The following is a 255318-nucleotide window of genomic DNA, read 5'->3' on the forward strand; positions in this document are numbered from 1 at the left end:
CTGCCGACAAGTAATTTCTTTTTCACACCGGGGCATCACTTAGAGCTTGCTTGTTCGCTGCTCTCTGTTCCACGGATTAAATCTCCTATCTTGTTGATTCGGCCTCGAAGTACACCAAGTTCAAATATCAAAGAGCATCCTTTCTTAAGAAATTTTTAATAAATTTCACATTCGCACCAGCCACGCTGCCCCGGGGCGGAGCGGGCGGCGGGGCCGGGCCGGGCCTTCCCCCGACATGGCGCCGCGGCCGGGGCGGTGCCGAGCGGCGCCCGCGGGGCGTGAATAAAGGACGGCGGGCGGGGCCGCGCCGCTCCGGGACGCGCGGGGCCGGCGGCGCAGGCGGGTGAGCGGGGCAGGCGGCGGCCGGAGGAGGCGGGAAGAGGCGGGGGCCGGCGGGTGTCGCTGGCGGCCCGGCCCGCCCGGCCCGCCATGAGCAGAGCGCAGCTGACGCGGACGGGGATCCTGCGGATGGCGCTGGGCGGCGGCGGCGCTGACCCGCTGCTGCCGGCGGAGGGCGGCGGGGACCGGCGGGCGCCCTTCCTGCTGCGGGCGCTGCGCATCGCCGTGGTGGTCTGCCTCTACTGGTTCACCTCCATCGCCATGGTCTTCCTCAACAAGTACCTGCTGGACAGCCCCTCGCTGCGCCTCGACGCCCCTCTCTTCGTCACCTTCTTCCAGTGCGCCCTCACGGCCGCCCTCTGCCTGGGCCTCAGCCTGGGGGCGGCCTGCGGGGCCCCCTGCGCCGGCCTGCCCACCCTCCGCCTGGACCCCAAGGTGTCCCGCAGCGTCCTGCCCCTCTCCGCCGTCTTCATCGGCATGGTCACCTCCAACAACCTCTGCCTCAAGCATGTCGGCGTGGCCTTCTACAACGTGGGGCGCTCCCTCACCACCGTATTCAACGTGCTGCTCTCCTACCTCCTCCTCAAGCAGACCACCTCCCTCTATGCCCTTCTGGCCTGCGGAGTCATCATAGGTGAGGGGGAGCAGGAAGGGCTGCTCCCATCCGACAGCCAGCCCCGGAGAGACGGTGGTGGGGTGTCTTTCCCTTGGGAAGTCATCCCCACCTGCATGATAGCTCCCTGGTCAGGTCAGGTAGCTCAGGGCTCAGCAAATTTGGTTGCTCTGTCTATGGCAACCAAATTTGTATGTCTGGAGGATGTAGGTGACTCATTAAGAGAAGAAATTGCACTCGTTTGACACGGCTCCCTTTTTCCTTCGAGCACTAAAACTTCTCTGCCCTCTAATGACGTTTAACTTGCCTTACCTTTTTCTTTCTTCGTCTTTTACAGGCCATAAAATAGCAGGTGGCTTTCTCCCTGTTCCCAAGTTCTTGTTGATTATTAACTTTGGTAACAATAGCATTTATGTCAGCACCACTGGGACCATACAATAGAGTCAGCCAGTTGGTTTTTACAATGGGCTGAATGCATGTGATAAAGGGTTGGTTAGCTGATCAAGCCAAGCGTAGAATACCACCAGAAGATCCAGGTGTATGGTTAGGATGTAGGCCAAGGCATTGAGTGGCTAAACAGGAATGCTTATAAGTCATCTGTTCCAAAGACAAAATAATCCCAAAAGCTGCCTTCCACTGAAGGGCCATTTAGATGCCAAGAATGGTGAACTGTTGGTTTCAGCCTGATTCCAGGTGTGCATGCGTTCACTTAGTGTTAGACGGCCGGATGGAATCAGATGACAATAAGAAAATCTCATCTCCATGGAAGAAATGAACAGGAACAGAACTACTGTATTTTCCACAAGCGATGAAAGCAATTGCCTTCAGCTGATCTTTTGTTCAGGCACTGCCCAGGAGTGTGGTGCCTGGCAGCCTGACAGGGTTTCTCTAAGGTTAAGACTCTGTCCTCCTGGCTCCATCTCCTTTTGCTGTGAGAGCATCACCTGTGTGCCTATAGCAGCATAGCTGAGCATCCTCTGTGGCCTGACGCAAAGCCCCTCCTGTTGGTGCATGGAACCCATTTGTATCTGGCCTTAGTTTCAAGCCTGTTAGGTTGCTTTGCAGGCAACTTTCCAACAAGAAGCAGCTAATGAAAATGTGCTGCAGTACTCCTTCAGTAGCTCATCTCCCTTTTATGTTTGCTTATGAGCTGGATGGGGAGAGGTCTCCCTCTCTGCCCTGGAGATGCAAAGCCTGTAGCTCCTGTTTTGGAGGCGGTTAGACAGTGCTTTGCCCATCAAAGTTTTAACATGAAGATACTGCACACAGATTCTGCCTTTTGATTTATTTTTTTATCATGCTTAATATTGCATCCATCTTTTTACTATCTTTCTTCTCTGACCTATATTTTCCTTCCTTTTAACAGCAGAGAAAAGTTGGGTTTTTTTCAAACTTTGAAGAATATTTTTTCTACCTGTCTGTCAATTTTCAGCCTTTTCAATTAAAAATAAAATGCTCTCCTGAAAATTACCTATATGCAAAGACTAGCTGGAACAGTAGTTTCTGAACTGCTGCCTGCTCAGTGTGGGAATTAGTCCTCCAAGGTTGAGTTACCCGCACAATAAATTTCCTGCACTAGCAAAATAAATCTTCCCAGTCATGGAATTTTGTGGGTTCGTGTAATAGAAGGGGGAAGCCCTTAAGCCTGTCTCTTGCTGTTGTTGTTCCCTATCAAGTAAATGATGAATTTCTGATTGTATGTTTTGAACCTTTCAGCAGTTGTTTAGATGATGCCTGATTTGTTTGGTTGCAGGTGGCTTCTGGCTGGGTGTTGACCAGGAAGGAGCAGAGGGCACTCTGTCATGGACAGGTATATTCTTTGGGATCTTAGCAAGCCTTTGTGTCTCTCTCAATGCCATCTACACCAAGAAAGTGCTGCCTGTGGTGGATGGTAGCATCTGGCGCCTGACCTTCTACAACAACGTCAACGCTTGTGTCCTGTTCTTCCCCCTCATGGTGCTGCTGGGCGAATTCCGCACCCTCTACCACTTTGACAAGCTGGGGAGCCCCAGTTTTTGGGGCATGATGACCTTGGGGGGAGTGTTTGGCTTTGCCATTGGGTATGTGACTGGACTTCAGATTAAGTTCACTAGCCCACTCACCCACAACGTGTCTGGGACAGCCAAGGCCTGTGCACAAACAGTGCTGGCTGTTATCTACTTTGAGGAGACAAAGAGCTTCTTGTGGTGGACAAGTAACTTGATGGTTCTGGGGGGCTCCTTTGCATACACATGGGTGAAAGGACTGGAAATGAGAAAGGTGCAAGAGGATCCTAATGTCAAAAGCGGTGAAAGAAATGAGACTGGTGTGTAGGCGGCTCCTGCACCTCTATTTTTGGGCCTGGGAGGGATAACCTTTGGTGCTCCTTTCCTCCTGGGGAGAAGAAGAGCAAGGAGCAGGGAAAAATACCTGCAAAATGTATGGGGAAGTGTGTCAGGAACCAGAGCCAAAGACCTAACTGGATCATGTTTTATCTCACCCCGTGTCAGAGTTGGGGAGAGCACATGTTGTGGAGATCAACTGGGTTGGGGTTTTTTTTGTGATTGTTTTTTAAAATGGATGTTGTTATTTACCTAATCTGGGAAATTTGCATCTGGGGGGGTGTGGGCTCATGGGCTCATATCAGACAAAGACTGAAATGAGAACTTTGTGTAGTTAGGGATCTAAACTTAACTGAATGAATGCAATCTGGAGTTATAAAATCCTGAACCTGCAGGCAAGGAAGAGGCAAGTAGCCCAGACTGCTTGGGTTAGACTTCAGTAAACTGTTTTGCTGTGTAAGGTTTTTGCAACAGCTGTTCTCCTGTTGCCCCATTCAGTGCAGAGGATGGAAATTCTCTCCCTTCTGGCTATGTACAAGTCTAAGCAACAGCAGTGCCTCCAAAATGCCTCTCCAAAGAGTCAGTATCACATCCTTCTGAGGTTTTTTCCTGTGTTGCTTTACATCTGGCTCCTCAATTTGAGGAAGCATGGTGAGAATCAGGAATTAAACTTCTCATTCTCTCTGCACTGTTTGCAGTGAGGGAGTGGCCTTTCTCACAGAAGAGTGAGCTTGGCCTCTGAGTCGCTTGGTGACACGCATGAGCGGAAAAGTTACTCTGAAATGCTGCTGTAGGGTGGGGATCCGGGTTCACCAAGAGTTTGCAACACTTCTCCTTACCCTCTTTGTAGGGGTAGGTTTGTATTGAAAATGGGGTTGTTACCCATTCCCTTGTTTCAGGGGGCTTGTTCCATGTTTACTTTGTAGCTCCTCTGTGAATCCTTCAATGCAATGAGTTTTGCTCAACTGTATCAATTCCTTTGCTTGGAACTTGCTCCTGAACAGATTTGAGGAAATCTCTGCCCAACCCACCCCTCCACTTGGCTCTATGCAATAGAGTATGTCTGTGATTTCTGATTCCTGGGCTCAGTAGCAGCAAACATCCTGTGGTGAGCTGTGATGTTGCACCAGCTTTCTAAATCCCTGGCCCTTTTAAACATAAAGTTACTCCCAATAGCGATCCTGGGCAGTCCATGCCATTGCTTCATACCCTGCTCCATGTCTCCTGAGTGATATATGACCACACCTACCGAAGTACACTCCATTTCTGCCCAAAATATGTTCCTGTTGAATTTGGGGCGGGTGGAAGGGGCTCCTGCTCCGGGGTTCATGGCCACAGGTACCTTTTCGGTGCAGGCAGCCATTTGGGGTCTTTGAGTATATATATATTTTTTTTTTTAATTGGAATGAGGATTTTCAACGTTGACCTGTAGCGACCAACCCTGCTGACTAAATTGGGGGGGTCGCTCTCTGGGGGTGGCCGCGACATTTCCGGGGCGGTTTCGGAGGACGCCGCCCCGCGGGCGACAGCTGCGGCCTCGGCCGCTAGAGGGCAGCACAGCGCCCCCGGCGCGCCGCCCGCCCCCCCCCCCGCTGATTGGCTGCCACCGTGCGCGCCAATCACGCGGTAGGGCGGGGCGGGACCGTGGCTCGGGCGGCGACGATGGCGGCGGCGGCGGCGGCCGCGCTGGGCCCGGCGCCGGCCCTGTGCCGCTCCGTGCACTGGTTCCGCCGCGGGTTGCGGCTCCACGACAACCCGGCGCTGCAGGAAGCGCTGCGGGACGCCACGTCCCTCCGCTGCATCTATATCCTGGACCCCTGGTTCGCCGCCTCCTCCGCCGTGGGCATCAACCGCTGGCGGTGAGTGGCACCGGGCCTGCGGGCCGCGGGTGGGACCGTACGGGACGAGGCTCCCGCGGCACCGGAGCGCTTTGAGCGGGGCCGCAGCTGCATACGCTTCCGTGTCGGGCCCACTTAGTGCTGCCCCCGGCCCATCTGCAGGCGAGCGGCTGTGCCCCGTCCGCTTGGCCTCGCCACGGTTTTCTCAGCCGTGCTGCCTGTGTGGGAGGATGCCTTCAACTTTATGTAATGTCATTAGATTTTATCAGTGGGGCGAGTGTATGAGAGCAGCAACCGATGGACACTTAGCTTTGGGAAACCCTTTTCCCAGAATCTAGAGACGAGGGCAAAGAATCCTCAGCTTCGTGGCTGCACCACGCCTCCTCTCTGCCCTTGGGCTTGCCGGGCGCGCGTAGGCATGTGCGCACGCCGCTCCGTTCCTGCCGTCGCTCAGATTTTTTAGGGCAATGCACATCGGCTGCTGCTAAGAAACTAGAGATGAAGCTAATGGGCTTTTCCTCATCTCTGCAAATGGGAAAATGTATAGCATGAGTCACGTCTGTGCAAAGATCAAGACCTCACTGTAGCCAGTAACATTACATAATGCTCTTGTGTCAGGTCTCAGCAGCCTAAACATTTGGAACCCCAGTCCAGATAGAGAGTCTCCCGGGCAAGACTCCCATGCATGCAAGTGAAGCACATCTCCCACTTCCCCCTCAGAGGAAGTCGACAGACAACTACCCGGCTTTGAGAGCTCTTGGAAATGTCACGTGGCTGTGCACTAGGGAAGCTGTAGTTGTAATTGATAGCTTCTGCTGTGCACCTTGGCTTCATTTCAAGGAATGGACTTGTATGGGTCATATCTGTATGTTTCCAGAATCCCACAGCAGAGGATGGCTAAAAAATTGTAAATGTGCAGAAGTCACCTCAGTGTAGTCATTCAAAGTACAGACAATTGTGAATTCTGTTACAGGAATCTGAATTGATCTTTCCATAGACCAGGCTCTCTGCAGGCAGCAGCAGACAGAAATGCCTTTCACGTGCTGCTGTTGTTGCTGACTGTCCTCATTTGGAAGAACCAAAGTGGTGGCACAACAGATTAATTCCTGATCTGTTTAATCCTTGTTTGTTTCCACCAACGTTATAAAGGGAGGGAAACAGTTAGGAGTCTTCTTTATGTTGTAATCATGGAATATATGAGCAAGTAGAGTTTTTAAAAATAGTGTTTTCTTGAGGTGTGGAACTACTGCAGAAGTCAGAAATGAGCACCACTGGCTATTAGGCAAAAAACATATTAGCATATTACTTATGTTGGCTAAAGTTCCATTCATTCCCATTGTGAGTCTTGGCTTTGTTTTGCTAATTTTTTTAATCCAAATGTTTGTATTCATAGTTCTGTTCTTCAAAGGCAAATGCTTATGTTTTACCTAGTTCTCACAAATTTATCGTGTTGGAAAACTCTTGTTATTTAACTGCACAGCATGTGTGAGCCATATAGGAGTAATGCTTGTTAAAATTTTTATAACCCCTTGGGCAGTTGATGCGCGTACTTAATAAGTGAAAAGTGGGCTGGGGCTCAGGGAGTGGTTGGTTTAGGTTACTTGGACCTGGTTCTGGGTGTTCTCCTTTGGGATAGAGTGCCCTGCTTTCTGTGAACCCTACACCCTTTTCTCCTTCCAGAAGTGCAGAGTAAATTTGTTCTAGCTGGAAGCTCACAGTTCTCATTGTGGGCAGTGTAGCTGAGGAGAGAGAAGTTGCCACTTTGCAGTGCAGTTGTAGTAGCTTGGCTTTCCTTGGCTGGGGGGGGGCGGTGGGTCTTTAGGGAGCTGAGTGGGTATGGAGGATGGAGGGAAAGGTAAGGGTTGGCAGGCTCACTTACAAAGGGTTGTGGGTTTGTCAGCAGCGCCAGGTGCTGAAGAGACATTAAAGTTTTAAAGCTGGTGTCTTTTGCAGAGTTAAATAAAACAAAGTGAAGTTACTATGTAGATGGGGTGATGTGTGACTGGGAAAGTAAATGTTATACATTTGGTGGTTTATAGCTTAGTGGGGGATCAGTAAGACATACCATTAAATGCAGAAAGCATTTACATGGCTTTTTAGAGTTTTGGGATGAGAGGGAATGGAAGAATATCTTGGTGTGCTCTCATCTCTGTGCCTTCATGGTGCAAGGTGAATTGCAGTTCTCTTTGCGATTATTCAAAGTACAGATGATTCTTGCCTTGGGAGATCTTGGTGCTCAGTCTTGTGCTACTGATGAGCTAGGAGAGTACATTTCTCTGCTGTGACATGGTGTATTTATAGCTAGAACTGTAAAACCTGCACAATTCTTGCAGTATTTAATTACTTTCTTTGGAGTAATGCATCAAAATTTTTCTCCTTCATATGCAAAATCCCTTTTTGCCCCAAAACCTGTGAAAAAATGTACAGTAAGGAATTACATGGTTTATACTTTCTCCATGTAATGTGGAGAGAAGAATTGACAAGGGTGTTCTCCCACCTCTGAGGGAGAATGTGGGAAGTGGGTTGCAGTAAGAAGAAAATCCTCAAAGCCTCTTGAGTCTGGACAAGTACAAATTGCATATGAGTGAATGGGAGCTAGCTGGTGCTGCAATCTCATAAAAGTTGTTAGACAGACCAGAAGTAAATATGAATTCTTGTTTTCTGGTTCTTGTCCAGACTTCCAATTTCATTTGGTGATGCAGGTTTGCTGGAGTTCCATGCAAATTCTCATTTGCCTTTTAGCTGTAACCCATCTGACTGACACTAACTGCTGGTGTTTCTTCTCTGCAGATTTCTTCTCCAGTCCCTGGAAGATCTGGACAATAGTTTAAGGAAACTGAACTCTCGCTTGTTTGTTGTGCGAGGGCAACCAACAGATGTCTTCCCAAGACTCTTTAAAGTAAGAGAATAATTTTTTGGAGCATAACAAAGAAAAATTGGTGACCTGGTGCTAAACTTGCTTTCAGTCGCTAATGATTGGTGATTCCCTCAGCATCTCTTTAACTATAACTAGTTCTTCACTATAACAAACTTTCCTCCTTAACTACAACTAACTACTATCTATAAGGACCAGCTGGAGAGCCAGATCTGCACCTGAACTCAGACTCACAAAGAAATGTAGTTGTAGGGTGTAACCTGCTATCAGAGTGCTCAGGCTTCTGTTTTTGGATGGTGGTCTTGAACTTCGTTTCTCTAAGTCATCTCTCACAGGGCTGCACTGTGACACACAGACCCTTCTTTGTTGAGAGCTTCTTCCCTAGTGGCAATTTGCTTATTGCAGTTTTTACTTAGGAAGACTGCTGTGTCCATAGACCTTTACAGACAGCAGAAGTAAGTACACTGATCTGTATGTGAATTGCAAGTAGGATTTTCCTTTTATTTTTCTGTTCAAGACTGCAGTTTAGTCATCTCAGCAGCAGGATAGAGCTTGGGTCCAAGATTTCTCCTGATGTACTGTTTAGGAATATGCAGTTACCTTAGTGATCAATAATGGATTAGTGGGGTACATTTCTAATATGATATGTCAGTGCTGCAGATGTCAGGGCTGACAACAGCATCTCCTTGAATATCAGGGCTTGTCATTCTTCTCCATCCTGCTCTAAGATTGTATTTCCCAAAGTCTTTGAAGCTTTTTGACAATGTCTTTGATAGTGTTACAAAACTAAATGAAAAAAAACATGGCTCTTAATAGTCATATGAGTTGGGGGTGTCATGTGGGCTGTGCCTTACATATGGTTGACAGAACTAGTGTCCCCCAATTCCTACTATAGAGCAGCTGCCAGAGAAGGAGAGGTGAACTTGAATATGTACCCTCCTTCTGTAAATGGTTTTGATGTGTATTTTCTGGAGGAGGGCAGTTAGTACTGGGGAGGAACTGGACTGTGCAGATGAGAAGGGGCAGAGATACTTATTTTGGCTTCTGCATCTTAACACATGACACAAACTATGTGCTGCTTTTAGCCTTTTCAGAGTCTGGATTATTTTTATCTTTTGATCTGCAAGTAAGTTCCTAGTAGTTCATGGCCTCTTTAGTTCATGGTACTCACAGGACAATTAAAACTCTTATTGGAGAAAAATGCTCAATTGGTTAAAGAACAAAAACTAGTTGGCAGTCTGAAGTTTGGAGACATTGGTTGTGTAATCAGCCAGAACTGCTTTTTGCTGCAGTCTGTTTTGTCTGGGTAGGTGAGCTGATGAATATCTCAGGAGTAGTATAACAGAGCTGTAAAAGGTAGAGGGAAGTTGATGCTTTTACATGATAAATGTATGGCTTTGGTAGGGATTGAGGCCTCTCCAGAGCTGCTGCACTGAACACAGAATTAGCAGCAGCTCATGGCTTGCTGTCAGCTTTTGTGAAGAGGAGAGTTATGTCACATTTGCTACTGCAATACTTAGACCTAATGTAATTTCTGCTCTCGCTGCCAGTAGCTGAGCTATGTTGTCATTAACAGTCACCACAAAGGCGCTGCTGTGTATGGATACCATGACAGGTGCACTTGTTAGCAATGTGTTAACCTTTGCAGAAGTTTTTTGTCTGACTTCTTCTGAATAAGCATCTAGTTTTACCTCTTCTATAGAAGTACACTGTTCACTGAAGTGTTTTCACAATTCCTTTGGTGCTTTTTCCCCTACAGTTTTTCTTTGCTCTAGGTTAGATACTAAGAGGCAAGTCATCAGTCATGACTTTTCTTTTGCAATTTACTGTCATACAGGTAACAGATTTTCTGGTTGCTTGTGCTCTGCTTCCTGTGTACTACTGCATCACGTAGAGCAGTGGACTTCTCAAAACTGTAGGAAATACCTGAATTTAAAGTGTTGGCTGCCTACCTAAAATCCCTCTAAACCTAATGTTTTTTATTCTATTCCATTCTTTCAGGGTAGTAATGTGTGTTCCTTTGAGACCTAATCCATCTTTTCCAAGTCCTCCAGTTGCTCGTGGCTTTCTTATAGAAGGAAGAAAAGTTTAAAATGAAGCTATTAAATCACGTAGGAGCAGGACAGGGCCTGGAATGTCTGTCTGACCCCTGCTCTGAGTTATGGATGCTGTCATGTTCTTACTTTGAAAAATGGGTGGAAGATCTCTTTAAGATTCATTGGTACATAACTTGTTAATTTCTCTGTCTTTCCTAAAATTAACTTTAGAGCTGAGTCTGCAAGTTTAGAAATGTAAGTAGTTTGTACAGTTGTTTTCTGCTTCAAAATCCCCTTCCCCATCTTTGGCATTACTTTTAATGGTCTTCAGGGAGCTACCACATTTGTTCTTTGTGCTTTGCTTCTCTTTCACAGGTAAAGTCTCCTGTATGTACAGGGGTGATTTAGACTGACTTGGAGAATGTGGTTCTTAGTTGTGTGAGGGTGTTTTTTAAATGTCTGTAGATTTCTGGTTGTGTTTGCTAAACAAATCTGAGGGCTGCTGCTTGATGGATGTCTTGGGAAGGTCGCTGTGGAAACCATTAAGCCTCTTCTCATAGGATTCATTTTCTGAGGAAAACTAGGCCATAGACTTTGAGAACAATCTGTGCTCTAGAAAAGCCTGGAAGAGTCTGAGTGCTCTTTCGTAAGGCCTATGCTATGTAATTTGTGAGGGATCTATTAAAGCTATGAAGCTGAGAATAAGTGCATGGCTTGACTAGGGGGGTTGGAACTAAGTGATCTTTAAGGTTCCTTCCAGTTCCAACCATTCTATAATTCTACAATTCTAAAATAACTCCAGAAAGGCAGGACTTCAAATCTGAATTGCAGTATCATACTCTACTGTGCTCACCAGAAAGGACAGTAACTGAGTGAACCTATGTCCTGCAATTTCCTGTTTCTATTTGGGATAGACAATGGTTTCCTATTATGTGATGTTTTTAAAGAGATATCAGAAAAAATTTAGACTGTATTGGTTTTACTTAATGTCACCACAGAAAAACACGGGGGGGTTGAGCAGAACTTCTGTTGAAAGAGCTTTCTGAAATGCTTTTTCTGCAAATGCTGGAAGAGGATGGTAAGGTTACTTCAGGACAGCATGTGCAACAAAACGTGTTATTGATAGGCTCAGGAACTGAGCTGAAATCTAAGAACGGTAATAGACAAGAACTGAACCTCCTCTGATGTGTTTTAAACCTGACATCTACAAATTTGCATAGCAGATCTGATGTTTGCTAGAGCTGATAAAATTGTTGCTTCTTTGCTTATCTCAAATTCAGATTGCTGTTCCTCACAGCAACACTCTCAAGGCTTCCAGAACTTTAAACTGCTCAGGAATTCTGAAATCTTCATTTGTAACTGTGCTGGTTAGAAATAGTCTTCTGTTTGACAGCTGGGTGTATTGTTTTTCTTGCAGGAATGGGGAGTCACTCGTCTCACCTTTGAATATGACTCGGAGCCATTTGGGAAGGAAAGGGATGCAGCTATCGTCAAACTGGCCAAGGAGGCTGGTGTGGAGGTGGTGATAGAGAACTCCCACACCCTCTATGACCTGGACAGGTATGGGGAGAGAAAGGGCAGAGGTGCTGTCAGGGCTAGGCTGGGATTGTCCTGTCTGCAAAGACTTCGGTCTGTTCCATTACACTGATCACTGTCATCCCGAGTGAGCCTATAAGGATTACTTGGCACACTCCTCTTTCAATTAGAACACGTCAAAGTGCTGACAGTGACGTGAATGTACAGAAAGGTGTTGCCTCAAGCATATTAAACTCTGTACTTGAGTGTCATTTAATTTGCTCAGCTGTGTCCTATTGATTGCTCTCCTTGAGCATGTCCTCAGTGTATGGACTGCTTTTTTTTTTGCTTCATTGTAATGAAGGTAGTTGAGCTGTTGTCTCAAACATGTTATGAAAGCAGGGCTTTTAACTGATGGATGTGTCAGTACAGCTGGAAGAAGTAAAGCAAGGTAGATTGGAACAAACTTTCCTTTTTCTAAAACCTGAATGCTTTGTCTTTGTTGTGTGTTTGCTATGTTTGTTTTTTGATGTTGAGTTTTTATATATATTACTTATATGTAATCCCTCTATATACATATAATTTTAAATGGTGGTGACAGTCTTTCAGCTAAGACTCTAAGGTATGCTTGACTTCAAAGCCAGTACAGTGTTTTAGTATTATTCTTACAGGTTGCTTGCTTTTTTTTTCTTTCTCTTTTTTTTCCCTTTTCTTTCTGATGTGACTTGTGCCAGTAATGCTGAATGTAGATTTTCTCCTATAAATCTTTAACATCCATAATTTCCTATGGGCAGGAGCTTTGTAGTTAGCACATACTGTGTGGAAATGTTTGTCCCTGGAGTGAGGAGGATTCTTGAACCTGTCTCGTGAGCAGGTGCTGTTTTCTAATTCTGCATTAGAAGACCATGTTTATTACCAAAGTTTATTACATCCTCACCCCTCCAAAGTCAATGGCCATCACATTCTTCTTCATGTCACCTATGTCTTTTCCAAAGTGGAGAGTTTCAGGTGGAATCTGTTCTAAATCTCTTGTTTTGTCATCTTTCTTTGTACTTCTAGGTATTTCTAGAGGTGGAGAGCAGTGGTGAAAATGACAACGAGTGTGCAAAATGTAGAGGCAACATAGATTTTTGAGTGTTATAATGTGTCCTGTCTTTCCCTAACAGTAGCATTATTTCTGTTTTTTCTGAGTGCTGCTAAACATAAAACTGATGTCTCAGGGCTTCCTTCCAGAATGGTCATAGCTATTTGAGAGGCTGCTACTGTATAAATAAGATTGCATATGGAGAAACAACATGACCAACACTGCAATTTAATCTGATATTTTTGGCAGCTGGTTATGTGGTATATAGGGAAATTGTAAAGTTACCTTTTATCTTTAGCTATCCCAGATAGCTTATTGTGTCAGTAATCTTTATCATCATGCTGTTTTTTGTCTCTTCCCAGATATTTTGTAAAAAATATTGAGCAGCACAAGCCCTAGCTCAGCTCTGTGTTGGATTTCTCTTCCTATTGGAAAAATAGATTCCTTCTCTAATTCTGTAAATCAAAGGATTTTCTGTCTGCATTGACTTTTTCCTTTCTTGCAAATTGTTGTGGTTTCTTTAAATTTTTTCAGTGAGGGATCTAGTCAGATGGCTTCTCAAAATTCACATAGAATATATCAACTAAATCTCCTTTGCCTCAGGCTCAAATGTCTCTAATAGATTTTCAGGCACAACCTCCCTTTTACCAAAGCCAAATTAACCCTCCAACATATTGCATATATCTATGCATTCACTGTTTCCATTAGTGTTTTCTACCCATCTGCTTAATGTTCACATCCGTCTATTCATTTGTCCCTCCGATGCCCCTGAAATGCTTTTAAAATCTAGAGTGGTATTTACTTTCTTTTTCCCCCCCCATAGTATTTGGGCAGTTTTATATTACATGCAGCAAGCAGCTATTAGTTTGTGTATTTCATGATGTCCTTTACAGTATCTGGGTGAGTATTTGGTGGCCCTGGCAAGCTTTTCAAGCATAGTATTATTTTGTGCACTTTTTTTCACCAGGCACTTTTTCCTGGTCTCCCAATGTGTCACAGCATCTGATAACATTTTCTTTTAAAAAACCAAGAGTCATAACCTCCCTAGATACCTCCATAGTGAATACACCTGCAAAAATATATGCAGGGGTTTTCTTGTGCTCTTACAGTCTCTCCTTTCTTTAATGAGTTGATCACCTCTTGGGCCTATAAATATCTTGGAGTGTCTGTAAATGGATGGTTTTGGTTAGGTTTCTTTTACTACTCACACTTTTTTCTCAAACTTTGATTTCGATTAGGAGATGCAAGAAGGCTGTGGTTTTTAATTTAACCTACCAAAGTTTGGTGGGTTTCTATCTTTGTCTTCATTTTTCCAAAAGATTCTGCCTCTCTTGTCTTAGCTGATGCTATTCTTTAATTGTTTTGACTCTTGTGATCTTTCTGAAGATCTTTTTTACATATGTGGTCTTTTCACATATGTATGGTATTGTTGCTCCTGGAGGAGTGTTAAATTGACACATGCTCAAGTAACAGAGCAGGCAAGTGATAACTAACATTTTCAGCTTAGCACTGTCTAAGACTTAAGTAATGAATTATCACTTCTTGTGGGTTCTTGATTTCTTGTTTCATGGGGCAGTCATTTATGGCAACTAGAAAACTGGGTTTTGGCAGGTGATGGGCTGTGATAGATACCCAGTCTGTGTAGATGTACTTGAGGTGTCCTGTAACTGACATTTCTTGGTTCTTGGTATCTCCGAGATTTCTCAGCAGGTGATAATACAGTTTTTGATACTGTATTTCTCCTGGAAGTCTCACACTATCTCTCCCTCCAGATTCTAACTCTTGGTATGTGTTGTCCCTCTGCTCACCCTAATGTTTTTCCTGCATAATTAGCAAGTGGTAATAATACCTGGTGATGGCATCCTACTTCTCATCTTTGTTTAATCAGGTTTCTGACAAGATTGTCAGCCCAGTTTCAAACAATTTAGACTAATCTTTCACTCCTACATAAATTAATCCAGCACGTCTCTTGTCCTCTGCAGTGTATTCCTGGTACCACCTTCACCAGCTTCTTTTAAACATTTGCCAAGAACCTGTTAACTTGTGAATTTGACCACTTTTACCCAGTAGGAAGATTACAATTTGCCCCTTGTTGGCACTGCCAGTATAGCTGTGTGATTATCGGAGCGTCTTTCACCTCCTCTTCCCCAAAACAAGGAGAGGGGTGTAGAAAATGAGCATCAGTGCTGGTAAAAACTCCTAAGAAAATCTGGGAATTCCCAATAAAGATGAGCAATGTTCAGATTGTAGAAGTCAGACAGAAAAGATAATTTCTTGGGTATCAGCTTAGCCTGCTCATAAGCCTTTACTTGACAGTTATTCTGACAATTTCCAGATGACAGATTGTTTTGTCTCTTCCCTGGATCTGCCTGTTTTCTCCTCCTTAGGATCTAAATCCTTTGTAGTGTGTTTACTTATGGTCAGCACTGTGGGTTCTGTAACCCAGGCAGGCTGGGTTGTTCAGCAAGCTGGGAGTGGTTTAGGTCAGAAAAGAACACCGTGATCTTGTGTGTTTGTAGCATGCATCAGGATCACCTTTTCCTCAATTACCCGAGCCTAAGGCTGAAATGACAGTAGAATGTGTTCTCATAGGAGCACGTGCTAACTTAAATGAACCAAGCGCAGGGAAGTGTGCATGCCTTGGTGCTTCTGCAGTTCATTACATTGTGCCAAAAAGGTGGGTTATTTCTAAGGAGGTCTAGTCAAACTTCTGCCTCCCACATCTAGTTATCCTCTCCTGTCTTGCATGGTGCTCTGGTGTCAGGTATTTTCCCTCACTGCCAATACCCAGCCTGTCATCAAGTCACTTCTTCATCTCTCTTCTTCTCAGTATGTGTTTCTGTGGAAGTTGAACTGCTTGTTCTTTGTTCAGCATCTATCAGATGGACAGATCAGTTGGTTATCCCTCCATCTCCTCTCTGAATCTGTAGAAATACCCTTTGTTCTACTAGACAGAGCCCTCCGTGAGCTCTGTGGAGCAGGGATTTGGATCAGAGCAATTGCATAAGCTGGCAAGGCTAGCAAAGCAGTCCGTGTGAATTGGTACTGGGGTGCTTTGGGCAGCCTGTGTGCTGAGTGCTGGCATCCAGCTCTTCCTCCCGCAAGGAAGCGGGGGAGCACCTTCAGTCCCTTGCCAGAACCCAGCCTTGTCATTTGCAAGCAAGCTGAGGTGTCAGGTGTTTGGGGCCAGCAGCTTTCCTAAGCCCATTAGCCATCCTGCAGGGGCACTGCTATGGAGATGATTCAGAAGCTGACACCTGTGGGGGCGTGAATTTGAGTCTGCAGACACTCTGCTGTCACAGGTGACTGACTGTAGGATACCTTATAAATCATAGCAATGCTGCAATTGTTTGGTCAGGTTTGGGTTGCCTGCTCTCCTGAGGTGAAGTGTGACTGATGGTCAAACAGACCTTCATAACTTCTGGCATCCAGGTACCACTGTCAGATAGTGCTGGGCAGCATATTGCTAGTTTTGGGTGTGCTCACTAACTAAGGTTAGGTTCTGTGTGATGAATACAGTGATTCTCTGTTCCACTTCAAGAAAACTAGAACAATTGCTGCATGTGGCAAATTGGGCTGGGGGAGATGGGTGAAGTGTGGGTATTAAATCCTAGGGAGGTGTTGTATTGCACAAAGTAGTTTCTTTAGTTGTTTTGCACTGGGTGATCTCTCTGCCCTATAGCCCTGGTGGTCCGTCCCCTGGCTACCCCTCCCCTCGCCCCTCCTCAGTGGTATCCCTTGGGCTGTGGTTCTCTTCCCCCACCCCCATTCCTTCAGGTATAGAAGTTCCCTGCAAGAAGGGAACCTCCTCTTTTCTACCTGGGGAGTTGCCAGAGTCTGAGGTGTTCCTTCCCAAGCCAATAAACAGGACACTCGTCCCCACGTGGAGAAGAGCACTTCTCGTCTTTTGCTTTTGTCCATGTAAGACCGTGTGGGCCAGGGTCCATAGCTAGCTGGAGTGGACTCAAACAACAGCCCGAGAGACACGGATCTTACAGGGAGGAGCCTCCCTTTTTTTGTCATTGAAAGTCCCGTGAAAGTGTATGGCCTGGATTAGAAGGTCAGTATAAGGAAGGAAAGAACTCCTGTTTGGGGAGCTTCCTGCACAATTTTTTGTACAGAAGCCCTGAACAGTACTACAATACCCATATCCCATACATATCCCATATTGTGCAATATCCAATATTCAATACTTCTTTTCCTGGCAGTATTGGGAAAGGTCCAGATTTAGTGCGTAATGCCTATGTCAGGTGCTGTGAAATGTGCAACTTGTCCTAGTCCTGTCTTAAAATATTTGTGTCCCCGATCCAGTAAGTCTTTAGGAATTCTGGAGCAGTACTAGGTAACTTCACTCATATTCACATCCTTGAGGATTTCAAGTACAGACGCTAGCATCCATTTGCTAGTCACAGTGATTTGCTTCAAGTAGCTAGCTGTCCACAGAAGTTTTAGCTGTGCTTCTTGTACAATGGTGTGCATCTCGAGCTCAAAGGCAGCTTTAGCTGGGCTGAAAAGAGTGGTGGTGTGGAAGAAGTAGCTTCCCTGCCTTCATCACAAGCGCCTCAGGGCAAACACGGTGCAGCTTTGTCGCATATTCTCTTCCAAGCTCTGAATTCCTATGGAAACAAGTGAGCCTCTCTAGAGTGCTATAGCTGGAAATGCCTCAGTTCTCATCCAGTGGAAACACTGATTTTCTGGGGATCTTTGGCTGGTCTTGTTTGGGGACTCACAAAGCAGCCACAGAGAAGAGTGTGGTGGGTAGTATTCATGAGTTCTGTCATTTCTTGCCATCTCTGGGGTGGAACATGGAGACGGGAAGAAAGTGCGTGCAGGAAAGCAGAGATGCGCTGTGGTGTGCTGTTGCAGGATAGAAGGTGTTGGCTGTAAGACAAATGCAAATGTATCTGTCTATGTCAGAGTGCTGTGCCCACACCGTGGCCATGTCTGTTTTAGCCCGGCACTAAAAATGTACAGTGCTTTGCACTCTGTCCACATCCGGATGGCCTTCCCTCCCTCCCTGCCCTGTTCGTTAATGTCGTTATCTCCCAGTGTTTACAACTTAAAAGGAGAAACCCGGGAGGAAACTGCAGGAGGCTTCATTTTTAATCTGTTCAACCGTGCTGCCCGTGGGGAAGGCTCCGCTTCCCTCGGCCGGGGTGTGTGGGAGGGCTGGCTCCGGGCCGGGGCCGCTGCCGGTGCGGCGGGGAAGCCGGGTCACCGCGGAGCACACGTGCGGGAGCCCCGGCCCGGCGTGTCGCTCCGCCCCGCCACACGTGCGGCCCCGGGGGAAGGGCCGGCACATGGCGCCGCCGGAACACTCGGCTTTAAGCCCGGCCCCTTGCATAAGCTGTTGATTGTAATGGGTGGGGAAGGCTGCTGTGCTGCAGCTCTTCTGTGAGCTGTGGGGTTGCCGGCCTCCGCTTTATGTAATGCTGGCGATCCCTGTGCTGTCGGCTTTGCTGTTAACTCCTTCCACTCCTACAGGAGAGGGGTTAAAAATGGCATCTTTCAGCCTGGGGAAGTTTATCTTGCCCAGGGGGCTTCTCATAGTTGTCTGTCCCAGGAAAAATAAGACTGCATGGCCCCAGCAGGCTGTGGATGCTTGGTGAAGTAGAGGAATGGAGAACCCTGACTGTCTTTTTCTATAGTGTGATCTGACGAAGGTCAATACCATGAGACAGGGCTGCTTGTGACTTTATGGCATAGAGGAGGATAGTGATCTCTCTAATCACAGGGAGAGAGGAATGATGCAAACTGGGATTTGTCTCATCCAAGACAGGTGGAGGACGGGTCACTAACAGGCTGAGTCTTTTGTGTCAGACAAGAAGGAAGTATGGTCAGAATCAGATTAGGACATCAGAAGGTGTCAGGGGACCCAGATGCAGGTCTAGGATTTGCCACCTTGGGGAGACAGACAGGCAGCAACCAGGTAGAGATTTCATACAGGGGTCTGATGAGGAGCTCCAGGAGAGAGATGTGATGCTCAGCTTGATTCAGCTGGGGCTGTTTTGAGGTGGTTTTTTTCCCCCTGTGGAGATGAGGAAATATATGATGCTTTGTCTTCTGATGTATTTTAGAATTTTGTTTGGTTGATTTTAATATCCCTTTGAGGGATGCATCAAGTGAAACGTGGGTCTATAAGGATTTCTGTATCCAGAGTGAAAGGCTATCCTGAGCAGAGATAGCAGGGTCCAGTTTGGATGTCATTTCCCTGTGTTGTCTGTGGTAGTGAGGCTGTGTTGTTTCACCTTGTTTATTTTATCTCCAGAATAATTGAGCTGAATGGCCACAAGCCACCCCTCACCTACAAGCGCTTCCAGGCCATCATTAGCCGTATGGAGCTCCCAAAGAAGCCAGTGAGCACTGTAATAAGTCAGCAGATGGAAACATGTAAAGTGGACATCCAGGAAAACCATGACGATGTCTATGGGGTCCCATCCCTGGAAGAGCTGGGTATGTGTCAAGAGTGAAGGCAAGGACTACTGCTAGCTGAAACAGGATCTAGTGGAACTGTTTCCAGTGGCTGGCACATGTTCTCACCTGACATGGGCTGCCTCTAGCCATAGCATGGCCTAATTTTTTCAGCAAGTGCCGGACCTTGTGATAACAAGCTGGTGTCCCTTGCACTGCTGTTGATGCCCAGCATCCCCTTTAGCACTGCTCTGAAGTGCTCTGCATCTGTCATTGTGCTCTCTGCTGTACTGAGCATGTAACCACTGTACTCGGAGCTCATGTCCTCACCAGCTGCTTTCCTCCTACTGCAGTCTCAGGTGTGTTGTGTAACAGACCTGAAGAGGTAAACTAACTGTGTACCAGGTTTAGGTAATTTCATTCTGTTATTGCCAAGCAGCACCAATTTGGGAACTTAGCAAGACAAAAGATATTACAAAAATTTCTTTCACTCGTCCTGCTGTGCCTTACAGTCCTGTAAGACTTGAAGAAGGAGAGTGAATAGCTGAGGCATGAGGAATGCAAGACCTACATCAGGGAAGTAAATCTAAATGCAAGGGAAGAAAGGACTAATGCAGAATACTGTCTGTGTGTCTATGACTGGAGGCTCCATACCACCTTTATAGGAAGTATCGCCTGGCACCTTAAAGCACAGCTTCAACAGTCATGTAAAAGTATGGGGCTTCACAACAGGAGTATCCTAAGGGCTGCAGTCCTGCATGGGTCTACTTTCTTTATTGTCTAACCAAATGTGAGACTACCTGTAACCTTACACTGCTCTGCTTGCTGCCAGGGGAGGCTCCTCTGTCTGCCCAGAGCACTGCAGGAGGACTGTATTATTGCTTCCCCCTTTGCAGTGGTTCTTTTGCACTAATCCAGTGCCTTTCCCAGCACCAGCCTCAGCAGAATAGGAGCCTCACCAGGAGCAGCTGGGCTATCTAGTGAGTGGCTGATGTCAATGACAAGGTTGTAAGGCAGAGCTATGAAGCAGATGTTTCATTGCCAGCTGCTCTGGCCTTTCGAGCAGAACCCTTTGGGTAGTGCTGACACACCAGAGAGAATGCTGGCTGTGAGCAATGGGGAAAGTCACCATGAGGCTGCCTGTAGCATTGCAGGGAGAGGCCCTTGAAGTGCAGTGTCATGAGCAGGCTCTCCCTATATCCTACATGATTTGCCTGCTGTACAAGGATTAGAGCAGCAAGTAAGCCACATTAGGCAACTGTAATATGTACTGTCTTGCTGTTGTTAATGCGTTATCCCATATCTATGCCCTTTGTCTGGCACAGCTTCAAATCTTACAAAGTTCTTTCTCTCAGGCTTTCCTACAGATGGTCTTGCCCCTGCAGTCTGGCAAGGAGGGGAGACAGAAGCTCTGGCACGGCTGGATAAACACTTGGAAAGAAAGGTAACCCCTTATTTAAGTGGCGTTTCCTGCAAACTGCCTCCAAATGAAAAATGTAGTGTTTGTTGCCTATTACCCTATTCCCTGCTCTTCCTAGCAGTGGTCATAGTGTTCACCTGTGGAAATGAGTGTATGCTATTGTTGGCATGCTCCTGTGGTCTTAGGTTTTGTGTGGAGCAGGGAGCTCATTGGGCTTCCTCAGGTCCAAAAATTTAGAGCAGTATGTTATTTATGCTGCTGTTTGAAGCACATTGGATTCTTTTCCTTGTTTCTACTTCTCAGTTTCCAGTAGAGGAGTGCAAACTTGGAAATTCTTCTGTTAAGTTGTTCAGTCCCTGCTGCACACTGTACACCATCTGTTTTTATCTTAGGTATTAGTGCAAGTACATGCTTATAAAAGAATGCCTTCCCATTGTCCATCAGCATGTTAATAGGGTGTCTCACTGGCTGGAATTCCTTGAGCTCCTTGTTGAAATAATCAGATTTTTTTCAATGGGGCTGGTGTTCTTGATTATAGTGTACAAGGCAAATAATTTTAAAGTAACAAAAGGTGACCCATCTGCCAAACCATGGTTCAGTTTTAACCATTTTATACTTCTTTAGTCCATCAAGCTGGGTAGCTTGATGTCAGTTGTGGAAATCAAAGCATAAAATACTTGTGCTGAAGAGGGAATAATTTATCAACATAATGCTCCACAAAAGGGTCTGAATTTCCCCAGTTTACTTGTTCAGTGTATGAAGTAAGATAGTCATACCTGCACATAAACAGTTGTGTTAGCTTGTATCCCTAGGAACCCCAGGTTGTTAGCTCCTGTATGCAAAGCAAAATAATCTTCTTGGGCAAAATAACTGGGTCCTTTAAATCCTGAGGCAAAGGTTTTGCATTTCTTGAATGGGGCTTGGGGTTGGGATTGCCTGCTGGAGATCTCTCCCAGCAGTGGTTGGAAGTAAATAGAAGAGACTGTTATCAGATGTAAGTGGCCTCACCACCTGCACAGAGGCTTGCCTTTAGCAGTGTCCCACCACTACAAGGGGTTTTTGGCTCATTTCTCCTGAATCTGTCTAGGCATGGGTTGCAAATTACGAAAGACCACGGATGAACGCCAATTCATTGCTGGCCAGCCCTACAGGACTCAGTCCCTACCTGCGTTTTGGCTGCTTGTCCTGCCGCTTGTTTTACTATCGTCTCTGGGAGCTGTATAAGAAGGTAAGACAAAGGGTTCACCTGGAGGGCAGGTGGGGTTTGAGCATATATAGCATGAGGCTGGTTGCCAGACAGTGTGCCAGAATTGGTGCAAAAGATAAGTTGCCTCCCTGGCATTTAATTGTTGGGCTGAGCTTGTTGCTACTACCAGAGGAGGCTGTTGGGAAAGAAAGTAATTCTCATGTATGTACTCACACAGGCCTTAAATCTGGTAGTACTTTGCTTTTCAGTCTGGACTTGTGTTATGTAGAGCCATTTACAGTTAGTTTTAAATCATTCCAGTCACTTGTCATTGTACTGAGTGACTTCTGTCAGTGCTCTGACTTCACTGTCTGGGCTTTCTGATAAGGGGGGATCTGCCACTGAGCTCCTTTATGGCAGTGGTCAGTAGGTGACTTGGGAAATGTGTGTAAGTGCATGGGTGCCTCACAGCTCAGCTTCAAGAAGCCAGTCCTTCTGTGCTTGTGAGCAGCCGTGTTCCCTCTCCACAGGTGAAGCGGAACAGCACACCCCCCCTCTCTCTGTACGGACAGCTGCTGTGGCGGGAGTTCTTCTACACAGCCGCCACCAACAACCCCAAGTTTGATCGCATGGAGGGGAACCCCATCTGCATACAAATCCCCTGGGACAGGAACCCTGAAGCCTTGGCAAAGTGGGCAGAGGGCAAGACAGGCTTCCCTTGGATTGACGCAATCATGACCCAGCTGAGACAAGAAGGGTGGATCCACCATCTGGCCAGACACGCAGTGGCCTGCTTCCTGACCAGGGGTGACCTCTGGATCAGCTGGGAGTCAGGAGTCAGGGTGAGTCTTGGCATTTTCAGATATTTGCAGGAGGCCATAAGGAAAACAAAGTCTCCCTGGCACTTGCTGCAAGGATGGGCCCACAGGTATGGCTTTTCCTTCACATGTAAAAGGTGCATGGAAGAGAGGATTTGCTAGCAGGCTCTTGGCCAGCCAACAGCCTGACTTCTTTCTGCCTTCTACTGCAAGGCTCTGACTGTGTCACAAGCCTCAAGTAACCATAACTAAATGGGGGGGGGGCTTTTAGTTTTGGCGGGTTTTTTTGTAAAAATTCTCTCAGTCCGTCTGTTTTCTTTGCAAGTTCAATGTCACTTCTTAACTGACCTTTTTCCTCATTATAAAATCCATCACCGTGCCGGTCAGGGAGTGCTCCATGACTGTGAAATCTGAGTCTAGAGTCTCTCAAGGAAAGAGGTAAAAGACCCTCCTCTTGGGCCATCTGAAAGGACAGACAGCTTGAACCTGCCCAGTGTACATACTGCCCTGCACAAGAAGTGGAGGCAGGGGCGTCTAGTCATAAAGCTGACAAAGAGCATAATTGAAGGTGCTGCCTAAAGTGAAGCATCTGTGCATGGATGTGAGTTACTGCTGAAACCTTTCTGCCCCTCGATGGTACTGTGAACTGGGATGTTCAGAGGGGTTCTTTCTTCTTGCTTTGGTGCACGTTCTTCTGTGCAGCATCCTCTCCTTCCCAAGGTTCATGCTTTACACTTGCTGTGCCTGCCAGGCTAGGATCAATACCCAAAGCTTGCTGCAACACTAGGTAGTGATTTAGTCTGTAGCTGCATGAGAGATGAGCCAGCACTTTATCAGTGTGAGCAGACCATGCCTCCCTAAGGGAAAGTGTCAGGAAGTGAGATGCATTGACCAGCCAACTGATTTCAGCCAGCAGATGACCTCTCTGCTGCTGCTCTGTTCTCATAGCTCAGTGCCTGCCATTTGAAATAGCATCTTGGGTCCTACTGCCACAAAGTTCTCTCCAGGGAAGGTCTCAGTGCCTTTTCCTCCAATTGCTGCAGGTGTTTGACGAACTGTTGCTGGATGCAGATTTCAGTGTGAATGCGGGCAGCTGGATGTGGCTCTCGTGCAGCGCGTTCTTCCAACAGTTCTTCCACTGTTACTGTCCTGTGGGCTTTGGACGTCGCACAGACCCCAGTGGTGACTATGTGAAGTAAGTGATGTTAACTGGAGCTGATCTTTGTTTCTGCATCTCTAAGCTGAAGTCAGTCAGTGGCTTACAGGTACGCGGCACTTTCTGTGCATTGTGTGCGCTACACTGCTTTTTCCTTGTGTTGCAGGAGGTATCTGCCCAAACTAAAGGGTTTCCCTTCACGATATATCTACGAACCATGGAATGCCCCAGAGTCTGTGCAGAAGGCAGCCAAGTGCATCATTGGGGTGGACTACCCCAAACCCATGGTGAACCACGCAGAGACCAGCCGACTGAACATCGAGCGGATGAAGCAGATCTACCAGCAGCTGTCACGCTATAGGGGCCTCTGTAAGTACCAGCAATTGCAAAAGTTTGTGTCTTTAATAGGAGGTAAAATGCTGGGAGAAAAAGTCATGATTTAAAATAGGTATTACTTGCTTCTCTGGCCTGTTCTTGCAAGAGGAAGCAGTGCCTGCCAAATCTGCTCAACTGGTTTCCAGGGAGAGCTCCATTATGTTCTCAGACAACTGAGAGTGGAGTGTTTAGGTCTGAGAGCTGCTGATAGCGTGGCACAATCTATATACCAGTGGTGAATGGTCCATTCTTCACTTTGTAAGAAAACCTAAGCAGTATATTCTAAATAAATGCACAGCTGGATCATGGTGTGTGTCTGTAGTCAGCACTGGGTTAGTGCAGCTCTGAGCTCCTCCTGCTTTGGGATATGGATGTGCTGGTTGGTGATCACTAAGGTATTTCTGTGAAAAGCTTCTCCCGGCCCAGTTGTGTTTTGTTTCTTAACTCATCCTCTTGCCGTTCTCTAGGTTTGCTGGCATCTGTCCCTTCTTGTGTGGAAGATCTCAGTGGCCCGGTCACAGACTCAGCTGCAGGGCAGGGCTGCAGCACCAGTACAGGTGAGTTGGAGCTATTTGTGTGCTTTTGATTTGCATGGCACGTTAAAGGTTACAGGCAGGAGAGGATCCTTTTCTAATAAGAAGAGGCTATGTAGCTAGGAAAACATTCACATTCCTTTACGCTTTCTTCAAAAGTCCCCAGTGAGCCTTCATGTCTAAAATGGCCGAAGAATAAGAGTTCATTAATGTGAATCTTTTATTGCCTGTATGGGATCTCATACAGCCACTTAAAGGAGAAGTGCAGATCACTGTAGGGTTAATCAGGTATAATTAAGTTGTCATCTGTCAAAGGAGGATACTTTGTGTTTGTTTGGGGTGACTTAATTCTGCTTTTAACAAAGATTTTTTGGTAAAAGTTTTCAGGGAGGCTGTGATCAAATGGCTCTGTGCTTGTGCAGTCTTTTTTCTCCCAGCTCTGTGGCAGGTTAGGCATAGGTGTACGTGTGAGGCCATCTAAACACAGGGGAACCATTGCAGTGACTCTTCTCCCTTCTACAGCAGTGAGGCTGTCTCAAGCAGACCAGGCTTCTCCAAAACGCAAACACGAGGGAGTGGAAGAGCCATGCCCTGAAGAACTCTACAAACGAGCCAAAGTGACAGGTCTCCCCACTTCAGAGATCTCTGGAAAGAGTTTGTGATTGTGAGTACTTCCTTGTGTGAGCTGGCTTAAACTACCTGGTTCTGGAAGCTTATAAGGCTCAGTTTTTACTCCCACCATTTTAATGAACAAAATGGACTTCCTGTGGAGGGATGTGTAAGGCTCCTAAGTGTAATTCCGCAGCCCAGAAGTATGGCAGTGGTCTGCCTGCCGGCCGTTTGGATTTTGTGTAACACGCTGTTAGCCCCCTTGTCCAGTGGAGAGCGGTGCCCTGCTGCTGGAGCTGTCACAAAGCACAGTTGTTGGTGCATTTGCTCTTGTGAGGCTGCTTCTCCTTCCACAGAGTGGGCTCACAGCCAGGTTCTCCCGTCTGGTGGGGCTATGGGCTAGAACAGGAGATCAAACAGGTCCAGTCATCTGCCTGCAGTGCTTCAGATCCCAGGAGGCAAGGAGCTGGTCATATGTTCTGACAACTTTTCAATATGACAAGGGAGGTCAAGGCAAATTGTCTCTTTTACTGTCTCCTACAGCCAGCGACAAGCACCTTGCAAGTGAAGAGAAAGAATGCTGAAGAGGTGACCAGAAGAGTAGGAGCTGCTGTCACAGAGGGACTGGAACTTGGGATCTGCAACAGAAAATCCAGGGTCTCATATAACTGTGTAATTCCAATAGCTGCCACAGAAGGGCGCTGCATTACTTGTGCTTGGGAATATTTGGCTTTCTGGTTTCCAGAGAGCCAAATACATCTCTTCTCAGCCATGCCCAAAATCTGCCCACATTAAAGAGGGCAAAAACATTCTGTCAGCTTGCTCACTCCCATGTGTATCTTTCTTTTCTGACAATGGCTCAGTGCGTATGAGTTGATACATTGATGTAGGATCAGCACCTGCACATCTGAGAAATACTGAGCATCTTTTCTCAGCAATAGTTCTTGGTAGTGATGTATGCTGATTAATTCAAATTATAGTAGGAGTTAAGAAGGAAGCTGCTACAATGTCAAAAATAGAGAATCCATCCTACGAGAGAACAGGGAAAACTCAGTATTTCTTTCCTTAGGCTGACGAGAAAGGAAATGCTTTCTGAGTAAATCAAGGTAATGCTTATGTGGGATGGAAACAAAATGAAGGTCAGCTGTAGCACAAGAACAGATACACTCGAAAGACACTTAAAACTTTCCCTGCAAAATAACCTTGCCACTGCAACGTGAGTCATAGTGGTATTGCCTGGAATGGGCGGCTTCAGAGCTGTTTGACATCTGGGGAAGAGGAACTTTCTACAACTCCCTGGAAGGAGGTTGTAGCCAGGTGGGGGTTGGTCTCTTCTCCCAGGCAACCAGTGACAGTACAAAAAGACAAAGTCTTAAGCTGCACTGGTGGAAGTTAAGGCTGAAGAAAGTTCTTCACAGGAAGAATGGTTGGGCATTGGAACGGGCTGCCCAGAGAAGTGGTGGAGTCATCATCCCAGAGGTGTTTAAGAAAAGATTGGATATGGCACTCAGTGCCATGGTCTAGTTGACATATTGATGTTAGGTCATATAGGTTAGACTCAGAGATCTCAATGGTCTTTTCCAACCTAGTTGATTTTATGACTCTGAGAAGGAGGAATTCTTCAGAGAATTGAAGATCATGCCTTCCTGTGAGCAAAGTAGTATCTCAGAATAGATCTGATCCAAATAATAAGGAAGCTACACCTGGGCCCAGCCCTCTACAGCATTTCCTTCCCTGACTGAGAGCTCTCAAATGGAGCCTGTGTCCGGTGTGTAGCCTGTGCAGTGCCTCATACTGATAGAGGATGTATTACACATCAGCTCCTTGAAGTGAGTCTTCCTCGAGGTCAGAGTCCAGTGTCCATTTTGTTTGCTCTCTTCTGTATTGGCATCTGTGTTTTGAATTTCCACACAGTGAACTCCTGTACCTGCCCGCTGTTCCTCCTTGCCACTTGCATTCACGCTGGTGCTTTGTAGCCTAGCAAGGTGATTGTGTAGCTTTCCTGGCTCTTAACCATACACTCCTTGCTGGGTCCTGTTACTTGTCAGGTCAGCACAGTGCTGGCAGAGCACCTCTGCCTGCCACCAAAGAGTGCAAGGGGGAGGGTGCTACTGCAGGAGGTTCTCTCTCGAGGTTGTTTCCAAGAGGAATTACATTGAGTAGCTCGTCCCATGCAATGGGCTGCTGTTGGCACTGTTTTTATTTGCTGTCCAAAACCTTTCATTCCTGCCTGACACAGATAGTGTGGGGCTATATGTGAGCTTATGGAACTAACTGCTTGGGGAGTACAGGAGTTGTCTCCCACTGGGATAATCAGATTCAGTTTTGGAGCCTGTGTTTGAACCCAGAGCAACAGGGCCGTGAATAGAAACTGAGTCAAACGTACCTGAGAAACCTGAAGTGGTTGAATTGAGTCTGTGAATAAATTTAATGAATAGCTGAATAACCTTTCCTTCCCGTTCCCTGGGGCTTTGATCTTACGTTCTTTTTCCACAGAGAATCCACTGGACAGACTGAACAAGTAAACAAAGAGTCACTTTTCCTAACCTTACTTTATTCTAAACTACTATTTGTAGTCTGCCTGGTGGATAACCCAGTCATCAACAGGTCTTGTCCCCTTCAGTGTGACCCAGCTGTTACTCCCATTGTCTTGGGGGCAGAAAGGTAGAAAAAAAAAGAGATACTCCCCTACCCCCATCTTCTGCTACAGAGAGAAGAAAGGGGAAAGACATGCACTTTGTATACATAGGTTACAGAAATTGTGACTTTTGTCATTTGGAGAGTTTCATGCTTAGGCAATGGTCTGTAAATAAAACTTTTTATAAATGTCTTTAACCCTCTTTTTGATGTCATCCAATTATTTCACTTGGTAAATGGAATTTTTGGGGCTGGATCTGTGGGGGTAAAGAGTCAAAGGGAGGGGAGGCTGCATCTCCTACGTGATCTAGAAGGCTTTGTGGAGGCAAGGGAGATCGCACTTGCAAAGTTTCTTTCAGTACCTGGGATGTGGATGGTGGTATTTGGAAGAACTGCAGCTGAGGTAGTAGCACTGGAAATGACGCACGCACACATCAGGCTAGCCAAAGAAAGATAAGGGAAAAGCTCCCTTCAAAAAACCTTGTAAGTAGGCTGGGATTCATCCACTCTGGCATCTTTTCCCAACTGAAATGATAAAGGTGGGTAAAACTGTGTGGCAAGTAGGGAATGACTGTTCATTGTTTTCATTAATATTTAGAATTGGGCATCCTTGGTTGAAGTACAAGATGGCAGATTGAACAAGTCTATGCCTTGCTTAGCTTTCTGACAAGTCCTTCCTTAGTTGTGGTGCTAACAGTTTGAGTTCAAAAAGATTTCACCAGTTTGTGGGGAAGGAAGAAGCCATCAGTAACCATTAGTAAAGATACCATCTTTGTTTCAGAAGCAGCAGAGGACTGCTGGCGGCTGTTGTAAAGAAGGTAGCATGAAATAGATGCCAGTTTGGGCGTTTCTGTTTCCTCTGTTCTGTCTCTTGGGGCAAGCTGGCAATACCTGACCTGGCACAGGCACCCCCAGCACAGGCATAGTGTGAGCTCTTGGCTCGGGCAGAGGGAACAGTTGCCTTTTCATGCTCTGAGAGCAGTGGCTTTGGGGTGCTCACCAGGGTGGCGTGAAGGCTCCTTTCCACTGAGGGTGGATACTGGGGCAGAAAGTCCTACAGAGCGGTGAGCAGTTGTTCAGCTTGGGTCCCGTGTCAGTGGTGGACCCTTGGCTAATGACTTCCAAGCTAAGTCATGAGCTTGTATTAAATACACCAGACTTAGCAATCTAATAACTAGCAAGGACACAGTCAAGTTCTTGGGCATCCTGCCATCCTCCTTGGTGCTCCTGTGTAGACCCACTTACTGGAACCTTTATCTTAGCAGAGTTCCATGAGGTACATAACTTTTCTTAGGAAGCAGCAGGACTTAGAAAGTGCGTGTAGCCAGGTAGTTCCTTGTCGAGGTTCAGCAGTGGGACTGATCTGGGACGGAAGTGCCTCAGCTCATGGTATTGCTGAATTGTTCTCTTGTTTCTGGCAAGGACCTTCTAGTCTTGAAAAAATAAAACTTCAGTGCTTGGGGTAGCTCACACATGGCAAAAACCTTTTGAAAACAGCAGCCTGTGCCTTAGAAAATGACAAGCCAGAATGACAGTAAGCTCAGTCCAGCTTTTTCTAGCCCAAGTGGAATAATGTAAATTAAAGCTGGAGAGATTGGGTTTGAGGTTTCTCCTCTGTGCTGGCCAGGATGTCTGTTTTACCTGTCACAGGAATGATGGTGATGTGGCTCAGGATTAGAAATGCCTAACCTTGGATTTTTAGCAGAACTCCCTGCTCCATGTGCTGGTGCTTGAAAAAATTTCTGTCCTCCATGTCTCTTCTGTCTGCATAAGGAAGGAGCTGGAGTGGCTTCAAGAGGTGCTGGCTGAAAGGTCTGAAAATAGAAAACTCACCTGGATATGAAGAAATGGACCTGGAAATGTGGCCATTTGAGGTACAGGGGGAAAGAGCAGTGAGAAGGATGGCTGACGTAAAGAGAGCAGTCTGGTGTGACAACTGCATCTGGGTGGAGACCAGGTGGTTCAGCTGGGGAAGAAGAAGAGCAAAACTTCTCTGAGCACATAACCTCTCCTCAGGTTTCTCTAAGGCTGAGTTGGTCTGAAGTGAACCTGATGGTCAGTTGGACAATTTGAAGAAGAAAAATCAGCAGATGCCCTGTGAGCAGAGATGCTTAATTTGCAGCAGATGTGTGTGCACTCTCCCAGAGGCCCTGTGCTCTACTGTGCATCTAAGGAATAGACCTGACTGGCAGTAGCGCAGGTAGGAAGGTCAAACTGAGTCTTCTGCCAGGCCAGCCTAAGCCAGGGCTGGTGACCTGACTAAAGGTCAGGTCACTAAGGGGTGAGTGTCATGGGTTGACCCTGGCACAGTGCCAGCGCCCCCATGAAAGGTGGATTTTCCAAAATGGTTACCGTGAGATGTGACCCAGGAACAGAACAAAACAGGCTCCAACTTGGGAATGGAGGGAAAAAAAAACAACATTTTATTAATCTACATAGACACAAAAGGGGAAAAGGAAAAAACTACACACAACAATCCACAATAGAACATCTTCAAAAACACTTCTCCTCCCCCCACCTCTCCAAACAAACAAATCCCCTCTAACACATCAATTCTCAATTCCAATACCCTCCTTCACACACACTCTCCCCAGTTCGTCAGGAGAGAGGAGTCTTCCTCTCACACCATGGGCCTCCCCAGGAAAACACTGCAAAGTCCCCAGTGCTTCCACGTCACACACTGCAGCCGCCCGAAGAAAATCTGTAGCGGTGACCATTCTTCCTTCCATGTCCAGCGCTCTCACCACTGTCCATGGATCCAAACTGCTCCTTAGGTCCTTTTAAGAATGCTTTGCCTAGTTCCAAGAAGTGGCCGCCTCTCACCATTTGGGACACCTGTCCCCCCCATATTATTTCCCCTGGGGCCTGGGGCTCTCAGGAACAGAGATCCTTCCCTGGAGGCAGAGGGCTCCACCACACCCTCCCCCTCAGTCTCTGTTCTCTCCGCTTCTCTTCGCGGCCTTGTCACTCCTGGCTTCTAGCCAACCGCCTCCCCCAAGGAGCAGTCTCTGTATTATCAGAAGAACTTGGTTTCGCCCGTGGCTGTGTAAGAGAAAAGTCCAGCCAAAGCCACTCCACTCATCTCCTCCACCTAGGGCACTCTCATCTACAAGCATTTCTTCACCTAGTCAAACTTCTTCTTCTTTCCCATCCTCTTTCTCCTCTCACTCCTCAGCTGGGGAGGATCAGTGTTTTTAAAGCTTCCAAAGGTTCAAAAAGGTTACAAGCTCGGCCTGGTCTGCTGACGGCTGGGCACCTTGCCCCCCCCCACTTTCTCCTCCTGGCTGTGCTCCCGGCACCAGATAACAAATTTCCAGCCTGCACAGTCTCTATCATTCTCTCTCCCAGGGGGGGGGCTGCCCAAACCATCCCAGGACTCCTCCACCCCTGCACCTTGCCGGGGCTCCGGCCTTCCTTCCCAGGCCGCATGGCCTCCCCTCCCCCGCCCAGACACAGCTGGGCAGGGGAGAGGTCAGAGCAACTCACCGGCCGGACTCCAAAGAGGAAGGTCTTCTCTAAATCCTCTGCTTTCAACCCACTGAGTGTGTTCTCGGAGGCGTACCCAAATCCTCAGTGGCCACACCAAATGCCAATTTCACATCTGGCCACTGATTGGTTTGACCATAACTTTCCAAAAAAAAACTCTCTTCCGGGTCAAACCATGACAGTGAGGTTTTGGTGCTTGGCATCCAAGCAGAAGGTGAGCTGCAGTGGCAGTGATCTGGCTGTGGGACAAGGCAGCATCCTTACCTTCTGCCCCAGGTCAGAGGCCAGAAAATAGCCATGCTGCAGAGAAATCACATCTTGGTAGGCAGGGTTTGTGCTTTGAGATGGAGCTACATCAAAGCTCCCCCGAAGCTCCCTGAATGAATGCTGGTTAGTCTCTTGGGTCCTGCATGTAATACAGTTTAGTATGTGCATCCAAACGGCAAAGGGAACACTTAGGTCACCCTCAAGAGGCTGCCCCAGGGTTACCTGCACATGGTGACCCTGGGGATGTGTGCTTGTCTCCACACTAGTCCAGGAGTAACATCTCTTTCCAGTTTGTCTGGCAGGAGACTAAGATTCCTGAGAGAGAGCAGGACTGTATGCCTTGGAGGGCTCTACTTGCTCTTCTCTGGAGGAGCAGCTGACCTGCTGGGTCTTGGCCAAGAGCTAATACATGGCCTCAATGGCAGTGAGCTCTGCTGTGTGAGAAACACTGATGGGACCGCATGTTTGAATGCTAAAGAAGTGCCACTCATGCCATCCAGGACTGTCACAGACAGGACTGGGAGCACAATGGGCATTCAGGGAATAAGGAAAGGTCTCCTGTTCAGGTACAGAAGTAGCCTTGAGATCTAAAAATACTGATGCTCTCCACTTCTGTCCACAGCCCAACCTGCGCAGTTTTCTGAGCTTGCAAAGCATGGGGAGGAGAGGCAGGGAAGGTAAACCTGCCCAGGCTGGTAAGGAAGAGTAGCAGCAATGAGCTGAAGACAAAATGCTTCTCGAGACAGAGCTGGATACAAAAATGGGTCTGCTCTTTCTGGGGAGAGACCTGAAACCTTGAGATGCATTTTTCCCCTCCTTTGTGCCTGTGGAAGGTGTGTGTATGCTGCTTTTTAAATTCCCTTTGCAGTACTTGCAGCCCTGGTGAACTTCGACAGGGATAGGGTTTGCACTGGGGCTGCCAGACCTGTTGCCCGGCGCAGCAAACACGCCATGGGTGCCAAAGCGCAGCGTGGCTGTCCCCGCTGCTCCTACTGCGGAAGAGACCCCTGCGAGTGCCCCTCTGTCCAGCCCCTCTCCCTGGGCTCCTGCCTGCCCGCTCAGCCGGCCGGCCCCGCTCCTGGCCTTGCTCTTCCCGGCCTTGGGAGACCCCGGCCGTCCCCCGCACCTGCCCTTGAGGGCGCAGCCTCCAGCTGCGGGCACATCTGTCCCGCCGGGACCGGCGTTCCCCGAGGCCCGGGCGGAGCGGATGGGGTCGGGGCGCGAGGTGACGCTTCCATCCATGCCGTGCCTGTCCTGCAGCTGCCTCCGGGAGCCGCGGGATGGAGCCTCCGGGCCGCGCCCCCGCTCCCCCCGCCCCGGCGGCAGGTATGTCCCTCCCCGCCGGCACCGCCAGCATCCCCCTCCCTTCATCCCTCCTTCCCTGCCTCCCTCCCTCCCGCCCGCCCTCCGCCTGCATGGAGAGAGCCACAGAATGGCGGAGCGAGAGAAAGGAGCTGCATCCCCGCCCGCCTCCTCACCCTTCCTGGGGCTGCACCTCGCCTCGCCCCCCAATTTCAGGTACCGGCCGCCGTCCCCCCGCGGAACCCTCTCGGGGCTGCCCCTGCCCCCTGCCCGGGGCAGCGCTCCCCCTCTGCTGCAGCCCCCGCCCGCACGGCCGCGCCGGCCCCCGCCTCCTCCAGCGCTTCTGCCCCCTCGGCGCGCAGCCCCCCGGCCCGGCCATCCCTTCTGCCCCCCGCCCCAGCCACCGCTGAACCCCCACCGCAGACATGGCTCCAGCCCCCCATGGCTGCTTAGCCCGCCCACCCAAGCCATGTTGGCCCTCACCCCACACATACAGCACTGCAGCTTCCCAGCCCCCTGCTTGGCCTCATGTTCCCCTAGCACCCCATCCCGCCTCCTTACCTGTCTTATCTCCTCTTCCACACCTCTTCCTCATGGAAAAAAAAAAAAAGCTTCATCTCTCTCCCCTCCCCAAGAAAAGCCTTTTTCCAGCCCTTTCCTAGAAGTCCCAGGTGCTTCTGCTTCCTTCCTGCCCCTGTGAAACAGGAACCCCAAGTGAGACGGTGGGAGAGTGCCAGAATTGATCCTCCTAGCAATACCAAGTGCTCCCATCGATTTGGGATGCAGGGGGCTGTGTCTCCTCTGAAACCCAATGAGGCTTGCCACAGGGACTTCCGATGGCATGGGCTGGGCCGGGCCAGGGATGCCTGTGGGTTTTGGAGCCTCCGGTGCCTGCTAAGGGTATCTCTGGGAGAGGGATGTGCTGGATGGGTAAGGGAGGAGTCCTGCCCCTGCCCGCAGGTGGGGTGTTCACTCGCCGTCAGGTGTGGCTCGCTGCTCCTGGCAGCTGTGCCCTCGTCAGCCATTGCTCTCTGCTTGCATCTGCCACTCAGGGTGCTGGGGGGAGCTGCCTGTGAAGGGGGGAATGGTACCAGCTGCCTTGCACGCTGAGATTTTGGGTGGAAAGGAGAGGATGGTCCTCACTTGGGACCACAGCTAAGATCATGCCCTCCTCTGTCAGGCCCAGCCCCTAAGGCTGGGGAACCCGTGGGTCCCTGTGAGGAAACAGATGGCTGCAGTCGAGCAAAGGTAGCGTTCAGGCAATTAATATTTGAAGGGCTCTGCTTCTGGCCCCCCGTCGCTGGCTCCGGGTCTTTGGCAGCAGCCTCCTATTGCAGCGCTGCCTGCGAGAGCTGCTGGGAGCTGTTGCAACATGGCTGGTGTACCCTGCAAAGCCAGCGATTAAACGCTGCCTCTGGAATCCTCCACCATGGAGAAGGGGCTTGGCCACCGAGCCAGGGGCCGCAGGCTGAGCTGCCGAGCAGCTCTGGGCCTACCACCTGCTGTCCTGGAGGTAGTGGCTGTCCCCTGGGCACCCTCCTGCTCCCCAGCAGACAGCCGTGCCCTGGGAGGGAGAACGAGCTGCTGCTTCTGGCTGTGCCTCAGATCTTTGGAAAAGGAGCCCCGTGTGCTGCCAGCCTGCTCCAGGGAAGAACTGACCTCGTGAAGGAGGCTGTGCAGCTGGGTGGAAAACCGGGGAATCAAGGCAGGAGTGCAAAATCTTCCCCGGGCACCAAGCTCAGGGTGTAAGCGGAAGAAAATGCAGTGATGTGTCTGAGCCTGGGGCAGGGTCTGGCAGATCAGAGGCGATGTTGTGGCGGGGAGTGTCGTGTGAGAAGGGAGCCGTGCTTGTGAAACACAAGCTGGGTTATGTGTCCCAGGTCCTGCATCCCTGCTGCAGACCTCAGGAGGGGCTGTGCCCCGCAGATGAGCTGGACCCAGCAGTGATGAGCGTGGTTCAGAGTGAAGGCTCAGACCATGGCTGGCAGTGAGGTGGGCCCTGCCCTCTGCTCCTGCTTGCTGCCTGCAGGATGAGGTGTTTCAGATTTCTGCCCTTTGGTACATGCACTTGCACTCCCAGCTCCGAGTGGTGACATGCCAGCCCAAGCATTAGGTGATCGGTTGGCTTGAATTGAGAGAGGGCTTGGTCCTGGCCAGCAAGCATGCTGAAGCTCTGAAGAGTCCAGGCATAGTGGCCTGCCAGTGATGGTTTGGTGCTGTCTGAGAAGTGGGAGGAAAAGGATGATCCCTCCTTTAGTCAGGAGGTCCTCCAGAGGTGTCTGGTTATCACAACAAGAATAACAGCATTTTAGGAGACAGCAGTAAAAAAGTCATTCTCATCCATCCTCCCTGTTGTCCTTAAGCTTCCCAAAGCCTTGCAGTGCAGTCTGTGTTCACTGGACCTCCTCAATATCTTTCTCTGGGACACTGTGTTGCAGCTCCTTGCCCTGCTAAGAAGCTTTGGCAGTGCTTTGTGGCAGGCTTTCCTGTGAGGGGCTCTCTGGGGCCTCTCTGGGTTAGGGGTCCCTCTACCCAGTATTAGAGGAACAGAGAGGACTGGCACAACTGGGGCACAGCTGGATGCAAGGCCCTGCAGAGCTCACAGCGTTGCCTGCCCCACTGTTCCCAGGACTGTGGCTCTAATGTAGCTGGAACCTGGGAGGGGTCACTGAATGATCCCCTCTATCTCCTTCAGCTTTCCCTGATAAAAGCAAAGGGCATCCGCCCAGCTACTGGGCAGGAAGGCACCTAGGAAAAGAAACCCTTAGGGAGTTATTTCCACAGGTCAGGAGAGAGGGGGAACTACTCCACTACTCAGGGAGCTCTGTCAGAAATCACAGCCCTTTGGGAAGGGAAGGGCTCTCTGGGGGAAGAAGTTCTCTCAGTCTTGTCGGGAAGTTCAAAGAGGCACCTTCAGGCTGAGGCAAAAATCAGTTTAGCTCTGTGGTTTGTTTTATGTGTCTGTCGTGCTCACCTGGAGCTGTCAGCAAAGCCTGTTTGGAGGCAGTGAATGAGCTGGGCGTCGGAATGGGGCTACCTGTCTTCTTGTGAGGGGAGACAAAAAGGTTGTCTTCCTGTGATGGAGGGGGAGAGGCGCCTTCTCATCCGTTCAAATAAAACAGTCTCTGGGGCCACTGAGATGGAAGAAAAAGACGGGCCAGCCAAATGTAGGTTAGTATTATTTTTTCCACTGGTGCTGGTTACAGGACTTGCTCACAGCACCTAACAGCAGACTGTCAGAGCATGGCTCAGGCAGCCAGGCCTGTTGGAGCGCCAAGCTTCATCACATCATTTTTTTGCCCTGTTTTTGCCCCCCATAGAAAATCCTCTGCAGTGGCAGTGGGCTGACAGGGGATGGGATCAGGAGAGGCACAGCAGCCAGGACTGATTTTAAGGCTGTTCTTAGGACTGTGATCAAGCTGCACCTGCCATGGGCAGGTAACATCTGCCTCTGTTCATGCACCCCACGTGTGTACTCTTGCTCATAGCTCCTGGGAATCCCAAGTTTATCACTTCTCATGCATACAGGAGGCCTGCCCACCTTCAGGTGCCTCTTGGCACATCCGTCAGGAAAGCACTCATAACCTGCACGGACGGGGTTCTCCCACCCTCACAAATGGAGACAGACTCCCATACTCCTGTGATGCTGTGGCTATTGGCAAGAGAATTTGGCCAAAATGCACATGTAGGTCCTGCTCAGACCTTCACTGCCAATGATGGAGCTGAGAGGAGTCAGAGCTGTTTCATTTTCATTATATTTTTAGCCTCTTTGAGAGGAAGGAAGGGGTGTTTCTACCACAGGGAGCAGAGGTGGGTAATGGAGAGCCTTCCTTGTGTTTCCTAGGAAGTCCTGGAGCATCCATGCGAGAGGAGCAAAGGGCTCGAGTAATACAGAGATAGAGACTTCTTTATTCATTGCATTAATTGAGGTTTCAAGCAGATGAGGTGCCTCCAGGCAGAGCTGATAGGGAAGATGGAGTCCTGCATACTGTTCTTGTGGGGCTGAGTGACAATGACCACAGTATCACAGCATTCACAATGATCACAGCATTCACCAGTAGAGCCAAGCAGGTGGTGGGAGATGCACCCATTGCTTGAAGCTGCTGGAGTGGGTGTCAGTGAGGGCAAGAGAGCAGTGCTGTGATGGGTGGGAGTGGGGGTGCCACCCCACTGTGTATCAGAGTGGGTGCAGCTCATGGGGAGGGGGATGCCCTGTCCCCATCTCAGAGTCATGCAGGGTGCCTCTTCTCGAGCTATTTTGGCTTCATCTTGATGGGGCAAGGAGTGAGTGAGTCTGAGAGGCGTGGGGGTGGTTTAGGATTATCTGAGGCTGCTGTACCAACAGTTTGTCAGCAACACCTGATAGCCCCCTCCTGGGAAAGACCCCTATTTCCTTCAGCAGCAGAAGAGGGGTGGGAGCTGGCAGAGCAGCTCACCAGATATTTCTCTGCCCCTCAGGACGGGTTAGAGGCTGGGGAAGCCCAGGAATGATCCTGCCTGAGGCAGGAGTGGGTCTGGGGGATAGGTGGGGGCAGACAGGGAAGAGGCAATGCTGCTAGCACTGCTCTGCACTGGCTGGGCTTGTCCCTTGGCGAAGGCGCTCCCCTCAGCTTGGAAGTGCAGCTGGCCGTGACGCCAGTCCTGCTGTGCTGGAAACACTCTGGCCTTTGCATCAGCGAGGGGCCTCGCTCCACCTCGTGAGAGGCCGGACAGATGCTCCTGTCTGTGTCCCCCTGCTGTGGGGGACAGCAGCGCTGCAAGGGCAGGAGTATGCCGGGTGCTGAGGGTTTCCATGATGGGGTTAGCAGATCCCCTGTGCCCACTGTGGGTGCTGAGGAGCCGAGAGCTGGAGCAGGACCAGGAGCCAGGCTGGCTGGCTGGCAGGCAGAGGCAGTCAGCATCCCCAGCAGAGTGCAGGGACTTGGCACTGGCTCAGCTGGGGAGGTTATTTTTTTTTTATTTTTTTTTTCCCCTCCAGGACAGCTGATTCCATCTATTTTTAATGAGCTTCCCCAGGTTGCGCAGTGAGGATACAGAGCAGTGCCGGCAGCCACAGACTGCGACGGGGCAGGCGGAGAGGCAGCGGGCACCCGGGGCTCAGCTGTCACCTCCATCACCGCTCCTCACATCAGGTCTGGGGGTGTTTTTTGGTGTGGGAGTGTGTCCCCCAGTGAAGGGGGGTCCTCCTCGATGCAGCTGCCCTTGAAAATGGAGTCGAGCACCGAGGAGGAGAGCTGGCTGGAAGATCAGTGGGAGAAATGGTAGGGGACCGGCTGGGCCTAGGGAAGGGGGGAGTGTCCCGCGGGCATGCAGGGGAATGAGGGGCAGCCCCTCGCTCCTGGGCACATCACCCTTCTCTGCGAGTGATGGCCGCAGGACAGGAGCAAACTTGGCACGCAGCTCAGCCCAAAGTTTTGCCGGCTGTGCAGGGAGCTGTGTGACAGCCAGGCACCGGAGTGGCAGGAGGTGTCTGGACACCTCCTGCTGTGCCCCAGCTTTGGCAGGCAGGGCCAGTGCTGGGGAACCCGCTCAGCATCTCCCCGTCCCTGAGAGCATGGGCTGGGCTGCCTGTCCCCGTCCAGAGTGGGGGGCACTGCCACCCTGCCAGGCTGCTCCTGCAGAGCCGGGGAGCCCCTGGCAGCCCCCGGGCAGCGCTGTGCCCTCGGCGGCCCGCAGCGCTCGCTGCGCTCCCACCGCATGGCGGGCGGAGGCCCCAGCATTAGCAGCGGATGATGTCCCACCCTGGCGACCCGTGTAACCGGAGAAGAAATCAATTTGTGCTTTGAAGGCTCATCATGAGCCTCCTGCTCCGCATTGCCTCCCTTCCATGGGCAGCAGGAGGAGATAGGCAAAGGGGGGTCCAGTCGTCCCACCGTGGGCTGAAGGGTGTGTCCTTGCATTCCTGTTGTGCCTTGCAGGGGCTGCCTCCATGGCTGTGGTTGTTCCCAGTTGTCTTCACCCCAGGAGACCACTACTAGTGGGGTCCTCAGAAACACAGAGGGAAGATGCTGCTTCCCCCATAGGCTTCCCCCACTCTTTTCCCTCTCCAGGAGCTGGGGCAGGGGAGATGTTACCCCTCCATGCCACTGGGTTGGTGGCTCTGCGTTGGGAGCATGTGCAGGCAATGTTTAAAGTGAGAGTGGGAGCTCTGCAGATCACAAAGAACCATTCTCATTCCTTTCTCACTGCGCTGCTGGGGACCAGTCCAGAGAGGGGTGATGGACTTGGCACAGCCCTTTCACCCAAGTGTCTCCCAGCCAGAGGAGCTGGGAGCAAAGGGAAATGGTGGCAAGCAAAGCAATGTCCATGGCCACTCCAGACAAAACTCAGGGGTCTGAGTAGGTTGGCCAAGGATTTTTGAGTCTTTTATTTACCCCTGTGGTAATGAATAAGTGAGAAGAGCATTGGGGTACCACCATGTTGAAATGTTTTAATGCTCAGAAGCCAGGAGCACCTCACCGCTCCCCCGGGGCTCATCAGCACATTTTCAGCTGCTAAAAGGATCTCTCTTGTTTTGAAGGGGTGTCAGGAGTCTGTGTGGCTGGGGCTGAGAGCCCTGGGGGACCCCTGAGGCCATGCAGACCAGCTCAGCAGCACTGATGTTCCCAGGGATGCCCATAGTCACCCTGGGGAGTGATTTTGGTGCAGAGGGAAATCACTGCCCTCTCTTACTGCAGGCAGCTGGGCTGGGACATCCCTGGTTGTGCCATGGCTGAGAGGTTTGCTGTGCTTACAAGTTCTGTGGGTCTTGATGTGGTCACCTGTCCCAGCAGGTCCATCCTCCAGCTGTGCCCTGGACACATCCTTTCCCCTTCCTGTAACCCCGGCCTTTGCCCTCTTGGGTGTCTGTGCCCAGCCGGGACAATTCCAGAGGCTCCCTGGGATGGTGTGAGAACAAGCCTCCTGTGATGGGGCTGGCTGTACTGTCTGTTCCATGTTCTCTCAACCTGCATGTCCCTGCTGTCTTTGGTCAGGCAAGGGACTGCTTTGGGACACACTCCTCCTGGCTCCCAACAGCCATGGACCGTGCCAAGCCCAGCCATTCCATGGGGGCAGACCTATCCCCTATGGGAAGAAGCTGCCTTCCCAGTCTTTCTGCCTAGTAGAGACTGGAAGAGCCTCTCCTGGGGTGTCAGTGCTCCTCCCAGCCCACAGGCACCATGGCACCCTGCACCCTCCTGTCCACCTCTGGGGCAGTGGGTGACCAGGCCATCTCCACTCCCTCCAGGCTCACCCATGACATCAGCCTTGAGGAATTTGAGGATGAAGACCTCTCTGAGATCACTGATGAGTGTGGAATCAGCCTGCACTGCAAGGAGAGCCTGGCCAGCAGGGTAAGTGTGATGGGGATGGGGAGAGGGATAGGGATGGGCAGAATGTGCCAGTGGGGCTGGCAGGACCATCAGCCCACATGCAGGACCACCAGATGCCCAGATGAGTTATGCTTTTTCAAGGAACCCACTGCCATGGCCCCAATCCCCTCTGCTTGGCAGTGCCCTCTCCTCACTCCAGCACAGTGCACGTCCTTTCTGAACCAGCCAAACTCAAGGGACTCAATCTCAAAGCTGCTGTAATTTGGTTCCTCCTGTGCTATAGGGGTTGGAGTTTGTTCCTCAGGGATGAGCCCAAGGATTTGGGTGCAAATGGGGGCATGCCCCTGTTTGATGAGGATGACCAGCAAGCATCTGGCACCTGACAAGCATTCTCAGGAATCAAGGACATTTGCACGATGGCTCCAGAGGTCCCACCTGGGCTGTGCCTCCTGTCCCCACATGCATCCCTGGACCTGGGGATGCAGCTGGGCTGGCATGGTGAGAGCTGTCCTCTGTTCACTAGAGCTGTTCTCTCTGGCTTGCTAGCTAGCTTTAGCTAGAGCTGTTCGCAGATCTTTAGGAGGCTGGAAACCTGGAGGCTCCTGAAACAGAGATGAAGGAGGTAGCTCTGACACCAGCAGGCAGCAGGTGGAATAAAGATGGAGCTGGGAAGCCTGTGCAGATACCTCAATTGGGTGTCCCATCCATCTTAGAGCAGGCTGTCAAAAACCTGATGGGGTTCACACCACTGTTTGAATTTCCCTAGAAGGCCATGGGGGCAGAAATGTGGAGATAATTTGATAATTACATTGGATTTGGAAATATGCAGGGTGTTAAAGGAAAAGCCACGGCCTGAGCATTCTCACACCACTCAAGGAATCACATACACACTCCTGAGACTTTCAACTGCAGGGAGCAGGGTCTCTTTGTAGCAGGCAGCTTCAGTAAGCTGACAGGTGCCCTTTTTGACCCCTCACTCAAACACACACTCGCTCTAAGGCTGACTTCTCCTCCTTCATGCTCGACCCTAGGTTTCCTGTAGCAAAGCCCCCAGCTCAGATTTTATAAAAATAAATAAATACTTTAGTGGTACAGCATCAGGTCAGCTCAAGCTGGGTCCCTGTGGAGAGGGACCCTGAACAAAAAAACCCCTGAGCAATTATACCCATACAACTCCTGCACTCACCCCTCAGACACTCTCCATGCAACCTCTTGGTCCAGGGGTGATTTTTGGTCTGGGGTCTTCTAACATCTTACTGGGTTCTTTCTCTGTGTCTGTGCAGGCAGGCCATACACTGTTGTTATCTTGTGGAGTTACAGCTTCTGCTGACAGCTGGAGTCTCCTTGTCTTCTGGTTTGTACTTCTGGTGCACCTGCTCGCTGGCAGAGCATGGGGAAATAAAAAAGCCCTAGGCTTGGGATAAACACTATTCAGCAACAACCACAGCAGCATCAGTGTGTTATCAATGCTCCTCTCATAAGAAAGACAAAACAGAGCATTGCACCAGCTACTAGGAGAATTACTAGGAGAATTAACTCAATTCCAGCCAAAAACATCTCTAGGTGTAAACTCGCAGCTTGTGTCCCAAGGCTTCAGCAGTTCCAGCTACTGATGCTAGGCAAGTAAAGCTGAGCAAACAACATACTAGATGACACAGTATTATAACTCTGTGAACCCGTTCTAACTCATTCCACTGAAAACTTACTTATTTAAGCTAAGGACTAATACATCTCAACACAGAGTTTCTGCATTTTGTCAATGTGTTTCATGCTAAAGGATGCAAATGCTGGAGGAGCAGCCAAGTGGTTTGAGAATCATTCTGTCCCTCAGAGGAAATACTTCCTCTGCAAAACTGATAAAGACCCAGCGAGGACAGGAAAGGCACAAGAATTTGTCGCAGATTTAAAATTAGAAAGCGAATTTGTGTCGTTTGGAATTCCTCACTGCAGGCAGGACGGTACAGGCAGACCTCATCCTTGGGAGGTGAAGGTGTCTTGCTGTGCTCCTTGGTCTAATTCATGACCTTCCCAGCAAAAATTTGTCTGTTCCCAGCTATGGGGCTGCTGCTTGGTATCTCTGCTCCAGCTGCAGGCTCCTCCTGCTGCAGGATGTTATGGCCAGACTTCCCTGGGACAGTCAGGGCTCATGGGCTGTGTATGCTGAAGGGAGGAGGGATAATGCTGCAGGGAAAACCAAGGGCAAACCCAGTGCTGGGCATCCATGAGGGCACAGCCACAGTGAGGGCCTGGCATTGGGAAAATCCTCCTGCCTGCAATAGTGAGGCAGAGACTGTGGGTTTGTTGCTGGATTCTTCCCATTCCCGGTTCCCCACTGCTGATAGCACCACTGGGCCATCCCAGTCATCCCAGTTCCCCACTGCTGATAGCACCACTGTGCTCAGGGCAGGATTTTTTTTTTTTCTCTACAGATTGACAGCCCTCGGCTGAAGTTTGGCAGGGAGGGGAAGGGGCAGGGGGGATTTGCATCTCAAGTGCTGCAGCCCTTCCTCGAGGGAGAGGAAAACTAGTCTCTTTTGCCCATTTGAAACAGTTTACTCAGGGGTTTCTGTTTCCCTGTGCTGCAACACAGAGACCTGACCCTCAGCAGAGGGTTTGCTCAGGCTCTGGGAGCGAGCCACATGCCTTCCCTGGGGACAGCTCAGAGCTGCTTTACGCAAATGTCCGGGCGCACTGAGAGTCTGCTGGAGTGGGAGGGGGATGCGAGGCTGCTGTAGGGGAAGCAATGAGTTATTCATAAGCACGGCAAAGGAGGAAGTTTATCATGCTCAGAAAAAATGCCTGCTAAAAATACGTGCAAATGGTTTATATGGGACACGGAGGATTGCCCGAGGAGGAGAACCCAAAGTGGTGACAACAATGGCTGTGAGAGAGGCTTTTCAATCCCAAATGTTGAAGGCGAGAGCCAGGGAGCTTTCCAAGCTGATTGCCATCCAGAGCGAGCTCAGGGCGACAAGGTTGCAGGATCTGCCTGATGGAAGCAGTCAGGCCCAGAGGGAGCAGCGTGGCCGGGTCTGCGTGCGGCACAGGGGCCGGCAGATCAGGGATGGACAGCAGATCAGGGATGGCCAGCAGATCAGGGATGGCCAGCAGATCAGGGATGGCCAGCAGATCAGGGATGGCCAGCAGATCAGGGATGGACAGCAGATCAGGAATGGACAGCAGATCAGGAATGGACAGCAGATCAGGGATGGACAGCAGATCAGGGATGGACAGCAGATCAGGGATGGACAGCAGATCAGGAATGGCTGGCAGGCAGATCAGGAATGGCCAGCAGATCAGGAATGGCCAGCAGATCAGGAATGGCTGGCAGGCAGATCAGGGATGGACAGCAGATCAGGAATGGCCAGCAGATCAGGAATGGCTGGCAGGCAGATCAGGAATGGCCAGCAGATCAGGAATGGCCAGCAGATCAGGAATGGCTGGCAGGCAGATCAGGAATGGACAGCAGATCAGGGATGGACAGCAGATCAGGGATGGACAGCAGATCAGGAATGGCCGGCAGGCAGATCAGGGATGGACAGCAGATCAGGAATGGCCAGCAGGCAGATCAGGGATGGACAGCAGATCAGGAATGGCCGGCAGGCAGATCAGGGATGGACAGCAGATCAGGAATGGCCGGCAGGCAGATCAGGGATGGACAGCAGATCAGGCATGGCCGGCAGGCAGCATCAGCCCGCTAATTGCGTGGTGTGGGGCTGCCTGGGGGTGGCGGGTCAGGTGCGCTGGGACCCGGGCGTGAGGGGGCCGTGCCGACGCCCTGCCCGGGGCGAGCGCTCAGTGCTACAGAGCAGCTGTGGTAGGGAGCTTGAAGGGTTGGCCCTGGTCACCCCTGCAGGCCAGGCAGAGGATGAAAGCCTGGCAGTGGAGCAATGTGAGGTGAAAGCAAGCTGCTGGCTCACTGAGTCACTCCAGAGCAGAGAGCCACGGACAAGGGGGCAGAAGGATCTGGGGAGCACCGTGAGACAAGGGGCTGGAGTCATCCCACTGCCCAGCAGTGAGTCTCTGGAGAGGTGGGCAGGCACAGTAACCCAACAGCGAGCAGGAAAGCACTGACCAGGAGCAAGGGGCACAAACCCTCCCTGAGGGCTGCGAAGGTGACTGATGGATGGGGACAATCTGAGGTGGGGGGGGTCTGGGCAGAACTGGTTGATGACAAAACCTGTGGCAGTAACAGGCAGCTGGTGTGGAGGTCAACACCCAAACAGAGATGGGTTTTGGGGATTGTTTTGGTCCCAGAAAAACAATGACCTCGTTATGGGCTATTTTAGCAGTTCTTCAGAAACAGTGGCTCAGACACACAGAAACTGCAAGGAGGCGAAAGGTGATGATTGTGCAGAAGAGAACTCTCCACTGACAAGGACCACACTTCATGGACAAGAGACCATGTTCTTAGAGTGAGGAGTAATACCATGTGTGGCTGAAAAGAACCTTAATTTCAAGAAGAAGTCCCCAGTGAATGAAATGAGAAGTGAGATAGGCTGAGGAGAGAGGGCTCATAGAAGAAGCAGAGCTGTCTTTGGGGCTGTTGAATGGCAAGGCAGGAGGCCAGCTGGGAAGGAGTGGGGACCAGCAGGGTGAGCGACACAATCTCTACCTCACCAATGGCAGCAGTCAGGTACGTGTAGAGGGATAGTTGCAACAAAAGCACCAGACTTGGGGTTTGGCCTTGTTTGAGTGGCTTGGAAATCCAGGGTGACAAACTCTGGTTTCAGCAAGATGGATCCCTGCAAACAGCCAGGCAGAGGTTAATAGAAGTTTAGTGCCACATCTATTTTCCAGGAACTGTGGAAAACGGTTAATGCAGGAATGAAAAAAACATTTTAAAAAAGAAATACCTCTCTTGGAGGTACCTAAGAGCATGAGAACAAGTGCCCAAAGGGAAAAGAGCCGATGAAGGCTCTGCTGAGCCTTCATGGGTCTGCATGAAAAGGTCTGAAACAGCCACAAAGATACAGATATGTAGAGAAAAAACCAGTTTTTTCAGCATAATAATATTGCTGGAAATGCCAGAGGCTTTTTCTTGATGTTCAGTGCCACTGCTCCAAGTGTGGTGCTGCTGCTTGCAGCTGCTCCCAGAAGGCCAGCGGGACCCACTGCAAAGAGGAAAGCAGCTGCCATGAGCCTGCAATCCAGGGACTAGTGGGGAACTGGATGTGTGGGCTGGGAGCAAAGGATAGGGCAGCAAGGTGGCTGCTTACTCCGTGCAGCTTTACACAGGCTGTCCCATGAAGCTGCCTCTGTGGTCCATGGCCAGCTGTGGAGGCTGTGGTGGCTGTGCCAGGCTGGGGGAGAGAGGCTTCTGGCGCTTTGAATCCAGCTGGTGGCGGGGAGAAGGGGCACAGCTGTGCCCTCTGCTCAGCAAGTGCCCCTTGCTTCCCTGCGCTCACAAAATGCTTTTCCCAGCTGAAGGTTTTGCCACTGCTCTGTCAGTGAAGGCTGCGAGAGTGGGGCAGCAGGGAAGAGACTTGCATCAGTCAAGCAACATCTTGTGTATCACCCCACTCTTTCTGCAAGAGCCTTTCTTTCCTAGGGAAGCAAACAGCTTCCTCAGGTGGGCAGCAGCCCTCACACAGGGGATTCCTCAGCTTAGACCAGTGCTCCAGGGTGATTCCAGTACCTCTCAGTTGCAGCAGGGTTCATTCTGCTCCAGCCCCCTGGAACCATGGATCACAGCATTGGGGCTGTCAGAGAGAGACCAGTTGCTGGACACTGGGACTTTTTGCCGTTGCGACGACACCGTGCAGGTAGGAGGTAGGATCAGCAGGGGCACACCAGCATCACTTCAATCCCAGGGACAGGTCTGTAAGGAAGCACAAGTGTCCCCATGACTGCACTGGGGATAGGTGTGCATCTTGTGTTTGTCCTACCACAAGATTTGGGCACTGGTACTTCTCTCCCATGCACCCTAATCTCCCCCACAGGGGGAAGGGACTTTGGGAAGTCACCTCACTCTTGCATCTGTGCTGACACATGAGTGTGCTCGAGTGCTGACCTTACGTGACATTAACTTGTTCCTAGAGGGCTCCCAAGGCAGCCTGCTCTGGTGTGGCAGTATCCTTGCAGTTAGAAAGGCTTCCTGATGTCTAGTCCCTGTCCTTGCTCTGCAGATCACTGCAGGTCTCACTCATATGGTAAGGCGATTGATTTCTGTGTGGTTTCAAAATCACTTTGTTGAGCTACAGGCTATAAATAATACCTGCACTGGCTGTAGTTTCCTCCTAGTTTTTGAACCTGGAATGCTGCACCCCTGCTAGGGCACCTTTTTCTTCAGAATGACAGCAATTTGCTTTTCTGCATCCTTCTGGGACTTTTTCCTCTGTGAGTTTTCCAAGTGATTGCTGCAGCTACAGGATTATGGAAGCAGCATTATTAGCAGTCTAGATTGAATGTCACCAGCTGACTCCAATACACCCACTTTGGCTAGGTATAATCTGTTCAGCTGGCATTTCCCTCCAGTTTTTTTCCCGTGCCTCGGTTTCCTTGTTAAAATCCATGGGATTGTCACAGACATGCAGAACTTGTAGCATGAAGGCAAATGCTTAAAACAAGGGATTTAAATGTTTAAAGCCTCAAGAGGACAAGTATCGGTGGCAGTGCTTCTCCAGTTGCTCACCCACTGCAGGACTTCAGCAAGGACACTGGGGGGAATGACTCCCATGAGAGGGTTTGTACTGTGCCTGCAGCAGGCAGAGCCCTCCTGTGCTGGCTTTTGTCTGACAGTTCAGGAGCTGGTAGCAACAAGAGCTCTTGGAGTGGCTGCCCAAGCTGCTGGGGCTGTTTCTTCTCTCATGACTCTGGGGGCATCCTCCATGCAGCTGGAGACATGGGTAGTATTCAGTGCAAAAACCCTTCCTTCCCCACCTCTGCCTGCTGAGGAGCTTGCAGTCACCACAAACAGCTGAAAACACAGGCAATTCAACTCCACGATGCCAAGTTGCTGCCTTTATTGCTGGCTGCAGCAACTTGTGCATGCGCAAGCTCCGGTTAATGCAAGGAAGGGGCCTTGGGAAGGCACTCAGGGACTTTTAAACACACACAGAGGTGACACTGGTGCCTCTTCGCCCAGCAACACAGCCACAAGGAGTGTGGTGGCTCAGCACTTGGGCCCAGCCAGGGTGATGGGATGGGACACCTGCTCCTCACAGTCCCCACAGGCCACAATGGCCACCCTGTTCCAAAAGGGTACAGGGGGAAGAGTGGAGCTGCCTCTAGCCAGAGCACAGCCACCACCAGCAGGTGACTGGAGAGCCAGTGCCAGGCATCCCTCCCGTATAGCCTCAGGTCTGAGATATGCAAATGCATGCAAGGAGTGGGCAGAGAAAGCTGTCCTCAATGCGTAAGACAAGGGGGAAGGAGCTGCTCGTCCAAGTGGGCATTACAGGGAAGGAGGAGCCTGATTCCTTTCTGAGGTGTGCAGTGAAAATTTCAACCCCCTAGAGAGAAAAAGTAGTAGTAGCAATGCTATACACGGTGCCAGCATGGTGGTGGGTTCTCCAGCTGTGAGGATGTTCAGGTGTGATGGACAAGACCCCAGGTGACCTGCTCCAGTCAGGGGGTAGACCAAGTCTGATCAAACTGATTACATGCTTGCATGAGTCCCACCTGCCAGGACAAGAACCCAGAAAAGGCACAGTCTGCCTTGGAAGGAAGAGTCATAGGGCAGCCCAGGCTGGAAAGGACTTCAAAGGATCACCTGGCCAAACCCTGTGTGGGAAAGGGAGTCTGGGTGAGACGATCTGGCACACTCTCTAGTGGCGTCTTGAAAATCTTCAGCGATGAGGACTCTACCATTTCCCTGGGGAGGTTGTTCTGCAGAATGGTTGTTCTCACTGTAAAAAATGTCCTTGTTATGTCGAGATGAAACCTGGGTGTGCACGTTTGCGTGCTTCGTAGTGAATATGACGGCTGCATGTACCTACAGACAGACACCTGCCGGGAATAAGCCCCATCACTAAGGGAGGAAGGATGCTGCTCACACCTACCTGCCTGGGGAGGCGGGGAGGGGGCGCGGGGCTCCCCGGCTCCGGGAATAACATCGCTGCCCCTTTAAAAGGCAGCGGCCGCGGGTGCCGATGCGGCGGCCCCGGCCCCCCTGCCCGGCCCCGGCGGGAGGCGCGGCGGCCCGTCCCGCCCGCCCGGTGGCCTGATCGCGGGCACTAATCCCGGCAGGGCCATGTGAGCCGGGCGGGCGGCGCGGCCCGGGCGGCGGGCGGCGGGGAGGCCAGCCGGCTGCAGGCCGAGATGCTCCAGCTCGACCTCATCGACGCGGCGGGGGACACGCCGGCCGAGGAGCAGACGGCGCCCGAGCCGCTGCAGAAAGACCCCCCGGCCGGGACCACCGAAGTCTACAGGCCGAAGCGACCCACAACCCTCAACCTCTTCCCGCAGGTGCCTCGCAGCCAGGTGAGGCGGGATGGGGGCTCGGGGCGATTGGGTGGTGCGGAGGAGGAGGAGGTGGAAGGATGCTCCCGCCGTCTGCCGGGGCTTTTGTCTCGGGCGGATGGAGGGAGGGGGAGGGAATAGAAAGGGATGGTAGGGCTCGGCTGGAGGGGTGCGGGGCTCGGCTCCGCTGCCCGCGATGCTCGGCGGGGCAGCCGCCCCCGCCATCCGGGGGTCCCTTCTCACGGCCGCTCGCGTTACCCCGGGCGGGCGCAGCGCAGGCCGAGCCGGAGGGAGCGATCTGCGGACCCGGGGGTCCCCGGGTGTCGGGGACCTGAGCACGCTCTGCCCGGCCGCCCCTGCGCAGCGCCGAGCATCCCAGCACTGCGCTCGGCGGGGGTTCTTTGAGGGGGCTTAGGCGCCGGGTGGGTCCTTCTTTCATCTCTGGTGCCGAGGTGGAGAGAAAGCACGCCAGGAATCGTGCCGGGACAGAGATGTGGCCCAGCAGGGTCCGGGGGCCTGGCAAGAGCCGTGCGGCAGGGCCAGGGTGGGAGCTGCGAAGGGCTCCCGTGGGCTGGGGAGCAAACGAGGCGTGGATACCGAACGCTTGAATGAGCCATCGCGGGACGGGGCATCACGCCACGGACTGGCGAGCCCAGGGCCGGCACCAACAGCTGGCTGGGCTCCAACTGCCGCGGGCTGGGGCAGCACCAGCTCTAGGGCAGGTTGGTGACACCAGGTGCCCCATGCCTGGCAGTGGGGACCTGGTGGCCTCAGCTTCTGAGCGGTGGTGCTTGGCAAGAGAAACATTAACGTCAGAACCCCGTACAAAATCTGAGAGAGAGAAAAGCAACGCCCAAAATGGTGGCCAGGAGAACAAGGGGGTACTGTTGTCTCCCTCACACTCAGATTTTGTAAAGATTTTGGATGGTTTTAGCCAAGACTGCCTGCCCCACACAGCCATAGTGTTACTGTCACCCCTGCCTGGAGTGGATGATGTGTTGGTGCCCTGCATCCTGACCCCCGAGGCAGCGGCTGGAGTCCCTTTGCTCTGCCACTTCTGCAAACTTCACAAGCCCACGCAAAGTGCACAACATGCAGGGCTATTTTTGCCGCCCTCCTCCATTCAGCTCTGCCTTCTGCCAAGTAGGAGGATTTTCGTCGCGGTGACGTTCAGCCGAGGAGCATGAAGTGAGAGGCAGGTGTCCCCGTGGGTGACAGATGGGGAGTAGTCAGAGCTGGGTGTCACCAGCCCAGCACCGGCAGCTGATGCCAGCTCTCTGCCTGAGGCCATGGGTGGGAGGAGGAGGAGGAAGGCACAGAGCCAAGGATAGGCGCCCGCAGGCAGCTGGCACCGGGGACAAAGGCAGCAGGGCTGGGGACGGGGGGGAGCTCCACTGAGCATAATGGACAAGGGGACAGCAGCAGCCTTGTCCCACCCTGTGCAGGGACCCCCAGGAGCAAGTGGTGTGTGGCAGCCACATCCAGCTGGGGGAGGTGGGGAAAAGCTGGGCCTTCTCCCAGACACTTGGTCCCAACCAGTGTCCGGGGGTGGGAGCAGGTGTCTGGAGAGGGATGGGGGTGGGGGGAGTTGCAGAGATGGTAGGGGGAAGGGGAAGCTGATGGCTCCCTTGCAAGGAGATGGTGGAGGCTGTGGAGCTCACTGTGAGATGGAGAATGGGAGAGGGGGCTTTGCTGCAGCTGGAAATGGGAGCCTGGAGCCAGCGGGGATGGTGGCACAGGTCTGTGGCATGGCTGGCAGGCTAGGATAGCGCTGTTGGTAGGATCTAGTGAAAGACTGGCTGTAAGGTGTTTGGGGTCCCTGTTCCCTACCTCTAGCCAGAGGCGTTTTCTCCCTGTCAACATGTGGTGCCCTGGGGAGAGGGCAGTGTGCAGGGCATGCCTTGAGGACCAGCCTGTCCCCAGTTTGTCTCCACTTGTGTGAGACACTGCATCCCCTTGAGCTGCCCAGCTCCCTTCTCCTACAAATAGTCAGAAGAGAGGGACCATTGCCATGCATCCTGTCTTGAATGCCCAGTTGGGGCACCAGGCACTCTGCCAGACAGGGTGTTCACAAAGCAAAGCATCATCCCACCCTCTGCTCTTGTGGGACCAGGGCCCAGTCTGGTGAAGACTCAGTTGCTGCAGGGCCCTCTATAATCATCATCCCAGGCAGGTGGCCTGGAAGTGGTGAGAGAAACATCGTCAGCTTCGCAGAGGGCAAGAAAAAGCTATTGTGACTGGCTAGGTTCTTCCTCTAAGACTTTGTGAATGCCTCTGCAGCCTGGCGGGGCATTACAGACCCCGGAGTGCTCTGGCCCTGTGGGCATGGGCAGGCTCAGTGGGCTGTGCCTGCTGCATTGCTGCCTCCTGTCCCAGTCCAGGCAGCCAGGCTGGCTTGTGTGTGCTGGCCCCGTGGCACTCTGCACGCAGAGGCCATCGTTGTGACAGCTTGCCTGGCCCACATCCCGGCCCATCGTGTCCCTGGGAAAGGCTAGCAGGGATGTGCTGTTATTTGCCTTGGCACAGGCGGGACTCATGGAGGCCATGGTGGGGGGTTGCCAGAGCTCTTTGAAGGGTGTCTGTCCCTCCCCACATGGAGGCAGGGATCTGGCAGGCATGGTTCAGCAGTGTGTGACATGATGGAATTTTGGGGCAAAGGCTTCCTTCATTCAGTGAGGAGGCAAAGTAAGGACAGGGCAGCTCCTGTGCTGCTGGGAACAGCTGCGGGTTGGTGATAAGGCCGTGAGAAAATCCAGGGAGTCCCAGCGGGGCCTTGGTACTTAAGTAAGACCTAACAGTGCAAAATGCTGCTGCTGGGGCAGAAACATTCAGTGCCCCATAGGAGGGGCTGAGAGCGTGTAGCCAGGGAGACCCTGGGGATGGATAAGGGCTGGCATTGCACGAGGCAGGATGCCACAGCCTGTGGAGGCAGGCAGGGAGGACTTGTCCCTCATCTGCAGGAGGGTCCTCATTAGAGGGGACTTGGTGCCCTTTGCTCCCTGGGTGTTGCAGCGAGGCTGAGCATGTGTTCCCTTGTGCCCAGGCATGGCCAGCCACCCAGGGCTGGGCAGGCAGGGCACAGCACCCACAGAAACACACCCAGGCATGGGCAGCATGGATGGCCCGATCCCGCCTCTCCTCTCATGCTGCTCAGGATTGACAGCTGCTAGTGAACTGTGTATGTGTAGATTTGCATATGTACACGCTATCTGTGTATGCCCCTGTGTACACCCAATACAGATGTCTCCAGGGGTAGGCATTAATCTGTCCAGTGTCTCTGACTTCTAGCTGAGCAGCAGCACAACACCTGGTCCTTGGCATTTCCCCCATTTCATTAAGCTGAGTGGTTTGAAGGTGGGCAGGGCTGGCAGGATGGGAGCAAAGCATGCAGGCAGGCTCAGGTCTTGAATTTTTTGTCTTGGGACTGTCCAGCTGTGGGCTTCTGCAGCCAAGTTTCCTCTGGTGGAGAAATGCAGCCCAGCTGGCTCCTTGTCCACCCTGCTTCAGCCATCATGCCAGCTCTTGCAGCAGCAGCATGGTGAGATGTGGGGCTGGTGGTCTCTCTGAGCATCACGTGCCCCAGCAGAGAGGGGTGCTGTGGACCCAGGGAGGAATGGGTGCTGCCATGCCACATGCTGTTTACTGTTCAGGCTATAAGGCAGCTTTGTTCTTCTCCTCAGGACACTCTGAATAACAACTCTCTGGGGAAAAAGCACAGTTGGCAGGAGCGGGTGTCCCGGTCGTCGTCCCCTCTGAAAACGGGTGAGTTCTCAGGCTTTTGGCCAGGGTCAGCTCCTTGCACCCTTTCATGGTGCTCAGGAGCCTGAGGCAAGTGGTGCTGGAGCAGGAGGTTGGGGAAAACATACCACATGGATGCAGGGTGCATGTACGTCTTGCTCTCTACAATTACCTGAAAAGAGTTTGTTAGTGAGCTGGGAGTTGTTCTCTTCTCCCAAGCAGCACACAGTAGGACAAGAGGAAATAGCCTCAAGATGCACCAGGGAAGGTCTAGGTTGGATATTAGAAAATATTTCTTTATTGAAATATTGAACAAGCATTGGAACAGAGAAGTGCTGGAATCACCGTCCCCGGAAGTGTGGAAAATTGTGTGGATATGGTGCTTAGAGACATGGTTTAGTGGTGAACTTGACAGTGTTAATGCTTAGACTTGAGAATCTTAGAGGTCCTTTCCAACTTAAATGATTCTATGATTCTGTGAGTCTGGGTGGCATCCCTGGACACCTTCCCCATCGGGGAGCATTCCCTCTGTGTGGCTGTCTACACTGCTCTCCTCTCCCTACAGGTGAGCAGACCCCTCCCCATGACCACGTTTGCCTGAGTGATGAGGTCAATCACCAAAACAGCACAACCTCCACCAAAGACCGGGGCACATCCACGGAGAGCCCGTGCCGGCGCACAGCAGCCACGCAGATGGCCCCAGCCTGCGTCGCCTCGTCCCGGCCGCCCGAGAAGCACCAGGCCCCCAGCCGGGCCCCACCACACGGTGCCAGCGTCGTGGTGGTAACGAGGGGCCCCGAGGCCCACCGGGACCGCATCCGCTACCAGACGGATGTGAGGCTGGAGGCCACAGAGGAGATCTACCTGACGCCCGTGCAGAAGAACTCGGACCCCCTGGAGACTGACAAGCCCTTCCTGTCTCAGTCCAGTGAGAACCGCATGTCCATCAGCTCCGACATTGACACCTCTGGCTATTCTGCCCTGGCAGGGAAAACCAACCCCTCCATCAGTGAGGAGGATGAGGTGCTGGACTACATGTCCTCCCCTGACAAGACAAACCTGCCCAGGGCGTCCTGTGGTGGCGGGAGCGGTGGCTCCCGGCCGGGGCACAACCTTCAGAGAGCCTCTGTGAGTTCGGACACCAGTGCCCTCTCCTATGACTCTGTCAAATACACGCTGGTGGTGGATGAGAACGTGCAGCTGGAGCTGGTCAGCCTCAAGCAGTGCTACTCAGGCTACAGTGATGAGAGCGACTCGGCCACGGTCTACGACAATTGCATCTCGTCGCCCTATGAGTCGGCCATTGGCGAGGAGTACGAGGAGGATGCGCTGAAGCGTGACTCAGTCTGCCTCTCTGAGGACTCCACCCCCGAGGCAGACATCCACTTCTCCAAGAAGTTCCTCAATGTCTTCATGAGTGGTCGGGCACGCTCCTCCAGTGAGTGCTGGGTACTGGGGGAAGGTGGGCTGGAGGCTGCCTGCCTTGGCAGCCCTGCCTGTCTCTGGTACATGCTCAGGAGATAGGAAGCTGCCAGCAGACATCAGCCCCAGTTCTGCTTGCTGCAGCCTGTGGCTTTGTCCCTGGTGGTCCAGGAGGCATGGTGGGGCTTGGAAAAATGTCATGAGTGTCAGGTGGGGGTGGCAGTAGCTGTTTGAGGCTGCATTGAGGCATGCCCAAGATATGGCCATGCTGAGGGGAAGGCTGAGTGAGCTCACAAGGGGCCATCATATTCCTGGCATGCCACATTCCTCTGCAAGCCCAGAAGAGCACTGTTGGCATGCGCCAGCAGGCAGGGTTTCCCATGGTGTGGCTGGTCCCATGCCGGTGTCACAGCTGTTTGTGTTGGCGCAGGGAGGCCTTGTTCCCAGCAGGGACTGATGGGCACCAGCGCAGCAGCTCCAGCCATGTCTCTCTCTCCTGTGGCATCACATGGCTTTGTCTTGGATGAGCCATCCTGCAGGAGCCTCAGCAGGCAGCTGAGCCCATGTCCTTCTCCAGGCTGTGATGCTGATCCCTCAATGCTGACATGTCCTCCTCTGCCTTTGTCCCCAGGTGCCGAGTCCTTTGGGTTGTTCTCCTGCATGATCAACGGGGAGGAGCAGGAGCAGACTCACCGTGCTGTCTTTAGGTGAGCTTGCAGGCACCTGGCAGTGTCCCCAGCCTCTATCAGGGGAAAGCTGGTGCTGCACTCCCACCGAGGTGGGGCCAGCACAAACTCCAGTGTTTCTGCTGTGGGAAGCCCTGGGGAGCAAACCTGTAGCCTGTAGCTCATGCCCTGCCCAGGAGCAACATTTGCCCAGGCTGCTGCATGGGCAAGACCTCCAAGGGCAGTGAGGGCCTCTGAGGAGCAGGTTGGGTGGTGCAATAGGAGATACCCTCACATTAGGTGTCAGGATGCTGCTGCCTGTTGAGCCCAAACCTCCTCCAGTGCTTTATTTAGCATGTCGGGTCCCCATGGCTACCAGGGCACTGCCTGGGTTGTGGCAAGTGCCCCAGCAGTGTGTGCCAGTGAGAAGGTCACCAGCACTGCTAGCCAGCCAGCTGCTAGTGCCTCTCTGCCCAGGTTTGTGCCTCGCCACGCGGATGAGCTGGAGCTGGAGGTGGATGATCCTTTGCTGGTGGAGGTGCAGGCAGAAGATTATTGGTATGAGGCTTACAACATGCGCACAGGAGATCGAGGCATCTTCCCTGCCTACTATGCTATTGAAGTCACCAAGGACCCAGACCATGTAACAGGTATCAAGCCTCTGTGTGCAGCCTGCTGATGTCCCTGGCTTGTACCACATCCTCCCTGCTGAGCAGTCTGGTGCTGAGCAGGGGGCAGGGAGACCAAACTGGGCATCCACCAGGAACAAATGAGCAGGTTCTGCTGTGATGCTGGGAGTTGGTAGCTCGTGTTGAGGGAAGCTTTTCTTGGGCAGGGAAAAGCACAGGGGTGGGAAGTTGGAGAGGGGAGGTGGAGCTCAGCCCGCATAGCTGGTCACCAGAGATGATCCCTGGCCTGTGCTCTCTCTTCCAGCTCTGGCCAAGAGCAGTGACTGGGTGGACCAGTTTCGGGTGAAGTTCCTTGGCTCCGTGCAGGTTCCCTACCACAAGGGCAATGATGTGCTCTGTGCGGCCATGCAGAAGGTAGTGTCCCACTCCATCCCAGGGAGCAGGAGTGCCTGCTCCATCTGGCAGCAGGGCAGAGCCTCAGTGGGGAATCATCATCGCTGCTCACGTGTCCCACGGCTTTGTCTCTCTCTGCAGATTGCCACCACGCGCCGCCTCACTGTGCACTTTAACCCACCCTCCAGCTGCGTCCTGGAGATCAGTGTGCGCGGGGTCAAGATTGCTGTCAAAGCTGACGACTCCAAGGAGAACAGCAAGGTAGTGCCCCACTCCCTGCTCATCTCATCCCTTCCCTGATTGCTGCTCTGAACTGGCTCACACCCTCTGTGCTACAGGCCATGATTGCATATCAAAATTAAGGGTCTCCGCCCCACATCTGAGGGTGTGAGAAAGACCATCATCAGCATTTTAGGCCCACCATCGAGGTCCCCAATGCCTCACAAGGCCCCAGCTCCAGGCAGTACTGCCAGCTGATGCTCTCACAGCTGCCAGGCACGTCACTGCGCTGGGATGCTGCGAGCTGAGCCGTACCCGGTAATCTGTCAGCTGCTTCTAAACCTTTCTGCTGCTATTTTGAGTGGTGTCCTCCAGATCTGCCCTGTAATCTCTTTATCTGGCAAGGGCAGGCTGCTGATTAGCATTCTGCATAAGTAGCCTAGTAAAGCACATTGGGATGCTGAGCAGAGGAAAGTGAGGGCTTTGCAGCAAGCTGTTGGGAAACCTCTCTTCCAGCTGAGGGATAGGAGTAGCTCATGGCTGTGAGTGTTGTGATAGAGCTGGGTGAGGTTTCTGCAAATCTTGCCTATATCTAGAGGATGCCATCAATTTAGCTGCATTTTAGACTTGTATAAATAAGTTTTCATTTCTGGCTGGGACCCTTTGACACCCGGGCTTGAATTGACTTGTTTAGTTCTAAGTTATCCATCTGTCTCCTGTGTACTAGTGTTTCTGGGAGCCTCTTTAGTGAAGGAGGGCTGTGTGTGCTGGTGAACAGCAGCGCTGACTCTAACCTGAGTACAGTCTGACTCAGGGCCTCCAGGGAAATCCTGCAGGAGCTACTGGCGGTAAAGGCAGCTGAGGTGACAGCCAGCAGGGCTGCCTGGAAAAGCTCCCTTTGTTCAGGTGCTTGGAACAATCCTGAAACTGCTGCTGATAGCAGCCCAAGATTAGTCTCCAATTAATTTCACCCTTCAGTCTCCAAGTGCATATTTCCAGTGGCCAGAGACCAGCTGCACTGCAGGGTGTGGGGAGAAAAACTCTGACAGTTCCCCTCTCTCTCTCTCCTCCCCAGGTAAACAAGTGTAGCCATTTTTTCCAGCTGAAGAACATTTCCTTTTGTGGGTACCATCCAAAGAACAACAAGTGAGTAGCAAGGAAGTGTCGTGCAGCTCTCAACACCCGTAGGTCAGCAGTGAGGCTTTGCTGCCTTCCTGCTCCCTGGGGGTAGCACAACTGGGGCTAGGAAGGGAAGAAGAGGTTTCCCAGGGCCCTGGTTTGGAGGGCTCCCTGTGAGCCCAGTGCTACAGCTCTGGACATGGGCTGTGGCATGAGCCTGGGGTGGCCACCAGGATTTATGGGGGGAGGAGATTTCAGGTCCCAAATCCCTATGCTTAAGGGAGGGTATACGCCTCAGAGATGCTGGGGTACCTATGCCTGCTGGTCCGCTGGTCCAGTCACATCCACTTTCTCTGCCCTCAGATATTTTGGGTTCATCACGAAGCACCCTGCTGACCACAGATTTGCCTGTCATGTCTTCGTCTCGGAGGAGTCCACGAAGCCCCTGGCAGAGTCTGTAGGGTGAGTCCTGGCTGGGCAGAGAAGGCTGGCTCATAAAGGGCAGAAGGAACAAGACAGCCAGGCTGAATCCTGCCATCTCCCCCTACATGTGGGGCTTGGACCTGGCCCCAGGCTGGCACTTCTTCCTCAAGTGAGATGCTTGGCTTGAGAGTCAGGGCTGACAGGGCTGTGGGCATCATATTCCTGACAGTACTGGAACAAGTCCCAGGGCAAGGCTTTGCAGGCAGATGGCTGAAAGTCATGCTCTGTGCAGGGAATCAGAGCAAGGATGGAGACCCTGTGGCTCTGATGGCAGCTCTGGGGCTAATGCAGAAGAGGTTAGGGCCTGGGGGGTCAAACAGGCCACAGGGTAAGGAGTGAGGGTCAGGATGGAAACAAGGATCTATAATTGCCTTGTGAGGAGGCTGCTGCTAAGCTTTGCCTGGTGCTGTGTTGCAGGAGGGCTTTTCAGCAATTCTACAAGGAGTATGTGGAGTACACGTGCCCCACAGAGGACATCTACCTGGAGTAGGGGCTGGCACAGGCACCTCCTGCACAGCCAGGGCTGCAGTCTCGCCCCTTCCCCGTGTCGTGCATGGACAAGAGCTGCTTTGAGCCTGGAGGAGGAGCGGGCCCGGGGCAGGGCTCCCCGGGGCACGGAGCACCGCCTCTTTTCGTGACTCCCCTTCCTCGGGCTGGGGGGACGGGAGGGGGGAGGGCTGGACAAATTGTGTTTATTGTACAAAATATTCTTAGTTTATTCTATTGGAGAAGCACCCTCTGGGTGCCCTGCTTGTGAGCAGTTGGCGGGGGGCAGTAGTGTGCTCGTGCCCTTTACAGCTGCAGGCTGGGGTGACAGCATCTCCTTGTGACCATAGCACAGCTTCCTGTCACATCCATCTGGGGTGACTTTTAATTGCAGTGGCAGAGTCAGTCTCTTGCAGTATGATGATGCAGCAGCTAAAGAAAACAAGACCCACATGCTGGCTCCTGTCTGGGAGATGGGATCACCTCCCTGCCAAGCCCTGGGGAGGTGGCTGCAGGGCAGGGGTGGCAGAGGAAGCCCCGGTATCTCCTCTGCCAGATCCAGAATGCAATGAGACAGCTTTCCCCTGCCTCTGTCACCATCCCCACCCCTTCCATGTTGTATCCATGCCCTGGGGAGAGAGAAAAATTCCCCTCATACCTCCCTGCAGTAACTATACCCTCGGGAGGGAAGCCTTTCTCTGCCCCTTTCCCCTCTCCCCCAAGCTGCAGGTGGCAGAGGCAGGGCAGGGGCACCCCAGCTCAGTGGGGCTCAGCCCCTGCACAAAGGTGGGTGTCTGCCTGAAGTGGGGCAGGGAAGGGCTAAAGGCTACAGGGAGCCGTGCGAAGCACCAGGGAGGTAGAAGAGCTCTCCCGGTCCCGGTCCCTGCAGCCAGTGATCTCTGTGCTTCAGCTGGATCTGCTGTGATGGCAACAACTATTAAATATGATGGTTCCTGGAGCAGAGCTACTGTGGTGTTTGTTTCCCACGACAAAGGGTTTGGGCCCTGGCTGCTTCTTTCCCGTGGGACCCTAAGAGGAACTGGAGCTTCTCAGTGTTGGTCCAAGAGCCCTGACTGCAATCCTGGAGGCCAGAGATCATATGCTGGCCCAAAGGGCCTTCTGGCAGGTGCTGCTCCAGCCCTCACCTGCTGGGCTGTGGTGGGCATGGGGGCACGCTGGCTCACAGGCGCCCATCCTCGTAGTACTCCAGCAGGTCCAGCCCGTCGCGCTTGCTTTTGCGAGCTCTGCGCAGCTCCGCCGGCCGCGCCAGGGCCACCCATGTCCTGAAGCCAGGCTGCTTGGGTTTGATGCCGTAATCTGCGGGTGCAGCAGAGGCTGGGCTCAGCTCCGGGACAACCACCCACCTGGAGAGGGGGTTCAGAGGGGCAAGGAGAGCACTGTACCATCCACCAGGCCGAAGTGCTTCTGTGGAAGCTCCAGAGGAGCAGAGAAATCCTCAGGAACTGAGTAGCTGTCCCTACAGAGGAAAACAAGGGCCAGGAGTGAGCCAAGGTCCTACACCACTTACCCAGGCTGGCACAGGAGCTCCCACGTGCTGCATCTTCCGCCCAGTCTGGCCAGCTCTCAAGGCCTGGTGCCACAAGTCCCAGCCCATGTCAGAGGCCCTGGGGTACCTGCAGGTACCGGGGCAGGGAGGAGGAGAAGGAGGGAAGTGCCGTCACCTCTGGTGCGCAGGCTGTGGGAGGGCAGCTCCCAGCAGCAGGGCGAGGAGCAGCAGGCAGCACAGCATGGTGCACACTGACCGGTTCCACTGGTTCCACAGCAAGGTCACAGAGGAGCCACCCCGGTTGCCCAGGACACGTGCTCTGGGTGGGGCACGGACAGGGCACGTCCAAGGTACTGCTGCTGTCCCTTCCTACCTTGTCCCCTTCAGGTCCAGGGCTGCCTCTGCCTGGGCCCTGCTAGCTGCTGACCCTTCATTGTGCTGGTGCATGTCCCTCCATATAGTCAGAGCTCCAGGGCTGTCTCTGTCCCTCAGGATCTGCTTGTACCTTCCTCTCAAACCCCTAAAAGCAGACCCTTGCATCTCATCTCAGTACCACTCTGTCCCAGGAGACACATCTCACATCACATCTTCCTCTGCTATAAGACTGACTGAGCAAAGGGAGCACAGTTCCTTGGTCATGGCTTTTCTGTGCTGCTGTTACCACGTTGCAGGGCCTTGCCAGCTGAGATGGCAACACAGACCACTCACACTGACAAAGTCCCCTTGTCCCAGCTGTGGTGGCCCATGAGAGATGTGTGTGACTACATTTCCAATGCTGGGTGCTGAGGCAAAAAGGCTGTGACCCCTGCAGCCTGAGAATCCCTCAGGGATGGTTCAGGTAGGAATGTTCCTGATACCACTTGGGGCACACTTACTACCCAGACAACTGCCTGTGAGGCAGTCCAGTGCCACCAGCTGACTAACCCTTTGTCCTGGCCAAGGGAGCCTCCACAGAAGCTCACTGTGCAGACAGGTGCCTCAACTGTCCCCCCATTAGAAGAGACACGGGCCTGTCCTAGGCCCTTTATTAAATGCGACACAGCAGAGTTGCTGAATTAATCACTTCTCCTCTGCCCTTGGCCAAGCCCCCAGGCACTGGCTGGCAGCCATTCTGCAAACCCTTTTAACACACATTAGGTGCTAGGAAAGCAGCCTGCACACTGCAGCTCTGTGTACCCCCAGGGGAATCCCAGGATTCTGGGGACTGAGGCAGGCACTGGGAATTAGAGAGGCTATAGTCATCAGCTGAGCAACATGTGGGGCCCTGATTGACACAGGCCAGAGCAAAAGGCTTTTAAAGGACAGAGCATCCCAGGGTAGACAACTGCAAAAGCTGCTGTTTCTGACAGAGAGACCTGCTGGCAACCAGATACAAGGGATCCCATGCAAAGAGGCAGAGGATCTTCAGCTCAGTTCTCTCCATTTAGTCAGTTTATTTGACAGACAAATCCGCTCCAAGCAGATGGGCCAGGCATGGCCAACACAAGCAGGTTGTGGGTCAACCTCAGCGCCACGACATGTGAGACAGTGCTCTCCCAAAATCCACTAAGCTGCCTGGCTTTATTATAGCGCAGCTGTACAAAAGAAGAAAAATCAAGTGCTTCAAAACAGAAGTTGTCCCATCACTATCACTGCAGCCACAGAATGGTCCAGAGAAATAGGTGGCCAGGGTCTCCCCACACATTTAGTGTCCATCATTCACACCTAGATCTGTTAAAAAATTACATACAACCCCCTCCCCGCTCTGCAGAACAGGAACTTTTCATTTATGGTTTAACTGAAAATTAGACGTTATTATCAACATCCCTCCCCCAGCCTGCTTGCCCTCCTGAGGAATGCCCAGCCATGATTTTAGCAGAAAGTAAGCATCTTCTTTTCTTATCAGCCCCAGTTATAGAAATAGATTTTCTGCCAAGCAGGCAAGTAATCCATCAGTGGCCCTGAAACAAGAAAACAGAGAGATCATACATGTAGAAAGGCAACAATTTAAAGCGCTGTGTCTGTGGGGTATATCCTTCAATTCTCATTATGATCCAAACAACCCCAAATCTTCACACTTACACAACTCAGATGAACCCAAGAATACAGTACAGTTACTCCTGCCAAGATGTAAGGGAACACTGCAATGTGGTGCCAGAGATCAGAGCAGGACCAAGAGGGGTGTGAAACATGGTCAGCACGGCCATGGCATGGGACACCAACCACTCCCTCAGAGCTGACACATTCAAACTGCAGTGGGAAAGGGGGTCTGCAATGTGCAAGGGGAAAACCCACATGCAGAGTCAGGAGAACACTGCTGTGACAGGGAAGAAGGAAGATAACGCAGCAATTCTGAGCAGGTGCAAACATAGAAGCATCTGCTGTAGAGCGAAAATGCTTACTTTGCACAGGGTTTATTTAATGCAGGCTCCAAAGCCTCTCTGAAATCACTCACTGGAGGAAGTGGCTCCTGAGCTAGCTAGCTTTGTGACCTCCCCAAAGAAAGGGCAATCCCATGATGCCAGGCTGATGTAATGTCATATCACTGCCATGAATCACTCCACAAAAAGATTAACATCATCAGGGGAAGAGTGGAGGGAAATGAAATGCTGGCCTATAATAAAGGGATCCTCTGGTGAAGAGCTAGAACACAGACCTGGTTTGGCCCTTTGATTTACAGTCAGTTTCTGCTTGGTTCAATACTTCCATGCACCCATTTACCCCTCATGTCCACACTGCAGATCAAGGAAAAGAGTTCAGTACAGGGCTGCAAAGCTGGGGCCCTGGTGTACCAGCTGAGGTACAGAAAGGAAGCTCAGGAGAACAGGCCTAAGTGGCAGACACCGAGCTCTGCAGCCTCAGGGCACACAGAGGCTCACTACTGTCATCAAGCCAGGAAGCAATTAATCTTTTCCTTCAGCATTTAAAAATTACTCAAGCATCAACAGAGGGTGCTCTAGTGCTAACCTCTCTAGGGACTTCCCAATTCCTTCCCCAAATTGGAAACCCACTGACAAATATTCCCAATTGCCCTCATTTTTCTTCACCAGGCAGAAATTGGGATATAAATAAATAAATGGGGATATAACAGTGGGACCCACTTACGTGTGATGAAGCCAACTCCAGGCACATAATCAGCCAACAAGCGCAGAAGGAGGAGGATCCTGCCCCTAGAAAGGGAGAGAATATGAGCAAGTCCAGCAACAGACATCTCCTGCCCCAGCTGCTACACACAAACAGCAATGGCAGCTGTTATACAAGGGCTCAGATTAACCTGGTCACAGGCACCCACATATCTTCAGACCTACTCACCCAGTCCCCTGATGCTATTTCAGTTAAAAGGGAAACTTTCAGGAAAAGCCCAGCAAGGGCCCCTTACTCTGAGTATCGGTCATAGAAAGGAGATCTCAGCAGGTAGTACAGCAGTAGGATGGTGCGTCGCCTCAGCTCCGCCCGCTCTCGCCTGTTCAGGTCTTTCAGATCACTCAGCAAACTCAGACTGGAAGGAGGAGGGCAGAGAGCTAAGTCACAGCAAAAGCAGCCAGCAGGGAATAGAAAGGGGGCTTCTAAAGCCCTCCACTCTCAGCTCCACGCAGAGCAGCCCGCACCAGCTCAGAACAGAGAGCACTGTAAGTGTTGTAAAAGACGTGTCAACCTCCAAGCTAAAGACCATCCCAGGTGCATATTTCTCTCAGTAGGGCCTGCCCAGGACTGGGAAACGGGGAAGTGTGATGCCACCACCAAACCAAGCACCTAAAAGACTCTTCATCAGACTGACCTCGAGATGTCCAGGACTGCTGAGAGGAGCCAGGGCTTCCATGATCTCTGGCCCCATACTCCTAAACTCAATACTAGGAATACACAGTCAAGGAATAAAAAGATGAGAGATTCCTAACAAGAGGCATGCAGAGAAGTGATCCCCTGTGTACTCACAAAGCTCTTCCAAGCACAGGTGAATACATGCTAACGCAGGGCTGGGGGCCCCGGGGAAAAGGCTGGAGGACTTGCACCCACAGCTCCAGTGGCTGAGGCCAGGCACCAAAGCGTAAGAACGGGAAGAGACGTGAGTCCCGTGCCCAAGGGGGGCCGCGCAGGGAGCGGAGCTGGCGAGGCCCTGCCCGGCACCCGGCCGAGCCCGCAGCACCCTCTGCTGGCACCCGCGAGTGCTGGGAGCCCGCACGGAGAAGGGCAGGATACGGTGGAGCAGGGGGCGGGTAATGTAGATGGATTCTGCGATGGTTTCTTGGAGACCCAGAGGAGTGGGAGGCTGGTTGATCTCCTCCGTTCTTCGGCTCTGCGATTCCTCCCTCTGCTGGGGGGACCCCCAGTGCCGGGACTGCAGGGACGGAGCTGAAACAAGCAGGTCTGCTTACTAACACAAATAAAAGCTTTGTCCCAGCTGGAAACTATGTATCACATGACTTCTAGCTCACTCCACCAGGCCCTGGAACCCTTCACACCCCCGCCCCAGCCGGTTGGATGGGGAGAAGAATCAGGAAAAGGTAAAACTCCTGCATTGACATAGAACAGTTTAATAACTGAAATAAAAATAATAACAATATTAACAGTAATGAAAAGGAAGATAACAAAACCCAAGAAACACATCCCCAGACTGATGTCCATTCCGTTCCCAAACAATGATTGGCCCCTCCCAGCCAACTCCCCCTGTTTATACAGCGGGCATGAGGTTCTACGGCATGGAAGATCCCTTTTGCCAGTTCAGGTCACCCATCCTGGCCATGCTCCCTCCCAGGTTTTTGTGCATCTCCTCACTAGCAGAACCCAGGAAACTGAAAAGTCCTTGACTTGGAGTAATAGCTACTTCTCAGCAACCTACAATATCAGTTATAATAATGTTATCAACATTACTCTGATACTAAACCCAAAACTCAGCACCATACCAGTTACCAGGAAGAAAACTAATTCTATCCCAGCCCAAACCAAGACACCTTCCTATCTTGTTTCCCTGCTTTCTGCACTGTGAAGGTGGAAAGCTTGAAGAGGTACTTGTAAGATCCATGCTCCTCAAAGCATATCCATGATGAAGAGCTGTCTCTGTTGCACAGCTCACTTGGGAAGCACAATTTAGTGCTAGCCTTGCAGCACATCTCTGGTTGCTTTGATACCCCCCACCTACCCACAGTGGGCCCAGTGACTGGCAAGATATGTCCCAATACAAGGTTCTACCCCTTATTGCTCACACCCATGTCATCCATGAAGGCACAGAGCAGGAACAGCTCAGGCTGCAAAACAGGCTCAGTTACTTACTGCTCTGCAGAGAGCGCACAACACGGTTGGAACGCCTGCCAACATAGGTCTGATCCTTCCCTGAGGAGTTGTCTTCCATGCCTGCAGAAGGAAACAGCCACAGGGATCAGGCTTCAAAGCATTACACTTCACACTCCAGAGCTGCCACTAAGAAGAGCAGATTGAAAAGCTGATTTAGTGCGAACTGGACCATTGTGCAGGGGCTAACAGAAGGCAGAGGGTGAAAAGGTAGATTTGCCTGACATTGCCCAGGTCTCAGGCCTCTTTCCTCATCACTAGACCAGGGCATGTGCAGCCTGACTCATGGTTCAGCCAGAAATTCACAGCTTGGACTTCTCCATTCTCTCCTTCCAGATACTAGGGCAATCCTGCCACTAAGCTAACTAGTCCTCTGCAAGGAGTGGAAAGTTGAACACAGCTCAGCCTTGAGTACAGATACCTTATGGTTCCATGTGCTGCACAAGCCACTGCTCTCATTAGTAATTCTAGCAGGACAAGACATGTGGCTCAGCAAGGCACCAAGCCAATGATGACAACACCATGGGCTCACCTTGAGGGTGGAGAGGCTGTTGCTTCTCCCTGTTCAGTGGCACAATGGGAGGAGACGTCTGGATGCCAGCTTTGTACCACAGCAGGAGCAGGAGACGAAGGATGGCTCTGTGAATAGACATGTGGAAGTCTTCAATACCAGACTATGGAGCTGTGTTCCTGTTACACTGGAGAGATGGCTTCCATAGAAGAGGGAAACACTCGGACCTCCTCAGAGCAACTGGCAAGGTGAGAGGTGTAAGTGCTCCCTTGTGTGGCACAGAGTCCAGTACACCATGGGGCTCCAAATTCCCCCAGCCTCAGGGACTGGCAGCTCAGTCCTGTGTGGGATTTTTTTCGGGGTACTATGGAGCGCCCTCCAGGTCCCCTTTCCGAGCGCACGCTGCCCCTTCCCCTCTGCCCGCAGCACTTACTTAGCCAGCTGGATGAGGACAATGATGGTCCACCGGCCCATCTCCCCCCACACCCTGGCTGTCCCCATCTCTGCAAAGACCTCCACGCATTCTAGTACACTCAGCCAGGTCAGCAGCTTCTGCTGGGGCAGCGACTGCAAAACACAGAGGGGAGGAGGGGGACAGGATGCAGGTTCTGCTTGGGAGTTAAAGAGGGCAGAAACACAGCCCAGTCTGGTGGGACTCTCGGAAATAAGCACCAGATGGCCTTGGAAGTCACAGCTCCAGAAACAAAAAGCAATGTCTTCACTGTGGCTGAAGCCTACTCACAAGCCCACTTATCTACGTCCAGGCAGGGGCTGACTGAGACATCACAGCATCACATGGAGCTACCACTCCAAAAATAGGGAGAACATCACATCTGTGTTGTATATTGCCTCTACCCCAACTGACACAGCAGGATAGCCTCCCAGGTTGTGGCACTGTGCCTGAGCTCCATAGCAAAACCCTCCCCTCCTCCTTATCCCAGAGTTGAGACAGAAGACAACCTCCTCTCTGGACAGAGCTGATGAGGGAGTGTACTTGAAGTAGAAGGAAGGGAACCCAGAGTCCACAGCCACATCAGAATGAATGCTGGCTGAACACAGCACCAGACTAGATTTCAGGCATGAACCCCAAGACAGCGGGCCCTCTTCCAGTCTAGGTCTCTGCTATCCATGTGGGAACTTACTACTGCTGTCAACCACAGGGTTTGATTCACTGAAAAGCATCAATAAAGACAATACAGTTGAAATTATATTCAATTTTAACCAGGGAAGCAAGTCTTGTGCATTTCTGTTTGTTACACACCTGATGTTCCATTCAGGGAGCTGCTGACACCCAAGCCACACACTGGGCAGGTTTGTAACAGAAGAGCCTTTTCTGGAAAAAACCAACCTCTTCCCCATTCCCCAAAGGGTTAACAATGCTGGGAGCCAGCCTGGGGCTCATGCAAGACAGACACAGTAGCAAACCACTTATATTTGTTTTACTCAATACACTATGCAAAGGAAGAGATGGAATCAAGAGCTTCAGTGCTCCAGAGCCACTGCTGTGTAAACAGCAATGGTTTATTCATCAACACCTCTACCTAGCTCAAGTTCTGAGCTTCTCAAAAAAGCCTGTGGAGCTTCTGGCGCAAGTCAGGGCCTGATTTCTGTGGTCCAGGGAGTGCTCTGGCCACACCTCCAAGCCAGGAGCTGAGGGACAGGGCTGATTATTTTACTTGCATTCAGAGGTTGCCTCTGGCTTCTCCATACCTGACCACAAAGAGAGGCCTTAGCAAAGACCTGTTAAGTTTCTACAGACACTCTCTGAAAGCTCCTGCAAGGAAGAAAGCATGTGTCCCAAATCCTCCTCCCACACGCTCCAGCCTTACCACTGGCAGGCTTTCCTGCAAGTCCTTTCGGAGAATCCAGTCATTTAACAGCACTAGGAGGTTGGAGGCAGAGTACACTGGAAAAGGAAGAGAACAACGCAGAATGGATGCACAGAAAGCAAGCCAAACCGGCCCTGCTGTCTGCCTCCGACAGGGGATGAGGGAAGGAGGGTAGCAAGATGTGCAGACTCCTCCCAGGAGTTGCCCGAGAATGCATGGAAAAGAGCAGAGCCCGGGGAGCAAGACCCGCATGCACCCGGCCCCGGCCCCGGCCCGCTGCCCACCTACCGAGCTCCGAGAGCGCGTGAGAGTCCGAGAAGCGACCTGCGAAGGGAAGAGAGCGGCTACAGCGAGCGCCCGGAGCCGGGGGAGCCCCCACTCCCCGCTGGGTCCCGGTGCCCGCGCCGCCCCGGCCCAGATCCCGGCCGGAGGGACGAAGGCTCGCCCACCTCCCCGCTCCCGCACCTGGCAGCAGGTAGGAGAGCCCCCGCACGGTGCCCTCTAGCTGGGCCGTGGCGGCCGGGTGCCGCCTCACGTACTCCTGGTAGCGCTGGCACAGCAGGCGCAGCCGCCACACCGGGCCGGCTCTACGGGCACGGGCCGAGGCCGCCGCCGCCGCCGCCGCCGCCGCCATGGTGCAGCCGCCGCGCTGCTTCCGGGGCCGCCCCCGCCGCGCCCCGCCCCGACCAGCCGAGCCGGGCCGAGCGCCGAGCGGGCGATGGGCGGCGGGGCGGGGGTTTGAAGGAGCGGCGGCGGCAGCCGGGCAGGTAAGGGTGGGCTGGAGGTGTCCCGAGCGGGGACCCAGTTGTCGCCGGGTGAGGAGCTGGGGTGCGGTCAGTTTTGGGGGGCCCCGAGAAGGAGTCGTTCCTCGAGCGATGCGGCGGGCGGGGGTCTGCCCACGCGTGGGTCTGGCGCTCCGCGGCACGGCTGGGGGCGGTGTGCGGGGAACCGGCTGCCCGTCGGGGGCTGCTCGGCGCAGCTGCCGGGGCTGGCTACGGCGCCGGTAAAAAGTTCCCAGTGGCGCTGGGGAATGAGAGCGGGCGCCGGGAGCGGTGCTTGCCCCTTCGTCATCCGCCGGGGAGCGGCGTGCTGCAACCCCCGTCCCAGCCGGGGGCTCCCATGGGCACCCGGGTCGCTGCTTGCCCGGCACTGGGGAGCCTCGCTCTGCACCTGGCGAGGGCTCTGCGTGGGGAAGGGTGAGGTGTGACCGAGGAGGCAGGGACCGCCCCGCTCTGCTCGGGGCTGAACGGCCCGTGCCCGCTCGCTGCCTGCGGAGCAGGGGAGGTGCTGCCCTGGGGGCACGGAAAGGTCGGGGGGCCGCGGGGACGGGGCTTTCATCCTCGCGTCCGTGCGTGACAGTGTCTGTCCCCGCCCGGGGCCGGAGCGGGGAGCAGAAGGGCGGTGGTCGGGCCGTGCAGTGGGGGCTCTCCCGGAGCCCACGCGGGACTCGCGCGGCCCCCGCAGCGCTCAGTGTTTGCCGCACTAGCACGGGTGTCCCGGTTGGCAGGCGGCAGGAGGCACGGGGCCCGCCTGGCTGCAGCCTGTTGCAGAAGTGGCTCCAGCCTGTGCCCGGTCCCGCGACCTTCTTCCCGCCGTGCCGTGCCGTGCCCTGCCCCGGCTCTGCCTCCCGCTCAGCCGAGGCTGCCGGCCAGCACCCCTGCCCGCAGCCGGGTCTAGCTCCGCACGCTGCCCGGGGCAAAGATCGGCGGTGCCCGTGGGCTAGGAGGCGCTTCGTGGCCTCTCGGGTGCGCACAGAGCTGGGCCGAGCCGCCCCTCCTTCCTCCTGTCCGGTTACCTCCGCACAATGGGCACAGTGTGTGCCTGCGGCTTCCTCGGCGGGAATTACAGTTGCATGGGCAGGCACTTTATCCTTCCTGATCTCTCCTCTTCCCCCGAGGGTTTGTTTTCCAGCAGGCTGAGTTCAAAAAGGGCACGAGATACCGCTGGCAAGCAGTCTGGCGCTAAACAAACCTTTTTAGTCAGAATCACATGGATTAGACCCAACTTTCCATTTACATGCAGTGCTACCTGCGAGTTTCTCTGAATTTCACGGTGGCTGGGCTGCTACTGTAAGTGCGAAGGCGGGTGAGATAGCACCCGAAGCCTGTGACAGAGGTTTCCAGCACAGCTTACTGGGGTAGGTGTGTGCTGCTGGTGACTCTAGGGGCATATCCAGTGCAGACTGCCAAAGCTGCTCTCCTACAAGGAGATGCTCTAGCTCTGCCAGACAGCAATCTGAGAGCTGGCTCCCTAGGAGACTGCCAAAGACACCTTGTCTTCAGCCAGAGGTGAAGCTTGATGCACAAAGTCCTTGGGCTACTCTGAACAGCACAGCTAGATTCTGTCCCTAAATAAGGAGAATTTTGGCAGATGCTTTCTCTTCACCCCTTGCCCCCAAACTCTGTCCCACCAACTATCATGTCCCTTTTTGTTCATCTCCTGCTTGCAGAAAGCGAGTTTGGAGGACAGTTTGAATAGCATCATGCTGCCTTTTTATGGTAAGTATGTTGCAAGGCAGCACTGTAGGATGGGCGGCTTCTCAGAGCAGCAGCAAGTCCATGGGACTGGGCAAGACTTCAATTGCCTTGGCTTATGGTGCCCATGGCGTGTGTGGCAGCAGGAGGTGAAAGGCGTGAGATTGTCTTGACTGTGCCCAGAATGATCTAGGAGCAACTCTCCTTAGTGCTTACTGCCAGTCTGGGTGCTGAGGGCTTGTGCTTACTGGAAAGCCGCTGGCTGTAACCGAGGCCAAATAGTTCCAATGCTCTGATGATGAGGGGTGCAGGCTCAGCACTAACACTAAGAAAAGAAGCAAACCAAAAAAAAATAGCAAATGTTCTGCCAGCCCATCTGTGAGTACAGTGCTGAAGTCCAGCTTGCTTGGCTGCCAGTATCTTGCTCTTTGCTCCATGAGACCATGCCATTTCTGGGAAGCCTGACTCCAGGTGCAGCACTGCCATGGGTATAAGGCAGCTCATCCTAAGTAAGCCTCAAAACATGTCTTTCAGAGTGCTGGGGATGTTTTTGTACAGGGTTGGAGCTGAGGAGCAGGATGTGGGAGGATACACTCCATATATTTGATGCTTGGCTGTATCTTAGGAGATGGGTATTTGGGGTGGGAAGTGGATGTTCTCCCCAACCTTGTCTTCCTGCTGACCTTCCCTTGCCAGAAGGGAAGTGGCCTGGCAGTATGGGGTTGGGGATGTGGATCTTTTTGGCTGTGGTTGAAAGCAAGCAGTTGTGATGAAGAATGAGATGGCCTTTCTGGCCCTGCTTCTTTAGGGCATGCCTTCCTGCCCTCCTCAGCTCTCACACTGTGGTCTGGCTCTGTATTTTCTTTGCTTCTGCATGAGCTCAGCCAATACTTTGGGATAGCTAGGGATAAATTACTACTTGCTCCAAATAACCTGTAGATGGAGGCATGTCCAGGGAGTATTTTAGTCCCTGTTACATGAACCCTGCCTAGAATGGAAGGCCTTGTTCACTCATGATATCCCACTGGAGGCCAACACCTTTCGGGAGAGCTCCAAATCTGTCCAAATGAGGAGACAAGGGCAATGAAGCACACATGCTCTGAGCATGGCAATGCTGGTGGTGGTGGCTTGTACTTCTGATCTTGGAAAGCCCTCCTGGGGTCTGGAAAGGCAACAGCTGGCAGGGGAAGCTGGTGGTGTAGTACTTAAGTTCCTGAAGTGTTGCTGACAGGTCCGTTACGTGAAGCAGTAGTCTGATAGGAAGGGAAACGCAGGTCAAACAAGCTTAAGGGGCCTTTTAATGCGTGTTTTGACTTGGAGGCATTTTGTTGCTATTCTCTGTCAGGGTGCCCCTGCCCTTCCCAGCTTAGCTCAGACTTGGCATCTCTGGAGAAAGACTCTTTTTGGCTTCCCAGGAGGAACAACATATCTGGCAATGTGTGCAGAGCCCTGCTGCGAGATACTGACTGCCTCCAGATGCCTTTTCCAGAAAGCCATTTAGAGCCGCAGATTGGTCCTTGGATAACTCCCTTCCCTGATTCATTAGCAATGTGTGGTCTCTCCTGTAATACTCAAATCTGTCTGTGCCAAATGCTGAGAGGGAGAGGCCATGTCTTTTAATAACCATGTGATGCAGTTGGAAAAAACTTTTGGACACGTAGTTCTCTGGTGGCCTGAGTTGATGGAAACAGTCCAAAGGAGAGACACAGCTGGGTACTGAGGGAGAGGACACTGCAACTCCTCTTGGGTGTATGACAGGTAACTGCTTGTAGATTCTGACCTTTCTTTCCCCCAGCATCACCCCAAGCTCCCCTGACCCCACCTGGAGAAGGCAGCAGACCTTGAGATCGGTCCCACCACACTGCAGATCTTGCGGGTCCTGTGTGTGGTGCTGTGTAAATAACTGCTGGTGGCTGGGTTGTGGCCGTGTGATGTGGGCTCCATCATGGAGATGAGGCTCTTGCCACGTGGGAATGGGAACTCTGCTGTCCCAGAGATGCTGTGGTGGATCCCAGAGTGCTGCTGTGTGACAGGCACATATCTGAGTCTCCCCACTCAGTATTATCTCTGCTGAAGGGGCCTTTGCTTTTCAAGCTCTTTGCTGTTGAAAGTACTCAGTGTTGTTGCCAGCAGCTTCTGCTTCCCAGCCCAGGTGGAGGGTCCTGGCTCTTACTTGGCTGAACTGTTCCCTGGAAATATAAAGCTCTGGTAGCACCTGGGCGAGGGCTGTGGGGTGTATGCCAGAAGGGTTTGGCACTCTGGTTCTGTCCCTGCTGCTCCAGAAGTATCTCCTGAGCTTCCTCTCTTAAACCCCTTTGGTCTGAGGTGGGAGCTGACCGTTCAGGACAAGCAGAGTGGGGATGATGGAGGAGACAGATGTCTGTTTACTGTCGTGTGCTGTAGGGTCCATACATGTCCTCTCTCGCTGGCTGCCACCTTGTAGCCAGAATCTGAGGGAGACTCAAAAAGCAGAAGTTTTGTTGGGCCTTGTTGCTGAAGAAGGGTTTTGCTGAGCAGTGCAGTGCTGTACTTCACTCTTAGAATCGCTGGATTTCACTGTTCAGGTAGCAGCTGTTGTTACTATTTTTTATTTCCAGCCCTTGTTGGGATTGATGTCACCTCCCTTCTGTCATACTGTACTGTGCCAGGCTGGCCTGGGGTTTGCTGTGGCTAGAGAGGTGAAGAAATACAGCACACTTGTTTCTCTGTCTGGCCTTTTAAAACAGGTGGGACAGATCAGACCCATGCTTTTACTAGGTTTTTACCTGCTTTTAAGGTCCTGCTCCTGCTGCGTCTGTGATGTGTGGATAGAGGGTCTTTAAAACAAAATTCCCAGTTCTTCTCCAATTCCTTTGCCCCAGCATATTAGTATGTCTGTGCTTCTGTTTTGGGCTTTTTGCTGATAAGAAGCTAAGAATCCTTCTAGCCTCCTGGGAGAATGGCTTATTCATTTCATCCTGCAGTTGTGGCATGTGTATGCCCAACTCTGTGGGAGTTGGAGGAAAGGGGTGCACTGGAAAGATCCCAGCAGAGAAAGAGGATTTCCTCTGAGGAGGAGTAACATGTGCAGCCTGCTGTGCTCTCTTCGGCGCAAGTTGCATGTGTGATGTTTTTTTGCCTGCTTTCTCTCTCCGCTGCCTTTACTCTTTCTCTCTCCCTGTAGGCACCTATTTGGATAGACTCTCTTAACTGCCATTATGGGGCTGCCCAAAGCATGTCACGGGGGCTCAGGTTACTGGACAAGATAGTTAATCCCTTTATTGCCTCACAAGTTAGATGCTGCTGCTGTCGTGTTTGGGAGGGGGCCAGAGAGCTTGCATCCCTCCCTCAGCTCCTGATGCTGCTGAAAGATTGGTGTGAGGACTCACATGTGTTGCGATGGAACATGGTGGCTGTGGCTTTACCAGCAATTCTGGGGACACGTGTACAGTCCTCCTTGCATGAGTGGGGAACTTGCAAAGGGCAGTGCAGTGAACTGGGACTATGCAGCATGCAGGTAGTCATTCTCCCCTGGGCTGTCTGGGTAGCCTTGGGTGACACTGAGCTATGCTTTGTGGCAGGCTGGAGGATAGGGACAGGACCAAGGTGTTGGGTGCTCTTATCTGTGACTCTCGGATGTGCAGGGGCCTGTCCTCAGAGCTCTCTTATGCAGTAGCTCTTCACGTGACTGTCTTTTGGGTTTCAGGTGACAGGAAGCTCCAAAACTCTCAAGTACAGCTGAGATGTCTTATCTGCCCTTCAAGCTGAGAATCTTTGGTTAGAGAGGGGTCCTCACAGGCACCACCAGGCCATGCCAACTTCTCCAGCTGTTCCTAGCCACTCCTGCAACATTGGCAGCCTTCAAAGGTTAGTTATCATGTATGTTAAGTAGACGGTTTACATGTGGTTGCTCCCTTGCTGTTTTAGTGCTTCTAAGTCGGTATACAGGGGATAATCACATCGCAGAAGGGCTTGACTCTGTGGGTGTTTGGGACCTGTGGGGGGCTCTGGAGACAACACTGGGACTTGCAAACCCCCATGGCCCAGATCTCTGGAGGGAAGGATCAGATTCTCTACAGCAATCCACCTGTGGCTGTTCACCTGAGTGTGCATGCCTGGATCCTTCTCCCCAAACAATACCATGGTCTATTGCTTATTTCGTGCATAGTGGGCAGTGAGTCGCTGGGACCTGAACTGAGGAGCTGGAACAAGCTCTCTGGGCCAGGGAAAATGGGAAGACCCCCTTCTGAAGGCTGGGAGCTTGTGCTGGCATTGTTCCCTCTGTCTGTTACATCAAATGTTTCTTTGGGGCCACTGTTCCCAGTGGCCACCTCTCTCTCCCTCATTAGTGTAGGGCTTGGCATGCCAGCAGGAGGGAGCCTCAGCAATGTCTATGCCTTGATCGGATTTGTCAAGGCTCCTTCCCTTTTCTTCCTGTTCATTGAGGTCTGAAACAAAGCAAACAGAGGAGAGGAATTCCAAAGAATAGGAGTGAGGAAAGAGAGGAACGCTGGAGTGACAGGCTGCCCCTGCACACAGGCAACCCCCTGCCTTGGTCAGGTGGGGCAGAGCTGGTGGCAGAGCATTTAGGGAGGGTGAAGCCATTCCTTGGCACCTCTGTCCCCAGCTCTGGCAGCAGCTGTCTGTCTCCCCGTGCTGTGCTGTGGGACTCCTATCCTCAGTGCTCAGGGAGCTCCCGGAGCCTCAGGCTCGCTGCCCACTCTGCACGGGCACGTGCACCTGAGCACAGCTTGAGGGAAATTCTTTATTTGACTTGGGCTGTGGTAAAAGGTTTCCCTCTTTACCTGCATCAGGAAATTTTCCTCTGCTAGGCAGATCCAAAGAAGCCCGACATGGAGGTGAAAGTCCTGCCTGGTGCCAGGGCAGTGGGGCACTGGCCCCTCCCCATCTTGGAGCCAGATAAGTGCTGGAACAAGGCCCTTTTGTGCAGACAGGTGTGTGAAGTGGAGACAAACAGTGCTCTGGCACTCATATTGTTTCCCAGGAGGCAGGAGACTCGGGAGGGGAGTCATGGCCAGCCAGACAAAGCTGCCACAGGTAAAGCTTTGTCCAGTCTGATAGATCTCCTTGCTCCCTCCTTTGTCATCCCCAGGCCATCATGCAGTTTGCCCTTCATCCTGCCCCTGACCCACCCATAGATTGGATCAGGGAAGGCAATAGGATGCTCAACAGCCCCAGTATAAAGCACTTAAGGTGAAATACATCCCTGCTAGTAACTCCCTCCCCTTGCATTTAAGCTGCAAGGAACAGCCTTTAAGCCACAGTCTCTTCTTTCCTTTCCTTCCTCCTCCTTGTTCTCTACCTTCTGGCAATCTTTGCACTCCATGGTTTAATTAAAGAGCAGAGCAAAGTGCTTAGACTCCAAAACGTGCAGATTAAGGGGTTACTAATCCTCTTCCTCAATGGGTGCTCACATCCTGTCCAGCCTGTTATCAAGCTTCTGTTCCCTGAGTGGAAACTTGGCCAAACTTGAGACCTCTACCTCTCTTCCTGTTTGCTGTGCTGAGGAGGAAGGGTGAGGAGTGACCCAAGAGCCATGGGGGAGAAGCCAAGAGAGTAGTGGGCTTACAGAATTCTCGAGGTGGGTTTGTAGTCAGCACTGGCTATCTTTGCTTTTTGTATCCTGTCTCGGTTTGGTGCTCCAGGTGCAATAAAGCAGGGGTTTGGTGTTTTTCCTTTGGTTCTTTTGGATGCTGTCTTCCTATTCTGACAAAATATGCTTTCTGTCAGAGGAAACAACTGTTTCCCTTTGTGTGTGTGCTTATGTGTTTATTTGCTGGGTGATTTGGTTCAGGTGTGTACCTTCCCTGTGCATACACTCCTGTCTTGATTTCCCAACAGTCTCCTCTGTGCTCTTATTCCCAGTGTATGGCCAAGTGCTGCAGCACTGCTGAAAGAGCAGGGCTCCCTCACAGGAGTGGGAGGCTGGTTCCTGGCAGGGCTGCGTGAGGCCGGTCATATCCTCATCTGGGGAGGCTGAGATCCCTTAATAGGACGTATGGTGTCAGTGAGAAGGGGAAGGTGGAGTGTTTGTGGATCCAGATGGAGGCACTAGGAGGGAAGAAGGAGTAGTGAGGATGAGTGTGGTGGGAAGGGTATGACTCTTCCTAGAAGCATCCTGGGAGACCTGATCACAGGATGGTCTGAGATGTTGTGCCTCTCCTGGTGCAGGCTGGGCACTGCACAGAGGTTGCTGTGGATTGCAGAAGACATGAGCTTTTGTCCTCAGCCACTCATCTGCGGCTTGGTTGAGTTGAGCTATGCTGTTTCTTCCCTGCCTTTGTCCTTTGGTGTGCAAGTTCACGGTTTAGCTCAGCAGTGTGAGCAGCCCCAGGGACAGGAACACAAGGAGCAGCAGGAAGGGAGGAGGGCTGGTAATGGGTTTGGATGTTGGGAGTATTCTCCTTTCCGCTGCCTGGCTTTGGGAACTGCCTCCCCTCTGGGATCCACTTTCCCTCCTTTTTTGCCCCCACCAATCACTACCTCATTTCCAGTTTGCAAGATGCCCTATGTGGTTTTTTTGCAGGTAAGTTTCGTGTCTTAGCCTGGACAATATTTTTTTCTCCAGTGTTGTCAGAGCTTCTTGGCAACATGCAAGCTTCTCTGTAGCTCAGAATCACTTCTGGTCGTACAAAATGCCCAGGGCACCCTGAGTGGATGGCACTATTGCTGCTTGGGGTTTTTAGAGCCTGCCCTGAGCCATTCTGGTTTGCTATTTATAGTGCAGTTGTTCCATTCCTGTGTGGATGAGCTCTGCTTTCAGCCTGACTTGGGCACTGAGGGCAGTGGTGCCAGGAATAGCTCTGGACAGGGAAGATATAGGAGTGGCTGCTTGAGCACAGCTCCCAGTTTGAGCTAGTCCCTTGTGGAAGAGGTACCAGGCTGCATCCATGAGCTCAGCTGCTTTTCATACAGAGGAGAGGGACTGCCTTTCCTTGTCTGTCAATGCCTTGTGCGTGCCTGGCTGCCAGAGTAGTTTGGCATTGTGAAAGATGGAATTTGGAAGAGTTGCTCCAGTGACCAATACTAGCAGGACCAGTGAGGGACCATGGTGTCACGAGCTGATGGCATGAAGCTGTATCAGCAGAGGATTAGGTTAGTTATTAGGAAAAACCCAGAGGGTGGCTGGGCACTGGAACAGGCTCCCCAGGGAAGTGGTCACAGCACCAAGCCTGACAGAGTTCAAGAAGCTTATCGACAATGCTCTCAGGCACATGGTGTGATTTCTGAGGTTGTCCTGTGCTGAGCTGGGAGTTGGACTTGATGATCCTTGTGGGTCCCTTCCAGCTCAGGATATCTTATGATTCTGTGCAGGGCAGTTGGCATGGGAAGCCCTGCTCCTAGCATGTCCTCCAAGCACTGGTAGTGACCTTGTGTCTCCTGAACTGCTGCCCACTGGGCGGGTGGATCCCTTGTGGTGGGGTACCAGCCATTCCTTGCACAGGGCCCTGCTCTCTTCTCCCCAGGGAATGTTTGCTAACCCCAAGGGAACTCAAACTAAGGCCTGAAAGGAGCCTGCAGCACAAAAAAAAATCAACACCCTCCTCAGCACTGCTGCTTGGGCAGACCTGCTCCGGCCTTTTGGCTCATGATGCTCTCAGCTTGTCTGGAGACCAGAGCTAGACAAATAATTAATTGCTTGATTTAGTGCCCAAAGTGAAAAGCTGGAGGGAGAAAAACTCAACACAGACAAATTTGAGAGACCCTTTATCTTTTATTTTAAATGCAATGCAGCTCAATTACAAACAAAACAATGCAAAATGAGACTTTTTCCTTGGAAAACAAAGCATTTTGTTCTTGTCCAAAACTTGTAATGAAGGAGCAAATAGCTCTGAGCTGTCTGAAACTGCAGTTTTCAATCAATAACTATTCAGCCAAAACCACTTACCCAGTTCTGCTGGTAACAATGCACAGCAGGCACCTGACAACCTGGCTCACAGCCATGCCCCTGGCACCTCCCCAGAGGTGGATGGTGTCGTACCTTTTGTGAGCTTTTCCAGGTAGAGTGCCAGTATGGGGTTGTTGGAGTCCCTTTGTCTCCTTTTTTTGCTGTAATTAACCTAATTAATTTTGCCTGAGGTGGTGCAGACTGACAAGCATGTGTAGGGGCTAAGTCTGGCCTGTTGTGTTGGGTTATGGTCTCCCTTGTCCCACCAGGGAGCACCGCCTGGTGCAGGATGTTCAAGAGCATTTCAAGGGAGCAGGGGGATGTGGGGTTAATCCCTACTCATGGGCACTGCTAGCTGGAAACTTGAAGTATCAGTAACACACAGTAACACATGGGATGAAACTCCCAGCCCTTGCTGTATCGGCAGGATGCCTGCTGGGTGTTCCAGCTGTGCTGATGACAGAGCCGATCTGCTAGAGGGCTTGCTGGAGGCTGACTTGGAGAAAAGCTGGAGTTCCTGGCTGCTGACCCTGCTCAGCTCTGACCCCAGGAACTGTTGCAAGCCCGCAGCAGTGAAAGTGTCAGGAAATGGCAGGGCGAACAGGTATTGATGCCCGTAGCACATCCGGACACCAGCACACGGTGAACTTAATGGATTCAGAGCTGGCCATTAGCTGCAGCACAGACATCAGCAAAAATGCAGATAGTAGAAACCTAATCCCATGAGAGAGGAAGGGAGCTAGAGATCAGCCCCTGTTGCTGCTCCTGTTTCAAGAGGCAGTCGGGGTCCTCCTGCACAGTGCCCAGGCCTGGTCCCTCCTGTGCCAAGCTGTGCTGGCCAGGGAGGCAGGAGGAGGAGATTTGATTCAGCACTTCGTGGCTTCTGTGTTTGTCTTCAGTTAGGCTTGAGCTTCACCAGGCCCAGAGAAAGGCCAGTCAGTGTTGATACTTCACCTGCTGAGTATTCTTTTAGCATCAAATGACTTGTAGTCCAGGGAAGTAAAGCTGGAAGCAGTGTGTTGAACACCTCTGCTGTGAGTTTCTTGGGGTCCTTCCAGCTTCTTCTTGGGCTTAAAAGGAATGAGAGCACTTGGTGTTGCTGTCTGAGTGGGCCCCCTTTACTTTGCCTGAGAGTTGTGGCAGAATGCAGCTGCCCAGCTTGTGAGTACTGCAGGATGTCTGGTAGCCTTAGGCCTCCTACACCACACACTCGCACATTCTGCTGTGGCACTGCTCTCCCCATGCGTGCCCTGCGTGCCCTCTGTGGCTGACGCTCTGCCGCCAGCTGAACCCAGTGCCTGGCTGCAGGCAGGGAGACTGACTCTGCAAAAGCAGACTGTGTCTAGCAGGGCCTTGTGATCGGAGTCCCTGCCAGGAGGAGCTGCTCCCCTGATACATTCCTGGGTTTCAGATGTGAAGAGGTAAGCAGCATGGCATTCCTGTCAGTCCCAGCCTGAGCTTGCTGGTTTCCTCTGGAAACGAGGAAACAGTCTGGTGACAAGAGTCTCTGCTTCAGCCAAGCTTGGAGCTTCAACACCCTTCAGAGACTTTTAGCTCCTCTTCCCCAAGTGGTTCTGCCAGAGAAGGAGAAAATGGCTTTTCAGTGTGACCTGTGCAGAATAAAAAACTGATTTCAGAGTGGCAGAATAAAAAACTGATTTCAGAGTGGCAGAAATGTGTGTGTAGTAATCTTACGGGCCTGAGAAGAGCTTGATGTTTGAGCTGTAACTGAGGCACAGCTGCCTGTTGTTCCAGGAGGATTCTTTCTGGGATTTTTCTCAGTAGTTTGGTGGTATCTGGGAGCAGTGGGGAGATGAGGATGCTTCCTCCTTTTACAGCATGTGTTAATACCCAACTCTGAGTGCTGCTGGGTCCCAGCTCTAGAACATGGTGGCTCTTTTGCCAGATGTTGCTCTTTCCAGGGAAATTCAGAGGTGAAACTCTCACTTAGGGTTTGCTTATCATAAGACTGGGGAGGGAGGGACAGCATGGTAATCCGGAGCATGGGGTTTTAATCCTGCTCTCCTGGCCAAATTCCATTCCGCCTCTGTAAATTCCTGCAGCTACCCTGCTCTGCACTGCTCACACTGTGTGGTGTCTGCCGGCTGGCACAGCCCCCCTCAAGCAGCAGCATTTCAGACATGGGGAGCAGGACAGGGAGGTGACCCTTAATCATAAGGCACTTTGTCAGATGGGTGCTGCAGTACACACTTTAAAGGTGATCTGCTGAATGAGGAACCAGCCTGTCTCCTCCCTGTTTGTAAGAGCAAAAGTGATTGTCCCCAGTTGCCTCTCTTCAAAATGTGGTGCCTTTTCTGAGTTGCCAGTCTGGCTGTGCAGTTCTTGTCACAGCTTTTGGGCTCTTTCTCACCCTCTGAAAACCTGGGAAGCTGTTGTGTTGGGCTTCTACTGAGGCAGTCTAAGCATGTCAGCTAAATTCTAAGTCTTCCAAAAATGAGACCTGGGAGAAGAATTTGCAGTTTCTTTCACCTATACCTAGGTAAGACAACAGGCACCATAGCTCCATGAAATCACTCCTCTCCTGGCTGCCCTGCAGCTCTTTACTGGGAACAGCCAGGCTACCTCTTCCTTTGTAATACCTAGGGGGGAGGCAGTAGAGGGGGCAGCAAGCTGGGGACTGTCACTGTGCTCCTTCAGGCCTCTGGCTTGGTACCCACAGACAGTGTAGTTGTACCTCAGCATGCCTCTGCAGGTACACATTAGCTCTAGAATAGACAACAGGCAGACACCCCCACCCTACCATGAGCCTTGCTGCCAGTTGTGATGTGGGAAAACAGAGCTGCTCCGCTCTGTGCTTGCAGGGCTGGAGGAAACATGGTAATGTGATGGCAGAATTTCTGCTGCCAGCTCTCCCTAAACATTAACTGCTCACCTGATTATTACTGAGCTGTAGAGAGCGAAGGCCACCATTCAGGCTGAGCGATGGGGCCTACAAAGAAAAGGGGATTTCCTGCAAAAGAGTGGACCTTGGAGGAGTGGAGTGCCAGCACATGGGCAGCTCTCAGGAGGCGCCTGGAGCAAGCAAAGTGGCTGCACTTTCCCAGGAATGAAGGTTGCTTGTGCATGGAAGGGTGGCCGGCATACAGCCAGCTTTGGGCTCCTGCCCACGCCTCAGAGGTTGCTGTGAGCATGCCCTGGTGTTTGTGCAGCTGCCCAGCTCTGCTGGCATGACGTTCTCTGTCCCCTGGCCATTGCCCGGTTGTCACTGGAGGCAGGGTGTCCCAGGCATGAGACAAGACCTGGGTCCTGCCTGCCCCTTCCCTAGTATCTACCCTGGTCAGCTTCTTCCAGATAGAGAGGGGACAGGGGTGCCTTTTTCTGTCCCAGTGGCTGTATCCCCTGATCCCTGCTGAAGCAGGAGCTGCTTGTTCCTGGGAAGAATGTGGGGGAGGGAGGATAACCTGCTGTGAACAGCACTTCTGCCCCGCACCCGCACTGGGGTTGGAAGCCGGCAGTATTGGGAAACCTCTCGTCTTACTGCTGGCTGTGCTTGTCTGGTGAGCAAGGAGACTGAGGAGGGAGGGCAGAGAGGCCCCATGCTGTGACTGCAGGGACGGGTAGTGCCGGGAGCTTTACGTGCTGGGCCATGGCTGCTGGTACCCGCTGTGCCCCTTGCCAAGGAGCTTGCTGTGCCTCTAATGTTTCAGAGGACGAGAGGCTGTGTAGCTGCCATCTTCACCCCCGTGAGCACCCCAAAAACGCCCCTGCCGTGCCGGTGCTCCCCAGCAGCCTACTTGTTCCTGCCCTGGCTGGAGAGGGCCTGGCTGGGTCTCAAAGCACTCGCTCTTGGTGCTGGGAGCAGACACAGTGTGATGGCCAGGACGAGCGTGTGGAGAGGCTGTGGAGGTCAGCTGGAGCACGAGGCGGTTTTCTCTGCTGAAGCGGTGCTGTTGGCAGCGGGCTGCAGGTCTGGACTGCTCCCAAAGCATGGGTAAGCCCTGCATGGTCACTGCCTCAGCTGGAGCACATGATGGATACCGTGGGGCAGGGGCAGGACGGTTCCGGGAGCTGAGCATGTGCCCCGCGGCGGCTGGGGGAGCAAAGGGAAGGGCCCCTGCCCCGGGGAGCCGCCGGCTCAGAGGAGTAGCAGGGCAGTCGGGCGTTTCCTCTCGCTGCCGGGGCAGGGCTGGGCTGAAGGGCGCTGCTGAGGAGCCGCTGCCTGTTTTACCGGGGCTCTGCAAGGGCAAGCAGGAGCTGCCCGAGCGGGAGGGAGGTAAGCGTGCCTCCCAGGGCAGCCATTTGGGTGCTGCTGTGGCTGCGCGGGCAGGCCGGGGCGCGCCGCGCCGCTCCTCGCCTCACCGGGGGCTCTGGGGTGGGGGCGATTTACATTGCATCGGAGTGCTGTGCAGGCGCTCCGCATCCCAGTCCTCTGCCTGCTGCCGCTCCTGGCCTTCTCCCACCGCACCCGGCCCCCTCCAGACGCCCGCGGTACTGGACACCTCCGGCAAGGGCTTCTCCTCCTGCTCCAGCCCCGGGCCAGGGCTGCTGCCTTCGCCCAGCCCCGGGCCCTGCGCGGTGCGGAGGGGGGAGCTGCAGGTAGAGCCTCTCTCTGCATAGTTAGCATTCCCAGCCCCGGCCTCCTGCTCCTCCTTCCACCATCCTGCTCACTCCTGGTACGCTGGGCAGGTCTAGTTGAACACTGCACCCTTGCAGTGAGCCCTGCTCTTCTGGGCCAGAGCAAGGATGAGACAGTAAGGGAACAGTTCTTTCTTTCCCTTTCAGATCCACAGTGAAGCTTGCACCAAGTGCTCTGATGGTAGCCAATATCTCTTCTCTCTGGGTAGCAGCACATTCTGCATCCCACCCTTGCCATATCTGCATCTGGGGTAGGCCATGAAGCCAGTCTTTCCCAGTCATGGGGAGAACAGGTGGGCTCTGCCACCATCCCAAGGCCCCCAAAGATCTCTCAGTGAGGACAAAGTCTTCTGCACCTAGTCTTCTGCAATAAATGAGGAGGCAGGCGCTAGGAAGGGGGTAGATAATCCCGATGCTTCCTTTTTTCACTGTGAAGGAGGGATGTTGAGGCCTGGGAGTGGGAAGGGATTGAAAGGAGGATGGATTCCTCCCAATTTACTTTGGGCAACTCTGCACCCCTGGCGCTGGGGGCTCTTGAGTAGAAAGCGAATTTAATCTCTTGTTTTGTTTGTTCTTTCTTCCTCTGAAAGGGGGGCCGGCGGGGTGTGCAGGGGGAGCTTGGGTTTGAGAGCGGGGAGGAGGGGGAAAGTGTCAGATCTGGAAGGGAGGAGTAAAGAGAGGACAGGGAACGGCAGCCCCGGGAGGGAGCAGTAGCAGTGGGCTGCCAGCCGGCTTGGGAGGCGCCGAGGAAGGAGGAGGCGGAGGAGGCGAGGGGAGAGGCAGGTAAGGAAACCAGCGCCTGGGGGAAAGGCAAAGGCAAGCAGCCAGGTGGAGGAGTAGGACAAGGGGTGGCCGGAGGGGTGGGGGTGTTATGAGGTGGGGGATGGATGGATCCTTGGGTGCCTCTGGGAGAAAACTGACTTGCTGCTGGTCCCATCTGGTCCCACAGAATTGCCATCCTAGTAGTGTGCTCACATGCAGGCTGGGCACAGAGTACCATTCCTGCAGTGAGGGGCCATGGGGGCAAGTAGGAGCAGGACAGGTGCTGCTGTGTGCCATCATCTTCTCTCTCCTTTGTTTGTGCTAAAGTTGCTTCCCTGCCTCTCTGCTTCCCCTGGGTGCTGGCTGACCTCCTTGGCCCTTTCTCACCATGCCCCCCTGCCATTCCCCTCCAGTCTGGCCTGAACAGCCCTCCAACTTTGTGTGAACCTCGGCATGTGGGATGGGAGACAGGCTGGCAGCAGCATGTGGAGATCTCGTCATGTCCAGCATGGCCCGTGGCTGTGGCAGGGAGAAGGGGTTCCTGGGCCTGGTGTGCTCCATGTGTCAGCTCCCCGTTCCCTGCCATGCCCGTGCTTGGCCTGCTCTGTGGAGCACAAAAGCAGGTCAAGCCCGGGCCTGGCTTGCAGGGAGCTGTGATGCCAGTAGGCACCTTCTCTGCCAGGAAGAGGGCTTTGCAGCTTTCAGGGGCCGTGCCACGGGAGCTCAGCTGTATCTCCAGTGGGCTGGCGTGGCCATGCTCCTGCGGGCTGCCCATGCCATGCCCAGCCCTTCTAGAGCCTGGCTATCCCTCACCGAGGGTGGATGGGGCCATCCGTCTGCAATTGCTCCAGCGGGCTGGAGCTTGCACCCGGCCCCAGGGGCCGCGGGGAGGGTCGGGGGCCGCGGTATGTGGCTCCAGCCCCCGCGGCCCCATGGGCATCTGCACATCAATGGGCTCCGGCGGGGTGTGTGCAGGGGGAGCAGACCCTAATCCGGCCCATTCAGCCCGACGGGAGCTTTTGTTGTACAGATGTTGCTGCGCCGAGGGCGCGGAGCCGCGGGCTGGGCGGCAGAGCGAGGGCAGGCTGCGGCGGGGGGCAGGCGTCTCCTTGCCCGTGGGGTTTTTGCCTGCCCGGGCACCTGGCTCCGCGGGGCCCCGGGGGGAGCAGGGCTCTGCCCGTCGCGGGAGCGTCCCGCCGGCGGCGGAGGAATGAAAGCGGCGTAGCACGCGTGGCAGAGCGCGGCGGGGTGAGGAGGCTGCCCCGGCCGCCCGGTGCCCCAGTGCGGCCGGGGAGCGACTTTCACCGAAGTGTTTGGGGTTTTCCCATCGCAGTGGGCGGGCGGAGGCGCTTGGGTGGGGGAGTTTCCCGAGCCCCCCGGCCCTGCGTGGGCCGCGCTCCGGCCGAGGCGGCGAGGGAGGGACCGCGCCCCTCCCACGGACAGGCTCCGGGACCCGCCGCCCCGCTCGGGAGGGCCTCTTAGCATTATTACCTCTCCTCTCCTCTGTGAGCTCTAGGTCTCTGGGATGGCAGGGAGCAAGGCACAAAGTTGGGGTAAAATCTCTTGGAAACCTCCTTCCTATCCCCATTCCCCTCCATGTTTGAGGTACCCCCCACAGGCTCTGCAGTCCAGTCGGATGGCGGGACAAATCAAGGGGGAGTAAATGTTCCATCATGGGCAGGAGTGTTCTGTCTGGAGAGGTAGTGGGTGTCTGTTTCACTGCTTCAGTTGCCCAGGTACTGTCTTGGAGGGAAGAGGTGATGGAGGATGTCCTGCTGGGGAGATGTTGGCACACCTGGGTGGGGGCTACTGGTGAGACCTCTCTCTTTTCCCCTGTTCCTCACAGGCTCTAGGATGCCAGGGCCAGCCGGACTCGGGTTGCCCACCTGATCCTTGTTGCCCGTGTCCTGCCAGCACATCATGTTGCGCTCCTGGCGCATGAAGCTGAAGTTGCTGCTCGCCACAGTGACCCTGGCTATTCTCCTCTCCTGGCTCTACCTCTTTGTGGGAAACCTCGAATGTGAGTGAGTCCTTCTCGTACTCCTCAGATCAAGGGACAGTCCACAAAAGAGGGCGGGCAGCAGGGGATTAGGCCTTGGGATGGTTGCTCTGGCCATGCAAGTCACTACAAGTGAGTCTGACTTTGGGACATCTCCAGGGACATCTCTGGAGATCAGGGGAACAGAGCTGAGATGTTGGCTGGACACTTGTGAGACATGCTGGGACCTCTCAGTTGTGGCTCTGCCCCAGCATTCACACCTGGGCCCTCCTGGCCTTGCCATGCCCTTTGCATGTCTCCCTGTCTCTTCCACAGATGGCCGTTTCCTCCTGCTGCCACCCTGTGTGGGCGAGCAGCCGAGCCGGGATGTGGAGCAGGAGGCGCTGGCCTCACGTGTGCGCAGGGTGGAGGAGGAGAATCAGCAGCTCCGGCTGCAGCTTGGCCAGGCTCAGGCAGAGGGCAGCGATGGCAGCCCGCAGTGGGGGACTTCTGCCGAGGACAGAGACCCCTCTGGAGGCGAGAGGAGCAACCACACGGCCTGTCCCAAGCAGAGGACAGTGCACAAGTGTGAGGTGGGTGATGGCACCAGCACAGTGGCATTGTGCATAGGGAATGTTGGGTGGGAGGCTGGGACCCTGTGGAGCATGGATATATGAGCAACTCACCTGGCACTGCTCTCCTTGTGCTCTGGCTGTGCTGGGGCCTCATCCTGGCTCTCCACAGTGCTCAGTGGGTGAGAGTATTTTCCTTCTCCAGAGAAGGAGTCCAGACAGGAGGAGTGGCAGCAAGACTCCTGCTCCCCACTTCTGAGTTAGGGAATTCCCACCTCTCTTTGGGGCTCTTTCTGCATGGGAAAGGTTGGGTTTTGAAGCTTCTCCCTGTAGTGTGGTCCCAGGCAGTAGCTGACAGCCCCTGCAGGAGGGGGTGTCCAGTCTCAAAAAGGCACCGTTTGTCTTTGGGCAGCTCCTTCACGTCGCGATTGTGTGTGCTGGGCACAATGCGAGCCGGGACGTGGTCACCCTGGTGAAATCCATCCTCTTCCACAGGTAACGGGGAGACATGCCAGCAGCCTGCTGGTTGGGGTTCTCAGATGAGCTGCTGCAGGCTGCAGTGGGGCAGTGCTGCAGAAGAGGGGCTTTAGGACCTCTCTCTACCCCTTGTACTTAGAGTGGCAGAGTGGAATTTGTTTCCCCCAGAGGGTTTTTTTTTCCATTTGCCCCCTCAGCTGATATCTGTTCCATGGGTGGGAGAGGGAACTATGTCCTCTTCATTCTGCTGTGATGCTGAATGTTGCTGTGCTTGCCCTTGGCAGGAAAAACCCCCTCCACTTTCACTTCATCACGGATTCAGTGGCCCACCAGATCCTCCAGACGCTCTTCCAGTCCTGGATGGTGCCTTCCGTCCACATCAGCTTCTACAATGCCGATGACTTGAAGGCAGGTGCTTGCCCTCCCTTTACCCTGTCCCAAGCCGATGCTTAGAGGGTCAAGGGGAGCAGCAGAGAGGGATGAGTGGATGGAGGACGATTAACTTTTTCTTGCTGATCCCTGGCTCACCCCTTCCTCTTTCTGGGCTTGTTGCTGGTGCTGCTGAGAGGGGAGCCCAAGACTGGTACTGGCGGGGTGGGGAGGTGCCTTGCAGTAGCAGTGCCTCTGTGGCAGAGCTGAGTGAGACACTGGAGTCCACGTGGGGGTTCTGGTGGCTAGAGGAAATGCTCCAGGCTTGGCTGGCTCCACAGCTCTGTATGCCCTTCTGTTGTTGGCCTCCTCTGCATGGGGTTCCGGTACACACAGTTGTCCTGCCCAGGCAGGGGCAGGGCATGGCCATGCCTAGCCCTGAAGTGTGTTGCCTTGCAGCCAGAGGTGTCATGGATCCCCAACAAGCACTACTCTGGCATCTACGGGCTGATGAAGCTGACACTTACCAAGGCACTACCCTCCAACCTCTCCAAGGTCATTGTCTTGGACACGGACATCACCTTTGCCACCGACATTGCTGAGCTGTGGGCTGTCTTTGGAAAGTTTTCTGGTGAGGACAGGGTGCCCCTGGGGCCCTGACAGGGCCTTGGATGCTGGGCTCAGGGTGGCAGTGCCTGCCTGCCACAGCACCAGCACAATGGGTTTGGTTGGGCCCTCTGAACCAACAGCAAGATGAGCTGCATCCATGTCCCTCTGTTTTCTCAGAAAAGCAGGTGATTGGGCTGGTGGAGAACCAAAGTGACTGGTACTTAGGCAACCTGTGGAAAAACCACAAACCGTGGCCAGCCCTGGGACGTGGCTTCAACACGGGTGAGTGTGGGCTGCCAGGGTGGCAGGTGCAGCCTCATGGCACATGCAGCTGAGGTGGCACTTGGCACAGGGAGACTGGGTAAAGTAGGAAGGTGGTGGGTACAAGAGGAGTGCTACAGCATCCCAGGGTTGTGGGTAGGCACAGAGAAGTGGCATGTCCTAGGGGCTGAAGTTATGCAGGCAGCTGTGCCTCAGCTCTGTTGTGGCTGGGTGCTCTCTCAGTGACCCAGTGCCCTCTTCCCTGGCCCTCAGGGGTGATCCTGCTCTTGCTGGACCGCTTGCGTCGCCTGGGCTGGGAGCAGATGTGGCGGCTGACAGCAGAGCGGGAGCTCATGAGCATGCTCTCCACCTCGCTGGCTGATCAGGTAAGTGTCCCTCCTCTGGGGCAGGTCGGTCCTTCTGCATTCCCACAGCATTGCGGGCACAGGGGATCTTCCTCGTCTACCCGTGCACTCGCTTTTCTCTCTCCTAGGATATCTTCAATGCGGTGATCAAGCAGGACCCATCCCTGGTGTACCGGCTTCCCTGCTTCTGGAATGTGCAGCTTTCTGATCACACCCGCTCAGAGCAATGCTACACTGAGCTCTCAGATCTCAAGGTGGGTGGGGTTGCTGCTTTTGAGACTGGGGAGGGCCTGAAGGACAGTGCAGGCACTGGAAGTCCAGGGAAGTCAGCATGGGGTCTGAGGGCTTGGGGAGCCTGGTGGTGCTGACTTCCCTTACATGGGGTGACATACTCCTGCTCAGGTGATCCACTGGAACTCGCCCAAGAAGCTGCGGGTGAAGAACAAGCACGTGGAGTTCTTCCGTAACCTCTACCTGACCTTCTTGGAGTACGATGGGAACCTGCTGCGCAGAGAGCTTTTTGGCTGTGCCAGTCTTCCCAGCCCACCCAGGGACCAGGTGAGGCTGGCTGCGACTCTGCCCCCAGCTGCAGAGCTCTGGGTGGGCAGAGACCTCATGCAACCTCCCCTGGGATTCCTACTCTCCCTCACCTTCATGGTGTTGCAGTTGCAGCAGGCGCTGGAGGAGTTGGATGAGGACGATCCCTGCTATGACTTCCGCCAGCAGCACCTCATGCAGCACCGCATCCACCTGTTCTTCCTGCAGTATGAGTTCCCGGCCCTTCCCAACCCCACCGATGTCACCCTTGTGGCCCAGCTCTCCATGGACAGGTACTTGCTAGTAGGACTGGTGGGAGGTTGGAACCCATCTCCACACCTCTGGGTAGGCTCTTCAGATTTGGAGCTACCAGGGAATTTCATTTGATCATTCTCATGCCAGCATTTGGAGTGAGAAACAACACCCCAAGCTGGGAACATTCCCTCCTGAACTGGGTGTGACTGGCATGCGGCTCTCTGGAGGCGCCCATTTCGGGTTTGGTTCAGAAGCTGCTGCAGGGCAGGTCTGCTGCTCAGGCTGTGCCCTCTGCTCCAGGTTACAGATGCTGGAGGCCATCTGCAAGCACTGGGCAGGCCCCATCAGCCTGGCGCTGTACATGTCGGACGCCGAGGCGCAGCAGTTCCTGCGCTATGCCCAGGCCTCAGAGGTGCTGAGCGCCCGCCGCAACGTCGCCTACCACATTGTGTACAAGGAGGGGCAGTTCTACCCCATCAACCTCCTGCGCAACGTGGCCTTGGCCAACACGCAGACGCCGTACGTCTTCCTGACGGACATCGACTTCCTGCCTATGTATGGCCTCTACGATTACCTCAGGTAAGGCTTTTTCCAGTTGGCTTTTGCTAGCCTGCTGGGTTCCCCAAGCACCAGAGTTTTCGGGAAATGCCCTCAATAGGGCAGCTCTCAATAGGCAGAAGCTGTTTCCTTTGTGTTCAGCCTTGGGGTCCTGCCCTTACTTTTGTCAGACACTAGCAGATGAGGAAGGAGCTGTGGCTTTGAGAGTTCCCCTGTTCCTTCTATCCCTGCATGGTACCACTGCAAATTCTCCAAACCTATTAATACCTGCGGGGAGTAGTGGGCAGGCTGGAGGGGCTGAGGAAGGAGGCTGTGGCTATCTCTTACAGTCAGGGAGACCTCACACCCTTCTACTACCACAGGAACTCCATCCAACAGCTGGAGCTGCCCCAGAGGAAGGCAGCTCTCATCGTGCCAGCATTTGAGACCCTGCACTACCGTCTGACCTTTCCTAAATCCAAAGCAGAGCTGCTCTCCATGCTGGACATGGGCTCCCTCTACACCTTCAGGTAGGGACTAGCACTGTCCCACCATCCAAGCAGAAGCCAGCTGTATACCCCTCTGGCTCGGGGCTGTGCACCCCCTGTCTCAGAGGGGGGGTAGCAGACCCTCTGCATCCTCTACTGTCTCAGTCTCTCACTTCCATCTCTCCCCGTAGGTACCACGTGTGGCCAAAAGGCCATGCCCCGACAGACTACGCCAAATGGCGGACGGCCACCGTGCCCTACCGCGTGGCATGGCAGCCAGACTTTGAGCCTTACGTTGTAGTGAGGCGAGACTGCCCCAGGTATGACCAGAGGTTCGTCGGCTTCGGCTGGAACAAAGTCTCCCACATCATGGAGCTGGATGCGCAGGTGGGTGAGGGGCTCCTGGCGCCGCTGGGTGTTGGGGGCCTGTGGCTGGGCAGTGACATTTCTGATGATGATAAGGGCTGCTGCTCTATCCCCAGGAGTATGAGCTGCTGGTCCTGCCCAATGCCTTCATGATCCACATGCCCCATGCCCCCAGCTTCGACATCTCCAAGTTCCGCCTGAGTGCAGGGTACCGGGGCTGCCTCCAGACCCTGCGGGAGGAGTTCCACCAGGACCTGTCGCGGCGATACGGGGCTGCTGCGCTCAAATACCTCACTGCCGAGAGAAGCCTGTGACGCCTGGGGACAGCGGGTGCGGGGTACAAGCAGCACACTGGAGAAGGGAGGGCGCAGGGCCTCCCTCCTGCCTCTGCCCACCGCCGCAGCCCAGCCCGAGGGAACAGAGTGGGCAGCACAGCCTCTCTAGCCCACCAAAGGGATGCCTATAGATAAGATGGAAGACGTCAGCTGCAAGAACAGGCAGTGCCTGGAGGTCAAGCTGCTCCAGCCTTCCTGTGTTACAGGGAAACCTCCCCATGCCAGGGTGGGATCTCCTTCCTTCCTTCTTTCAGCCGATGTGGATTCCCAGTCTTCATTAGTTCACCTCACCTTGAGGCCTGGCTCCTCCCAAGATCTGGGAGCTGTACCTTACCCTGTTCTGCCTCTGCTCAATGGTCCGAGGTCTCAGTCCACACAGCCCTCAAGGGCTTTGGTGAGTTGGAGATGAGGTCATACAGCAACCCTTTACATCCTTTGTGGAGCAGGCTCAGAGGAAGCCTCCCAGCACCCTGGGAGGAGCGGCCAAGGAGTACTGCAAGTAGTTGGAGCCTTGGTTCAAACCCAGATCACGGCTGGGCTTAATGAGGGGAAATATTATTATTGCCCGTCTGTATGGATGCAGTCTCCAGTGGAGCTGGCCCCGTACAGGTGGTGTGGGAGTCACCCAGAGCAGAATGAGATCCCAGACCAGGATGGGCTGTCTGCTGTTGCCAGCAGTGAGCTCCCAGGATGGACCTGCACCTCCCAGCTGGGAGCAAGCCATGCTGGTGACAGATCCTTTCCTGTGCTGGTATTGCCCCACAGGGCAGGGCTGCCAACCATCCCCATGGGCAAAACAGCAGCTTCATAGGCCAGCACAGGCTGGGAGAAGTTCGTGATGAGGGCCACCCTGCTCCTCCCCAGTTCTTGGCAGCACAGTTGTTGCCATCAACAATCAGAGACATGGCTGACACTGGACAAGACCATAGCTGAACACTGTGGGGGAAGGAACCCCATGCTGGGAGCAGCTTGACTGGACACTGTTCTATCGTTATCACACACTGGAGCACAGAGGATGCATTGCTTTCCTCACACTATTTAAATTATTTAATACTTTTCTCATAAGAATTCAATAATTAGGGTTTCTGGGTTTTATTTTTAATCTTTTCTTCTTCCCAGATGATTTTGCTGGTGGCCCTGGAGGCTCTCCAGGCCAGTTGCTGCTGCAGTCTCCACTGTTCTCTTCTTAGCTTTGTTCTGGGCTGCAAGGGCCTGCTCTGTACAGGGTGAGGATTTCCGTCCATGGTGGGAGCGGCTAAGAGGAACCATAGAAAGTGCGGGGTATGGAAAGGGCACAAATGCCTCTTGCTTATTCTCTCTTTTTAATTTAATTTTTAAATTAAAGCTTTTTTATTCTTTTTCACATTCTTGTTAAAACTGCCTGGTTATTAATTTTTTTCTTCTGTGAACCTGCACATACCCTGAAGGGAAGGCAGCAGGAAGAGAGCAATGGAGGAATAGCCCAAGGCACACAGGTGCCCTGCCAGCTCTGAAAGGGCTGCTGGTGCTGACTGAGTTAGGCTTAAGGCTGAAGGTTCCTGTGCTGCAGTGGGACCCCGGCAGCCTGCCTGCACGGCCAGCACCCCTGAGCCTCTGGCTTAGGCATAGAATCAGTTTAATCACACCCAAGTAGAAGTGGTTTCATGTGGCGGTGCTGCAGCTTGTCCTTGAGAGCCTTGACTTTAAAGACTCTTGGGAATAAAAGCCAGCTCTGAGGCCCCACGGGACACCAGGCTCGCATCTGCAGGGGGGAGGACGAGGATGATTTGCCAGGAGCAAGTGTTGAGGCTTTATTTGGGAAAGGGCTGTGAAGACATTGCTCATCACTGTAAAGCCAAGGGCAGCTCCACCTCACCAGTCCCTCGCAGGCAGCTTTTGTTTAATACAGCCCAAGCTCACTGACACTGTGCTGCTGCTGCACTAAGCAAGATCAGAGGGTTAGGTCAGATCTAGACACTGCTAGAGCCTTGGTAGAGCAGGGCTGAGATGGAGCAGGCCTCTTCCAGACGATTCCTCGGTACATAGGAGGCAGTGGAAATGCTTGCTCTGTGGTTGTTTGGAAGGTGTGCTGGTATGCCTGTAGCAGGAGGGCTGTACACCATCGTTTCCAGATAATCCTTCCCAGCCTAGACAGTCACTAGCCCAAAATGTTCCTGCAAGGGTGGAGGTACTTGGAGGTAAGCCCAGCTTGGGCTGGTCTCCATGTGCCCTCTGCCGGGCAGCATCAGCTGGGAGGCACCCACAGAGTCAGAGCCAGAGAGATTGTCTGAACTGAGCACAGCCCCTTTTGGAGCTAAAATTCATTTCTCCTAACGTAGTGCCCTTCTCCCTGCCAAGAAAATGAGCCAGGGTGTTACACAGCCCTTGCACAGGGCCATGCTCAGACACCCCTCCTGGGGCTGGGGACTTGCTATGGGCACTGCTGCAACCCCTGTGCCTGTGGGACCCACTGTCCCCTCTTGGTACATACAGCTAAGGAGACAAGATATTTTACTGTGTTTTATTTAGTAAAATGTTAAAATAAATAAATACAAATTGATCAGATGCTCTGTACCCCCTCCCCCCAACTTTAATTTGCTAAAATCTAAACACATTTGTACCAAAACTGAAACCACAAGGAACTTGAAGGCAGCAGATACTGCAGATCACTATGAGCATCAGGCTAAAAAAAATAGAGATATTTAAAAATCCCAAACCAGTTCACAAGTGGGTGTTCTCATGGTGTGATTCTGTGACAACAGAGCTGTACCAGTCAGAAAGGGCATTTTACACCAGGGCCTGCAAGGAAGGGAGAGTGGTAGGGAATGGGACAGCACAGGTGCCACTGGCTCACGGAGGACAGAGCCCGTGGCTTTGCCATTACAAACCCAGCTGGGAGAGAAGCTGCCGTCATCCTGTGCAGCACCAGGCCCCTGGCTACAGGGACAGCACTGCCAGAACTGGGGGCTGGTCACCAAAATCCCCTGGAGAAATCAGACAGACTGGGGAAAAGACCAGGCTCAGACACAGAGCCCTTCAGGGTGAGCTCCTGCTCCAGGCCCATGCCAGGATTTGCACTTTACAGCTCAGTCTGGGTGAAACAGCAGGTGGGCACGGGGGAATGGGACGAAACATGGCACACAGGTGGGGTGCTGGCATCAATAAATCTACAGAGATGGTGCTGCTGTGATCGTAGGAACATGAAGCCATGACTGAAGCCTGAGTATTTTCTCCTAAACAAGCAGAGCTGCCTTCACAACCCTCCTGCCCTCAGCTGCAGACATGGCAGGCAGGGGGTGGGGGTGATGTTTGCAGAGTAGAGCCAGTCAGCTCCCTAAAGAAAACTGAGCATAGGCAGCCACCCCAGTGCTGCACCAGACCTTGAAGGTGCAGCAGCTCACCACCACCTCTTCCACTGCTGCTGACACAGCAAAGTTGTTTCCTTCCTCCACAGGAGCCTGGACAGGTCGGCACTAGCAGGCTCCCCTGCTTTGTGCTGTTACCTTGCTTAATCTTTGCTCAGTGGAGTTTGGAACACATGCTTAGCTTCTGTGGGGCTGTGAGAGGAAGCCAAGACACCTCTGACCATGTAAGATGGCATCTGGGGGGACCCTGCAGCTGTAATTGGAGTGAAGCAGCTTGTGGGACATGACTGCTGCTGGCTCTGCTTCCTGAGTCTCAGAGGCTTATGCAGAAGCAAAAACCTTCCTTAAGGAGGGCCTTGGCTGCCTGTCACATATGACATCAGAAGTAACTCAGAGACAGCACACCTTCTGGAAGGGAGAGCAGACAGATAAGACATTGTCTGGCTCTAGAGTCAATAACCGTTTTGATGTCAGCGATAATTTAAGTGAAGAAACTTAAGACTATGATTAGAAATTACACATTATCCCAGAACAAGCAGAAACATGCAGCCTTTCACCGCACCCAGCACGGGACTTCTTTCAACAGTGCCTACCCCAGTGCCTGCAGCCATGGAAATCTGCTCTTCCAAAGTCAGAACTGCCAGTACCTGCCTTACAGAGGGGAGCATGAGGCACAAAGCAATCTCATTTCCTAGCCCAGCAATTTTGGCCCCACCTGAAACACCAATAACAAGCTTGGACAACAAGCTTGGATAATGAGCCAGGGGAACCCCTGCCCTTAGACGTGCACAGCATGTACCCAGTGCTGCTGCGGTATCAAACCTCAGTGCTGGGGATCCAAAATCAAGGGTGGTCACAGAACACAGGCCCAGGAGCTGCCCTGTGATACTGCCTCCCTTCCCCAGCTGAGCTATACCCCCAAGGCTCACAAAGTTCTGATTGCTCACTGAGAAAAGTGTTCTCAAAGCACAAAGGCAACAATACTTCATTTGTTTTCCAACAGAACAGATGTAAGAAGGCTGGTGACAAAAGGGCAGGGATAGGTTGAGGTTTACTTTCGCCAGTGTAAATTTAGGAAAAAGAAAAAAGATGCAAAAGGTGGTGCTAAGTTGATCAATACTGCTCACTACTGCTGCTGCTGCCTTTCTGTGCCAGCTCTCCACCCACCACAGAGCCACGGTCTCAAGGCTTTTGAGTTCCCCAGGCACTCGTGATAGTAAGCAAGTCCTTAAGTGCTTCTTCCTCTCTAGAACTAAGGACTGGGATGAGTTTCTCCATCTGAAGCCTTTGACACCTGCTTGGATACTAGAGAGAGAAGAACAGGCACAGAGCTTATCCCTGCTTACACAGGAGAGCTGGGACAGCTGCTTTCCCAGGAGGGTGCCCCATGGTCTGGCTGCTCAATGTAGCCAAGAAGCAGGCCCTCGGCTCCTCACAGGTTACATTAAACTTAACCCGTGTCCCTTGTTTAGCTGCACTGGTGAAATGCCCCTTTCCATGTGTCCCTAAAGAAACCAGATCCTGAGAAAATGGAGGCATTGCTCACACAGAGGGATTTTGGCACAGAGCTGCCATATATGACAGCCCAGAGAGCAGGGATCTTCCACAGATACTCCAGGAGGTGGCTGGAAAGTACCTGAATCACACATCCTATTCCATATCATCTCCTTCACTCACACAGAACCCAGGACCTCTGGGAGCTGGTGCTGGTTTCAGCTAGGCTCATCATAACACTTGAACTAGGAAGGTGCAACCACACCAGCAGAGCTGAACCTTTAGCTAGTTTTGGGTATGTTTACAGCCAAGAAAATGTTTAATTAATACAGTCCAGATTAGAGTAGGTTCTAGCTGCCTCAACGTCTGCTTGATCTGCTTTATCCCCATGTTGTAGCTTAGAAGTCAAATAAGGTTCTCATCAGGATGGGATCACTCAGCAGCAGAAGCAGAGCTAGGGATGACTTAGTGCCTACTTCCTTTTCAGTCTGCACCTAAGCAGCTCTTTTCTCCCACCACACCTGCTCCTTTTGGAATACAGACCAACCCATGTCAGAAATTGAGGTAGGATAAAAGAGTGGTTTTGTTCTACTCTTTCCACTGAACTTTCAAACCCTGTAACTACAGGAATACCTATCTACTCAGAAGGGAGATCTGCTTCACTCCTGAATTTTTCCTACCCTCACTTTCTCACCTAATGTCTTTCCATATTTTTTCTCTCTGTTCTGCTTTACCCCATGTAATCTTTGTTTCCTTTGCTGCTCCTGCTTTTTCTCTCTTCCTTTCCATCTCCAGCCCCGTACCACTTCTCAAAAGAGGCTTCTGTCCTTTAATTTGTCCCTTGCAACATTTGCAACATCCACCTCTGGCCCAGAGAGATGGGAAGCCCTGGCCTGGCTATTCACAAGAGATACACTCCAGGGACTTGCACAGCACAGTGATTTCCACAGCAGCCATGCTCTTGGCAAGCCTCTGTTCTGTTCTTTACTCAGGTATTTTAGTAATACTGACAGGGATACAGACAGACTTTCACACAGGTAAGCTCTTGGTTTTCTGATACAAGCCCACAATTAAATTAACCTCTGGGAGAGGCATTTGTCTTTTCATGGGTCTTTAATTACCTAGCTTAGCAGTGCATGGTATAAACAATATTCTTTATTGGCAAGTTGATCAACTATGTGCTCAGCCTATACCCTATACAATGATGCAGAAAGTACTTGTCCCAGGTTAAGAGAGAAACAGGAGGGAAATGGGAGCTAAGGGTAAAGGATAGAGAGACTCATAGTACTTTTCAAGTATTACATTCCATTCTGTAGGAGTTACAAACAGGACTGAGTCTTAAAGAAGTATCTGAGCAAGAGAGCAATAACCTGGAGACAAGACATCTGCAGCTCTCCCTTTTCCTGATCCCATCTGATTTTTGGGTCATTATCTGGCCCATGTCTGACCATTGAAAACAAGGATCCAGCAGCGTGTCACTGCAAGTTTTGCTCCCACATCCTCAGAGACCAGTACCTAGCTGGCTGCTGAAGGGCTCTTTGGACCTCTTGCCTTCTGAATGCCAGAAACTACAGAATCCATAGTGCTTGGGAATGGACTTTGCTGAGGTAGTTTGTTGGCCAGGCAAGCCTAAGCGCCAAATGAATTAGCTGCACAACAAAACATCTTCCTCTATCAGATTCCTGACTCCTACATACTCGTCAGAAAACTCTTTGCAGTAATCCAGCAAAGTTTAACTTGCCTTGGATCTCCAGAATTCCAAGGGAGGACAACAAGAGGTGAAGAAGGGTCAAAAAGATTCTAAAAAGAGACGAGGAACCGGCCCAAAGGGGCGTGTCCACAAGGAAGTGTAGTACTGGGATTTTGATGGTTATCTGAGCAGCTCACTGAGAGAGGCCCTCAGTAAAAGAGTGAATTTTGGTCTAACATCTTAATATGTTATTTTAAAAATACATTTCATTAAAAGCATGTATTCATCATTGGTGCTTCAGAATCAAAGAGGGCGGGGTGCAACCTAGCAGAGGAAAAGGAAAGACAGAAATGTGCACTGCAAATTCACAAATGTTTTCACATGAGAATGTGAAATGTATCCACATGAGAAATTTCGGAGTTTATTTCCTGTACTGTGGGCTGCCACAGCTTGATGGGACTAAGATGGAGGTTTCACTCCAGGTTCTCCTGAATGCTGACCATGCTGCTTTTCAGGGCTGTCTCTGCAACAGTACAGGGAAGATTATTTGAAGCCAAGGAGGCCAGAATTAGGTTTCACATTTCTAGACATTTGGAATACAGATTTGCTTTCTTAAGTCTAGCAAAGAAAAAATATAATATTATTTTTTCTGCCAACAATAAAACCAATAGATCTGCCCATAAAATTATCACCTCTCTAATTTCCAGGTTTTTAATTCATATCCCCACTGACAGAAACCTGCTTGCAACATAGAACAAAGCCCCGTTTTACTCATGCAAAACATTAGTTCATCCTACCAACATGGCAACTCCTGGCTAATGATGTCTTGGAAGAATCAGACACGCTACTCACCCTACCTTCCAATCATCCCTAGAAGTATTGCTTCCTCCATGTTTTGTACAGCACTAAACTCACTGCTGGCTCTAAAGAAAGACAATGAAAACACCAATGGTGATACCAATTCTTCTAGCCAGGTCACAGGCTCACTTTCCCACTCTGACCACAACACACTTTTCCAGCAGTTTAAAGAACAGCTGGAGAAAGGAAAAAGAAACTTCTGCAACGCTTGCTCTATTTCTGAGCAAAGGAGCAGGGTGACTTCTTAAAGCCCCTAGCACTGGGCTGAGAGCCAGGACCATCTTTGATATGATATTCCTCTGTGGTCTCATTTCTTCCCTTATAACAGAGATTTAAAAGCCACTTGTTTCCCACCAGTGACAAGCAATGACATAAGAATTAGTTAATATCTTGATGGTGGTTTGGAAAAACAAAACCACAGCCAGCGTGACAGCTTCCCAAAGAGCAGAACTTTCAGTAGAAACTCATTCTATCTCAAATATTACATGAGAAAAAACCCCAAACCAATATGAGCCCAAAAGAAAAGCTTGATCTTTAAGCTGTCACAGCTTAAAATTTCTCCCTTGATTGGAACCTCTTACAGCAGCTAGGAAAAAAACTATTTTCCTCTGTATTTAGCAAACACCAATTCCCCTTCCACCCTATTGTAGGTAATTGGGTAGAGATAACCCAAATTCACTGTGTCTACCCAGCAGCATCATTGCCAGTATCAGTGCAGCCCTAGGAATGCTCCTAGCCTATTGGCTAATACTGTTGCAGAGCCAGGAGAAAAGCATCCCAAAGGATCAGTGAGAGAGAAAGAAAACTACCTAAGCAGCATCAAAAAGTCTAAGATCATTTTTCTGCCAAGTAATGATTAAGTAAAGGCATCCTTTTACAGTCTGGAACACAAATGCTGTAACAAAAGGGATATAAAATCTGTACTTATCTGCTTGGGTTCTGGAGACAAGCAGATGCCTCAGGAAAGCAGTAATAGCTGTTTTAACATCTCCTGGCTGATTAACTCTGTGCAAACTTAAATATGGCTACTAGTGAATTTCATTACCATCCTCTTCTGAATCAGGGAAGAAAACAGAAGGACTGTTGAGTCTCCAGGCACAGCCTCCTACCTCCAAATAGTGCACTGCTTCCAAGAGAGCTCAGGTTAACACAGAAATAAGAGCATGAGAACCACAAAGACTCAGCACACCTATCCCTGGAGATGCTCTCTTACCAGGAATGCTCAATGCTTCAGAAGATGCTGTTAAGAATCACCCAACTGTTCAGCTGAAGACCAACATGTTCCAAAAGGCAGCTTCTCTTGAATATCTGGCTGTTAGCTGACGGCTCATATTCTACAGAAGGCTCATGTTCAGTTTGTTTTTTCTCTTCAACCCTTGAAACAGACAGTCCTTTGTTTAAATGCTCTGGGTTGCTGGCCTAGTGCTGCCCAATGGTAATGACCCCATTGGTAACTGGATTGATGGAAGGACATTTTTACTATGATCCATTTTGACAGTGTCTGCCCAGCTGTCTCCCTGCCACTTCTGCTAACTTATCCTTCCAGCTCTGCTAGTTCCAGAACAGAACTCACACATCAAAAGACAGAGTCAGGGTTATCACTGGTTCAGCTCAGAAGTGTGTGTCAGAGTCACTTTCCCAACTTAGACAAATGTGAGAACTCAGGGTATCAGTTCTGAGCCCAGAGCTGAAAATAGTGCACACTCCTACAGAAAGAATACAAGTCCTTAAAGGGCAGAAGGGCAGCCTAAAGGAGAGGGAATAAAACAGCTCCAAGAACTCCACAGAAGCCCACTTGGCTGGGGCAGCAAAGAAACTCTCTCAGGCTATGTGGTGTCTGGAGTATTCACTTGCTCAGAAATGCATCCTTGAAATGCAAAGCTTTTCTATCTTCCACTGTGGAACAGCTGAGCAGGTCTGCCTCACCACCCAACACGTGCTCTCAAGGCCACCACACTGGGGACACTGCCTCACCTTGTGTGGGCAGTGGCTCACTGTGCTCCCACGGGAAGTAAGGAAGTAAAAAGAGTTTTCCTGGTACTTCCAGTGGAAATGGGCTTTGCCCAAACATATAAATGCAGTAGTGAAACCAGACAGCTCTGGGACACAATCTGACCAGAATCAGCACCCTAAACTGAGCCAGACCCCACAGTCAGGAAGCACAAGGCAAGCTCTGCTGTCCAGAGTGAAAAGATCATACATTAGAGATGAACTTCTTGAACAAGAGGAGATGACGGAGGGTGATTTCAGTCCAACTCACTGTCTCTCATTCTCAAGCTTCAATCAGTCTGTATCACAGAACTACTAAAGCCTTACACAAGCACACTGCCAACTGCTTTTCTCTGGGTTACAAACACATGGAAGAATGGGAGAGAGATGGTAACAGCAGAGACAAGCCTGGGACATCCTCCAGATGGGGTGAGATCCAGCACTGTAGGATTTGATTCTCTTTAGACTTTAGCCAGTAGATGTATGGTAGAACCTATGGAAACTGTCCCATTAGATTTTAGAACACAAACACAGCAGAATGTCATCATAAATAAGCAAAGTCTGTGTTAAAAAATTCTAAGTACACAGCATTTTCTCCAGTTCTGACACCTTTTTAATAGAAATCACTTGTTTAGGAAACAAATAGCACTTTTGTAATTTTTTTTACAATGTTTCTTACCTTGATCTTATTTTAAGTAACACTAGGAAGACCTCAATATCTTTTATTTTCCTTTTTAATTTAAAAAAGTTGGTTTTTTTTCCCCCAGATACAAAGATTTTGCCCTTGCATAAAAAAACAGTGCCCAAAACGATGACACAAGGACTCACAAAGACTCACTGTATCTCACTGACACTATTACTTCTAATCTATACCATGCAAGGTCCCATCTACCTCTTTAATTAGACTGTCAGCCTGAAAAACAGCTTTTCTATTCCTTATTTAGTTCTTGTTACCAAAAGAAGAGAAAGGAAGTGAAAGAAAAGGACATTTCTCTGTTGAGTTCACACATCTGGGTTATGTGCTACTTTGTTCAGGATACCTGTGTTGTTTATAAATACAGAAAAGGGATGGAATCTCATTTTCAAGTAATTGATGCACATTTTCTCTTGGGACACCTCTATCCAATGCTCCAAGCTGACCCTGGCTTCTGGCCCTCTCTTTTCCCATTCCCAAAACAGACTTTCTGGATGAGTGTGAGGACCCATAGGCTCTCAGGCACATGGTGTGATTCTTGGGGTGTCCTGTAGGGCCAGGAGTTGGACTCGGTGATCCTGACTCAGCATATCCTATGATTCTATGTGCTGGTTACTCAGTGAAAAGTCCATCTCCTTTCCTTTTGTACATCTCCTGTCTAAACAATAGTAAATACTGCTTATTTGATAGACTTGTCCCTTCTGGGCACTGGGATTTGATAATTTATATTTCTGGTTTTTTGGTTTAATAGTACTGAGAGTTTAGAAACAGGAAAAGCCCATAGGCTCTTTGGACTTGTTTTTGTTTTCCCCTAGCTAAACAAACTGTTCTGCAAATAGGAACTTGAAACCTGCTCTCCTCCCTTATCCCTGCTCCTCACCCCAAACAAAAATAAAACAAACCTATAGTGGCTGTGGAGGCTGCTGCAGGCACACACTGGTGTAAAATATAGAGAGAGTAAATATATTATTTCACTTGGCATGGTGCTGGCAAAGAACCCCCAGCTGGCACTATTCATGTAACATGATCCAAACTTCGCATGTACACACAGAATAAGAAGGATCAATTGGCAAACTCCGGTGCCGCCTGGCACAAGCATCTTCACGCTCTCTCTGGAACCAAAGAACTAAAGAATTCTGCACTTTCCAGAAGAAATCCAGTTTTGCTTTTCTAGAGTTTCTTTATTTTGCTCTTTCTCCTCGCCGCCACCTCCCTTGGCTCCTTCTTAACTTCACTGTGTTATTTAGTCTCATCGCCCTTGTTACAGTTCACCATGCAGCTCTGGGAGGGGGAGGGGGCTAAGGTGGAGGTGGCAGCATTAGTATTGTTAGTGGAGTCCATGCCGTTGGAGATGGCTACTGAATTGACCTCAGAGTTTATGGGTTTTGAAAGGTCGATGCCTTGGATGAGGCGGATCAGCTGTTTTACCTTCTCCAAGGAGCTGTGCATCTCCTTCTGTTTTGCAAGGATGGTATTCTTCATTTCCATGCATTTCTACAGCAAAGCAGAAAACCAGTAATAAGTTTGAGCTTATGAATGAAAGAAGGCAAGAGAAGGAATATGATGTTCACAGATCTAAATGTAAGTACCCAGAAAAGACTGCAGCTGCAACTTCGCTTTTCCAGCCTAGAAGAAAAGAGTCACTAGGCTGTGTTCAGAGGAGAATTCATATTTGCAGGCTGAGGGAATAAAATAGCTGTCACCTGATGTGGCTCCCTTTCATTCCAAGGTGTTGTGCAAATGAACACAGACAGCTCCATCCTTTTGTGTTTCTTTTGAAGGAAAACTTCCAAGTGTATGTTTTTACAATTCTACTTATTAGTATTGCATTACTGAAATTTCTCTAACTCAGATCTGCAAGCTCAGGCATCCCACTGCAGCTGACTGCTGACAGTGTGTGTGCAAACCATTAATGGGATACAGCCTTTGCTTTCACATACATTTTAGCAGGAACATCACTTCCTTCTCTCAATAAGTAAAAGGGCACTTGAAAAGGAAAACAAACTCCTCTTCACTTGAAAATCTTACTTTGTGGCCACTTCATTCTCTTAGAAGTGGTAGTAACATAGCTAGCTCATCAGCTAAGTGCCAGGGCAAGGTAACTTTAAAAAAAGCCCACAGATGATGTTTCAAGAGTGAAAAACTGCTTATATGTATATTTGAAACTTACAAAAATGAAGAAACAGTAGCTATGTCCCTTACATTCAGGTTTTTACATGAAGATTGCAACGTTCCTACATTTTTAAAATCTTTTATCCATGCTGATCTCCAGACGCTGTTGGTTTTAGCTTTACTGTTTTCACATGCAGCTCCATAGCATCACAAAAACCCTAAAGCATCTAGACCTAACATGCTTGTTTTGGACAGCTCCAATATGAACATTCTCCTTGCCCACTGCCAATCCCACACATTAAGGCCTTGCATCTGCCTGGGTACATTACTGACAAACAGTGATAGTTGTCTAGTGCTACTCAGGTTACGCTCAGCTATTGCTAACCAGAAGGTGACAGTCCCCAGCACTGCCAGCCAGCCCTTCACAATCATTTTATTTGTATTGACAGCACTGAGGGGTCTGTAAAAACGGGACACTTTTGCTCTAATAGGCAAAGACAGGAAAAGTGCAGCCTGAAAAGTGCAGCCCGGAAAGTGCATCTATATCTAAAAAGTCTGCCATTATGAATTCAGCCTTACAGATGTTGCCACACCGTAGATTATATTTTCATTATGTGATACTGACTAGGGCTGCATCAAGAAGGGGCTCAAACCTTACACTGGCATCTCAAGAGACTAATCACTAAGGTGAGAAGAGTGACCAAATCAATATGTATGTTCCAATTACTGCAATAAACTAAGGTGGAAATGAAGGTTTCTGGTTGAAGCATGACATTGTCTACTTAATACTATGCAGAGGCATGTGCAGTGTCCAACTGCTGACTGCCAAGGCAACACAGCAAGGTCCTGAGAGTCAGCTGTGAGGAAATGGTCACTTTTGCATCAGAAAGGTCTGGAGAGTGCACCAAGGCTGTAACTATCACTACACACAGAGGCCCAACCATTCTTATTTAAGTGAGCCACTAGAGCTGGACTCAATCTACTGCCCACAGACAAAACCACTCTGGGTCATTTTTGTCACCTGCTGATATTATATGTCCCCATACGTCTACCTACATGTTCAGCAAGGATCATCTATAACAGACTCGATGTAAGCATATGTTGCCTTTATTTCATTCCTGCTCCCCCAAGTCCTAAAAGGCAAAGGAAAGCACTCACTCAATTCTAAATAAATCCAGTGGATGACAGGTCTAGTAGATGGAGTTGCTCTATAATTGTTTTCTCCCTGCATTGTGGCACCAGAACACAGGTCAAGGGTTATTTGGGAGGACAATACTCACTGTTATAGAATTGCTGAGCTGTTTGACCTTCTGCTCTAGTTGTTCTCTTTCCTGTTTTAAATCTGAACTCCATTTAAGTAGTTTCTGTTTTTCCTCTTCTTTTGCTGCAAAACAGAGTAAAACAGAATATTTTAAACATTTCTCTTACAATAGCGGATAGAGGGTCTAAACTGCTTCATGTAAAGAGGGAAACTGTGTTTAAACCAATGCTAAACAACTTGTGCACAGAATCACTCCCAAAATTTTACCTACATACATGAGCACAACAGGCTTAAGAAATATTTAGACTGCTATTTTCACTTCACTAGTGATCAAGGTTATTTCCTTTTGTATGACAAAATTTCCTTTTGTAAAGGAAGTACCATCCTATCCCATTCCAAAAATAACATCTTCCATTATTAAAAGCAAAAGAAAAGTGTTCATCATTTTCTTACCTGCTTTATATGCAATATATGAATGAACAATTGCTAAAGTTCCTGGCCATGGGATTGCTTCCTCCTTCTTTAGCATCTGAAAGAAAATTTTCATAGAGATTTAGCTGGTAAAAAACCTACCTCAGAGAAAGCAAAAAAGAGAGAGAGAAAGAGGGAAAGATTGAGGATTTTCTTTCATGGCTATCATTAGCCTCAGCCCTGTTAACAAGAAGCTTCACAGACCTGATCTGAGATTTAACAGAGGGAATTATTCACAACTGTATTGTGGCTCTCACAAAGCAAGCCTATTTCTTACAAACGTCAGCATTTTCCTAAATTCCCTCCATAGCCACAAATAAAGTCTGCTAATGATACTGAACAACTTAAAAGAGGAATGAAAGGATAGTATATCTGAACTCAAAACTTGCCAGGAGACATAAACATTACTACATGGTTCAGTCAAATTGCTGATCTTAGTTGTTCTGGGAAAGAAGTTTTCATGCTGCAGCCTAGTCTCTGCACCCTACATTCAAATATCACACTTCTGGCTAGTAAAACATGAAACTGTCCCATCACCCCTTCTTATCAGAATCATCTTAATAGACTTGTCAAACTCTCTTTATAAGGGTAAGCACCATTTATGTCTTTCAGGTCCTTCCTACATTTTGCTTCCTAACAAACTTTAAGAGGAAAGACACATATTTTTAGTATGTGATCAGAGGGGTGTCTCAGAAGACAGAGGACTTGGTCAGTTTACAGTGAAGTTACTCAGATTTCCTCCTTAGTTTTTTTGGAAGCCATCACAGAAACATGAAGAAGACGGATAAAGTGAGAGTAGACAAGAGTAGGAGTAGCCCAGTCAAATACTCCCTCCTCTCTCTGGCAGCTACTGACCAAGTCACTTGAGTTTTGCATTTTCATTCTTCTGAGCAGCGCATCATAGGTCAGGCTATTTTCTCATGCTACCCCTGGCACACCAAAGGCCACATGGCTGACCAAGCAATGAGCTGTGTTAGACAGGACACAGCTTCAGACTGCCTATTATCAGCAACCCTTTGCAACTCCTAAAGCTCCATGGCAGGGTTAGGAATACAACAGTTTACTTCTTCACCTTGTATGCAATCTCAATGCAATTATAAACAAAATATTAAAATATAACCTGTTCACTTCAACTGTACATTTTCAGAGAGTGATCTAGAAGGAAACTGTTCACCTATACTCATTATACTGATGCTGGATGATATTATTAAAGAGATCACTGAAGACAGTGATTCAAATGTCTGATTTATATAAGCAAGCAGGGGCTTATTTTTGCTCTATCTATTGAGGTGGGCTTGTGCAAATGTTTTATTTCTTGGTCCAGAACTTTTGAAGAAACAATGAGCTTAAAATGAACAGCAGAATTTCTATGAGTGGTAGATAATCTTTCCCAAAAGTTTGCATACTTTGATCCAGAAAAAGAGTAAAAACAAAAGGGTAACAAATAAAGACCCTGAATTCAGAAGCAAGACCTGACAGTTTTGCATGAGCACACATTTCAACAGAGGTAATAATTCAATTAAATTCACACAAGCCTTATTGCACATTAAATAGATTTGTTCAGTGTCAAGCTGTCTTGGTCTAAGTAACCCAAGCAATCTGGTTATTTTCTTTAACACCAAAAAATCTTCACGTGCATTTCATGTAACTCCCTGTCTGTTAAACAATACCTGGTCTTGACATTTGGGACAGATCCACATGCCCTTAGGAATGGTTTTCAGAGGAGGGTCCAGACAATCCAGGTGATAAACACGTGAACATGTGTCACACATCAGCAACTGCCCGCTTTTTCTGCAAACGCTGCAAAAATCCTCATGGATATCACCCTACAAAATTGAGGGGAAAGGGTTTGGGTGAGAGAAAGCAAGAGAGAAGGAAAAAGTGAACTTTGACCTTTGATATCTACATCTTAGTTGAATTCAAGGTTTACAGCACCAACTATTTTTAAGGTGATTCCAAAAGGTCAAGCCCTTTTTAGACTGTGAAATAGGAAAACCATGCCAGATGTCAGAAACACTGACATCTGTCCTCGCAAACACTCCCCTCTGTCCTCCCAAGGCAAAATGGTACAGCAAACACTTATTACTATAGCTTCTCTTAACTACTGCTACCCCATAGCCTTTCTTCTTTAAGATTCCCTCTTTACCCTGATCTTTTTATTTCCTGAAGTGATGAGCTACCCACTTTCTTAACCCTCCTGATTTTTGAATGTAAGCCAAACTCCACTCCCGGAATGCTGATTAGGCTGTCTCTTGCCAGTAATAGTATGTGAGAAACCCCAACTGAGCGACTTAAAAGAACACTGTTAAATATTTAGGTCACCTTTAAAAATGAAACTGTAAGGAAAAGGTGTTGTGCTTCTAAATGAAAAAGAAGAGAATGAATTATGTTCTGAGACAATTCTTTTTACTTCACTTAGGCTTCCTCAAGTTGCACCAAAACAGCTGTGACTCAAAACTTTCTCATTCTCTGCAGAGAGTGGATTGTTTCATCACTAACATAGACCGAGAGCTAGGATGAAGGAGTACCAAGAGAGATTTTCTAACAATTTTTTTTAAAGAAAGAATTGAAAAAATGACTAGCCGTGTCTTTTAAAACAACTAGGTTTAGTTACTATTGCATTTCCATCAGAGAGAGTTCTTGTCTATAGCCATTAACATCCCGAAAAGGCAGGTCTGATTTTTGTTTCTTCCTCTTCTCTCTCTCTCTCCCCCCCGTGTTGATTTGATTTTCAGATATTTGAATGAAGAGTCATGATGGAAAGGTAGCTCAGAGTTCCTAGAGGAAGCAAGAGGCACCCCACCCTCTCCTCTGACCATCAGGCTGTGCTGGCAACTCCACATGTTCAAGGCCCCACCTGGTGTGTGAAGTGCACCCTGTCACTGACTCACAACGAAGTTTCACACACAGCCAGACCTGCAAGACTGCAATCATAAGATGTGTGTGTGGAGCAGAACTGTGGGTACATACTCTCCTGTATGAAATACCAGCCTATGCAAGGTTTCATTTAGGGACAGATCATCTCTTCACATGTGCAAACAATTTCTATCAGTTTGGAGGGATAGCAGATTTGGCCACGCACTCATACATTAAGGTGCCAGACAAGAAACATCACAGTAATCTCCACTATGGATGACATAATACACATGTAAGAAGAATGACACATGAGCAATCTGCTCAGATTTCTACTTCCCAGCTCTATTGCTGATGAGGCCCTTCTTCAAAGGGAAAGCTCTTCTAAATTCCCACTGATTTTGTTTTGTAAAGGATCAATCTCCAGTGAATTTTCAGTGCCATGTTTTGGACCCATAACTCCCAAGGATAGTTGAGAGCTGAATTATGGTATTACTTCACCTTTAACACCAAAGACTTCCTTAGTGTTAAATGAAGATCTAAACGAGTGACATTTCATGCTTCTTGTGAAGTGATGTGTTGTAAACCAGGCTGGGAAGAACTTCTTTCCCTCTATCATTCATTCTCTGAGTACAAGGAAAAGGGAGCAGGCAAGAGATATCATATAGGCTAAAATAAAATCCTCTTCAAGATAAGGAGAAGTTTAAGAGGGGAATCTCTCATTTTAGAAAAAAAATTCTATTCTAGAGAATTATGTATCTTAAGATGCATTAGTTGCCACAGACTACACAATGGCTCATGGCAACAAAGTGCAAAATATTGGTGTGCTGAAAACCAAACCTGTTATGTCTCATATCCTACAGAAAGAGCCCTACAAAAGAGACACACATGCAGTTTCTTCTTAAGGGGAGACATTTAGAAATTTAGACCCAGAATGTCCCAAATTCAACTGAGTGCTGCAAAACCTGTAGTGATACAGGTGACCAGTGCACAGTGCAGCTGAATGCACAGAGATGCCAATACACATGCACAGAATCTATAGTCCTATTTTCGGTAATGCAAACTTCAGGGCAATTCCTCAGAGTTAACAACTGTCCTTACCAAAACCCCAGTCAGTCTTTGATTCCAAAGAATTGCCCCAGATTTTATGGGCAGTTAATAAATATATGCATAAAGGGGGGGCTGGTATTGATGTGGTGACATGAACCCACTAATCTCAGCTTCTGAAGCAGCTTTGTGTAGACTACAGCCAGCCAGCTTAGGCTAGGGCAGAGCTCATTGAGGCTGCTCAGACATGCTACAGCCTGGAGTGACCGAAGAATAATTTCAGAACAGACACCATAAAAGGTGATTTAACGTCACTTTCTGCTCTACTTCCTCTTTACAAGGCACCAGGGAAGGGTCCCACAAGGGAAAATAAATTTAAGCTTTCTGGACAGCTAACAGGTTTATTTATTTTGATAAAGTGTCTAGAGCAGCAAGGGCCTGGCTTTAGGCAACTGAACCGAATAATACAGTAACAACAGCAGCTTGTGTGCTTGAGTTTGTAATACTATACTTATATGTACATTTCACTGGAATAACATGGGAAAACTAAATATTCTACAACAGGAATTGTTCATGATCATATAAATAAAGATGATCATAGTGTATGATGTAAGTGAATTAAGTTATCAGAAGCAATACTAATTCTGGCATATTCTTTTATGGGCTTGACTTTGCAATCTAAAAGTTTTATAATGCTCCTCTCAATTGAAACACTGTTTTGATACAAGTGTTCACTAATAAGAAGGCATTTTGTGATCAAATACTTGAATCATCACTAAAACAGAGATTTTTGCACAATTCTTATTGCTGAGTAATTGACCTTCAAAGGCAATTGCTATTGCCCTCCATCCTTATCACCAATCCCATTTTAAGTTTCTGCTTCATCCTCCCTTCAAAATTTCTCTCTGTCATTCAGAGAATAACATTTCAGGAGAAATTCAAGAAGACTGTTCTGGTCCACTGTGCCTCATGCCAAGTGCTTAGCCTGATTTGCAATTTTCATAGGCACTGCAGAAAAGAGGGCAACAACTCATCATACTCTTTTGAGAGCTCTTACACAGTAGGAAAAGACTGAGCAGTATACACACACATGAGAGATGGAAAAGAACACCACCACATTATCCAGTCCTTCTCTTGGGGCCAATGTAAACTATGTGCTCTTCAGCACATTTGCAAGTCATCTGTACTTCGTATTTTTAAAAGTCCCCAGAGATGGAACTATCTCATCATATCCATGAGGGGCTATTCCACAGTCCCATTTATTTGGCTGTCAGGAAGGAGTTTTTGCAGTCATGTGCTATCCTGCTCTTAAAAATGACTATATAAAAGAGAACCTTGTAATTCCACATGTGCATTCCCCGGGTATCAGAATTGCATCTGTTTATTTCAGTGCTTCAGACACACTTGCACTACTCCAATTCCTGTTACCTCTGCAGAACAAGTACAGTTCAGAGGCAAGGAACTGGCCTCTATTCCCTGTTCTGTGTGGTCAGTAGAGTTGGTCTCTCAGTCCATGTTCATACAATGGTGGAACTATACAGATGAAAATAGAACAACCCAGCTTTTCCTTAAAGGCCATTTCAGATGGGTGGGCCTCAAGTATATGTGACTGTCTTTTCTAAAAGAAGAACTGCAGAAGGAGAGTGTGGTACCAGTATGAAGAAATAACCAAGCGCCTTTTGATTCTTAAGCTGTGCCCTGTAAATACCAGTCTTTTAAAAGCAAGCTCTTAAATGAAAGTACACTCCGGCTCCTGAGGACTGTTTTACCCGCACTGAAAAGCCCCTACACACTTTCTGCCAAATCAGTGCCACAAATGCTGCTCCTCTGCATGATGAAGCAGTTTCCATCCTTCTCTCCATTACAGAAATACAACTTTTTGTTATTATGGCCTGTAACTAATATTTTCATCCTCCTCTTTCCCACCCACCCCACACACCCCTGGCCCTTTTCCATGGATGACAGATTCAATTCAGTCAGACAAGATCTCAGAAACTACACAAAGGAAATGAGCTCATCTAGCATGCCTGGTGCCTCCCAATGTTTCAATCCACTGAAGGAGTTATAAATAAAATCTCTACAGGATAACAACACAGGTGCAGGAGGAAAAAGGGAAGGGTGTAAAAAAAATGCTGGACTGTTTCACTGCACTGAATCAGGACAAACGATGAGTGAGATTAAAGAAACAAAACCTGCAATGATTTTCCTTGTGCCTGTTTTGCGTAACTTTCCAAAAGTAACCCCCTCCCCAAGAGTTACTTACGTCTGTGGAGCTGGGGCTAGGCAGGGACACAGGCTGAACAGCTGCAGGAAAAGTAAATGTGGTCTCTGTCTTTTCATTTTCAGGGGAGTCAGGATAACTGGAGAGAGGGGATGTGGGGGTCAAAGCCCCAAACCCCAACACCGTGTTGTATTTAGGTGGACGACCTACATATTAACAACAGGGAACACAAACGAAACAAAAAAAAAAAAGAAAGGAAAAATGATCTTACATACCTTTGGCCAGTGGTCCTCATTGGCTAGCGTGAAAAAGGAAATGATGTAGCACAGAGAGGAAGTTAATACAAAAGTCACAAGTGGAAGGACAGAAGCAAAGATTTAAACATTTTTTAGAAATATTTAAGTAGATTTTTGCAAGGAAAGAACATTTAAAAGATGTATTTCAGAAGGAAATAGAAATAAGCTCTGTAGAGGGTCAAAGAATCATTCCCACAAAAGCAGCATGGGGACAGTTGCTCCTCCTAAAAATGAGGCTATTCAGTTTTTAGGGGAAAAATGTTGGCATCAAAGTTCCACAGAAGCTACAATAACTACTATTAAATCCTTTCTGTTTTTATCCCACACCTCCCTAAGTGCCAGCATACATCTACACAGAGGTTAAGTCCTTTATCAGAGGCCAGCACTCACCACTCCCCTACTTTTCATCCACATTTTTTAAACCTGTCAGTTCACAGATCAGCACTTTCTACCCTACCGGTACATTTTTAAAATTAGGCTACCCAAGAACAGGTCTTGTTTTCTGACCCAAAATTGCTATCAGTTTTAACCTATCACTAGTCTTCTACTGTAACCCACTCCAAATTCTGTGTTCTTTCTTAGACTTTCTCAGACAAGTGTGTTTGATTATGCACAATTTGTAGATACTCCTTTAGATTAGCAGATGTGCAAAATGTCTTCATAACAACTCTTATAAAATTACAAATGCAAAGCAGGACAGCAAAAAACCCAGTATGCAACCATCATTTCTGCCTTCCTTCTCCCAGGTAATTTATAGATATGTAAACATAAAGGAGTTAGGATCTAGGAATAATTCCCCAGATCTTAGGTTTACAGATTGTCAGTCTATTCCTATTAACATGCTAAACCTTGCATTTAAAGTCTGGATATGTTCCAGAACTAAGTATGTCCTTGGAAATGGATTTCTGCTAGTGATGTCCATGGGTGAAATTTCTGACATGCTCAGCAGCATCTATAATTAAACTAAAGCTCTCAAGGGCAAATGCTTACAAAAGCTTTTCACTCAATATATTGCTGTATTAAATTACAAAACAAATGTACACTTCCAAATCTTTTGTCAATTGAAAACACGTGCTACTAATTTGGTGCTGATGCAACATAAAGGCTCACTCACAAGAAGGTGTGATGAAAAAACCAGAAAATACAATAGTCAGTTGCAAAAACAGGGTAAGAGAGTATCAAGTACAAATGCATGGAATCATTTTCATTGATACAGTAATTGTTCACTATAAGGTCTAAAATAAAATTAAGAAATCATTACTAGATGAAGGAACATTTACTTATCCACAGAGTAAATGCAAAAACTCTCTATTTAAAATCTACATCATATCATTTTAAAAAATACATTTAATGTTTTTAGGGGATAGCAACAGAGATGCATATTTTATTTAAAAACAGCATAGCTGCAGAAGTGTCAGCTTCGCCACATTGTCTGCTGGACTGAATACATGGATCAAGAACAGAATATGTCAAATTAATATTTCATCTTGCAGCCAAAACCCCCAAAAGATAATGGAATTGGACAGTGCTAGGTGAGAGACTGGTTTAATTTTTTTAAAATCTGATTTATTACTTTTTTAGACAGAAAACTTAGGATAGAGAAGGTATTATGAGTCTTTAAGGACTGCAGAAAATCATCAAAAATCAGGTAAACATTGTCAGGTAGGTGTGGTCTATGCCATGCACAAAGAATGGCATCACATTCTCTCCCACGCTATTCTGTTTCACCTGTTTGATCATAAACTAAGTCTTAAAATTCTACCTGTTCTACAGAAGGATTTCTTCTGAATAATACTGCATGCCTATATGAAAGACCATCTCTCATTTCAGGACAAGTGGCACTCTGGTTGCAGTTAAAGTGCTTGGTGTGAGCATGATAGCTTTTCTCACCCAGGGCAAGTTCTTTTGAAGGACCCATCCCTATTCCCAGTAGGAAACAAGGCTTTTGTCACACTAAGTTTCCTCTCCTATTCAGGGCACAGATGCTTTTCCCACAACCGCTTTCTCCTTGATAGTAACAATACAATCTAGTCATTAACAAGGAGATCTTTACAGCAGCTTCATAACTAAATGATGTTCAAACATCTCACATTTCTAGTGAATATCCAGTGAATTAGGTGGGTTTTGTTTGGTTTTTTCTGAGAGTGAAACTGAAACGGAACATTGAGCTGCCTCATAGATGTTGCTATGCTAATCCCTAGAAGTCATGGTCTTTGCCTACCATGGAAATTTACTGGACAAATGAAGTACTGTAGAGTCCTTCTTGTTTTGCTCTTCAAATTGACATGGGGACTACAAAAGCAATGTGGAGGAAGAGGCACTGGGCAGAGAGACAGGTCTGGGTATACCTCACCTCTTTTACGTGTCCCGGGATGCATTGTGCTGTTCAGGTACGTCACTGTACTCTTCTTGCGCTGCAGGGAAGAATGGAACAATTTCTGCTGGGGAACATTTCTGGCAATAACTATATGCAGTAGCTGAGGAACAGCACAGTAAGTACTAAGTGAGATTACTGGCTTTTGTGTTTTCTGAAGCATACCTTCAGAAAGGTTAGCTTTTTTACACTGCTTCTGATATCTGAACTGCTTCAGGCTGATATGCAAGCAGACCAACACACATTGCCATTTGTTGCCAGCTTTATATAGGAGAAGGCAGAAAAAGATACAAGTACTAGAAACACCGCAGTGTATTTACTATTTAAAAATCTGAGCATCGTGTCATTGCAATGGCCTTTTGAACTATAAATGATAGCTTGCCTTTCTAGTTAGAACTGAGAAAGCTTACAAGGTAGCAAGATGTTAGAAAGACACTCAAGATCACAATGAAAATACCAGCTTCCCCCAACAAAAAATTAATACCTCAGGCTCAAAAACGGCTCCACTGTACACTGGATTTGCTGTTGTTCTTCTTTTCCTCTCTTGTCGCTTACTTTGGATTTCTTGTAAAACAAAGCATTCAGGTTAGAAAACAACAGATCTCAGAAATTATATAAAGTCCACAGAATTCAGTTTGCATGTGATAAGGGCTGCAAAGATTTCTACAGAACATCAGTCATGCCTGGTATAGGCAACTATGTTATACTTTTAACTTCTGAAGGTTTGAAAACTGACAGCTGACAAGCAATACAAATAAGTGCTCAAGTAACTAATGAAATCATTGCCTTCTCACCAAGTAATCCATGACTAAGACACTTAAAACTCATGGCCAGTATAACTGGGATCTTAAAAAAATGCCTCTGGTAACCTTGCTGATACTTAAAAATACAGTACAGAAATATGCAGGTGGTTGAAATGATAGACTGTCTTTCAACGTATAGGATTGGAAATTGAAATTATAAACAAATTATAATCCATTAACTCATTCATTACAAATTAAAATCCCATGAAATCATAAAATAAAAGAAAAATCTAGACATAGGTTACAGTAAAATTATCCATGGTGTATCTTTGCAGATAGAGGGGTTGTCCAGAGGGCATTGGTATTGCCACAGATTTCTACCACCAGATCATAGGCTTTCTTCCCAACCTCTGCTCCACTGCATAAATAACTTCATGCTTTGTTTCAATGTCATAAGAATAACACAAACATATACACAACAAACGAAGTTAAATCAACAAACATCCCAAAGGTACTATTGTACAAGAAAATAGTGCATTTAATACAAGAAATGTTTTGGAATCCTACTTCGAATTTAGAATGACCATGAAACCAGGAGCTGAACAACAAACCTAAGACATTTTTCCTACCTTCCAGGTGGTCATGAGTAACTAGTCCCAGAGACACCATGAAGGCAAGTTTCTGTGAGAGGGAAGAAAAAAGATCATGAAAAGTGCAACTGTTAGGATGATTCATTTAGGCCCTTTAAAGGTAGCTGACCAGTAACTAAGCACCAAAATAATTTTTAGTGATACTTTGCTTCTATAAATCACTTTTCATTCAAAATATTTCAAACTTCTTGGAAAAGGACAGACAAGGGTCCCATTTTCTAGACGGAAGCTGGCAGAGCTGGGAACAAGAGAGCAGTGTCTTTACTTCCATTCCAGTGCTGAACTGACTATTAGAAGATACCAACACAGTTCAATTGCCAGAAAAATATTGCTAGTTTAAGATCATTCTCCATATATTGTGAACTACAAGGAGCCAACTCTAGCTTAGATTTGCTATTTGCTAAGGGCTATGGGTTTCTTAGAGGATTCTAATTTTAATGCAGGAAATGCAGAGACATGTAAAAATCAGAATGCCGTTGTCTAACTGACAACAGTTAGAGCTCACACAACAGTCAATTTGAATCCACCTATGGAAATACATATAGCAGAGCATTTAGCTGTAATCAGTTCCAAAGCTCTTCATGGGAAGAAGGGCTTTAAGAAATAGCCATTCTGTCCTCTCTTTCACCCCAAGCTAAACTGGACTAAAACACGAGCAGAATGTGGATATACGTGACTCTTTCCTTCCTGCTCACCAGAGTAGAAATATTTTATTAAGGAAAACAGACATTTCTTCAGCTTTGAGAATAACTCCAGAGCCTAAAACCTCAAAGGAGTGGAAATCAGCTCTGTAGTCTAAATCCCTGTTTGAAGGAAGTATCATGGAGAAATTATGATCTTCTAGCTTACAAAAGACTTAGAAGCCAAATGCATTCCAGAACTGAAAAATGCAATGCACTACATCTATTTAGATTTTTTATTCTGTAGCCTTATCAACTACTGCTGTCCAACAGGAACGTATGGAATGTTAAAGTTAAGAAGTCTTGAGGGAACAGAAGGAAAAAATATTTTCTGAAGGACAGTGTCCTTTTTTTTTTCTTACAAGAAAGCTCTGGGTATGTTCTGATACCTGTGGATTTTCTTCTCGTTTTGGCTTCGGTGCAGCAGGTGGAGTAACTGTACGACTTTCTGTTTGCTTCTCTTCTGTTTCCACATGTGGTTTAATAGTCTGCAAGAAAACAGTGTTTCTGACAATCAGTGATAAGAATGACTTTTTTTACTTTGACTATTAAAGTAAAACAAATACTTTCACAGATACAGGAGATAAAATGTTTAAAGCTGACAGTGTACTAACAAAGACTTAATTGAGGAATCTGATGAGAGAGGAATGTTAAGTAAGGTATGTTCATTTAACAAAGAACGAAACAGCCTTGTCACCAATCCATTACTCCACTCAGCCACACAAGATAAAATAGTGATTTTAAGACTCAACTTTGTTACAGAAATAATTGTAATGCATGGGAATAACAGACACTTCAAGAAAACTCATCCCATCAAGACTTCCACTTAAAAACCACTCTGCATGGCGCATACATTTTGTACTTCTCACTCCTCAGTCCTTGTATTTTATAGAATTATGAATGGCTCAAAAACTGTCCCTCTGAACTCCTCAATGTCAGATGTTTCTGAAGCCTTTTTCTTTTCTCAAGTCATAAATCTTCTGCATGACATTCCTCAGTCTACAGCATGGATGTTGAGGCTATAAACCGAGTAAGGTGAGCTACAGACAGACAAACTTTTCCTCTTTATGATATGGAGAAACTATACAGAAAATTTCATGTGTTATTGAACCACCACCAACCTTCAATCTTTTTCTGTAGTTGCCAGTAATTATTCAAAGAGCAAATGAATATTGCTGACATCAAAAGGAACAGGCATCAGAAGTCAAATATTGTAGAAGTACAACTTCACATGGAAAGGACACACATTGCTGAGTAACCTGTGCAACAGTCCTGAGGTATGCAAGAACCTACTCTCGAGACTTCACAAGCAGAACTGAGCATGAGCACAACTTTCATGCGCATGTATTTCACAGTCTCCATTAAGTATTTCAAAAGCAGAAAGAAGGTAACTTCAAGGCACATTAGTCTAGGAAAGAGTTATAAGTGACATATATACTACACTATTATCCATATAAATTACATAAATATTATATTATAGTATGCAATATAGTATACAATGTTATACTATTACTAACATGCAATATACAAGAGAGTTAAAAGTGAATCAGAATATTGCTTTACTTGAGCAGACTGGCAAGGACTCAGTTGCAATCCACGCTGACTGAAGCAATTTTTATTACACAGAAGTCTCTTCTGGAGAGAGACTTTAAACCTACAGAATTCTCTGCTTCTGAAGGTCTCCTTTCCACTCATTCAATTTGATTTAACACAGGGAACCATCAGACTTCAGAAGCTGAGACTATTTTGCCTCCAATCACAAGATCACAAGATCAAGGGATCACGGAAGAAACGGCTACATTTATCTGATTAAATATCCCTACAATTTTTGTGCAATTTTTGCCTTTCACATAACCACCCTTTGAAAAACAAAAGGGCTTGATATGAAGATGGATTTCAGTTTGTATTTGTTCTTCAAGATACTAGTCAAACTCTGCAATGTAGTCTGCTTATGAACTACTGATGTTTAAACAGTAGAGGGAGCATAAAAACACTGAAGCAGGAGAAAAAGGTGCCAATGGCCCACATTAAAGGAAATGGTAACATCTATCCCAAGAGCTGCAAGTCATTCCATAACTTGTACTGCCACTGGAAAATGAATATCTCCAGTATCCACTGAAAACTTTTCCCTGGCTGTGGTCCTCTCCAAACCGGCACAGTAAAGCAATAAACCCAGTAGCTAGCATTAGTAGACACTTTATCTGTACCTGTTTTTCAATGTTTGGTTTGCTGATCTGTACAGTCTGAGGCCCAGCGAGCCTGGTGCCCGGTGCTGCTATCACGATGCTGGTGAGCTGTGCCATAGGGAAGGTTTTGGCTATGGTTGCTGTCTGCCCATTAACCACACGAACTGGATGGATGGAGTTCTGAGAGTTGGGTAAAGAGGTGGGTGTGAACTTTGTTGTCAACATCACAGGCCTCTGAATAAGCTGAGGAGCTGCAAGCATTGGAGGAGGTGCAGGGGCAATAGGAATGTTATTTTGGGCAACTGGTTTAGGTCGAACCTACAAAAACAAAATAAGAAAAAGAGAAAAAAAAACCCCAGAGATTTGTATATCAGTATTTCAAATCAACTTTTCTTTAAGTCTTTCAATTCATCCTGTATAATCTGCAGGAGGCTGCTTGATTTTTTTTAGATAACGTCATTTTTAGCATACTGTCCTAAGTATGTTAAGAGAAAAAAGCACCACATTTTCAAGCCTACTTACATAAACCCCATCCATAACATTTGCATATACAGTCACCATCCCTGAAATGGTATTTGGATGCACAGATACTTATACAGAATGTTTATTGCCAAATGCCTTATCTGTATCTAAATTAACATCTTGGTTTTACAGGCCAAAAAAATCCACGTGATATTTACAGGCACAGCTGAGGTGCTCATATTAAAAGTGTTTCAGGGCTTTGTAATGAACCTCCAAGAAATTATGAACAGTTGACTGTGCCCTGAAACAAAAAACTATTTTTTCCAGCAAATACCTGTTATCTGTCAATTCTATATATTATTTAGACACCTGCACAACCAATCTTGATAAGCAAAAAATGTGACAAGATTATATATTAATCCCTTACTGAAACTGCTGAACATACAGGAAAATGCAACCATTTCTCTTCTTTCACAAGAAAGAAAAGAGCCACAAGAATCTTCCAAAACTCCACCACCAATACTTGCTTATTTCCTGTCCCTGTTAAGTTTGTACTTTAACAATGGACTTAAAATATCATGACAGAGTACAGAAGTAGAGCACATTACTTTAAAAATAAAGCTCTTTTTTCTCCTTATTTGATTCCTATTGTCCTATCCACCTGCAATACTCCATAAAGCATTTTACCATGAAAAACTAGGTCACATTCCAACAGATCTCACCATACCCAAGTCTTAATCAGATACCAACCTTTACTTTTCCTCTCTCTCTTTGCAAGATTAACTTTTATTCACATCATCACATACGTCACACAAATTAAGTAGTTCATCCAAGATATTATTTTTTTTTACATAAAGAAACAATCTGTGTCCTCCCCAAACCATGAAACAAAAAGTGAACCACAAGTTTTATTACTCAGATGAAAACAGAGGTCACTCTCCCCTGCAATACAGAAATACTTGGGAATAATTACAGCAATTTAAGGCCTTGGGTGATGCTTTAATTTTGATGACACCTATTCCATGGGTTCATTTAACTTATTGCAAACAAGATCATATATAACCATCATATGCGAATTTCATAACTACAAACTCATACAGGTGGAGGGTGGCTGAGGAGGTTTCTAATTTGAACTCCTGTTCAGAGCAAGACCATCACTAAATGCAGATTGGCTGGCTCAAGGCTTTGTCCAGGTAAATCTTGCAAAACTTCAAGGATGGAGCTTTCACAACATGTCTGGCAAGCCTCTTCTGCTCCTAACTGTCCTCAAGGAGAGAAGTGTTTCCTTATATGCAGTGTAAAACTTCTCTGTCCTAATTTATGGGCATTGCCTCTAATTTTCCTGCCAAACACCCATGTCTCCAGCTTCTTGTTTATTTCCTTACTGATAGTAGAAGCAACACTGCTGTTAGGGTGCCTCCAAGGCCTCTTCTTCAAATCTGAAAAGCCCAGATTCCTTGGCATCTCCTTATAGGTTATATATTCCTGCCACCCCAAGCTTAGTGGACTTCCTTCCCATGCTCCATTCAAATGTATCAACCAGGGATTCCAAAACTGCAGGGTGTTTATTAGACTCAGTTTTATGATTGCTGGGGAAAGGTGGATAATCTCTTCCCTGAATCTACTGACTGTAATCCTGCTGGTACAGGTCAATAAGCTGGTAGGTTTCTTTGCTGTTGGGGCACATCACTCATTGAGCTGCTGTCAACCAAGGCCATTTAATCTGTGCAGCTCCTCAGCCAGTGAGTCCCCAGCCTGTACCTGTGCAGAGAGTTAGTCCATTCCAGGTACAAGACTGCCTTTTTCTCATGCTGAGGCTCAAGAAATTCCTGCTGGCCCCTTCCTTTATGCTGTCTAAAACTGTCTGCATGACAGCATTGCCTTGAAGAATATTGACTGCACCCTCAAATTTGTTATCATCTGCAAACCTGTTGAGGATGAACAGTCTTCTTCAGCACATCAGCAGTAAACACCACAAAATGTTCATCAAAAGTCTCTTCTATCTGTGCTATAATTAATTTCCTCCTTCTATTGTTTGTTCTCTGTATACTCACCTGTGGAAGAAAATTTGGACGAGGAGTAAGTCTGGGAGGAGGGATGAACTGCGGCACTTTTATGGGCTGAGGCGTAGCCTGAACCTGCTGTAAGAACATGAGAAAGCTCAGTAAGAGGTAAGAGGAAACTTTAGCTTTGAAGTTTTTCACCAAAATCAACATCCTGAAGGCACTTTCAGACCTGATGTCCTCAGTTTTCACTCTGTAAATAATTTTTCATAGGAAGAGGCTCATCATTAGAAATGTATTAAAGACAGAACTAAACCTTATTTTCTAGATCCTACACACCTTATTTCATAAATTGCAGGCATATTTCCTTTTAGTTCAACTGTAATATCTATTGTGTTCTGCACTGTAAAACCATTTCATTTGATGATAATAAAAACTCGTGTTTGTTTAATCATTAAAAAATGGCATTACAACAGACAGAAAATAGTAACATTTTGATGTTCAGTTATATGAGCTATGGTCTTTTCATAGTGAATGACACACAGAAGAATGAGAGAACATCTCATGCAAATAGCAAAGATTTGGAGGTTACAACTCTTTCAGCAATATTAATGACACTGTGAGGGGCTCTAAATACACAACTTGAAATTTTCAAAAGTAGGCCATTCATTTGAAACAATTAGGATCTGATTTTAAGGAAACCTAAGTACTTCCCTGAAAGTGTAACTGAAATCAGATGCACGGAGCTGCCACATGATTAACCACTGAATAGCACTACCAGCTACCAGGAGTACCTGGGGAGATTCTCTGAAATTAATGTCAATGTTATTTTATACTTTTCTATACTTCTGTCCACTCACGTAAGATTGCAATTTCCCTCAAAAAGGTCTTGTACTGATTAATTAGTACACGGGAAAATATTCTGATATTTTTGATGAAATTTGCTATAAAAACAAAAATCATAGACTAGTATTATAATAGAATTACCTCCTCAAATCAAAGTTTTTCAGCAAAGAAATGAAGTATAGACACAAAGAACAGATGATAGTGGTGCAAGGGATGACACAGGAAAAGAGAACAGTAGAAAAAATTCCACTCAAATAGGCTTCTCCATTCTGATCACAAACATATGCCTCATTAGGAAGCAAAATTACTTCCATCTGCATTAAACTGTATTTTAATAAATAGAGATAAATTGGATTTTGTTGAATAAAGCCATAGTCTTTACTTCAGAATTAAAATTTCTCTGTCATGTTGTTACATAATGCCTGGTTTCCAGACCAAGAAGCCTATATAATCCAGTTCTGAAACACTGGTTCTTTTATTTCTAGCTGGCCAACTATTCTGGAAAAGACTCTGTGATGTAGCTAAAGCACATATTTTTAAAGAAACAGCATCTGTTTATGTGCTTGAAAACGTGCTGAATGAAGACATGGTAGTGGGCAAACTTAAGGGATCTGTCTAATGATCATGCAAAGGTAACAAGAGATTGACTCAAAAAACCCTAAGACGAAGACCCAAATTGATCAAATGAAGAAACTCTGACATTTCCTTTGCCTAAGAAAAGAGTAAGAATTCTGCAGCATATAGCCATACAGATTCAGTAAGGGCAAAACAATCACTACTGCTCCATGGCTACGGTTACTAACAGGGGAAACTTTACACAGAGGTGATGACAGCACTGATTTAATTCTATAAAGCAAAAGAGTAATAACAACCCACATGGAGAGAAGATGTTTTTCTTATAGACTATCACTTTAGCAATGTCAGCTAGTGAAGACTCACACCATGTCCCAAGTATCCTCCTTTCTGTGAGAAACCCTGACTGTTTATTTTTTTCCAATAGTCCTCTTGTTAACCAAACCCACACATATCTGCAGGGCAAACACATGAAAGGCTTACCAAAGTTACTGTGTTTTTTGTCACTATTTGGACTGCCTCAGCTCCTGGCCCAGTGACCTTATTTGTTGTCTGGAGGTTGACTGGTGCATTCTGCGCATCAGTGCTGAGGACTGCTTTCTGATTGTTGTTGATAGCAGTAACCATGGCAATGGTAGGTCTCTGACCCACAACAGAGGCAGGCATGGTCGCTGTTGCTGCTTTCAAGACGAGAGGTAGTGTCTTAGTGGTGATCATAGAAGCTGTAGTTACAGTTTTCTAAGGGAAACAGAAAATACACTGTAAGAGACAGAGACACTCCGTATCAGACAGGACGTGGGTTGGTTAGTCAGAAACAATAGACAGCACGAGAAAGAAAAGGCAGCTCTAAGCCTATCTACCTGCTGTTCAGACAAGCACAATTATCTTATGCCTCTGAAAACTGGATAGCTAGAAGCATTCTCATCTGAGGCACCTGTTTGGTCTGTTTTAATCACCTGCAGCATTGCAGATTGAATCAAAACAAATTTCTGAGAAAATTACAATTAAGTGTTAGCAGTGGCATATGTATTTTGGATCTTTTAGTTTCATATTACTTCCAAATATGCACTGTCAATATCAAACATTTAAGGTGGAGGTTTATGAAACATTGCAGCAAACTAGCTTCTCACTGAGTAAAACTCCTATATTTAAATGGAAACTGTAGTTACAGGGATTCTCACAATCAGAGCAAGAGGGGGGAAAACATTCATAAGTTGTTTTTTTTTTAAAAACAAAAATATAATTTTTATTTTGGGCATCCCAGTCTCAGCTTTAGTGATACATACAGTTACCTTGCACTGAACCTTCTTTCCTAAGAGCTTCAGTAAGGTTGTCCTGAAGTTCTAAGAACTGGAAATTAGTCTGCCCAGCTGCAGGCAATTAAGTTTAACTGTGGAATGGGCTAGTTTTGGAATTTGTGTTTGACACTAGGATTACTCTTGGGCTGTATAAAAAGAGTGGTTTTGAATCATGTAACACCAGCATTTATCTGTAATGCCTCAGTACATCATGCCCAAAATTCCAAAGCTGAAGCAACTATAATTTCACAGTTTTGTTTTAAAATATACTGTCTTCCACGATGCTGAGGTAAATGGACTTTACAAATCTCATTCAAAAAGCAACAAGGTGAGAGCCTCCAAATAAAACCAGAACACAATGCAAACAGAAAACTCATGACACGTGACACTCAACAGAACAGCAAATGATCTTATTTCTTTTCACTTTGCTGTAAAAAGTTCATTGCACTAATGGTACTGCATCTTCAAAACTTTAGTCACATGATCAAGTGCTCTTAGTAGTAAATAACCACCATTCCCTCCTGATGTCACCTCTGTGTTCTACAGAGGAAAAAATGGAAAACCAGGGATCAGGGAGTCTTTGTGTTCTGAACATCCCTGATTTAGACTACTTGACTTTAATCATACAAAAACTTTATCTTTTTTCTAATAAAATAATATTTTTCCAGTTGAATGCTTCAGCATTTTCACCAGTACTGTTCCCTTAAACCTAAAAAGAGTTTACTTACACACTTCTAATTTCATAATAATTAAACTATGTCCACTAACTATTAATTATGCACAAGTGTGAAAAAATTCACTGTATAATGCCAAATCAAAGGATAATTTATGCTTCAGTTTTATACATTTATGAGAAATCCAGACATAATTAAATTGTCCTTGTTGCAATGCAATTTTCCTAACTTTTTATCTGAGATCTAACAAGCTTATCAATCTCTGCTGCACCTTCCCCAAAGCAAGAGGCTCCATTCCCATAATTCAGTAACATTATTCAAGCTTTTCCAATGAGATGTAATGTGGTATCATTTTCACAAGCATTACATTCAACCATAAACGTCCTAAAGAAATGTGTAATCAATCCGGAAATGCAAGACTGTGACTCTTCCAAGGGGTTCTACTAACTCTGCAGGTACTCAGAGTACAGCTTCAGTGAGAAGATCATAGAGCTTGAATATCCCTGTTACTTTGCTGAGCGTTAATTAGATTGCTTATTCTAAAAAGTAGTCAATGCATTAATTCATACTGAAGTTGCACTCATAGTCTGCACTACTGCACATAATATTGCAATAATATGGCCTTTTAGCAGGCTTGTTACTTATGAAAATTTTAAAAGCCCTTCTTACTGGACATATCATGTATATTAAAATGTCACTTAATTATGGCACATATACGTGGATTCCTAAATTTGATTACTCTGAAAACAATCTCTGAAAACATTATCTGTAGTGACACAGGCTAGAAAAATGTGTTATTTACAAAAACAGGCATGAACAAACTGTTCATAGAGAGACAAAGTATTTGACCTTTCTTTGCTGAAAGAGATTGAGACAGTAAGACAGAGGCAAAACCTTAGATGCAGAAACAAGTGCGGATGCTTCACTATTTTAACAACATAAATAAAACCAGAAAAGTGTTAAGGATAAAACTAGCTTATTTATCCAAGGGACAGGACAAACTGCCTCCCAATTTGTAACTACTTTCCAAGTACTACTGTACCATGTAATACAGTACCAAGTCAGAAGAGGGTAGCAGTTTTTTGACTGTTTCACTAGAGGGCTCTTTAACTTTGAACAAAACCTCAATTTTTACAACCCAGGAGATGATCTGGAAGTTAATGAGTGAATTCAAAGTGTGAGATACTGAGAAAGAAACTGTGCTTGCTGCTCTCATGTTTCCTGTCTGAGAAACAGGGATCACTTATACAACAGTGATCCATTGTTTGCCTATAAATACTTTAGGACATAGTAATATTTGCTTCTTTGTACCATTTTAGCTTTGATATTGATTTTGCTGCTCAAAATGTGTTTTTCTTAGTTAGGTTTGCTTAATTTCTTCAATGTTCTTTTCTCAAAACTACAATTAGCTAAGCTTCACAAATGCACTTTAGAGTGCATCCAAACCAGCTTGCTGAGTTAACAAGAGAAGTAACAGCCCAACCATTTCTCTCCCCTTTGCTTTCAGAAAAAGGCTAGATGAGAATCACAACCGGTCAAAGCTGTGGGTGTGATTCACTGCATGTGCATAAAGCAAACTTCATGGATGAATTCTGTCATCTGCCTATGCAGGTAAACATGAGCTTCTAAGATTGCATCAACAGGAAGAAAAGACTTCATATACACTTCTTCTCACAGAACACCTCCCTGCATTTTCTAGCTGCTTCATTTAGTACACTTTTGTGAATTCAAATATCTGAACAGGAGAAACTTGAAATTCCCCTCTTAAGCAAACCACTTTCTCTGTTGAGTTCTGGGATTATGTCTCTAATCCTATACTGTACTGAAATTCAGTTCACTTTCCCAATAAAGACCCTATTTTGTAAAACTTGAACTCTGCAATTAACACTGTATACTTTTAGACAAATCCTTGAAAATTCAGGTAAGTATTATTTGGTATGACCTACATCTGTTTAAAAAGAACCAAGCAGAAAGAAGAGGAACTGTTTTCTTGCATTTTGTTCACATTTGTAGAGGACATTTTGTTAGTCATTTAAAAACAAAGGCTTTTAATCATATTCCTCATAGAGAGTGTGTATAGTATTTACTGTTTCTTGAGACCTATTATGTGTGGTCAGACTAATTCAGGCACCTAGGGAAAAGACAGGCTCATTTGCTAAACTTTCACTTATTTTTAAGAAAGGTGATACACTGCCACCCTTGTTTTCTGTGGGGTTATGATTCAACTTTGAAACAGTACATTGGTTTTTAAACTCAGATTGGAGATTTTTACCAAAAAACCCAAAAGACCCATAACTGCATATTCATAGAAGAAGAAATTAATTTGGCACACTAGCAGGCATAAGTGAAAGTTTGCAGTTTTCTCTCTGCAACTTTTCCTTTTTTAATTTTCAGTGAGCTTCACATTTAGTAAGAAAAAGAACTGTAGCTTTTTACCTGTGATCCTATCACGTTTGGAGAGGGTGCCGTGGACTGTTGCTGCTGTTGATGGTGGTGCTGCTGTAGCTGTTGTAGTGGTTGTGGCTGTGGTGTCTGTAGTTTGTTTTCTGACTGTGCCAATGGCTGTATTTGAAATTTACTGTCTGGCTGTTCCTGCTTCACTATCAAATTCTTCCGAAGCTGCTCCACCACTCTTTTCTACCAGATAAACAGAATCATAAACAGAAATGATGACAGTTATTTAGCTGCATGTACTAGAGAAAATAATAACACCTAGAGATACATTTATTTAGTGTAAATAAGGAACTGCTCAGAAGCTTAGTGGGACTTCTCTTTCTGGAATTTTAAGTATTGGTGTTATCTAATAGGTGCAGTCTAAAATTGGCCACAGAGGAGTATTACAGCCCAGCAAGGCGACTTCACTATTCTTGTATAAACCCATTGACCAAGATTCAGCCCATTCACAAACCACTGCAAGATCTCAGAAACCTGTATTTATATGATTCCACATGTTTTGACACCTTCAAACACACACTCCTAAACAGTGACAAAAAAGAACTTTGGGTTGAAGCCTCCCAGCTGACTTCAAGGCAGTAGGCATGTCATTTTCTACCAGGCATTGAAACGGAGTGAGAGACAGTCAGCGCAAAGTGGGGATTAGGAAGGGCATGGATGCATGGTCCTTCTGTTCAATATTACTGTCACCTGAAAAAGAATCAGAGAGCACTACCTACAGGGGAAGAAAATGGTACAGATCTATTTCTTCCAGCTTAGGGGCTTCGTATTACATTTTAGCCTCCATTAAAGTTTGAAATTATTTAAAAAAAAGGTTTCTTCTCCTGGTAGCCATTGTGCACCTTTAGACAGTAAGAGTATTTAAGAGCAGATCAGGTGACTTGCAGCATAAAATACATGTAATCTGCATGGATAATAAGGGCTCACAATTTATGTTCATATTGCACTTTAGTGTAGACAACAGTGGAAACACTGTGAGACTTTTCTCACCTTCTGCAGGCATGACCAGAAATGGACATTTTTACCTATACTCTAACCACACCCAAATTTGGACAGCTTTAAAAGGATTTAGCTATATACCGAAGCCCCCTTGATCAAGAGCATATGCACACTCCCAAGAAATTACACAACAGGGCACTCTTTGGAAGAGGATAATGAAGTTAACAGGCATGGGACAGTCTGAACCATGAAAGCTCTGGTGGAAACAGGAATGATCAGGAAACCTCTACCAGAGCCAGGTGCTGACAGTGGGTTACCCCAAGAAGTTGCACTTACATGAGAAATAAAGTTAAAAATAACACAACCATTTTGGCAATACCAAATGCTTTGATTTTTTGTTTCGTTTTGAAGCACTAGTATTCAGACACAGTACTAAACATAGAGATGGAAAAAAAAGAAACAAAACCAAAAAAATCCAGCTATTTACTACAACTGGAAAATATTTTTCCTCAAATTTCATTCACACATGGTTATGAAATTCTGAGCTATCAAAATACCTGTTTTCTTCATTTTGTGGATATACAGTAGACTTATGATTTTAAATATTTTGCTTATGATGAGCTAATACAGCACAATGCCTCACACAGTGAGTGTGTACCTCTAGCAGGGCAATTTCCCAAACTGACAGATTTGAAAACTGGAACTTTAAAAAGCCAAATAAAAACCACAAGCAACAAACCCTGCATCCCTGTTTCATAATGTCGAAATGTGTGAGCTCACATGATTGACCTTTTAGCAAAAGACTGAATTCAGCGACTTGAAGGGACAGAAGGACTGCCTGGCTTCTTCAAAACCCACAGCCCTGGCTGAGGATGCCTGCTCAGCTCTGACAAGAGAAACACCGGCCCAACCTCGCTGAAAATTCAGGGAGTTAGTAAAGGACAGCAGCCTGAAGGAACAATTTTACCCTGCATCCAGTGAAGTGCTAAAAGCTGTCAAAGCCTAAAAGCTGTAAACTGTTTGCTCCCTTCTGAAACAAGGATAAAATAATAGAAGAGTAGAAGGCATTTCCCTAATTCAAATATTTCACATAGTTTTAAATGTCCTGTGTCCATCAGCTTGCTCATACACATAAAACTGAACAATCATTTAAAATTGCTTTCTGCAAAGATCAACCACGTTAACATGCAAATCAAAGTGCAGCGTCAGCAAGCAGATACAAGAGCTGAAAACGCAGCCAAGGAGGAGGAGAGAAGGCAGTAAAGTAGGAGAGGAAATAATGCAACATACTTAGAGAATACCTGCCAAAAAATGGACTGAACATACACTCCTCCTGCACAGGAGGCTGAAGAATTACCATACCCAGCATGAACAGGAAGGGAGTTTTTGTCTTCCACAGCTGCCAGTACAAATTTCAGGGATAATGATGCTCTTCTACTGATTCCCTGACTGGAGGAAATCAGCAGCAATGACTCAAGAATGAATTTCCATCTTGTTCTTTACAATGGGAGGAACATTAGTGAAAAGATTAAAAAAAAAAAAAAGAGAGAGGGGGAGACAGGCTGAGGACTCCTCTGCCATACTGCTACAGCAGGACAAGAGCCAGCAAGGAGAGCACGGGAGCAGGAGCGAGGTGAGTCACATGGCATTCACACACTGCCTGTTCCACCCCCGGGCCTGAACCACGGCCTGCAGAGATGGGTAAAACAGGACTGAAGCTCAATATTAGTGCCTAGTGCAAAAACTGACGCTCAGCATATTTGGCACAAGACAAATAACGTGAGTGGAAAAACGCCGTTGCTCTGGAAGTCTACGCTATCCTCTTGGAGGCTGCTGAGAGCTGCCTGGCAGCAGCATATCCTGCCATCCATATCCATTATGCAGATATTAAATTGGAAGAAACATCTAATGCTTTTAAGATTCAGAGAGTAAAACTGAAGTTCGCACTGCATGCCAATTGCTTACGCAGTTTAATAAGCTGCTTCTACCAACTGTCAGTAAAAATACCACATTGAAACTACTGTAATAATTTTACTCTCTGCAAGACTGTTGGGATTATCTGTTTGTTCGTAATTATCAAGAGAGATGCTCTGAACAACACATTTCAAAGTCCATAGCTGAATTAGCAAAACCAGACGAGCTTCCCGGGGTCGCACCTACACAGGAACTCGGGGCAGATCTCCCGTTTGCAGCGCCACCCTCTGCGTCCCGCTCTGCACGGCTCAGCCCACGCCGCCGCTCGGGCTCCGCACGCAGCGCACGGCTCGCCGGCATCCTGCTGGAAGTGCTGCTCTGCAGCCGCACAAGCGCCCAGCACGGGTCTGTCTGCAGCCACCTTAGCAGAGCCTCCTTCCGTAGGGAATTAAACGGGAAGGTGCCATGAACTCTTGTTTACTGTCAAACTTCATTAACACTATGTTTTAAAATTGTTCCTCAGTTATTTGACTGTTCTTAATCAATTTTAAAGACAGTTTGTGCTACAGAAAGTACGGTCTGTATGAGTGAGATTTGCCAAGGCTGAATCAAGTCCTAGCTGCATGTCTTAAGAGACTGAATGGCAATCAGATTCAGGTGTTCTAAAAGTACCACAAAATTTTTAAGAAACATTCTGAATTCTTTAAATGTAATCAGTGCCATTTTTCCTTACCATATTTAAGAATATTTAATTTAATTCTTACTGACTACTTCAACATTTATATTGAGATTAACTCAATCACAAACACATCATCATGCACACAACATGAGTCTTCTGCCTGTCTTAAAGCTCTAGTTCTCCTCATATTCCTAGAATAGTTTCTTTTCCTGCCATATTATGAATGTGTGAAAAGCATTTGTCTTTCAAGTTTACTGAATTTTCCTCAAAACTGAATGTGCCAATCCTCTTTACATCCATGATGTGAAAGAATTTAATAATCTCATCCATTCTTCCGAACTGCTTTCTACCCAAAAAGGAACTGCCAGCCCTATGCAATGGTTACTATCAGACCACTTCCAAACCCATTTGTCGAACAGTGCCCTGTAAGCACACTACATCATTGCAGAGCTCTTGCTGTCTTGACATCTTTATCGCTAATCTCATCAGGAACCGTTCACACTGCTGAGTTCAGAGCCCGAGACATCTTATATGACCCTTCCTTAAAGTTAATAATTGCAATCAATATTGTGACATTTTGCTATACCACTTTCTCATTCATGCCACAGGCCAGATCCTAACACAGCATTGGTAGATTATTTTGGTTTGATTAAGCGGAAAATAGATCTTCTTGATCATGTATCTGTGCCAAAAGACATCTCTGTGCTCATATAAAAAGTACCATGAATATGTTGTTATAGGATAAGCAAAGTACTTGAAGCAAACTTTAAGTATGGTTTAAGGTTTTTATCCTTATTAGCTAAGCATTATTTCCATTTTAATTGGTCAATCAAGCAAAAAATAGTTCTCTGAGTACATTTTGCTTTTAAATACTAGATCCCTGATTGTATTTTGTGACACATTTTCTTCTTTCAGGAAATATGTTCAGAAAAACATCCATATCTAAAGAAAGGTCTGCTTTTAAACTTCAAAAATCAATAAAAATTAAAACATAAAGATATTTTTAAATTGAGAGTAAACTAGCATACTAAATAAACTTGCAATGCATACATTTCATATCACAAAACCAAAGCTGATGTGGTTTGAGCTGCTCAGCTGCCTGCCAGTGACATGCTTTCCTGCTCTCCCAATCTCAGGAAGTCAGCTATTATGGATCCTCAGTTACTGGTGCCCTCCAATGACCAAGATGTTCTATATAAAAGCTGCCTGCTACTGCAAGTGAAATGGTTAAGAGGAAGTACTGATTTCAAGCATGCTCCAGCTTGGAAGTGGGAAGATGGAGGGAATTTCACTACTCTGCAATCTTCCTTTCCAGCCTCCCTTCTCTCTCTTTGTCAGTCCTATTTGCAGTCACTACCCAAAGAGAAAGATACCAGAATTTCCATGGCAGAAAGAAGCTAAAAGATTTTAGAGATCTGGTACAATTGGTCTTTAACTTGCAAAGAGGGTGCATTCTGCGAATGGAATTTGGGATTGGAAAGATTACAAGCAAGGAGAGTAATTGTACACTCATTTACTGCTTTAAGATGGTATCTAAAATTTAAAATAGCGAAATCCAATTATAGAAATTGATGACGCAGAATCTACACCAGTAATGAAAAAAATACTTTTGTACAAACCAGCTTGAATTAAATTCTATTGAAAGAATGATCTAAGGACTATAGAAATATTTACAGCTATTTCTGTGGTTACACTCTATTTTTATGAAATTCTGCACTTGTGGCCGTGCTTCACTTATAGCCAGATCTTTTTATCAACTAAATCTAAACCAACTAAATTAGAAAGAATTTTATTTCCAGAAAAAAGAGTGATACAATTTCCTACTTCTTAAAGATGATCAAAATGGACCATATATCTTTCAGTCAGAAAAGGCTCCCCCTGAGGCAGAGGTGCTTGCATGCTGAACAGAAATGTAGCCGTGGAACTGGGAGGCCACTTCCACCTCATACTCAAATGCCTTACTGGGCATCATTATTGAAATGCACCCTGTTTCTTTTTATAGCTGAAAAACCTGTATTTCTTTAAAGCCTTAATCAAAATACATGGGTATCTAACCTTAGCCAGTCAATGGCTGCATTGCAAACACTCCAGTAAGTGTCCCAAAGAGCGTGTGCTGCATTCAGCTCACAGAAAACACAGCTAAAAGCAACACAAAGACATGAGGACTTCTGCACATCTAAAAGAGGCTTCAGAGCATGTGAGGGCAACTGAATGCTTCTCCTGCCTCTGCCATGATGGTCTTGTGGGATGAACTTACACTTAGAATACAGATGGGCACTCGAGATGAACCACTTAGTTTTGGAACCCGACAAATTAATGAGTTTGGTTTGCAGTCTTAGTATCTTTAATACAATTTTTGACTATGGCATCTGGTACCTTGTGTAAAATGGAATTTACATAAAACTTAATCCCATAAAAATCTACTAATGTTATGTCAGATAAATATTGTTAGATAGCACTGGCATAATGTGAAAAGTATTTTTGTAATTAAAAATGCTGGTAGACTTATCACAATTATCTTTTAAATTAATTCCTATAGGTGTAATTCTGAAACAAACTCACAGCTCAGACATGAATAGATGTATTTTGAAAGAGATACTGAATATTTCCTTTATAATAGAGAAATACCACTTAAAGCTGCTAGAAACCCTTCAGAAGCAGATTATGACAGTTCTGAAAATAATGTTCATTCCTTAAGTCTTAACAGGGGAGAATGCTTAATATTTTTTTAAATTTAAAAACATAGCTAGAATTATATATTAAAATTGTCAAAAAATAGCTGTTGTGCTATTCTGCTTTATATGACTTCTTGATTGCTTTATTTTCAGTACCGTGTCTTTTACCATTTGCACCACACGACCATTTAATTTTTGGAAGGGAATGCTGTACCATGAAATACCTTATGCATCATGTCTTCTTGTTTTAGAATATTTACTCTTGCATAAAGCAGAGTACAGAGAATGAACCAACAGAGGCAGCACACATACAATGTTTTCCTGCAGCTTACATATTAACTAAGTGTAATATCTAGCTTCTTACCCCAGCACATATGCTAACAGAAAGAAATTTGCAAGAACAACAACAAAAATTAAACAATGAAGGAATTAATGAATGGGGAATTAATTGTGTGACAACAGGCAAAACACAACACAAAAAAGAATTAAGTGCAGTACTTTGATTGTAATTAAGGAATAATGAAATTAAAGGAATGATTTTTTTTTTAATTTGACAAAGTTTGACAAAGCTTGTCTTGCTTTAGCTTTTTCTCCTTTACAGAAATACTTTCAAGTACAAATACAAAGTGGCAAAAGGATATGGGGACAAGCTCATGAAAACATTGACAAAATGAAAGAATTAAACTGCTGACTACACTGGAAAAAGTGTTCATTTTAATTTTATCTTGCCCATCTTATTGTTTACCCCCATTTGTCTGTTTCACGGTGAGAAAAAAACATTCTTAAGGGAAAAAATAAAAAAACCATCTAGATGTAGTTTCAGAAATGAATCAAGACTCTTGTACGTCAATGCAAAAAAAGTCTGTATGATCTCCAACTGAACCTAGTTTACTAGAAGCATGTAATGTGGTCCTGTAAAATCTGTCATAGCCTGAAACCTGCAATATAAAATCTCAGAACAAAAAATACTGTGGATTTTTATTCTTATGCAGGAGAATACACAGGAACAGCTACCCCCATGGGAAAGCCATGTGCATCTATACACAGTAGGTGTTTACTAAAGCTAAACACCTCTGCCAGGCCAGTCCCACTATTTCTCTTCTCCTACCTGTGATTTACCTCATAACATGACACCCTTTAAACTGAATTTGTCTGCATTAAGCAAGGAAAGTAGGGCAATTTAAATAAGTAAACTTATTTCATGTTTTAGAAACAAACAACCTAAAGAGAAGTATACTTTTTAATCTGGTAACTACTCATATTTTGAATAACTCAAAGGGAAAGGATAGTCATAAAGTAATTTTACAACATACTACTGCACATTTTAATGTGCACAGTATCACAGTCCTTGACTAAAATTTAGTCAGCTTCAGTAGGGTTCTTGTGCATCCTACAGCTATTCTCATGACTGAATCACACCTCCTCTCCCTCACGAAAGGAAACACACACAGTTCATGCTCATGTGCCTCATGCATGATCAGAAATATCAAGCAAGATGACTAGTTTTACTAAACCACAGAACAGAAATGCATTCTTTTGTGAACAGAAAGATCTGGATGCTCAAACTCTATCGTAAAACCCCCTATTGATAACTCTGACTTTGGTAACAGCATCTAATATTTCCTTTCCACAGTTGCTTTACAAATGTCACAAACTAACACCAGCATTTTCCCTGTTGTCAATTAAATACTGTTTAGTACCAATTCAATCAAAATGTATTACTAATAACATCACATCACAGTTCACTGGTGATCTCTGCTTCATAAGCGGCATGAGTTATTACAGCAAAAAGTTACAGTTTCACCTCACTCAAATGAGAGAGTTTTCTATTCTTCCCAGTAATTTGAACAGCATATCAAATACAGGAGTTCTGTTCAGCTAAACATACCCACTGTCCTATTCTCTTTAGTTAACCAAGGACAATCAAAACAAAGAAAAATGCCTGCTTCACAGAGAAGACATCAAATTAAATCACTGCAGAAGTTTCAAACTGCTGACCTTCAATTACATCAAGGTTTGTGGACTCTCTGAAGCAAACTCTGAAAAACAAAGCCATGGTTCTTCTTTGCCCTCCCAATTTAAATGGTTTGGGGACAGGAACTGTGTTTATCATCGCTAAGTATGGCTAAAACTACTCAACAACTGAAGATTTGCTGAACCACCACCACCATTAAAACACCCAAGAGCAGGCATTTTTTCCCAAAAGAATGGAAAGCTATCTTCTTCTTGAGGGATGTAGAGGTAGTGGAGACAGTTCAAGGAAGACCACAACCATAATCAAGAATTCAACAAACTACTCTGTGTAATCTGAAGCTTACAGAGACTCTGCATATCCAGTTTATTGAGAGGCAACTACTCACTGAGTACAGGTATTTAGACACAGAAAAGTAATCCAATGTCAGGAGAATTTTTAGTTTCTGTGAGAAATGTAAAATGATGATTCTGTATCTGCAAGTTGAAGGTAGACAAATTCAACCTCGAAATAAGATGCAGATATGGTTAAATCCTTGTCCAGCCTAATAGGAGAGGTAATGGCCTACCATGGTTTAAAGTCTCTAGAAAAAGGGTATACAACTTTCAAAAAAAAAAAGATTGATCTGAGTTTTGGAGCAGATTGTATAGTAGATATGAGGGGGGAGGGATCAGGAACTTGGGAAGCCTCTGCTCATTCTCATCTCTTACGAGGGACAGTGCAAGTGCCATCACTCTTCCCAGCATGCTTCTCCAGCATGGAAACTCCACATAAAGACAGCCTTACTGTTTTGAGCATGAACATGTCCAGAGGCACAAACAACCAGATATACTCAAGGTTCAATTTTCACCTTCTTCTGAAACAGAAGGTAGGGAAAAAGAGGCTAAGCAAATCAGGTTTTTCTTCTTCCTTTGATTGTCTTTTACTGTATGCCTTCCTTATACACTTAGATTTTGATTGTTTTTAGACTTGGAATGGGAAAAAAAATTCTCCAGGTCAGATTTGCTGAGATTTTTTTCCCTTCCACTGCAATGCAGAATGTGGATTGCCTGTTAGGACTAGCTGGGCAAATTTCCCCTTATCAACCTGCTGACATTGCAAGGGCCTTCAGAATATCTGGCAGCATAATCCAGCACCTGTTGTCTGAAAAACAAAGATGTGGAAGACAAAAATTTAGTACACTTGATACAAACCAAACTGTCCAATTTTCCCTGAATCAAAAGGCATCAGATAGGACTACTGGGGTAGACTATAATGGCCTCTAACACGCAGGAAGTTAAATCAGTAATTTCCTTGTCTTCCTAGAGGGAAGACACATGTGAGGTGTCTTCCCTCTACCTCCTAGTTGAAGTTTCATAATTAAAGTTTATCTGTATTCTATTAAAAGAAAAAAAAAAAAAACAAAACACAACTACATGCTATGGATGAAAGACAAAAAAACATTTAAAGAACATTATAGTTTTCAACAGACATACATAGTACTTAAATTAATTCACAGGATCAGGCACTAGTATTCAATCTCAAATTTTGTTTAGATTCTGGAATATAAATCCCAGTAACTGTTCTTGCTTCCACCAGAACTCTTCTCTATTAAAGTTTAATGCCTTGGTATCAGAGTCCTAGGATGGTGCCATCACTTCATCCTGCAAGGTAATGGTTACGTGATATGCAGACAAGAAGAAGGCACAAATGGCACACAATGATCTTTCTGACATCAATGCATACTTCACAGGAGAATGGATTTGAGACCTGCTATATAACTGTGGACAATATCCTGCATGAAAAAAGTACTAATAGAGTCCACATAAGGGAATATAAACATTCCTACCCATAAGTTCACAGTACTTCTTCACAGTGTGCCTGCTTGTTCAACAGTTATACTGTCATAATTTTAGACTGTTAAACCTCTGCTCTAGGGTTTCTAAAAGATCAGAGCACTTGTCACTCTCAGTGCAGGTAGAGTGAGATAGAGTGGTTGAGCAGTTCATTCTTCTTTCTAATTACACTCCATTAACCTTCCACACGAGAGCTCCCCTGTGCTTTCATACCAGCAGCACCAACTGGCTGTGTTTGATAAGGCTCGGCAGCATTTGCAAGACCAGCACGTGTGAGTGAAGGAACAGTTCAGCTCGGCAGCGCTCGCAGAAGCTGCGCTGGCACTGTGTTACTGAGCTGCAGTCAGATTCAGCTGAATTATACACACATGGACACCATCCTCACCTTACCCACTTCCCTCACAACTCTACCCCTTGAACTTCAGAGATACGTGATCTATCAGAAAGCCAAAGGCAGAACTAGGGAATTATTCACAATGGGGAACCCAACAGTTATCACACTTTCACCTCACTGCAAAGACCTGCCAAGAAAAATGTATTTAGAGCACTAAGGCATGCAGGGCAATAGAAAAGAAGTTGTTGCATTATAATTAGGTCATGTTAGTGTATGCAACCAGAGTACAGAGAAGGAAAATTACTTTTGAAATTTAAATATTTTTTAAATGCACTTTCAGTATTTGGGGTTGTTTGTTGTATGTTCTGAAGGCCACACTGCTTACAAACAGCATTATATTTCTCTATAACCTTTCTCAACAGTGACCACATAAATGAAGCTTTTCTAAAAAGACAGACTTCTTCAATTAATAATGTATTCTATGAGAGTTTTAAACTCAGTGCCAGGAAAGCTATTTTCCATGTGCATGAAGGTAGATTAGTATTTGTGTATACTGAGTAACAGTGTCAGCACATGCTTACACAGATAAAAGGGAAACAAATTTGGAAGGAGGGATTGTAAACAATCTGGAACAGAATCCAAATTATTTTTAAAATAAATGAAACATTACAAAATCCACACTGTTGAATGACATTTTACCCAACCCCTTGAATTTTTTAACTGTTTCAAATGACTTCACAGCTTAAAAGTGGTATATGGAACTGGTCTATATAAATGAGGGATGACAATACTCTTTTTGCTATTAGCACCATTATCCTTTCCCATGCCTCTCCTGTTTTTTAATATATTTTGATACTTGCATGTATCTCCAGAAATAAATATAACTTACTTCTACTGTAGGTTTTCCAACCTTCAGCTAATATGTTGAAATGACTGCTGTTTTCTAAGACTTGGTAAGTTTGAAGTGTCTGAAACAAAATCTGTTTATGCTAAAAGCCAAGCAATGAATCCAGCCCCTTCCAGTCCTTGTTCGGAATGGTTCAGGAATTTTATTTTAGAGCTCTGGTGCACATTGTCAAAGATCCTCTCCAGTACAAAGAGAACAGAGGTGGTTCTTCTCTTATAACAGGAAGGTAAATACTGCTACTGAACCCACCTAAAAATAACCGGAAGAGACTTGGTTTACAAGGGTGATCATTAAAGGTCATTAGACTCATGTTCTACATCTATAATAGATTTTGGACCTCCTTTCTCCAATTTTCTTAATTTTACTTATATAAAGATGCCAATTCAATCTTTAGTGCAATTTAACTTGTGCCATTTAAGCCTGTAATATACGACAGAAACACAGAATTCGTGGATGTGATCAACCACAGCGAATCTAAAACTGTCAGGCTACTGAGTTTGCTTCAGGAAAGCTGAATAGACAGAGGACAGCTCTTAGCTCTAAAACACTTGCTCAAGGTATGAACACAAGTATTTTTTAACAACAATTTTTTTGAAGAATAATGAATGATCTTGTTGGGAGACATTTGATATCAATAAAGTGCAAGATTAATTCTGTTGGATATAATTTCTCTACTAAATATCACTCTTAAACCTAATAATTTGAAACAAACACAATTAGGACATTGAAAAAATTTAACTACAGCATCCCTATCTCCTGTTCTGTAAAATCTATCCATAGTGCTTCAATGCTATAATGCAATGAAATCTCGTTTGAGCTAGGATTAAAATTTGTCAGACTAGGATAGCACTGAAGGAAAGCAGAACAACATTTCTGCACCACACATAGCTCTTACTTCTGTAAAAAAGATTTTTACACATGAATTGTACCCAGTACCTCTGTAACTTGTGCTCTCATATTCTTTGAAGTATGTGCTAGAATCATGACTTAAAACTCCAAAATTCCTGGCTGTAAGCAGCTAGTGTTGAAACTGCTTTCAGAATACAGTACTGCAGAAGCGCTTCCACTTCCTGAAGCAGTCAGCCATCGCTGCTAACCCCATCTGGGGTACTGTTTTCTGACGAGTGGGCTATGCTCACCTCTGAAGAATGCAAAATTGCAGCTGATGAAGACTTTTTAAACTAACCACCTGAGAAACGTACCTCTTTCGAACTTTTTGGTAATGTTTGTTATTGTCCCAACACCTCTTAGAAAATATTTCAAAAGGAACTATTTTGCTTTACACTGTCTTATTACTCTCTGAGTACAGAAGACCTCTCAAAAATAATCCAAGTACCTTTCTTTTGTATTATGTCAGTGGAGAAGATTTCTTGAGCATTTCGGGGGCCCATGAGGTGGGTGAATAGATCTTTTAACCCAGCACAAGGAGGTAAGAAAGAGAAAGTAAGCTCTCCTGTAATTCCTCTTTATGCAATTCTCAATCATATAATATATGTGGTTTTAGGGAAGTCCAAGATTTCTTCTGTGCCACTTCAGGCCCATATTAGATTTAAAAGGCAAATTAGTTTGTTTTATTTTTTTAAGAAAGATTAAACAAAAACATTAAACATATTTTCATCACATAATGAAGTGCAAGATCTTTTTCACACCATATGTTTGACTTGCTACTTACTGCAGAGAACATGCAATGTATAACTGGATAAACAGATTTCATTCTACAAACTGGTCTGACGAGCTAAACCTGCACTAGGAGGTATCAGACAGTCTTAATGAAACTCAGAAATATTATTTCATTGACATTCACTCAGCATTTCTTGCATGACAATTCAGCTGTGAATTTTGGAAGCGTTAGCTCAAAACCCATGGACCTCTAAGAAACAGCATCATTAGGTCTCTCTCATGTTTTTCTAAAAGCACCTATCACATCTGTCACATCTAATAGCTGTAAATCACAAAACAGTAGTAGTTTGCCTCCACATGGTTTCACACAGATGGATTTTTTTTTAAAGGAATCACATGTTGCACTGTTGAGAAGGACTGAAAGATTACAGAAACCTAGCAACTGAAGCATAGGCTGTTACAGCAAGCTACCTTGCTTTGTGTCCTCAGGTCTGGTAGTTTTACCCATACTGGGATCTCAGCCTCTTATTATTAACTCAGAAAACTACCTTAAAGCTGTGCTGTCTTTGCAACAAGAGTTTAGTTAATGTAATGTTTACCCTTTTAAACCCCCCTTCTTAAAAATAAGCCCCCATGTAATTCTCTTTCTCAGATAACTACCACAAAATGACAAGCTGAAGGGAGCTTCAATATTAGGGAGCAGGTTCTGTGGCATCTGAGGCTGAAGGGCTATTAGATGAAAGAAACAATTGAGAAAACATTTTCCCTCACACTACCTCTGAATAAACCAAGTTGATGCTGAAATGCAGGCCTGTTTTGGGGAAACAAACTTCAGGGTTTGTTTTTTAACAAATACAACAGGCCACATATTCAAGAAAATAGAGCATAATTATTTGTTTGTTTTGGTAAAACTATCCTCTATTGTAACTCATCTGGAGTTCAGACAGGATGTAAGCAGAGGAAAAAGGCTTTTAAGAGATCTATCCTACACATGCAAACCTTCATATGGCTAAATACATGCAAGTGCATGTAAGTAAATAGTGACCTACTTTTACTTTGAAAAAAAAAACACCAATGACCAAAAGCTGAGAAAATATCAACCAATTGCAACAAGAATGTCAATGTGTTATAGGTGTTGTAGAAATTAAAAACACAAAAACCAAGCAAACAAAAAAACCCCAACCCATTAACATGCAAACAGAAATACTTGACTTTGCTCTGTATAGCCAGTATTAATTATGAGCCCAGTAGGACTTTCATGGCAATTGTTTGGAGGATCATATAAATATGTTTGTGCTGAGTTGGTTAGAGCATGGTTCTAATAATGCCAAGGTCACAGGCTCAAACCCCATATGGACCATTCACTTAGGAGCTGGACTCGATGATCTTCCAACTCAGGCTATTCTGTGACTCTATATCAAAATCACAGTAAATCCAAAACACGTCTGTCAGTTTGCACAGGAAGACAGTCAAGCTGTCACTGATTGTGAGGAAGCTCAGAAGAAAACAAAAGAACAATATAAAAAAAAAAAATCAGGAAACACAGAAAAGAGTTAGAAAAAACAGGTTCTCACAAGCAAAGAGCAAAGAAGCAAAGAGCATTCACAGACAATGTAAAGCTGAATTGAAAAGTAGTGAAGTCTGACAAGCAAAAATTAGTCCTCTGTCACTGCCATGGAGGGCTTGTATAAGAAAGCATTACATTTTATCAGAATTACTTGAAAAAAAGGGCACACTTCAGTCATACAAATCCCTTTTAAAGTCCCTTCTCACTGACATGTCAGGCCTATGCCCAAAGGGAACTCTGAGGTGACACAAGTAGTAGTGCAGGGAATACTTTGAGATTTTTTTCAATGCATTTTCATTGAAGAAAAAAGTCCGTATTTCATGTATATTTCATATATATATAAGCAAGAACTGAGCAGTAAGCCATGCTTGATTTAACCCCACAGACCCACATTCTTAATGGTTTTTCCTATTTTGCTTCCTTGCTGTTAGGTTGTATGATTAGCACACCACGCTCTGTAGGCCGAAAACCAAGCTTGCAAAGATCTTTTGAAATATTTACCATATACTAGCACTATGTAAACAGTAATAATAATTCAGAGGCTTTCTCCTACTCTGCATTTCAAATGTATTTATTATGAGCTAGACAAATAATGCAGGATTGTAGCACTCTGCCTCCACATTTCTCATCTTCCTCTTCCAATTTACCAGAGTAATGACGAAAGAGGGGGTTTTGCTCCAAGCCTTTAACTCTTGCAGCACAGATTCTCATACTGCATAGCTCTCTGAACTAGAGGATTCATCTTTTGCACAGGGGCAGAATCTCATTTCCTTAATCAATTTAGAGAAGATCAGAAGCCTGCCCAGTGACCCACATTGCTCGAGAAACTGCACCAGCATCAGAGGCTATAGAGGCAGCTGCTTTCAGGCCAGCAACAGCATGCTCAGCATGAACAGACTGTACTAAGATTTTTCTCCCACACACAAAACCAAACTGTTCCTGTGCCCCCTTTGTGCTGACGGAGCCTGTCTCTCAGTCGATGAGCAAGTCACTATTTAGAAAATTATTTCTCAACCTATTTTGGAAATCCACAGTCATGTACAATTGGCAGCACTGGTGAGTATTCAGCAGCGATTTCAAAGGTTCTTTGTCCTGAGGAGGAGACAGGACCATTCAGCAGCAAGCCGGCAGAACTGCTGAGTACACAGCTGGAGCGTACGTGGGGGAAGGGAAGCCGTGTGTGATTCTGCAATTATATCTGTTAAATGCACACAGATTTGAAGAATGATCACTTGGCATTTCTACTATTTTGCAAGTACAAACTTTCAACACATTTGCTAGAAGTATTTGGCTGTTTTTTCTTGTAAGAGGAGAGAAGATCAGTGCAGAGAAACATTAAACCACATGGACATGCTACATAATTGGTTCTTTCAGCCCCTCGCAGCGCAAATGATTTGCAGTAACATGCTCTGATCTCCTTACTAGTTAACAGTCCAGTCCAAGACAAATACATCAAGAACAGATAGAAGGGAAAAAGCTGTGGACAAGATTAACCACACGAGCTTGGCTTTTTAACGATGCTCACATTTTTTTTCTATTGCCCAGCTGCTAGATATTTAAGAGAAAACAGGGTGTACTGTAACAACTGCTACAACAGGCCACAGGAGCACAAGTCCAGTAAGAACCCTTTCTGTTTGGATCTTCACGGGGCTCTCACTTGTACTACAAAGAATGTCACTTTGATGCCCTGTTTGCATTCCATTTTCAACAACAATGAGGAGGATGGAGGTCTCTGGTTTCTATGACAACCCAGATGGGCCACAATACAAGATACTTACAAATGTTCGACTGCAGGGATGCCAGATCAAATTAAACTAGAGTTTACATTACTTCATAGAAACTAAAATAAAAAAACCCAAACAAAACATGAATGTCAAAAGAAGAATGACATTTCCTTGGTACATTCCAAAAGATTTCTGAAAGTAGGTGGTAAAGAAAGGAAGGATTTTTTCTTTTGAAAATAAACAATATTGTCAACACAAGCAAATTGAAACCCTCATTTATATGAGTAAATGTTTTCATTAAAACTAGACTGCTGGAAAATTACCACCAGACATTAAAAGCAAAAAACAGATTCCAAAACATGATTTTATCAATTTACTTAATTCATTATGAACAGGCAAATTTGTAATCCATGTTCTGTAGGGTTTGTTTAATGCCACAACTTGCATTTTGTGACATGGTTCAAGTTTTTGTTGTTTACCGTGATCTGTTTTTTTAAGACATTTTGCAAAAGACATTCAGATGTAGAAAATACCCCATATTTTACTTCAGGAAATTAAATTTGTAACAGTGAGTTATTTTAGGTAACATTAACAAAACTACAAAGTTAACATTAACAAAACTACAAAAGCATTTAATATGTGCTCTTAGTAATTTAACGGGCCTGTTGTTACACAGGTGAGGTGATCTTACTTCTCAAAGGCATTGATTAACTCCACGTCCAGGGAAGGCAACGGTAATAGGCCAGCCAGTTTAGGCAACAAGAGTAAAATGCCTTCTGAAGAAACACCTGTAAAAGCTTTTTATAAGATTTTCAGGTGTGACATATATAGATATGATTCCCAAAACAAACAGAGTTAAAGAATTTCTTAATAAATGTGAATTTTTAGGCACATTCTGCTACATGTTAAGTTATTGTCTTTCTATTTAGTTACTCTCCTATTCCAAGTTACTCTCCATTCTCTCTTACAAATTAATTGCCAGGTAGTTAATAATATTTATTCAATATGTGATAGCCAGCAAGGCTCATATTACAACAGATAACCATAGACTTTTAGAGGCTTATGTTCTTCGGGGAGAGGAGAGGAAAGAGAGAAAGGCTTAACAGCTGTGCCTAGTCAAAATAATCCAAAATTAGAGGGACTGTAACATTTAAAACTGGAACACAGAACCTTAAAATCTGGGTCTGTGCAGCTGTTGTAACACTTTATTTAAAACTGCAGACACTCTCTCTTCATAAATCGTTCCCCTCTGCAGCACTGCTACCCAGTACTATTTACAGAAGGACTCCAGTCTGGCTTGCAAGTGCCACCTCATCACTCGGGAGCGCCTGGCGCTGCCAGCTGAGAACAACCACCACTCACACAGCTCGGAGCCGCCTGCTGGTACCTGAGCCTCTCCTCCTGTTCAACACCCAGGAGGAGCTGAGACCCCGGGATCATGGAGCTGGAGAGCGTGCCCAAGGTGGGCTCTGAGACACCCAGGTTAGCACCTGCCTATCACCTGCACCACAGCAATCCTCTTCCACCCCAAGCCTTCCCGTTCGAAGCCGTGTCCCCCGAAAGCACCACAGCCAGAGGCTCCAAGGGACAGCAGCACGGCTGGCACGTGGCACGGCAGGCTGAGGCTGAAGAAAAGCTGCTGGCTCTGCTGTGTTCCCTGAGTCGTGCCATGGCAAGCGGAGCCAGGGAGACACACCGCGGTGATGCTAACAGCACTTCAGGAAAGAGTGATTCAGGCATTTGCAAGGAGCTCCTGCAGAATGACCAGAGTGTCTCAGTACTACAGGGTGAAGAGCTGAGGGCTGAAATGACACATCTATTATAAAAATTAAAATACCTGACAACTCTGCACAGCTGGGAATTAGCTGCAAATGACATTTTAGGATGCAGAAATGTGATTAAGAACGTGGAGAGGCTTGGTTAGAGTTAAACTTGGACTACACTGCCTAAACTTCAGATATACAGCTGGGGCTGTGCTTCTGCATCATATATAACTGCTACCTGTGTTTCACATAGAAAGTGAAAGACAAGAAACAGCATAATGAAAAAAGAGAATTTGTAAAGTGCTAATGCTTACTAAAATTTTTACAGTTTAACAGGAAGAGCAAAATGGACTGGAAGTAAGTAGGAAGGAGCTTACAACCTTTAAGTTGTAAGGGATGGTAGTGTTGCAATGAAGCTGTTTGATGTCATACATCACAATTTAGCGTAAGTATCAAGAGACTGGGACAAATAACCAAGGAAGTGGGTTCCCCTCACAAAGTCTACTGCCAATCACATACTGCACACATTTCAAAGCATGACATTCTACTCTGCGGAGATACTGCACAGATTAAAGTTGTGCTTGTAAGTTGCACAGCGTCTGCTATTGCACTGGGTTATTCAACTATAAATTTCAGCCAAGCACAACAGCATAACTGACTAATAACCCCTATAAGGAATTCGTACCTAGGATGGTATTCAACTCTTCTCATACTCCTGATTAAAAAATAATCTCTTACACCATCAACAATACAAACATACTGAGTAAGTAATGCTCAACATGTGCCCTGTCTTTACAAATTTCAGACAGTTTAGAGTACTTTACACACCTAAATACTTTTGCTGCTGTATTTTCTTCAAAAATCAATTAGAGTACTAAACACTTCTGCCTATTGTTTTCTGCTTTTGTACTTTTTCCCAAATCTACTCAATTATACAATGTATGTGCACACTAAAATAAATATGTTCTCCAAAACTTTCCTCTACAAATGCTTCTGTATTAATTTCTAATTAAATAGGGTCAGAATGATATTCAGAGTAAGAAATCTGAATAGTGAAATTCTGGCAGTAAAAAACAAGCACTGAAAATAAACTCATGCTGTTCAAACTAGTGGCTGCTCCATGCATCTCAAAGAATTTGCACTCCAGAATGTTTGCACTGTACGACTAAAAATTTACTAAACAGAACATGGAAGTTAGTAGCAGAAATTCTGACATCCTCAAGACCTGGTCTTCAAAGAAATGACCTATTTAATTCACGAGTAGGTCCTTCACATTAACCCCATCCCTCCCTGAAAACAAACCACGAAGTGCTAACTTATGAATTTTTTTTAAAAATGAGCTGAAACTGCTACACAACAAAAACCTCAAAAACCTCATAAATTTACCTTAGAGAGTTTAAAATAATGCACACTGCAAAAAACCAAACCATACTAAAGCAACCCAAAAATAAAGAGGCATCTCTTCTACTGGACTTTTTCTCGTGGCCTAATGACCACAATGACTAATCAATCATCTAGTTGTTAATTCCGTTTTGTAAAACTTTCTTCTTCTTGGAAGATACTGAGAAAATTCCAGTTGCAACGGAGTTTCGACCTTCACTTTCTAAAATGCTAACAAACCGGAGAAACCAGAAGCTTACACCCAGTCACACACGTCATTGAAAAGGCGCAGGCTGCAGGCGCTCACACGCAGCCGTTCGGGTGTCCCCAAGCGCCGAGGACGCAGAAGCTCCGTCCGGCCCCGGCGGGGGCTCCGCGGGCGCCGGAGCCGGGAGGGCACGGTCGCCATCTAGCGGGGACGGCGGCCGCGGCCGCTCCGCCTTCCCCCCTCCCTCGGCTACTCAGCAGGCACCAGCGGAGATGAAAATTTGTAGCAATGTAAAAGGCGCACCGCCACCGTTGAACTTAAATTTCCAGGAGTTTTTTCCGATCTCAAACCACACCTAAAGCTGTCTGCAGTGAAACTGAAGTACTGCTGTTACGCTGTAAAGTTTTCATTCATGCTCATCTCCTAACAAAACTGTTCTAGATTTAACTCCACAGTCAACTCTAAACATCTCTTGTGTGACTCTTATTTACTCCTAATGCACATTATGGTGTAGGCTCTAACAGAAGTGCAAACAAGACTTTTGAGACTTCCATTGCCAATCCCATTCCAGCTGCTGTGTGCTGCTCCAGTGGTTCATGGCAGCTGGAAAAAGCCAGTGGGAGGAGCAGCCCAGGCACCCCAACAAGACAGGGGCCCCTTCTTCCAGATGAGCTTGGGCACCGCTCACCGCCAGGCACAATCAAAGCTGAACTTTACATCCACTCAGACTTATCCACCCTTGTGGCCAGTGGAGGTACAGCCAAGCAGGTGTTCAGCAAAAGGCTTTCAGGCTCCTCCAACTTGGAGCAAAGGCTAGTCCAGTTTCATCTGTCTTCAAACGTGAAGAACATAGCCAAACAAACATATACATATATATAAGAAATGTGAATAAATTAATATTACAAGAAATCTGGCTCTGCATTTCTGTGAGTTATTCTAAAGTATGATTTACAAAATTACTGGGTATTCTGAGTTGGAAGGGATTGTTGAGTCCAACTCTTAAGTGAAGGGTCCGTACAGGGATCAGCCCTGCACCCCCCCCTTTATTGGCACCCTGCTCTAACCTGCATGACATATGAGGATAGATGTCTGATATGGCAAGATGCTTGAAAACAAATACTAATTTCCCCATGCTCCTAACAGCAATCTGCCCGGCCACATCCATGCACACAAAAGGTTTCACACTTAAAAGCAGCAGACACCTCTACTGCTGGCCTGACAGCCAGGACTCTAACAAGCACCACTCAGAGATGTGTGCCATGCCAGTTGTCCAACAGGTACTCCAGGCCTCTCCAGCATCACACATTTTAATGTTTCAGATCTTGAGTTACTAAGTGCCTTCAACATGCAAAGCTACAAAGCAGTTGAGAAAAAGGTTGTTCTACAAAATACACGGCCTTAAGGAATGCGTGGTGAACTCTAAGGCAAGGATTGCTCACTCACTGCTATTTGTGTTTCTGTTCAGTTCTAACATTTTATTATTGAACATGGACACAAACCATTCCATCTGTCAGGGTGACAATTTTTGGGGTTTTTTGCCTTATAAATGAATTAGCATAGATTGCACAAGGGTATTTCTTCAATATCAGACGTGAAACACAACCCAATACAAAAGAAAAAAGACTCACACAGTCAGCATTTAAGTTGGCAGGTCAAATCCATATATTTGACTGTCCTGCATAAAACCACAGCTCTAATCTGGTACTTCTACTCAAAATAGGAGGAGGTTCTAGGAAATCCAATGCACATTCAAACATTACTTTAAAAATAGCTGTACTTTTGGCAAACACACCAACAAATTGCTTTTGTTACTTCTCCCACTATTCCATTAACTCCATCAAGACAGAACCATGCTGAGAGCTAATGAAAGGCCCTTGTTTCAAACCTTCCTCTAATCCCCTTGCACAAGGATGAAAAGTATCATATTTATTATGATAGCCAGTAGCAAAATCTCTTGTTGGTTTTTTGGTGGGTTTTTTTCTTAGCTTTCTTTCATAAATAACTGTCAGATTAAATACACATGAATACTTTCTAAAAAAAAAATCATTGACAAAAATACCATAACTGAAATTACATGGACACACAACAGAAGACAGGTGTTGGAAATTTCACTTGCTTCTCATGTATTTTGATGATGTCCCACACACCATATGTCGCTGTGTGTGGAGGCTGAGGCACCGCCCTCCTCTGTCCCAGCCGCTCTGTGGGAGCAGGAGCCCAAGGGGCTGACGGGTCAGCAGAAACTCCAGCATTGCAAAGAACAAGAATTGATTTTTCTTAACTCCACAGTTCTGAGATTAGTCTGCTGCTCCCAAACTTTATAAATAAAACAGTTAAATGTATCCAGGCACTTAGAAAAACTTCTCCTTTCCTCTGTCCTCATGTTTTTGCACTGTTTGCAGGAGAAAAAACCACAACTGTCAGTACAATTGTTTCATATACTAGAGACTTTAATCCCAACTAGGTCTTCTGTTTACATTATTAAGCAAAAATAAGCCTTTAAAAGTTGGAAGAGCTGAGTTAAACTGATATTGGTGAATGCAAAAAAGATTGAAAACATCAACCTTTTTATCCTTCAACTTAGGTTTCAACATGTAAGGAGGAATATGCTACAAAAAATGCAAGATAAAATTAGAATCCCGTGAAAAGGAAGTTTAAATAAGGAAAGTGTAAGGATGAACTTAGCTAAAAATAACAATGTAGTAATTAAGAAAACTTTTCAGAACACATAGAATCAAACAGAAATGCAACCATTTTTTCTGTTTTATCTCGACAAGACTGTGTCTCTACTTAAAACAGAAGAACCTTTTTTAAAAAGTGTGGAAACAGAAAGAACAGAGGTTTTAAAAATGAGAAAGCCAGATGTTGAACAGCACTCTACTAAATTGTTTTCCGGGATACTGTTGGAAATCACTGATTGAAGAGCCTTACTCCAACAATCTTGTTTCAGGAAGCTGCCTTTTTGTTTCAGTACATTACTGACTTTCTGAGGTGGTATTAATAATTAAACTTTTCTTTTAAAATTACTCATTAATATTAATTTTGTCTAAAGTCTTCCTGGAACCTAATACTTTTAAAGAAAATGAACCAGTAAAAATACACTAACCACAACAGTTAAATAAAAGAATACATTTAATTTGAGAAAGAATCTACTTCCTGTAAATTCACTTTCCACAATTCATCCTCAGCTATACAGCAATAAAGCTGTACAGAAGATAGTTTTAGCCTTCATTTTTTACACCTAAGAGAAATGGAAAAGCAATGGCAATTTACCAGCACAATCTCCTTCCCTACTTTTGCTTCCTCTAGACTAATAGAGAGATTAAGAAAGCAAAAACTGCAGTTCAAACCACTGTATATAAGCCTCAAACCTAAAAGGATAGCAAAGTCATTTGTCACCAGTTGCACGTGAAATGTGAGGAATAACCATTAGTGAACTGAATCCAGAGGCACTGTACAAGAGAAATCAGTCTAGCTCCTGGAGCTACTTCCTTCTTACTTTTCTAAACTTTTTTCCTATCGCCTAGTGCAGCAGAACTCCACACTGGAACCAAATGCTTCACCCTGGCTAACACACACAGACTCAGTGACCATGCTGGGGCAACCTCCCCACAACACTTAGGGAGAGCTAACACAAAAGAAGGATTTACAACACCTGGAGTCCCATCAGTCCAAATCTGCCTGAAGGAAGTCCTGAAGAGAAAGAATGCCTGAAATCACATCTTTTCTGCACACTTAGGCATCTACCCACATTACTCCAGGAATGCTTGGCTGCATGTGTCCTTGTAGTTGGAGAACTTGCCCAAAAAGTGACAGATGACATTCATTTCCCCTTTCAGCTTAAGATAATACAAAAATACATCTCTTTTCCCCAAGAGCTTTCTAAGCTGAGGACAATTCTTATCTTCCCTTCTCTGCCTCAGTGTAGAAAAAGAGCGCAAAATTTACAGGGATAGAATGAGAAGGGAAGAGGAAGTATAGAGCAAAGGGATTTCTCCTGAGAGAGAATGCTGCACAAGCACCAGCATCTGTTTGCTTTAATTTTGTGTTTAATATCACCAGATACCACACATATTAAGTACTCCCATATAGTCTGGCTTATTGGGACTCCCCCCTGATCCTCTACTCCACTGCACAGGAACTATAAAAATCCATCTTCTCCATTCATTTAGTCACTGCCACGTCTCCTCCCTTGGAGTGAACAAAGCTCTGCAAGACATCCTGGAGGCATATTCCTACCCAGACTCTACCAAGAATCACGCGCAAGGGCTTCTGTCAGGTTTCAATTTAGTGGGAGGATTGTCTTAAAGCTCTACCTGAAAAAGCTATGTGTTACCTACAGATTCCATCTGCTTCACTTGAAGAATCAATTAAGTCAATATTATTCCTCAGTCTTCTTAGGATTCATTTATTAACTTCTGTATAAAATAGTTCTGGCATTTTTATTTTACATACTTCTTGAAACACTGTGTGCAAAGCAATGAAAAATTGGATACAGAATGTACTGAAGAGAACTCTTAGAAATTCTCTAAGATCACAACTCAAATTCTGGTCTGCAAAACTCTACCAACTCTAAGCAGAAAACAACTGTATTGCAACATGCAAAGCATTAAATTGTTTAAAGCTGTTCAAATAAGTATCAGAGCATTTTTCCTTAAAAACATTTTCTACCCTCAGTTGCCTCAGGAAAAAAAATTAAAATTAGGTTGTTATTTGTGGATAACTACACCTTAAGACTACAAATATTCGTTGTTTCTTACAGAGAGGAAAAAATGCTACAAAAGATGACAGCTTCCAGCAAATAAGCACTGTCAGATGAGTCCAATGAGTTTTCTTATTTGCATTTTGCCTGTAACAGAGTTACTGAGAACTCTCAGGTAACACATGCCACTAACTGCTGTTTCCCCCCTCCAAAAACCTTCTTTCCAAAGTAGAAAGCCAAAGCAGAAGCAGTAGCTTTAAGAAGTTACTAGAAGACTATGAGGCCTGTCTGTACAGGATGGCAGACCAGCAGGGCACGAGAATTCTCTCTGCCACTCAAGCTGAGGAGCAGCAGCTGCTGTCCCTTCTCAATCTGTCGTAAACTTCTTCTGAAATGTCTATCATTGCCATTAATATTTTTTTAAACCTCTTCTAAAAGTACCTTTTCAAGTCCTTCACATTGAAGTGAACTCCATGCAGTATAAACAGAATCCACTTAAATCAGCTACAGAATTCCTAAACCCATATGAGGACTAGGAAAAATCCAAATGTTGCCTTTTGATAATTTATAGTACATTTATTGCATGATTTGGATTCTGAAACACACTGCACTAAGACACAGTTGCAGCAGAAATGACTGCAGTTCCCCAAACAAGGATAATGAATGTTTGTGTGTATTTATGCAGATGCTCCATGTAACTCCAGGTAGACAATGGGAAGGCAGTAAGAACACCAACTGAATGCATGACAGCAGGACACCTTTATTTTCTTCATCTCTAATAACCTCCAGGTGTCCAGTTTGCTTCTTATGGAGATGACAAATTACAATCGTATAGCTCAGTTCAAGGCACTGGCAAAAGTTACAAGACTTATCAGAACAATGTATCTGTACCAAAAGCACATCTCCACTGTGACAGGTTCTGAGTTAGAGCTACAAAAGAACAGGGAGAGTAAGCAATAATTCAAAATTAAACTTCCGGAAATATACAGAGGCCAGTATTACCTATTTGAAAGTCAGCTCCTAGAGGGAATAATGTTTTGAAAGCTTAGGCCTATCAGTGAATATCAACATTTTCTGAAGTTTGAAGTATTGTTGTTGATACATCAACCCAATATTATTTTTTAAATGCCTGGTTTTGAAGTTCTCCACATGGTACCAGCTATGTCCTTGATGATTAAAAATTGATATGGTTTCTTTGTGAGCACATTATGACAGACACATTGTATTGTCTGAGGGCTAGCAATTTTTCATGTTAAATAGTTGGCTTTTGCTTTAACTTCTTGAATATACAGAGAAAAGCCACTTCACATGTTTTTTTAAAGCCTTCTAAAGCATTTCTGGAGTGTCAGCATTCTCATTTGCCACTAGAAGCTCTTTCTGATGAGCTCAGGAGTTCGGCTTCAAATCAAGTTACATCAGAATGACATCAGCTGAATGTTAATCAGGGTAGATGCACAAACAGGTGTGACAAAACCATGCTGTGACTAAAATGTGAAATTCTAATTCATTTCAACTCCCCCATTTAAGTCTATCCAATAAAAAAACCAGAAGAGCCTATCAAACATATTGAAATAACAGAAGTTTTCAGTAAAAAGTCATGCCCTGTAGAATCATCATCTTGAAAAATCCAACAGCAAAACGTAAACTATGAGGTTAGATTAATTCCAGAATGGAGAATTACACATTCACTTCTGGGTGCTGATGGCAAGGCTGTGGTTACATGCTGCTATTATACACTGCTACATCACTGAAAATTCAGTCTACTTGCTACTCATTTCTTCAGCTCTGCTCTTTTTGCTGTGGCTGGAATAAAACACACACGTGACACACACGGAAGGCAAGGAGGTAATCTACCAACCAACAGAATAGTAACAAGGTACAGCAATCTAAAATGTTGCAGGAAAAGCACAACACTGTTGACCTTTGCTTTTAACATACCTCTCCCTCCAGGTATGCAGATAAAGAGGTGAACATCCAGTGACACTGGATAAAGAAGTGACATTATGAACAAAACAGATCATGTGGACAAAGAGAGACTTGGGCAATGCTGTTGCCCTTCCTGACTCCTAGGCACAAAGATCTGTATCTGCTATACACTATCAGATGAGTTAAATTAAAATCTAAGGGTACATTTTATTCATTAGGGTGCACAGGAAAGTTTGTGAACTTTGATTTTCATTTTTTTCTTTGAACACAAATATCTTCATTTAAACAGCTGAGTTTTAATATTTTCTGAGTTTGTATTTCTTTTTAACTTTTCAGAAAAAAAGTTGGTTTGCACTGCCAGTGAATATATAAGACAATGCAACAAACAGTCACTAAAATGTTTACCTACTTTTTTTCTAACTCAGATCAATATAATTTTAAAGCAAAACCAAAACTGAACATACATTTATTCAAATCATGCACATATAGATTACTATGCTCAAAAACTATTTCATGTTACTAGACATTATTGTTTAAATCTCTGACTACCATTTATGGCAAGAAGAATATTAATACTACGCATTTAAAGAAGAACACTACACATTTAATGAAGATCAGTACAAATCTACTGAATGTGTTGTGAATTTGAGGGGAATGGAAGTTTATCAAGGATTGATTTGCATTTAAAACAGATGAATTAAACAGAGAAGGACCATCTGATAAGACAAAACTGAACTGTTTTTAGTAAATATGTCCTTCAAGTTTTTCTTTAGCTGCTTTTTACTTATAGATGAAGATAGAAAACATTATTGTTTTTCAGCTCTTTATGAAGCTTTATGAAGCAATTATAAACCAAAATCAACGGAATACACATAAATGAGGAAATATGCTCTTTACCTGCAGAAGGGACTCCTACTGTCATAATTCAACATATTTTCATGAGGCAGTTCATTTGAGTTCTTTAGGATGTCAGAAACAACCTTGTACTGTTTAATATTATCTTTATTAAAATTAGATTTATTCAAATTAAAGCAGGGCATGACATTGATTTACAATAATTTTAAGTAGGTGCATTTTAAAATAAAAGGAGATATTTAAATGAACAATCTTTTTTTTTGGCTTTTTTTTTCTTTTAATTATCAACTGCTAACTACTCATCATTGAACACTACACATTTATTTATAGGATGAACCAGGCAAATACCTAATAAAGCACAGTAATACTGCTGGCAATATTCAGGCCTTTATATAATGTTTACAAGCATAGTTAATCTTCACAATAACCTTGTAATGTTGGTAGGGAGTAAAGTAGTCATTATTCTTTAACTTCACATATGGAAACACAGAAATAGAGAGATTAATTTAGAAACAAAAATCAAGTATAGGTCCCCCAAATGCAGTGTCAAGGCCTAAGCAAAAAAGACTAATTTTAAAAACGCTAAAATCAATAAAAGCAGATGGGGCTCTGAGCAGTGAAAACAAGTTTTCTCCAGGAGTATGACTTTAGACATTTGGCACTGTGGACTAACATTTTTATTACATTATAATATTGTATTATTATTACTATTATATTTTTGAATTTTATTACATTCTTTTCTGTAATTAATAAAATGGGTGTCCAGTTCTGTAGCAAGGCTGGCCAGGTCCTGTTACAGTGTCAAGGCTGTTATCTTACTTACATTTTTCTAATAATTAATTACAAGTAGGAATGCATGTTATTTCTTCAGATATAGAAACACAGAGAGGTCTTTATTTAACACTATGTAGAATAAAGAATTGTACAGTGTGTCAATGCCACCTTTGTCAGAATTACAGCAACCAAAGCACCAGCCTGGGACCATTTTTGCTATGGTTTTTACATGAAGCACAACAAAGCTGGCTCCAGACTTACACAAGGAGGACACCTTCCTGCATGGATTTCTATGGTACAGAAGTAGAAAGACTACCATTACCTCCTTTGGCTATCCTGATTATTCACCACAGGAAAATGCTATATGCTATGCCATATTAGCTCAAGGTAAAATAACTTCCTAGCAGGACATTGGTGCTCTTAATTTGTCTTCATTTTGCTTTAGGGCACAGCATTTTTTTTCTAATAACCAGTGAAGAAAGTTTTTCTCAGCTGCAATCTTACAGATCTGTTTTGATTTTTTGGAACAAAACCTGACCTTGCTTTGGGTCAGCACTTTCACTGCGACTTTGCTTTATTCCATCCCCCACAAACAAAAAGTTTGTTAAAATAATTACAGAAGGAACACTTCTTTGTGTGTGCTGAGGGAGGAGCAGTGAAAGGAAATATATTCCAACATGCAGATGACTTATGTGAGCACATGGAAATGAAAAATACACGTACTTGCCCAGAGCTGGTCTGGTCTTTGTTTCTGGGCTGGAACAGATTCCTGCCAGGGACATTAAAATCCAAAGAGGAAAGACGGTGCAGTAGCACAAAGATGACACAAGGTGGTGATCACTGAAGCACGGAGGAGAGGAAAGGAAGCAGAAAGCCTGGCTAGGGAACGCCATAAAATGGAGATGTTGGCTCCAACCGTGATATCTGTCTATCGGGCAGGGGATGCTCTAATGGAAAGCACTTCCTTTGAATCTAAGCCAAAAACTTAAAAGCATCAGCACAGCTGCCTGCATTGTGTTACTTTAGATTTCAAAAGGGGAGGAAAAAAATCCAGAACTACCCCCTGGCTCAGTTCACAAGCTCCACCAGTTTTCTCTGGTTGTGCCTGGAAACTCCTACAAAGCACACAAGCTAGCTAAGCAGACACGTACACACAAATGTGTGCGAATACTCCCCAGAGAGTATCCCTTTGGAAGAGGGCATGTGTTGGACACCTGGAATTCCAAACACTAACCACCAGCTTAAAACTTCAGAAAAATTATGTGGGTCAAAATGCCTTAAAATAAAAGTGGGGAAACTGAAACACCAAGATTTACCAGAAAGCCTTTTACCAAAAAAGGTTTGTAGAAACCAGAAAATAAGCAAAAAACCCATACAGAATAGGAAGGAAAAATGTAAAAAATAACCTATTTCACTTCTGGTGTGATTGAAGAGGTTACTAGAGGCACACATGTAACCTTGAAAGGGAAAACCCGCCCCTCACAAACTGTAGGAGGAAGCATCATTTATGACAGGTGAAATGAAAGATGGAAATAAGGAAGGAGACAAGAGAGGAAATGTGAACAGAAAAGAGCAGAGCTACCAGCAATACCAAGACATTCCCAAAATGCATCAAAGCAGGAAGCCACCAACCTGATGGGCTGCTGAGGAATCAGTGGATGGCTAAGGTCAAAAATTTGCAGAGAAATCAAAACTATGTCTTTGTGACAGGTCTTCTTCACAGAGGATTAATATATGCCTGTAACTTTATTTCTCATACATCTTGATATGATAAGGGAGATGCCAAAGAGATGATGTTGGAATCAAGATGATAAAATTACAGGAGAAATAGGCACTGAGCATATATATAAAATACCATGAAAGTATGAAGGAATTTAATATGAAGGACTTGAGAAAGTGACAGAAACAGGCATTCTATATACACTACCAGACTAAAACATAAATACTGTAACTATATTAACAGATGCTAAAAGAAATCCTAGAAATTACAGCTTAACCATCTTTTCTTCAGTGTAAGTAATTTTGCTTAGCTCAGACAAGCCAGTCAGCAATGACATAGCAAAATCCATCAATAAATATAGCTGACATTGAAAAACTGGAATGTTTATTTGGGAATCTCAGGTTTTTCACAATGTGAAAAATTATTTTAAAAAAAAAGCAAAGATGTAATACAGTAATGATACAGCACTATATGAATTAGCAGTAGGCCTAGGATCCATAGTATGTATTCTCCCAATTCTGATCTCAGAAACAACCAGAAGATAATTAATTCAGTGACAGACAACACAAATAAATAAGATTTAGAAAGATTTTCATATTAATTAGATTTACATAATTGATTCAGATGAAGTTGAGTGAATAAATGCTACAGAAAAAACTAAGTCCTCTTAGCCCCTTTAAAAACTGAACGGCAAAGGAACGTTGAAAAATTTTTATGTAAATAATTTTTGAAAAAGAGGAAATAAAGTAATTTTGTTGAATATCTTTTAGAACTCATAGCCACAAGATAGTGTGGTGAAGATCTTGCATTCATTTATTTAGGTATGGGCATCGTTATGTAAAGAAAAGACTCCTTCTACCCTTTTATTTCCTATTTGTCCCCAAAAGACAGAAAGTCTAATTTTTCTCAAGTGTTAAGCTACCAAATCAATTACGATTTCATAGCACATTTTGAAAGCAGGAAAGCTAATTACATTATTTCAATATATAAAAATATTTTACCTGCCTGCTTGTCAGGAGTACTCCAAAGAGCAGATCAGGTCAAGATGAAATGCAACACTCCAAACTGCTTAGCTGTATATCAGCGTGGTTAGAATAATCTTATCATGAAACAATACCAAATGTAAAAACTGAATTTTTCAAAAGATTTCTGAAGCGTGCCAGAGTTTCAGAGTAAAGGAGCTGGGGCTACTGGCTAGGGGGGAGGCTGGAGAGGAATGACCTTTAAGTGAAATCAAATCAGTTGGTAAAACTTCAGCATATGAGTGGTGAAACAAGTCACCTGGGCTCTGTGCCTTTGTGTGTTATGCAGACACCTATGCAGAAATCACCTCCAAGTGGAATGAATGCCTGCCGTTATAGTTCCCCCATGTGACTTATAAATGAAATTGCCCTAGCGCTTAAAAAGGTACTTTTAAGGCATTACCACTGCATGTGTTTAAAATGTCAATTAAAAATAAAGAAAAAAGCAAAACATGAAACAGGAGGGGAACTGTTATGAACCCATTTTCATGTGCAGCCAAGATTTGTGTGATGTTCCATCTTACCTAATGTTGTCATTTCAGATGGCATTCAGGACATGTAAACAAGCCCTACTACTCCAGCAAGTTTGATTCATGCAAAAATTCAATAACAAACTGCTAAAGAGATCTTCTTTATATGAAAGCACTGCACCATCCAAAATTATTTAAAACACTGAAAATTTAGTTTGGTCCATTTATTTAATTTCTTTAGAATGTGAAAAATATGCTTTGCTTTAAAAACAAAATGCTGAACGTGTATATACAACCAATCACCACTGGTCTGTGATGTGTTAGAGCCCAGCACAGCACTCCAGCTCTCAGCCTGCCCGATTATAAATAGGCTGCCAATCCAGGCAGCAGCAGCAGCAGCTGTCTCTCATCATTCTGCTTTCTCCCTCCATTTCTATTAGATTTCTAACACAATGTAGTGATTTCTGCATATAGTGATTTCTGCATATATTCTCCACATTCTGCAATAGGTGTGACAAGCACAAACACATTTGCTTTTAAGATGATTCACAATGAGCACAATTCTCTGCTAACCTGTTACTGTTTACCTGATTTGTATATGTGTACACACTAACTGGGCCTGCACATTTGCATTGTTTCTAATAAATTAAATGTTTAGTATTACAATTCAGCTGTCTTTAGAGGAACAACTGAACTGCCTGTGCTACAAGACACAGGTAAATAACATATACATGTCTGAACATGAAGCCTGCAGCAACAATCACAAGATGGTCCAGTCTGTATCTGTATCATGCAAGCAAAACAAACTATGCAACTCAGTGAGGTACTTTTTCAAATACCAACATACTGAAAAGCATACTTGGAAGCCTGCCAGCTCATTTTTTAACTACATATGAAACAAAAATCAAAGTTATAATCTAAACCAACTTATTTCTCTGCTATGCACAGAAATACCATTAAAATACTTTATAATAATTTCCATTCTGGAGAGATTATATTAAGGGGGGCTCTCAGAGAACCATTCTCAAAAAATATAAGACATGATCTCTGGTTTTACATTTTCTTGCATTAAGTCTTTACACTGTTTCCACTTGAACACTTACTTTCTGTCCGTAGAAGTATTTTCTCTTGACTACAGAAAAATTACTTTGTCAGACAAGTATTAGTTTTATCTCATCCTGCTGACAAAACTGTATGCTCAGATAGCACTATATCAGACTATGTTCTTATAAGTTGTATTTTTAAGACAGAGTACACAAGTGAAAACTTTCTTGAAGTGCTGTTAATGATTATAATGCTCCAAGTAATTGGGGATGCAGTCACATTTCTTCTACACATTCCTTGGCCAAAAAGTTCAAAGGTTCAAAGTCCAGTTGGTTTAGTGGCTCTTTCAGTAAAGGCACATTATTTCATTTCAATACACAGATGTGTTATTGAACAGACTTTATTTCAGAAAGTTCAGTGTAATCAATTTAAAGACTATATTTCCTACTGCACATTTCTTCTAAAATACTGAAATAAACATGTACAATACAACTTCTGGCGTTTGAAGTTCAAGAAAGCTGGAAGCAGTTGCTCTCAGCAAAAGACACTGATCAGGGTTAACCTTATATCTTCCTTCTTTTAGAGCAACACAGGACAGTTGTTTGCTTCAGACTTTTGTAGGCAGGATCCTACAACTAGAGACAAAACAGTGTTGTACCAAGAAAAAACAAAACAAAACAAACCCAACAAAAACCCCCAAACCAAAATAAAAACAAACAAACAAACAAACAATTAAAAAAAAAACCAAAAAAACCCCACAACCCCAAGACCCAGCTACCTGCAGCCTTACATCAGTCTTAGGAAGATCATGCTGAACTCAAATTTTCAGTAGCTTTTTTACCATAAGTGCTATTTTACCATAAGTGCAGTATCAATATAGGTGACACAGACGAGTAAAGAAATAATGAGCAGAACTTTTCACTTGTTCTTCAAGTTTTGTCAGTATTAAAAAGTACAGATTTCTATTCCTGCCCAGGTCCTTACTGATACTACACAGAAACTCATTACTAATCTTTGCAAGCATAATACAAATTCTGTGGTTATACCTGCATTGTATACACATTGTATAGCATTGGAACACAAACAACATACTGGTTGGTTACTTTCTATCAGCTTGGGCTCCAGCAGAAACCATCTCATAATCCTCATAATTCCTGCTTCTACGTTCTAATCTTCTGCAGATGAAAACTTGAGGCCACTTAGTCCCAAGTTTTGTCACTATCAGCTTCTAAGATATTTGAAGTATTTGATTAGCTGAGATGCTGCAAGATGTAACGGCTGCTGGTAATGCCTCAGATGATTCCAGACATTTCTGCAGAAGAGTATCTGTCTAGGCACTTAAAGGGAGCTGGTAACATGAGCAGCATACAGTTTATAGAAACAGCAACAGAAGTTCCAGAAGGAGGAATAATAAACAGGAAAGATTTTTTTTTTAAAATAAAACCCAGCTCAGCTCCATAAAAGCAGCTGAGGAGTGTGCTGTTAAATGGGACTTGAAGGTGGCCACCCTAAGCACTTCTGCAGGTGAGTCCTGGCAGGTCACAGGATGTATAGATGATAACATGGAGGATGACATGGAAGTAACTGCCTAAGCAGTGACAGATGGATGTGTGGGAACATTAAAGAAGTGGAGCAAGTGGGGGAGAGACAGGAAACTCATCAAGGAACATAAGTAAGGAAGGGCAGAATTATATAGAACTTTGAAAGTACTGAAAAGAGCTCAAATCTGATGCAAATATGGGTGGTGAACAGTAGGGGGAATGCAAAAATAAGAGTGACAATTAAATCAGCAAGCAGGAAGCATTATTTTAACAGCTACATGTTAGGAAGTGAAAAAAGTCTCTATTCCTTCTGTCATAATAGACATGTCTAGAAGAGAGCTGAAGATAGTGCACTGGTTAAGACAAGGCATGAAATAAGGCTTGCTCATAGGGATTTTATAAAAAAAAAGCATGTCTTAAGATGCTAAGAAAGCAAGCACCAGATTTATACCTGACCTAGATGACTACAACCAATGGAATGAATATGCCAAAAAAAAAAAAAAGTCTAAAAATTGCACACCTGAATAACATAGAAACGGAAGACTGTATTGTCTGTAGCAGAAGAATAAAACTAAGAATTAGAGACAGAAAGAGGACAAGAGATGAAACTTTGGCCTCACTGAAATAAATATAAAAATGTACATCAGCTTCACTGCTATCTGGATTTTTAAAAATGAGATAATTCTGGCCATTTTTCAGCTGATGACATGGAATCTGACAAACATTGTGTGAATAACTGCCTAATACTGTTTAGGACGCGGAGATAGCATGGAGAAGCAGAATAAAATATAGTTTCTTAAGATATTCATATTAGTAAGATCTCATTAACTAACTGGGAAAGAGTCAAGAGATTATAAAAGGAGCTATTTTTTTTTTGGCTTGTATCATCTCAATATCAAACCTCAGATATTTTTCACTATTTACATTCTAATTTTAAAATTGACTACTCAGTTTAATTAACTCATTTTACCAGTGTTTCAAAACAAACAGACCTGTATTTGTACCACTTCTATAAAAGACTGAACATTGAAAAATCTTGCAAAATGTTTGCTCCACATACTTTTCCAAAGAACTGTAGAACCTGGCTATAGTTTTATACTCCATTACACCAGCTGCAATCTTTAGAAAATAATTTCAAAGTTAAATAAGGACAAATTTTTCACAATGGTCCAAATGACTACAAAGTCTATTTTTTCATTTGCACAACGTGAGTAGATACTTGTAAGTCTGCACCTTCATGGAGGCAAGCAAGTCCTAACTTTGGAGATTTATTCCATTATTCGTCTTAAATATGAAATGGACAAACCCAGGCTGACTGCAAATAAAGTATATTTGAGAAATAACTAAGGCCCATAAAAAGCAAGATTAACAATTTATTCCACAATTAAAAAAACCTCCAAAACACTAAAAGCAGTTTTGTTTAGACAACAGTTCCTGTGTTTGCAACACACATATCAGAATCAATACAGCTGATTAAAAACTAATTTTTTTTTTTACACAATAGGATGCAACAGAAAAGTTGGCAAAAAACTTAGCAAATAATGTTATTACATTAATTACCTGGTTTAACTTGTCTTAGAGATGTTGCTAAGGGTGTGTTTCCAGGATTTTGCTTTTACTTTTACATATGGAATGAATACCTAAGTTACAGACTTGTTTATCATTCCCAATATTCTAAGACAATTTTTCACCAATTCAGTGAGTATTCACCCCAAAGAGCACTTCAAGAACTGGCTCTATTTTCTAGCTAGCACCTTTCCAAAAGTGTCTGAGTCTCATTTTTGGACAGGGGAAAATTGACAGCAGGACCAGTAAAAGTGCTTAAGAAAACAATCACTTCCACTACAGACCTGCATTTTTACATTAATGAAAGACATACACTACAGTTCATGCCTTACATTAACAATAATAATTTTTAAATACTCATTAAGTTCTGTCATTGGTGTAGTGATTAAAAGTGTTATGAACACTGTCACCTTTATTCTATTTGGCATCTCTAAGAGTTAACTATCAATACTGTTCAGAATGACTGCAGGGAATGCTGACCTGAAGGCTGCTTTGCTCAGCCTGTCCATGGTTGGAGTGTGTTTCTGGGTTTTCATCTGTACTGTGTCCATTTCAAGATCTATAGTTTCATTTTCTCCGACACAGAGATAGCTTTTTATTTAAAAGATAAAAAGCAGCTAAGAGTTGAATTATTTTATTTCTTAGTGATATTCAGAAAATACAAGTTTTCCTTGGGATTCTTGATTCTGTACCAATTCAAGTGAACAAAAAATGTATTTACTGATGAGAATAAAATCTGGGGAGGTGCTGGAATATGCTACACATTGTACTAAATAATTAGCAATACACAAAGATAAACTCTTTGATATGTTAATTGTATAATATAAATACTCTGGTCCATTTGGCAGATCAGACTTTTTGTAAGTTATAAAAGTTAAATAAAAATTTTGCAAACTTTTATTGTTAAATACTGCTGAATCCATCCACATGGAATTTATTCAATAAAATTTGTTAATTTCTGCTTCATTTCAAGACAAATTCAAACAAACTTTTAAAGTTTCTGTTCAGCAACTTTTACTTATGTTTTTAATCTTGTTACTTTACTCAACCTGCTTTAAAAAGCAGGAAAATATTTGTTGAGACCTTTTCTCTGATCCAGAACTTCTCATAAATTGAAACTAAGACTACTGGCTTTAACAACAAAATAGCCTGTCCTTCTGTAAAATTAGCTAAGTAGTATGGAAAGGTACCATTAGAATGGATCAGAAGTAAATATTCAATAGTAACCAATGACACGAGGGCAAGAGAGAGAGCATTATGAGACAACACTGCTTATGGCATCTAACACCCCTGTGAATATTGTGACATATCTATAGTGTTCTTAGCACTCCCATCATATGCATCAACAGGTTAACAGGTCAGGCTTTCAATTAAAAAAAAAAAAAGAGTATCATTTTTCTATGCCACTTTTATTCTGATGTCCATGAGTGGTCTCTAGTACACAGAAATTTCCTGAACAAGCAGTGTAAATTGATGTGCAAGTTAGCCATTCCAAGCACTGCACCTATTAACCTACTACTTTTCTAAATTTAGTTCACAAAAAAAAAATAAATTAGTCAACAGAACAGAGAATAATTCTGTTCCAGAACCACAACTGTTCACAATCTGATGTCATTGTAAACACCAACATACTACATTGATTTTGAGATATGAGCCAGGACTGAACTGGCACTCAGCATTCAACCTGTTCCTTCCCTCCACTTACAGGGCAGCAACCTGCAACAGAAATACCTTGGCTGCTTTAAGGCAGAGCCCTACCTGCGGAGCTGCCACCCACTCATTTTTTTGTGTCCTTCCAACACAAAGCAAATAACTAAAATCCATTGCCTTCTAAGAGCTTCTCCCACAGCAAAGGAAAGCCATCATTAAAGAGAAATAGACAAATCAAAAACAAAGAACCAGTGGAGGACATGAAAATCTCAATTTTTTTCCTAAGAAGCTCAAAACTTTCTAGGTAAGATTAAGTAAAAATGTCAGAGTGAAGATCACCAGCAGTAGATCAGACTATATTTTCTTCCCTTCCACACTTCATTTTATAGCAAAATGAAGCATGAAACTATGTTCCAGATTCACATGTGAAATTACTGAACATTAAGACCTTGTCCTAAATAGGTGTTTATATTTGTAGGCTCATCTACACAGATGGTTCTCCACCTACACACATCTAGACGGTGTCCAGACACTATGGCATTATACCAAACCAATGAGATTATAACAGAATTTGCCCTTCCTTGTGTATGAGCAACCAAAGTAGCTTATTTTGTCCCTATTGCATATGAGACAATTTAATACTTCAGAGGACCACACAAACATTAACAAATTGATCTGGAAAGTCTTTTTTAAGTTAGTCTACAGAAGTAAATTCTACAAAGTAGAAATTTTGCATTCTACAACTCTACATGTGGAACAATTTTTGCGCTTTCATTTCATGCACTAGAGAATAAAATCTTCGTTTAATGTGACTTCCAGCATAATTACTTCCAAATGAATTAGTTAAAGTGAGTAAGAAAATAGCAGAACAAGACAAACTAAGCCTATACCACAATATATTGCTTTTCCCCATTTGCAGCCTTCTTCATATGGCTGTGAATGAGCTCTCTCCTCTCCATTTGTGGATCTGTCAAGGTATCTAAGTTTCAGGAGAACACATCTACAAACACTGCCACACAATTCCCCAGGTTTCATATAGTATTAAATACACATAATAAAAAGTGCCAAAATATTAATTTCAAAAGAAAACTACCCACTTTCAAAAATCAGCAGTTTTTTGTTCCAGGTGGAATATGAATATTTATATCTAAAAGCAATGATGCCAGAAGCAAGCATTCCAAGCAGGATTACTGATATGAGCATTTCACTTCAGCATCCTGAAGGACATTCCTCTAATAATTTTCCTAGCCCTCAGAACTATAAATTGCAGATTAGGATGCTATGTGTGAGGAAAACAATGAAAAATTAATCTCTCTTAGAACCATAAAATGTGCATTAAATGATTTATATCAGGCCATTTAATAATTGAATTTGCAGTAAATCAAGGGAACTGGGCAAGTTTGGGTTTGTTGCTAAAGGCTTTAAATATGTTTCCATCTTTGCCATACATTAACAAACTTTCTCTCTGGGCACTGAAGTTCAGGCCAGCATAAATTTACCGCTATGGCACTGACTGAAACCTGTTTCAAACCTGAGATCAACTGTTCAAGGATAGATTGATTCTGACAACTTTTTATGCGTTATACTTGAAGACAAGAAGCTGAGAAACATTACACCATACCCAAATGTCCACAAAAAAATTTACATCAAGGCATTTTTTTAATCTAGATTATGCCTTATTTAAATTCAGCAGAAAGTAAAACTAGTTTGCTTGTCTTTGATCAGCCTTCTTTGAACTATCACCCTGTTGCAAGAAGCTTCAACCAAGTTGCAATTCCCCCAGTATAACACTAATGCATGTTTGTTTGCAAAGTACGTGTTGTTAAAACGTTGCATCTATGATGTTTAAATTTGCAATTAGCTTAGAATTATTGTTAACTGCTTTTGTTGGGAGAGGAGCAGGGGTCCTGCAGAAGCTCTCTCTTTCTTCCTTCCTTAAATTCACTATTTAAGTAATGTACTTGCACAAATATTACTGTCTAGTGAAAAAGCTCTTATTGCCTTGCATGTATTTTCCCTTGGAAGACCAGAATACATCTGAAAGTTTTTCCACATATAAAGGATTTTTTTAAAAAAATACAATCTTTAAAAATATATGATTTTAGAAATTAGAAGACATAGCATTTATACATTGCTATATGTGTAGCTATATCAACAGCAATGTGCTTCCATGTCCATGCCCATGCGTGCAGTATCAGATCACTTATATTCAATAGTAGTCAGCATGGGTTTACAAAGGGTAGGTCACGTCTGACCAACCTGGTGTCCTTTTATGACCAGGTGACCTGCCCGGTGGATGCAGGAAAGGCTGTGGATGTTGTCTATTTAGACTTCAGCAAGGCCTTTGATACTGTCTCCCACAGCACACTCCTGGAGAAGCTGGCAGCCCACGGCTTGGACAGGAGCACTCTTTGCTGGGTTAGGAACTGGCTGGATGGCCGGGCCCAGAGAGTGGTGGTGAACAGTGCTGCATCCAGCTGGTGGCCAGTCACCAGTGGTGTCCCTCAGGGGTCTGTGCTGGGACCAGACAGACCTATATAGACAGACATCTATATTTTTATAGATTACATGGATGAGGGCATCAAGCCTTTCATTAGTAAATTTACAGATGACACTAACCTGGGAGCTTGTGTTGATCTACTAGAAGGAAGGAGGGCTCTGCAGAGAGACTCAGATTGGTTGGATGGATGGGCAGAGTCCAACAGCATGAAGTTTAATAAGTCTAAGTGCTGAGTTCTACATTTTGGCCACGAAAATCCCCTACAAGGTTACAAGCTGGGAACAGTGTGGCTGGACAGTGTTCAGGCGGAAAGGGACCGGGGGGTGCTGGTCAACAGCCAGTTGAATGTGAGCCAGCAATGTGCCTAGGTGGCTGAGAAGACCAATGGCATCCTGACCTGCACTAGGAATTGTGTGGCCAGCAGGAGCAGGGAGGTAATTCTTCCCTGTACTCAGTGCTGGTGAGACCGCATCTTGAGTACCGTGTCCAGTTCTGGGCCCCTCAGTTTAGGAAGGATGTTGAGATGCTTGAGCACACCCAGAGGAGGGCAACAAGGTTGGTGAGGACTTAGAACACAAACCCTGTGAGGAACGTTTGAAGGAACTGGGGTTGTTTAGCCTGGAGGCAGCTTAGAAGTGACCTTATTGCTCCCTACAACTTCCTGAAGGGGGGTTGTAGCCAGGTGGGGGTTGGTCTCTTCCACCAGGCAGCAACTCACAGAACAAGAGGACACAGTCTTAAGCTACATCAGGAAAGGTAGAGGTTGGATATTAGGAAAAAGTTTTTCACTGAAACAATAATAAAGTACTGGAATGCTCTTCCCAGGGAGGTGGTAGAATCACCATCTCTGGATACGTTAAAAAAAAAGACTGGACATGGCACTTGGTGCTATAGTCTCGTTGAGGTGTTCGGGCATAGGTTGGACTCGATGATCTTAGAGGTCTCTTTCAAACTCATTATTCTGTGATTCTGTAATGTAGGTCTTTGCATACTCTAGGTAGTTTGTAAACAGAAATTAATGTATCTTCAGCTACTTAGTCATTTGATTAAATACTCTGAGCCATGTTTAATTGATCAGCGATCTGGCACAGAGAAGCAAAGGCTTTTGTAAGTACATCCAGTGAATGACAGGAAAGTAGGCATTAGAATTCAGAGCAGTTCCTAAATTCCAGACTATGATTTTTTTTTTTACCTACTCACTGAACAGAACGTGCTGCAAATGTGTTCTGCAAAGAGAGAATATGGTGAAATAGTAAGGGGAAAATACAGATGGTAGACAGCTTTTTCTCCTCCTCTTTTTTGTTTTAAACTTCATGGCCAAAACTGTATTTCCCCCTTTCCTTTCATGAGTACCCTCTCAGTTCCTTCCTCATTCCAAGCAACTGAAAATCATCCTCTGAGCAGCTGGGATGCTTTAGAGTGAACAACACAAATCAGCATATCATAAGTGTAATTAAATTTTAAACCAGCCTTTTAGGGGGCACTAGTTAAACAGAAAGCCCTTTGTATTTTTATCACTTCAACAGCAGTAGAAATCAAACTTTCAAATTTGATTATCCCTGGTCTGAAGGTTTTCCACATTACAGAGCATCCATTTGCCCTTTCTGCACAGCCACAGTGCGTCAACATGCCCTTTTTCACAGTATGAGGGGGCACCTCCTGCCTCTTTTTAGTAAAACTCTTTTGACTCCTTCTCAGTCAACTGTGCAAAATGTGGAAGCATTCGCAGATGGGATGAAGACGCATGTAAGTTACAGGAAAACACTGCAGATCTTATGTTATTTATTGTGCATCCTTAAATACAGACTGACATCTGCCAGCTCACAGTTAAGCAAAACTCACATTTGAATCCACATTTCTAGTGAGCAACCTAGTCAAGAATTAAATTATGTCACATAACATGTATATGTATAGAAAGTAATAGGACTCAGAATAAACGTTTACATGCAAGGGCCAACCCTGTTAGAACAAGATAGTCCCCCTAGCCAATGTCACACACAGGAACCAAAACAATCAGCAGCCACAGCTGGCCCAGCATAAATGTGCAGGTAGTGCCACTATCAACACAGCAGAGACCAAAAGGAAAGATTTGGTGGAAATCTGAAACAAGGCTAAAACTCACCCTTCAAGCTGGACAGAAGAAGGGCTTTAATTTCCACACCACCACATCCCTGAAGGTGAGCTAAACACTTTGCATATCAATGCCGCAGTTTGCTAGTATGCCTGGCATGCAGATTCAAGCTGGTGTTAGCAGGATACTCTTGCTATATCCCAGTTACTGTCTTCTCACAGGTAACAAAGTACTTACTATTTGCTGATCAGATTTCAGGCCCTAGCACAGCTTGCTTTTGTGTTTTATACAGTAAGTGGTATTTTCTTCCCAGTTTTAGAACTTGCCTATCCTTCCAGATACACAATGGAAAGAAACTACAAAAAGCCATTAAAACCTATCACAATACAATGACAATGTTATTCAAAAGTGGTCGATTAAAAAGATGAGTCAAAAAAAATACTGTCCAATATTTAATGGAGAATCTGCTGCAGCAGATTTGTCAAAGCATGACAAATTCAGTGACAGTTGGGTGTGTGAGTTTGTATAGGAGTTTGTATAGAAATAGGACTGTGAAAACTTCTGAGAACTACCTGAGTTAATTCTGCAATAAAAGTATACACCAAAAGAATGATTTTATTTCTTTCATTAAACACAAGCAGCATTGCTACAGTTTTTACTGATTTCCCAGAGTTTGCATCTTGTCTTCTTCTAGGATGGCATGCATCTGTATTTTAAGAGCACAAGTCAGTTACTTCTATGATATTATTAGTTACTAGAAAGTTTTCAAATGCTTGAAATACTGGAGAACATTTCTAGGTTATTGAAGTTTTCATCTATTATTGTTTGTTCCTAAAGTAACAGCTTAAAAACTGACTAGTTATTACATACAATGGTAAGCTGTGCCTTTCCATAGTTCCCCATTTTACCCGAAATCCCCAATTTCTGCAAGCTTTACTAGCATTCAGCATGACAGATTATGAAGCCACATGCTACCCCATCATCTTTCGCTGTTTCTTGGAGGCTCTCTCTCCCTCTGTATAGCCTGCACAAGACTCTGTGTTCTGCAGTCAATTCACACACCTCACTGAACAGCAAGAGCACATATCTAGGCCCACAGCAGGGGGGTTAATTAACTGTATAAGGGACAGAGCTGCCTCTAGAGTTATCTTTTATATGTATACAGGGAATAAACTGAGCTGACAACTCAGGGGAAAATGCAGTAAGCTTTGCACTCCTCACGTTCTCGTAAAACAACACTAATTTAAAAAAATGAATACAAATTTAGCAGCAGCTCTAGATTATAGCTGAGTAAGAAAGATCCCATCTGAAACACTGACAAAGGAACACTCAGTTTAAGAGTCTTTTCAAACTGTAATAAGACCTTGCAGATGGACAAATGAAAACATTTATCTCCTTCTCATAGCACCTGTTCACATCTATTGCATTTAATAAAGGTTGGATACACAGAGAGAGGCATTGGTTGATTACTTTCACATTAAGTTAGCAGACAATACAGTAACAAAGAACATTTGCATACAGCACCCTTCCTTTTGGTGTTAGTGCCAGCAGAGCTGCAGCAATGTTAATGCCCTGGAAAAGTTTTAGAAAAAAACACCAGTGTTTTCAAAACATCTTCCTAAAACCCTGCAATGGAGGGGGCTTTCCATCCCAGGAAAATAAATTGTCAAATATACAAGTGAGCATATTAAGACTGATGGCACATGCACTGAGATCAGACAGGGATACTAAGTAATACAAATGGGAAAACAACTTATACTTCCATTCAAATAATGCAAGCCCAGTCAATCAATCCTTTAGGGAGAGTGGCATCACTCTGTATTCATGAAGTACATATGTGCTTTGAGGAGGAGGTTGTACTAGACGACATCTGTAGCTCCCTTTGTACCTACAGATTTCAACTTATCCCATCAAAACACCAATTTTGGTATCAGCCCAGAATGAACATTAGAAAAATAAAACTTGCATTATATGCTCTTGAGTATACCCCAAGCCTGAACTTTTCCATCTTTTTCACTTTCCTGTCTCATAACAATCTTATTTCTTACCACTGAGGCATAACTCACTGCCAAGAAGCACCTACAGGAGTTTGTGTCTCTAGAGTCAAACTATGTGTTCTATTAACAGTGCACTTTGAGGAGGGTGAAATAGAACAAAGACAAGCCCAGGTCAGAGGATGTAACAAAGCCTACCCCCACACAGTGAGCATCTCTATGATGATCTAATTTGTGATATCTAGACTGTATGACAAAGGGAAGAGAATTTTCTTCAAGTTTCTTTTTTCATTGTAGTTGTTATGGTAGCTTTGTAGGGTAGGAAGGAGTTTTTGGACTGTTTTTAATCACCATTATGTTATTCTTCATCATTTACAATTCTTTCCTTGTGGACCTGGCTGCTGGATTGTCCAGGAACATCCTGACTGCATCAGCACACAGCATGTTAGAAGTTTCACAGATGTCTTTCCTCCTTACCCCATATCCTTCTACAATTTAAAGCAATTATGATGTGGAATTTGCAGGGGGCAGAGGAGCAGAAAACTCAGAAGCTGTCCTGCTTGGAAAAAGCAGAAGACCTCTTCTAAGTGCCTGCCCCAAAAGGTAAATTTTAATTAAATAAAAATGCCCATATTCTCATGCTTTAGCATTCTTTGAGTTTCTTGAGCACTTTTTTTAATGATCAAGGCATAAATGTCCTAAGAATAACTGTAACATATTAACCTAAAATGATGCTCTACAACATTGGACTGGTTACCATCTAGAATTCTTGATTCTGAATGTGCTTTTGGTAAGTCATAATTCTAGCTTTCTCTTAGACTCAGCTGCACTTTGAAACAAAAGTGCAAAAAAGCTGTCTTCTTCAGTAGCTCGATCACTACTTAAATTTAAAGTCTAAAAAAACACCAAAGCCATCTCCCCTGTGGTGGTTTGACCTTGGCAGGACACCAGGTGCCCACCAAAGCTGCTCTGTCAACCCCCTTGTCAACTGGACAGAGGAGTGAGAAAATATAAAGAAAGTGTCATGGGTCAAGAAAAGAACAGGGAGAAATCACTCACTTACTGTCACAGGTAAAATTGACTCAACTTAAAGATATTAAATTTAATTTAGTACCAATGAAATCAGAGGAAGATAATGAAAAGCAAAATCAAAACTTAAAAACTGTCTCCTCGCCCCCACCCCTTCCTGGACCTAATTTTCTGATTCTCTAAATTCCTGTTTCTCTATCTCCTTCTGCCTTGAGGGGCAGGGAGATGGGAATGGGGGGTTATGGTCAGTCTATCACATGCAGTCTTTGCTGCTGTTTCCTCCTCAGGAGGAAGACTCCTTCCCCTGCTCCCGTGTGGGGTCCCTTCCATAGGAGACAGTTTCACAAACTTCTTCCCGTGGGCTACAATGCATCACAAACTGCTCAGAGTAGGACCCTTTCATGGGGTGCAATCCTTCATGGGGGGCAATCACCATGTTCTGCACCAGGTACTTCAAGGGAATGCTTGCTCCTGCACCTGGGGCATCTTCTGCCCCTCCTTCATACTGACTTTGGTGTCTGCCCAGCTATTTCTCTCACACATTCTCACTCCTCCCTTCTCTGACTGCAATCCTCTTCTGCACAACAACTTTAATTTTTTCCTTCTTAAATGCATTAACCGAGAAGCACTACTGCCATCACTGATGGATTCAGCCTCAGCTAGTGGCAGGTCCATCTTGGAGCTGGTTGGAATTGTTTCATTGGACGTAGGGAAAGCTTCCAGCAGATGCTCAGAGAAGCCACCCCTGTAGCCTCCCTGCTATCAAAACCTTGCCATGCAAAACCAATACAACCCAGATGTCCCAAACAAATAGCTTTACTGTTATTTAAGCTGAATCAAGGCTGAAGAACTTAGAAGAAAAAAAAAACCACCCTTGTTTCTATTCCAATTCACACATAAAAAACAACCCAACAATTTTTAACCAAGCTCCAAGTACAGCATAAATTCTCAGTATAGCTATGGCTGTGTAAGACCAATGAAAACAAAAGAACTGATAAGAAAGCTCACATCCCTCAAGACAGAATTTATCAGCTTCCTCCATTTTTATAACTAGGCAGCAAGAGTGAGGATAGCCACAGCGGACCACCATTTAGGTCTGATTTTCTGTTGCCATAAATTGTTTTATTCAAAGCCAGAGATTAAGCAATAAACCAGGATTTTGACTAAAGTTTCAGATACCTCATTGCTTCCTGCTTGGACCTACTACACATGATCTATATAAACGCTCAGGATTTGCAACATAAGCTCTCAAGCAGAATTTAAAAGTTCTGTCTCCAAATAATTCAGTTTGAAATTTGCTTAACAAAAATCATAATGTTGTCAGATATCAGGTTGCTCTCTGCTGTCAGCTTCCAAAAAGTCTTTTCAGATCTTCTTCATATATACAACGCAAGGAATTCAGTTCTTCAAAGAACACTCAAGAACTACTTTAGATTTCTTTTTGTGCTTCATCTTCATAGTTATAGTGTTAGGTAATACTGAAAATAGTATCAATTGTGACAAACAAAATGCAAAGCTTCAACAGAAATTTTCCACGTGCATCTGTAACAATTTCTATCCTCTATACTTCAATTCCAGTCATTTGATTGCACTGCCATTGTTGTGCCTGCTTCATGCATAGGGCTACCATGTGGATCAGCTATTCCAGTGGGAGAAGCAAGAGAGACACAGCCTACCTTCCTCTCTGCCATTCAGGAGCTGCAGGTACATTTATTGGATCTGCATCCCTGGAAAAGGGAGACTACCAAGCCAGAGACTGGGTTCAAAGCTGTGGTTACACAGCTGTTTGGTCCAAGATAAATACAGCTGTCAAATGAAAACTGTTTCACCCTTTGTTTCAGTCCTTCCTTTCTGCCACTTCCCTTATGCCAAAAGCTGTGTTCATTCAGCTGCACACAAGCCAAGCGACCAAAATGGATCATGCTCAAAAAAGGCACATCTCAGAGATCTTCAGCCAGACAGCTTTTTCACTTGGTCACTGCACAGCAACAGGAGCACTAGTTCCAGCACAAGAGAGGGGCAGAAGTCAGCAGCTAGACCAGGCAGGAGGACAGGTCACAGCTTTCATGGAGCTGTCCAATTTGAAACATAATCAAAGTGGCCATATAATGACAACCTATACAGTATGGGATACTAACTCAGTTTTGTCTCTGAAATACAGTGAATGTGATGCCTTGGAAGCACAGCACTGGAACTACTGGCTACAGAGGAAGACAACATAAAGAAGTGCAATCTGACTTTCCTGATTTCTGCACAGTGCTTCAGTAATTCCACACAATGACAATACAAAGTGTTATCATCAGCCCCAACCACAGGATGTTCTTAAATAGATATTTCTCAGCAACCTGCTTACAGTCTTTCAAGGACCATTAGCAAAAGACAAAGAAAATAGCAATTTTTAAAAGGCAGGCTTGGGGGGTATTTTCTGTGTACGTCAAGCATTTATTTAAAAAAGCAGGTACTTCTCTAGTCTGAGTTACCCAAGGCCTGTTACAAAAATAAAAAGTGCAAAAGCTTCTTAAAGAAACATTTATGTTCCATAATGGGCAACAGACAGAGAATGAATAACTCTTTCTATACCTTATATGCCACATATCAATTAAATGATTTATGGAAATGCACTCAGCCCTACAAAATAAAACATGTCAAAACAGTCAGCATTTTTTAGGCAGGCAAAGTAACAGAATGCACTGTGGAAAAAAGATACATTTAAGGTTACTTTCTTATTACTTTGTTTTCTATAGAACTTAATTGGACTCTTTACCAAAGCAGTTTAAATACAAACATTAAATTACCTGAAGCCTTACAGTAAGTGATTTTTATTTCTTATTATACTACTTTTGCTACCCATCATCTTCACATCTTTCTCAGCACACTGAAAGCAGAGGCCTTTGGGGCCATTTCCCAGTTATAAAACCACCACATACATACAACAGTGCAAACAGGATATGCACAAGCTGCATCATCCTTTGAGGGGATGCATCCCTCCCTCTCTCTGAAGTCTCTCCTCTTTGACGACTTCCAGAAATAGCAAGTGGACTGCAAAAAGGGCTTCATCTCCAGTGAACAAGAATAGTCCAAGCAGAATGAGGTAAACATGTGGCTTCATAGGGCAGCTTCCCTTAAAGGCAGGTATGAAAATTGAAATGGACACTGGGAAATATAGAGCAAATAGAAACTAGACAGGCAAACAGAATGGCAACTGTTCTGAAGAGGTGAGAGTACATTTGGGTGTAACTGCTCTTACAATCCCAACCCAAGCACCAGAGGCAAAATTTCCTCTTTTGGCATCAATCAGCACCTTACGTCATTACTTCCTCAATAATGGAGAGGAAGCTACAGCCAGAGATACAAACGCTGCCCACCAAACACCAGTAAGGCAGACAAAGTAGGAGAATAGGCCAAGTTCCTACAAAACCTTCCAGTCAAAGTACACATACCCCAATACCCAAACCCATTGATAAGAAAAAAGACCCAGTGGCGACACCAAGCTTAATGCAAACTTTGTCCTCAGAGCTGGCTGCTAACAGGGCCTCTGCAGTCCTGCCTTCCTCACTTTCTGTTCAGACACTCCTGCCCCTGTTCTGGTCCAAGGTAATTGGTTCATCTTTCAGCCTGACATAGCAGTAATGCTATGAAGTGTTACGCAGAGTTTACCAAGTGAGCCCAGGATTAATGCAGCACCCAAGCATTTCTCCATGGCCTTAGAATGTGATGCAGAAAATGTAATTAAATAGAAATTTATACAATTAATTTTCAAAATATTAGGTGGGGAGGGAGGGGGCAAGGAATCTGTTTTCTGAGATTTACTGCCTATCCCAATCTGTTCAAGAGAGCACTGACACCCTATCCCATGGGTGGTGGGTATAATTGTAATGAAAATGCCCAAACAAACAAGAATAAAGTACCACTGCCACATGCCTCTAAAGAGGGTAGAATTTTAATCAACAACTGATTTCTCTTCTCATACAGAAGTGTATGAGGCATTGTGTAACCAATAAGTCAAACGTTGCCTTTTCAAAGAAGTGACTTAAACTAAAAAGATCTTAAGACCATTTAATATGGGTTCATGCATGTAACTAAACACAGAAAAACCTCTAGGACCGTAAGCGCTAAGATGAACTTTTTGTCTCAGCATTTTCTAGTCCTAATCAGCATTTTGCAAGAGCTGATCATTAATATTTTAAAGGCAAATAAAGAATGTAATGAAATTTTGGAGACATCTGACCCACTAAAATATTTTTGAAAGCTAAGGCTCAAACTGACTGTATGTGTGTAAGTTAAGTGGGTCAGGGAAGCTAACTATCTACTAAATGCCATAATACACATGGTGTTTAAAACACACTTTTCTGAATAGGGAAATTTAAAAGCTAGCAAAACAGGCATTCAAGATAATTAAGTGAACTATAAAGATGATGGAGATTCTATCGCTGCAAAGCTTCAAATGATCAGCAATTTTCATTCAAGCAACTTTTGAACAACTTGGAACCCACAAAGATTATTCTCAGAAGTACATCAAGTTTAGTTCCACACAACCAAAACCAAATGTTGTAAACCCATTATGAAATGATGGAATAAAGTGTTTACATCACTTAATACAGTAATCACTTAATACAGTAAAAGGAGATAAGCAGGATAAAGAAAGAGGAAAGGGCAAAACCTGTTTATTCACCCTTTACTTTTTAGAAAGTGCTACCTAGATTACTTCATACGCACTAGACAGTAGTGCCAGTGCTTTGAAAGCACGCCTGACTATTGTAGGATATGTACAAGCTTATTAAATAATAACTCTTGTTCTAAAGGAATTTAGTTTAAAAGTGGCATTTTCATTCAAAACTAAAAAGCAGAACAAAAGAAACACAGAATTTCAAATTAGAAACTTTGTTCTTGAGTATGAGGACCAGACCTGTCTCTTGCTATTCAAATATAAACCCCAGCATATCATACATGGACCTAAATTTACCACTGCTACATTGCAGTCCAAGGTAATTTTACCTTTAAACAGTTACACTATATTAATGTCCCATATAGTGCCATACCACTGCTGCAGGGTCATCCTACATAATACTTTGATTATTGCCTGCAATCTTAAAAGAAAAAGGAAGGTTTAGGGATACAGAACCTGACACATTTTTATACTACCATAATGCATCTTCCTACAGCAAATGATAAATGCAATGCATTTGGGATTTACTACAAAGACACAACAAAACCATCAGCTGTGTTTTTACCTGGTTTATCCAGGAAAATGTATTGTAGAGCATCAGTAAGGTACACCCAGGTAGTACAGCTGTTTCCAAAAATGTTTGGCTATTTATTTCCTCTCTTCTGAGTACTCTGGTTTTATGACTAATATTACTCCTAGCTACTCTGGGGACCACCAAAAAAAATCATGTTTGCAGATCCATCCAGCTGGCAAGCTAGTTCACCCAACAGACCATTTTGTTTGTCTGCTATTGGTGAGACTGCTTGACTTCTTGCAGCACCCAGACGCATTCTAAGTGTCAGTTCTTGAAGTTTTCTCTCTATAGCTCTCCATGTATGTGGGATTTAAAGGCCTTCAGACCTTCAGATAGCTAATCTATGAAGAAGAATAGATGAAAAGCTGAAGATTAAAAATGGCATCATATCAGTGCTTACTGAACTCTAGCCATAGGATTTATTAGATTTTAAAATCTGAATTGACACTCACGGAGGGCCTGACCCAATGCTCCTGTTAGCAGGAGATGCACATAGCTCTAAACAAAAGGTTGTAGAAAATATTCCAGAATGCAAATTGATCTGGTAATTCATAATAACTCCCAGATTTCATAACTAAAAGCCCTCTCCAAAAGAGGGCTTTCCATTAACAGATCAAAACTGAATTTGTAGTATCTGCATTTCTCATTTAACTAAATTGCACTTTGCTCAAAAATCAAGACCTTTGGAGAAATTTCATTTTTGATTCTTGAAATTGTCAGAAACAAAGCTATGCAACTACTTGAATGAATTTAAAAGTAATTTGAGAGAAATTACTGAGTCTCTCATCAGTTCTTTGTAAGAGCTATAAAGTCCAAAACTGTTTTGTGATAGTCCTGTCTAAGTGAATATTTAAAGGAAATTAATATACTAAGTTATTAATAAACTAAGTTTCAAACAGACCTTTAGGCCACACAATTTAAATTGCCCAGCAGATAAATGTTAAGAGCTTAATGTACTGGGATGCTGTAAACTGCTTTCCGCATATTATTTACTTGGAGAATGGGATATGTCTGTTTCTTGAGATATATGACAAAATTTAGAATGAGTTGGAGAACCCAAGAACCTAATTTTGTCCAAGTTGATTGCTGAAGCATTTATTACTAGCCCAAAGGTGTGTGTGGAGCTTTTGATGCTAGAAAGCTGCTGACAATCATGCACTTCCACAGCACTCTGGGCTGGCCACAACTCTAAAGAACCAACTGCTGCTCTGAAAAACTGCCATACTAGACTAAAAATGAAGCAATTTAAAGAGAGTGAATGGATATGGAGCAAGACTCCACAGGCTTAAATACTGCCAAGTATTCAAATTTTCAGAAGTCTAAAATAAAAGGGCAGTCACTCGCTGTTCTACAGAACATCAGGCAGCTCTAAAGTATATATCTCAAAAATTCGCATCACGTATTATAGTTCCAATGTAATTTTTTTGTTTTCTAAGTAAAAGTAAGATAAACAAGTTCTGCCTTCTACAAACAGTAAACAGTCACTGAGGTTTTTCTCATTGAGTAAGGAAAAAAACAGCTCATTTCTCCTTGCTACACAGGGCAGTCTGGGTTCAACTCCTTAACACACTAATGGCCATTTACTATTGACACATTGCCAACATTTTACTGAGGAAACCTTGAGAAAGAAAAGGCAGGGGGGAAAAAAAAAAGTAATTATAACTTCTTAACTGCTTCTAACTTTCCTTACCTAACTTTGGAGGAAGATCACAGGACAAAAAAGATATGCTCATTGGAACTTGAGGGCTTTCTCCCTGCTAGTTTTTAAAAGTCTACTGTAAGAAGTCACTTAAATTAAAAATCGACAGAATCGAACAAGAATTAGTTTTCATAGAACACATCAGATAAACTCTGTAGGAAAAAAAAAAGTAATGAACGGAAGCCTAATCTTCCTAGTAGTTTTTAATAGTCAGTAGAGTGAGAATTGCCTTCACAACACCAACACAATGGTAAAAATTAGGTTCCCTTGTCTGATTTGCCTCCTAGTGGTGTCTCCACCACTCTACTGATCCCCCACATTTGGACTTTTTCAGCAAAATTTCCATCAAATTCTGCAGTCACCATAGCCTAAATTAACCTGTTACACTACTATTAGTGAGGAAAGTTGAAGAAGACCCCTTGCATTTCACTACCATTTTCAACAAAGTTAGGACAAAGGAGGAGATAAAAAGAAGCTCAAAGAATAATGGACCTAATTAAAACAAAAACAAAACCACACCAAAAAAAACTTACATTTCATCTGGCCACCACTTATCTTCCCTGACACTATGTCAGATGTCTCTGCTAACTTGCAATCTAACAGCAGGGGAAAAGTTGCTCTAAAGAAATTATACACATTCTGGAGTTTCTGAAGGTCAGAACAAGTATTTGAAAAGTTAACTAAGAAGTAAATACAATACTGAAAGAAAGTTACTCTGTATAATGACCAGAAATAGGTGTTTTCACATTGACTTGGCTCATATTTGAAGAAAATAAAACACTCTAATTCCACAAACAGAAAATGAAATCTGAACCAGATTATCTTCAGTGAATATCAAGATTTTCTAAGGATGAAGACTGCATTCTCTGCCTCCAATAGTGTCAATATAGAAAAGAAAGCACAGAGACATCATGAAACTCTGTGAAGAGCATTCTTACCTTTTAATACTTTAGGGATGTTCACCCTTTAAGCCCTTCAAGATTATCAGTCTCCACAACAAAATGATGGAAAAAATCCATAGTGAGAGTAATAAGAACAGACAACATTCAGTTAGAAAAGTGAAACCCAAAAAAAATCTTTTTATAAAGCATGCATTTATTTGGCCCATTCACATTTCCCTAATATGTCATCTCTCTAAATCACTTCTAGAAAGGTGTATTTCCTCTTTATTTGTCCACTACAAAGGATCCTTAGTCCACCTGTAAAAACCAGTACAATTAACAGAAAATAATTCCAAACTAGCATTATAGAAGCAATGCAGTATTATCACGTCCATCTCAGTCCTTTTTGAACCTATGCAGCAGGAGTTGAACTGAGTGGTTCCTCAATACCTTATGAGGGGGTAACACATGACCTATATTAGGGAAAACACCACCTAACACTGTTTACCTGAGTCAGTCTAGTTCTTGGTGTAGCACCAACCTATAAGATAATATTTGGTAATAAAAGTATTTTAGCCCATGGCTGTACTACAGTCAGTAACTCATAGCACAAAAAACCCCCACATTTCAGGAAGTGGCTTCTTTTCAAATCAGTACAGGCAGAAGAGAACAAACAGCAGAGACAAGCTTTTCCCTCTATTCTAAATGTTGGACACACTGTCTTTCTCTCTTCTTCCTTCCAAAATTCAACACACTTCAAAAAAGCTGGGGACCAAACAATTGCAATAGCAACTAAAGATCCATACATAAGGCTCTGAAAAGCAGATCCCTAGATTTGATTCCTTTTCTAACTTGCAATAAATCAAAATACTGTTTCTGTGGCTGTGAGGTTGTTCCACTGAGGCATGCAGAACAGAGCAGAATAAACTACTTTAATCTGTTTTAACTTATAAAAATTCATTAGTAGATTTAATCCCTTTTCCCAGCATCCAACTAAGAGGCATTTAAGGGTGCTATACAAAACAGCCTAAATCCCAGTCATCATCATCTAATGCTTCGCTTGTCTTCCCTTCGAGTATAAAAGGGAAAAGGGAATAGTAGGCCTTGAAATAACTGCTGATGTGTGAGGTTATCCGGCAAGTCAAAACACGCAGGAGCATCTAATAACCAACTCTCTCCATCAGTAGGGGATTTTCAAGGAAATACTGTAGTTTAATTGCCCATTTTCTATCTACAATGTTGATTTTCAAGCAGAGCAGGCTATTTTGGAGTTATGCCCTGGCTTATATGAAGATGAAAGATGTATGCAACTAGGTTCAATTAAAAAAGTTCTCCAGCTGCCTCCAAATCTGGCTTAAATACAGCATGAACTCAAAAATTAAAAGTTGAGCCAGAAAATCAGTGCTGAGGAAAGAGTAGCAAGGGGGTATGTGGAGAGTTTTTCTTTTTTTTTTTTCAGGACATAATGAAACGGTCACTCACATTTCATAAACTGAGTTATTCCAGTGTTAATTGTATATTAGATATGCAAAAATTAAGTTCACAAACCAATAGTGAGAAGTCTAGGTGGAATGGCATTAAAAGAAGAATGGGAAATCCAAGTTTACATGCCAGTATGGGTTTAATCATGATTTAAGCTTTATAAAAGGTCTGAGACACCTTAGCAATATTTCAGTCATATACAAATGATTATAACATCAGTTTTACAGGAGAATTTGGGGCAAAAGAGGCAGCAGGGAGAGATGCATCCACTCTCCTATCTACAATCATCTGTGCAACGTCCAAAATTTGCTTCAGCCAGTATATCTTGAGAATATGGAAAATGATAACTTAATGAGAAGTCATTATATTCACATTTTCACACAATATTTAGATGCAAATTAAATAAATACCAAAGATTAAAATAGAAAGCTTATGCAGATTTTTCAAATATTCACCTCTAAACAGGTGCTGTTCATACCTATCAGTGGGTTCAAAAGGATCTGACAATTCCCCGAGGCACTTAACTTACTTTTCCTTATGTCCAGATAGACCAGTATCTTTTTAGACAGGAAAAAATGATTGACTACTTCAAACAGTCTAAGAAGGATTATACAAACAGGTTTTTTTCATGTATTTTACAACTGCTTTATAAACAGTTGGCATAAATACATTCTTGTAGTTACATGCAAATTAGCATATCTTTATCATTCATGCAATTTACTTAAAAAAGATCACTGTTTAGTACAGTTATATGTACAATTCCAGATAAACAACTGGAACTGAAATTAGGTATCACCTGCCTCAAGCTATTAGTAATTAACCGCTCATATGGCATATTTGCAGACTTGATCCATTACTGACAAAATAATTGGCATTTCAATACATCCTTGCTCAATCGTAGAGAAAGGAAGTATCAGAAACTCCAGACAAAACTGGCAGAAGTAGTGACTTTTTAAATTTATTTCCAGATTTTTTGTCATAAACTGTGATGGTGTTCATCTGGTGTATCTACAACACACAGGCATACCTTACCTACCTTCTTATGCACAAGCATGAAGTGCACTTTCCTACCTGTTACCTGTACCCAGTTTCCCTCCTGCTCTCTAGCTTTCTTGAGCTTACATTCTTCCCACCAAACACTGTTGCTTCTCTTTACAGAACATGATGGAACATGTTTCGGGAACAATTTTCTGATAATGTGCTCAAAAAGCCTCCGTAAAAATTCACCTTTACTATGATTGACAACTGTTCAAGAAGAACAGTCTCATAGGATGGATTTATGCACACTACCAATCTTTTCATTACTAAGTTATGGTACCTGTAATAAATATAGCAACAGTAATGCTTAAAAGCTTTTCCTGACAGTTTTTGAAAACTTAAATAACAAGCTTCCTTTGTCAATCTAAACCACATGTTTACATTTATTTAACTATGCAAAACCATGGTTAAATTACTCTACCATTTTTTATATCTATCCCAAATACCTTTTCTCATTACTTGTTATTTAGTGGCAAGGTTAAAAAGAGTCTCACCCTGAACATACAGGACTTAGAATAACCTCATCTATCTCAATTTCCTGTAAGCTCTAAATACAAGGAAAATTCCTTAGATTTGCCTATTCATAATAATAAACTTGCTTTTATGGTGTGCATTTTTTCTAATTATATTCCACAGTTTCAACTACTCTTCACAATAAAGTATGTTAACATTTTTCCCCTGTGAAAAAATAAAACCACAAGTATCTCCATATAGCATATATATGTTGATAACTATTTTGATTACTTTTTCTTGCATACATACAGAAATCAAAATAACAAAGGGATCCACTTTATTATTTCAACATCAAGAGGAAATACATTAGAATACAAGTCTAGTTTCCACAACACTATTCTTAGAGAGTCAATGAATTTCACTGCAACTACAGGAAGAGACATTTGCATTTTATTTTCAAATATAAGGGAAAGAGACGTGATTTCTTTCGTAAGTGCTTACCACCATCACCCTTTTTTCGTAGAGTCAAAAGACTATTTGTGTAAGCTTTCTTTCACATTTAAGATGGAATATTGCTCTAACTTTTCCAGGAGATTGTGATAAGGACACATTTAGAAATTCCTCTGTATCTGACACAATATTGGAAAATAGCCTACATTTTTTTACTGCCCACATGACCTCTTCCTTGTCTTCAAAATTAAGTACTATAATGATACATACTCAATCATTATATATCTGAAAGTGCATATTCTTTGTTTTTTTAATTCACTATGGAGGAAAGGAGGCAGAAGAAAAGGTACTACTTCAAGATTACACCTCTTCCTTCCTCCTTTATGCTACCCCTGCTCTACCTCAGCCTTTCACCAGTGTCACTGGTAACAATTTCCACCCCATCTCCCCAAAACAAGCAAAAAAGAAGTATACACTAAAAACTTCCTCACAGAAAAGTTTTAAAAGTACATTTTTAAAATTTTTGTATTGTAATGAGTGTATTTAACCCAGACAAAAGCTGAGTAGTGCAAAGTAATTGTGGGTAAAATTCTACAAATCAGAATGCCAAGAGAAGACACTCTTGTAGAATAAAAAGCAAAGGAAAAGTGCTAGACTTTGACTGTGAATTTCTTCCAAAGATGTGAAAGTATAGAAAAAAACAGCGCTCCAAAGCAACAGAATTAATTCACATTTACAACCCAGCCTTAGATTTGGCAATTACATCTGCACTGAAAAACTTACTCTTGACTTCTGTTTACTGAAGAGGGGGGGGCCAGGAAAAGAAAGAGGAAACCATTTATAAAACCAATGCATTCAGAGTTTCCAGACTGCAGCTCTCACATTTATAGACGAGAGAGCAAGACTATTAAACTGAATTTCACTTATTGCCCGCAAATTAGAAAAGTAAGCATAGTTTACAACTGTGTAAAAATAATACAAAGAGACTAGCAGAGGGAAATCTACTAGTCTGAAGGATTCAAGCTTACAGCCCTTTAAATGCAAGTTATCGTCAAGTAAGTTTTTTCTCTTTTTGCAGTTTTCCTTTCAAGTGTTAACACACTCAGCATACATTGCTCCATTGTCTCTCCGGTATAACAAATCAAAGCCTTTATTTTCACCTCTGACATTTTCAAAAACATATGAATATATGACATACCTTATGCTATAAGTTCAACCCTGCATCAGCTAACAATTTTTTTTAGGTTTAAGCCTACACACTGTAGAGTCTACTCGCTTTCTTTTTGTACTTTGCCAGATCTCCTCAATTTCACAAACTTCTGAACAGAACTGTCATTATTAATTCTCAGCAAGACACCTAAGCCACTATGAATCACTGCAGCAACTGGCAGCAAGTGTCGGCACTATTCTCACAATGCTTCAGAAACAGAGGGAAGTCCTAAAGCAACTGAAAGCTTTTAGCTAAACCTACCGCTGACTTGGTTCTTGCACAAGTCTTCATCCAACTTCATTAAATAAGAGAGCAAAGAAAAAGTGTGCATTAGGGTGACATAACATTCCACAAGCCAAAAATATTTCATTATTCTACCTCTCTAACACCAGCATCTCAGCTCCATGTCTCCAGGTAGGGACACCACACAGGCTGGAACTTTAGTTTCTCAAACTTCATTAAAAGCTTATTGAACAGTGACCATTATGCATCCTATAACTGTCCACAGTGGAATTGGGCCCTCAAAGTTTACTCATTGGATATCAGGCACCAGAACTACTTGGCTCTAAACAAGAGTACAGATTACACATGTTGCACCCCTTCTTAACACAAGCACTGCACAATGCAAACCATTATATTTACTGTGCAAAACTGCATATTTCTCCATGCTGCGTGAAAATTGAATTGCTGATTAATATTCTACCCATAAAGGAATTGATAATAATGATTTTTCTTGAAAAGAAGTGAAAATGAAAACAGAAGAGGGGCTTTGTTGTAGTCTCTAAGGTGCTGCTTAACTGCATTGCTAAGCCAAAGACTTCTATACAACAGATTTCTGCAAATAAAGAGGGAGGGAGTGAGCACTTCTCTGCACAGGGAAGTTGTGTTTTTTTCCCAGAATTTATATTTACCATGACCATTGCATTTTAGCAGGTGTACTACTTTAACAACATTATCATCTGGAACACTGGCAGCTCTGCAGTCCAGTAGTAGAGATAACAAAATATTGAAACTTCAGCAATCATGGAGAAGTTCACTGTTGTTCTGATAATCAAACCCACAAAAATACAGAGAAGGAAACTACTGCAACCTCATACAGACTGTATTCGCTGTGTGGTAGAAGAAAACTCAAACTTATTTTTCAACGTCTTTTGGAAACTCAACCCATGTTCATCCCATGAACAAGTGTACTTTAGCACTTTGAGTTCAATAGAAAAAATAAAGCTTAATTTCTAGTGAGGGTAATTTAAAACACATGTTAGTATAGACCATTCTGCAGCATAATTTTACAGAGTTATAAATACAAGTTTAAAAGTTATGGTAGGATTTCCTTGCTTTCTTACATTCCACTCAGTGTCTCACTGCCTGTCCGTGCTCATCACGTGAACTGGAAGTCAATACAGCTTGCTTCATGGTATCAAGACAAGCTCATTTTGAAATTAGCATGGGCATCCAGAGCTTACCAGAGAATCCTGAAAAGACCTTGCTGTGAGACATAGCCACATGCAGAGGCTCATGCTGATTTTAGAGAATAAATCATCTTCAAGAGAGACATGCTATCATATCAGCAAAACCTCAGTTTTTGTTGAACTACTGTTCTCATTAAAAAATAATTTTCCTTATTATGCTTACATGTTTTGTCCTAGATTCACTGTTCCCCTAATAAAGCATACTATATTTTTTTTCAGTCAACAAAATTTCTAGATAAATGTAAATCACTGTCTGGCTATTTTTTGTAGGGATAGTAATACTCAGAACACATGCAGCTAGTAACAGACAAATGGAGGTATCTAGTTGACACTCATGCATTTTACCCATGCTCTAAAATTTTTCCCTCTTCAAAGGTCTAATCTAATGATCTAATTTGGTTCCATTATTGACATATTAAGCAACACAATTAAGGACTGCTTAAGTCAGTTTACTTGGGATGGGATGATGTGGTGTATGAGGGGTTTGTGCATTTGTTGCTCTTTTATGTTTTAAAAAAAGTGAGAACAAATTCTGTCCATATCTCAATATTACGTCTTTTTCTTCTTGCTATTCCCAAGGCCCATGTTCAAGTTCAACAATCTTTCTATTAAGCATTCAATTGTAATTATTACTCATACTTTAGAGCTGTCAAACAGAATTCCTACCAAATGGCAAGCATAAGACCATTGTGGTGTAATTTATCATGGTAAAAGCATCCCACTAATTTTCAAATTGTCTATTAAGTACCCATAACTGACATACATTTAGCTGGTCTTGACATTAAGAAAAATTCCAGCATACTCACCCATATACACGTGTGGACTTACTAAGTCAAAATCTAAAGATTTGCCTAAACCAGAATGGTTGAGTTTAGAAGAAGTTTAAAGATAATAATAAAGAAAGTGACAAAACTAATCTATTTTTCCATCTCCCTTAACATAAAATGTTAGTTTCAACACAAGAAAAATTGCTATAACTTTCACTGATTAAACTAGTTTCTTGTTTGATAGACTCACAATAACTCATTCTATCCTTTGTTGAGAAATCAAATAAAAATCAAAAATGTCTGGTTGCCCACGCTTATTTTTGCACTTTAAGATTTAGCAGCTCTCTTGGAAGCTAGGAAAAGAGACATCTTTAGAACAAGTGTTAAAAATACATCTCTGTTTCCCTACCTGTTTCTCACTCAGAGCTGTGATTTTGGCTTGAAGTTCATGAAGTTGTTTCTTCAAATCAGCGTTCTGATTAGAAAGAAAAAATATCTGTGAGAAAGATATTCCATTTGTTAACAAAGAGTAGTAGCAGGAAGGTGGGTTTTTTTGTTTGTTTGTTTTGTTCTTGCATAGTGTACTACAAATACAGCACCTCTGGATGTACAGCCAATAAAATTCAAACGGCTCAACAAAGCCTTATTTAAGTTGCTGAGTGCAACAATAATCAGAGGACCTTTTTAGCACTCAGAGAGATAGCCCAGTTTGGAAAGAAGATTTCATTAAAACATCCATTAGTGCTTATCACATTATAAAGCACATTTGTACATTTCATCAAGTTTACAAATTAAACAATAAATGTTTGTTAATATATCATACAACAATATCATACTGTATACAACAGTACGCTGTGGTATGTTATCTAAAACATTCTCACCAATGCTACTTATGCAAAGACATTTACACTTACTATGTAGAGTATAAACATATATACTAAATCTTAATTGACACATATATCAAATGAAGGCAAACATACTTAAGTCCTTATTTCCATGTATGCTTATGCCTTCAACAGTGCTAAAGAGAATTGCATTTGCCTTGACACATCATTCATGTTAGTGCTTTGCTTACACTAACACTTTTCAAAGTTTCAGATTTTAAAGCCATAAGTAACACTAGAAAGATGCAGACAGAAAACAATTTTTACTACAACTTTCTTTTCTACTGAAATAAAAAAAAATTAAAGAAACGTCTGTCCTTAGTTTAAAACCTGTGAAGCTCTGCAGAAATGTGACAGGGAGTCAGGTTTTCCTTAATTTTTGTCCTTTCTCACTTTTTTTTTCCTCAATTAAGTTGTAAAGTTTTCATACTAGATTATTCAGGTTTAGTCTGCTAAGCAGAAATATTAAAACACAAGACTAACATCATCACAGGAACTTCATTCATATTCCCTATTTTTATATTCCTCCAATTTTGAAATGCATTTTGATCTCAGCTTGCAGATAGTCTCTGATTCCAGCAAAACCAGATGTTGACCAGTCATCCTCCCTACTTCTAGATTCTACTTAATAAACTGGGATAAAAATGCATTAAGAGCATTGGAAACAGGGACCAGATTTACTTCTCTTGACTCTAGGAACTCTGCATGGCTACTTGCAGCATGACCTCACTTTCAGCAAGTATGAACTGAAAGCAAACTGCTCTGCAGACTAATTATTAGCAGATTGGACCAGCGAATTCGAGCAGATCTTACCCAAATCCCATCAGAATAACAACATTCAAAAAAACAGATTTTCCAATACCCTCCCTGTCAGAGGTTTAACTACCTGAGTGCTATTAAAAGCTGTCTTCTTACTTTACTGAGCTTGGAAAAAAAATGTACATTCAGAAAATTACATTTTCTGAAAAAGTAAAAAGGACATTTACTATTGTATGGGGATGGGAGGTCTTAACAGCAAGCCTCACGTGAGCAGCCTTTATCCCTCTACTCAACATTTCAGACTGGTTTGAGAGCTCCAGAGCACTCCTCATCCAGCATCCAGGAGTGTTTAACTGCTGTACAAGAAAACCAGGGACCTTATGCAGTCTTTGAGAAAAGGATTACTTCTTCTGTTTATGCAGGGAGTCCAGTTATCCAACTTCAGAAGCCCTGAAACTTCCCAAGGCCAAGTGTCTGTTCTATGGACACTACAGGGCTGGTAAGATGCCTAAGACAGGCAATCTGAACACAAGCTATTTGTTTGGACAAAATTTCTTGGACAGAATATACTCTCTCTTCTTGCACCGTGAACCTTCTGATACTACAAAAATGAAAAAAGTTATTGAAATAATGGCAGCTTTTATAGAGAGCAGCTTCCAATAAAATCAGAAACTTACTGCTCATCTGAACTGCATCATAGCCCAGAAAAGTCACTTGATTTAAACTATTAAGAATACGTATGAGGCAAAAAGCTCCACCATAATAGCAAGAAATTTGGTTTTGTCTTAAACAATCCAACAGCCATTGTTCAAAAACTTATGAACAAGTTTTCTTCTAAACACTGTGTTAAGGAAGGAAGACGGTGATCTAGAAATATCTAAAATCATCAAGTTTCATGCACTGTTATTTCCTGCTTTTTAAGGGAAATGATCCAATATAAAAATAAATAGTTACCTGTGGATCTTGCTTCATTTGGGCAACCAATTTCTAGAAAGAAAAAAAATGCGACAATACAATGAAGATTTTCATTACGAATATTTTGAACAATTTAAAATTCAGTATTTTTTAAGAACCTTTGTAAAAGCAAAATATCTTGTTTATAGTATTTTAATAGCAAAGCCTGGAGTCCAGTATTATAACATTTCCAAACCCATTCTTATTAATACAGTAAAAGTACTGTATTAATCACTTTTGCTCCTCCTAAACGGCTCTTGAACAAGTGACGCTTTTTAAAGACAATTTAAGCCAGCTGGGTAAGATAATCTAATAGCTGTGTCTCCTCTAGAACTGCTGGCCTCTTTGCTTGCAGTCACAAGAAACACAAACCACAGATAACTGCTGCAGGCACAAAAGCTGTTTGTATATTCAAGGGCAGAATGTTTCAAGTACTAAAGCTCTGCCTGTGTGTTGACTTGGCTGGTACCAGATGGAAGACCCATGTTCACAAGTATCTTTGCCACTTTTCTCCCTCAGAGAGAGATTGAGATCATTGTAGAAGAGATGCCCTCCACATCCAAAGGAAAACAGACAGATTGTTACCATTCACTATTCTTCCTCTCTCACTTCCTTCAGGCAGCTGCAGGAGAATGCTGTCTATTGCTAAGCAAGGAAAAAGTTACCAAAGAAAACCAGAGCCCAGAATGATGACAATGTAAACCAAAAACTCCTAATATCTTTTCTGGTAAATGTGTAGAAATTTATTTCCCTAATGTTTTCAAAGATTACGTCTTAGGTTTAGTAGCTACTAACACACATTTCATTCACTGATCTGCTTTAATTACTTTTTGAACCAGGAAACCATTCTAGATTCTGGGACCATAAGTTCCCAAGTGAAATTACAGGACTCTTATGTAAAAGGATGACCTCCTTTTTCTTTTGAATCTGTTTCCTTACAATGCAAGCATGAAGGACTAATACGATTACAGAAAACCAGAGCTGACTTGAGTCAAGAGGAGTTGGAACCCAGACTTGATGATCCTTACAGATCCCTTCCAACTTAAGACACTGTATGATTCTATGGCTTCTCTAGGCATCTCCTTCTTACATTTTTTCCACACCACATATTCCCCCATCAGTCTTCACCTCTTCAAATTGAACAACTCCTCATGCACAAATCATTCCATTGCTTTGTTCACTCCTGGCACTCTTCCATAATTCTCTAGTTTGTCTCTATCATCTGGAGACAAAGTTTAAAACTACGGGCAACACTCAAGTACTCTGTACTGCAAAAACTCCTTCCATCATGCCAACAGCCAGCTCACAGCCTGCTATTGCAGATGTAAAACTGGGCCTGTTTTTCTAAAGTGCATCACTTGGCATTTATCTACACTGAATATTATTGTTTCGTCATGCTGCCATTCAGCATCACAGGAACAGACTTAGCTTATTTTTCCTCGGTGCTTCCTGCCACATTGGAGCTTGACAAGCAACAAATCTGTTAGTTTTTATATAAAGTGCTCCTGCAGATGCAGTCATAAGACAATATAGTCAGTACTGTAAACTTTTCATAAAATATTGCTAAATTTTTGGATCACACAGTACTACGTCATGCAATCCTAAAGAAAAAAAATATTCCTCTTAAACATAAGCTAAATTTAAGGTATTTTAAAAGCTACTAATCTTTTTGCCATGAAATAAGAAAAGGACAAGGATGCTTAAGGTTCCTTCCACACATCAGCTTGAGGAATCATCCATGAAACTCAAACTTTCTGTAAGAATAGCTAAATATAAGTCCTTTAACACCTCTTGTGATCAAAACTATGAAGAGTAGACTGCTTCAAATTTATCTTAATCAAGTCAACACAGCAGCAGAACTACTTAGATGCATCTCTTCCAGGACAAACAATATAGCTTTGACATGGAAGACATCAGAATATTCAAGGTGTACACTCATAGAGAAGTGATCTGGTCAGGTGTCATTCATGGTGGATTCTCTGATCATGGAAAGTAGACAAAAAAAAGTAGCTTCTTCTGAACAATTAAACACCTTTTGGCAGTTCTTACTGGTAGTTTTAGATACACTTTGCCAAAGCAGCATTATGAAAGCTTCAGAGAGTTCTGGAAGTCAAACAGAAGAGGCAAAACCCAAGAAGCTATTCTACAAAAAACCCACATCATACTGAGCATCACTTGTACAGCCACGTAAGCAGTAACGGGCAACATGCTGCATCAGGAAGCTGGAAGGGTTTGGCTACACAGCTGAGCTGAATTCCTTGTGGTCATCACAGACACCTGCCCACCACTTCCAATAGGACAACAAACCATGACTTTGTGAGTGTTGGCAATCATCATTATAGAGTCCTCAGAAAAAGAAATACTAGAGAAGTAAAAGATGACAAGAGACAATTCTTCATAAATCCTGAGTAAAAAGTAGGAGCATATTATATCTCTTTAGGTTACAAAATTCAGAGCTATATGAGAAAGTTTAAGCATTTCAATTGAAGATATTTTTTTAAGGCCAAAATCAGTTTAATGATTATCAGCGCACATGCTGACAAGCAGTAACCATGCAAGCATAATTCACAAAACCTTTACTGAAGCACCCAACATTTTGTTGCAAGTGTTATTTTCCATTGTAAATATATAGACTTTTTCTTAGCCTTAATTATAGAAATATACAGCATCTTGAATTAAAAAAGGCAACCTTCTGATATCTTGATTTTTCTAGTTTGACTAACTAAAACCAAATCCAATTAAAGCTGATTTTTGTGCAAAGCTCTCTTTTAATGGCAACTGGGAAAAGTTAAAGCAAAGAAAGTCAAAAAACCCCAACAACTTTAAGCTGTTTAAAAAAGGTTTTCTTGTACACTTCTCAGTCTTCATCCCTGTTCTGTGAACAGATACTAAAGGTTATTCAAAATTCACAGTCTTAAAATGTTTGGTTCACTTAGGCAAAAAGGGGAATGAAGATGCACACAAGGGGCAAATGCTACCATACAAACACGAGCATGATTAACATTCTGATTGCTTTACAGAAGTTAATACTTGAAAAAATTACTTACTGGCCCTTAAACATTTCTATGTCTGCAGCAAAATGCCATGGGTAATTTCTGAACTTCCTTACCTCTACAACAAAATATCATTGAAGTTTTGGCTACAAAAGCCTTGGAGTTACTGAGGAGAGCAAAATACTCATCCATAGTTCTGGAAATCCATCCTTAGCTTTTTCAGGTTTTGCTCCCTGGATGTAAGTTGCATTTTGTTAAAGCAGACAGATTGATTTTACCAATTCATCCATTCGAGTCCTTGCAATATGTGCAGCATTGCCATACATACTGAGCAAGACATCCAGATCACATTTTAGACAAATCACCAAGTAATTTTGAAACATTTTCCAAATTTCATATGATGGACTACACTGATCCATGTTACTTGTCATATACTTATTTTATCCACTGTGTAACAGTTTTGAGTTTCAGATATCTGAAGAGCATCAGAAATACTTGGAGAACTATGTTTAGGAAAGGTCTCATTGATAAATTTAACATTTCAAATTTGCAGCTAGTCTGTGTCTATGGCTGTGACAATTTTCTTCCAAGAATAAATATGTATATGTCCTTCTATATTTACTACATTAGGTTTTAGTATCATTACTCGTAATAGCTCCTCACTGCCATCGCAAAACAATGGCAAACTGCAAACCTACTGCCATATGGTATTGAACAGGTTACTAGTAAAAAGACCCAACATGTAAAAATTTACAAAGCCCAAGCACTACAACATTTTGGTTATCAAAAATAGTTTAGAAGCTACTGAAGTTGAAGACATTCCAGAAGAGAAGCACCAGATTAAACTATGCAGCACTATATACCTTTCACTTCAAAGTTCCTCCACCATATTCCTCCATTGCCAACTGAATACTGAAGTTGGCTTCAGAACATCAGAAAAACCTTCCAGACAGAGGCAGCTGAACACTTTTCAGAATGTTTTTATTACTGCTACAAAATACTAAAAAAAAAAAATCACCACCCACAGTTTGATATGTAGATTTTTCACATTTGCTAAAAAACAACAGGTGGTCAGGTCAAAATGCAGAATGTAAAATTCTGAAGTAGTTTCAAGCTTATAAAATTATTATTACTATAGTTGTAGTGCTATTGCTTAATGTTCCCATTAGTAGTAATACTGTCAGCAGTACTAATGCTGCTATTGCTTTAAAGCAAGAAAGTACATAAATTACCTGGTGAACCTGAATTTCCACTTTCAGAGCCTCCTGTAGAGTCTGCAGCTCCATTCTCTACCTTCTCCACTTTCTCTAGAAGTGTCTTTGCTGATTCCAGTGCCTTTAGTTTCTGCTTTCCTCTTTAACACCAGTCCTATAGAAAAATAAAGGTTTTGTTTTGGTTAGTGAAGGAGAAGAGTCCGTTTGAAAAAAGGAGATTATAACACAACAGGAATTCAATAGAGAACTATATTCAAATGCAGCTTTCTAGCCTAAATACAGTCAGTCTTTTGAACACAAGAAATCTGCAGGCTCTACAAAATGCCTGCCTTCAAGTAATTTAGCCAAAATTGTTACTTCCCACATATCCCAAAGTTGACATACTTATCCCTTATCTTAGTTTGCAGGCAGCTATTTCCTACCAATATCCTATTGGAGTTGCATATTAAATTAGGAAATTTAACTACCGAGAATGTTTTAGAAATCTGTGAAGAAGAAAACTTATTCTGGAGAATAGAATTCTACAACCACAATAAATAGTTAAATTGACTGTACTGCATTAACACACTTTTGTTATACTACAGAGCTGTGTTAGATGGGACAGTGTGCATGTTATTTAAAAGAACAACATTAATATATTAATAACTCATTGCCTAAAGTTTGTGCCAAGTTAGTAATTTCAGTTGAAATCTGTTCTGAAGGAACAGAAGAGTGATATTAAGCAGCACAAGACATTTCAAAAAGATTAATTTTATAATCTTTTTAATCTTGGAAATCTACTTGTAGATCATAAGTATAAAGTTTAGCATCTCCACTTGTACTACAAACAAATTAATCCCCCCGATCTCTGACATAGAAAAGCATTATCAAACATACTTCTAAAAGCCCTGAATGCTGGAAAAGAGATTTTTTTTTTTTTCAGAAATATGTTAAAAGTATCAGCTTCTGAAACAGGATTAAGATTCCCATATGCTCAAATCATAGTGGAACCTGTGTAAAAACATCTATAAATGCAAACACATGAAAGTTACTGGAAAACATTATATAGCAAATTTTCCAGTCACTTTTCCATCCAGACACCATAATTAAGGAATTGCTGCCAGTGTTAAAATAGTTCCTCTTTTTTTATTCTTTGAAAATTGCTCACATTCATTGCACAGGTGTTGTTGCCAATTCAGAGGCCTTCCTAATGAGACTACAATGTTTTCAAAAGGATCCTGACAGCTTTGATTAGACATGCAGGCTGTAAAAAGAGAGTAATTCCCATAAGTTGAAGAATTTTAATGCTGTCTCACTACAGTAAACTGAAGTAGTGGACAAATTTGTTAACTCCTGAAAAAAAAAAAGGTTGAAGGTGAGTGTTTTGTTTTGTTTATTTATCATTTATCTTTTCAAACAGAAATGTTACAAAAAGAGCAGACTATAAAGGGAAGCTAAAAAGCATTGCATTTAAACTCTTTGTCAGTGCTGTCTGCTGTTAGCCTAAAGTTACTTATTTAAATAACAATGGCTCGATCAAACTTTCTAGCCAACACATGAAATGACCTTCTGCAAGGGCCTCTCCCACATGTGACACAGATGAGTGAAAACAGCTGCCTTTGCAGCAATAGTCTCAATAAAATTGTAATCTGTATCAAGGGATACATGGAAATTACATATAGTACCCTGTCCTATTACCACAAACAGTAATGAGAAAACAGAATCATGGATTATTACTTCCACTCACTGACAAGAACAATTATAGCATGCTTTGAGTCCCCACCACTGCAGTTTCAAAAGAAGCCATGCTTCAGAAAACCACGTGGGAGACTGGTTAATGAAAACTGGAACCCACTGCAGAGGGCAGAAGTCTTTTTGACCCTTGGAAATTCAGTTGCAGGGTAAAGACAGGCAGATACGACCAGTGTCTTTCTCAGTGTGTCTTCAAAAATTCAGAAGGCAAGCAAGATGAATAGTTTGCACTGCTCTGTAGCTATGTGCTAACTTCAAACTTGAGTGCAGAACAGCAAAACAGTTATCTCAACTGAATGTAAAAGAGATCCAAAAGAATGTAAAAAATATCCATCACTTAAATATATGTAACTGTAAGGTTACAGTTCATGGCAAATATGGTTACATGTTCATGGCAAATATGACACAGTATTTCTGTAAAAGAACATATAAAGATTGAGCAACTTCTATTAATGCACAACTTAATTTGACAGATAGAAATTGCAGTATTGATGGTTCATAAAAACTAATCCAAGCTAATTGCATCTATGCCTTAAAGAGCTAGCAAGATTTTTCAAAATTAATTTTTAAGAGGTTCAAGAACAAAGTGACACTGCCTTGCAGAAAAAAAAGTAGTTGCTCAGCCTAGCTATGTTTATAGGGGTATAAACATGAAAAAATTTATCTCATTTAAAACTTTGGTCAAGTTGCCAAGTTCTGAATATGAAATACATACAATTGTTTCTTTCTAGGATACACACTCGTAGCTTCCCTTCCCAAGCAGGAATAACTACTCTGTTATCCCTGCCTAGAATTCCCCCGAAGTACCTTTTACACAACCAATACAGTTAAAAAACCAAAAAAGAACCAAAAATAAATGCCAAAAAAAACCCCAAACATTCCTTACATCCACCAAAACCTAAACTGCTTTTTTCTGGTTTACATAGAATAATGTCTATAAATATCTATCAGGTCATCTGGTTAAATACTGCTCATACTTCCTTTGAGAGGAGGTAAAAAACTACATAAGTGGCTATACATTTTGCTAGTGCAAAAACTTTCAGTATTTTTGAACTTTTCTTCTTTTAGATTGAACTTAAAGAGAATATTAAAAAACTTAAGTTCAGTAGCATTATAAACTATCTATAATACCACATTCAAAGAGGTGTAAAACCATCTCTGAATTAACCATAGAACATGGTGCATTTTTCCACTTTACTCTTATGGCAGTGGAGTTATTTCAAATAAAAAGCTTGCAAATGACTGAAACTGCATGAATGGCTCGGCCTGAAAAAATTCTCATTATTTTTAAAAATTCTCATTATTTTTAAAAAAATCTCATTATTTTTAAAAGAAAACAAGCAAATTCCTTGCTCAATACCAGAACTGGTGATTTCCAAAAGGAAGGCACAGGATACAGGAGTACATGCATCTCCTGTACATCCAGACATACTTCCAAATCTCAGCCAGGAAGAACACTGAGGAAGAGGTAAATGAGGCATTTTTGAATGGATTTCAACTATTGGAGGCAGCAGTCTTCCATTCAATTTCTTGCTTGCATTCATTTACTACCAATAATCACTTCTTAAGTGGTTGCTTCAAGACTTATATTTTCATACTCAGATAAGTGCCCCAATGCACTGCATATAGACTATTTAAATATTCAAAGACTGAAAGAAACCTTAAACTCTACAATAATCACATAAGTGATTTACACTTCTGTTATCTCAAATACAATCTACACAGGAACCTCTAAAATATCACAATACTATTTCAACTATGGCTATTTTGGAAGCTACACTAGAAACAAAGCTGACAAGGCATATATATTTATATAAACAAAGGTAGGACACACACACACAAAGCCATGAATGCCTTCTGTGTGTATGAAAGGACTCTGAATGACTCAGAATTTTAGAGAGAAGTCTTTCTGAGCCAAAAATCCCTTCAAATAAATTTGATTTTCACACTTACACCGGAAAAAAAAAAATTTTGAGTAGGTGAATTTAAATGTCCATTTTACTTACAGACCCTTGGGCCCAAATCTCAGCGTTACAGAGATTTTATTTATAAGACTGGGGCTTCCATCAACAACATTTACTTTTTAAGACAGATTATAAGAATAGATAAAATTTCGGTTTCAGTAACCATCAAACTTTTCCAGGAATGGATGCCAGCTCTTCCTATCATCTATTCTTAGGTAAGCCATTTTTGCCTTGGGAAGAAGTACTCACCAGTTTTGAGTAAGTTATCCCTTTCAGCTCTCTACCCCCTCCTACAAAAGAAAAAAAAACAACAACAACAAAAAGATAATTATAAATATTTTTAACTAGAGTTTGAAACAAACAAAAAAAATCAAATATTTGAAACGTTGGAGAGGGAAGGGTTGGGACTTTAGAAAGGGGTTTTTGGTTAGTTTTTGTTCAGGGGAGTTGTAATTTTTTTTAAAATGCTGAAGCTAACTATAAAACACCACTTTGAAAGAAAATCTGTTCGAAGAGGCAGAGAAAACGAAGGAGACCTACAATTTTAATCTGGATTAAAATACAAACTATGACTGTCACTAGGGGGAGAAGCTATTAGAGGTACAAATTTTTCTAGTTCTGTGCAAGGTCACTGTCCCCCTCCCATGGGGAAAAGACCTGCTCTCCATTACATTATAAGATCTATATCGTAAGCCTCGTCAGTTACCACAGCTAAATATGACGAGGTTAGCCACCCTAGACATTTGCCCACCATCTCTGCTAGAGGTTATACCAACACCCAAAGAGGGTAGAGCAGGTGATAGGTCAGCTCAGTCACCACAGCTCCAGTCCCAGAGTACTGCTAGGGACTGAAACAAACAGCAGCATAAGCCAGTATGGTGGGACACAAAAGGTGGAGGCCAAGAAGAGGCACTGCCTGTTATGCTGCCTGGGTCATGGGCAGAACATTCTGTAGCACAGCAAGGTAAGTAATACCTCTGAAATCACCACATAAGTCATAGAAAACTCATGAGTCAGAGTTCTAAAAAGATAGTTACAATATAAATGATAACTCATTTGCTCAATTACTTTGCCTGATGCTAAAAAAAGGCTCCAAAATACTCCCAATTTTCTAGTAAAATACTATGATATTAGAGTATTTGAAGCTTTAACTTCACAGCTAACAAGATCTTTGCAGATGTTACTATCCACACATAAGTCATCACAGAGCTGAAGTTTAAGCCCCAGCCTTATAAAAAGATACAGCAGTAGAAAGTCAGGATCATCTCCTGCTCATTGGAGACCAGCACAAGTGGAAGGTTTCCATTCACTAACCAGCAGAACCAAGGGCTGATGACCACTAAGAACAGAAAAGAAAACAGGAAGCCTACTGCTGGCAGTATTGTCAATCTCCTAGTCTCAAATTTCATTATGCATTTTGAACCACAGAATATTACAGGTGATGTTTAAATTTAGAGCAATTTCAGGTAAGTTTCCATAACATCCAACTGCTACCATGACAGGTTATGAGCTGGGAAGTATGGACTGTTTTGAGGTTGTATTCAAAGTATGTATATTCACTCTGGATGCTACAGTTTTAAATACTGTCATTTTTGAGGGTGCTGGAGAGACAGGTATTATTCTCAAACTCTAGTTGTTTCTTTTTGGTATTAAAATCCTACTTGTCACCTCCACCTCTTACTATCAGTCAGTCACCTAATTGGTCCAGAGACCTACAGAGGAAACCCTTTCATCATGCCAGTACTAAGAGCACTCTTCAACAAGCAACTACAACTATCTGTCCATGCTTATTAATAAAAAAAAATAATAATAATCAAAATCTCACTGTTCTAGATTACTGCCTTTGGAAAGCTAAACAAAACAGTCAGTATTACACATCTGCAAATGGAGCCTTAGAATAAATAAGCATGATTTTTACTTAAAAAAAGAAAAATATCAATTTACTTGTAACACAAGAACACACAACCTGACAAGAAAGCTGTCACTTAAAAATAACAGCAACTGTTCCTTCCTTCCTATTTTCCCCCTACGTAGAGACTCGCCTCCATAGCAGGACCCTAGCTCCATCAAGATGGAACTGTGCAGAAAAAAGCTGCACAGTTACAAGCCTTCAGATTCCATTTAATCTCACTGCAACCCCAGACTCAGAAGCCAGGAGCTCCCAAGGACAAAGTTTAGAACACAAGGAGTTTAATCGTGACTATCCAAGTGAACCACTGTGTTGCCTTGGAGAAGTCACTTAGAGAGGACCTATATAGGGAGTGGAAATACATTTGCATCCTCTTCTGTAGATAATTTACTGAAGGCTTTTTCTTTAGTGTTTAGAACAGGTTAACCTTTGAATGTCAAACCTCTGGCAACACAAAATTCTGCCCTTGCGCAGGTATACTATTTTTACTAACATCCCTGCCTCATTTAGTAGAGAGGACAAGCACAAAGAATGAAGTATCAATTGAATTTCTTGTAACTCTGAACTTTTGATTTGCGTGGTTTTTTAAACTCAACATCTAAGCCCTATGACAAATAAAAAATTGGTTTCTTTATAAGCAATGCACTAATGAGAGCCACAGCTAAACTTGTGCCTGATACAGGCAAGTTTTCTTAAATAGAGAATTGAGACAGAGAAATTAAGAACAAATACCCAAGACTGGTAATCCTTAGCAACTTAAACAGATATAAGTTTTCAACTGCTCTTATCATTTTTATAGTAGAGAAAAGCAGTAAGTTTGGTTCTTGCAAACTCCCTGTATTTGTGGATACTGGGAACCAACACAGAATAGTATTAATGAAAAAGGGATAAAGTCTGCTCTGTAGATGAAATGAGATTATTTCTTCTTCACAGCAGAAGTACATCTAGAAACTCACACTGCCTCTGTCATGCTCACTACAAAACACATTAGAAAGTTAAGATTAGACAGCTCACAATCACTCATATCAATAGAGAAGTCTGAAGAGTTTAGCATTATACAGGGATTTGTAACAAAAAACTTCAGCAGAAATGTACCACAAAATCTCAGCAATCCAATTTACTGAGGTAGCCTTCTGAAGGCTCTAGAAACATGCTGTAAATTGTTCAAGGTGGGAGCCTACAGGGTTAATTCTCAGATTATTACAGTATATTCTGTAATATTTAGGGGTTTTTTAAACCCCAGGTCTGGGAGTCAAATTAAAGCTCTGCCTTCTTCCCAAAATATATATATGATCTATGATTAGAAAAGTTACTCATTTCATGGGACCATTATGAAAACTAAGATCTCAAAACTCCTATGTTTAAGGCCTGGTAGCACCTGAGGACATCAGAAAAACACATGGTGGTGAAAACATTTTAGCATACTGCACCTGAAGGCTTAAGACTGTTTAAATGCTAATTATCTGTATATTAAGATGTCTGGTTATAACAATTATATACTTATTACTACCTCCAAGTTATACAATCAAGTTTATGCTACTGTAACCTGAGACTCACTTGGAAAAACTGGAAAAAATGAAATGTCATGTTCAGCAATTTTTTCTTTACATTTTTCCTAACTCTAGAAACTAGCAAATGTTTACGGTCAGACCATGAAAGTCTATCCATTCATATAATGTTACAATCCTTAATTATATATCTTTTACTTTTTGCCAAAAGGATCTTCATCTTGTTTAGTACACAGAAAAAAAAAGGACTAAATGCTGTGCAGAGGCAATTGTGAACCTGATATTTTTTCACATTTCAGAGAATTGCTCTTCAATATGATGGTAAGGCATTATTAATTTTGTACATGTGTGCACAACACACACCACACAGGAAGAATTCTATGGACTTTTGTTTTTAGATATGAACTCCTCAAAGTAACAGCTCTCCCTCCCATATTTGAAAGACATTCTGTACGTAGAGAGTATCTATCACTATGTTCTAAGACAATAAGTCATAGCAGATACTTTACTGTGATTTTCAAGTCAGCAACTCATATTCCTTCACAGGGCAGGATTTCTGCAGTCTTAAGACCAAACACAGGCCAGACAGGGTATATAACAAATTTCATATTACATTATTATAAGGCTCATGTTTCGATGATCATCATTAGCAGTGCTGGTGCTGTTGCTTCCATGACAAAGACGCCTCCTCCTTTGTGCCGGTGCACAAAAAATCTGATCTTCCTGTTGTGCTGCAGCTGAGAGAATTCCCAGTCAGCCCCACTAACACATGCCAGGCAGGTGGTAAAGGGACCAACAGGATTGCTCAAGATAACTGAGACTGCACTGAAGTGTACAAGTCATGCCTTCCAGTTTGTCCATCTGTACAACTGCTCTCTCTTCCTCCTTCCTTACCCACACACAATACTGACAGATTAACTCCACCTAAACTTGTCAAGGAGCCTGGATTTTCTGCTTATGCATGCAGACAACTTAAAGGATTCAAACTACAAACTTCAGTTCTACCTAAAAGTTCTTCTGCTGCTATGATTTGCCATGAAGCAAATGCAGTTTAGAGTTTAAGACACCTGAAGCTGACTTCACTTGGAGATAGATTGCTTCACCGTCCCTGAAAAACTTTATAAAACCATCAGGCTAAGTTTAAACAGAAGTGTGTGACACCATCATTTGTCTTTGCAGAAGCAGTACTATATTTAACACATAGAAAATTAGCTAGAAGACTCAATACAGTTTAAAAGACAATCTCTAGTGTAAAGATAAAACCACTTCACAAGATGATTCTTAAAATATCCACCAAAACTTGCCGTGGCACCAAACACATGTAAACAGCTGACAATTACCCTCTTAGCTCTTGTCCTATGACTACAGCTCCATTGGGCATTAGTAATTCTTCCTGAACACAGGCTTTCCTGGCATCTTGGGGGTGAGATGGAGTATGAAATCACACTCTCTGGCAAAATGATAAACTACATTTGGCCAAGTAGAAAATTAGCACAAACATGTTTTAAATCTCAGAATCATCTCTGTCACTTGAGCAGATTCAAGATATATTGCTCTACACTTTTTACCTGTGCATAAACCCCTCTTCTTTGCACAGTCTTATCCTACCTCTTGAATCAGAGAAACCTCTCTAACCTATGACCATTAGTGAGCCTGGCAGATGTTCTTTCTGACTTGGTATCAAGGACTCCCCATTTAACCTAACATTCATAAAATTACCATCATTAAAATTCTGCTTTTTGTACCCAGCCACAAGTGTACAGGGATGTTTTACAGCACTGTTGCATTCAGAAGTTGTAGTACTGGAGAACCACTAAGCCTCACTTTGCTCAGTGAGTTAACTTTTCACCAGGTTCTAGGTACACACAAAATCACCCTATAAGCAGTGCGGCTAAATTCTTGCTCATGTAAAAAAAAGTTGTATGACCTGGATTTTTATTTCAGTGAATTACTTTTTAGAAGGACTGTTTAGCTAAACACACACCAAGAGTACTAATAAGGTCTGTAAGTTTATCTTTTATTAGCAGTGCAACAGCAAAGTTTCATATTTGAAGTGGGGAGCTGAAGAATCTTTTGCAAAATTAAAATATTTACATGATGTGAAAGTAGGTATAAATTAGCAGAAGGCAAAGTTTGGCATTTGTTTCTAAAAATGTTTTGCTGCATTATTTGATATTCCATAGCATTGCTGGAAACATGGGTTGGTTGTAATTTTTTTTTAAACATTGTTTAACAATTTAACTACAAAAATATGTCAGTTAATCTGTAAAGTCTTAAGACTGTAATTTTTCTTTTAAAATTATTTTCAAGTATTTAAAAAGTATATATACCACTGGTAAGGAAAATAAGATGGAAGGTCAACAGAAAACAAAAGGAGCTGTCCCCTCCTAGCTGTAATAGCCCACTATTTGGATCTCAAAATTTATAAGAAGTGCAAAGTTATTTGAATGTTTGTGCTTTATGGTTTTGTTTTGTTTTTTAATAGCATGTCTAGCAAAATCAGTTTATTGACCTATACTGTTCTTAAACTGTTTTGCAAATTTCTTATTCCAGTCCCTGAGAAGTTCCTGCCTTCCTTTCATACCTCAGAGACAGAGAACTACTTGGGAAAAAGGGGAAGAGAGGCAGTTGAGAGGAGGAGAGAAGACCCTTTCTAGAAAGGACACACCCTATAAATCCTAATAATTGATTTAACAACCACAGATGCAAGGAACTAGAAAAAAATTAAGAAAACTCTACCCCAGTACATATTAAACTAATTTTGCCCCCGAAATTTTATTAAGAAGAGAGGGATCTCTGACTTCTGGTTTTAACCTTTTAAACATGAGGAGAAATTTCTTATTGAGTGCCAAACCCTTTTTCCCCTCCTAGCAACCCACTTTATCTTGGAAAGAACTGGGAATAACACATTAGTGAGGCAGAAGTGCCTTAAGAGTTTTGGGATGAGGTCCAGGGTACATAAAGAGATGATCTGGGTAGTGTTGCAAGACTGCAGGCATGAAATGCAAAACTAGAGGTACCTCTGGCTATCACTGGAAGTGCAATTGCACTTGTGATAGAGAGAACCTCAGGTATGTGCACGTCCTGCTTGTACAGACTATTCTTTGAATTTTATATATCTACCAGAGACATTCAGAGGACAACATAAAAATGTCAGAAGAGCAGCCCAAGGCCTCAACGACGCAGCCGTGACACTCAAGGACAGCCTTGGCCCTCCATTTCCACGGGGAAAGAGGTGCCGTTACCGCAGTCGGCCAGCAGGGGGAAATGCCAAACAAGTGAAGGGGAAAAAAAAAAGTTAAAACACTAAACATGAGCAATAAAATTCGGCAAACCACACACATCTCCTCAATTGAGATGGAAGGAAGAGATTCTGCTCTCGGAGAGGGAAAGCAGGATAAATGAAGTATATATGACTCAAAGCATTCTTCCAGAATTTAGAGAGGAAACAGTGAAAGTGCAAGTCCAAAACACAAGCAAGTAAAAGCAAGCTTTCAGTTTCGTGTTAGCGCGGTGACTGCAAATCAGTTAAAGGCTTCTTACATCTAGTGTTTTGATGAAAAGCAAAATATTGTGACTAAACAACTGAGAGGACTGAGCTGAAAGATTTATTAAGGATTATCCAATATGAATGCATAAACTAATTTATTTAAAGTGAGCACACATATCCTAGAAGATCATTCTGCATTACAGAAGACTGCATATTACATTTATACAGAATCCCAAGAGTCTGGACTTTTTTTTCCCTAAAGAAATTTCAGAACAGCAGGGCTCAATTAGAGATCCTGAATTTCCTTCTACCTAGTAAATATTACCTATGCAGCATTTCCATGCTTACAAAGTACAGTGAAAACTACTCAAAGGAAGTGTTGGTCAAGCGTATAAATCTGTGTTAAATGCACATTGACGAAGGGCAACTTGCATGTAACAGACAGGAAACAGACAATTCCACAATGTGTTTTAAATTAAGAAATAAAAAAGCAAAATGTGAATTTGTTGAACAAAGAAATTTAACAGGCATTTTCAACGAAGAAAAAAAGACAAACCCTGCAATCACAAGGGCTTTCTGTTTAAAATATCACTGGCTGAGAATCACAAGGAGCAGCAGTGAGATTTTCAGTGACAGATTTAGAGAGATTAGCTACACAAGCTTCTACTGATGTTACTGTTCCACAAATATCAGACAGAAGCAAGTACACATGTAATAACATGCAAACATTTAAAAATGCAGGTGTATTGTGATTAGTGATTGTATGGCAGGGTACCTTAAAACAACAGGTAATCTTTTATAGTTCTGTATTTATAAAGTTCTTTCAAAATCAAATGCTGTACTTTCAGTAAAACCCTTGTCTCAATATGTCCATGAAAGCTAAATGCAGTTTGCCAAGCATACACAAGGAAAGTTTAGACTATCAAGAGACCTAAGTGAAGCCTAGTTCTGCTCAAAGTTTATAGTTCTACCTTCAGTTTCTTTCTTAATATTTAGCCTGCAGGCTAAATAACACTCCCAGAGTCAGCTAATCTAGCTGGCCAAGGCACTCTCCTTCATGTCCTCTTCCAGCTGAGAGGTCCTACCTCCAGCAGTCTTCACTTTTTCTGGGGGGAGTGGTGGGCGAGGAGGTGTCACATTCCGCAAAAAGTTGAAGTGATTCACATATTGGTATGGGGAATATCATGCAGAAGCTTCAGCAGTAGAACCACTGCGCTGGCAGCACAAGGCAGACCTTCCTTCCTTTCTTCAGCAGTTATCAAGTTCCATTGTGCTATACTGGGTACAGGACTATGCATTTTGCTGATTCTTTTTAATTAAAGCGATCCTCAAGAAGTAACCTTTCACTTTCCCCATATGGTCAGAAATTTGGCTTGTGAGCTACATTTTCATTGACAGAGTCACATTTGAACATCCTTTTCATTTTGAAACTAGAAGACCTACAGAACAACTAGGGGTAAAGATGCATCTTAGTTTGACAGTCCTGAATTCTTTCTCTTCTGCTTGTTACTCAGTTAGAATAGAAATCATTATTATTTTCTGTGTAACCTCATAATGGCACAGGCATTCTTTAAATACTAAGATTAAGCCAACCTGTGCTGACTATGCTATGGTCAACTTTCGTGTCACTATACTCCAACAGGTACTGGCCGCCACTTAGACTGTCAAAGTTCTTATAATAAACTGGACTCCTCAATTTAATTATTTCATCACATGCATTAAAAAGAAAACATTTAATGTATATAAGGTACAGTAGATAAACTTGAAAATTAGCTGATAATACACATTCTTGTATTCTGTACTTTATGCTACTGAAAAATACTTTTAAGAATATAGGAGTTCATTTCATCTGATGTGGAACTTACATTCTAACAGGAAGCGACATGGCTCAAAATGAGAAACTATACATAAATTTTTGCCTTTACAACAGTACAGATCACTTGCTCTAATATGTTAGGCTTTTAAATTATTGCCAAAAGACAATATGAAAGTTATTTGTTGGTGAACAGATGTTCACGTGGAAAAAGTATCAAAAGAACAATCACTTGTTTCCTAATCTGTCTTCAGATTTTACAAACAAGATGAAAAAGCTAACCTGCTAAAATTGGGGTTTTTTCTAGAACGAATACAGGTAATTCAGTTTGACGAAGTTCTACATAAAACACTCTCAGACTTCTGTTGATTCTGTTGGGTCCTCTGGACTCTGAAAAGGTGGCTGGGACCCTCTGCTGCTACCTGACAGGTATCACATTTTCCTCTCCTTTTGACTATAACATGTAAGTACAGCCTGATTGCATTTAGTAAAAACCACTCTCATTTTATATTTGCATTTGTTTCAGTTTTTAGCCAAACTTATTTCAATTTCTCCAGCTATTATTTCTTTAAACCATGTTGTCATTTTGGCATTCCTGATCTCCTGAGCACAGAGACCAGCAAAGAAAGAAAGAAAAAATAAAACAGAAAAAAGACCAGCTTGAGACCCTCCAACAATAAGTACTGTATTCTCTGTGTAGAGATTAATTAGATAAGGATCAATAAGGTTTCTATGAGTTTCTAGTTTTGTGTACTGATAAATTATGATAGAGCACATAAAGGTATCAATATGTTTGACACATAGCCTAAATAAAAAGGCAGTAAACAGAATTGGGTAAAACCTGCTTGTTTCAAACTCTGAACATACCAGAATATTGAAAGCTCCTTTCTCTCCCCCTCCATCCCAAAATAAAAGCGTGAGTGAGAAGGGATTTCATTACATTCTTAGAACTGTGAGAAGCGAAGTCAAAGGCAGCCACTGGCATTCAGCATGCAGGCTGTACACACTCCCAAGTACGTCACGCTGACAAAACACGCTGCCTGAGCGATCTGCCTTCCCAAGGCCTCCAACGCGCTGTCGCTAGGCCTAAATCAGGTAGCTCTGTGTGCAGTGCTGCTGCAGATGAGCAAGTGGCCACCCCTTCTCCCCATTTCCCTTAGATTTAACTACCAGATTGTTCCAGCATCAGCTTTTTCTCTCTGCTTCCTTCAGCTGTAATGACTGTATTTAAAAAGACAACAGCATCATGATTTGCTGTGAAAGATTCGGCCCTAATTTTTTCCTTCTTTACTAGACCAGCTCCCCTGCAGCTCCTGAGCCATTGTCAGCTGTTGTTTTTTGTTCCTTGAATGCAACAGGACTTGGCCTGCCAGGCTGCATCACTGTTTTCACAGCACACCTCTAAGGGGAAGAAAATCTCCTTTTCCCTGCTTCCTGCTGAGCACTGTGAATATTTGGATTTTTCCTTTCTCCCAACAGATACACAAGTCCACCACTGTTGAATATTCACACATTCCTCTCTTTCAACGCCAATTCCTTCTTTCCCTGTTTATTTTCATACAAAACTATTAAATGAAGGTGTAACTAAGCTGTGGCCCAAGTACCTCAGAAGATTTTATAGAGAACTTGATTCTTCTGCCAAGGTAGTCCTATTCTGACAACTACATTGAGCCATTTACTTTATTTAATGCAGCATTTTCCTGCTCTTATGATTTCTAATCTACCCCATAGCTTTGCAACACTCATGTTCAGGACAAAGAACTCTGTCTCTATAAGTCATGAACTTTGTCATTTGGGCAAGATGTAATAATGGTGAGATAAACCCCATATCTTCTCATAGCTTTACCCTGGATGACACTCAGGTGAACTATTCAAAGCAACAAACACAACGGCATCAACTAAAGTATGATAAAGTATGAACTCCCAAAATTCATCCTCACCAAGCCAAGCAAAAGAGAGTAACCTTCTGGAGGTCAAACATGTATCAGGAAAAAAAAAAAAAACCTTTAAAAATCACTAAGACTAAAAGGTAATTATAGAGATGCAAACTTTACCTGAACACTGGAGGCAAAAATTGACTTAATTTTTTTGTTAAAAAATTGTAATTTTACACTCAAAAAAAATGTCAACAAGAAGCCTAAAATAATCACCAGTTTGTTTCTTCCAGGGATCAGCTAAACTCAATTCAAAGAGAAAAGATTTTTCTAGGCAAAAGTAAAGTATCCAGAGCATATACAACTTTAAAAAAAAATAAATATATATATATAATTATTTTAAAAGTGATTTAACTAGCTCATTGCAATGGAAACCCTGACAACACTTCAGAAAACATTTATGACAGAGTCCTAATGAACTATTAGACAACAACCTACACAAAAAAAGACAGACAAGTGAGAACAAGTTTATATACACACCTTGGAAATACCTGTTTTCTATTCCCCACTACAGATTTGTTTTCTGATCTTAGCAGCTGTTTCCTTCTCTCTGTTCTGCACAATATACCTCAACTAAATTACAAGTTTTGTTTCAGTCCCTTGTCATTCAAAAAACACCTGTCCTAGAAGGAAGGAAAAAAAGGATGGTACCATTCTCCACACTCTTTTCAGTCCCCTCTGCTGGAAAAAAACCATATATGCTTGTTCCAGACAGAAGGTATTTAGGTTCCCAAAGCCAAACATGAGCATTTTAAAGAATTCTAAACCCAGAGGTGTTTAATGTCTCATTAAAGTCACTCCCAGTGAGTAATAGTCCTTCTTGTCATTTTAACCTGTGCTAAATGGCATATTTTCAAATCATCTATTGGAGAAGCAGTAAGAATTTCAATTATTTCCGCCCTTTCTACTTTCTCAAGTTGCATTACCAAGCACATAACATCTGGCACAAATTCTGTGGGGGAAGAGGCTTGTACATCATCCTTTTATACACTCTACAGTCTTTGAAGAGGGCAGAATGGTAAGAAATACGTTTTTTCTGGAGTGGACAGGAATGGTTGTTTACCAAAGGACCCTGGGATCAGCAGAAGCATGTGTTGCCAGTTTCTGAAGATCACATGACTTGCCTCTGTCAAGTCACTTTAAGAGTTTCATCTTTCAAATACAAAATAACGATAACTGATTTATAACAATGCAAGTATATATTTCTTGGCTTTGTATGTTTTTAGAAGTATCTATTCACTAACACACAAAACCATGCTTTGTCCAATTAGAGACCGACACCAAAGCAAGCTTCAACTGCTTAACTTCATGAGCTACAAAACCAAAACACAATAGTCAGTCTTCTCATTCATGAACATCAAAAACTGTAGTCTTACTTTTCAAAAATCTGCATCAAAGTTCTTTTTCAAGCATTCCAGGTAACAGCAATTTTTATGAATTAAACTTTTTGTGGTTATTAAGTTCCTGCTGCAGTCACAGAGTACACTAGAGACTGTTCAAATTCTACAACAGCTTAACACTGATCTACTAAAAAAATATTTTTTCCACAACTTGCAAAGCATCACAAGCATGCACCCACACAAGAGTACAAAGTGCTGTGAGCTTCTGAATACAATAATGTAAAATTGTAATTCAAATTACTAAACGCAATTACAAATAGCAAGAAGTTGAAGGAGGATTGATTCCCCCAACAATAACCTAAACCACCTAGATATCTGAAAATTTGTATAATCCATGCACACTGAGCAAAGCTGAAGAAAAGGATGCAATTCCTACCGCAGGTAAATCAGCACTACCATGTGTTGCCAAGTTCTGAACTAGTTCATTTGAATATCCTCTGTCAAGTTACAGTCTGGATGTCACATCTGCATGCTCCTACGTGACAAATTAGTCTCCTTGCCCTCTAGGCTAGAAGTCCTCTGGACAGAAGTGTCTGTTGTAGTCCTTCTTCCTATCCCTCAGATATAGGAATGAACACTCACACACTACTGTGCGAGTTAAATTATTTAACACCCAATCAATACTTACAGCAACAAAAGACAGGTAAATTCACATATATAGAAGCATAATATTCAAAAGAAACCTTACTTTCAAGCAGAATTTATTCTCTGAGAAGTATCTGTTCCCACTGTCCTAACAGTCCAACTAGCTAATAGAAACTTCCCCCATAATCAAATTAAGATATTCTAGTAAGACAAGGAGTAAACCGATGAAAGTTAACACCTGCCATTTGCCTGACAGTCAAACTGCCTTAAAACTCATTGATACCAATGCTAGGTGAGTGAGAAGTTTTGAGCTTCAAACCAGAGTATCAAATTTTTAAAAAATTCTACCACAATAACAAAATAAGATGAGGAGGAGATTCTTGGTATCTATTAAAAAAATAATCTCACAGCTGGTCACAGTAAAAACATCACAGACTTGGTTAAAAAGGCAAGACAAGGACTTCCACAAACTGGAAAAGAACTGAAGAAAAGAGGCTGGGATGAGGCAGGATGTAGGAACAAATTATAGAGGCAGGAATGAATTATATCACCCTTTGAAGGTGATACAAGGCACTGGCTATTTAAACAAAAACCCAAAACATAGAAAACAAAACCACACACACACGAAGGAAAAAAAAACCCAACAGCAAAACCCCCCATTTCTAAGGAACACTCTCTGCCAAGCATTCATATAAAAGATTGCAATCTTAATGAAATTAAGCTTTTGGACATCCAACTTCAAAGCAAATGAAAAGAGATGCTGGACGACCTCAACATCTCAAATACCAAAATGTTCATACAGCATATTGCAACAAAAACAAAAGGAAGCAAAGCCATTTGTATACCTTACACCACCTTACAGAGTAAAAGTCATGAGAGGACCTACACAAAAGTAATAAAGAAAACACTGAACAGTCAAAGAGCAGGGAAGTTACCCCAACAAGGATCAGGGTTAAGTCTGTGAAAATAATTTTAGCTTATCTGGCAAATAGGAAGGTTGCACACATTGTGATGCTTTCCATCATTTCAGATAGTTGTAATTAAAGAAAACTTCAGAGAGTTACAGGGGATCTGATAATACCAAATGACTGGTTTTCATTTATCATTTTGTTGTCCCAGGTCGAGAAGTGCAAAATAATATACTCAGAGGAAAAAATAATCTAGCTATAAATACACAACAATGAAGTGAAACTAGGCATGACTACTTACAATAAAGATTTCAAGATTACTGCAAGCAAAGAGTTCAACTCTCAACAGCAAGAAGTCCAAGAAAAGTCCCAGAAGGTATTAGAAACAAAACAGAGGAAAACCAGGGAACATTCTGCTGTGATGCACGCTGCACATAATTCTGGCTGCTCCACCTCAAAAAAGGAAGAAATAGAAATGGTACAGAGAGGAATGACAACAAGACAGCATGTTTAAAACAAATGAAACTATTTTTTTCTTGCACCAATCTATCTCACACACAGAAAATGCAGGTAAACTGCAAGAACTTGCTGCTGTGAAACACTATGCAAGCCACAGATATTTATAAATTAGTTCAAAAAGGCAGCAAATTCACCTATAAATAGTTTGATGTTGCTATTCACAGTGCAATAGCCCAAATGTAGCTTCCATCTCAGACAGCAGCTAAACAACTGTCAGAAACCTACTGTTAATGTTTCAGCGGCTGACAGAGTGCACCCATTTCCTACACTGTTCAGTCAGCTGCTGCTGCTAGGCACTGATAAAGGCAAGATGCTGGATTAGATGGACATTTGGTCCAGCAGAGTATGTTAGTTCCTATGTTTAATCACATTGAGCAGCCATGCTGGTATATGTCTTGGTTTGTTTTGGAGATTAGTTTTCTGGTAAATAAACTAGGCTATAATTCAAGCACATAATGTTAAAAGCAGAAATTGCAGCTTCTGAAGCAGACATCAAACTGGTTTGTGTAATATAATGCAACACTGAAATAAAGCCATAAGCAAGTACTGAAGGCTATAGAGGTTTTTTTGTTGTTGTTGTTGTTTTATATAACCCACCAGACTGATGAAAAATTCTCCAAGCCCCTCACCAATCAGAGTGTCAATGGGAAGAGACTCAGGCAGTCTCTCCTAACTGAGAAAGGCTCAGAAAGTTGGAAAGCAGCACTAAACATAAGCCATGGATGTTTGCTGCAAAAACTGCCAAGACCCATTTAAGACTGGCAACGATTTGGCATCAATCCAGCTGACCAGAGAGAAGATCTCCTGAACCAATGGATTCAAAAGGAACATGTAGATGAATGTCTGACTTCTCTCCAAGAAAACTGAACTTGTTTCAGGTCCTGCCTGACCCCGGAGGAGTGCAGGATGCTCTCTGTTTTAATAAGGAAGTCTAGGTGAAAAAGTACTACTGTCACAGAAAATGCATAAACTCAAGCTGAGGCCCAGGACAAACATCGAACAGAATTCTGCTAGAAGTATTGCTAATCCTGCTAGAAAGCACTGCCTAAACAATTTGGTGATTGCCTGCCTTCTCATCACTGTCAGCTTCCTTCTCTTCTGACAGATGAGCTTTTGAAGATAGCCAAACTGAAAGCCATGTAGGATAAACAAGCAGGTCTCAATCTGTGGGAAACAGAGAAGTTTCATTTTCTAAAGCCCAAAATTACAACAGGTCTGGAAAACAAAGCAAGTGTCCAGTATATAAAACCTTCCACTATTGCTGTAGGCGGTAAGATGAACATACCAAATAAGCTTATCATCTTTACCAGAAACAAGCAACTATCAAGGATAAAAACATGCAAAAAAAACCAGAAGCAGCTTTATGAGCAGTTCCATGAACTCACAGATATTGCCTCAGTGAGATTATTGTCAATCTACACCATTGAGAAAGCTGACCAAAATCCAGTTTATATGAGAAAGATCCAGTTTACATGAGAAATCCCTGAAGTCACATAAAAGGACAAGAAAATAAGAATTTCAGGCAATGTTTTTTTTTTTCCCTTCATTTCACATTGGGGCTATTATAATTTTGTTATTTAAATAACCCTCTCCTTACAGAATTATACAGATTGGTTCAGGGTTCTTTAATTTTGTTTTGCAGGGAGAAGTATCATCTAGACCAGTAATAGCATTGGAATTGGTCTTGCTGAAAGAAAACAGCAACACAATGCCCTTATCCTAGAGATGTTTGTGCAAACTACACCAGCAACAAATAGCACTACAAACTAACAATTCAAAGAAATTGGCACTCTTTTGTAGTTGGGAACTTTTGATTTACTATATGTTTTCTCACTCCATGCTGACATAAGCTCAATGTTTCAGGTTGAATTTGTTGGTATCTCTGCAAGAAACATAGGAAGATATAATCATGTGTGTGTACTGAGTTTATTCATGCTTCAGTATTTCTGTTAATCATCTGTGGGGCAACATTTCTCTCTTCTCCATCCCACTAGCAAATCCACCAGACCTGCATAATTTATCTTCCTGATACATAACTTGGAAAGTTTTCTTCTCGAGTGCTCCATGTTTCATTAAGAGTAACTTCTAGTGTACTCCCAACAGTTCCTCTCAAATCTAATTCACATTTTTTGCTCCCAATAAAAAACAAAATTCTTATCCTCTTGCTCTCCTCTCAAGTTCAAGGCGAGCTTCTGCTCTTCCCTCATATCTACTGATACTTCTTCAACTACTACACAGGAAAACTCTATTGATTCCCATATATGCCAAAATATAGGCATTTTGATTCCTCTTCCTCCCTTCTCACACATTAGGATGTACAGAGATGAAGGAACTGCTGGAAAACTGTAGAGATAGCTCCAGATTTATGCACATTTGCCTGCAATTCCAAGCCATTGGTCCTAGTGATGATGAAGGCTGATCTTCCCAGTGCAATACAGTTCTCGTGAAGTTGCATACTTCACATTTCCATGACACTTCCACACAAAGCAAAACTGCTTTCTTTTGCAATACAAAGAACAAGAATTGAAAGTCTTCTGTCTGAGGAATGCAACGCTAGCAAACAATGTCTCTTTGGACCTCAGGCCTTTAATGCCAAGGCAATATACCCTGCCCTGAGATTTATTTTACAAACATTTCATTAAGCAGTGGTGATGTACGCAGGACTAATTGCACATGAACAGAAGCATGCCAATCACTGAATTGTTAGCACAAGATACTCTCTGAATTTTCATTAAACCCATCTATAAATCAAGACATGACCAAAACAAGAATTCACAGAAGTCACACTGCAGAGTATGAGACATAGTGGTTACCTAAGCTGCCTTGTGTTTGGCCTTGAATCTGTCTCCACAGTTACAGAGTAGAGATGTCACAACACAAATAGTTCAGTAAAGACACTGTACTAACCCAGCTTACTGATGAAAGACAACTCCAGGCTTATGCAGAAGCAGTCTCAAAACATGAACAACTTGTAATGAAACATGAGAGGGGCATATGCCAAAGTTTCTGTGTTCCACAAGTACTCTAAGACACCAGCAGAGACCACCAGCAGTGACACTAAGGGCTATGGCTGTAGATACCCCAGAACAAGAGAGATGCATTTAAAAGATCATGATTCAACATCCCACCAGAGCCCAAGAGCTTAACAACATGGGGTTCTAAGCATGAGACTCACAGTTTCAAGTGAGCCATTTACAGTAAACAGTGGGGCATATAACAAAAAAGGAGCCATACTTTTTTGGTTTGCATTGGAACATAGGTCCCTTATTATGCAGCACTAGGAGATAGTGGAAGCAACACTGGACCCAGCCAGCTGTGACAGATGCAGAAACCTGAATATTGCCAACTCTGCTGATTTTTCACTTCGAAAAGGCATTTTTACAAATTAACAGAACAAGGTATCTGTCCCTGAACAGTACTCACTTGGGAGGATTGAAGAATTCTGCACACATAAGCTGTACACGAAATAGTTTTAACAAGCAGTTAAGACTTCAGCACTGACGACACTCATTACTCAGTGTTACTTTTGCTGTGCACTGAACCATTCCACCCAACTAGACCTGCAAAATCCTTTGTACCAGACTTAAAGTATGGCACAGAAACAGTGATGGTATGTAGTAAAGCTACTGGTACCTCATTCATATGCAGGACATACTACATTCAGGAGACAAACTACAGGACATATGCAGGACAACAAACTACATTCAGGAGATGTTTTAGAAACAATCATACCTACATGATAACATGCTAACATTTGTTAGCATGATAACATTTGTATAAATACATTGCAACAGAGCTAGAAAGGTAGACAAAAAAAATTTCAACAGCAACAACTACCACTACCTTCTTTCTTCTCTTTTTTTCCTGTTCTGCAGAATTTAGGACAGTTTCTTTGCACCAATGCTTACCCATGCAACTCAGATTTTACTGGATTTCAAATTCACATTTATCATTATCTCCCCACATATCAGAAGGTCTCCAATTCCCATTCAAGTCTTTATTTTTCCTTCAAACCAAGATAACCTACAAAAATATACCAAACACTTCAAAAAGAAAAAAAAATGTACCCTATTTATTTTGTATAACCAGTTTTACAAGAATCTCACTTCCAGTGGGACAACACTACCTATTTGTACACCACCCATACTTAATCAGTGTATCAGTTTTATGCTCACTTTTGTTTACAATATAGCAACATTACGGGTATGAATGAAGCAGACAGTTTTCTGGATTAAACACACAAGGGAAGGACTCCCTTCCTAGTTTAAGGTCTTCAGTAAAATTACTGCAAGGCAAAATAAATAAATTTTTCACTCTACCTCAGTTTCTAATCCAAATATGGGAATAACGCCACTTACCAGACTGACCTGTTATCTTTAAAGTAGAGCAGATTCTTGAATAATAACAAGCACACCTATACTCCAATGAATAAACTATGCTGATTCACAACAGCAGATTGCCTGGGCCAAATTCCATGTTGCATTAACAAGTCAACAGGAAGCACTCCAAAATTTTTACACTGATGTGCTCTGATCTTTCTTCCCCTACATACCAGTCAGCTGGCATTCTCACTGCTCCCAGTACACAGGTATCAATCTCAAATACTGTCTTTCCTTCCCCTTTTATTATATTCTCCCTCCTTACCCCCTAAAAGACTTTTTTTTTCCCTTCTTTCTCCTCCTTAAAACATACAAAAATGGGAACTGTAGCATCTGGGGAAGGGTATTTGTAGCTGGGGTAGCACACTCAATGTGGGAGTACTGATGGTAGTCACTAATCTGAAAGGAAGAATTCAAGTAACCATACACTTTTTAGTTCCTTTCTTCACAAAACCATGATTATTCAACACAAGTAAAAAGATTTACACACTAGGTTACAAACATAACACTGAATCACTGGGTCAACTTAACATGGAATCACATAAGCATACAATTAGCATTTAAGGGAAGAAAAGTGCAAGACTGCTGTACAATGGAAGTAGACTTCAGCTACAAGAAAACTAAGTGTCCAAAACAGTTTTACTCACATTGATTTTTAACTGATTGTTTACTTAAAGTTGGAAGAATCAATTGTTTTGATTATCTAATTTTAGTGGCTACTATAAACAATTGAAAGGCATATAATTTTCAACCTTCACAATGCTGACAGAATGAAAGGTATCATGGAGCATGGTATAATTGCACTTTCTGAACAAAAGGTTTGGCAGTTTTAAGAAGGCTGTTGTGGCAGCCAATTATTTTTATTCCAAAGGGGCCAGGGTGCTTCACCCAGAGGAGAAGGCAGTAACATGCTGCTGAGGGCCACTCCTTCACATCCCCTCACACCAACATCATCACAATCTTCTCCTGCTCTCCTGGGATCCACTGATTCCACATATACAACAGCCCTACACCAACATTGTCCTAGAAGATGGAGCAAACCAACCCGTGGAAGGAAGATTTACCACAACAGCAGAGACTAAGATGAGACAAAACAGTGAGGAGTACTAAACTTGTGCTGTGTACACCAGTATGCATTTGTATATGCTGATATGCAGTTGTATCAAGAGCAACACTCACACTAGTGTGATATCAGTGTAGTGCCCATCATTACGGAGACTGTTTTGCAAAGTTACTCTTTAAACAAATAGTTTTGTTTAAAAATTAATGCCCAGATTTTTAATGATCCTATTGTTGTACTACAAAAGATGTTTAAACACATCTCTCTACACACAGGCACATGCATTCCTCTCATTACTTTGTCCTTACATATTCCTCTCCTTACCATTTCAAGAACAGGATTGTTGTGGGTTTTTGGGGTTCTTTTTTTTTTTTTTTTTAATGTCTTTGAAAAAAATCACAGTTCCTATCAATTTAAACTCTGGTTTTTATCCTGTGGGGGGGAGGAGGGGGTGGTGGTGGAAGCCATGAGGACTAGAAATATACAAGAACATTTACTGTATAATTTTAAGTCCCCCTCTTCTAATGCAATTTCTGATTCCCAAGAAACCCACATGAGTCTTACTGCCAATTGGAATATCAAAGAGGTGTCATAGGTAAAGGGTTAAAATGCATCCTGCATATGTGGGAATATGGAAAAAATATGTTTAAAAATATGCAGATAGTATTTAACTCCATTTCCCAATTTATGCAAGAGTTTCTGAAAAAATGACAGGAGCTTCTGGTTTACTTGAGAAAAAAGTACTGGCATGTCTAATGTATAGTACTTTCTACACACAAACAGGGATTTAACAGATACTTCTGCCTTAGTTTAAGCTTTCAAGTGAGGTGGAGTGAGATGATCTATATACATGATCATGAAATCACCTAATATATTAAAAATAAATTAAATATATGGAAAAACCAGCATTTTTAAACAAAAACAACCACGAGATGAGCACAGAAGTGTAGATTAAGTTAGCAAAAGGAAGCCAGAAAGAAGATCCCAAATGGTGAGGAATCCAACAATTTTATCTTACTTCAGGAAGGAGCAATGATTTTTGCTCATGCAATTTTGTAGCAATGACATGTCAATGCAATATAACCTGAGGTAGGTATTCGCGGTGCACTGACCTACGCCCAACTAATGGACTCTGCAGCTGAGAAGATAGTGTTACCACAGTAGGGCACTAACCCTGCACCTGCATCTCCCAGGCCAGCACCACTAGGTTCTGACTGACTGCAAAGAAAGCAGCTCATCACCACAGGAAAAAACATTTCATTACACTAAATACTACACAAGTTCTTCCTCAACAGTGAGGTATCCAAATGTAATTCCTGCAAGAAGTAAGGTGGAAGAAGACATTGTAAGTCTTATGGCAAGAAGAAACTGCTACAACATGGATGAGAATTTTGGGAAGGGAGGGTATTTCCATGTTTATTTTAGAGGCTGACATTCAAAAGAAACTAGAGCAGGCAAAATATGCCAAATTGCAGGTAGAAAGTGGAAACTAAGGCTGATTCTGAAACAAATTTCATAGTGACAAATCCACTGACTTCAGCACAATTCTCTTAGACCACAAAATAAGAGATATGGTGTGGTGGGTTTCCTCCTTGGGAGAAGAACTGCAGTAGACTCAAGGGCAGGTACCCGGCATTCAGAAACAGCACAAACCTGGCTAGTGCTTCCCAATTTTTTTCTGGCCAGAATGTACTCTCTGATAAGGTAAAAAGAGAAGCTCAGGTAGCCACATCCTTTCCTTTTGGGGTCACTGACAAAAGCATCTTTAATCAAATTCAAAGTATCTTTAAGCAAATTCATGCTACATACAATAGATTTACATGATGAAAATGCTTATCAGAGACAATTATTGCAAGCTAAGCAGCAGTGAAGTGGTATCTCAAGCTCCAGCTAGATGCAAATTACCAAAAAACTTCATTAATAGGAATATAGGCCACTGTAGTCCTTTTACAGAGTTATGAAAAAGGCTTGTTAGTGAGGTTGGGGGGTTGGATTTTTATTGTGCTTTTAATTGTTTGGGCTTAATTTTTTTAAAGTCCATCACAAATCAGGTTATTCAAATTTCAGACCAAATATCTCAATGTCACACTAGCAAGACAGAGTCAGAAAGTATTCCTTGGAAACATCAAGGACTAATTTCTGGCTTTCATGCAAAATTTTGTTGCACTAACAAATTAAGTAAAAGCCCTGAATAAATAGATTCCAAGTTCTTACAAACCATTACAAGAGCTCAATATTAACCCCTTTTTAAAAGGCATAGTAAAGACACTAGGAGACAAAGTACCAAAGAGGGATCACCAGCAGCCTCTGGTGCCAAAGTAACCCCCAGGGATCACCAGCAGCCTCTTAAACAGATGCCAGATTCTTCAAATCTTGTCCAGAGCTTCAGGCCTGAAAATCCACCTAAAATTATATTTTGGGGGGGAAAAATCCTGGTACTCTCAATTCAACTGTGAAGTTTCCCATTGGCTTGAGCAGAGCCACAATTTCTTCACAGATGAGGACAGACTTGCTCTTATGAGATAAGAAGTACTTACAGAAGTTTTTCTTTACAACTGAGCATCAAACCCTTTTGTACATCCTCACTTCTCACTTTCCTTATCTAGAATACTCTGATACAGCAGTGTTACGAAGGGCACTGTTGCAGGCTCTCTACAGAAGGTAAAATGTCCTTGAAGGACAAGATACGTCATCTTTCCACTACATATAGATGTGTCTTGGTTTCTTTTCTTGCCTGTTGTATAGGCCCAAGCAGCCAATGAAGGGGAATTTCATCCTCGCATAGCAACAATGTCAGCCTTTCTAATCATGTCAAGACACTAATAGTAACTATTTCAGCTAAGTGCATGTCCTGTCAGCAATTTGCTCCACATGGGCTGTCAAGGGGCTGGGAACACTTTAAGAAAACTATATTACTGTTTACCAAGTCCTTTACAATTACAGCATCTGTAAGGTTTTAGACTAATCTCTTCACCTTTTTGTATCAGTTTTAAACAGTGTCAGCAACATATAGTGTGTACAATGTATCAGTGCTAACAAAATACTCAAGGAAGCTATTACCACCTAAATATCTGTCATACACATAATCTGTACAGGTGAAGGAATGAGCAACTTTTTTTAGGCTTTGGGTGGTTTTTTGCACAACCTATGAAGCACATGTGAGTTCTGAATTTATAATGAGCAGTATTTCTGAACACTTACTAAAAAAAAAAAAACAATTTTGTCACACAGACCTAGATATAAGCTAATTATGGTGATTACAAAGAAGCTACTTTCCAACATTAGAAGCCTGGAGGTCTTAATCCTGCTGCTACTTATAGAGTTTCTGATTTCAGGCATTCAGCTATTCTCTCTAACTTTTGCAGGACTTAGGCTTAAATAACATGACTTCTTGCAAGACTGGACCTCCAATTAATTTCTCCAAAAATATTTTAAAAATGTATTTCACATTGTCTGACACTTAAATACAAGCCTTTTTATATTAATATCTCATACAAATTGAAGAACAAAGAAATTGACAGGGATCAGTTAAAGTGTTTGCTCACTTGAAAACCAACTGCATTATCCAAATCACGGCACACAAGATTACAGCAAATACTAAACTTGTTGCTGAATGAGCAACCAAAATCAACTTAATGTCCATTTGAACTTTGGCAAATCTGACAAAGTGTTGTGTGAAAATACACAATTTCTACAGATATAAAGTATTCTGAAAAGTTACTATTCCTCTATACCTACTTCAGAAACACCTCACATTCTTTGATGGGAATCTGATGTGAGTTCAAGTGCAGCGCTCAGGACTAAACACACCTGACAAAAACTGCCAGATGTGTTCTGCTTCTGGTGGCACCTGCCAGTACCTGTGTTTGTGCCTCTGTGTCCCCTTGGGAATCAGCAATGGAGTCACCAGCCCCCACAGCATGAACACAAATTGGATCCCCTGCTCTGATGCATAAGGCAGATATGTCATCACTCACTCTCAAGAAACACAGCAGAGAAGTGAGTTCTCATCAGTTAAAAATGCTTCTAAAACTCCCTTTCACTGTGTGAAAAGAAATCCACTGTGACCCACTGGCCTCCCAGCAACTGGAAAGGACAACATGGCTCCCATACCTCCAGTAACAAAACTCCCCTTCTGCCAAATGTTTCCGTCCATAACATTGCTCTGAAAGATTAAAAATCCTCAGAATATCAAATAAGATCATTGCAATCACAGATGAAGCAAGGTGTTAGTACAATTAATATATTCTTTGTATAAAAACATAAGCAGTTGGAAGACTTCCTTCACGGACTGCTTTTCTCTAAACATATCATGTAGCTATAAACGAGTTTTAACTTGTAAACAAAAATACCTGACTGTTGCACAGGCTTAAGCTGACCAACAAGAACTGGATAAGGTATTGAGAACTGCGCTTCTAGAATATGATAGCATCTTAGATGCTTCACTCCAAATCCTCCACTTCTGCTCAAGAAAACTACAGGTCCCAGGATGCCTTAGGATAGCACAATCTGGGCAGGCCATTGCAATAAAAACAGAGCACTGCACACTGGGGCCTGTAGTTTCCACGAGCACATTCTTACTCAAGATGAGACCAGATGTAGGCCATATTGCACACTTCTACAGGCCTGCAAACAACACACACACCCCAAACGGGGAGACCGCTGCTGGTAAACGTCAGGTAGACAGGATCGATAGGTACGGAGTTCTCATGTGTTGAAGTTAAGAGGCCAAAGATCTCTGCAGAAATAAACATCAGCTAACCAAGAGTCCTCACAGAATAGCAGTTTGGCTACTTTTAAACATGCACAGTTTGCTGTAGCTTTTTAGCATCTTTTACTGAAATGCAACAAGAATTTATTGGGCTTTCCTCCCAAGACTGCTACATTTAATAAAATTAAAGAGTACTCTTTTGAATAGCAATAGGAAAAGTATGTTTGGTGAGGGGTATATTCTCCCTGTCCAGAATTCAGTTATCTGGAAAAAAATTACTCTCCTCCTCCATTTCTACAATGTGTTGAAGCAGGGGCTTGCCTCTCTCTTCTGAAAAGAAGTGGCTCTTAGCTGAAAATTAAATAGCTGCGTCTCAGCGTAGGCCTCAGAGAGGAATACGCTGTACTTCAGTAAAGGGAATGGCAGCTCCCCCTACCAGTCTGTTCTAAGAAGGTTTTAATTGAGGAAGAAAACAAGCAGGGAACAAAATGAAAAAGTCCTCCTTTTTTTTGCTCTCCCACTTCCCTGAACTCTGGATTATTATTATTAAAACAACTAAAAAAACCAATAATACACATATAAAATTCCATGTAAGAACTTATATGCTTCCCTAGTCCTTGTAGTACAAGACAGTCTTTGCAGCATTTCCAGGCTAGCAGGCAGCACCTGCAGAAACATGCAAAAGAAAAAGGACCATGCAAAAGAAAAAGGCTGGGCCAAGAGAAAGACAGCATCCTACTGCAAGAGAAAGAAATGGTGATGTGTCAGTCACCTGAAAGTCATCCTGATGCACTTCCCTATAAAGACAAGAGGCCTCAGGAGCATCTAAAGGTTTCGTCAATACAGCAATGCTGTCCGTAGGCCAGACAGCTGTTGCCATAGTTACTATCAGCCAGCTTATCAGAAAATAATTATTGCGATTACTCAGAAGTTTTGTTAAAACAATTTAAAGCTTCAATAGGATACCACTCGATCTCTTCAATTAACTGTTTGCAACTATGCTACCTTTGGGATCCATACAGTTAGCTTGGATCTGCAGGGTTGAAGTGGAAGAGGGGAAGGAATCAATGTTCCTTCTCCCTTTCATACTGACAGCTTGTATTTCATACGCAAAAACAAGGAAGCTGAACCACCCCTAAGCCTGGCTGCTCTGCTAGAGTTCTCTCACAGGCCATCTTAGAGTCACAGGCTCAAATCTGCCCTCATTTGGTTTAACTACTCACACATCCATACTGCAATTCAAGAAATACACTAGCTACATTTTCAAAGTGTACTTTTAATTACAAATGCAAAGGTAGAGTCCCTCACTTCAGAGGCAGGCAACACAACTTCTGTACCAAGTGAACTTTCTCTCGTCCTACAAGCGCAGTACTGTCAAGTAGAAGGGCGGAATCAGAAAACACACATTTTAAGAAATTGGACATTAAAAATGCATAGAAGCTGTATGAATGTGGCCTAGGACAGAGCTCAGAGGAAGCGGAGCCTCACTACTCTTGTACCACTTATAGATGCATTCCCACCAGTTACAACAAACATTAGGCTTGGGCTGGGGTCTGGGGGGTGGAGGCAGCGTGTTTGTTTTGTGGTGTGCGGTTTTTCAAAGCATGCTTTGAGCATACAGTCTCTAATCAAAAGAGTGAGCATTTGTAATGACAGCAAACAAGAAATCTCAGGCAAGAGGGAACAAATAATAGGTCAAACCATCTAGGCAAAGATCTTTTAAGGCATAGGGAACTTATTCCACCAGAGATATTAAGCTGGTGTCAACAGTATACCAGAAAATAATGCTGCAGATAAGCCTATATCATGCAGCACATTTTTTCCTCAAAAACCTGGAATGATCAAAGTATTAAAACAAAAGATTCTGCGGCAAAGTTGGGGCTTTGTTAGGACAGTAGGCAGGGAAGACCAAAGGAAGGGACCTGTTAGAACTTTCTACACTAAAAAAATATTTTAGGGACAGGTGACTAACTGCAAAGTCTGATTCCGATGCAAATGCATCTTTCCTCAGCAATAAGTACTTTTAAAAAACTCTTTAGATTTCTGTACATTTTACAGCCTATGATCTACACTTCACTTTTGTGAAGTTCTGACATAACAAAAGCAGAATCAAACAAACTTTAAATCACACTTTAAAAAAGGCCAGAGAGGAACTTTGTAAAGTGTAGGAGCCATAAATAAAAACTTATGAAAGAAACAAAGTTGCTGCATTTTATTTTTTTTAATGAGACTCTATGTGCCATAAGGAAAAAAAAATGAAAAGAAAATGAGAAAATACAAAGTTGCCCCCTCCCCCACCAAATGTAAATAATTTTTTTTTTGCCTGCATAATGCATATCTCCACCACCAGCACAAGCCAGACACTGGCTTTCTGCTATACTGAAGAGGAAATATTACTGTAAGATACCTATAAAAACTATCCTTCTCTACCCTCTAATTACAGGGTACAGAAGTAAGTACCAGCCCTTTGCATTCAGCAGACACCTCAAAACCCTTCTGTGCTCTGCCCCACCTTTCCACTTTATGGTTTGTTCCTAAAAAACCTTTGTGCTGTTGAAATACATCAGAAACAGGATGTGAGCTGCTTTCTGGCACAGAGTAATTGAACAAGGGCAATTCACGAACGTACAGGAGCCAGGCCTTTTGTAGAGTCTTACACTTCTAGTATACAGCTACACATGTGACTGCACAGTTGTGAGCATAAAGGGTGAAGGGGACAGTGAAGAAATATTATTAGAAGCTTAATAATAGGTTTTTAGAACTGCCCCTTCTACACAACAAGCTTGTTCTGAAGGAGATGCTTTACGGCTCACATCCCCATGAGATGGCCCTCCAAAAAGCAAAGCTCTATCACCCTATGAAGTTCTTTCTTATATTTAATATTTTAAACAAGTAAAACCAACAAATGTGAAACAACAGTAAAAAGGTTAGGGTCACCAACACATGTTTCTCACATGACATTCACCTTGAGTTTCTGGTACCCATGCAAAATGCCAGTAACACATGAAATAAGATAGTCCATCCAGATTCCTTCCAACTAGACTAAAATAAAAGAGAAATCTCCACTTCAAACAATTGCCAGTAGTATCAATTCATTTGACCAAATAAAATTCTTCATGGTTCTGAGAAAAAGGATAAAGAAACTGAACAGCTACAATGTGTTCATTATAACACAGACAAACTGCATGAACAACACAAGTGATAGCCAGGCTCACTATCAAAGCTTTCCAACTGCACACAGAATTATACAACTCTTTAAGGAGTCAATAAAACACATGTTATTTTCTAAAAAAAAAAAAAAACAAAAAAAAACCCACAGAAGTCCATGAAATTTGTGTCCTTTGTAAGGATCCACACCAAGATATTTTTAAATTTTTTTTTAATTATAATTTCTATAGTGAAGTTTAACAGTCACACACAAAACCACATCTCTAAAAAAAAAGTAAAGTTGGAATAAGAAACAATTAGGACCAATATTTGAAACACAGCTGAAGCTGAATAGCCTACACTGAAGAGACAGCTTTACAAAACCTAAACTTAAAGCCAAGATTCACTGTTGAACCTGGGAAACACAACAGCACTTTTTTCTAAGCAGCCTAAGTTTTAATTTCCTATTTTTGCTTTTTTTAAGTTCTTTGAAGGAAAGTTTTTTTTTATTTTCCCTAAAGGAAGAAAACCACTTTCAAATGTCTGCTTCCATCAACACAACTAGTTCAGGACGCACATAGAGGAGAGCAAAGATTAAAAACTTTCAGGTAAAAATCTTAAAAACACTAATGGCAAAAAAATTATTAATAACAAAGACTCTTCCACATAACAATTTGAATTACAGAACATGTTAGCTTTACTAGTTAAAGGAAAATCCACCAAAACCCATAATGGGATCCAGTCCAAATTTCTTGTTGCTCAGGTCACTAAGGCTGAAATCTTGGGATATGACATAGCTGACATCCATCTGGTGGCAAGTACTCCCAGTGAGCAAGCACCTACCTTCTGCTAGACAATGGGTCTCAAGACCTTGAAGAGGTACTCTACACACACTACTATACAACATGAAATGAATGAAGAGAGAGGCTGCTCCATAATCCCTCTGTATCAGCTCAAACCCCTAGCTGATATAACTATCATAAAATAATCTACCATAGTGAAGTTGAAAGTTTTAAAAACATTTGAGAACCTCATAATCTATTTTTTTAAATACAGTTTTAATGTTTCATTTACTGAGCTACAGAATTCCTTTCTAAAAATCAACATTTAAAAATGCGCCCAAAGAAAGTTTCATTTTGCTACCATGAAGCATGCACAGATATAGACAAAATTTCCAAAGACTGTGATCTTTCTCCTAAAATATGATAATTAACTTCTTTAACTAATAGTTATGATATTTTTTTATTTCTTTGAGATCTTGTTCTCAGTAGTAATTTAATGTTACTATTTAACAAAAACTAAAGTTGTATTATACACAATCACTAAAGTTCAATATTAAAGTTCTGTAGTTAATGTTAACCTGGTAGAAGTAATGAATTTTAGAATTTTACAGGCTTTTTTAAAACAAGGCATTGAAACACATGTCATTTTTTTCACAAATGAAGCCTCAAAATAAGCCTCCCTTCATCAAAGTTAGAAATTCCCCTGCTATGTAGCAGGTCTAGTCTCAGCAGCTAACTCCAGGAAATCACAGGAAAGCCAGAGGAAGCCAAGTTACAAAACTGAAACCAAGCAGGTGTCTTCATTGTTAGAAGTGAGCACAATGAGAAAAAGGGGTGGGGGTGGGGGGGGTGGGGGGGGGGGGAGGAGGGAGTAAGAGAAATAAAAGAAGAGTAAACAGACAGCCAAAATCCATTTTATTTCTGATATCTAAAAACCTACAGCTAATCAAAAAAAGATGCCTCTATCTACACAGTTGGGTGCATAGGAGTATCTATCCTTTAATCTGATAACAAGCAACAGCACAGGAAAATTTGCCTGGCCCAAAGAAGCCTGCCTCCTCCTCAAGCCCTGCCATTACAGAGCGCACATCCCCACCTGATTTTTCCATGCTCAGACCCACCGTACATCACAGGACACAACTTTCTCGTGACACGCAGTTATTACCCCCAGTGGGACCTTTTTACACGCAGCCTCCACAGTGAACAAAAGTTCATTGTCAAGCTCAGTGCTTGGGCCCAAACAAATATCCAAGAGGATAGAAAGGGGAGAGAAAGGGAGAAAGTGCTCCTATCTGCAATTATAAGATTTGCAGGCGATCACCGTTACTTACAATTAAAAAGTGGGAACAGGTGTAGCAGATATCATAGTTTGATAGCTGAACAAAGAATATTACAGCACGTGACTGAAATGTGATGACATTTGTTCACCAATCGAAAACAAAAGCCACTCTCCAATGGCACTCTTTCCTCCACCCCCAAGAATTAGGAACTTAGAAATTTCTCCATATTGAAACACATCTGTTCATAGCCTTATTTTTTGACACTTGAGAAGTTGTTGAATGAAGAGCTCCATGCATTAATAAAATACTAATTCACCCAAAAAACCTCAGCGTACTAAACCATCAGCACCCACCAAACTGCAGAGGTGGTTGAGAAGAAAGCTCTACCGACAGTGAAGCACGGAATAATAAAGAACAGGAAAAAACAAAACACACACCACCACAAAAAGAAAAAAAAACAGAAAAAAATCCTGCAGGAAGGCAAGTAAAGAAAGGAAAGGAACATGCATAAGAGGACTACACCAAATGGCAGAGTCCCACATAGAGCCCCACTCCACCTACACGGGCGCAGGAGGGAGGGAAACAAACCAAAATAAAGTGTCCGTTCCCAGTGCTGGGGCAGGCGTGGGCACCCCCGGCCCCGTACCTGTGCGGGAAGGGCAGCCCCAGGGCGGGGGGAGCAGGCCCGGCTCCGGAATAACAAGTTGCTGAAGAAACGGAATTTTCCCGGCGCTGCTCGGGCCACAAAGACGAATGAAAGGAAGGAGGGAAGAGAAAAAAAAAAAAAAAAAAAAAAAAAAAAAAAAAAAAGAAAAACCGCAGCAGCGGATTTACTACGAATTATCCATCACCGAGAGCGGCATCATTTCCCAGATAATAATAAAACTTCCCCGACAGCATAGCGGCGATGGACCCGACCGAGAGAAAAGGGCCTGGAAATAATCATCCTGAAGGAAACCGGAGGGGAGGGGATAAGCCTCCCTCCCCCACCCCATCCCCAGTGCAATGTGTCATCTCCTTCCCCTGCTCCTCCCCCCAACCCCAATGTGTCACCTCCTCCTTTTACCCCAAGTGTCACCCTCCTCCACCTCTCCCGCTCCCGCTCGCAAACTTCTGCCGGGGAGGCCGGGGGGCCGCCCCGGGACGCTCCGCTATTCCCCGCCACCCCCCCGAGGGAGGGGCCGGGGGCCGCGGCGAAGTTGCTGCTCCTCATCGCCAAGTTGGCCGGAGAGTGCGGGGCGCGCCGGCGCCATCCCGGGGGGCGCGGAGGGGAGAGGGGGGGACGGCGCCCGGGGGGCGGGGGGGGCAGGGAGGAAGAGGAGGAGGAGGCGAATCCGAAAGGTGGGATACTACACCCTGCTGGCGGCGGCGGTGCTGCTGCGGGCCGGCCGGGGTCCCCCTGGCAGGACCTCTCTGTGAGGGGGAGGACTCTTCTTCATAGGGGGAGGGTGCCGGCGCCGCCGCTCCTCTGGGCCTCCCTGTCCCCCTCTTCTGGGCGCCTCTCTCTCTCTCCTCTCACTTTCTTTAAGCTAAGCGGGGAGTGGAAGATGGTAGGTTGCTCCCTTCTCCTCCTCCTCTTCGCTCGCTCTCGCCTCTGTGGGGTCCTTTTCCTTCCCCCTCTCCGCGGGGGGCTCCTCCTGCGGCGGGGAGGAGGGAGCGGGCGGGGAGGGCGGCACGAAGCCGAAGAGGCGCAGGAGGAGAGAAACTGTAACACAAAAACAAGCCGAGAAGCTGAACTCTTCTTCAATCCCATTCACCCGGCCCGGCCGCAGCACACCGCTCGCCGGGATCCCTCCGCCGCCGGCCTCCCTGCCTGCCTGCCTGCGGCGCGCTCCCGACACGCCGCCGCGCGCGCCCCCGTCCGCCCCGGCCCGGCCCGGCCTGGCCCGCCGCTGGAGACCCGCTGGGAAAGCGGGGACCGGCGGGCCCACGCCCGCGCTCCCCACTCCCCGTTGCAACGGCGGGACACCGCCGGCCGGGCCCGGGCCAGAGCAAGGGGGGCAGCCAGGAGGGCGGGCTCGGCGGCTTCTCCTGAGGGGGAACTACTTGACGTGTCGGTGCGGCGAATTTATTTCCCTTTGCCTAAGGAACGGGCTGTGCTGCGGCCCCCATTGCCTAGGGAAAAAGCCCGGATGTAAAGTGAGTGAAACTAAAGTAGAGTGAAGTAGGGCACCAAACTCTGCCGGAGCAGCGGCGCCGCCGGCCGCGGCCGCGGGGGGCACTGGGCGGCCGCATTGCCCCTCACCGCCGGTACCGGGAGGCCGCGGGGGCCGGGGAGAGCAGTGCGGGGGCGGCCGCGCGCCAGCCGAGACCCCCCCCCCCCCGCCCCCCCCACATACACACACACGCATACACACACACACACGCGCACACACACACACCCCTCCCTCCCTCCCCCCCGCGCCCGCCCGGCCGGCCCGGCTGCGCGGGGCTCGGTGGGGGCGGCGCGCGGGTGCGCGCGCGGGGCCGCGCGCAGGAAGCGGAGAGCGGCGGCGGTGGGGGGGGGGGGGGGGGAGGACGCGCGCGGGCGGGAGGAGCCGGCGCGCGGGGCCCTGCCGCGAGGGGCTCCGCACAGGAAGTTGATGCAACAGGGCCGCGAGAGGGGGGGCGGGGGGCGCGCGCAGGAAGCGGCGGCGGGAGGGAGCGCGGGAGCGCGGCGGCCTCGTCCCCGTGCATGAGGCGCGGATGCGCCGCGGCCCGCTCGCCCGGGCCAAGAGCCGCCCTCTCTCACTCCCTCCCTCCCCGCATCGCCGGCCCTGCCATGTTATTCGAAGGAATAGCGCACACGCTCTCCGCGCGGCCGGGTAGGAAGGGAGGGTGTTCCCTCCTCCACCTCGCCGTTCACGCAGCGGGCTTGGCTTATTTATTTATTTATTAACTTACTACTCCAGTGCCGGGCGATGCTGCCATTTGCTTTCGTGCGAGCGGCGGCGCATCAGCCTTCTCTGCTTTTTTTTTTTTTTTTTTTCCCCATTCCTCTTCCAATTCCCCTCCAGAAAGGGGAAAGAAAAAAAAATACAAAAATTTAAAGAAAAAAGGAAGAAGAAACCAACAAAAACCAACCGTGGCGAGTCAGAAACTTTCATGGGCAGGTTCAAAGCAGGGAAGTTAACACGCCATGGATTAGAACGTTTCTGCGGCACTCGTTGGCGTGGAAATCAATATACGTGACTCGGGCTTCGGGGGCTCCTCCGTCCCTCCCTCGTACCCTGGGCCCGCCTGTGCCGGCGCCTCGGAGACCACGGTCCCCCCGGTTCCTGCCGCCGCACAATGAGCTGCTGGGGGCTGCCCGAACGCCCGCAGCCAGCCCATGCAGGGTCAGTCCTTATCTGCAGTACACTAGCTTAAGTTACAGGCATGCCCCTGTGCGTCTCCGGCTTCCGAAAGTCTCCAGAGTCTCAGAAATACTTAAAGCCTCGCATTTCTGTCGGAGCTACCATTGCTAAAAGCAGTGGGACGTGTTCTGGACGCCGCGGGATTTGCATGAGCTCTCACGAAAAACCGGGATTTGATGCAATGCAAAACTGATTTTTTTTTTTTAATGGCCTCTTATATAGCTTTATTCCTTCGAAATGCTCACAAGTTGTGAAGAAAAGTAAGTGTTTGCGTTATCTCTGCAACTGCTTCAGGAAGCCACGATGAACTCTTTATTATAATGTGAAACTAAATCCATAAAGCAGTCATGATGAGTAACTCGGGGACGAGTCGTAATTGGGCAGAAACGCAGTTTTATCATCTGGAGGATTCTAGAGGGCTCAGCATGAGTGAGAACTTACAGCGAGGTTTCCTCTCAACTGTAAAAAAGAGATCTATAAGCCATTGTTTATTTAATTACTGTTAATTTTCCACTTCTTTTCCATCAATTGGTTGCCAAGTTCTGTGTGATTTAATTGTGAACTTTACAACATTTAGTGCCCTTCTTAAAGCTGTAGCTCCTGGACTCATACAATTATGCAAGAAACTCAGGCTTATTTTTTTTTAATGAAGTTTCTAGCCTGTGGGTTTGTGGATGTGACCTCAAAGACACAAACCTTAAATGCACACAAAGGAAAAGATATGAAGCAAATAGAGTAATCTGAAAATGTCTTTATTTTTTTAATGTCATGTTGTTTGGAGTTTTCTTTTTGAGGCAATCTCTCCTACCCTTTTTTTCTTCTTTTTTTCTTTTTTTTTTTTTTCCTTTTTTGCAAGCCAGGTATGAGACTAAACAGTAGGGTTGACAGAATACTAAGAAAAGGATAACACAGAAAGTGTTATCAAATAGTTACTGATAGGTGCACAGTTCATGGGGTGTCAGGTAAGGTCACAGGTACAGGACCACCAAAAATCTAGCAGCCACCACAGTAGAACTTTCAATGTGTCAAACTGTAACAAGAAGTAGTATCATTAGTATAGCTGAGATATTAGATATTACATTATTTCTAATAAATATATATTTGCTTTTTATACTTCTTTCTACTTTATTTCTACAGCCTTTGAATAGATCAAGTGAGCTTGGGCTAAACTCTATTACTGTCAGATTAGCTTGTAGTTTGCTGTGATTTCTCCTGTGGCTGGGGCACCGCCCAGCCTTCTCCCTCCTTAGCCCTCCAGTCTCGAATCCATAACCAATTTTTAAACCCTGCTGAAAATCTCAGCTCAAATACTCAGATTTTCCCTCTTCCATGTGAACTTTTACTACCAGCATTTTAAGCTGTAGAGGCCAAGTGTTACAGCCAAGATAGCCTGGATTTTGATTTTACCTTCAGTTAGTTTGAAGCAAGGAGTCAGCTTACTCTGAAAACAATCACACCAGAGTTGCTTTTGTCCTTCAGGTTTTTTTGATAGGGGCACCAGAAAAATAAATAACTGAGTAAAGCCTGTTTGTTTAGTGTTTTTTATCTTTCTGGTTAACAAGCAAGTTGAAAGAATCTAGAATGAGTGATTTAAGTGTTATTAGAGATTTGGCATGTTTATTTTGCTGAGGAGTCAATACACACAGCCCAAAGTTTGTTTTTTAAAGATGAACTTTGGACAAAGTTCAAAGGAAAAATAATCATCAGCTGTTACTGTAGATGCATGCAGAAATTTTTCATGGTTTGTCTTAGAGCTCAGACCATGATGAGTATCTCACACACTGCCTACAGTGATCTCTGGGTCATGGCAAGGTAGAGTGGCTCAGACCATTTTCATAGAATCGTTCAGGTTGAAAGGGATCTTAAAGCTTGTCTAGTTCCATCCTGCCTGCCACAGGCAGGGACACCTTCCACTAGAGCAGATTGCTCAGGGCCCCATCCAGCCTGGCCTTGAACACTTCCAGGGATGGGACATCCACAGCCTCTCTGAGCAACCTGTTTCAGTGCCTTGCAATCCTCACAGTGAAGAATCTCCTTCTAGCATCTAATCAAAATCTACCCTCCTTCAGAATAAATCCATTATCCCTTGTTCTTTCACTACATGCCCCCATCAGAAGTGCTTCTCCAGCTTTCTTGTACACTCCCTTTAGGTATTGGAAGGCTGCTATAAGGTGTTCTCCAGGCTGAACAGCCCCAACCCTTTCAGTCTGTCTTCACATGAGAAATGCTCCAGCCTTCTGATCATCTTCATTGCACTCCTCCAGTCTCTCTCCAGCAGATCCACATCACTTACATTGGGGACCACAGAACTGGACAAATCACTCCAGTTTCTTACAGGGTGCCGTGAGAGCAGAGGGGCTGAATGCCCTCGCTCACCTTGCTGCCATGCTGTTTTTGATGCAGCCCAGGATGCTGTTGGCTTTCTGGGCTGCGAGCACACGTTGCTGGGTCGTGTTGGACCTCACATCAACCAGTCTGAACTCAGCAGTTTAAGCACAGACTTTGATTATCACAGACATGCCAAAAGTCTTTCCTTTAAAAACTGCGCATGTGCGCTTTGTTCAGACTTACAATGCTGAAGAGAAGTGGTTCCTGCCTCTGTGCTACTTAGCTTCACTTCCACATCAGCAAAAAGGGCCCCCATTTGTGTATATGAAGAATTTACCTTCTAGTAGCATGAGAAGTGGTTTCATGTATGAAATGGAAAGGAATGGTGTCATCAGATGCACAGCTAAATGTTTGAATAAACAGACTGGTTTTGTACGTTGGGTCTATACAGAGATATCTACCATGATTTCTTTCCTTTCAGTGAAAGGAAATCTTGCTAGAAGCTTAGGGAAAAAAATTCTCTTTTGCTTATTGAGTCTTTATGCACAAAGTTGACCCACACACCTCTGCCTCTGAATGTGATGTTTGTGCTGCTTATCAAAAGTCATAGTTCAGTTTGTCTGGGTTTTCCACTTTCTGCTTGATCACATCACTCTGGATGCTTGTCCAGTCCCCTTTGCCTAGTTTTCATCCTAAGAGCACTTAGGAGTACAAGCCACATAGAAAGCCTTATCAAAGTAAGTGGAAAAGTCAGAAAACTCAAAGGGATTTGATGAGACCTTGTAAGCAGCTGCTAGATTTTATTTCTCATTTAATATTATTTCACCAGTTTGGGAGAATTTCAGAGAAAGAAGCACAGTCCATGTAAAGTATTAATGCAGGGGCATCTCAAGAATAATGGTCATTGCTATTGTACCAAGTGTTCAAAATAAAAAGCTACATCATAACATGCTAGCTTTGCTATAGCCAGCCCATCTTGCAGTGCTGTTTGTTGAGAGTGCTTAGAACAAAATCTGAGAAGATATTAGTTAACATGCATAAACAGTCTTCTAGCAACTTGTATTAAAAAGAATTAGCAGCAAGTGCATTGACAGGTCACAGATTAGGTTGACAGTGGAGCAGTCACATAGCACTTTCTGTTCCCCTGATTTTCAGCAACAAAACTACCTTAAAAACTAAACCAAGAGTTAGTTACTTGCCTATTGCTGTTTTTCACTGTGCTTTTGGCAGGAATGCTAGATGGCTGCAACTAAGAGGGAAGATAGCCTGTGCAGCTTAAAAATGAAAGCTATAAGACCATTTCAAGCAAGACATAGCCCAGCCTAAGAAGACAGTTGGGAATCTGTCTTTCTCATCAGTGTTTGAGCACAGGGTTATCTCACCAGCAGGATCCAGGCAAAGAGTGCCTTCTACAAGCAAATATCTTCCCCTTCGCAGGTCAGGGAAGGATAGGGGATTGCTCACTTCCAGACGATAAAGAAAATTAACCAAACTGTTCAGACCACCAGTTGGAACCAGAGCCTGAAAACATGATGAGCATGAGGCACTCACCATTAAGAACATCAGCCTAAGTGGAAACTGCATTGCTTAACACAACAACCTCTGACTTTGACTGTGGATTATTGCCTTACACAGGAGTTATTGCTTACAGCAGCCAATGAAGCAGACCCCTGCTTACCCTGTCTCATCCCAAAGTGACTTTCTGACTTGTCAGCTGTCAGTTGGTCCAGCCAGGAGCAGTGCAGCTGCAAATCTCACGCTCCTGAATGCTCTGCCTGGGAGGCAGCTTGGGTGAGCTAAAAACACTCATAGGAGTGCATTGTCCAGGATCTATATTCAGGTAAAAGTAATTCAACATTCAGGCTGCCCTGTTGCTTTTGTAAAATTCATGTTCTCAGGGCTGCCCTCAGCAGCTGAGCCAGGGAAGGCCTGTCAGCACAATACAGCATTGTGTCTGCAGTGGGATTTCACTGGAGATGCAAGCTCTTCTGAGAGTAGCCTTGAAAGGAGACTGTGTCCCCCTGTTCTCTTCCCCTAATCACTTACTGCTTTGCTTACCGGAGGCATCAGTTATTTCATACAGAAAGTAGAGGACCATAGCTCAGAGGGGGTAGCCTGGCCTGTTGCACCAGAGAGCACGGGGGACCTGTGAGGACTCATCACTGTCTCTTACCTGCCAGCAGCTCTTACCTGCCAGCTCTTCTTCCTCAGCTTCCCTCTTAGGCTTTCAGTCTTGTTGAGGTTTCGATATGTAAAGTAAAGAAGGTTGTCAGCTCCTTATGTAATCTGATCTCCAGCAAAACACTATTTCAAACAGTACTTCTGTATCAGATCTGCAATTAGGGGAGGCCAGAGAGCATTTAATCTTTCACAAGCCATGCTTGCTTTCTTCTTCTGCATGTGCATCTTCTTTCAGAGAGGCTGGTGATGTTGCTGCTTCCATCTGAGGAGCGATACTTTCTCTGGGAGTCAAGAGGAATGGGTTTCCTTGCCTTTTTTTTTTTTTCTTTTCCTTTCTCCTTAAGTAGAAGTGAGCAGTCATAAAGGGGACATTGCTCATGGCTCTCAGGTGGCTGGCCAGGCTGACTAAGCACAGTTTCGGATCCTGTACACTGTTTAGAATCACAATGAGCTAGAGATTGAGTGCCAAGATGCAAATGGTCCAGGGAAAGGATCCTCATTTTTAAGCCAGCAGTATGAAGTATCCTAGGAGCAATTGCAGTTCCATTATCAGATACAAGAAACTGGTTTTGACTCATTGTCCTTTTTGTCAAACAATATAATGCCCCCTAATTCAAGCTGATTTGTTGTAATGTTGGTCATCCTACTAAATTTTTCAGCTGGCGATTGTTGGACCATTAGTGATTAGAGATATCTAGTCTCCATCAAAATGCCCTTTTCCAGATGCTTTCACAAGAATCCTTCCACTTCTGTTTTTGAGGAACTTGGGAAAAAATATAGAATTAGAAAACTGTGGATGGAAGTGAAACCACTGAGTATGTTTTCAAGGACTGCTGAAAGGAAATGACAACTTTTGTAATGAAGCATTTTGGTGTGTCACTAACCTGATAAGCAAATAGAAATGCAGAGTGGTAAACCAAGGGCATGAGCCACAGACCAAGACAGCAGCTACCAGGATGTATTGCAGGCATATAGACATCTCAACAGCCTCCCACATGCACAGAATTCAGAGATTGTGACAAACAGCAACCAAAAAAAAAATTAAAAAGTCAATTTCTATGAACAATAAAACACCAGTAGATGGGACATAAAATCTTCTTAGTCCTTTTAGGTGTCAGTGGTCATTTTGGCACCTTGAGGAGAGACATCATAAAGCAAAGTCTGCTCCAAAGTCCAAGGAACATATAATGTAAAAGGTCACTAAGAGGAAAGACAGGGAATCAGAGGACCTAAGGAAAACTACAGGATTATGATAATTCCAGGACGTTAAGTACTTCAAATATAAATACTGATTGTGGTTTTCAAAAATACTTCTGTAAATTTGTCCCCTAAACCCTTCAATATCACTAGATACATAAACAGCCTGGAGTTTGAATGGATGGAACATCTGAAAAGCAATTCAGTTATTTTAAGTATTTAATTAAACATATATTTGAGCCACCAGGTTGGGACTACCAGCTGAGCAGCATCTTGTCCTATAGAGTAATGTAGCAAGAGCATTGGTGTTTGAAAACAATAAAAAAGTAGTAAGTTTTGAGAAGTATTAAATTACTGGAATCTTGTGTATTTATTACAGGTTGCCTTGACTTTACCCTGCTGGAAATAGCCCACCACAGGCACAGGAACAAGGGAGGGAAGATGAGTTGTGAAACCGGTGTTATGAAGGGATGGGGAAGAGGGATCTAGGAGCAGAGCTCTTTGCCTGGCTTTGCATGCAAGAATAAGAGTTAACAGTGACTCAGTGGACAGAAAGGTCAGTGCTAGTACAGGTATTCAGAGTGAGTTTTCAGGGCCTAACAATAAATAGTGTTAGTCACCTCTAGATTATCTGGGATTAAGTGTATCTCAGATAAAGATACCCCTGAGATGACTGATGCTGAATTAGCATGGTCTTGCTCACACAGCACCGTGCCACACAGCATTGCATCTTCTGATGAGCTGTGGCACCCCTGTCATCACAGCCTCTGGAGTCACCAGTCCTTACCAATGCCATGACACCACCTTCTCAAGCTTCCTTGGCTATTTCTGGGCTTCTGCTTTGACTGTGTTATCTTGTCTTGCTGCTGTCTGGGATAATCCAGAGTTTAATGTGGCTGAGTTTTGAACGCAGTGAGAAGGGGCAAAGTAAAGATCAAAAAAAGTCAATAAAACTGATGGACTGGGGAGACATCTGCACAGTGAGACAATGCCCTTTTTATTTAGTCATGTCTTACAATACAGCTACCACATCATAAATTCAGAGACACATGTTTGTAGAGAGAGGTCCTCACAGATATTTTATTTATAATTGATTTTAATATCTTCCACTCAAGTCTTCTGTTGTTTGAGTGATAGGCAAGTTGCAAAATATATCACTCAAGACTTAGGGAATTGGGCAATTAAACATGTTTGTGTGTTCTTTGTGTTCAAAATTGATTAATAACGGTAAGATACACCAACATTGTGCTTTTCAGCTAAAAGACAGATAATGTCAATAAATTCACAAATCTCATTGGCATTCTTCTGTATTTGAAGAGCACACATAAGCATAAATGTATTTTTTTCTCACTAGGAGGAACAGAATGAAAAGTCTGTTTCTTTCAAAACTCTTCTAGGCTATCAAGTAGAAATCAGAGAATCACAGAATATCCTGGGTTAGATGGGGCCTACAAGGATCAATGAGTCCAATCCCTGCCCTACACAGAAGAGCCCCTGTAATCACACCATGTGCCTGAGGACATTGTCCAAACACTTCTTGAGCTCTGTCAGGCTTGGTGCTGGGACCTTTTCCCTGGAGAGCCTATTCCAGTGCCCAACCACCCTCTGGGTGAAGAACCTTTTCCTAATATCCAATCTAAGCCTTCCCTGACACAACTTCAGGCCATTCCCTTGGGTCCTGTCAATGGTCACCAGAGTGAAGAGATCAACATCTGCCCCTCCTCTTCCCCTCATGAGGAATTTGTAGACTGCAATGAGGTCTCCCCTCAGTCTTCTCTTCTCCAGGCTGAACAGACCAATTGACCTAAGCTGCTCCTCCTACAGCTTCCCCTCCAGGCCCTTCACCACCTCTATTGGCCTCCTTTGGACACTCTGTAATAGTTTCATGACTTTCTTATATTGTGGCACCCAAAACTGTGCCCAGCACTCGAGCTGAGGCTGCCCCAGTGCAGAGCAAAGTGGGACAATCCCTTCCTTTGCCCGGCTGGTGCTGCTGGGCCTGATGCTCCCCAGGACATGCTTGGCCTTCCTGGCTGCCAGGGCACTGCTGACTCATAATCCACTTTCTGTCAACCAGGACCTCCATGTCCCTTTCCTGTGGCAGTGCCCTCCAGCCTCTTGTTCCCCAGTCTGCCTACACATCCAGGGTTGCCCCACCCCAGGTGCAGAATCCGGCACTTGCCCATGTTAAACTTCATATGGTTGGTGAATGCCCAGCCCTCTGATTTGTCAAGGTCTCTCTGCAGGGCCTCCCTGCCTTTCAGGGAGTCAGCAGCTACTCCCAATTTTAAGTATCACTGGCAAACTTACTTAGTATGCCTTTGAGTCCTGCATCCAGTTCTTTAATGAAGATGTTGATAAGCACTGGCCCTAAGATGGAGCCCTGCAGAACCCCACTAGTGACTAGCTGCCAGTCTGATGTCACCCCATTCACTATAACCCTACATGCCCAACCTGCAAGCCAGTTGCTTACCCATCACATGATGTGTTTGTCCAGCTGTGGGCTGGACGTTTGAAAGATGCTGTGAAATACAGTATCAAAAACTTTACTGAAATCCAAAAAGATTACTTCAATTGGCTTCCCTTGATCAACCAGGTGGGTTTCCTTGTTATAAAAGGAAGATAGATAAGTTTGACAAGCAGAATTTTCATCTTGTGAACCTATGCTGGCTGTGGCTGATAATCATGTTGTCCTTCAGATGTTTCTCAATAACACCCAGAATAATCCTATTCATATGATTTTGCCATTTTCAGGTTATGACAATCATGACAGGACATAATTTAATTAGTTTGTCTTGCAGTGGACTTGGAAACACCATATGGAATTTGAATAAAAGTCTATGATAGTTTGAAAACATTGCAAAGTTCCAGGTCACCTCAGTCACTGGTAGTATCAGTGGGGCTCCTGAAAACATTCACTCAGTGCTTGCTATCAGTTAGGCAGTTAAACAAGGAGTTGAAAGTTATCTAAGTATATGAATTTCAATAGGAGTTTGTATTTTCTCTATTTATGAAGCCATTATGCACCCACCCCCTCAGAGTAAGCTGAAGGATATTGTTTCAAAAAAGATACATGAGAATTAAAAAGGCAACAGAAGGGATAGGGAAGAACTTTCACCTTGAGGGAAAAAAAAACCAACTTGGGGTCTAGGGTGTCTATTTCAGATGAAATAACAGAAACTGAAGAGGGAACATAAGAGGCCTGCTAAAGGGAGAGCAGCATGGAGAAGGAAAATCAGGATTGTTCACCATCAAGTTGCAAGAGTAAGTGCTACTGAGTGAAATGATTAGACAATGTTTGAAACAAACAAAAAGCAATACTTTTTTTTGCTCAATGCATAATCACATTTGGAACTCATTGGTGCAAGATTTCATGGACCCTGATAGTATATAAATGTGTTCAGAAAGGCATGAAACAAGTCTACCGAAGGACACAACATCTGACTCAGCAAGCAGTTTTACCAATGATTGCCAGAGGCTCATGGGGGAAGATCCTTCTGGATACATCCCATCTCTTACAACCCCCCTTAAACATCTTAGTTGGGACATTTTCAGAGAAAGCCTGCTCTAGATGACCCACCTTTGGTCTCCTTCAATATTGTTACTTTTATGAGCTCAGGAGTAAAGGAAGCAGTAATATTTCAGTAAAGGAGAAAAAAATCTGTGCAAGAAACTTCTGTATTCATGAGTGCCAGTGGTATACAGGCTTTGCTCTTGAATGAAGTGAAACTCTTTGTACTGTGGGTCGGGTTTTCTTCTTCTGAGAATGAAAACAGGCCTTACATTGTCATTCATATCACATTTTTTGAACGAGATGCAGTTTATTTTTCAATAAAAACACTGTTCTGAGAGGAATCACACAAGGGGGCTGTTTGAAAGCTGTGGAGGAAATGGACCGCATGCCCCTACTAAACCAAAACAGTTTGGTCCTTCATCTCCACCACTGTTCCCCGGCAGCCAGCGCTAGGCAGGAGCCAGCCTGGGGACTGCCCAGTGGTGCTGGTGCCTGGTGTGGCTCTGCTGGGCCTCTGTGGTGGGTTTGTAGCCATCCACCAGCACCTCCATCCCATGTAGCCTCTTCCCAGGAGAGGTGGAGATCAGGGCCAACCCACACAGCAGCTTCCGCTTAGGGCCACTGCTACATAGAGAAGGAAGAGGAGAAGGAGGAAGATGAAGAGGGAAGAATTCAGAAAGCATCAGAGTCTTGAGAGTTTATTTCCAGGCATGAGCACATCTGTCTGTAAACAGCTTGGTGAATGTGTATGAAGTACCACTGGCTCTGCTGAGGTGCACAAGAGAGAAAGGATGGCCACGGGGAGCTGGAGGGGCTGGTTTGCTGAAAAGTCACCACTCTTTCCAAACCCTTCTCCCTGAACCACATAAACTTAGAAGAGCAGCAGATCCCTCATTCCTGAGGGAACATCTGAAGGTGAAATGTCCTATGCACAGCACTTCAGAGACAAAGCAATGCATGTTATGCAACAATGAAGTTCTATTTACAAGTATATGTCTGAAATTTGAAGCTTTCAGTTTGGACGTAAGGAAAGGCTTGTTGGTGTTTTTCAGCAATACTGGTTGATTTCATAATATATATATTACCTTCACAACTTGCCCTTCTTTATCCTTAGACCATGGCAACGACAGCACTACTAAATATAATATTGAGACTTGGCAAAATATATTTTTAACTCCCTAGTTTCACATGAACCATGTCTTCTCTTGCTTGCATGGGATACTTGCAGCCTTATAGAGCTTCAGTATGAGTAAAACTGAACTTAGAGGGCCAGAGAGTAATTATGTCAATGGATACTTCTGGAGAATTCACTCAAAAGTTTAAAATCCTTTCAGGAATGCCTCCTGGCAAAGATGAGAAGACTGGATATTAACCTTGATGAATAAAATGAGAGACCTCAAACTCTACATGCCCTCACGGAGAAGAAATGCCTCCAATACAGATTTAGAGAAATATTCAAGGAAAATGTCAAAATACATAAAACCATTTCCCTCAGCAATTCTACTTTCACCTAGAACTGAAAGAAATTAATTATTCCCCAGAAAAAAATGTTTTCCTGCTATTTGTGAAATGCCAAGAGATAGGAAGTTAGTCCCCTTCTACCATGGAGTCCTTAGAGGGGATCAAATACCTTGTGTTTATTTATCTTTACCAGCATAACCAGCTGTCAGTGGATTATCTCCTTCTGTCATCGATATGGCTTCCTTTCACGATCAGGCAGCTGCAGAAGCAGCAGAGATTTTTTTTCCCCCTGATTTTTGGCTTGTTAGCTAATTGTGTCTCTCACTTTTGGTTGAGGGAGCGAACTGCTTGGTGGGGAATCTGCCCCTGAGGCCAGTCTATCCTGCTTCTCTGCTACGCAACTGAAAAATTTAGAGGCTTCTTCTTTGTTTCAATGGTGAGAGTAAAATGGCATAATCAGACGAACAATAACAGCATTTTGCACCCTCTGGCTCAAGATACAGCTGCCCCATAGATGTGCTTTGAAATGATACAGGCATGGCACCTCATGCTGGTAAGTGGAGGGATTTTCCACTGCAAGGTAGGATTGTCCCAGATGTACAATGTTGACCACAGTACAGCAGCATCGACACCTGATTCAGATGAGAATCATTTGGCACTGTACACATTTTTTGGCACAGTTAAGGAAAAGACTGACTATTTCCACCCCTAGAAACTTAATATTCAGCATCAGCATTAACAAACTCCCGCCCTTAGCTCAGTCTGAAGCTCATCTGTGTGCAGAGAGAAAACATGCACCTGTCTTTCTGCTACTGCCACCCGCAAACCTGGGATTAACATCTGCAGGGGGGATATGCCTGTGCTCAGCACAGAGTGTGCAGCATTAGGATTATTCAGATATGGGCCTTATCTTCACCTGGGAGAGGAAACTGAACAGTAATAAGGAATCCTCCACAATGCCAACTTTCCACATTGCCAAAGCTTCCTTCTGCATTGTCACAGTTTAGTGCATGCCGTTGGATCACTTTGAGGGAGACCCCAAGTGGTGTGGGGTGAGAAAGGTCCTGTGATACTTTAATCTATGAGGATCTAGGATAACTCAGCAGTGTGTGGGCCAGAGCGGGGTGATGCCTGGGTGGTACACCTGCTTTTGGAGTGCTCCACAATAATTTGAAGGCTGAGATTCCTTTGCATTTTAAGGTGGGGACAGGTCATCTCAATTAAAAGGGGACTGAGATGCTTCTTTTGAGACCAGCTGAGGCTGCTCAGTCCCAGGGAGATGGATGATGCTTCAAGAAAAACATCTCAGGCTACCACAATTCAGAAGCATCCCTTATGCCCCCATTTGGGATGATGTGAGACATCTCTGTTTGGCATTGAGAGGATGCCTCAGATTCACTGCAGAGTATTTATTCTGCGAGAGGCACATAGGGGGCACTCAACATTCAGGGACCTTCAGATCTGAGTCCATTGGCCTCAATATGCCAGTACTGATATTAAGGATACCACCATTTGGATGGGGAGTTAGCTTAAGGAACATCAGTTTTTGGAATGCAGGACTGTATGATATAGAAGGGACCAAAGAACTTCAGTTTGTAGAGGGTAAGTTGCCCAAGGGCACCTCCCATGGTGCTGCCAGGATACTTGGGTATGGTGGGTATCAGAAGGGCTGAGCTTGGAGGTCTCTGGGTATCTGGATCTGGGAGGGTACCTTGCAACTTAGATGCAAGACACATATGGTGCTGAGCACCTTCTCCCCTGTGCCTATGGCTTCTTAATTTGGGAAGGTCCATTATGCCTTCATCCCCTGTGAAACCCCTGGTCCAAACAGTACTTCTGGCAACCTCTGTGCAGTTGGTGGGAGAAGTATAGGAAGACACTGAAGTCCAAATGTGAATGGCTTTCTGTGTCTACACCCAGGCTTCATTTGGTTTGGCCAAGGTGGGGTAAACAGGCCTGAGCAGCATTCTTGGGAATGGCAAGCTAGTGGTCAAAGCCTAGAGAGTGATTGGTGTTGCATTAGTTCCTGTGCTGGAGAGCAAGGTGAGGGCCTGCAAGCTACAATGAGACTCAGAAAATGTCATGGTGAGGCACTGTCATTCCTGACAGGCTTCTTCCTCTAGAGGTCTCATACTCTGTTCAGCTCTGGGCCCCTCACTACAAGAAAGACATTGTGGCACTGGAGCAAGTCCAGAGAAGGGCAACAGAGCTGGTGAAGGGTCTGGAGTACAAGCTGATGAGGAAGAGCTGAGGGAGATGGAGGTTTTTAGCCTGGAGCAAAGAAGGCTCAGGAGAGAGCTTTATCACTCTCTACAACTACCCAAAAGGAGGTTATAGCGAGGTGGGGGCTGGGCTTTTCTCCAAGGTAACAAGTGATAGGACAAGAGAAAACAGCCTCAAATTGCACCAGGGAAGGTTTAGCTTGGATATGAGACAAAAAATTTTCACAGAAAGAGTTTTAAAGCATTGGAACAGACTGCCCAGGAAAGTGATGAAGTCACCATTTCTGGAAGTGTTCTAAAAACATGTGGATCTAACACTTGAGGACATGGTTTAATGGAGAACGTGGTTGTGGTTCTACATTGCTGGTTGGACTCCATAATATTAAAGATCTTTCATTCCTTTTTTCTCCCTCTCTTTCCCTTCAGTGCAAGAATACTTCTACCTTCTCTCCTGTCTCCTAATGCATATCCTCTCTCATATCCTTCAGTTTCCCCTTGCTCTTGTGTGCACGCTTAACCAGCTTCCCATCTCTTTCCCTCCCTCCTTTCTTGATATTTTTCTTTCCCCTCCTTTTTACTGCCTGTATCCCAGTTAATGTCCCTTCCTGTCTTCCTTTTCCTCCATCCTCTTCCTTGCTCTCTTGCAACTTCCCTAGCTCCCAGATTTCTCTTCCTGCTATTGCCCCTCTCCAGCCCAAAAGTCTCCTACTCTCACTCTGTTTCTGGGAAGACTGGCTTGAGATAGCCTGTGAGGGTGACAAGCCTGAAAAGAAGGCCTTAAAATGAGAAATCAAGAAGAATGAGCCACAGGGAAAACTGAAGAAGTGAAGGGTATAGGAAGAGAGTAAAAGAAAGGAAATGATACCAGGAAGGCAGAAAGAAGAACTAAGAGTCACAAATCTTCCAGACATGGTAGAGGGAGAGAAAAAACAAAATAAAACAGCTGGAAAACGCAGCAGAAAAGATAAGGCTGCTCCTAGTTATCTAGTGCTGTGGCAATGAGTCAGAATCAGCGAGTTTCTGATCTCCTACTCAAATGTAAACAAATATTCCTTCATCTTTATTGCAGTGGTGCCCAAAGGATGCCAATCACACAGCACAGCAGGTTTATTTGCACACAAGAGACCTCACAACCCCCGGCAGCACTTCTGCTGGAAGGGAAAGTCAAAAAGGAGGAGGGTACAGCATACCTGCAAAGCTGTAAGGTGGGTATCAGGCTGGGGGTTAATAACTGCTTGAGATTTTCCAAGGTTTTTTCCCCACCAAACCTGAAACACATGAAGATTACCTGCTGGAAAGATGACATGGTTTGACCTGCAGGAGCACTGCTCTGTGGAGAAGGAACTGTGGGTCCTGGTGAACAACAATCTGTCCATGAGCCAGTAGTGCCTTTGTGACCAAGAAGGCCAGTGGTATCTGGGGGCGCATCAGGAAGAGAGCACTGCCAGCAGGTTGAGAGGTGATCCTACTCTAGCCAGCCCTGATGAGGCTTGACTTGGAGCAGTGCGTCCAGTTCTGGGCTCCTCAGTACAAGTGAAGCATGGAACTCCTAGAGCAGGTCCAACAGAGGACAACAAACATTATTAAGAGACTGGAGCATCTCTCTTACAAGGAAAGACTGAGAGAGTTGAGCCCGTTCAGCTTCAAGAAGAGACAACTGGCAGATGGATCTCATCAATGCCTATCAGCATCCAAAGGAAGGGTGTCAGAGGATGGAGCCAGGCTCTGCTTGGTGTTGCTGAGCAATAGAACAAGAGGCCATGGGCAGAGACTGAAACAGAAGTTCCATGAACATGAGAAACAACTTTACCATGTGGGTGACCAAGCATTGTAACAGGTTCCCCAGAGAGGCTATGGAGTCTCCTTTCTTGGAGATACTCAAAAGCCATCTGGACACCATTCTGAGTAAAGTACTCTTGGGTACCCTGCTTGGGCAGGGAGATTGGACTAGATCATCTTCAGTGGTCCCTTCCAACCTTCCAGATTCTGTGAAGATGCTTGCCCACAGTTGAGCCAGCATGGCCAGTCTGGTAGGAGAGCCTGGCCCTCAACAGCTCTGGTCCTTCTCTTTGGCCTGAGATATATCAAGTAGCTAGATATTCTGCTTTTCTGCCCTTTGCTTCTTGTAACTGAATCCTACACAGTTCCAAATAACTCTTACCTCATGTATTCAGTAAAGCCATATTTAACTATGTTAACTGGAGAAAAGTGCTGGGCGGACCCTTGTTAAAGGTTCTTGGACTGTGAGGTTCTACTGATTTTGCTCGTCTCTTTGGACCCAAACCACATGAAAATTAATAGTTATGATAAAGAGGGATTACTTTTGCTAGGTACATCTTGCCTATATCTGACCATATGTCAGTGTGAAAATGCCTCAACCTTTATATTTGTCAGGAGAAGCTAAGTAAAGGTTGTATTAACTGCTATTTACCCTTGTCCTGTGGTATGCAGCCAGTGTGAAATTCAAAGACAATTTAGAATGCTGTCACAGTCCTACTGATGGTATTTTGCACTCCCTTTATTTAGTACAAAGCAAATTATACTTCAGGTGTTTGATTTTTTTCCTAAAAATTAAGACATTAAACATATTTGCTTTCCAGCTGGCAATGCTCTATCCCTCTGATGCAGTGGTTCTCACTTCCAGGAGGATGGCTTTTCAGAAATAGTTGTGCACAGCTGCTCACTGTACAAATACACCCTTAGGATCTAATTGTAGCAAGTACCCTCCCTTTAAATCCAGGTAAGTTGGTTGGGAAGCAGAAGAGTCACTGAATATACTTTGGTCCTTTGCAATCAGTCTCTGAAGAGCAGAAAGTTTCCTTTGGCAGCACAAATCTGTTAATTCCATCAGCAAGACAGCACAGATTGAGGCTGCTGGCACCTAATATATGTAAATTGTCAGGAATTCTAAGCCACCCAACCACACCAGCTCTTCTGAAGGCAAAGCACTGTGCCCCATGTCTCTCAAACCCAGCATAGTCTTAACCAACTCTTGTTGACTATTTCTGGCATGAACTAGGGAAGCCCTTACACAGATTTTAACACTTGAAGGGATCACACCTGTTGCAATGCTGTATTTCAAACATGTAGCAGAAAACAGAAAAAACAAGGTGCAAGAAAAGCGATCTGCGTTCAGATCTTCTCTTTTCCAGTGGCTTGCTGGTGGTGCACTAGCCAAATCACTGGATTTCTCTGCCTCCTCTTCCTTATGCAAACAAGGGGAAGTGATACTTAGTCATTATTAGAACATCCAGGGATGCAAATTACTGTGTCAATGATTACTGTTTGTTCTCAAAATACATGCCATTTCCCTTTATCCCATTTACAACACTGGATTAGTCACTTCCAATATTACAGAATCATAACCATTCATTCCTTCAGATAAAGTACTAAAAAAAAAAAAAAAGAGTCTCTGATCTCTGAGAGGTGGGCCACTATTTAACCCACGTGTATGTGGGATCAAGTTTCATAGATACTGGAGTGATGGAGGCTATTAAGCACTGAGGTGACCAATAAACAGCACAAAAAGTGCATAATATAATGAGGATATAGCAAATGCTTGTCTCATGTAACATCTGATGGCTAATGAGTATTTGTAACTCATCTGCAAGAACAGCTTTACTTTCTTGCAATGATACTGATTACATCAGGAACTTCATAGTAGTACAGAACAGTACATAAATTAAAATCATTAGACTGAGGGGATACACAGCTATTAGCACACATCAGCGTGCTTTCTTGAATGTGGATTTTACAAAGTAGGAAATGTCTTCAAGAATCTACCTACCTCTTTGTGGTTTTGCAAAGGCGTTTTTTGCTGTTACATGTGTATTAGTGCCAACTTCTCCCTTGCTGAATTTGGAAGTATAAAAAAAAACCCCTGATCTTTGACTATACATTGTTGCAGCAAGGGAGGAAAATGTTTTATTGAAGCTTGCTGGAATTTTGAATGAGCTTTAATCACGGAGATACTGGAGACAATTACTCAGGCTGTGGCTACACACAAAATTGCAGCAATTGAACTGAAGATTGGAAACTGATAAAGCAGTTCAAGCCTGTGGAAAAATACCTTTCTCTGCTTAGGTCAGCATGGGCCCCACACACCTTTCTTTGCAGGTAAGGAGGAAGTAACAGTTGTCATTCATCTTGATTCTTACAAAGTTTTAACAGCATTCCACACAACATTCTCCTAAGAAAACAAAGAAAATACAGTTTAGATGAAAATTTTCATAAAGTAGGTGCCTGACTGGTTAAAAAAATAGTTTTAAAATCTAGTTATCTATTGTTCTCTGTCAGACGTAGAGGAATTTTCAAATGGGATCCTTCCAACATCTGTGTGGAATCCATTTTATGCAGTATTTTCATTAACAACCTGTGACGAGGGAATAAAGTGTACTCATAAAATCTGCAGACATCATCTAGCTGGGAGAGGATGCAAACAGTTTGGCGGATGGACTGAGAATTCAAAATGATGTTGCTAAATTGGAGAAAATCAACGACTCAGTAAAGAAAAGTGCAAAGTGCTACACTTAAGAGGAAGAAATCAAAAGCACAAAGAGAAAATGGGGACTAAGTGGCCAGGCAGCAGTACTACAGAAAAGCAGCTGGGGGTGTCAGCCATGAACTGAAGTCAACAGTATGGTGCTGCTCCAAAAAAAGGCTGAGCTAATGCAGGGTGCTGGGTGCACAATGCAGCAGATGACCATTTTGCTCTTCCTGGCCTGGGGAATGACAGACACAAATGGAGGGTTTCACAGCCCAGCAGCAAACCTGAGAAGAGGCTTTGGGAGATTAGGAGGTTTGTTTAAGATGGGCAGGCCTGGAGAATGATAGAATGATTGGTTGCTGGCTGACTGCTAGAAGGGGACACATAGAGGTTTCTGCTTCAAAACAGAGACCCTAGGAAGTTCTGAAAATCCCTGCCATTTAGGCATAAGGGCATGAAGTCACAGAGCAACAGAGGTGGCTGTGCACAGTGTCCTCCGTCATTCTGTGGCCAACTTCATCCAGGGATGCTGTAGGTAAGATCAGGCCTGACAGCGGGCAGCAAATGTAGGATGCAGATGGAAACAAGCTCAAGGCACCTGCTCAGGGTGGCCATGGCTGAATCATGCCATCCCAGAAATGAAGACAAAATTACTTATTTTGCTGTAAAGCCCTCAGATGTCAACGTTTAATTTGGCAGTGGAAGCAGAGCAAGTTCATCCTACCTACCAAGTGATGGAGAAACCCTTTAGCGGCTGGCAGTAAAAGGCCATGAATTATGTCCCTGGCCTTTCCCACTGAGCCATTTCTAAACATCCTGGTGAGGGGATCCTGGGAGGCTCCCAGGAGGCAACATAAAGTGCCTAGCTCCTTGTCAGTGCAAGCAGTCCCTGCTTGTCTGCCTGTATCCATGTGGACAGTTTTTGTTTCAGTAGCTACTAGTCTCTGTTGTGATTTAAATGGGAAAAAAAATTGACAATATTTTCCTCCCTGTTTTCAGTTTTATCTAGAGCTGGCTGCACTTTCTTCAAATACCAGAGCTTTGAATTTCATTTAGGAAACAATAAAACCAAAAATGGAGAAAAATAATGAAACCCACTGAGTTTTTCACCCTGTTTCTCAACCAGAAGAAAAGCCTAGCAAGTGCTAAGTGACAAATATAGGTTTGCCAACCACCACTGCCCAAATCTAGTGACTAATATCTCCTTTCTTTTGGATGAAATGGGATTAGCAGATATATATTGGTCTCAAAAATCGATCAAGAGACGTAGGATTCTCGAAAAGTTGGGAAGTTGAGAAGTTCCATGGAGATCCATTATTACTGAGGAAGCTGTGTCCCCTGAAGTAGACCATAGCTGGAAGGGCGTGAGAAAACGGAGCCATACTGTTTGCTGTGGAGTGAGGTAGAGAGGAACAAAGAGCACTGTGGCTGAGCAGGTAGAGGGATGGATGGGCAGGTAGTGGGAATTGAGACTAATTGGACTTGCTGCAAGACACTGAGGAAACTTTTCACCTGTCCCTGTGCCACAACATCTCCAACTATAAAATGAGATGAGCCTAGCTTTTCCTTATAAATAAATCTAACCAACTCTCTTTATGAATGACTTTCCTTATAAATAGCTTGCCTTATAAATAGCTTACATGACAAACACTACATAGGACATAACAGGCTCTGTGGCATTTTTCATAATAAACACATTTCTAAACCCAAATAGCTCAGTAAAACAGTTACAGATGCTATGCTACTTAAGGGAAGCATGTGCTTTCAAAATGTGTTGTTAGGATAAAAACCCAATTCATTGGACTGATTTAAATGTATTAGCAAGCATCTAACCTGCAGTAATTGCAAAAATCTAATTACAAAATTAAAATGATTATCAAGGCACCCCTCAATGTTCATGATACTACATCTATTTTATACAGAAATTCATAGTATCTGAAGCATCCCATAAAATAAACAATATAATCGCTAACTAAAGAAGGAGTTGTTTTTTGCAAATCTTTTGGGTTAGAGTTAAAATAAGTAACTTTACCGATTAGTCACAGAGTGTTTGCTTACTCGGGCTAGAAGCCAGTCCATGTCAGCACTCTCTGGAGTAAATCCATGTGCAACAGCCCAGTGTCACAGAGATGCCCCAAGTGACAGTGACTAACAGTGCAAAGGGGTGTCTTGTGATCCCAACTCATGTGCACACAGGGCAAGATCCACATCTTCCAACATTTACGAAGACAAGCTGTAACCTCAGACTGAGATGGTTCACCAGGGAAACTGCTTCACTTTAAAGACCCCATCTGCTCCCCTTTCTTGAAACATTCTTGCCATTAAGGTGGTTCTTGTATGGTGGATCTCCTCCTCTACTTGTAGATTGCAGTTTATATGCTGGGCAATGCTTATTGGTGACTCCAACATGATGCCATTTGTTGGAGAAAATAAAACACATCAGTCATTTTTTTTTTACTTCTGCCAATGGCCAGACAACGGTGATTAGCTGGGAAATGTTTGAACAAGTATTGGCATTCAGTGCCTCTTTGCAGTGTGGATACTTTGGGATTCTTCCTGACTTTGTCTGGTGCTTCAGAAGACAAGTTCACATCAGGGCCTTCCTTTCCATCATCTTCCAGGAACCACTCTTCACTTCTGAGAATTACTAGGTGCCAAGACTGATGGCTGAGGTGGTTGCTGGTGGAGCAGGCAGACAGGATGAACTTGACCTAGTTAGCAGGAACATACTGATCTTGTCAAATATTTCTGACAAAGCATTCAGTGGTTTCATTTCAGTTAGGGTCAAAGAAACCTTCACTTCCACAAGATAAAAAAGTCTCATTTAAATTATCTTAAGGCAACTGTGAAGTTCAGTTCTCCAATCTTGTCAAAACAAGGGTCTTCAACCAGGTGCTCCTGGTACCACCTATCAACAGGACTATTTCTCTGTACAGGCAGTTGTTTGTGAAACTCAGCTTAGCCCTTTCACAACACCCTCTTAGCACTTTCCAAGAGCCATTTAGCACTTAGCACAGCAAGCAATATGAGGCCAAGGACATGGGAAAAGAAGAGGGATATATTAGGGCCAACTGCTGTTTGAGGGAATTTGCTTATTAAAGTAGATTATAGTATCGGAAATAGTAATTGGGTACTGTTGTGGGAAAAAAAAAACCAAAAAACAAACCCAACCAACCTTCGAGGGATAAATTTCTCCAGACTCTGGTTCTGATTACTTTTTAACCAAATCAAAATCTGCAGTCACTAGAAGCTCACTGGAATCTATGCCTTTGTTCAGTATATAATTTTTGAACTTTGTTGCCATCTCATGAAGAACTTATCAACTACCCAGATATTTTCCCCTCTAAATAAGTATGCACTACAACTGAGAAACTGACCACGGAGTATCTGTTAAAAGGAATAGGATGTTTGATGAACTGTTCCAGATAAGCTGTTTCTGAGCAGCTTCCTTTTTCTATCATTGTCACCTCTAGAGTCCATGATTTAGACTTCAGACCGAAGTCTTCCGTGTCTGATGCTCCACTTGCCACAATTCGCTGCAGTCTCTGCAGTGCTTTGTGGCTGGGAAAGATCTGCCCATGCTCTCTCTAGGGCAGCTCAGCCTTCATATGCATTTTATAATCCTTTATATTTCCCAGCTTATATACAAACAATTTTCTGTGTAGTTTCTTATCAAATGCACTACACAGTGTGTTCAGTTTCACCATGTTTCTTGCAGATTTTTCATAAATTGGCATAATTTTATAGATCTTCCACTGATTTCCACTTCTGTTTCTATGGATGTTCTTTCCTCTGCGTGACCTGGAGACAGCTTGGCAACCCAAGGCAGCCTAAAGAGCTACTTCTATGCAGAAACTGCAGGTCCTAGAGTGTGCTGAGCCAACATCAAAGATAAAACATTAAAGATACTGACACAGCAATGGCACTGGCAATCAGCTCTTGCACGTGTGAAGAATCTGTAAGGATGCCCTTATACAGCTCCTTCTTCTATCCCTCTGATTAAGGTGATCTGCTACCATTTTACATCACTTTGTCAAATGTATGTTTGTCAGTACAGTCTGCTGTCACCAAGAACATTAATGTCTGTGCAACTTCCCAGGTTCTGCTAATTATCCTCTATCTGATACAACTTTGATCATTTCTTGAATATGGGATTTTTCTCTGTTGCACTAAACACTAAGAATGCTTTATAAATCCTAGTTTTTACAAGGATGGGGAGCTAACCTGAGTTAACTCTGAACTTTAGTTTTCTAGCTTTTTTTTGGATTTTGTTTTAAATACTGGGTGGTTTGGCAAAAGGTAGGTGTTTGATGCAATTCAGAACATAAGTCAAAAGACGGCAAAAGTGGAAAGAATTAATTCCTTACTTATCCCATCCTTCTGCACTGCAAACCCAGGCTCCTGCAGGGAACGGATGACATGACACCATCAACATTCTGATGCACAGTGAGCAGTAGCACTTCTCACTGCACGGTCACCTTGCTGCCAGGGCCATGGAGACAGACTGGAGCCAGCTGCCAGCTAGCAACTCCCAACAGTATAGCCGTGGCTGCTGGGGCTTCAGTGTTGGGTCTTTCCCCAGCCTCTCAGCAAGTTTGCAGTTGGCACGAAATGTCATGCTGCTCACAACATTCCGCTTAGAGGCCAAGCTGCCAGTGAAAACCAGCTCTACCATTCAAACCGCTCTTCTAAGTTACAGAGTCAGCTTTATTCAGTAGGGAAATTGTCGGCTTGGACAGGTAATTACATTCTCAGTTATCTCCTCCTTGAAAATCTTCCTCTGTGTTTACATCTTGGACCAGTTTTGGCATTTGGATGAGGCCAGTGCTCGTCTATCAGTGCAATGATCCAAAGATGTACAGGAAGCCCTACACAATGACCTCTCCTATAAGAGGCAGCTTTAGTATCGCCTCTGTCCTGCATCCCCCAAGGAAAGCTTCCCTCTTGGATGTCTTGGTGAAACCAGTATGTTTTGAGCTGGAGCTGAAGAAGTGGCTGCTTAGCCAGAGCAGCCGTTCGAGGACTTCTCTCCCGCGGCCTTGCTTAAGGATGGAGGGGAGGCAGCTCCTCTCTGCTGGAATAGACAGCTCGAGATAAGGGCAGATAAGGGCAGGCCTGACGCCGGCTCTGCAGCTCGGCCGCACGAAGCCCATCCGAAGGAGCGACCCGGCAGAGCCGCTCTTCCCAGCGCGTTCCCCGGCGCGTTCCCCGCCTGCCCGCGGGAGCGCGCACGGCGGCGCACGCGGACCCGCCCTGCCCCGCCGTGGCCGCGGCGGCGGCGCCCTCTGGCGGCCGTGCCGGGTGCGTGCGGCTCCGCGCGCCGCGGCTGCCCGGGCCCGCCCGGCGCCCCTGCTCCGGCTCGGCATCCCCGCCCCGGGGCCGGACACCCGCGGCACACAAGCGTTCCGGGACTTCGCTTTGGGTTCCTTGCTGTTTGGGGTTTTTGTGACTAAAATGACGTTAAAGACCAGCGGGTTTTACGCAAACTTTCCGGAAAATCACCGGTAACTGCAGAGAGGGTGGGCGGAATACATCGGAGGAGGGAATACTCAGCACTCCTTTTACTGCCTGGGCAGTGGGTTCGCCGTGTAGGTTTATCTACAAAAACAACCTCAGCCTCGAGGCTTGGCTCAGCACTCATGGAGCACATGGTGCGGACACCGGCACAGGCATGGCTACGCCATAGGCACGGGCACGGACACAGCATGGCCACCAGCACAAACAAGGCCACAGCCACAGCGTGGCCACTGCCACAGCCACATTACAGGTGCAGACAAGGACATGGGCATGGCATGGACAAAGCTACGGCCATAGCCACTACCACGGCATAGTCATGGCTGCAGCATGGCTATGGGCAAGGACACTTGTCATGGCCATGGTCACGGCCACAGTCACGGCCACAGCCGCAGTATAAGCATGGACGAGGACCTATCACGGACTAAAATGCCATGGCAATTAGCACGGCCATGGGCAAAAAGGCACTTGGCCGTGGCCACAGCACAGGCGCAGGCAAGGACATGGGCATGGCCCTGGGCACGGCCACAGCCAAAATGCCATGGGCACAGCCACAGGCACAGCATGGCCAGGGCCACACCACCAACACAGACACAGACAAGGCCACATGCACAGACACAGACAAGGCCACAGTCCTGGCACGGACACGGGCACAGCCACGGGCACTGTCAGAGGCAAGAGCACAGCTACAGCACGGACACTAACACAGACACGGGCACGGCACGGTCAAGGATATGGATGAGGACGCGGACGCGGACACTGAGGCAGCAGGGCACGGCAGTGCCGCCCGCCCGCCGCCAGGGGGCGGCGCCGCCGCGGGCCGGGCCGCGCGCTGCCCTCACGGCGCCTCGTCAGCGAGCGCGGGGCGGGGCTGATGGCGGCCCCGCGGCTGGGGCGCCCGCGGCCGGGGGGAAATCGCTTCCGTCTTCTTACCCTGCTCCATTGCGGTTTTCTCCTCTAAGACGAGCAGCAAAAAGTGAGTGGGGTTGAGGTCCAAGAGAGAAGATCTGATCCATTCAAAAGAAAGGAGGAGCGAGAGACAGGGCAAATAAAAACCTCACAGCTTTTCCTGATTTTTCCAGTGGAAATGGGAGTATCTGTAGGACGGGCGAGGCTCTGGCCCACAGGCTTCACCAGCGCAGCCGGTGGCGGGTTTCAGGACTAGAACAGCTGTCAGTAGATTCCAACACAGCAAGTTCCTTTGATTTGATTAAGAGATCGAGTGCAAAGGTCCAACCACCAGTCAGTTTGGGGGGGAAAAGCCCACAGAAACAAGAGAGAATTGAAGCAATCCATTTCTTTTGATGATAAGGGTGAGATGGCACAAATGTCATCCAAATTGCTGAGCGTATCAGTATTGCTTGTGTTACACTCGCAGGTCAAACGCAGTGTGAAGTCAATGAGAATACCCAACTGCCAGGGCTTCTGGGCTGAGTCAGAAAGACTTGGTTCTCTGCTTTCTGCTCTCTGCTTTCTTAGAGCTAAAAGAAAATTCAGTAAGTTGTGGAGTTGAATGCTTCATCCTCCTCCTTCTCAAGCTTGAAAAGGTGACAGATGTTTCCTTGGGGCCCGTTATTTTAGACACCTCCATGATTTATATATCTCTGCAAGCCTGGTGGGTGGAATTGCATGTCACAGACAAGCTGAAAATAACTTGTATATGCTCATATACAGACGCCAATATCTATTGGCCCATGTAGAAAAACTCCAAATTGAATCACATGATCTGTGCCTGGCAGATGCATTAAGATGTACTGATGGAGCAGTAGTGGGTTAAAGTGAAGTTGAAATGCTCAGTGAACAGCACTGGCAAGGACTCTGCAGTAACATTGTGCACAGCAGAACGACCATGGCTTGGCCCTTGTGATTGTTTTGCTAAGATAGGCAGTCACATATAGAGGGAAAATTCATATTTTGAGCAATATGCAGTTCCCTGTGGGATCATAGAGCTAGACAGACTGTCTTTGGCCTCTGCCTGAGAGGTTCAGAAGATACCTGGAAAGGTGGTTGCGGAACTTCGCTTGGATGCATGGGTCCTTCTCACTAGAAGCAGTACTTGGAAATTCTGCTGTGGGACCTTGGAGTGTCAAGCTATTAACACCTGGTCAAGTGTTTGGGATAGCCTGGTGGAAGAGGCAGAGAAATAAATATGTTACATCCAGGCGTGTCCAGCACTCCAAAAATCTGTTAGGTGGCACTGTGTATGTCACATAGGCACACACCGGGCTGAAAGCCCAGTGTCAAGGCTAAGATGTAAGGGAATGTTGTTCTCAGGTGAACTTCTCAAAAGCAGAGGTTTCTGCTTACCTCCATCTGTAGAACCCAGGGAGTTTCACCCAGCTGCTTATTAAGTTTTCCCCTGAGTGCTGCCTGGCTTCCTTTGGGTACAGCTCAGAACCAGCATTCTCTGGGAGACGATAATATTTTCCAAGGCTGGGCCATTCATCCATGCCAGCCTCTAGAGAATATGGAGAAGCTGTGCAGAAAAGGCCCTGGGCACACTTGTCCACACCCTGTAGCCCGCAGTAGACATTCACGTCGTGCCAAGGTAAACTCTGTGAGTGGTGCGCCTGATTCACAGCCAGGTCTGCAGCAAAAGCAGTGAGTGAAGAGTGGCAGAACTTTTAACTCCTTGGGAGGGGCTGAAGACAGAACTTGCAGCAGACGACCCAAATTCTTGGCGGGAGCGTGTATCTCGCAGGGTTTCCTGCCAGAGTTTCTGCTGTACCACATGTCATCTCTGCACTTAAAGCCTTTTTTGTTCTGGGAGTTTTTTTGTTGGGTTTGAGGGGTTTTTTTCCCTTAAACAACATCTTCAGGCATTTGTTTCCACTTACCTGAGTGCTTCCCAAACACTGAGCTTAAATTTACTGTTGTCTAGTCCCCTTTGATCACCAATATGTGATGACTGAGATCTGGAGCCTAAACCACTGCTTTTTAGAAATTGTTCAACCTACCTGTCTAATTCCTCCGAGATTATCTGGAGCTCCTTTCCCTTTGGTCAAAGCGGCATGACTTCCACTTTTCCCTTGCATCTTCCGGTTTCTCTGTCCCCGTGGTTGTTTGCTATTCCTTTTCCTTCTTTTGAGTCTCTCTGCCACAAAGTGATATTTTCAAATACATGGTAGAGGTAGGTGATGGGGATATTACTTCTGCTCTCAGAGGTTCCTTTAGAAAAAACTATTCTTTAAACACCTGCAAGGAAAAAAGGGTTTAATTTTTAAGCTGACGAACAAATAATTTGTCCACAGTCAAAATGTTTGTGATGATAATGGTGCTGTGCCCTGAGGGAATTAATTCAACTATCACTTTCCTGCTCACAAACACCTCAGTCCAGTGATGTCCCATGTTGTATCCCAGTCTGAGACTCATGGCCCCACTCCTGCAGGAGAAAAATACTTGCATCTTTGGAAAACATGGGTGAAATTTTCAGTGGTACAGCAGGAGTAGAACCCAATGTCTTCTGCTGGTTTACTCTTACCCAACACACTTTAGCCCCTCTGTCCAAAACTTTGGATGATGTCAGTGGGATAAATGGTACAAAATTGCCATTTTGTCTGGGAAGATGTTGGATCTGTTTGCTCTTGCAGTGTCTTGATGTGTGTGTGGCTGTATGGGAGTGTGGCAACAGGTCCCCTAATCTTCAACCTGTGACTGTAGTGGAAAAAATAACATAGAAATGTCATGTAATTGTGTTTTTTTTTAAATTGTGCTGTGTTTTCTTTGGTTTTTTTTTGGTTTTGTTGTTTTTTTTTTTAATGCCTCCCTGTTCTCGTATACTAGTTGCAGTCCAGGAAACTTTGTGTTTATTAAGCACTGTGTAAATTTGCAGCTCTCTATAAATGTAAAATCAATAGGAGTGATAACAGCGGCAAAGTGCTCAGTCCAGCCCTGGTAATAACCCAAGAGTGCTAATTCCTTGATAAGGTCACTTGCTTCACAGAGGCACCTCCTTTCCATGTGAAAACACAGGGTGCAGCACAGAAGATATTTGTGTGCCCTGGCAAGACAGGAGACGCTGAAAACTTCCAGCAGGTGACAATGGCGGGCAACAACCTGAAGGACTCTTACAGTCTACTGTAGAGGCCTTCATCCCTCCACTGAGTGCTGCAAACATGTTCTCTTCTAGGAAATCAAAATCTTAGCAAACATTTGGTATCCTTTTTAATCTCTTCTCCTAAGCAGATGAGAAAGGGAAGTCTCCAGTAACCTGATGGAGTGAGCAAGATTGTATTTCTGGAGGATGAGCAGAGCAGCAAAGATAATAGGCTTGTGTGGCTGACCCATCTGAATTGTGGTCTCCATCAATGATGCCACCACTCATAGCCTGGGCAGTTTCTGGGGTTCAGTGGGTGTGTGTAGAGACCACACTCCCATCTTTCCCGAGGTGTCCTGGTGCTCTAATGGTAGCTCTGCCTGCTCAGGCTACCCCACTTCCATCCAAACAGGCAGGTGGAAGGGCTTTGGGCTTTCACAGCTGGAACTTTACCACCAGGGGTAATAATTGAGTATTTATTATGGAAAAATAGCTTGTATACCCCCCTACCTTCTACTGTGGTGATTCTCTCAATGGTAAGATTGCTGCAGACAGCTTTGGTTCGCTCCATGCAGTCTGCTCCTCTTCCCTTCCAGGTCCCCTTTAAATATGGTTTAGGGTTCTGTCGTCACCTCCCCTTGGAGTTCTCTTGTAGACCTGAGAACCCAGGATAAATCCATTCCCTCCTGCCTGCCCACCACTGTCAGTGAGCCTGCTGTCATTCTGCTCTGTGGTGGGTCCATAGTGACCTTTGGTCTTTTTCTTTGCCATACTGCTGCAGTAAATCCAATCCATCTGCACATCAGTACCCTTCTGTTTTCTTCTTCCCTAACCTCTGCCTGATAACGCATCCCTAGGTCCAGTGACCTTAGGCACAGGAAGGATCCTCCTTAAGCCCCTATCCCAAAGGTGGCAACTCCTGCTATTAAATAATAATCATACCGTAATAATCACCAGAGGGCTGGCAGGGACTTTGGGAGATCTCTGAAGCTATCACCCCCCTCTCCAAGGTGGAGTCACCCAGAAACAGAACATGACGTGGGCATTAAATGCTTGCAGCAATTGGGAAGCCGCAGCCTCCCCAGCAGCCCCCTGCAGCCCAGGA

The 255318-nt window shown here is 44.5% G+C and overlaps 7 protein-coding genes across 16 annotated transcripts; 4 read left to right on the top strand and 3 right to left on the bottom strand.

Moving 5' to 3' along the window:
* Positions 1 to 347: 347 nt before the first annotated feature.
* On the top strand, positions 348 to 4064 carry SLC35C1 (solute carrier family 35 member C1). The gene is made up of 2 exons (XM_084208636.1): positions 348 to 973; positions 2706 to 4064. The coding sequence occupies exons 1-2, from the start codon at positions 430 to 432 to the stop codon at positions 3263 to 3265; spliced, it is 1104 nt and encodes a 367-aa protein (XP_084064762.1). The 5' UTR covers positions 348 to 429; the 3' UTR covers positions 3266 to 4064.
* Positions 4065 to 4839: 775 nt separating this feature from the next.
* Positions 4840 to 27958, top strand: CRY2 (cryptochrome circadian regulator 2). The gene is made up of 12 exons (XM_084208387.1): positions 4840 to 5132; positions 7902 to 8010; positions 11440 to 11582; positions 18890 to 19074; positions 20388 to 20476; positions 21540 to 21680; positions 22169 to 22480; positions 23500 to 23651; positions 23779 to 23981; positions 24455 to 24544; positions 25043 to 25184; positions 25673 to 27958. The coding sequence occupies exons 1-11, from the start codon at positions 4936 to 4938 to the stop codon at positions 25180 to 25182; spliced, it is 1761 nt and encodes a 586-aa protein (XP_084064513.1). The 5' UTR covers positions 4840 to 4935; the 3' UTR covers positions 25183 to 25184; positions 25673 to 27958.
* A 20353-nt stretch (positions 27959 to 48311) lies between these two features.
* On the top strand, positions 48312 to 58617 carry MAPK8IP1 (mitogen-activated protein kinase 8 interacting protein 1). Its single transcript, XM_084207618.1, has 10 exons — positions 48312 to 48558; positions 52218 to 52299; positions 52841 to 53713; positions 54329 to 54404; positions 54840 to 55012; positions 55296 to 55405; positions 55526 to 55645; positions 56679 to 56749; positions 57086 to 57184; positions 57623 to 58617. Exons 1-10 carry the CDS (start codon positions 48397 to 48399, stop codon positions 57693 to 57695), a joined length of 1839 nt encoding a protein of 612 aa, XP_084063744.1. The 5' UTR covers positions 48312 to 48396; the 3' UTR covers positions 57696 to 58617.
* A 254-nt stretch (positions 58618 to 58871) lies between these two features.
* Positions 58872 to 59441, bottom strand: FREY1 (Frey regulator of sperm-oocyte fusion 1; the record flags this gene model as incomplete). Its single annotated transcript, XM_084208708.1, has 3 exons — positions 58872 to 59008; positions 59095 to 59162; positions 59374 to 59441. The coding sequence occupies 3 exons, from the start codon at positions 59439 to 59441 to the stop codon at positions 58872 to 58874; spliced, it is 273 nt and encodes a 90-aa protein (XP_084064834.1).
* A 1298-nt stretch (positions 59442 to 60739) lies between these two features.
* PEX16 (peroxisomal biogenesis factor 16) lies at positions 60740 to 67453 on the bottom strand. The gene is made up of 11 exons (XM_084207326.1): positions 67269 to 67453; positions 67092 to 67127; positions 66804 to 66880; positions 65408 to 65541; positions 64996 to 65102; positions 64446 to 64526; positions 63375 to 63527; positions 62956 to 63028; positions 62557 to 62676; positions 62283 to 62347; positions 60740 to 61138 (listed from the first exon to the last, which is right to left on the bottom strand). Exons 1-11 carry the CDS (start codon positions 67435 to 67437, stop codon positions 61080 to 61082), a joined length of 1074 nt encoding a protein of 357 aa, XP_084063452.1. The 5' UTR covers positions 67438 to 67453; the 3' UTR covers positions 60740 to 61079.
* Positions 67454 to 67503: 50 nt separating this feature from the next.
* Positions 67504 to 89660, top strand: LARGE2 (LARGE xylosyl- and glucuronyltransferase 2). Of its 4 annotated transcripts, none has more exons than XM_084208788.1 (16): positions 67504 to 67570; positions 72963 to 73123; positions 84370 to 84543; positions 84838 to 85094; positions 85486 to 85568; positions 85835 to 85962; positions 86383 to 86550; positions 86706 to 86810; positions 87063 to 87175; positions 87283 to 87408; positions 87557 to 87712; positions 87821 to 87984; positions 88247 to 88525; positions 88867 to 89013; positions 89163 to 89358; positions 89454 to 89660. In XM_084208788.1, the coding sequence occupies exons 3-16, from the start codon at positions 84444 to 84446 to the stop codon at positions 89649 to 89651; spliced, it is 2220 nt and encodes a 739-aa protein (XP_084064914.1). In that variant the 5' UTR covers positions 67504 to 67570; positions 72963 to 73123; positions 84370 to 84443; the 3' UTR covers positions 89652 to 89660. The 4 variants fall into 4 exon arrangements, with proteins under 4 accessions (XP_084064914.1, XP_084064916.1, XP_084064913.1 ...); XM_084208787.1 differs by lacking the exon at positions 67504 to 67570 and adding an exon at positions 70974 to 71035; XM_084208790.1 differs by lacking the exon at positions 72963 to 73123 and having other exon boundaries at positions 67525 to 67570.
* A 1141-nt stretch (positions 89661 to 90801) lies between these two features.
* On the bottom strand, positions 90802 to 225695 carry PHF21A (PHD finger protein 21A). Of its 7 annotated transcripts, XM_084208795.1 has the most exons (19): positions 225295 to 225695; positions 194764 to 194804; positions 190838 to 190973; positions 186613 to 186645; positions 184425 to 184490; positions 124928 to 125128; positions 121003 to 121257; positions 119152 to 119238; positions 116657 to 116953; positions 114839 to 114937; positions 113749 to 113800; positions 112861 to 112940; positions 112356 to 112416; positions 109749 to 109912; positions 105256 to 105411; positions 103568 to 103643; positions 103134 to 103237; positions 101170 to 101235; positions 90802 to 90927 (listed from the first exon to the last, which is right to left on the bottom strand). In XM_084208795.1, the coding sequence occupies exons 3-19, from the start codon at positions 190889 to 190891 to the stop codon at positions 90859 to 90861; spliced, it is 1920 nt and encodes a 639-aa protein (XP_084064921.1). In that variant the 5' UTR covers positions 190892 to 190973; positions 194764 to 194804; positions 225295 to 225695; the 3' UTR covers positions 90802 to 90858. The 7 variants fall into 7 exon arrangements, with proteins under 7 accessions (XP_084064921.1, XP_084064920.1, XP_084064923.1 ...); XM_084208794.1 differs by lacking the exon at positions 90802 to 90927 and having other exon boundaries at positions 99699 to 101235; positions 119152 to 119235; XM_084208797.1 differs by lacking the exons at positions 90802 to 90927; positions 109749 to 109912 and adding an exon at positions 109982 to 110004 and having other exon boundaries at positions 99699 to 101235; positions 119152 to 119235.
* Between the last annotated feature and the right edge of the window lie 29623 nt (positions 225696 to 255318).

Source organism: Fringilla coelebs (genome assembly GCF_963513975.1).
Source record: "Fringilla coelebs genome assembly, chromosome: 6".
Lineage (NCBI taxonomy): Eukaryota > Metazoa > Chordata > Aves > Passeriformes > Fringillidae > Fringilla > Fringilla coelebs.

What these genes read in the sequence shown, in the direction of transcription:
- CRY2 (XM_084208387.1), top strand. Translation starts at nt 4,936, where the DNA reads ATGGCGGCGGCGGCGGCGGCCGCGCTGGGCCCGGCGCCGGCCCTGTGC. An exon ending in GTGGGCATCAACCGCTGGCG is followed by an intron (nt 5,133 to 7,901) that starts GTGAGTGGCACC and finishes TCTTCTCTGCAG; the next exon opens with ATTTCTTCTCCAGTCCCTGG. An exon ending in TCTTCCCAAGACTCTTTAAA is followed by an intron (nt 8,011 to 11,439) that starts GTAAGAGAATAA and finishes TTTTTCTTGCAG; the next exon opens with GAATGGGGAGTCACTCGTCT.
- SLC35C1 (XM_084208636.1), top strand. Translation starts at nt 430, where the DNA reads ATGAGCAGAGCGCAGCTGACGCGGACGGGGATCCTGCGGATGGCGCTG. An exon ending in GGCCTGCGGAGTCATCATAG is followed by an intron (nt 974 to 2,705) that starts GTGAGGGGGAGC and finishes GTTTGGTTGCAG; the next exon opens with GTGGCTTCTGGCTGGGTGTT.
- MAPK8IP1 (XM_084207618.1), top strand. Translation starts at nt 48,397, where the DNA reads ATGCTCCAGCTCGACCTCATCGACGCGGCGGGGGACACGCCGGCCGAG. An exon ending in CGCAGGTGCCTCGCAGCCAG is followed by an intron (nt 48,559 to 52,217) that starts GTGAGGCGGGAT and finishes TCTTCTCCTCAG; the next exon opens with GACACTCTGAATAACAACTC. An exon ending in TGGTCGGGCACGCTCCTCCA is followed by an intron (nt 53,714 to 54,328) that starts GTGAGTGCTGGG and finishes CTTTGTCCCCAG; the next exon opens with GTGCCGAGTCCTTTGGGTTG.
- LARGE2 (XM_084208788.1), top strand. Translation starts at nt 84,444, where the DNA reads ATGTTGCGCTCCTGGCGCATGAAGCTGAAGTTGCTGCTCGCCACAGTG. An exon ending in CCAGCCCACCCAGGGACCAG is followed by an intron (nt 87,713 to 87,820) that starts GTGAGGCTGGCT and finishes ATGGTGTTGCAG; the next exon opens with TTGCAGCAGGCGCTGGAGGA. An exon ending in GGCTCCCTCTACACCTTCAG is followed by an intron (nt 89,014 to 89,162) that starts GTAGGGACTAGC and finishes CTCTCCCCGTAG; the next exon opens with GTACCACGTGTGGCCAAAAG.
- PEX16 (XM_084207326.1), bottom strand. Translation starts at nt 67,437, where the DNA reads ATGGCGGCGGCGGCGGCGGCGGCGGCGGCCTCGGCCCGTGCCCGTAGA. An exon ending in GCTCTCCTACCTGCTGCCAG is followed by an intron (nt 67,128 to 67,268) that starts GTGCGGGAGCGG and finishes TTCCCTTCGCAG; the next exon opens with GTCGCTTCTCGGACTCTCAC. An exon ending in TGGAGTTGGCTTCATCACAC is followed by an intron (nt 61,139 to 62,282) that starts GTAAGTGGGTCC and finishes TTCTTGTTTCAG; the next exon opens with GGCCACTGATGGATTACTTG.
- PHF21A (XM_084208791.1), bottom strand. Translation starts at nt 190,891, where the DNA reads ATGGAGCTGCAGACTCTACAGGAGGCTCTGAAAGTGGAAATTCAGGTT. An exon ending in AAATGAAGCAAGATCCACAG is followed by an intron (nt 184,491 to 186,612) that starts GTAACTATTTAT and finishes CTTTCTAATCAG; the next exon opens with AACGCTGATTTGAAGAAACA. An exon ending in AACGAGAAGAAAATCCACAG is followed by an intron (nt 113,801 to 114,838) that starts GTATCAGAACAT and finishes TCCCTCTCACAG; the next exon opens with AAACTTGCCTTCATGGTGTC.